Source organism: Amblyraja radiata, chromosome 1, assembly GCF_010909765.2.
Source record: "Amblyraja radiata isolate CabotCenter1 chromosome 1, sAmbRad1.1.pri, whole genome shotgun sequence".
NCBI classification, from domain to species: Eukaryota; Metazoa; Chordata; class Chondrichthyes; order Rajiformes; family Rajidae; genus Amblyraja; species Amblyraja radiata.
Window position 1 is genome coordinate 9892480 of NC_045956.1, and position 288358 is coordinate 10180837.

At 42.1% G+C, this 288358-nt stretch overlaps 2 protein-coding genes across 9 annotated transcripts; both read left to right on the plus strand.

Moving 5' to 3' along the window:
• The first annotated feature begins 4163 nt into the window (after positions 1 to 4163).
• Positions 4164 to 106665, plus strand: LOC116970895 (F-box/WD repeat-containing protein 7-like). 5 transcript variants are annotated; one of them, XR_004411349.1, is made up of 3 exons: positions 4164 to 4411; positions 38462 to 38547; positions 39260 to 39600. XR_004411349.1 is itself a non-coding variant. In XM_033017552.1 (3 exons), the coding sequence occupies exons 1-3, from the start codon at positions 4370 to 4372 to the stop codon at positions 106644 to 106646; spliced, it is 567 nt and encodes a 188-aa protein (XP_032873443.1). In that variant the 5' UTR covers positions 4164 to 4369; the 3' UTR covers positions 106647 to 106665. The 5 variants fall into 5 exon arrangements, 1 of the variants encoding a protein (XP_032873443.1); XR_004411347.1 differs by having other exon boundaries at positions 4164 to 4269; XM_033017552.1 differs by lacking the exons at positions 38462 to 38547; positions 39260 to 39600 and adding exons at positions 92002 to 92499; positions 106620 to 106665.
• An 11886-nt stretch (positions 106666 to 118551) lies between these two features.
• LOC116970880 (F-box/WD repeat-containing protein 7) lies at positions 118552 to 236808 on the plus strand. 4 transcript variants are annotated; one of them, XM_033017518.1, is made up of 11 exons: positions 118552 to 118888; positions 202509 to 202591; positions 205715 to 205856; positions 217213 to 217347; positions 218118 to 218241; positions 218488 to 218624; positions 220909 to 221022; positions 224831 to 225012; positions 225714 to 225939; positions 232080 to 232290; positions 234547 to 236808. In XM_033017518.1, the coding sequence occupies exons 1-11, from the start codon at positions 118784 to 118786 to the stop codon at positions 234813 to 234815; spliced, it is 1728 nt and encodes a 575-aa protein (XP_032873409.1). In that variant the 5' UTR covers positions 118552 to 118783; the 3' UTR covers positions 234816 to 236808. The 4 variants fall into 4 exon arrangements, with proteins under 4 accessions (XP_032873409.1, XP_032873401.1, XP_032873429.1 ...); XM_033017510.1 differs by having other exon boundaries at positions 118555 to 118888; positions 220906 to 221022; XM_033017538.1 differs by lacking the exon at positions 118552 to 118888 and adding an exon at positions 200059 to 200472.
• Positions 236809 to 288358: the final 51550 nt, after the last annotated feature.

The window sequence follows — 288358 nt, forward strand, 5'->3', positions numbered from 1 at the left end:
GATATTAAATCATTTATTATAATATTCTTGTTCTACATGCATTTCATAGCAATTTGCATTCAATTTTTTTTCTGAATACCTAAGTATTTAGGTTCCTCTGGACACTCCCAGCAAAATAATTACCATATTTTTACTCTTCAGTTCTACCCAAGTTGCCTCATTTGTTCAAACTTCCAAAAAAATTAGCCTTCTCCACAGCTGTAAATGATTTCCATTAGTTTTCGCTGTTATGAATGGATCTCTCGCCCATGTTGCCTCAGTGTCCCACAATTCTGCTCTTACTCCCCCTCCCCCCAGGTGGAACAAGTAGGTCCTTTCCTTTCTCCCGACCAACCTTTGCATCCAACACTTCATTCTCTGACATTTTTGCCAACAGCAACGTGATCCCACCACAAATCACCTCTTCCCGTCCCCACCCTTTCTGCTTTCTGAAGAGATCACACCCTCAGCAACTCCTTGGTTTGCTCATCTCTTCCTACTCAAGCCACCCTCTCCACAGGTACCTTACCTCTGAAACCACAGGAGATGCCTTACTTGCCCCCCAACTCCTCCTCACCCCATCCAGGAACTCCAGCAGCCACTCTAGGTTGGACAGAGGTTCACATGTACCACCTCTGAACTCATCTACTGCATTTGATATTCCTGGTGTGGCCTCCTTTACATCAGCAAGACCAAACATTAACTAGACAATGTTTTGCCGAACACTTGCATTTGGTCCGCCTGGGCAAGTTGGATTCCCCAGTTGCTAACCATTGTAATCCCCCTTCCATTCCCATATTGACCATCCTGTCCTGGGCCTCCTTCACTGTTAGAGTGAGGCCACATGCAAACTGGAGGAACAGCACCTCATAGTCTGCTTGGTAGCTTTGAACCTAACGGAACTGAATTCTCCAATTTTAGGTAACAACTGCCCCACCCCCCTCCCCCAGCCCACACATTTGTCACATTTTCCTCTCCTCTCCCCCCAATCCGGAAACGTGGCCAATGGGCAGGACTTTAGGTCAGACTGAAGCGCAGGGGTCTTCATCCCACCCCAGGCTGATGTCCATCTGGCACTGGGGGAGCTCCACGCCGTGGTCAACAAGCACCAGACGGCTTACCCCGAGGCATTTGCCACCATAGCCGGGGTTTTTTAACAAAGCCAACCTTAAGAAATCGCTCCCTAACTCCCACCAAGATGTCTCCTGCAGCAGCAGAGGACCAAACACCCTCGACCACTGCTACACCACCATTAAGGATGCCTATCGTTCTATCCCTCGCCCTCACTTTGGATAATCCGACCATACCGCGGTGCTGCTTCATCCTGCCTACAGGCAGCAATTGAAGAGCGCACCCCCAGAGGTGAGGACAGTACAGAGCTGGTCGGGGGGGGGGGGGGGGGGCAGAGGAACAACCACAGGACTGTTTGGAGTCTGTAGACTGGGCAATGTTCAAGGACTCGGCAACGCACTTGAATGAATACGCCAGTTAAATGCCAATGCCAAAATCTTGACCGTTTGCCACAAAATTCCCACATCTGCTAATTCTATCATCTTCACTGATATATGGCTCAGACTGAAACAGATTGCTTATAACATCCTGAACTGTTGCAAGCATTCAATTACATAGCACATTCAATAGTGTGCTCCTATTCACACCTCTGTAATATTTCAAACCACCAAGCAACTAAATTCATGCCTTTATCACCTTCAGATTTTGATTAATACATTCTTTGTAGCCCAATTCTGGGATGCAAGCAGAAGCCTCCACGTGGCGCATCCCGGGCAATGCTGACGTCAGAAACTGTATCACAGCGACTGACTGAAGTAGCCAATTCTGCAACCACCGACCGTCAACCGTCACTGACCGACTGGAAAGACGTGATATGAAAGATGGCCAGACACGTGGAAGAAGAAGCCCAATTCTCAATGTCCACCATCTAATCGAAGATGACTTTGTTCACGTAAAGTTCCACTGTTTAAAACACATTTTGAACTAAATTCCTCTTTTTTTTTACTACTATATCGGTTCAAATTCTGACTTAAACCTCGTATGTGGATTTAATGTTGAGAAAAATGTATTTCATTATCTTTTCCAGTTTTGTTGCATTTTATTCACGGCAATATTCCCTTTATTCACATTATGTTTTTTACACTGTACGTCTGTATTTCAGCTTATTCTTCTGCTATTGGTTATATTTAGTTTCACAACTTTATTTTTCCCATCAGCAATCCCGTCCCGTTTATTCAGAACTTATTTCCCTTTACTCCAGCCACTCACAAAGCCCTTTAAACGACACTTGGGCTGTTGCATCAACGGTGTTCTATTTTCTATTCTCCAATACCTTTAATAAATCGTTTTCCAGATAATCGATGTGGATACACGATGGCCATTAAATTGAACGCAGTTTCATCTTCTCCACAATTTGTTGTAATATACAAATAATATGAAAGCCTGATATCCTACAAACTTTAATCAGCAGGATAAGTAAGACTACTGACCAAAGATGAGTTTGGAAGTTGACAACCACTACAGGCAATTTAGGAAGGGAGACACACAATGCTGGAGTAACTCAGCGGGACAGGCAGCATCTCTGGAGAAAAGGAATGGGTGACAGAGGTTATAGGGAGAAGGGATGAGAATGGGGTTGGGAGGGAGTGATCGATCAGCCAAGATTGAATGGCGAAGTAGACTCGATGGGCCGAACGGCCTAATTCTACTCGTATCACATGACCTCATAACGTTTGGAGTCGAGACCCTTCTCCAGAGATGCTGCCCGACCCGCTGAGTTACTCCGGCACTTCTTCGGTGTAAACCAACATCAGTAGTAGTTCCTTCCTGCGCTTAGCAAGGGTCCCCGGGCCCGAAACCTCCTCCAGAGATGGTGAGTTACGCCATTACTTTGAAAGGATTTTATTATATATATATTTTTTTGTGAACCGATATCCCGGCAATCCCTTGTGCCTTCTATCCTCGACTTACTGTTGCCTTCCCCCCGAGTGGCGGAGTGTGAGCATCGCCATGATGATGATGGCGGTGGCGGCGGTGGTTGTTGTTGTTGTTGTTGTTGTTGTTGTTCCTCCGATCAGTGGGGCTGATGTCATTGCCCAGCGCCGCGTGTGCGCGTGCGCGTGGGGCTGCCGCTCCACCCTGTCCCACCCCGGGCCCCGCCTCCACCCCCTCGCCCCGCCCTGTCCTGCCAGCCCCGCCCCTCCTCACCCTTCCAGCCCCGCCCTGTCCTCCCAGCCCCGCCCCTCCTCACCCTTCCAGCCCCGCCCCTCCTCACCCTCCCAGCCTCTATAATCTTTGCTCCCAGCCCCGTCCTGTCCTCCCAGCCCCGCCCCTCCGCTCCTCACCCTCCCAGCCCCGCCCCTCCTCACCCAGCCCCGCCCCTCCTCACCCTCCCAGCCCCGCCCCTCCTCACCCTCCCAGTCGAGCCCCTCCTCACCCTCCCAGCCCCGCCCCTCACCCGCTCCAGCCCCGCCCCTCCTCACTCTCCCAGCCCCGCCCCTCCTCACTCTCCCAGCCCCGCCCCTCCTCACTCTCCCAGCCCCGCCCCTCCTCACTCTCCCAGCCCCGCCCCTCCTCACCCTCCCAGCCCCGCCCCTCCTCACCCGCTCCATTCCCCGCTTCACTTCCTCGCCCCCAAGTTCCAACTCCAGTGGGAACCAACGGCCAGAAGCGCTCGTGCGCCGGGGCGGCCACAGACACGGCGCGAGGCTGAGCGCGCAGGGAGCCGCCCCCCCCCCCCTCCCCACACACACACACACGGCGGCCGAGCGGCCATCAGGCAGAGGGGGGGGGGGGGAGGGGGCGGCGGCGCGATGCGAGAGCGAGCAAGGTTGGCAAGGCGAGGCGAGGCGAGGAGTGGGGAAAGTTTGCAGGCTGCACCGGGCTTGGCGCTCGGCTGCGAGGCCGGCAGCGAGCAGCTGCTTGAAGATTTGAGCCACAAAAGAAGGTGCCGGAGTGGAGTGTGGAGTGGGCCTGGCTCCGGCTCCCCTCTCACAGTAGGGAGGGGGGTCGCCCCTGATGTTGGAGGAGCGAGGACAGCCCGTGGCACTTGGCACAACGAGTCCGCCCGCTTGCTATCCCCTGACTGAAGTACTGAAAGTGAGCGGGGCCCACGGTCCACCCCACCCCACCCCACCCCCGGCCTGCTGGTGGGGGGGCGGGGGGTGGCCAGGAGACGTCGGGGCGGCGGCAGGAGCTGGAGGCGGTGTCGAGCCGTGGTGAACTGTGCACTTCATCTGGAGTCGGAGAGCGTCCTCATTCATTCTCCCCGCCACACGGGTAAGTTCCTTCATCCCTCACTCACGCACATTGTGCTGCTCGTTGGGACCGGCGAGGAAAAGGAGACCACCTCTAGGTGTGTTGGAGTGGAAAGTAGACGATGAAGACCGTAATTATGTCCTTAACCTCATTCATTCGCCAGGTAGGTGTCTCAGTCATCTCATTAGAAGTTGATCTACGCGAACATTTGGCAAGTTTAGATTATCAGATCAATTGATGGTGTTTGAAGTCAAACATTCATAGGCTCTCATTACCGTTAGAAAAGTCACGGATGCCTGGATGGAGATCCGATAGTTTAACCGTGTTCCTTCATCTCTGCTAATATATAATATTCCCTTCTACCTCCAGTTAAAAGTGTGAGGAGATCTGTTTATTTTCCCCAAGTACTGAAGCAAAGTTAGGTTTCCAATATTCTGCGCCTCGCAGCTTTTGGTACCAAATCGTTTTTAGTTCCCTGCTGTTTTTTAATTCTTTGCTTGAAGTTAATTTTGAAAGATTACCTTGACGTTAATTATCTAAACTTCACAAACAATCATCTAATCGCTCCACTTGGTTCTCATTCCGGTGATTAGTATTTGTAATAGTGAATATTAGTAAGCGTTGTTTTTTTTATCGTGTCATTTTGATAATTGATAATTGCAGTATATATTTTATCGTGTCATTCTGATAATTGATAATTGCAGTATATATACTTTTGAATTTGTTATATAATAATTCCTTGGACTTGAAGCCTGTCAGGTCAATTTTCTTATTGTGACTTGGAATATTGTTTTAATAGGAATTTATATTTTATAAAATTAATTCATAATTAAAAATGGTAAAAGATGCTTGTAGGTAATTGAGAGTTTAACATTTATTATCAATTATATCATGTTAGTCATTACCACCACACATTGAGTATTCAGATGTCAACATGCAGGTTCAGATCTCTCACACACCAAAATGGGTTTGAAAGGTGCATTACACAGCAGCCTTTTGCCAAACATCTATATAAGTTGCATCTTGCTTGAGTGTGCCCTACAGCACAGATCTTTAATCCAGAGAGTTTTAGATGGCAGTGCTTCATCGTAAACAATTCCTTTTGTTGGATCACTTGACCACAGGATTCCTTATATTGTGTGGTTTTTGGTCTTTTTTAAATATGTGATTCTGGAGTACTAAGTCCTTTGTTATTGTGCTGTTAGAGATGAAATGGTACAGATTCCAATGCATCACTCTGCTTATTATAATGAGGGATTGCATGAATTGGAAAACTATGAAACCCATCTTTGATTACGGAATGTACTTTTGGAAACTGATTAAGACCAGTACTAATCGATTCTTCAAACTTATGGTTTGAAGACGAAGAGGGAGAAATTAATAAAGGTGTCACAACTTGAGAAAACTTGGTGTTCTGCTTCAGTTACTGCCAGTAATGCTTATCGTTCATCTTACCAGATCAATGAATGGCATTTGAAGTCCAAAATGTATCGGGTCGACAGATCTCTGAGGTGAACTCTGTGTTCAAACAGGCTCAAGAATTGCTGTGCAGCAAATGACCCATTGGGGTCTGATCTGTGCTGTACTTTGGAGGGAGGTCCCTGATGAGTAACTGAGCAGGTCTGGCAGCTTCTCTGGAGAAAGTAGATAGGTGACGTTTTGGGTCGGGACTGGTTTTGGGTCAAGACCCTTCTTCAGACTGGTCTGAAGAAGGGTCCCAACCCAAAACGTCTCCTATCCATTTTTTCCAGAGATGCTGCCAGACTGGGCGAGTTGTGTCTGACCCAAAACATAACTGTTTCTCTTGTCATTGACACTGCATGACTTGCTGAATATGTTCAGCATTCTGTCTTTGTGTCACTAAGGTGAATCTTTGTTGAACTCCCTGTAACTTGTCTTTGCTTTGAAAGACTTGCACACAATATTCTAGGCCCAGTGCCCCATTTATAATTGCAGTAAGATGATATTATGACTTTGAACTTATTGCAATAAAGTCCAGTATGTAGTATACTTTCATAAATGTTTATACCTGATTGCTAAGAGAGCTTGGATCTTCTCAACACTTGTACTTTTTAATCTCCCATATTTAAAAACAAATAATGAGAAAATCAATTGTTGTACCAAAGTGGATGATTTTGCATTTTTCCATGTTGTGTTCGATTAAACCATGTCCGTGCTATGCTTCAGGGGTAATGCCGGATTCGGCAGTGACCACACCGACACTCGCAGGAAGGTGAACTTGCATGATCGGTTTCATTTACAGTGCCAGGACCACATAGGGGAGTTATCCCTCGTCATCGGGGCACATGTGTAGTGGTGCTGGTGGCTTATCCCAGTCGCTCAGTCCTGGTATTGAAGGCGTGGTGATCTCTGGCTTCATCCTGCAGTTCACCCTTGCGACGACAGGAAATGCTGGCGGCCTCGGGTTTATCCTGGCAGCTCGGCTTTTGGGCTTGAAGAGGCGGCACTGGTGTTCTCTGGCTTATCCTGGCAGTTCAGACTTTGCCTCCGTGTGTGGGTGCAGTCCCTCGTTGTCCAGAGACAGGAAGAGGCACTGCCATCTCAGGCTTGCCCCGGCGCTATGTCTTATCCAAAGTAGAAGCGTGGTTGTCTAGGACTTCTTCCTGGCAGGCCAGTCTTGACCACACGGTGGTGTTGGTGGTCTTCCTCGGTCCTGCAACAGGGGGCAAGCAGCTAGCAGGGAGACATTCCATTTTCTCTCCTTTCCGATAAGTAGGTGGTAGACGGGGTTTAGGTGGGTTAATCCAATGTCAGCTAATTGGACCCACATGTTACCAGCGATGCTGAGGATTGGCCTCTCCTGGCCTGTCTGCCAGTGATGGGAATCAGAGCGCATCCAAGGAGGAGGGCAGGGGTGCTCTTACACTTACTGTATCCTCCACAAATTTCTCACTGTCGGGCAGCTTTTTATATCACTCGTCAACTTGGATATATCGTACTTTGTACTCTCATTCAAATTGGTAATATAGATCATGATCAACTAAAACCTCAGAACAGATCCCTGTAGGACATTTGTCAAAATCTTGCAACCCATGAATTGCCTTTTTGTTCCTACTCAATGTTTTCTGTCCATTAACCAATGTTCATTTTGCACAGTATGATGTACTTTAATCTCTTGTGTGGCATCTTATCAAAGGTTGTCCAGAAAAGACCTGCGATCACCCTGCACACTAACACTATCCTCGACACTGGGGACAATTTACAATTTTACTGAAACCAGTTAACCTACAAACCTGTACATCTTTGGTGTGGGAGGAAACCAGAGTTCCTAGTGAAAACATACACGGTCACAGCGAGAACATACAAACTCAGTACAGACATCACGCGTAGTTAGGAACAGAACCGGGTCTCTTGAGCTGCAAGGCAGCAACTCTACCACTGCACGACTGTGCGGTCCTAATTCTGTTGGGCCCAAAACACCCAAATAGCTTTGTTGAACATGATTTTACTTTCATAAATCCATGTTGACTCTGCCTGATTTCATATTTTTTCTTAAGTGCCTTGTCACTATATAATGGATACCAAGCACTTTCCCACAACCTATGTCAGACATTGTTTCCTGTTTTCCCTCTCTTGTTAATAGTGACAACTGCATATAAGCCCCCACAGTGACACCTGTTTGCTTGTGAGTAGTCGCCCAAAGAGTCGTACCTTTTTCAGATCGTCGCTGGATTTTCAACATTTTCAACATTTTCGGCGACCTGCTGCAACTATGACAGGTGCCGTCAGTCGTCCAAAAAAATTGCGTAAGTGGGACAGGTCCTTTATGGAAATCATGACATTAGAGATGCGTCTAACATGGGAACATAAATGATATAGATGGCAAATTAAATGAGCAATATTGAGTGGAAGCTGAATTTCAGGAGTGCGTATTTGTCTAGGTCAGTATGTTGAGAAACCAAAGAAATGAGTTAAGTGGAAAGGTTATTGGTGAAGCATTCCGACCCCAAATGCTTGCCCTATCCATGTTCTCCAGTGATGCTGCTTGACCTGCTGAGTTACTCCAGCACTTTGTCTTGTTTAAACTAGCACCTGCAGTTCGTTGTTCCAACAGGTTATTGGTGATCTTGGAGTTAGGAAAGAGTGAGCGTTTTGATGACAATTAAAAAAAAAAAAAAAATGTAAATGTGAATGTGAAACCAGTCTTTAACTTGATTAAAACGAACTGAGCCTAACTGGCTATGTAGAGTTTCTACAAGAATATAAAATTGAAAAGGTTAGCAGAAGTTAATGTGGATCCCTTGCAGACAAAAGCAGGAGAAATTATAATGGGGAATAAAGAAAAGGCATTGAAATTAAACAATGATTTTGTGTCTGTCTTAATGAAATGCATATAGGGGAAAACTACAGGTCCATGTAAAGCAAAGAAATTCGCTTGGTTAAAAAACTAACAGGATTCAATCTATAAATCCCTTGAACCAGATGGCCTGCACCCAAGAGTTTTGGATGAGATGCGTATGGTGATAATTGATTACTGGTTATATCTTCCAATCTTGCATAAATTCTCATAGATTGTAAGGTAGCAAATGTAAATGCACTTTTTTTTAAATGGAGTGGAAAAAAGAGAATGGAAGATTAGTTAGCCTGTTATCAATAGCAGCAGTAATGTTAGAATGTATTCCAAAGGAATAGTTGTTATTGTGCAAGTGCCAAACAAGATTAATTAAGCAAAATTAGAACATGGAGTATCAGGGACTATATGCTGCGTGGATTGAGAATTGGTTAACAGACAGAAACTCAGTAGAATAAAGACTCTACATCTGCTCTACATTGGTAAGACCAAGCGCAGGCTTGGCGATCGCTTCGTCCAAAACCTCCACTCGGTTCGCACTAACCAACCTGATCTCCCGGTGGCCCAGCACTTCAACTCCCCGTCCCATTCCGAATCCGACCTTTCTGTCCTGGGCCTCCTCCATGGCCAGAGTAAGTCGCACCACAAATTGGAGGAGCGGCACCTCATATTTCGCTTGGGCAGTTTACACCCCAGCGGTATGAACATTGACTTCTTCAATTTCAGGTAGTCCTTGCTTTCTCCCTCCTTCCCCTCCCCTTCCCAGCTCAGCCATAGCCTACTGTCTCCGCCTTTTCCTTTCTTCTTCCCGCCCCCCCTCCTCCCACCTCCACATCAGTCTCGACCCGAAACGTCACCTATTCCTTCGCTCCATAGATGCTGCCTCACCTGCTGAGTTTCTCCAACATTTTTGTCTACAGTAGAATAAAGAAGTAATTTTCAGGTTATGAAGATGTGACTTGTTGAGGTGCTGCAGAGATCGATGCTGGGGCTCTAGCTGGCAGTGATTTGGATGAGGGAAATCTGTGTTGAAGTTACAGGGTGGCTGATATGCAAAGCTAAATGATAATGTGGGCCGTGAAAAGGATGCAGAGTGACTTTGGGGGATGTATTTGGGTAAGGTAAGTGTACACATGCCTGACATGGAATATATAGTGTGTGGGAAAAATCAAAAAATGGATGATCTTCCTCTTTGGTAGAGGATAAAAAAGGGCAGAGAGTATTTCCTTTGAACGATGTTTTGTTCAGTTGCACTTTAATTTCTTCTCAAATTGCGAAATGTTGACATGCATGTTCACTTAGTAATTAGGAAGACAAATTATATGTTTAATTTTCTGCAAAAAGATTTGAACACAAGAATAGATCCATCTCAATTAAACTCTTGAGCACCCATATGACCCCATCTGGAATGTTATGTGCAAGGCTTGTCTCCCTATTTAAGGAAGGATGTACTTGCAAAGTTATATTGGATTAGTTCTTGGGATGGCATTTTAGTCATACTAGACTAAGTGGGACCCGTTGGGTCCCAGTCACACGGGAGGCCTGTTCCCCCCCCAACGCAACCTATTCCCCAATGCAATATTCCACCACTCACCCGTTCCCCCAAAGCAATATTCCACAACTCGGGGGAGGGGGTGTGGGGGAGGAGGGTGTGTGGGGGAGGAGGGGATGGTGTGGGGTGTGAGAGGGGGAGGTGGGGGAAGGGGAATGTGGGTGTGGGGAGGGGGAGTTCGCACTCTGCTCACCCCGCACCTTCAGCTTTCGGCCTCATGCAGCAGATCCAGGTTCCACTCCGGCTTCAATCAGAGGCTTCCGGATCAACTCAGCAGCTTCCGGCTGGCCGTGCTGGTCGCCGCAGAAGCAGCCCAGAGGCTGCACACTCTCCGCAGGCTGCACACTCTCCGCGAGCTGCTGACTCTCCACAAGCTGCTCAACACGCTGCGCCCCTTCAGCTTTTTATTCTCCTCGCCACAGCGGGTTCCGGAATGGGCGGTTTTTACGATTTTTAAACCTTCATAACATTTGCACTAGTTCACCGATCAGAACAAAACTTATTTGACTTGCAGCAGAGTAGAATGGTGAATAAGGTGGCAAAAAATCGTAGCGCTACGGGGATCGTTTTTGTGCAAATTTAAATACAACGCAGTCCGGAAGTGGCCAAGATCAGAGTTTTAGTAATAGTATAGATTAGAAGGTTCACCCAGCAACTAGGAAGACAAATGGTATGTTGACGTTTACTGTAAAAAAACTGAATACAAGAGTAGATCCTTCTTAATTCATCTATAGACCACCAATATGACCCATCAGGAATATTGTATAAATAGACTTGTCTCCATATTTAAGGAAAGATATACATGCAAAGTTTCACTAAGTTAGTTCGTGGGTTGGCATGTTTGTCATATTTGAAGAGATTAAGTAGATTAGGTCTGAACACTCGACTTTAGAAAAATTTGAATTATCTTCTTGAGATCTACAACAATCATAAGAGGTTGGATAGGGTAGATGAGTATTATCTTTCTTGAAGGTGCTATGGTGTCCAAAGGTAGGGCACAATTTTTTTACTAAAAGGTCTGCCATCCCAAACAGATGGGAGGAAATGGCTTCACCCAAGAGTGGCATTTCTATGGAATCCACTATCCCATGAGGTTTATGTCTTAATCGCTGAGCAAAAAGATAGATTGATTTTTTTATATAAAGGGAATCGCAAAAGCAGTGCGAGATAAAAATAAGTCATGGTCTAACGGAATGCAGAGCATGCATGAAAGGATGAATCACCAAATCCTAGTTATATTTCATGTTCCCGGTGACATTTTTGTCTGCATTGAGGTATACCTAGTTTTTAATAGTAAAGGTGCTGGAGTGCTGAAAGATGTGTAAGTTTGCCTTTTCATCACCTTGCAGTATAGAAAAAGGCTATTTAGCTCATAAAGTTGGCTCTTTGGCCCATCTAGTTTATTTTGGCACCTAGCATCCCGACAGTTGCATTTCTCCCACTTCCCTGTAACCTACTATTTCTCGCCTGCCTATTAACTCGCCCTGATTTGCCTTTGTGCAAGGAAATATTTTCTGAAATCACCGATGAATAGGTTAAAGTTATGTATTGATTTATTATTCTCACATGTATTGAGATACAGTGAAAATTTTTGTCTGCATACTATTTAGTCGCATCATACATTACATGAGTAAAATCACGCTATACACAAATACAAGAAGTATTGCAAATAGACAAATACCAGAGTGCAAAATATAGTGTTAATATTAGTGCAGGAGCTGCATTGAGGTAGGTTGAGTGCTTGATTTGCTTGGAAACTTTCCTGAGGCAGAATGAAATGTAGATGTAGTTGATGGGGAGGTTGTGGTGGGAAAGGGGAGGTGCTGGTTTGTGTGAAGGACTGGGCTACATCCACAACTCTGCAATTTCTTAAATCCATAATTAGTCTTTTAGTCCAGGCAACTTTCTGGTGAATTTCCTCCATACTCGCTCCAGAACAACCACATATTTCCACGACTGGGGCAACTGGAGCTGCACACAATATTCCAGGTGCAATCTAATAAATATTTTGTAAAGTTTTACCTGTTATATCCTCTGCCTAAACCCATGAAGCCAAAGATGATATACCACCTTCATTACCCTATCTACCTAGGTTCCAACTTTAAGGGGAATATAAATGTGTTCCCCAAGATCCCTCTGTTCATAAAAAATCCTTGGTGCCTAACTATTTATTGTATATCACCTCCCATATTGAACATCACCTTCCATCATCAATTTGAATTCCATTTGCTCAAATCCTGCAGTAGTCTTGGACAACCTTTCTCACTATCCACATCACCATCAATTTTGTGTCATCTGCAAACATAAATATACATGTATATATTACTAAAACTCTCATCTTGTTTGATTGGAAATCTGTGAGTGAGTGGGATCCAGAAATTACACCAAAACAGCACACGATAGCGCTATAATTTTTGCACCACCTTACTTACAATTGTCTTGTGGTGTGCTTTCAACAAGTTTTGTTCATATTGATGTTGTATTTTACAATTTATTCACATTTTCAACTTTACAAAATGCAGTTTGAGAAAGTATGACTTGAACTGCAGTGGCAGTTGCTGGCAGTTACAGCTATGATGTCACAATGGGATCTCATTTACATAACCTGCTGTGAACAGTCTTCCAGCCTGCCATTCTAGAATTTTCCTTGTGGGAGATGAGCACTGCCTCCGCAAACCTGAGGTTTAATTTACTAAAAAACATTGTGGTTTTCATTGTGGTGGGGGGGGGGGAGTGGAGGAATAAGGGACAGGTTTAATTTACAAAAAAATATTCAAGATTTTCATTGTGTGGGGGTGGGGGGGAATGGGCGGGAGGTAAGTGCCAACGCCGGGTGACTGGTGGAAATGGGTTGCGTTGGGGGGACGGGTGAGTGGTGCAATATTGCATTGCGTTGGGGAGTAGGGGGCCCAGCAGGTCCGACTTGGTCCAGTATCTTCTATCTATATTACTAACAGTCTGATCTTGACTGCTTTTGGCTCGCTATGGTGGGATTTCCGAGAGAACGCCGCCACCTACTGCCGTCATTTTTGGCCACCTCGTTCAGAGCCCCCCTCCGCCTTCCGGGACCGGAGGATTTTTCCCATCGATGAAAAATCAGAGAGATATTAATGTTTTTTAAAAATTCCCCATTCTCTCTGCTGGGGAGTGAGACTATAAAACCCGGAAATGTAGTCCCTCACTCAGTCTCTGCCAGACCCAGGAAGCGAGAGGGTCATGGCTCTCTGAGCTGCGAATAACGCTGAACGCACGTCTACTCCACGGTGAGTCCCCTCGATGCGGCTGTAAGGTGGCTGCAGCCCAATTGTTTGCCTCGCCTTTTTAACAAGTTTGTGTTCACAAAATGAATTTTGGTTGTCGGGTGGCTGCTGCCCAATTGTTTGCCACGCCTTTTAAAAAGGTTTGTGTTCACAAAACGAATTTTGGTTGTCAGGTGGCTGCTGCCCAATTGTTTGCCTCGCCTTTTAAAAAAGTTTGTGTTCACAAAATGAATTTTGGTTGTTGGGTGGCTGCAGACAAATTGTTTGCCTTGGCTTGGCTTTTAAAATCGGTGCAACAGTTGGCTGCCAGCCCAAGAATCCATTCTGCCCACAATGTCTATTCTAGCCCTCCCCCCCCCCCCCACTTAGTCTAGTATATTACTAAAAGTGTGTGTGTGTGTGATGTTGTGCTTCTATGACATTTCGTTCAGATTGATGTTATACTTTGCTAATTATTAACATTTTCAACTTTACAAAATGCAGTTTGAGAAAGAATGACTTCCACTCTGCAGTGGCAGTTGCTGGCAGTCACAACTATGACGGCACGATGGAATCTCATTTACATAACTTCCCGTGAACAGTGCTCCACCCGACAATGACATCACAATAGCATCTCATTTACATAAACTGCCTTTCAACAGTTTTCACCCAGTGCAATGACAGATTTGTTGCATTGCTGTAAGGAGAGGGAGGGAGTGGGGGAGGGGGAGAAATGTTATTTAAACATTGTGTTTAGTGGGGGAGTGCAATAGGGGAGAGGTGAGAAGTGGGGGAGCGGGAGAAGAGGAGGGGAGGGAGTGTTGGGGGTTGAGGGCAAATGAGTTGTGCCTGTGCAGTTGGGGGAATATTGCGTTGGGGGAAGGGGGCCCAACGGTTCCCACCTGGTTTAGTATATAATATGTTATGTCAGTTTGCCTAGTACTCATTTACATTATATCGAAATAATAAATTTGGATGTATTTGGGAAGCTTTAATGTCCTAATTGAATACAGTTAAATATTCTCAAACTGTCCATAAAGCAATAATGTGAAATGCAAAGGAATTAAATGTAACTATAAAATTATCATCGAATTAAGATTATAAATGATGGGCAGGGGATGAACAGATCCCCTGAAAGATCCCCTGAGATGGGAGGGGGAGGGGGGGGGGGGGTGAAATACTAAACATTTCTCATCCATTTTCACTGAGTACAAGATCATAGATGCCAAGGAATTAAGCTTTTAGATCATATACGAATTGCCAACGAGGAGTTATTGTAGTTTTGTTGTGCAGTAAGGTATATAATCCCCAGAGCCTGACCAAGTGCATTCTCAGACCTTGTGGGAAGATAAGGAAGAAATTGTGGGGTCACTTGCAGAGATATTTACATAATTATTGGCCACTAGTGAAGTTCCAATTTCCATACAGTATAGTTCTATGATTCTATGCAAGGTTCGCATTCAGGAGACCATGCTGGTGTTTGTATCCAAAACAATTCCAATTTGCAACAACTTTAAAGCTGCCCTCCAAGTGAAGGCTTGGGTGTTTTTTGGTAAATAATTAATTGGTAATTTGAACGAATTGTGTACTTTATCTTGAGCATTAAAGTTTTAAATTATTTGAAATGTTACAATAAGTAAATAGGTGGCAGATCGTAACTCTTCATCCTCATCTTGGGAAGTGACAATTATTAGCTAATTAATATTGAATATCAATTAATATATAAAGAGGAAAAAAACTTCTGGGGATCGAGAAAAATATTAGCATTCGATTCCTGTTGTACTTCCAATATATTTGCAAAATTTTAATAAATCTTTTCACCACCTTGGGAAGATCAATTCAATGGTTCTTCGGCACTTCATTGTCACATTTACCTAGGTACATCGAAATTATCTTTTGCATACCATTCAGTAAATCTTTACCTAGCCTAATCATATTTAACTGTGTAAGAGTAGTAGCTTACACTGAGGTGGAACAAATGAGCCGACAGTGTTCCACAACACCATCTCGCATCCTTCAGGTTTGAAAGTTTTTAAAAATGTAGAAACTTATTTTTGCCTTAAAGGCAGTTGTACTGGTGGCAGCGCTGGGCTGGAGTAGTAGGGTCGTCGGCCTGGCCTGGCGATGTTGTTGCTAACTGACTTGATATTCAGCAATTTAATTTATCTTGAGAAATGATCAGTGGGCCAGATCCCACTGGCTGGTTATTGTTGCCCATAGCAATTGCACATAGTCCTCCTGTGCCAAAACCTTTCTTGTATTGATGAATAAAGGGGGAACTGGCGCGAGGGGGGGATTTGTAACTTTGTAAGCGTCCTTTATGGGCGACTATTTGCATACAGTGGCAAGATATGCAAGCAAAGAATTTCACTGTGACTTGTCACATGTGACAATGTATCCAAATACAGTAATGGCATTTGACAGTGTCACACAATAGAACTTGTTTTTGAGATCTTATGAATTATATAATCATCTGCTGAAATAAACACTGTGTAGGGCTGTAAAGCGCTTTTATGGAATAGATGTGGAATATGGAGTTACCCAGTCACATTCGCTCTGGTCTTGGAATATGTCATGAAATGCAGCTTTCAAGAAACTGTTGCTTCATGTTAATCTTTGTCTGGACCATGTAAGATCCAGATACAGAAAAATCCAGTGCATTCATAGGATGCAAAATAACTACCGTACCATTTTCTTGACGATGTTGAATTAATTAAGTTAATCCTTGACAATTTTCTCTTGTCTCCAACTAGGTCCCTTTATTTAAAAAAAAATCAGGATAATGTTTTTGTAAAAAGGATTTATAATGGATATTTTATTATTAATTCACATATGAACTGAGCACATTACATTTTAAATGCCTATTGCAGTGCTCCCCCACTCACCCCCCCCCCCCCCCCCCCCACCCTCTCCAGAAAAAAGTAACTAGATGTTAGTAAATCACACTGTTTAGTTTATTGTCATGTATACTGAGGTACAGTGGAAAGCTTTTGTTGCATGCTAAGCAGTCAACAGAAAGACAAATCATGATTACAATCGAGCCATTTACTGTGTATAGATACATGATAAGCGAATAATGTTTAGTGCAAGGTAAAGCCAGCAAAGTTTGATCAAACAGTCCAAGGTTCACCAATGAGGTAGACAGTAGTTCAGCACTGCTCACTCTGTTGTGACAGGATGATTCAGTTGCCTGATAATAGCTGGGAAGAAGCAGTCCCTGAATCTGGATGTGTGCGTTTTCACACATATACCTCTATACCTCTTGCCTATGGGAGGAGGGAGTGGCCAGGGTGCAACTTGCCCTTAATTATGCTGGGAGACTTGCCAAGGCAGCGTGAGGTATGAATGGAGTCAAAAGAAGGAAAATTGGTTTGTGATGGTTTGGGCTGCATCCACAATTTCTTGTGGTCTTGGATGGAGCTGTTCCCGAACCAAGCTGTGATAGATCCTGATAAAATGCTATTTATGGTACATCTGTAGAAGTTGATGATAGATGTAGGGGCCATGCTAAACTTCCTAAGCCTTCTAATGAACTAGAGGTTTTTGGTGTGCTTTCATGGTAAATATGTGTGGTCCAGGAAGTGGGTTTGCTGGCATTGCCAGCAGTTGCTATGAAGGTAGTGTCAGCTTATCTTGAACTTTTGCACAGTAATAATAAAGGAACAGCAATTACATGTTCAAATCAGGATGGTGTGCAAGATTGAGGGGAACTTGAGCAGGGTAATGATTCCATGCTTCCTTGCTGTTTTTGGATGGACGAGGTGTGCTTGGGAGAATTAGTCAAGAAGCTGTTCCAGTTATTGTAATGATGTATTGATATTAGGAGTCTATTTTTAAGGTGCAGTATGCCTGCTTCATCAGTAGCTCTGGTTTTGAATGGGATGATGTTGAGCTTTGTGTTGCGTTGTTTTCCATTCAGGCATGGTTACATTCTTGACTGTGTTGCAGGCAGTCATAAAGATTTGTTGTAACTTAGGAGTATAAATGTGAACATTGTGATGGAAAAAGCTGTTCAGGGCTCCCTTACATGCAGTAAGAATTTTGTTTCCTATTGTATATTGTTTCAACAGATCTTTATGCATAGTTCAAGTCAAGTTTGTTGTCACGTGCACAAGCATGGTGAAGTACAGGTACAATGAAAACCTTATTTGCAGCAACATCAATGGCACATAGATTCGGACAACACACAAAAGATAAATTAAATAAATTTTAGTTTAGTTTATTTAGTTGAGAGACACAACGCCTTCGGCCCACCGAGTCCATGCCAATCAGTGATCCCCACATTTTAACACTATCCTACACACACTAGGGACAACTTATATATATAGAAAACCAATTAACCTACAAACCTGGACATCTTTGGAGTGTGGGAGGAAACCAAAGATCTCTGAGAAAACCCACGTGGTCACTGGGAGAATGTACAAACTCTGTACAGACAGCACCAGTCTAAGTAGTGTAAGAGTTGTTCTTTAGTGTTCCGTTGGCAAAATGAGATTAGGATTATGGGTGTACATGTCATTTCAAGAATCTGGTGATTGTAGGAAAGCAACTGTTCCTGAACCTGGAGGTGTGGGACTTTGAGCCCTTGTACCTTCTGCCTGACAGTAGCAGCGAGAAGCGGGCTTTACCCAGGTGGTGTGGATCTTTTAGATAGAAGCTGCCCCTTTTGATTCTTGAGACAGCGCTTTGTGTGGCTGGTTTCGATAGTGGAGATGGCTGTGCCAGTGATGGACCAGGCTGAATCCATATTTCTTTGCAGCTTGTTCCTATGTACTAGAAATGCCGTACAGAGCCATGATATAAAAGTCAAGATACTCTCTACAGTGCACCTGTAGAAGTTTGTTAGAGTAATTGGTGTCATGCCAAATGTCTTTAATCTGCTAAGAAAATAGAGGCACTAGCACACATCACACTCTATGTGCTAGGACAGATCATCTGACATATTAATGCCGAGGGACTTGAAGGTGCTTATTTTCTCCACTTCCAATCCACCAATGAAAATTAACTAATAATCCTGGCTTCCTCTTTCTGAAGTCAACGTTTTTTCCCTTGGTTTTGTTGACATTGAGCCGTTATTATGACACCACTCAACCAGGTGTTCTATCTCTCTTCTGTATGTTGACTCATTATCACTGGTGATTTGGCCAACAACAATGCAGATTGCTTAGAACTGCATTTAACCACACAGTCATGGGTGTAAAGAGAATTGAGTCTGGGGTTAAACAGGCAGACTTGACGTGCACCTGTGTTGAACATCATTGAGGAGAAGTCGTTGTTTACCAATCCGTATTGATTGACGTCAGCTGATGAAGTCAAGGATCTAGTTGCAAAGGAAGGTATAAAGGCCCAAGTCCTGGAGCTTGGTGATGAGTTTGGTGAGGATGATAGTGTTGAAAGCTGTGCTGCAGTCAATGAACAGCAGCCTGATGTATGCATTTGTGGGTTTTTTTCACTTTTTTAAGCAATATGTTTATTAGATTTATATTGGGTGGACGTGCAGATGAGGAAACCGCTAAAGTTTTTAATTCATCAGCTCTTCAATGTAATTAACTTTTATGCATTAATTTAGAAGTCGTTTTAAGTCAACAAGCTTTAAGCAGCTTGGTGCACATACTGAATATTACACACATTACACATATTACACACATTCAGTATTATATGTTCTTGTGGACAAAGGAAATGCAAACATTTTGATGAGTGACATTATGTAATTTTGGTGCAGCTCACATTAGCTCTTATGCACAAAAGTTCTATAAATGGATATGTACTGTGGTTAGTCATTTTTGGTCAACAAGAAGGGATAGTGATGACTATTCCGTTTTTTGTGATCTGTCAAGATAATTTTATTCTGCTACATCCACATAATCATTTGACAATGTTACACATTTATTTTTTTTCTTTACTGGCACCAAACTTGTGGGTGTAAATGATGTTCAAGGCCTTTTTTAATAAGCGAAACATACTCTTGTCTTTCTAGTCAGGCTTCATTCCAGTTTGAATTGCGTTTACATTGAATTGCATTAAGAAATTGAGACTGGTCAAGAATAAGATGGTGGCATATGGCAGTTGTAGGCAGCTGGGATCAAGTCTATCCCTGGAGGAGTTTCGGGAACTAAGGAGCATGATAAAGAAGGAAATCGTGAGGGCAAAAAGGGGACTGGAGATAGCTCTGGCAGATAATATTAAGGATAATCACAAGATTTTATATGTCCATTAATGGAAAAAGGGTAAGCAGAGAGATAATGGGGCCCCTCAGGAGTCAAAGCTGTCAACTCTGTCAAGCCACAGGAGATGGGCAAGGTCCTCAATTAGTATTTTTCCTCTTTTTTTCTGTGGAAGAAGACATGAGGACCATGGAACTTGGGGCAGTCAATGGAAGTAGGCATGCAGGTGCAGCAGGCAGTGAAGAAAGCGAATGGTATGTTAGCATTCATAGCAAAAGGATTTGAGTATAAGAGCAGGGAGGTTCTACTGCAGTTGTACAGGGTCTTGGTGAGACCACACCTGGAGTATTGCGTGCAGTTTTGGTCTCCTAATCTGAGGAAAGACATTCTTGCCATAGAGTGAGTACAGAGAAGGTTCACCAGACTGATTCCTGGGATGGCAGGACTTTCATATGAAGAAAGACTTGATAGACTCGGCTTGTACTCGCTAGAATTTAGAAGATTGAGGGGGGATCTTATAGAAACTTACAAAATTCTTAAGGGGTTGGATAGGCTAGATGCAGGAAGATTATTCCCGATGTTGGGGAAGTCCAGAACAAGGGGTCACAGTTTAAGGATAAGGGGGAAGTCTTTTAGGACTGAGATGAGAAAATCATTTTGTACACAGAGAGTGGTGAATCTGTGGAATTCTCTGCCACAGAAAGTAGTTGAGGCCAGTTAATTGGCGATATTTAAGAGGGAGTTAGATGTGGCCCTTGTGGCTAAAGGGATCAGGGGGTATGGAGAGAAGGTAGGTACAGGATACTGAGTTGGATGATCAGCCATGATCATATTGAATGGTGGTGCAGACTCGAAGGGTCGAATGGCCTACTCCTGCACCTATTTTCTATGTTTCTATGGAAGTGTCTTGACGGATGTCAGTATTACAGTGGAGGAGGTGCTGAAGGTCTTTACGCCTATGAAGTAGACAAATCTCCTGGGCCTGATCAGATATATCCAAAGACAATGTGGGAAGCTAGAGAGGAAATTGCTGGTGCCCTGGCTGAGATTTATGAGACATCATTAAATATATGTGAAGTGCTGGACAACTAGTGGGTAGCAAATGTTATGCCTCGATTTAAGAAGGGCTGCAGGGAAAAGCTTGAGAACTGCAGGCCACTGATTCTAACATTTGTGGTTGGAAAGTTACTAGAGAGTATTCTGAGGGATGTATATATGAATTTCACCAAGGCATTTGACAAGATGACACATGGTGGGCTACTCTGAAAGGTTAAATTGCATGGGATCCAAGGAGAGATAGCCGACTGGATAGAAAATGGGCTTTTTGGAAGGAAGCAAGTTGAGCCAAAGGACCCGTTTCCACACTGTATGACTCTGACTACATTATCATAACATTTACAGATTTTAGACCTATATCAGAATTTAGCATTAACCAGTGACTGGAGACCATAAGTAAACTGCAATCAAACAAATGTAAGTAAATAATGATCCGTTTAATGGTTGTAGCTATAAAAATATATCATGGTTTATGTTTGATGAAAGTTTTATCTGTTAAAATTCTCACGGAATTTGTCCTAAAGACATATGGTGTAATTGGGAGAAAGATAGTGGAGTTACGGTCAGGTCCCAGAGATTGCAGAGGGGAGCGTAATCTACCGAGTGTCTTGCAAGTCAACTAGGTAGTGCTTAAAAATGGCAAAGAGTTGGATGCATAATACTTCATCAAAGGTAATATTAAGGCAGAGAAATTATATCGGCGAGTCTAAGCGCAAGCTTGTCGATCGTTTCGCTGAACACCTCCGCTCAGTCTGCCTAGGCATACATGATCTCCCGGTTGCTAAACACTTTAACTGTCCCTTCCATTTCCATACTAATCTTTCTGTCCTGGGCCTCCCCACTGTCGGGTGATTCTTCAGTAAGTGTCTACTTTGCTGTCCCGCTACTTTGGTGCTGTATATAAGGAAAATCCGTAGTTCTATCCCATTTCTTCTTTTTCTATATTGTTAATAAACATAATCCTCATAAATAAAGATTAAACCCTAAAAGAATAAAGTGTTTTGGGTTTTTTTCCCGACGTTCGATGGCCACCCCCCTCGGAAAACCGCATGTCCCGATGGTTACATGTGAAATTTCAAGTTGGCATATTTATTTAATGGGGGATCTATCTGAAATAAAAATACTTTTAAAAGGTAGGTATTAATAATTAAAATTTATCACCCTTAAAAAAAATTCCTCTTCTTGATAAAATTATAAATCTTACCGCTTTTTTTCAAAATTTCTTGTCCCGATGATTGGAGTCATTTACCGTCACTCACCTTTGTTGAGCAATCCCATATGGGTATAACTGGACGCGACCTTCTGCCCTCAAAAGACCGCGGAATTCGAAAGCTACCTACCTTGTGAATTTCTCCTGATTCGCGGGACAAGAAGCGTGTGAAGACTGCTTTTTGCTGCATAACAGGCGAGTATCTTTAATTGGTACCATCTCCGAACAGTGCTGAACTCTTAAGGGCCTGTCCCACTTGGCCGTCATTTGCGCCTCATTTACGCGTCATATGTAAAATAGGTCCACGTGTCGTTACGCGTGACATCGCGCGCAAATCACGTGTCATCATGCCGTCTGTTGCGCATAACGTCATTAGTAACCATGCGTCACCACGTGATACACGTGAGACATCGGGACGCCAGCGGCGACGCCAATGCGTCAGCGTCCGTACGCGATGAATCACGCAGGTGGCGCGAGGATTTTAGCACAAATTCCTGGAATGCCACGCGCAACTCCACACTCCACGCCTCTCCATGCGCCCGTCCCGCGCTACCCACATGCTACCCGTGCATCACAACATGATGACCACATTTTCAGAGGTCGCGTAAATGGCGCGCAAATGACGGCCAAGTGGAACAGGCCATTTAGAAAATAAAAAAAGTGTGGTCTTTTTTGATTTGTTCTGGAGAACAAATCATGCCATATGCCTTTCTGGAAATGATATGGCCAGGCATGGCCTTTGGGAAAGGCCATCCTGGGCTAAAGGCTTGGGCCACCATACCTGTCATGTCCACCTCCGTAACTTAACCCCCGATCTCCATCTAGCTCCAGCCAGACGCAAAGGCCTGTTGCAGCCGTCGCCCCTTCCCGTGAACTGATGTCCCTCTCCACGCCCGGCCCTCTTCAGCCCTTGTTTCCCCCCCACCCCCCCCACCGGGGAACAAGGGCTGAAGAGGGCCGGTCGTGGAGAGGGTCATCGGTTCACGGGAAGGGGCGACGGCTGCAACAGGCCTTTGCGTCTGGCTGGAGCTAGATGGAGCTGGTTGCAAAGGCCTGTTTCAGTGTAATTAACAAAACCAGTGTTTCCTAACAATGTGGAATATTGTCCAGGTGTATCCTGTTCATAAAAAAAAAGCAGGATATATCCAATGTGGATAATTACTGTCCCGTCTATCTATTCTCAGATATAGTCCGATTAAAGATAGCTCAAAGGTATCCAATGAGTTGATGGGTGGTCAGTTCCCCATTCTAGCTGGTGAGAAAACGGTTCCGTTGCCTGATAACAGCTGGGAAGAAACTGTCCCTGAATCTGGAGATATACAGTTACAAACTTCTGTACCTCCTGCCTGATGGAAGAGGGAGTGACAGGGGTGAGACTGGTCCTTGATTATGCTGGTGGCTGATGGTCTGGGCTACACCACAACTCTTTGCAATTTGGTGCTGACTCCTAAACCATGCCGTGATCTGTCCCGATGCAGTACATCTATAGAAGTTAGTGAGGGTTGTTGGAGACATGCTGAACAACTGCATCTCATCATTATTTAATATCCGGTCCACAATGATGGTGTCATCTGCGAACTTGTAAACTGGTATTTGGCTTCGCAGTCATGAGTGTATAAGGAGTATAGTAGGGGGCTGAGAATGCATTCTTGCGGGTCACTAGTGTTGAGGATTATCGCAGAGGATGATTTGTCACCTATTAGAAACATAGAAAATAGGTGCAGGAGTAGGCCATTCGGCCCTTCCAGCCTGCACCGCCATTCAATATGATCATGGCTGATCATCCAACTCAGTATCCTGTACCTGTAAGAAAGAACTGCAGATGCTGGTAAAATCGAAGGTAGACACAAAATGCTATAAAAAATCAGCGGATAAGACAGCATCTATGGAGAGAAGGAATTGGCAACATTTTGAAACGTAGCCAATTCCTTCTCTCCATAGATGCTGCCTCACCCACTGAGCTTCTCCAGCATGTTGTCTCCTATCCTTACTAATTGTGCTTGTTGATGAGGAAGTTGAAGATCTATTTGCACAGGGGAGTGCTGACTTCAAGTTCCATGAGTTTGGTGATGAACTTGGTTGGGATATAGGTATTGAAAGCAGAGTTGTAATCTATGAATAGGAGCACAATGCTTAGTTGAAGTTTGCAATGGCCATTCGGATGCAGATCTCAATGCGACCTTTGTCCCAACATGGACAGGAAGTTTGGCATGTAAGGAAAAAATATTGTAGAATGATTACAGTTTAGAAAGAAAGCTGTTTAGCTTTTTAACTCAATACCAGCTGTTTGCTTGAGCAATTTACTCAGTCACATTCCTCATCTCATCTCCTGTTCAACAAATTTCTACTGTGCCTTAAGATTTTTCTACCCCTGCCTTCCAGTTTTTCCCCATTTATTTTTCCTAAACCCATTATGATTTTGCACTGGTCTATCCAATTTTCTTTGAATCATCTTCTCTTCAAGGTAAACCATCCCAACTTCTCCAGTGTAACTTTGGAACTGAAATTCCTCATTCAATGACTCGTACTATTAATAATCTCTGCACCTGTGCTGTGACCTTTGTATTGTACAATAGTGGTCTTAAAATTGCTATGTAATGATTCCACAAATTCACGAGATGTGAATCACTCATTCTAAACTCCAGCAAGTACAGGCCCAGAGCCGTCCCACGCTCAATCATTCCAGTGATCATTCTCTTAAACCACCTCTGGACTATGCCAATGCCTCCTGAGGCACATCCCTCCTCAGATAAGGGGCTCAAAACAGCTTACAATATTCTAAATGCAGTCTGATCAGTGCCTTATAAAGTCTCGGCATGACATCCTGCTTTTATATTCTAGTCCTCGCGAAATAAATGCTAACGCAAAATCACTGTGTTTGCCTTCCTTACTATGGATCTGTAATTAGATTCAGGTCTGAATTGGTAACAGCAAGGGTGAGAGTTCAATGATTGTACAGGAAAACAGTGTGTTCCTTGTGGTGAGGGTTAGATTGCATAGATTGAGTTGAGATTTTGAAACCATAGGTGTAAGAATAAGGGAATATTTTTTCTAAGGGAAGGAATAGAATTAGAAGGGGTTGTAACTGGCTAGTGATACAAAGAAGCAATCAGAGATGCCCATGGTGATTAAGATGATAGCAACATCTTAGATCAGGGGTCGGCAACCTTGTTCTGCATAGGGGCCAGGACGCATGTCTGTAAGCGGATTGTGGGCCACATCTATCACGTGTACACATGGATCCCGCCCCCAACCTGTCCCGGATGGCAGGCATCAAATCACATGTTCACATAGATCCCGCCCCTTTGAGGACACCACCCGCTGGCCCCTAGTTACGGGCGCTCACCAACATGGCGTACTTACGGACCATTGTCTTGGCTCTGTCCTGAAGGCTGTGGCTCAAATACTCATACTCCCTCGTCCCCGGCCTATTGACAACCCAGATCCCGACAGTGAAGCCCAGACTCAGAAGATGCTGGTGGCTTTGCGCAGGATGCGGTACAGCCAGAGCTCGGCTGCGCTCGGCGTCTCCGCCAGCGCAGGCCTCCTTGCGTCACTGCAGCTGGGCGCCGCAGCCTCCGTCCCGGGATGTACCGGAGATGAAGGAAGTTTACAGGCCGGGCGATTACGGAAAAAACATACGCCTGCGGGCCAGATGATTTCGGGTTACGGGCCGAATTCGGCCCTGGGGCCGTAGGTTGTCGACCCCTGTCTTAGATGATAGAATGATAGGAATGCCAAGGGAAGACTGAGAATACAGGTTTGATGGACTATAATCTTGAGATAAAACAAGGGGATATAGATGTTGGTATCGTTGACAAAGATGAAAAGTTACTTGCAGCTAAAAGAGTGAAGATACTTGGTGAGAAAAGATTTAAATTCAGATGGAAGGTGGAGAATGAAGCTGTTAACTGAGGGGACAGAACAAAGTAGATTGCTTCGGAATTAATGTTGCAGTGTAATTTGTGCACAAAAACAAGGTTTGGAAGAATAATTGAAAAGTAAATCTAGGAGAGAAGCTTCAGTTAGTATCAAATCTTTATTATCATAATTGGCTTCACTGAGAAGCTATTGAGTACAAAAGTTGGAACATGCCGCAACGTCTGGCGAGTGTCTGTGGCAGACATCTCCCGGTGAGCCGCTATAACAGGCGCCTCCCAGCGAGCTGCAGAGTAGCCAAGGCCAGAGCACCCGCAGGTCGGAACCGGCGGAGTCGGTCAGGCCAGAGCCCGCGAGTCGACGGAGCCCGAGTCTGCAACCTGGGTCTACTCCATGGAGGTGTCCGGAGAAGACCCGGCGGCGATAGCGGAGCGGTTGATGATGCCGTCGACCATCGGACGAGGACGTACCACGCGGGAGTGAGGACGCCGCTGCCGAGGGAAAGAACAAAGTAGGACCCAGCGTGGGTGACCGCCATGAAGGAGGGGAGGGCCAGAACAAAGGGTGACCTGTCACGGATACTGTGTATACTTTGTAACTTTGTTAGCGCCCTTATGTGGCGACCATTTGCATACTTTGGGTATGCAAGCAAAAAATGTTAGTGACAAAGTATTCATTTATTTAGCTGTACAAGGTGTTGGTGAGGCCACACTTGGGGTACTGTATGTTTTTTATTGCCCAACTATAGGAAAAATATAATTAAGTTGGAAATGGTGCAGAAGGGATTCACCAGAATGTTACCCGTGTGCTGGCTTGAATTATAAGGAGAGATTGGAAAGGCTGGGATTTTTTTTTAAATTGGGCGTGAGAGGCTGAGGGGTGACTTGATTGAGGTGCACAAGATCGTAATGGGGTAAAGATAAAGTGAATACTCAGTCTTTTTTCCAGGATAGAGGATTCTAAAACTAGAGGACATAGCCATAAGCAGAGAGGGACCTCGCTCAGATGGTAGTCCATAACTGGAAATCGCTGCCAGAGGAAGCTGTATAAAATTTAGATATGTAAAATACATTTTGACAGATATATGGATGGTTTTATGGGTGAGAAGGGTTTAGACGGTTATGGGCCAAACGCAGGCCAATGGGATTCGTTCAGCATGCCAATGTGGTCGGCATGGACAAGGTGAGCTGAAGGGCTAGTTTCCATGCTGTATAGCTCTGATTCTTATGCGTATGTGCACAAGCATGGTGAGATACAGGTACAATTAAAGTCTATCAGCAGCATTGCAGCCACATAGACACGGACGAAACACAATAACTTAAATTATGCATAAATTATCCAAGATGGAGAGAAGAGAAATACTGCAAAAACAAGACGAGTGCAAACACATTTTGCAAACAAATCCATGATAGTGCAGAATGGTCCACCTTGTATCATTGCCGAATTAGGATCATGGTTGTGCTGGTTGGTTCAAGAAGCTGATGGTTATGGGGAAAGTAGCTGTTACTGAACCAAGTGTTGTGTCCATCTTCAAATGACGTCACGCGCTCCAGACGGCTGTGTGTACGCATGAAATCAAGCGGGACCGTCGCGGCTCAATGCGACCACGAGGTCGCGTAATTTGCGTGCCAAGGACACTAAGTGGGACAGGCCCTTTACTAACTTAACTTCTTGTCCATTGCTTGTGCAGTCACTTCGGATCAAGCAGGGATCCTGCTTCAGCTGTTCCTGCTACAGCTCTGAGAAATGTTAGTTTAGTTTAGTTTAGCGGTACAGCGCAGAAATGAGCCGTTCGGCCCACCTAGTCTGCACCGACCAGCAATTCCCACACATTAACACTATCCTACACGCACTAGGGGCAACTTACAATTTTTTTTTTACCAAAGCCAAATAACCTACAAACTCGATTAACCTACAAACCTGTACATCTTTGGAGTGTGGGAGGAAACTGGAGCCCACGCAGGTCATAGGGAGAACGCACAAACTGTACAGACAGCGTCCATTCCTTCTCTCCAGAGATGCTGCCTGTCCAGCTGAGATACTCCAGCATTTTGTGTCCATCTTCGACAGCATGCGTAGTCAGGATAGAACCCGGTTCTCTGGCGTGCTGCCCTTGTGGGACCATTGTATACAAACTACATCATGCACTTAACAGGGCATCATTTTGGACCAGTGTCGAGGAGATCCAATGCAATTGAAGACCTGGCTCTGCTGTACAAACTTAGCACACAGCAACATGTCAATAGCACATGAGTGCGTGTACATGCAGATGTAGTCAAACAAAACACGGGCACTCTGACCAAGCATTTGTGCACGAATGCATTAGGGTATTTTGCTGACATTCTTGTGAAGTTTGCAACTAACTCATCTTGGTCAAGGAAAACAATGTAAAATTGCAAAAGTTTTTTTAAAAAAAACATGTTTTCACAGATCTTGAAACTTAATTATGTGAATATGATAAATAATTTAGTGACATCAGGTACCAGAGGATTCCACCGTTTTTTAAATTGCCTCAGTAATCTTTGGTATCTATACCAGCTGAAACTGTGTCCATCTTAATTCCTCGTAGACAATTTAGTGGTATTTAAAATATAGCTCATGGAAAATGAAAAAGAAATTTGCTGGATTAAGTGGTGTACTTTGAAGCCAAATTACTTTGTTTGAATCTACATAATACTAACCTCATTGTGTTGCAGTTATATCTGGTTATTTAAAATGATTTACGGATTGTGACATTTTTGGGACATTTAGTTTTGCACTTCTGTCAAAGAGACTATTGAAAAGTGATTTTTTTAAAATTTGATCAAAGGGCTTATTTGATCAAAGATAAATATCTAACTATTTTAGTGCCATTTATACTAATTACGTAGTGTTTAAAATCTTGCTTAGTATGGAGTATTATTTTTAGATCATTGTGAAACAATACTGTGAGTGCATTTTTCTGTCTACTGTAAAATAGCTAGATTACGCATGAAACATGCTATTCCAGCTCTAATATAGTCGCCCAGTGCTGAAATTGTGTGAGTGCTGGTAAAGCTCAAAGTACGTGTACAATTCCAATTAATGAACATTTTTAGGGAGCTGCTGGCAGTTTGCAATACACTGTACAGTACTGTTTTTGCATTGTACAGTGGCTGTTTGAAAGTGATATGATAAGTGTACTGTTTCTGGGAGATGGTTTTTCAGTAATGCTTTCTCGCAGAATTATATAAAACTAGATATTATCCCTTCAATTATTATATCCAATGCAGGTAAGTATGTCTGGATCAAATTAATTTGATCAGATGCTAAGGCAGCTAAATCATGACTGCCAATCATGCTGAGAATTTAGAGCAACTCGGAGCAGCAGATTAACAAAAGCTTAAATAGTTTCCCACATTTAATTCATATTGCAGTGTAGTACTTTAAATTCATGAGTAAAGGTGTCATTTGCAGTATATTGAAAATAATCCATAATCTTGAATTTTGAGAAGACTAATAAATAAAGGAAATCACCTAAATGACAGAGCTATTATTTGTTATTTGACAGAGTTTGTTTGTTATTTTTGTGTTCCGATTTACCCAGTACTTTTGAATAACTGCTTTTGAACTGAGCTGTCAATTATATAATTTTAGCTGTGATATCACTAAAATAATCCCATGATATTTTTTTTATAGCTGAGCTTGAAGGACATGTGTATCAAGCGAGCTAGTTCTTTAAATTCTGTTTATCTGGTGAGGAATCGGGTTAAGGGTCTGAGGCAAGATAAAGGCTCTAACCATTGAATTTCTAGGATGGGGGTTGGAAGATTAATTCTGAACCCGAGCATACACAAATGCTAGTTGCATGTGATGGATATTATACATTTCATATGCTCCCATGCATTCTTTGTCAAATTGATGTTGTAAAAAAACTATAATTGCACACAATAACTGCATTGTATTAGTTTCAAATTGTAACCATTATCATTATAACCACGTATCATTAAAGGTTCCCATTTTTTAATGTTTAACTATCAGTTGTTTCAACATAAATCCCAAGCGAGTGAAACTGTATAATTATCTTATGGTTTTGTCTGTGTGATTGGCAGTTGTTTAAAGGGTGGTGTCAGGAAGGGTGCATTGGTTTTAACTGGAGGTGGGAGGGAGGAAAATACATTGTTTTCCTGTCGATTTAGACACTGCAGCAGCAGTCCTCTTTAACGTATCGAGCAGACTCTGGGCGCTGGACAGAGGGGTGTGGCCTACTTCATTTGAATGTTGGGAACAGCAAGAGTCCAGTGACTCGGGGAACAGATTGGTTTGATTGTGCTGAGGTAGCATAGCACGGCTGAAAGCATTTGTGAAGGACTGTGAAGGAATCAATGACTGTGGCTGGAGACAGTACTGCCACTTTCAAAGTCTTCCTCAAATTTATTCTAGCAACAGATTCTTAGCTTTTGTTTCCTGCTGATTCCAGAGAGGAAAGAGAGCCGACATCACTTTGTCTCACCCAGCTGTGATTAGCCAACCCGTCTTTACTGACAGTTACATTGACAATGAGATTACGACTACTACCTTTCCAGGAACTATGGGTTTTTCTCTTTGTCAGTCGTGATTTAAACTAGAGAGCTCTAGTTTAATTTAAACGAAGCACCTGGCCATTTTATGTGTGTGGCTACTGATTTACTGAGAATATCTGGACAGAATTGCCCGATTCAATAAGTCAATGTGTGGCTGTGGTTGCGGTATCATTTCTTCTTTAATGAAGAGGCTGGGACGCCCAAACTGCTGCAAAGATATTTTTCCTTGCAGTTTTACATCAGGGCAACTGGAAAGACTTTCTAATGGTTTGCTCAACCATCAAAAGGTAACTACATTTCAAGTTCATTAAATGTTCATAGTGATTTCCAATATATTTGGTGCAGTATGGAATGAAAAAGTATTATTAAGAATATGTTCACTTCTCCTTGACCTTGCGTGTAACTATCCAATATCATATTTGGCCGTGATCAGCCTGTGAGCAATAGAACTGTACTGCAGCCATTGATTTTGTAATAGGATCAGATGATTTACTGACCTTCCTCAGAAGTTTTTTCTGCTGGAATAGTGCGTCATGTTAATGGATTCCGCAATTTGATGTTTTAATTGGTATTAGTTATATAAGTTCATGGAAGTTGAAATGTGTTTAATTTTGTACAGCCTACACTGTTTTCTTATGTGATTTGTGTGTGCATATTTGTGTGTGTCTTTTAAAAAAAATCACCTTGAATACTGGCTTTGGACTAAATAATTATCTCTAAAGGTTTTGTGTGCATACAGATGTTAAGATTAATTTACTGGCTATAATCATAGGATAGGATTAACAAAGTTAGGGGGGGCATTCTGTTATTAAAAATAAGTTGAAAAACAATTTATGCCATTTGCACATGCAGATATAAGGTCTGAAGTTAGAAAGTCACTATCCTTACTTTCCTGGTTAGTTTAAGTTTTGGTGTACCATATCTCCCCTGAAGGATGTGAGGCTGCAGAATTTACCCACCAGAAACTTTTGAAATACAGCAGAAAGTTACATCTTGTACATTCAAGGGCAGGTTAGTTTTTAACAGTCTTTATTTCTATAAGCAGCCTCGCTAGATTTGAACTTTTACATGTGCAACTCCTCATCCTTTCAATTCTAATAATTGGAGATTTTATAAAATTTGTTTTTTCTCTGGCTCTTTGATCTCAATCTCTTTTCATAATGCACTCTTGTGTGATTTTTGCCATGAATTAAAAATTCTAGTTGATATGGCCTAAACCAGAAAGTAGCTGTCCCCTAAAGATACTCCATTCTGACTAGCGAGGAAGAACAAATTTGTTCATATACAGTGCCCTCCATAATGTTTGGGACTAAGAACCATCATTTATTTATTTGCCTCTGTACTCTACAATTTGAGATTTGTAATAGAAAAAAAATCACATGTGGTTAAAGTGCACATTGTCAGATTTTATTAAACTGTATTTTTATACATTTTGGTTTCACCATGTAGAAATTACAACTGTGTTTATAAATAGCCCCCCCCCATTTCTGGGCACCATAATGTTTGGGACACAGCAATGTAATGTAAATGAAAGTAGTCATGTTTTGTATTTTGTTGCATATCCTTGCATGCAATGACTGCTTGAAGTCTGCAATTCATGGACATCACCAGTTGCTGGGTGTCTTCTCTGGTGATGCTCTGCCAGGCCTGTATTGCAGCCATATTTAGCTTATGCTTGTTTTGGGGGCTAGTCCCCTTCAGTTTTCCCTTCAGCATATAAAAGGCATGCTCAATTGGGTTCAGATCGGATGATTGACTTGGCTCTCTTTCTTCTTAATGATGTTCCAAACAGTTGATTTTGGTAAGCCTAAGGTTTTATTCTTGTTTCTCAGTCTCACAATGGCTTCTTTGAATTTAATTGGCACAACTTTGGTCATGTTGATAATCAAAAGTTTCCAAAGGTGATGGAAAGACTGGAGGAAAGACTAGGCGCTGAGAGCTCTCTTATACCTACATTAAGGAGGCAATTAAATACAACTGAGCAATTGCAAATGCCATGCGTCCCAAACATTATGGTGCCCTGAAATTGAGGGACTATGTATAAACACAGCTGTAATTTCTACATGGTGAAACCAAAATGTATAAAAATGGCCTTTAATAAAATCTGACAATGTGCACTTTAACCACATGTGATTTTTTTTTTCTATTACAAATCTCAAATTGTGGAGTACAGAGGCAAATAAATAAATGATGGGTCTTTGTCCCAAACATTATGGAGGGCACTGTAGGTTGCAGATTCTCATTTGTCATACTATAATGTCATCTTAAAACTCAGTAGTTATATTTTCTTAGAACTATTACTCTATGTTAGTTCTGATCCATCTGAAACAATACACAGAGCAAATATTTTACTTTAATCCTTTGATGTGTGTTTATATTAATTTATTCAGTCTTATTTGTTACTTGTCCCTAGCTTTAAAAGACATAAAACCTGCTCACTTTTACCATTATTTTTTTTTTTTTAAGTGGCAAAACATATGATTCCTTAATGTGAATTATATTATTCTGATTGAAATCAGTAAATAAGGTCATAAGTTATAGCAGCAGAATTAGGCCATTGGGCCCATCAAGTCTACTCCACCATTCAATCTTGGCTGATCAATCTCTCCCTCCTAACCCCATTCTCTCCATAAACCTTGACACCCGTGGTACTAATCAAGAATCTATCTATCTCTGCCTTAGAAATATCAAATGAAATGTTTAAAAGTTGTGCGACCAGCATCCTGGTCATTGAATGTTCTTATGGTGAATGAGAGTTTAGCCATGGACTCACCTTATTAGCGGATGTAAACAACTGAGTCATACAATCTGAAATCCAAGATCATCTTTAATCAGCATTTAAACTATAGCGGTACAGCAGGTTGTTAGTTGTCAGAACATCATAACTGCTTCCAAGACTGAGCAGTACAGGAAGTGGGTGTTAATATAAATCGTACAGTAGGGTGGGGTTAGTGATGCTATTCTACTATGATTGGTTGTCATGCATAAACCAATCTACAGCGGAGGCGACTTTTTTTGCTGGCATCATGTGGGGCTGGGGATACTGAAAGGTAATTGATTGCTCCATATCAAGTGCACTATGTGGAAAAATGTTTTGAATCAGATAGCTACACTCTGATTTGCAGCTCTAACTTAAATCCCTCCATTCACGTGTCTCCTATTCTCCAGTTGCAGATATTTGAAAGATTTATGATGCAACTCTCCATCTCTTGGAAATGAAGCAAGGGACTTATTCTGACAGAATTATTTTACAATCAATAACATGAGTATTGACAATCCAAGCTTTACTCCCGACATTTAGAATCTTTTCATTGGGAGTGCCGTGTACAAATAATATCAGTTTTTATTTTGTTTGAAGAATAGTAATGTTGATTTCCAACATCGGTATGGGTCTTTCGGATAAATGTATTGAAGGCTTCTACGTTATTACAGTCAGAGTGTGGCTCTCAAAGACTTACACATGGTTGCTGTAGCTTCATCAGATGCATATTAGGAGGACTGTGCATTCATTCTCACCTGACAAGTTTCAGGGTTCGGAGGATGGTTGTTGTTGTGGTGGACAACGCATCTCAGCAATAGTCGCCCTCTGACCTCATTAGACTGGCCACAAAATGATCAGTTTGTATTGTATGGCAAGCCTGCTACATGAGGTTGTTGGAGTCAGGCTGCATTTTGCTTGTGGGCATACAGTCATAGTGGTTTTGCACAATATTTCTACAGAATACACTGCCTGTGTATTACAGGATCTCCTTCTACTCCTAGGATTTAAATATTGATTTTCTGAATTAATTTCGAGATGGCAGTGATATCACTTTGGATGAAACTACAAGCTATCGCCTGATATAGCAAGAAGAGCAAGGTGACGTGCCTCAATGACTATCGACCAGTGGCACTAACGCCTGTGGTGATGAAGTGTTTAGAGAGATTGATTATGGTGCATATCAACTCCTACCTCGACATGAACCTCGACCCACTGCAGTTCGCTTACCGCCATAACAGATCAACGGTGAATGTGATCTCACTGGCTCTCCACTCCGCTCTGGACCACTTGGAAAACAAAAACTCATATGTCAGGCTGTTATTCATTGACTACAGCTCAGCATTTAATACAATCATCACCTCCAAGCTGGTTACCAAGCTCTCAGATGTGGGTCTCTGCGCATCCCTCTGCAATTGGATCCTCGACTTCCTCATCCACAGACCACAGTCTGTCCGTATTGGTGGAAATGTGTCATCCTCGATAACAATCAGCATGGGAGCGCCTCAAGGCTGCATGCTCAGCCCTCTGCTTTACTCACTCTATACTCATGACTGCGTAGTCGGACATAGTGCGAACTCCATTATCAAGTTAGCCGACGACTCCACTGTTGTGGGACGTATCACTGATGGGGCCGAGTCAGAATATAGATGTGAGATTGACCGATTGACCAAATGGTGCCAGCACAATAACCTGGTTCTCAACACCAGCAAAACCAAGGAACTGATTGTGGACTTTGGAAGGGGTAGGATAGGGACCCACAATCCCATTTATATCAACGGGATATGGTGGAAACGGTCAAGAACTTCAAATTCCTGGGCGTGTACATTTCCGGAGATCTTTCCTGGTCCCAGCACACTGATGCAATTATAAAGAAAGCACATTGGCACCTCTACTTCCTGAGAAGATTACGGAGAGTCGGTATGTCAAAGAGGACTCTCTCGAACTTCTACAGATGCACAGTAGGGAGCACTCTGGCTGGTTGCATCGTGGCTTGGTTCGGCAACCTGAGCATCCAGGAGCGGAAAAGAATGCAGAAAGTTGTGGCCACTGCCCAGTCCATCGGCTCTGACCTCCCCACCATCGAAGGGATCTATCACAGTCGCTGCCTCAAAGAGGCTGCCAGCATCATCAAAGACCCACACCATCCTGGCCACGAACTCATCTCTCCGCTACCATCGGGTAGAAGGTACAGCAGCCTGAAATCTGGTACATCCAGTTTCAGGAACAGCTTCTTCCCCATAGCCATCAGGCTATTAAACTCGCCAACAAACGGACTCTGAACTGTAACAGCCTACTGCACTTTATCTGTTTATTTATGTGTATATGTGTGGTCTATGCTATATAGACACACTGAACTCTGTATTTATGCTTACAATATTCCTTGGTGCTGCAGCAAGCAAGAATTTCATTGTCCTATCTGGGACACATGACAATAAAACTCTTGACTTGAATGTGTTGAGATTCCTGCTGATGATGATTAACGACGTTCATTTATTGCTCATTCCCACAAAGTGGGCAATTTAATAGGTTTTCGCCTGAGTAGCCTCTTAAATGGCCAACAAACTAATTTCTGTGTTCAGTAAGGTCACTGAAGTTAATTTTATTTCATAGTTTTAAATGTGCTCATAATCCATATTCTAACTAAATAATTTAAGGAAAATATTGCAGGAATGTCTGCAATTTTAGGTCCAAATAATACTTCAAGATTAATAAAATAAATTCCAATTTATGATGTAGTCTCTCCCTCCACATGTAGCTATGATGCAGCAGGTATGTCTTTAATGCATAGTTAAATTTCATAAGGTGGAATGTTACTATTAATAATGGATGACCAAAATTGTGCCTGTCTAAGTTGCTGTACAACGGCCAGAGATAAAAAGGCAAAACATATGAGATAAGGATAGAGGAGGTGCGAATTGTGAAGCCAGTGGAAGGCATATAGGTGAAAGGGTAGGGGGAAGGGATAGGCAGGGCCGGCCTCAAGCCAATTGGACCAATTGCTCCCAATTGTGCTCAGCGCTTAAGGGGGCCCCGCGCTAGGCCGGTGGGCAACACACTATCCCTGCAGCAGCGACCCCAGTACGTGAAATTCCTCACCGACAACAACACAGCCCCGCGGGAGGTTGCACGCAGTCGAGGTCACGACCTGTGACCCGTACTGTTGCCATGCAACGCAACTGGAGTACACGCGATGAACTGGTGGTAAGCATTTGCCATGGATGCCAGCACAGCGGGCCCTTCTTCTGGCCCAGCATCCAGACTGGTTGCACACTCGCGGACCTCGGGCCGTCTATCCCTGCAGCCGGGGGTGGGCGGGGGGCAGGAGGGGGTCGGGAGGGGAGGAGGAGGTCCGGGGGGGGGAGGGGGGTGGTCGGGGAGGGGAAGGAAGAGGTCGGGGGTCAGTGACTCTGGGTGGGCGGAGGGAGCAGACCGTCCAATTCTGCTGCAGCTGACGTTGCAAGGAGGCACGGCCCCGCTCCACTCGGCCCCATGTGTGTGCGCGCTGCCGACCCACAGCCCCTGACGATGCGGCCCACAGGGGGAGATGTGGCGGAGGGCGGCCAAAGTGGACTGGAAAGATACCCTAGCAGGGATGACAGTGGAACAACAATGGCAGGTATTGCTAGGAATAATACAGAAGGTGCAGGATCAGTTCACTCCTCGGAGGAAGAAAGATTCCAAGGGGAGTAAGGGGCGACCGTGGCTGACAGGGGACGTCAGGGACAGTATAAAAATAAAAGAGAAGTTGTAAGAGCTAGCGTGGTCCCCGCCATCTTATTTAGCTATTTTATTGAATTTTTCTATCAGAAGTACAACGTAGCAAAGATGAGGGGGAAGCAAGAGGATTGGGTAATGTTTAAAGAGCTACAGAAGATAACTAAAAAGACAATACGGGGAGAAAAGATGAGGTACGAAGGTAAGCTAGCAAGAATATAAAGGAGGATAGTAAAAGCTTCTTTAGGTATGTGAAAAGGAAAAATTAGTTAAGACCAAAGTTGGACCCTTGAAGATCGAAAAAGGTGAATTTATTATGGGGGAACAGAGACAGTAATACTGGTCAGAGAACTGGGAAGGGGGAGGGGAGAGTGAGAGAGAGACTGTTCATACTGCTGGGGTGCAAGCTACCCAAGCAAAATATGAGGTGCTGTTCCTCCAATTTGCGCTGGGCCTCACTCTCACAGTGGCGGAGGCCCAGGACAGAAAGGTCAGATTGGGAATGGGAGGGGGAGTTAAAGTGCTGACCAACTGGGAGATCAGGTAGGTTAAGGCGGACTCAGTGGAGGTGTTGAGAGAAATTATCGCCGAGCCTGCGCTTGGTCTCGCCAGACTACTACGGCACCTCCCTTGTCGGCGGGTTTGATTATAATGTCAAGGTTGCTGCCGAGTGAGCGGGGGGGCTATACGTTCAGAGGGGGAGAGGTTAGAGTTGTTCATGGGAGTAGAAATGTTGAGACGATTGATGTCACACCGGCAGTTGGAAATAAAAAGGTCTAAAGTGGGTGGAGGGCTGTCCGGGGGAGTCCAAGAGGACGGGGACCGGTGGAGACGGGAGAAGGGGTCATCACTGGCTAGTGAGGACTCCTTCACATAGAAAAAGGCGCGGAGGAAACGGAAGAAAATCTCTACGTTGTGGTGTGTCCGCATCTTGTTGAGGTGCGGAAGGAGGGGTACAAATGTCAGGGCTCTGTTGAGGACCAACTGTTCTGCATCTGAAAGAGAGATGTCAGAGGAGATGGTGAGAACACAACAGAGGTGTGGGCTGTGATTAGAGGGATGGAGAGAGACTTGAGGGAGGTACTGCAGGGAATGATGGGTTGAGAGGGGTAGTGTAAGGGTGGAATTAGGAGAGGTAGCATGGTTGGAATAGGGGGGAGGGCAGCATGTCCCAGTACTTCCATTACTGGTCCCTATTGGAAGGGGCGTGCAACAGGACCTAGGACAGTTGGCAGGGGAGTCAGTCCTCATTGATGTTGTTATAGCTAGCAGTCTGGACCCACTGCTCTGTTTTAACTCCCCTTGTCTTTCCATACTGACCATTCTGCTCTGCGTCTCCTCCATTGCCAGAACGAGCCCACATGCAAACTGGAGGATCAGCACCCAATATTCCGCTTAGGTAGCTTACAACCAATGATATGAACATTGGATTCTCCAATTATAGGTAAACTCAAACAAGGAGGTATTTATTGAGAGAAGTTGAATCTGAAATAATTCCATGAAAATGTGTAAATAATGGAAATCTGAAATTTAAAACAAAATGATCGTTATCTGAAATTGTTTACCACAATTTCAATAAGGGGGTTACGTACCTAGTTGGTAATGTGGGTGCATTGAACTTCATTGGAACAGAATAGGAGAACAAAAACTTTTTTTTGTGTATTGGAAGACTTTCTAATTAACTTCACTTCAGAGCCAAACGATTAATAGAAATGGCTATGTTTGGAGATTGCAAAGTTTATCTGCCAAAGAATAAATCAAGTTTTTATTTCTCTCTGTTATTAGTCCAAGGATGGTTTACCATCATCAGCGCAACTAGGATCAATCAATATGCAGTGATCTTCTTGATTGGTGTCTCAACATAATTTCAGGTGATGCATTAATTCACTTCTAATTAAATACTGTGTTTATCTCCATTTTCCTATTCAATTAATGTTTTGAGTATTTCAAAGCAGTTTGGATACCTGGGAAATGCTTTACAGAATGTATCCTAGTTAGTTTGGCATTTAATCAATCAATCTTGGAATTTCTAGATTGGAATCAATTTAAGAAGAATTGCATTGGAAATTGATGTAACTGGGGCATAGAGACTCTGGAACATACAATACCTTTCACTTGTATTTAAAAAAAAAAAAAATAAGATGGCTGCACTGCTAAGAAAAGCAGAAAATTCTGCATCAGTAATACCAAATGTGAAGCCAGCAATGCATCCAAGAAACCTAACCTTGAATAACAGTAATCCTCTAGCCTGTTCCCAAAATGGATCCATGTGAATAAATAATCCAATGTATCTTCTGCTTCAAAGTATCTTTCAATGTCTAATAGTAATTCAAATGATTGAAAAATTTGCAGACTATCTTTGCAGAATGAGGGGAAAACAATAGGTAAAGCTTCACAGGCAATTGTGCTCTGGCTTACTAAATCCTAGTAACTGCCAATGTCATTTTCACGATTGTTTTTTTTTCTTCAAATTTTTTTTTTTCATGACTGTTGATAACTTCAGTGGAAACTATGAAGTAAAATGCACTTAGTATTAATGAATGATGAAGTATTCTCACCTTGATTATTCCTGTTTCCATTCAGAATCTCGGGACTTTCCAAACAAACAACTTCAAAGCAGTTTTCTCAATGGATTTTTAACGATATTTTACGATCGGATTATGAGTCGTGAAAGCCAGGAAGTTCATAGTAAAGTGTTTTGCTTTAAATTCGACTCCGAGCCTTAAGTGCATTGGAGCATTTCAATGGCCCGCCTTAGCATTCAGCAACAAAGGAGATGAAATATCAGCTAAGATAAAAGCCTATTATATATTTTTTACTTGGATACTGACAGCCTTTGTACAAATGGCACATAAGGCAAGATAGAGATTCCATGTGATTGTTTATATTAATAAAACAAAAATAAATAAATTGGTTGAAATCAACAGATTGCCTGTTGTAGTCCAGAATTATATACTTCTGCAATATCGATTCTTTGTTTCCTTTTATAAATATTTCATTCCAAAATGAATACAGAGGGTAGATAGAGCGCAATAGAAAATATTAGTGGGTTTGTCACAACACTTGATAACACTGTTTACTAGAATTTACAAAGTACATAATTGGAGTCGGATTTGAACATAATTTGTTCTCAGTCTAGAATATATTAAATTAGTTGCATCATCTGACCTACAAATGGCAGTTACTGTTTAAATTACCTGTATTCATCTATATTCCAGTTGGAACGTGTTTGCATTCACATTATTAGTGGTATGTAGATATTCTGATCCTTTCTTGCACAGGGAATACATACGAATGTACAAATGGTAACTGGAGATGGCCAACAACCACAGTAATTCATTTTTCTCCTTGGAACCTGGAATGCAAGAATACAAGAAAATATAAGTGGTGTGGAGGGAGAGTAGGCAACCTGGCCCCTCATGCTGTACACCAATGAGACGAACATGGTCAAGGTGTTGCTAGTAAGTTGGACAGATAAACTACAAGGTGCTATCAAAAAACAGATTGGATATTCTGGCCCTGGGGACAGCAGTCCAAAATCACAAGGCTTCTGCTCAGCTTGAAATCTTTCTCCACGCAAAGGAAACTGCTTCCTGTTAATGCTTCATAACATTTCAGATATTTAAATAAAATCATTCCCCGGTCTTAATTTCAAAGAAGATAAATAATTTATCTGAAATCAGCCCTTATAAGAGCACGTACCAATTCCAGAAATCAAGATAGTGAAGTTTTATGGCAATATGCATTGCTCTATTCCTCTTTAAAGACATTGAATTTGTCAAACTCTTTGAATTGCATCAAAATATCATTACTTTTGTAATCAGCCTCTGGAATTAAGATTGGTGTACTTTTTGGATTCCTGATTATTTTTTGATCAGTTCTTATCAACACATTGTTCTCACTCTTTATTTAAATCTGCATTTCTTTTCCTTCTATAGAAAAGTTTCAGATTTCTCACATTATGTTTGCATGCTTTTGTCAGTGATACGCCTTTGCCACTTGCATATTTTTCTCATCTGAATTTATTTGTCTTCAAATGTGGATGCATCACACTGTGTTTCTGGGGTGGGAGATTGCAACCTTCACGTGGTCCGCCCTGTTTCCACGAATGCAATCAACCTGACGTGCACAATCAAATAAAATCAAATAGAACAAGTTGTCCTACAACTTTAGGCTGTGCACGCCATACTCACGAAGAAGAATGTGTGTCTTATCTAAGTCATCAATGTATATTGTAAAGAATGGAACATTTTGCAATGTTTCCTGTAATACTTGTAGATCTGAAAATGACCTGATATTTCCCACACTGCTTTATTGGATAGAAAAAAAGACAAAAGGTGTGATATAAGGGGGAAGGGGGGGTGTAGGTTTTTTAACCTATAATTGGAGAATTCATTGTTCATACCATTAGGTTAGAAAAGGTGCACAAGAACCTCTGTCTCACCTGGAAGGATCGCTGAGGTCCCTGGATGGACGTGAGCGAGGAGGTATAGGCACAGGTGTCACATCACCTGTGGTTGTAGGGGATAATATCTGTGGAGGCGATGGTTTGGGTGGGAAGGCATGAGCGAACTAAGGAGTTGCAGTGTGAACGATTGTGGAAGGTGGAAAGGGAAGATGTGAATGGTGGTGGGATCACACACACGCGCACACACGCGCACACACACACACACACAGAGATATTCTAGTATGGAACACCTCATTTTGGGCGTAGATGCGTCGTAGACGGAGGAATTGGGAGTTGGGGATAGAGTCTTTGCAGGAAGCAGGGTGGGAAGAAGTGTAGTCGAGATAGTTGTGGGAGTCAGTGGGTTTGTAATTATTTAGTAAATCTTTGCTGCAGTAGGTGCATCTTTCAAAGGTAGATGTGAAATGAGAGTAATGACAGTGAGGAACTGAAATTAACATCACTAAAGGGAAAGTATAGGAGAAATCTGGGCGGCCAAAACAAGGCTAATGTCTTGCAGCTGATATTCTACACCTAAGGATTTTAAAAGAGGTGAATGTGGAGAGAAAACGGGTGCATTGGTAATTAGCTTGCAAAATTCCCTCAATTTTCTCACTTTTGCAGCAGTCTAGAACTTTCTACCTCGCTATCAATTATATGGCCAGTTCTGGTGTCATTGACAAACTTTTTTTATTTGAGACTCCTAAATCCAAATCAATGGAACTGTACATCCAGAACCTTACTGCCCTGCTTTTACCAAAATTACCCTTGACTGTTACTCTTTGTTTCCCACTGAACTAATTTTTAATCCAAGCTGCCTCGTTTCAATTTCTTTTGTTTGGCTCATCGTGTTTTCTTATCATTCAGCCCATCAGAATTATGCAGATTCTCAAAGCAATGCCATCAATCCCATTCCCCTACTTACGTCTCTATAATCTTTTGCTGTTTCAGATGCCTATGAACAACCATTTGCCCGCCCCCCCTTCTACATTTTGGTTTCACCATGTAGAAATCACAGCAGTGTTTATACATAGTTCTCCCATTTCAGGGCACCATAATGTTTGGGACACAGCAATATCATGTAAATGAAAGTAGTCATGTTTAGTATTTTGTTGCATAACCTTTGCATGCAATGACTGCTTGAAGTCTGCGATTCATGGACATCACCAGTTGCTGGGTGTCTTCTCTGGTGATGCTCTGCCAGGCCTGTATTGCAGCCATCTTTAGCGTGTGCCCCAAACATTATGGAGGGCACTGTATATACATAATGGCAAATTAGAGTAACAAATTTGCCTAACAATCAGAAATGGAAGTGGAAAGAAACTGATGCATCTAGCAAAGCTCAGTTGGTCACAAAGAAAATGTGCAAATTCCACACATACGGGATTTGATTGTCAGAATAGAATCAGTGAAACTGAGATAGCTGCACTACTTGCATTATGACTCTACATTATTTTTGCCATCAGCACCCCAGCTTTCAGCCAATTTGATTTGTGCTATTGATATCAGGAACAGCTGAAAGTGCTAGATACAGACAACATTCTGGCAGATTGAACAGGGGATGGAGGGATAGCAATCACTTGCAGGCAGAAGGGATTCATTTAATTTGCCATCATATTTGACATGGACATCATGAGCCAAAGGGCCTGTGCTGTGCAGTTCTATGTTTAGTACGAATTTGTCTACTGAATTTTCTGTTCTTCTGCAAAATTGTTTCAGTACAGTTACAGTTATAGTGCTGACATTCAATTGAGAACGTAGAAAGATTCCCAAGTATGCTCTTAATACAAAAGGCAAGGCAAATCCAATTCAGCTAATAAACTATGACAAATCTAATTGTTTTACTCTCAATTATCAGCAAAATTATGGTGGCATTTGCTGAACCATCATATGTCTCTTGCTTATCAGTAACTCGGTGATTCCCGGTTTGGGTTTAGCTAGGATCGCTTGGTTCCAGAAGTTATACTCTTGGTCACAACAGGTTGTGAATTCTCGAGGTGTGGTGAGAGTGATTGCCTGTGTTATCAAGGTAGTATTTGACCGAGTATGGCATCATGTAGACACAAGGAATTGCAGATGCTGGTTTACAAAAAATGACAAAGTACTGGAGTAACTCAGCGGCTTGGGAATATAGATGGGCAGCGTTTTGGGTCGGGGCCCTTCAGGCTGACATCGTGGCATCATGGCCTTGGTAAAACAAGTCGGTGCAATCAAGGTCAAAATAAATAGGAATGATTTCCTGTAAAAATGAAGATGTTTGTGGTTGTTGCAGGTCAGTGATCTTCGTAAAGAATTTTCTGGCATGAGCTCCTCAGGGCAGTCGTACACCCAATTGTTCAGCTGCTTCATCGATCACTAGCATCATAAAGTGCTAAGGGGATGTTCATTGTGATTCCATAATCATTTCTCTTCGCACCGTCTCAATAATAATGATTTTGGGCATGGGCTAATAAGTAAAAATAGGTATTACACCATAAATGTGCGAAACAATGACCATCTCAAAGAAGTGTCAATTGGACAGCCGCGTGGATAGAAAAGGTTTAAAGGAATATGGGCCAAACACAGGCAAATGGCACAGCTCAGGTGGGGCATCTTGGTCAGCATAGATGAGTTTGGTCGAAGGGTATTTTCCATGCTTTCTAACCTCTACATATGTTGACACTATTAGCTCCAAGACTCCCACCATCAACATTCTGGGGATACTGTTGCCCATAAACTCTGCTCAAAATAATAAATATTGTGCTACAAGAGCAGGTCAAAGGATTGGTATCGTACTGCAAGTGAATCATCTTCTGGCTTCCCAAGCCTTTCTGCCCCGTCCACGATGCGTGTCAGGAAGGCGATTAAATATTTTCCACCTATCTGGATAAGTGCAGCTCCAAAAATACTCTAAAATCTCAATCAGCAGCCAAGGCAAAGCACCATGCCTAATTGCATAACAATAACTACCCAAATAAATACTCAGGGTCAGGCAGCATCATGTGGAAAGAGAAGCAGACTTAACGTTTCTTGTCAACAGATGCTGATCCGCTTGGTATACGTGTCCAGCATTTTCTGTATTTATTAAAGACTTACAGCAATGTTTTTTATTCTCATTTGCTGTTTGATGGGCACTCCACCACGACCATAAATATTATTTCACTAGCAGCACGTAGAAAATGCACTACAGTTTGTCACCGATGTGACCTCTGCCACAAAGGACAAGAGCAGCATGGAAACACTGCCACCTACAGGTTACCCTCCAAGTTACATATATGTATTGTCAAATACAATGAATGCCCTCCATAATGTTTGGGACAAGTCAAGTCAAGTGAGTTTATTGTCATATGTCCCAGATAGGACAATGAAATTCTTGCTTGCTGCAGCACAACAGAATATTGTAAGCATAAATACAGAACAGTTCAGTACAATATACACATAAATAAGCAGATAAACTGCAATAGGCTGTTACAGTTCAGTGTGTTTGTTGGTGAGTTTAATAGCCTGATGGCTGTGGGGAAGAAGCTGTTCCTGAACCTGGATGTAACAGATTTCAGGCTCCTGTACCTTCTGCCCGATGGTAACGGAGAGATGAGACGTTACAAGGCAGACGTTCCAAAGCCTTCTACGCCCGAACCTCCAGACTCGGGAACAGCTTCATTCCCAGAGCTATAGCGGCTCTGAACCGGCCCTGCTGAGTGCCCCCCATCCTCCCTGGACTGTCTCCCTCGGATGGTCACGTCGCACAGACACATCTGCACTTTAGTCTGTTGATCTGTTTTGACTGTTTTACTGTTCTTTTTACAATCCATGTTCTCGGGATATCTAAATCCAAATGTTATTAGTTATTTATGTTATGACATCGGTTGGAAGCTGCATACCAAATCTCGTTGCGCTTATGTGCAATGACAATAAAAGATATTATTATTATGAGTGCATGGCCAGGATGGTGTGGGTCCTTGATGATGTTGGCTGCCGTTTTGAGGCAGCGACTGCGATAGATCCCTTCGATGGTGGGGAGATCAGAGCCAATGATGGACTGGGCAGTGGTCATTACTTTCTGCATCCTTTTCCGTTCCTGGACGCTCAAGTTGCCGAACCAAGCCGCGATGCAACCAGACAGCATGCTCCCTACTGTGCACCTGTAGAAGTTCGAGAGAGTCCTCTTTGACATACCGACTCTCCGTAGTCTTCTCAGGAAGTAGAGGCACTGATGTGCTTTCTCTATAATTGCATCAGTGTGCTGGGACCAGGAAAGATCTTTGGAAATGTGCACGCCCAGGAATTAGTTCTTGACCCTTTCCACCATCGTCCCGTTGATATAAACGGGATTGTGGGTCCCTATCCTACCCCTTCCAAAGTCCACAATCAGTTCCTTGGTTTTGCTGGTGTTGAGAGCCAGGTTATTGTGCTGGCACCATTTGGTCAATCGGTCGATCTCACTTCTATACTCTGACTCATCCTCATCAGTGATACGTCCCACAACAGTGGTGTCGTCAGCGAACTTGATGATTTATTTATTTGTCTCTGTACTCCACAATTTGAGATTTGTAATAGAAAAAATAACGTGGTTAAAGTGCACATTGTCAGATTTTAATAAAGGCCATTTTTATACATTTTGGTTTCATTTGTAGACTTTACAGCAGTGTTTATACATAGTCCCCCCCATTTCAGGGCACCATAATGTTTACAATGTCATGTAAATGAAAGTTGTCATGTTTAGTATTTTGTTGCATATCCTTTGCATGCAATGACTGCTTGAAGTCTGCGATTCTTGGACATCACCAGTTGCTGGGTGTCTTCTCTGGTGATATTCTGCCAGGCCTGTATTGCAGCTATCTTTAGCATGCTTGTTTTGGGGGCTAGTCCCCTTCAGTTTTCTCTTCAGCATATAAAAGGCATGCTCAATTGGGTGCAGATTAAGTGATTGACTTGGCCACTCAGGATTTGACCATTTTTTAGCTTTGAAAAACTCCTTCTTTGCTTTAGCAGTATGTTTGGGATCATTGTCTTGCCGTAGAATGAACCGCCGGCCAATGAGTTTTGAGGCATTTGTTTGAACTTGAGCAGATATAATGTGTCTATACACTTCAGAATTCATTATGCTACTACCATCAGCAGTTGTATCATCAATGAAGATAAGTTCAAGTTCAAGTTCAAGTTCAAGTTAGTTTATTGTCATGTGTCCCTGTGTAGGACAATGAAATTCTTGCTTTGCTTAAGCACACAGAAAATAGTAGGCATTTACTACAAAACAGATAAATGTGTCCATATACCATGATATAAATATATACACACATGAATAAATAAACTGATAGTGCAAATAACAGAAAGTGAGCCAGTACCTTCAGCAGCCATACATGCCCAGGCCATAACACCCCCACTACCATGTTTCACGGATGAGGTGGTATGCTTTGGATCTTGGGCAGTTCCTTCTCTCCTCCATACTTTGCTCTTGCCATCACTCTGATATGTCAATCTTCGCCTCATCTGTCCACAAGACCTTTTTCCAGAACTATGTAGGTATGTTGCAAAGCCTACCTGAAGCGTCTTTGAAAATCTGCCGCTACGGGTGTGCGCGATTTTGGCGCCGTTTAGAGGGGGCGGGTTTAAAACGCGATTTTCTCTAGGCTGTTCAAATCGAAGATGTTCAGCCTAGTTAATTATTAACGAAAAATCGCTGGAAGACCCCGTCGCAAAAGCTATTATTAGTTTTAAAGGCCTCGTAAAATAGTTATAGTAGTTTAAAAATCAATCTCTAAACCCGTGACCGCCAGCAACCGCAGAGTCTCATAAAGCAAACAGCTGAAGTTAGGCTGTATATATTTACATTAAAAAGGGCTTCTAAAGAACCCTTTATACAAAGTTTAATATTGCGAGTAGCTCAATTTGGGCCCATTATATCGCGCAGTATTTTTCTGGGCATTTGGGGGCACAAATCTACCGCAATGTGAACGTTCTAAACCAGCGCGTTCCACAGGAACCCACTGGAAAGCTGATTTAAATGGGCATTTATTTACAGCAATTGAACACTAAATTCCTTCCATTTGGCCTATAAATTAATGTAAATGAGATTTAAAAATCATGTTTTATTGTGAATTATTTGTGAATATTATTTGGACATTTAGGCTATTTAAAAATGTTAATCATTTATTAAGAAATGGATAGATGTTTAGATCTAGTAATTGAAGTCTGAAATTAGCTACAATTAGGTAACTAACTAATTATATGCTTTAATTTCAGGTCATCCAAGTAAGATTATTTTATATTTGTTTCAGAATGCTTCAATCTATGATAACTGAAAATTTCATTCAGTTTTCTTAATTTTTAAGAAAGTTATGGGCTTTTGACTGTTCAAGATCACAGCTTTTTTGTTATGTCCATAGAAAATCAATAGGGAACAAGATGCTCATTTCCGAGTATGAAAATGGCCATAACTTTTTAAATACTTGAGATATGAAAGTGAATTAGGTGTCAAATTAAACTTATTTTTATGCTTTATCTGATGGGATAAATTACAGACTTGATTTTTAAAATCTCAAAATTTTGTAACATTGCTAAACTATGGTTGCTCTTTTAAGTACTTTTTGGCAAACTGTAACCTGGCCATCCTATTTTTGCTGCTCACCAATGGTTTGCATCTTGCAGTGTAGCCTCTGTATTTCTGTTCATGAAGTCTTCTGCAGACTGTGGTCATTGACAAATCCGCACCTGACTCTTGAAGAGTGTTTCTGATCTGTCGGACAGATGTTTGGGGATCTTTCTCTATTATAGAGAGAATTCTTCTGTCATTAGCTGTGGAGGTCTTCCTTGGCCTGCCAGTCCCTTTGCGATTAGTAAAATTAGAATAAAAAAGGTGGTCTTTGATTGTTAAATATTGGTGCACAGAGGGATCTTTGTGCTGACTAATAACACAGTAAGTAGTCAAGTCAAGTGAGTTTGTCCCTGACAATGAAATTCTTGCTTTGCTTCAGCACACAGAACATAGTAGGCATTTACTACAGAACAGATCAGTGTGTCCATATACCATAATATAAATATATACACACAGGAATAAATAAACTGATAAAGTGCAAATAACAGATAATGGGTTATTAATAATCAGAGTTTTGTCCGAGCCAGGTTTAATAGCCTGATGGCTGTGGGGAAGTAGCTATTCCTGAACCTGGTTGTTGCAGTCTTCAGGCTCCTGTACCTTCTACTTGCAGTTGGAGCAAGCAATTAATAAGGTGAATTATATGTTGATTTAATGGCAAAGTTATTGAAACACGATAGCAAAGAAGCCTTTCTGTGAATGCTGCGTTTTGGATGGCATCATTTGGAGTTTTGGTCTCCCTGCTCAACATATGCTATGCTTGGAGTTGTTGCAGCATATATCAGTAACAGTGAGTGACATGTGGAGAGCCAGAGTTAAAAGGGCCTATATACATGAGATCAGCTCTCATTTTTCAAGACATTCAAATTTCTGATTAGGATTGACAGGGTAAACTCCAGAAGGATGCTTTCTCTAGCCATTATCTAGAACCAAAGCACAAATACTGAGGCTAATTTGCCATTTAGGACAACAATGAGAAATTAATTTACATGAATATGCATCAGACTTTTCATTTCTCTACCCCAGGGCCGTGTATTAAGTTAACTGTGGCAGTCGGCTCTAAAGGTCAGAAAATTCTGGATTTACAAGTACTGGCATGTCCAGGGCATGCTGAGTGTTGCTGGACTCCAAATGGAGATTCTGACTCGGTGATCTTTAGTAGTCAGACTTCGTGTTGCAGCGATCAGTTGTTGGATATCTTGACGGCTAAGATTGATGGATTTTTGCATTAAGAGAATCGGACGCCACGCGGATAGAATAACAAAATGGTCTTGGTACACAGAATCAGCTGTGATCTTGAATGACAAAGTAGACTTAAAGGTTTACTGACCACGGGAAAAATAAAGAGGAAGAAGATTGGATTTTTGTGCCTTCCATCACAGTGAGGAATGTGGGGAATCCACTGTGGTGGATGTTTATGTTAACTTTTATATATTTGTGTGTCTCGTTGCTTTTCACTTAGTATGGCTGTATGGTAATTCGCATACCACTGTACCTTAATCGGTACATGTGACAATAAAAGACCGTTGGAACTTTTTGAACTTATTCTCGCTTCTATTTATTATGTTCTTCTGGTCATTGCATTGCCAAAGCATATTATGATTTTTTCAAGCACTTTGTATGCACATTCCTAATGATGGAATCTAGTATCTCCAAACCACTGTCAGGCCTATTTGCCCCATCCCTCCTTTTTTGGTTTTTATTTTCTACATTTCTTACAAATCAACAGAGTTTGATCTGGAAAATCAAGATCATGGTATACTCCATTTCTGCAGACACACTTTAAAAAATTCTAGGATGATCTGAATATCATATGGTTATTATGTTTAGGGGTAACATGAGGGGGAACTTCTTTACTCAGAGAATGGTAGCTGTGTGGAATGAGCTTCCAGTGGAAGTGGTGGAGGCAGGTTCGATTTTATCATTTAAAATTAAATTGGATAGGTATATGGACGGGAACGGAATGGAGGGTTATGGTCTGGATGAAGGTAGATTGGATTAGGGGAGAATAAGTGTTCGGCAAGGAATAGAAGGGCCGAGATGGCCTGTTTCCATGCTGTAATTGTTATATGTTATATGGTTATCAGGTTTGTGGGATTTGGGGGATGTTAGGTTCATTGAATTTAATATTATATTTCTCCATTTGACCCAATCAAGCCTTTGATAGGAGTCAATACTTGGTACAGAGCCTCACCTCCTAGCTAATGACATTATAAAAAGATGTCTCGTCAAGTCAAGTCAAGTTTATTCGTCACATACACATACGAGATGTGCAGTGAAATGAAAAGTGGCAATGTTTGCGGACTTTGTGCAAAAAGACAAACAAACAAACAAACAAACAACCAAACAAACTACAAACAGAATGTAACAGAATCACATATTCTTTTTCATATTAAATATTGTGGGCGGAAGGAAAAAGGGAAAAAAACAGCAATTTAAAAAAAAGCAGTAGAGTGGTACAATAGTTCATGATTCAAGAAAACTCTTGAGACTGCTTTAGATACTTTTAACAACGACATTGTTAAAAATGCAGCTAAAGCACATTAAAACACTAATACATAATTAGAAGCAATAAAATATTGAACTTAATTTACATATTCCTTTTTAATCTACAGAGCTGGGAATACTCATGCAAATCAGTGGGGTTGTCACTGCAACATGAGGTCTTGCTACTAATGATCACAGAGTCAGAATCTCCATGTGGAGTACAGCAACAGAGTATAGTCTCTGCTTTGACAGTATGTTAAATGCAGAATGTTAATTTCAAGTTCAACTGTAGCAGACAGCAACTGGTCAAGTTCAAAATAACCTTAGCCCTACTTAACAGATTTTTATGAACTTCCTATTTGGGCATTGGATGTCACCTGCAATTGACTTTTGGTCAAGTTAGTAGAGGCAGATGCTGGGAGTTATTTAAGCCTACAGTTATACTCAAGGAATCTAGTATGCTCAAGATTTTGGTGCCGAGCTGGCAGATGTTCTGGACTTTTGGATAATATTTGTATTAATACTCCCGGGGTACTTTTAATTCAATGAAGATCAACCTGCAAACTTGTAAAATAATTTTGGAAGAAATGAGTGTGATGGATTCATTACTGCCAGAGTTAAGTTAATATTATCTGTTAACTTTATCAGATGGAGAGGGAATGTAAATTGGGAAGTCGTAGATGTTTGTAGTATGAGAGTCGTTTATCTGGATTCAGGATATTAGTATCAGATTTTTATTTGACAAATCTAATCTTTAATCCCATTAGCTGATGTATCCCCAGAGTTCAGCATCTTTTTCCTTATTTCTTTATTCAATCAGTTAAGCAATTACATTTTTTTTTAGTTTAGAGATATAGCGTGGAAACAGGTCCTTTGGCCCACCGGGTCCGCGCCGACCAGCGATCCCCGCACATTAGCACCATCCTACACCCACTAGGGACAATTTATTTGCATTTTCCCAAGCCAATTAACCTACAAACCTGTAGGTAGACTAAAATGCTGGAGAAACTCAGCGGGTGCGGCAGCATCTATGGAGTGAAGGAAATAGGCAATGTTTCGGGCCGAAACCCTTCTTCAGACCTGTACGCCTTTTGGACGGAAACCAAAGATATCGGAGAAAACCCACGCAGGTCACGGGGAGAATGTACAAACTCTGTACATAGACAGCTCCCGCAATCGGGATCGAACCCAGGTCTCCAGCGCTGCATTCGCTGTAAGGGAGCAAATCTACCGCTGCGCCACCGTGATATAACTCTACTAGATTTCCCAGACTTGCTATTTACAGTGCATTCGGAAAGTATTCAGACCCCTTCACTTTTTCCACATTTTGTTACGTTACAGCCTTATTCTAAAATTGATTAAATTCTTATTTTTATCATCAATCTACACATAGTACCTCATAATAAAAAAGCGAAAACAGGTGCATCGACGCTCCCCATCCAACCTGACAGAGCTTGAGAGGATCTACAGAGAAGAATGGGAGAAATTATCCAAATACAGGTGTGCCAAGCTTGTAGCGTCATACCCAAGAAGACTTAAGGCTGTAATCGCTGCCAAAGGTGCCTCAACAAAGTAAAGGGTCTGAATACTTATGGAAATGTGATATTTCAGTTATTTCTTTTTAGTTACTTTGCAAACATTTCTAAACACCTGTTTTCGCTTTTTTATTATGGGGTGTTGCGTCTATGGAGCGAAGGAAATAGGCAACGTTTCGGGCCGATGATAAAAAAAAAAAAGAATTTAATCCATTTTAGAATAAGGCTGTAACGTTACAAAATGTGGAAAAAGTGAAGAGGTCTGAATACTTTCTGAATGCACTGTATACCTGTTCATATGAATGATTATTGACATTGATCTAGAGTGCTCTTATGCAAACTTAACAATAAAAAGCAATGCCAGCTACCCAATAAAACCTGTCATAACTTTCAATTTGGATACTTATGTTGAATTATTTCAAAAGTTGAGAGTTGAAAACATCAACGGGCACGGTGCCTTACAATGCTTTGTACGACAGTGATCGCAACTTCTACTGAAGTGTGGATGGCCATTGGCTCAGTAGGAGCTCATCCGACCTTTGACAGGTCTTGTTTTTGGTCCTGCTGGGGGTCCACAGCCCCCTCCTCACCTGGCAAACCAGGTGGGGGAAGACGGTTTAGTTGCCAACTATCCGGCCATGGAGCAGGTAGCACGGGATTACATGGTACCCGTGGCGGGGGGAACTCCCCCCCGACCTGACCCCGAAGGATATAAGATTAAATTACAGATCCCTATAGTTTGGCCATTCCCAGTTAAAAGCTCTTAAATAAATGTTCTTTACTTATGTTTCATAGCTTAATATTATGAAACACCTTTGTTTCAGAATTATCCTACAACATATAGTATCTGCAGCCTCTTGCACTAACAGATGACCCTTGGCTTCTCTTTACTACAAATATAATTTTGAACTCATTTCTCAGCCATATCACTTGCAACAAGAGCAAAGAGTTCCTGGACCTTTTCTTTCAGATTGAGACCTGTCATTGTGTACGTTTGTGTACTGTCATTGTAATTTTGCTGTCATTGTGTACTTTTCTTTCATCACAACGCAAATCTTTTTCCAGTGCTTCCCTCTCTGCCCAGTATGCTCATCTTTCCTAAGTCCCACCCTCCAGTCTCTTTCCCCCATTCCCATCTAACAACTGATTCAGAACTTACTCTACATTGGACTTCATTACCAACATTGGACATTTTCTCTGGAAATACTAAGAAACTTTTTTCTCACACTGGTATTTTTCTCTTCACTCTACCTGTTGTGTTTGTGTTTTACCTTGATTGTGTTCATGTATAGTATTATCTGATTGGATTGGATAGCATACAAACAAAAGCTTTTCACCGTATTTCGGTACTCGTGACAATAATACACCTAAATCTACTAACCTCTATGTTGAATGATATTATTTAATATCTAGTTCCATATTACATTGACATCCTTCTCATCTTCCTTAACCCTTTCATTCCCATTATTCCATCACACTGTTTGTCAAACATTCCAGTAGTGGTAAATAAAATTCCTTCAAACTATTGCAAAGACGAAAGCCATTTCCTTCAGTCCCTGGTACAAACGTTTGATTACTTATCAGATTCCATCCCTCTCTCTGGCATCACTTTTGAGGATAAACCAGAATGCATGCAAACTTGGCAACTTTATATGATACAAACTGAACATCTCACTATGAATTTTCACCATTAATAAGAGAATTTACAGCTCTGAAATTTCCTGATTCGCTGCCTCAACTGAAATTTCACATTTTTATTATTTGGAACATGATATTCGAGGTTTTTATGAACATTTTTTTATCTTCTACCTTTCATGAATATATTCATCCAAAATACTGTTGCCTATATCTTAACTAAAAAAAAACACAAAGTCAATGCACACTGATCAGTTCTGGTTCCTTGTACAACAGCGCCTCAGTTTTATCATTTTCTTCATTGTTTTCAATCTATACATGGCCTTGTCCCTGTCTATCACTGCAACCAGGCATTACTTAAATGTAATTTTCTTTAAATTGGTTATCTGCAGATGCTATCGTTTGTGTGAAGTCGAGGAAAGTGTATTATCAGTGTATTGAGAAGTTGAAAATTCCCAGAGGAATTTGGCCCATTTAGATTCCAAATTTTTACTCAAACTTTCTGATTTTATCGCTAATTAAGTATCCAATTTCTTACCAATGCAGTTAGGATGTCATTTAAATCAACTTCATTCTCAATTTTTTAATGGAAATTAAATATGAAATAATGGCTAAATTTGATATAACAAAATACACTTTCACTTCAGTATAATCTTAAAAAAAAGGGAAAATATCAGAAACATCACCCAGGGTGCAATTAAATTGCATGTTGGCATGCAATTGCTCGAGTAATCAAAATATAGTAATGATAATTACAACAACAAATATAATAACAAATGCAAAACAGCAATATGGTGCAAAGTTGAGACAAGAGTAAGAGCAAAGATCCTATAGTGGAGCAAGATAGATCACTCCTGCTAAATGTAATGGGCTGACGTGTAGTACGCAACGGAACGTGGGCCTTTTTTCATCCATTTCAGTAACCGGACCCGACCTGTCCCGACTCGCAGTGTAATCAACGTTGCTGGGGAACAGTTTGTGTTAATAAATTATAATTCTGAAAATGAGAAGATTTTTACCAACGAACTTTTATTTTTATGTGGATGTTTCCATAACCGGCTACCGTCTCCGCACTAGTTATCATTGACCGTACTACGTCTTTTTCGTCGAGTGATCTATCTTGTTTGCTATAGGATCTTTGAGTAAGAGTGCATGGCAACACCTCCAGGAAGTGGATGTACAAGAATGGATCTCTGATGCACAATGTATAGTGGAACCATGGCAAATTAAGCATACTGGCTTTCCTGGTTAGAACAAATTTTAGATAGGAAGGAAACAAGAAGAATGTACTTCCCTCTCAGTGTACACTATGGGGTACACTACTTTTGTCGATCAAGTTGCATCGTGACTTCTTCCTCTATGGGCCTAAATGGGATTTAGGATTTTGCACATCAAAAAATTAGGATACCTATAATTATCAATCTAATAATTTAGAAGATTTATCAGGCAAATATTTAGGCCCTTTCTAAAGGTACAAATTCATAGAATTAAAAAAAATTCACGGTTAATAATTGCTGTCAGAAATCATTCTCTTATAGGAATAAAATGCTGCTCATTCTGAATCACTGTACAAGTGAGCTGTAATCCCCACCATACATTAGCTGAAAAATTCGATGTTGGATCCACAGTACAATAACCCCTCGTTACAATGGACTATGGAGGGGGTGGGGAGGGGGTTCTGTTATTGCCAATTGCCTCATACCCAAGTATGGTATGTAGTTGAAATAAAGAACTGCAGATGGCGGTTAATACACAAAAGGACTCAAAGTGCTGGAGTAACTCAGCGGGTCAGGCAGCATCTCTGGAGAACATTGATAGGTGACATCAGTACCCTTCATTAGACTGTTTCAGTCTGCTGGGTTACTCCAGCATTTTGTGTCATTTCACCTTAAAACTAGGTGCCGAAAGTGCTTGTCTGCACCAGTGAATCTTTCTTCGCCCACACTCGGTCCGGTGACACGACTGTTGTTGCGGCTCACCTCATAGCCTCTGGCGATAGCGTTTTCTTCAGGCCACTGCCACTGGTCACTGTGGGGCTCCCTCCCCTCTCACCTGCTGCCACTTCCAAGGTGGAGTAAGTCAGCAGCTCCAGAGGAACAGAAGGTGAAGGCAGCGGAGGAGAGGCAGAGTGGATTGAACGACAGTCGAGCGGGGCGCAGACAGAGCAATGGACGAAAAGCCTGAAGAAAGCGTTGTGCCCAGGGGCTATAACTTGAGCTGCAACAACAGCCGCGTCAATGGACCATGCGATGGGCGAAGAAGGGCTCGCTCGTGCACCTTGCGTGTTGGGAGTGGTGTCGGAGGCCGGGGCTCGAAACGGTGAGGAAAACAGTGCGAGCCGGTTCTGCAATCACTATTCTCCTATAGTTTGTGGAGATCTTTGCCAGCAACTAATTCCCCATACGAAGGGCATTCTATTGAAAAATATCATCTGTATGGATTGATATGTTTGCTCTTGTATTTATTTTATTGAACATCTTAAGTGAACAAATCATGTTCTTCTGTAAATAATATCCTGGAAATTATATACGCTCAAAGGTTTGAATTTGAAGGAATTCCCTTAATTTAATTTTAAGGTATCCCCTTGTAATTTGTAATGGGAATTGGGTTGAAAATTTGGTGAGAAACTGTTCCAAACTTGTAGAAAGCATTTCATGTTAAGTAGATGCTGCTTTAGAGCAATTGTGTTGTTCTAAAGGTATTTGAAAAAAACATTCAATTTGATTTCAATAACAATTTTGCTTCGGTTTGTTTGCTATTTTAACTGCATTTTGAAAATTTTCAAGAATACCTTGTCTCAATTTCTGTGTTTTTAAAATAACAATTAGTATAGTATAGTTGGCATCCGCCCATCTGTGAGAGATGCTGGTGCGGCTTTGATGTTGTCCTGTTAGGAAAAGGGAATGTATCATCTGTGGTTGCATTTCCTGCAGTGGCTGACTAGGCCGATTTTTGCTGGAAGACCCTTCCACAGGTGAAGTTGTCTCTGGCCGATGGATTGGGGAGTGTGTTGTTGTTCCCGTTAATCATTTTGTCGCCTTGGCGCTTGGTCTCCAGGTTCTTGAACCATATGCTGTTGTGATAGTACATACCCACCCAGAGATCCTTACTCCACCTCCACTGGTCATCTGCAGCCGCTTCCAAGTTGTCAGTGCCAATGTTAGAATTTGTCTTTTAATATCTCTTTTAATCAGATCCATGTAGCAAAGCTTTGGTCTTCCTCTTGGCCTCTGTGCATTGGTGACCTACCCGTATAGCACATCTTTGGGGATGCGTCAATTTTCCATCCTGTGTACATGTCCAAACCAGCAGAGACTTTACTGCTTGAGAATCGCAGGGATGCTAGGCTTGCTGGTCATGGAGAGATGGATTCATTGGTGATTTTGTCCTGACAAGAAACTCCTAGGATGCAACAAAGACAGTGGAAATGAAAATCAGTTTCCGTTCTTGATGTAAGTAAGTCATCTAAGGTTCATTGCTGTACGAGAACTCATAAATTGGAAACAAATAGACAATAGACAATGGGTGCAGGAGTAGGCCGTTTGGCCCTTTGAGCTAGCACCACCGTTCAATGTGATCATGGCTGATCATCCCCAATCAGTACCCCGTTCCTGCCTTCTCCCCATATCCCCTGACTCTGCTATTTTATGACCTAAATCAGAAACCCCATTCAAAACAACATCTTGTATGAAGAAGGGTCTGGACCTGAAACATTGCCTATTTCCTTCGCTCCATAGATGCTGCCTCACCTGTTGAGTTTCTTCAGCATTTTTGTCTACCTTGTATTTATTTAGTGCTTAAACCTTCCCAAAACAATTGGAAAGTTACTGAACAACTATGGCCACATATGAAAATATTGCAGGACATCAGGTTTCGGGCGGGAATTCTAGAATGTCGACCTTGGCAGCTGGAAGTAAGAAAACAGCAGTAATGTGCAGCAGACCCAAAATTGAAAGTGCATAGAAATCGCACTCGTTTGGTGCTCAAGGAGATTGGGGGTGGAAAGAGACAAAGCAATGGAGAGATTTGACAATAAATGTCTGCACATTACTCCATCCTGTCAGACATTCTTGAATCACTGCAGTTTGCCTACCATCACAAAAGGTGTATGGCAGTCCCTGGCCCGACACTTGTTACTAGAACATCTAGATAACAATGACAACCACATTCTTGCGCGCAGTTCTTTTCCTTTAGCTTTGTTTACCTTTGTCTTTGGAAGTATTCACACTTTTGGATGCAAGATCAAAGAAATGTACTGACTGAAACTACTGAACGGTTCTCCCATAATCTAGTGTGTAGTCCTGACAATCCAACCTACCTCATTGCAGACCTTGGACTTTGTATCTATATTGCTGTAACGCTTATGTTCTGCCCTCTGGTATTTTTCTCTCTGCATTACCTTTTGTACTAGTGTATGACTTGATTGTACTCATGTATAGCATGATATAACTGTATAGCATGCAAACAAAGTTTTTCACTGTAGCTCGGTACAGGCAACAATAATACACCAATAACAATTTTTAAATCGAGGTTTTGCTTAACCAGGATAGAAATATGGGACTTTTTAAAAAACTTTTTTTTATATAAACAAAACAAAACAAAAAGGAGAAAGAAAAGAAAGAAAAAAAAGACAACAGAAAAAGCCGCCAGACATGACAGTATAGGTGCAATCCACGTGGTGCTACACAGTCATGCATTGCAAGAGCACAAGTAAAGAGCACAGGACTACATATGGGACTGATACCCATGTCTCACTGAACTCTTGAAGGCATTAGCCTTCATTAAATTTAGGGCGTGAGGGATATTCCTTTGCTACCTCTTCACACTTAAGAAGGTAATAACAACTTATTTTTTGTATTTGAAATAATTATTGACATTTTTAATTATTTCCTAATTTTCTCTTTAACACTGCTACATTTTGATCAGCCTTGGTTTTGTTCAATTTCATGTTATTTTTCCCCTTGTGACCCTATATTTTCTCCATTTAATTTCAAATTTTGTTTCTCTTGCTTGGTTCTTTTCCTTTAGCTTTGTTTACCTTTGTCTTTGGAAGTATTCACACTTTTCGATGCAAGATCAATGCAATTATTTGATTCACAACTATGCTGTACATTTTATATTTCTCACTCTGTCTGGTTACCCCAAAAACCAGTAATTTAAAAATCCATGGCAGGCACATGTTTTACGTGATCGACCCTTTTGTACTTTCAATCAAGAAAGGATGTGTAAATACAAGGCACTGCAGATACTGGTTTACCAAAAAAGACACAAAGTGCTGGAATAACTCAGCGGGTCAGGCAGCATCTCGGGAGAACATGGATAGGTGACATTTTGATTCGGGTCCTTCTTCAGACGAAGATCTGTACAATTCAGAGACGATGCGTACAGTTTTGAACCATCACATACAAACTTTAAATTTTGAAAGAGAAAGATTAAAAATCAAAATGATAATGTTCAACAATTAGAATTGCTGAGTGATAATGTTCTTTCCAGTAGGGACTACTGACTTTATTTTTCTTCTTAAGCAGTGATTTGTGGCCGTCGCAGAGGTACAGTGATCAATGAGATAGGAATGGCATGCCTCTGGCTAGTTATATTGCAGCTGATGATCACCAGTAATAAGATGCCTCAATGACCACAGCAGGGGAGGCATCCATTTTTTATAACATCTGAAACCTGCAAAATAAAGATTAGATTCGTTGCAATGTAATCTGGTAGTTATTCAGCGTGTCTAGAAATTGAAGTTCTTATCGGGGGAAAGTAATCAAAAATCTGAAGGAGCCAAATAAACTAATATGTAGGTACACAAAAAAGCTGGAGAAACTCAGCGGGCGCAGCAGCATCTATGGAGCGAAGGAAATAGGCAACGTTTCAGGCCGAAACCCTTCTTCAGACTGATAGGGGGTGGCGGGGAGAATGAAGGAAAAAGGAGGAGGAGGAGCCCGAGGGCTGGGGGATGGGAGGAGACAGCCCGAGGGCTAAGGAAGGGGGGGAGACAGCAAGGGCTAACAAAATTGGGAAAATTCAATGTTCATGCCCGCAGGCTGCAGACTCCCCAAGCGGAATATAAGGTGCTGTTCCTTCAATTTCCGGTGTTGCTCGCTCTGGCCATGGAGGAGACCCAGGACAGAGAGGTCGGATTCGGAGTGGGAGGGGGAGTTGAAGTTCTGAGCCACCGGGAGGTCAGGTAGGTTCTTGCGGACCGAGCGGAGGTGTTTGGCGAAATGATCGCCCAGCCTCCTCTTGGTCTCACCGATGTAGATCAGCAATATGTACTAATATGTAGTGCAGTTTTATAATTGCTATAACTCGCAGATCGTGCAAAAACAGTGCCCAGCAGGCTGCACGTTGAAAACTCCCACGGTTGGGACTTTTTGAAATTTAATATATTAAAATCATGTTTTAGGGCATTGTAGAAGTATGATTTCAATGTTTTTTGTTTGAAGTATTTTTAACATAATGTAGGGCCTACATGAGAGAGAGGAACAGGGGAATATTATTTTTGTTATTGTTCGACCTCCAAAAATTGGGGGATAATAATACAGGCCATCCCCCACCACAAATTTAATGTTCATGCCCGGATATTTTCCTTCTCCATTGCCCAGAAAAATGAGGGGATATATCCCCCATCCTCCCTCCCCCCTCCCCAGGATCGACGCCAGTGCCTTCCACGGTACCGAATATTTGACAAAAAACTTTTAAATGTGTTATAATTTTGTGCTATTTTTTTGTTTGTAGTTGGAAAAAGGGACAAGAAATAATCATAACATTTCCTGATTTTGCAAAGTCACACAAATTATGTTTTGCTCGGGGAAAAAATCAGAGTATTTTGAAAGTATGCGTTCTCCTTTTGAGGTATATTTCATTTTGATTTAGAATCATCAAACCATGACATTAATAAAGGGGGTATATGTTACTTTATTAAAAGTAAGATTTTCGAGAAATCTAAAATGCATTCGAAATATACATTTCAATGCAGTGAAGGTGGACAAAAATGGTCTACCCTCCAGTCTTCCAGTAAATGAGATAAGAGTTTACAGTCCTGATGGCCTGTGGGAAGAAACTCCATCTCATCCTCTCTGTTTTCACGGCATGACGGCGGAGGCGTTTGTCTGACCGTAGCAGCTGGAACAGTCCGTTGCTGGGGTGGTAGGGGTCCCCCATAATGTTGCTGCCTCTGGATTTGCACCTTCTGATGCATGGTGTGATTGTATTCATGTATTGTATAATTAGCCCGGATAGCGTGCAGAACAAAGTTTATTACTGTACCTCAGTAGGTGACTATAATAAACTATTACCAATACTAAAGAAAAAGTAAAAATTAGAATCATGTAAAAAAGACGCAGTCTTCTCACTCTTCATTGGCTGAACTTTATCTTTGCAACATCTAATCCAAGATCATTTCGAACTAACATGAACATCTTTTGTTCTTCTAAACTCCATTGAGTGTAAGCTGATTGAGTGTGCTTATGGAATAACTAGTTCTTCCAGGAATCGATCCATTAGACCTTTCCTGCTCCATCTTAATGACAAGTATATCTTTTGGAAATAAGGAGACCAAAATTGTATGCAAATTTCTGGATGTGAATTACCAAAGCCCTTTCCAGTTGAAGACAACTTTCTTATTTTTGTACTGCAACCTCACCACCCTTTATACCCCTTGAAATAAAGAATAACATTTCATTTGACTGCTTTATTTACTTGCTGAATCTGTATGCTAACATTGTTTCTTGTAGGAGAATTTCTCTTAATGTAGAACAATGGAGTAATACAGTCGAACAGCTCGTCCATTCTGAACAGGATGCTCAACTGTGCTAGTACCATTTGCCTTTGTTTGACCTTGATCTTATAGAGGTATACAAAATCCTGAGAGGAATAGATCGGGTAGATGCACAGAGTCTCTTGCCCAGAGTAGGGGAATCGAGGAACAGAGGACTTAGGTTTAAGGTGAAGTGGAAAAGATTTAATAGGAATCTGAGGAGTAATATTTTCACACAGAGGGTGGTGGGTGTATGGAACAAGCTGCCAGAGGAGGTAGTTGTGGCTGGGACTATCCCATCGTTTAAGAAACAGTTAGACAGGACTGGTATATGGATAGGCCAGGTTTGGAGGGATATGGACCAAGCGCAGGCAGGTGGGACTAGTGTAGCTGGGACATGTTGACTGATGTGGGCAAGTTGTTTCCACACTGTATCACTGTATGACTCTATCTATGACTCGATGACCGTATTCCCCTAAACCTTTCTTATCCATGTTGTACTTATCTAAATGTCTTTTAAATGTTGTTATTGTACCTACCTTAACCACTTGCTTTGGCATATATTCCCTTTAAAATAAAACTGCGTGGAGATACCGCAGTTGAGGCAGCTTCTGAACAAAACAACAGAATAAGCAAATGCATCACAAATGCAGTATAACGAGTAAATGTGGAGTGAAACAGAATTTATTTAGTGATAGACTGGGAAATATTGAAAAGCAAATACTACATTTGACATTGTTAGTGGTCCCGAGTGCAGAACCGAAGATATGTTAGAGCAATGTAACAGGTCTTTGATGAGATCTAGAGTATTGGCCATAGAGGGATTGTGACAAAGAATCATCAGACATATTCCTCAGATGCAAGTGGGACAGGCCCTTAACTCTCTGACAATGTTGGATGCTGGTTCCTAAAATCTGCCCTATTGTTCTTGGCAAGTTTATACGGTTTTTCTTTCTAATACCCTCCTCAGTTTTTTTTGTTAGCCTCAAATGGTCATTATTTTCTAATCCAATACATTCTAGTTGAGTTAAAACAGTGAGCATCCCATCCAAGGTGAACTCATCCAGCCATAATTACTTCAAAGGAATCCCAATCATTTTAATTACTATTTGTACTTCTGACAGAAGTATCATTGTGCAATCAAGTGCAAACAATGAAAGGAATGCACAAGAAGCATAGGAACAGTTGTAAAAAGAAAAAAATAATTGTTTGGAGGATGAAGGGCTGCCGGAGGAACAATGTGATTTGTTTTTATCAGTCTTCACAGAAGAGCATTAATAGAAATGAAAAAGTAGGGAGATTAGAATAAATGTTTTTAATTACATTGAGAAATGAGATGTACAAATCAGTACAAAGATGTACAAGAGAATCAGACTAGGAGAGCACATATTCCAGGAAGAAAGTGGTAGGCAAAAGAAAATTAAAAGGTCATGATTGTAACTTGCACCTTCCATGTTTAAGAGTATCTGCACTATCTGCACCTCTTTTAAAAAAAACAATAATGCACTCAAATCTGAAGTTTCTTCTTTTGATATTTCCTTCTCCATTGCCCAGAATTAGCAGATTAGCAATGTGGTGATTTCAATATAAGGTTGTGGTTTAGCTACCATGGTGCATTGTGGAAATAGAAGTAAAGATTTGTAATAGAACAGTAATCTGAACTTATTGAATTATTACAAAAAAATAAACAGGGAGAATAATGTGATGCTATTTGGATTTTCAAACAATTCCACACTTACTTGCAATGAAGGTCAGAGCGTGTAGTGTCATAGGGCAGTTATGATTGTGGATAAAAACTATCTAAAACAATGTGAGGATAGGAATAGCTAATTAGATCCACAAAAGGTAGGTAGTAGTTCCTTGACGGGCTGGGAACATTTCATAATTTTATATTAACAACCTGGACTGGGGAAATCAGAAATACAGTTTCTTAATTTTCAGATTACATAAATTTGTGGTGTAGTTAATACATAGGAAGAATGCAGCAAATCAAGCAGTATGGCTCATTCACCAGATTATAGGATTATAGGAAGGATGTTAACAAAATAGAGAGAGTACAGAGGAGATTTACTAGAATGTTGCCTGGGTTTCAGCAACTAAGTTACAGAGAAAGGTTGAACAAGTTAGGTCTTTATTCTTTGGAGCGCAGAAGGTTAAGGGGGGACTTGATAGAGGTCTTTAAAATGATGAGAGGGATAGACAGAGTTGACGTGGATAAGCTTTTCCCATTGAGAGTAGGGAAGACTCAAACAAGAGGACACGACTTGAGAATTAAGGGATAGAAGTTTAGGGGTAACATGAGGGGAAACTTCTTTACTCAGAGAGTGGTAGCTGTGCGGAATGAGCTTCCAGTGGAAGTGGTGGAGGCAGGTTCGATTTTATCATTTAAAAATAAATTGGATAGGTATATGGACGGGAAAGAAATGGAGGGTTATGGTCTGAGTGCAGGTTCAAGTTCAAGTTTATTGTCATGTGTCCCTGATAGGACAATGAAATTCTTGCTTTGCTTCAGCACACTGAACATAATAGGCATTGACTACAAAACACATGAATAAATAAACTGATAAAGTGCAAATAACAAATAATGGGTTATTAATGTTCAGAATTTTGGCCGAGCCAGGTTTAATAGCCTGATGGCTAGATGGGACTAGGGGAGATGGGACTAGGGGAGAATAAGTGTTCGGCACGGACTAGAAGGGCCGAGATGGCCTGTTTCCGTGCTGTAATTGTTATATGGTTATAAGGATGAGTACAGAAAATATACAAAGTATGTTGTGATGAGGTAAGAGAAGGCTCAGGAGCAACATGAACGCCACCTGTACCTTTGTTGTATCTCAAAATAAATTATTCTCTTTTTCACAAGAATAAATGATGCTATCATATACCTCTGCTCAAATTCTGCTGTTTTAATGTGGAGAGAAAAAAATTCTGTTGGTTGCAAAATTGGCAATATCATGCCATGAATTTAAAATATAAATTGGGATTCAGTTGCAGGAAGGCTTGGTTAGGAAATGGAATGTCTCACCAGAATTCGTGCTGAAACCTGAATCAGTGATTGCTTGTAAGAGGCAAGTGGATAAATATTTGAAAGAGAAACATTTTATAAAGTAGGGAAAGGGCATGTAACTAGGTCTAAAATAGGTCTAAACAGATGAGTCTTTCAGAACACCAGTACAGGTGCTTAGGTTTCAACAGTCTTCCGTTTTGTGCAATTCTGATCCCACAAGAAGATTACACCTCTTTCTGGAAAAATAGGAAATGAATTACAGTTAATGATTGCTATACTTGGACAGTGCCAGTTTAATATTGACTGTTCTTTCTACTTATGCCTACATGTGCAAAAGCCTAACTTGTGAAATGTACTTGTAAGCATTCATTGCCAATGATTGTAGTAAATTGTTGGTGGTTGTTAAATGTCAACTAATACGAATAAAGATTGACAGTATAAATTAGAGTTTTCTGTTGCTGTGGCAGTTATAGGTAGCTATTAATATTTGATTAAATAACACATTAGTACTGGTGATATTATTAATAAGCACTCCATATTATTATCGACATGTTTATCATTACATGTAGTCATGAGACAAGAAGCAAAATTAATAGTGTTACATAATTTGATGCACCACACGATAAAATATGCCAGACAATGAATTTGCCCAACAACTATATTTCTGTATTAATTGCTATAAACCTTAAATAATTCAAAGATTTATTACTTTACAAAAAGTCAAAAAACTCACTCCAGGTAGCTCTCAGGTTACACCAGAGTTCCATTCCTGAGTACAGTATTATCTGTCAGGCAATTTTTCTGTAGGTCAAAAACATCTGCTTTCTACCTACCTATCCATCATACCTAGCCATATCATAAGAGACACTACTACGGCAGACTTCTATTCATAGATCTGCTTTGAATGCCATTATCCCATCCAAGCTCATCACCAAACTGGTGGAACTTAGAGTCAACACTCTGCAACTGGATCCTCCACTGCCTGACCAACAGACCACAATCAGTGAGGATAGGGGCGATTCATGCGCTACGATAATCCTCAACACTGGTGCCCCGCAAGGATGCGTTTGCAGCCGCTGTCTTTACTCCTCATGCACCCACAACGGTGCAGCCATGTGCAAATTCAATTTGATTTACAAATTTGCAGACGACATCAACGTTATGGGCCGGGTATCGAATCATGATGAGACTGAGTACAGGAAGGAGATTGAGAAGCTCGTGACCGGGTATCATAGTAAGCAAATTCAGGAAGTGAAGCAATACACATACCCGTTGTACATTGATGGTGCTGAAATAGAGATGGGTGAAAGCTTCAAGTTTCCAGGAGTAAATATCAGCAGCAACTTGTCCTGGACTAACCATATTGAAGCAATAGCCAAGAAAGCACACCAATGCCTGTACTACCTTAGAACAAGATTGGAAGTTCGGCATGTCCCCAACAACTCTCAGCATCTTCTACAGATGCGCCATAGAAAGCATTTTATCGGGTTGCGTCACAGAAAAGTTGGGAACAGCTCCATCCAAGACCGCAAAAAATTGCAGAGAATTGTGGTTGCAGCCCAGACCACCACACAAACCAACCTCCCTTCATTTGGCTCCATTTACACCTCACACAGCCTCGGCAAGGCCACCGGCATAAACCAGGATGAGTCTCACCCTGTTCAATCCCTCTTCTCCCCTCCTCCATCAAGCAAATGGTATAGATTCAGGGACAGTGTCTTCCTAATTGTTATCAGGCAACTGAACCATTGTGTCAACAACTAGAGAGCGGTCCTGAGCTACTATCCATCTCATTGGAGTCCTTCGGACTATCTGTAATCGTACTTTACTGGGATTTTCTCTTACTAAATGTTATCTCTTTATCGTGTATCTGTACGCAGTGGATGGCTTGATTGTAATCATGTACAGTCTTTCCGCTGACTAGTTAGCGCGCAACAAATGCGTTTCACTGTACCTCGATACACGTGACAATAAACAAAACTAAATTATCATATTACTCTGCATACATTTCCTGTATTTTCATTTTATCGAATATTCACCCGAGTGCTACCCGTAATTAAATTAATAGAATAAATACTATATTTAGTTGTTAATGAACAGCACATAACATTATTGTTACCACCTTTAAAAATTCTTTAAAAATTAATGGGAATGGTTCACACAGAGCATGGTGGGTTTTCAGAGGATGGTAGGTATGAACTGTTAGAGGAGGTAGCTGTGGCAGCCACCTGTATAGTTTTGTTTATTGTCTCATTTACCGAGGTGCCGTACTGAAAAGCTTTTTGTTGCACTATTATATAACATCACTACAAAACTGAAGAAGGGTCTCAACCTGAAACGTCACCCGTTCCTTCTCTCCAGAGATGCTGCCTGTCCTTCTGAGTTACTCCAGCCTTTTGCATCTATCTTCGGTGTAAACCAGCACCTGCCGTTCCTTCCTACTCATTACGTCTATACTATTATACCATAATACGATAACAACACTTAAAAAACATTTGGACAGGGGGGCTCTGAGTAAGATGGCCAAAAATCACAGCCGTAAGTGGCAGCGTTTTTCATAAAATCAATATACAGAACAACAGGAAGTAGTCAAGATCAGACTTTTAGTAATATAGATGGCAGGAAGTCGTAATGAACCTTTATTTAAAATTTAGATTGTGTCCAATTCTGGACAATACAATGCATATTAGAAGATACAGAAATGATTTTTCAAAATATTTCTGGGATGATAGAGAATACTTATGTGGACAAAGAGAGAAGCTGGGGTTGTTGTGCCTGGAATGGAGAAGGTTGCAAGGAAAACTGATAGTTATTTAAAATAGAGAATGGTTGAGATTGAATAAATAAAGAAAATCTGTTCCATTGGCAGAGAGGTCGAGAACTGAGTTACATTAAATCAAGATGATTCGCAAAAAAATCAAAAGTGATACACATGTTTTTTTTAACGTACAGGCAGTGTCTGGCTTACATTATCATGGGTCGTAGTGGAGATATTCAAAAGGGAGAAGATAACTATTTGAAAGGAAAGCCTTTGTAGGGCTGTCAGAAGAGGGTAAGAATGGAATGAGCTGGGCTACTTTACATGGAGATGGTATGGGCCAAATGCTGCCTCCTGTGGTGTAACCATTCTGATACTGTGATGGGATTAAAGCAAATACTAGAAATATTAATCAGGTGTCAACACCATAAAGGTATCATATTATTGGAGAAGCTGAGAAAATGTGAAGGAAGATAGTAAGGGATTGCCGATATCAAATGTAATCCCAATCTTTGAGCAAAACTTTCTAGAATGGCTGATCAAACATGAGAACTTTGAAAACAATGTATAATAACTCTTAGATAGACACAAAATGCTGGAGTAACTCAGCAGGACAGATAGCATCTCTGGAGAGAAGGAATGGGTGACATTTCGGGTTGAGACCCTTCTTAATAATTCTTGTTGAGTGGGAGGGGATAGCGGGTTAAGGGTTTGCCAGCACTTCCCCACTCCAGATGGTTGATATTACTCCTTAAGCACCACACTGCACTCAGCCTAAACATTTTCAACCTCAGTTAAAAGCACAACTGTGAAATATTGATAAATGGCCTTTTCCTTTTATTGACTATCCTCAATGTTCCACTCCTGCTTATTGAGCTTCAAGGCGTATGTCTACTTTTCCTTAATCATTGCTGCTGAGTTGTTGTTCTGTCTTCCACATCTGCTGTGAATCTATCAGGAGCAGCATTACAACTCTAATCCCACACTGCATAGCAAATACCGCAAGAAGAAACTGCAGATGAGTGACAGATGCAAATTAGTGGATATTATTTCCATTTTGTCACAAACACATCAGTGGCAGTAAACCTAATGTTCAGTTTCAAATTCTTATGATGATGTTGCTAATTCCATCGCAGGCTATTATCAGAGTGTCATAAAATCCTATCTGTTTGATGTTTTATTGTTACAACATTCACAGGGTGTCAGAAAATCTTAAACGTCTGTGATTCCAAGAAGTTTTTTTATAAAGCCAGCGTCAAACAATCTAGTGTCATTAATTATGCCATGGGTCCAGTGGGTCTACTCCATGTTGATGTTTTTAAATTGTCCTTTGATTAATTTTGTTTTTGTAAGAATTATATTGCTTGTTGTCAAAGCTGGATTGGAATCTCATGTCAATCCAGTACACTGGTTAACCTGCTATTTCTGTCACTTGAAAATAACATCCAGCAGAATTACCACCACATGTTATTGAGAAATGTTAAATATTGCTGAGTGTCTGTTTATTTGAAATGCGTTTGTTCCTCTGAATAGTCCTAAACTAAGTTCTGGGCACAACTTGCAAAAATAAACTTGCATGGTGCAGTAGAGGTCGTTCTGACAACTATTTATTTTGAGTTTAAAAAAAAAAATTTTGCACTCAACATTTATTAACAAGACAAAGTGCACCTACAATCAAGATATACAAATCACACAGCAGCTGTCAGCATCACATCAGATCATCCCAGAGTTATGTCGCAGAAGCATCACATTCACAGGGTTTTTAATGTTGAAGAACTGTTCTTCGGTATCTTAATGGTGTAATTAGGCAAAAATACTAAAGGGCCTGCCCCACTTTCACGACCTAATTCACGACCTCTGCCGAGTTTGCCCTTGACTCATACTCGCAGCATGGTCGTAGCAGGTCGTAGGTAGGTTGTAGGTAGGTCGTAGCAGGTTGTGATGCTAGTCGTAGGTACTCGTGGCATCAAGTAGGTCGGGGCGTTTTTTTAACATGATGAAAAATATCCACGAGAAAAAAAGTTCGTGAATTAAGTCATGAAAGTGGGACAGGCCCTTAACAATATATTAGTGTAAATAATCTGAGCGTAAATAATTGTGCTAAAATTGATATTTTAAGCTGTAGTTAAATTGTATGAAGGTACAAAAGCAGTAAAATAGGACCTGCACTTGGTTTTCCCTCTCAGCCGTATTCCATCTAAAACATCAGTGTCTTTTTACAATACTGAACACAATAATGTGACGAAAGGAGTCAAATTCCTTCAAAAAAGTTGGCGAGCGCTTTATTGGGTTCATGACTAACATAGTATCAACAAAAAATATAAGAAAAGATAGCATACTGATGGCAAGTTTCTGAAAATGGCATCAGAATACACAAATACATTTTGTGTAACGGTTGTCACGTGGTGTCCACCAGTGACCTGGTTGGCATAGTAAGTGCATGTATTTCTTATTCCTTTCTATGTTTATGAATACCATATGGAACAATAAAATTGCAAACACCATTTCCACTTAATTCACCTGATCAGTAGAATAGTGCATTCATCTGAGTGGACACCGCAACGCGACTTGTTCCGTCCGTAAACAAGAGACAGTGTTGCGAAATTGAAGATTGGCTCAGTTCCTTAATTTTGATGACCAATTTATGTCCGAAAAACTTTTTTTATTGATTTTAAAAATTCGGAAAATATATTGTAAACGGTCGTTGCGTTTGTGACACCACAAAGTTTTTGATATATTAAGTTGGAAAAAAAGAAAAAATAATTAACTCGCCCAAAAATCGCTACTACCATAGGATACCTCGTTGAGTTTTTGAAAAGCGGTTTGGAGCCTCCATGGTTTAACTTACCGCCCCCGATAATGGTTGTTGTGACAATGGACAACAAGCACAACGACCGTTACGGGATCATCGCGAGGCAGAATACCAGACATGTTACTGTATTTTTCTCCTGGTATTGATGAAGATATTTCCCTAGATCATTATCAAAACGTATATGTATGAGGGGCCATATGAAGTTTATTTATGAATTAAATATTCATGACTAAATGGGGCAGAGTTTTTAATGGTACATTTTTGGTGTCCAAAATGGTGGGAAAACAATGAAAATATGTCTGTTATGAAAAAGGTTTTTGACTTTCAGTCTTGATCTACTTTATGTCTGTTATTTATAAGGTTTCACATGATGGGTAGATTTTTGTTAAGAACAGTGTAATGGTGTAAAACCCTGAATAATAATCTTGTTCCTCAAAATCTCTCCAGTATTGTAAAAAGACTCATATAAATCGGCACTCTAAGCATCTATAGAATGATTAATATATTCAAGCTGTCCATATTTTAACAAATATGAGATTCTTTGCTCGGGGTACAAGTTTAGATTTGCAGAATTAATAAAATTAATTGGATTATATTTGTGCTTCTGTTCTGACTTTACACATGACCAGATGAGTTGCGGTAATATATTTGGGCTCCTATTTTCGATGTAGTATGATCAGATGCAAAATGGTTTGTATGTGCTCACATCCTAAAATGTTGAGCACAATCCATGAAGAGAGCCACAGATTTTCTATCATGCTGTTATTATAATAAGTGAAGATTGCAAGGCTGATGTAAAGAAAGAAAGTTACATTGAGCTTGATGTTTTATATGTTCATTGAGTGTACTCTATATACATCATTTTTGGATTCCCTTTGGAAGTGTTTCAAGTTCAAGTGAGTTTATTGTCATGTCCCTGTATAGGACAATGAAATTCTTGCTTTGCTTCAGCACACAGAACATAGTAGGCATTTACTACAAAACAGATAAGTTTGTCCATATACCATGATATAAATATATACACACATGAATAAATAAACTGATAAAGTGCAAATAACAGAAATGGGTTATTAATAATCAGAGCTTTGTCTGAGCCAGGCTTAATAGCCTGATGGCTGTGGGGAAGTAGCTATTCCTGAACCTGGTTGTTGCAGTTTTCAGGCTCCTGTACCTTCTACCTGAAGGTAGCAGGGAGATGAGTGTGTGGCCAGGATGGTGTGGGTCTTTGATAATACTGCCAGCCTTTTTGAGGCAGCGACTGCGATAAATCCTAAAAGTGAGTAACGTGCAGATCTGCGGCATCATTTTTATCTGGCCTACAAGTGCTCAACCATGAGGCATATATGCACATGAGATACATTTATGCAAAATGAACACATAAGCAAGAGGCTGCAGAGAATAGTGGACTCAGCCCAGTTCATCACAGGCACCGTCCTCTCCACCATCAAAAGTATTTTCTATGAAAGTATTATAAAAGTATTTATATGAGGCGTTGCCTCAAGAAGACTCTATCTATCATCAAGGATCTCCGCCATCCAGGCAATGCCCACTTTCAACTGCAATCATAGTCCTCTTTTCTCTCCCCCTCCTTTCCCTTCCTCCCCTCTCCTCTCCTCCCTCTGCACCTCTCTTCCCCTCTCCTCGCCTCCTCTCCTTTGCCCCCTACTCTCCTTTCCCCTCTCCCACCTCCCTTTTCGTCTGCCCCCTCTCCTACTCTCCTTTCCCCTCCCTCTCCTCATCTCCTCTCATCTCATCTCATCTCCTCTCCACCATTTTTTGTTTCATCTGCAAACGTATTCATCAAGCCACCTACATTTTCATCTTGATCATGAATTACAAACAACAGTGGTCCCAGTAGAACACTACTGAGTATTGACTTCCTGTTGAAAGCGGCTACCCATTGCCTTCGATGACCAAGCCAATTTTTGATCCAATTTACCAATTTAGATGGATTCCATATGACCCAATTTTCTGGACCAGCCTACATAGATCACATCCACTGTGCTACCTTTGTCAATTATCTTGGTCACTTCTTTAAACAAATAATTACATTTGCAAGATAGGACTTCCCCTGCACAACCTATGCTGATTTTCTACAACAAGTCAATGGTTTTTCCAAATGCAAGTAATCCCTGTCCTTGACAATTTTCTCTAATCATTTCCTTCACTGGTTGATACTCTCCTGGCTTGTCCCCGTTGCCCTTCCTGAGCAAAATAATTACAATGGCAAATCTCCAGTCTACTGGCACTTTGCCTATTGCAAAGGAGTCAAAGATCTCTGTCAGGATCCCAACAATCTCCTCCCTTATTTTCCTCAGGATTCTAAAATAGATCCCATCAATCCTTGGGGACTTAACTGCCTCAGTGTTTTTTCAAGATACCCAACACCTCGTGCTCCTTAATATCAACATACCCTAGAATATTAACATACTCTCCCTAATCTCACCATCAACCATGCCTTCCCCCTTGGTGAACACTGATGCAAAGTATTCATTAAGACCCACACTCACTTTCTCTGGCTCCACAAATAAATTCCCCCCTTTGTACCTGAGTGGATCTCTTCTTGTCCTAACTATTCTGCTTCTAATATACATATAAAATGCATTGTGATTCTCCTTAATCCTAATTGTTAAGGACAATTGTTTATGGCTCCCCATAGCCTCTCTAACTGCCACATTTCAGTTCCCTTACATGCTGCAAAATGTGATAAAAACCTTTCAGTGTTTGTTCTATCTTGTAGCTCACAAACCATAAATCAGTTTGGTTTGGAGGGTTGATTCACTGTTTTGGAATGGGACCAAAGACTAATTGCACGTGAGTCTGAAGCTAACAAATGGCATTCAGGGAGCAGCTGGGGCCACTTAAAGCGCTGAAGAAAATAGATTGGCAACAGGAATCTGCATGGTGGTAACAGTTGTGAATTTCAGCTGATACTTAAAACATAACTGAAGCTTGAGTAGTTGGTATTTATTAACTTGAGCTCCCAGGATTGTGCTATAGGGTTTGGAGCCTTTACACAATGAAATTAATTAGACGAATACCTTATTTCTTCTTAATCTCTTAATTGATTTCAAGATGAAATATTTATCTGCACAAAAGGTCAGCTACTGAGTTTCATTTAGCAAAATATTAAAGGGATAAAATGAGGTAGTTTATTTGGAAAGATTTTGACATGATTTTACACTTTTTATTTGCAACTTTATACAACTTATATAAAGTTTCTTGATTCTTTCCTTTTCTTTTTCTATGGTCCTGCAAAATCTCAGAAGTATATTGAAGTATGTGGAACCTAATCAAATGCACATCAGTCAGTTGACTTTTAATGCATTAAAAGGTTACCATTTTTTTAAAACAGCAAGTTCTCAATTAGACAATAGACAATACACAATAGGTGCAGGAGCAGGCCATTCGGCCCTTCGAGCCAGCACCGCCATTCAATGTGATCATGGCTGATCATCCCCAATCAGTACCCCGTTCCTGCCTTCTCCCCATATCCCCTGACTCCGCTATTTTTAAGAGCCCTATCTAGCTCTCTCTTGAAAGCATCCAGAGAACCTGCCTCCACTGCCCTTTGAGGCAGAAAATTCCACACTCACCACTCTCTGTGAGAAAAAGTGTTTCCTCGTCTCCGTTCTAAATGGCTTACTCCTTATTCTTAAACTGTGGCTCCGGTTCAGGACTCCCCCAACATCGGGAACATGTTTCCTGCCTCTAGCGTGTCCAAGCCCTTAACAATCTTATATGTTTCAATGAGATCTCCGCTCATCCTTCTAAACTCCAGAGTATACAAGCCCAGCTGCTCCATTCTCTCAGTATATGACAGTCCCGCCATCCCGGGAATTAACCTTGTAAGCCTACGCTGCACTCCCTCAATAGCAAGAATGTCCTTCCTCAAATTAGGGGACCAAAACTGCACACAATACTCCAGGTGTGGTCTCACTAGGGCTCTGTACAACTGCAGAAGGACCTCTTTGCTCCTATATTCGATTCCTCTTGTTATAAAGGCCAGCATGCCATTCGCTTTCTTCAGTGCCTGCTGTACCTGCGTGCTTACTTTCATAGACTGATGTACAAGGACCCCCAGAACCCGTTGTACTTCCCCTTTTCCCAACTTGACGCAATTATATTTAAGACTGTAATAAAACATTAGACCAACACAAGAACAGCTGATTGGATGTGCATTCTATCTAACGGCAAAAAATATTGCCTTTTCTAAGTTTTGTATTTATTGGATAGGCTTTTCTAAATTCTACTCGGTAACATTCATATGGTTTTACTGTGATGATATCTCATTGGGATATTGATGTGCAAAATATTCTCAAGCATAAATCTCATTATATAAATATAGTTTAGGGGAATGATTATCTTTTTGGCTATAAAATGAGAAACATTTTCGCATCTTTTCTGTGAATTTATCTGTTTAATTTGTTTTTGAATGATCAAGACCTGTTTAAATTATTTGACTGCTGAATGAGTTAATTCAGGGATGTCACTAATTATATTATAGCTTATTTCCCTCTAGGCACAAGATGAGTTATTTGTCTCAAAGTTGGGGAATTACAATATAATTACGTAATTTCAACATACTCTAGTTGTCATTAGAGAAAAATAAGTTTAAAAAAAAGTTAGATATGGTAGCTGATTTTGCACAAAAAAAGTAATTTGTCCCATCGTGCTTGTACTTATTTTCTGAGAGAGTAAACGTTGTCATCTTATTCTCCTACTCGTGCACCATTTACATTTTCTTTTAAAAAGTTGTGGTTAAAATTTTGCATCCACCCCAAAGTCTCGAAGCTCTGAATTTGAAACAGATCTTTTCAAATTCAGAATTGGCCAGCTGGACCAATGTTTTTGTTTCAATTTACCATCTACCCAGTATTCAATTTAATGTTACCCTCATCTGAATGTCAAGATTTCCAGTTTAATTCTCTTTATAATTATAATTAAAGCCTAGTATTACAGTTGTGAATTCCTTCTGCAGCTTTTCATGAGAGTAAGATATCCAAAATATGGAACATATGTTGGCTGCAGCTAAAACAACGAATTCCGTAAAATAAACATCACATTGTTGCCTTTGAACTAAATATCATTCTAATCTTGGAGCTGAGGATGATTTGCCTGCTTTTGTGAGTTCTGAGGTGGCTCATGAAGCCAATATGCATCCACAGATGGAATTGGAAGTGCCCGATGAGGTGGGTAGTTTGTGAGGTGCTACACTCCTTCTGCCACTTGCACAAAGAACCTTTTTCCTGAAACATGGCCTCAAGGTTCTCAATGTTGCTTCTTCACTTTGAACGGTCATGGACAGAGGTCGCCGTTTTTTTCAAGCAGGTTCTAAGCACATCTGGAGTCTATTCCTCTTTTTTCTGGTACACTATTCTGGAGAGACTCGATTGGCGTGCAAGGCTGAGATTAGAGGAATGGCTCTGGGTTTGGTGCTGGGAGCTACAGCTGTTCACAATGATTTAGATGAGGTACCTAACATGGTTTTACTGCACGGGTAATCGGTGACGTGAGAGGTGCAAAAAGGTTTCAAGGGGATATAATGCAGGATAAGTGAATGGGTGAGTATATGGTAGATGGAAAATGAATGAATGATACTTTAATATCATGTGTGCATGTCAGTGAAATTCTTTGTTTTGCACACCATACACAAAGTATGCAAAGAGTGGCCTCGTTTAGGGCGCCTACGATCTATATAGTCCTTCAACATTCTCAGCGGCCTGTCCACGCTGGGTCTCTCTTTGTTCTTGGCGGTACTTCCTCAATCGGCCTTTGGCAACCACCGTGGGCCCATCTGACCGCCGGCACCACGCTCGGCTGCCCACTACTGGGTCTACTCTTGAATGGCTCCGCAACGCTAGCCGAGAGCTTCCGACGGCCCACCTGGCTCTTGGCGGTTGCTCACGGGTCCCTACTCGCTCTCTCCGGGTCCTGTCTGCGGTGGGCGAGCTGAGTCTACTGGAGGACTTGGCCCCACTTGCTTGGAACACTCCGGGCTGCGCTGCTCGCCGGGAATGTGGAAAAATGGGAAGTTGTGCACTTTGATTTATGAGAATTAAAGGCAGAGAATTCATTGAATGACGAAAAATTGAAAGGTGCTGGTGATAGAACTTCACCATATTCATAATCAGGTGAAAGTAATTTGACCCTGGAAGTAATGAAGTGCTCTCTGCTTATTATATATAAATAGTTGATATGGACTGAGTCTCAAGCATCTCTTGGTGCCTTTAAATGTATTACCTGATTTGACATTCAGTTATAAAATGTTGTTACTTGCTTTTCAAATCCTGTAAAGTAAAATTTTATCTGATTTATGGGCAAGTGCAGTATTGGTAACCCTCCAGTCCTTTTTATTTAAAACATAATAATAATAATAATAATATATTTTATTGTCATTGCACATAAGTGCAACAAGATTTGATATGCAGCTTCCATCCGATGTCATAACTTAAGTAACTATTAAAATTTAGATTTAGATCCCCCGAGAACATGGTTTGTAAAAAGAAAATTGCAACAGTAAAATAGTCAAAACAGTTCAAACAGACTAAAGAAACAGTGATGTTTCTACAGTTTTTATTGGTAGTAGACAACATTCTCGTATGTTTAATAAAGAATCCCAACCAGAAACCTCGCCCCGTCCATTTCTCAACACAGACGCTGCATAACCCACTAAGTTGTTCCAGCAACTGCTCTACTCAAGTCCTCAATAAATTACGTTGTGAATGCAGCTCAGTTCATCATACAAACCACCATGGTTACTGCCTATTATGCCTCCTGGCATGTAGGGCAGCAACGAATGTCCTCCACCCAGTAGTGTTGATTCCTTCAGTTGCTGTTTCGGTCACATATCTGTTTTATGAGGCAGGGTTGTTAGCCCCTGTGCTCAACCTCCAACCTGGAGGACCAGTGGATCGCTCTTCATCTCGCATCTACCCTTTGACCTGTCCAGCATGGGAGGCCCTAACAGGAGACGAATCTCCCGCTGGCATAGCTCTAGAGGTCACTGAGCTACACAAGCTCCCCGACCACGACAAGGTTGCAATATAACAGGGAGAATTATCTTTAAAAATAAATTTAAAAAATGATTTATTTTTACTTCATCTCTATTGGTAATATTTACCTTGATCTCTACATCTTGACAATTGTGGACCACTTACGAATATAAAAGGAAAATGGCATTTTAAGTGCATGCATTTACACTGAATGTGAAAGATACGGTAATGTTTTCTAGATGTTGGTTAATGTGCACCATTCAGGATATGATTCCATCATCAGGTAAGATACTGTGTGAAAATTATTTGAAGTTAACATTTTTTCTTCACCATTTAGTTTTAAGCTATGCGGGCTAATGACGGGATACTATTTCACCAGCATGTAGGTCGTGTTAATACTCTCGCCACAAAATACATGACATTGCTTTCTTTTGGAATGTGATGCAGCTGTTGTCCACCTCGCCTTGACCTGTTGGTTTTCTCTGGCTTTGAGTAGGCACTGAAGATGGTCCAACATACTGTAAAAGGATTGAAGTTGTGCAGCAATTTGCTTTATAATAACTTTACATTTAAAAACACGATGGAAGTCTATTTCGCCGGGGGCATTTAGCAATAAATGAAGTCCTCAATATGTACCTGGTGCTTTTTCTTATCATAAATTTGTAAACATGAGTGAAACATTGATCTGTAGAGCACTTGTAAATTCCAAAATTCAATTTATATCTGATCTAGCTCTATATTCCATTAAACACTAATCAGAGAGAATGTAAACATACTCAAGTTACCTTAATGTGCCTCTGAAAATGTGGAGTCAGACTATTTATATTTTAACTTGCAAAACTTTGCAAAACTATTCTAATTTCTGGTTAAAAAAATACGTTTATTGTTGCTGCAGTTTCAAAATGGCTTCAGAGTAATGATGCAGAATTTAAATTATAGAAAATCATTTGACCAAATCCCCATTTTTTGCTTTCCGCCTGCTTCATCTTTTGCCTTGCTGCCCATAGTTGTTCCATTGCTATTCTTTTCTTCCCATAACCAAAAAATAATTTTAATCCGCATGGCTCCATATTGATATCAAATTTGTGGATATTGATTGCAAATTTCTTTCTCTTCTCTGTGAAAGTTGTCACGCTACCCAAGCAGTAGTTACTGTATATATCCCAAACCAGGATTAACTATTATAGACATAGAAACATTGACAATAGGTGCAGGAGTAGGCTATTTGGCCCTTCGAGCATGCACCGCCATTCAATATGATCATGGCTGATCATCCTAAATCAGTACCTCGTTTCTGCTTTCTTCTGATATACCTTGATTCCATTAGGCCTAAGAGCTATAGCTAACACTCTCTTGAAAACATCCAGTAAATTGGCCTCCACTGCCTTCTGTGGCAGAGAATTCCACAGATCCACAACTCTCTGGGTGAAAAAGTTTTTCCTCATCTCAGTCCTAAATGGCCTGCCCCTTATTCCGAAACTGTGACCCCTGGTTCTGGACTTCCCCCAACATCGGGAACAATTTCCTGCATCCAGCCTGTCTAATCCCCTAAGAATTTTTTCTGTTTCTATAAGATCCCCTCTCATCTTTCTAAATTCCGTGAATACAAGCCCAGTCGACCCATTCTTTCATCATATGTCAGTCCCGCCATCCCGGGAATTACCCTGGTGAACCTATGCTGCACTCTCTCAATCAATCAATCAATCAAACAGTTTTATTCATCACATACACATATAAGTGCAGTGAAATCAATTTGCCAGCAGCAGTAGAATCAAAAAAGAAGACACAATACACAATAAAATTTAACACAAACATCCACCACAGCATTCTACACTGTGGTGCAAGGCACAAAGTACAGTCAGTCCTCCTCTATTGTTCACCTGTGGTTGGGGGGCATAAACCTCTGCAGTCGCCACTACGGACGGCCCGATGTACAGGCCTCTCGTCTGGACGGTTGAACACACTCCACGGCTTGGAGGTCCCGAATCAGCGCTTTCCTACCGGAGACCGCGGCTTCAGGATGTTGTAGGCCGAAGTACGGCGGTCGGATCTCTTCACTGTCTGTCCCCGGCGAGGGAACCCAGGCTCCAGATGGTAGGTCCGCGCCGCACCCGGGGCGAGAAGCTCCGCAGACCGTGGCTTCAGGATGTAACAGTCCGTGGCCAGCGATCCGAGCACTCCCTTCTGGCGACCCCGGCAAGGGCTCGCCCGCTCCGTGATGAAAAGTCCATGCTGCGCCCGATGCTGAAACTCCGGGCCCAACTTCGGGAAAGGCCGCTCCAATCCACTGTGTTAGGCCGTGAGAGAGGCGACCGAAAGCGGTTCCCCCCTAACCCCCCCACACCACCCCACACACAAGACACACCAAGAGACACTAATACAAACATTTGGACACATTATAAAAAAAGGTAGAAAAAGCGAACACGCTGCTGGCAGGTCAGCCGTCTCACAGCGCCCCCACACTGACCTATTATGTCCTTCCTCAAATTAGGAGACCAAAACTGCACACAATACTCCAGGTGCGGTATCACCATGGCCCTGCACAACTGCAATAGGACCTCCTTGCTCCTATACTCAAACCCTCTCGCTATGAAGACCAATTCAATTCAATTCAATTCAATTCAATTCAACTTTAATGTCATTGCACAAATACTGAGTATGGGTACAACGAAATGCAGTTTTGCGTCAGTCCGTAGTAGTAGTGCAATATAGAAATTTAAAAAAAAGAGGATACAGAATAATCAAAAATACAGAATAATTAAACAATGGGGACGGAGGGACCGGAGGAATCTATCGGCGGGACTCCGAGTTCAGCAATGCGACGGTATAATTGTAGAAGCTGTTCCTCATCCTACTGGTACGAGACCCGAGGCTCCTGTACCGCCTCCCTGATGGGAGGAGGGCAAACAGTCCATGGTTGGGGTGGGAGGGGTCTTTAATGATCTTCCCAGCCCGTTTCAGACACCGTTTTCGGTGGAGGGCATCCATGGCAGGGAGCGGGGCACCGATGATGTGCTGCGCGGTTTTCACCACCCGTTGTAGTGCCTTCCTGTCCGCCACAGTGCAGCTGCTGTACCATACCGTGAAGCAGGCGGTCAGGATGCTCTCGATGGTACAGCGGTAGAAGTTGGTCAGGATCTGGGGGGACAGGTGGGCTTTCTTGAGCCTCCTCAGGAAGTAAAGGCACTGCTGTGCCTTTTTGATCAGCTTGGAGGTGTTGAGGGACCAGGACAAATCCTCCGAGATGTGTACCCCGAGGAATTTGTAGCTGGAGACGCGCTCCACCTCAGTCCCGTTTATATGGATGGGGGTATGTCTGCCCCCTCTGACCTTCCTGAAGTCGACAATAATTTCCTTCGTCTTCTTGGAGTTGAGAACGAGGTTATTGTTGGCACACCAGGTTGTCAGGTGCTGGACCTCCTCTCTGTAGGCTGACTCATCGTTGTCACTGATCAGTCCTACCACCGTGGTGTCGTCAGCAAACTTAATGATGGCGTTGGATCTGTACTTAGGGATGCAGTCGTGGGTGAAGAGGGAGTAGAGGAGAGGGCTGAGCACACAGCCCTGTGGCACGCCGGTGTTCAATGTTATAGTGGAGGAGGTGAGGTTGTTGACCCTAACAGACTGTGGTCTGTTGGCGAGGAAATCCAGTGTCCAGTTGCAGAGGGAGGTGGAGATGCCAAGCCCGCTGAGTTTGGTGATCAAGCTGGCGGGGATGACAGTGTTAAAGGCGGAGCTGAAATCAATGAACAGCAACCTGATGTAGGAGTTGTTGTTGTCCAGGTGGGTCAGGGCAGAGTGTAGTGCCGCCGATATGGCGTCCTCTGTAGACCTGTTGGCCCGGTAGACAAACTGATGGGGGTCCAGTGTGGGGGGGAGGCTGGCTTTGAGGTGAGCGAAGATCAGCCGCTCAAAGCACTTAGCAATGACAGGGGTGAGTGCCACTGGGCGGAAATCGTTGAGGCTCCCTGTGGCTGACTGTTTGGGCACTGGCACGATGGTTGATGTCTTGAGGCAAGTGGGGACAACACCCTGGGCCAGTGAGAGATTGAAAATGTCGGTAAAGACTGGGGATAGTTGTCCAGCACATGCCCTAAGCACCCGGCCAGGGATGCCATCGGGGCCGGCAGCGACCAACATGCAATTTGATTTCTTCACTACCTGCTATACCTGCATGCTTACTTTCAGTGACTGATGTACAAGGACACCCAGTTTTCGTTGCACTTCCCCATTTCCTAATCTGACACCATTCAGAGAATGTTTAAGAAAGAACTGCAGATGCTAAACGGCACTGGGTGATCGGGGTCGTTAATGCGAACTGTGCGTAGGTAATAATCTGCCTTGTTCTTGCCACCAAAGTGGATAAACTCACATTTATCCACATTATACTGCATCTGCCATATATCTGCCCACTCACCCAACCTATCCAAGTCACCCTGCAGCCTCATAGCATCCCCCTTGTAGCTCACATTGCCACCCAGCTTTGTGTCATCCGAAAACTTGGAGATGTTACATTCTTCTTCTTGCGTATGGCGTGCACAGCCTAAGGTTGTAGAACAACTTGTTCTATTTGATCTTATTTGATTGTGCACGCCGGGTTGATTGCATTCGTCAAAACAGGGCGGGCCACGTGAAGGTTGCAATCTCCCACCCCATGTTACATTTAATTCCTTTGTCTAAATCGTTAATATATATTGCAAATAACTGGGGTCCCTGCACTGAGCCTTGTGGCACCCCACTAAATAGTTGTTAAATATAGTTTACTGTTATACTTCCTCACAGCCCATTCACTTGGGTAATGCTAAAAATTTAAACCTAATTAAAGAAACATTCATTAGATTAGTAATGGAGATATGCCCTATTCATTTTCTCATTCTGATGAGTTATAACAAGAGAAAAACATTGTTGTTGCAGGATAGTAAAAAACATTTTAACATGCTTACATAGAAATGTTATCAAAACTTTATAATTGATAAAATATTTCATTGATTTCAAGAAATCTGTTAACATATATTTGAAGTACACTACCTATATATTTTTTTAAATTGTGAGATTATTTGATATCTGCTATCCCATTTTAATAATGCTTTAACCACAACCAGTGGTCTATTTTGTTGTGTGTTTTACATCAAATATACAACATTTTGTAAGTTTACCAGCATTAAAATGCCAAATTGCACTTCTTTTTCAAAGCCAATATTTTCTCCTCTATAACTTGATTTTCTGTTTCTTAAAATATGATACCTGTTGATATTTATATACTTTCTGATAGATCATTTTTTACTAGGGAAAGAGCCAAGATTTTGAAATTGTACTATTTTGTTTGTGTATGTTTAATTTGTCTGTGAAGAGAAAATGTTGACGGCCCCTGAACCAATGTGTTTTCCTTCTCTCCTGTCTCTCTGGGGCAGTTCTTGGGCGTTTTGATTGTGAGTGGTTCTTTACAGCATTGAAGAATTGCTGTCAACAAGTTGCTGACCCTCCTGCACTCTTTCCATCCATCATTTATTCTTTAGGTCATGTGTTATTTGCTGGACTCCTGTTTCAGGTGCTGTAGAACTTTTTTTTACCCTTGTTGAAAATGGAATTCCAATCTGGGAACACGTGACATTTGCAATTGATCAGTTTCCCTGTCTCCTTATCATTCTCATCAAACTATTCTTGGTAGACAATCCAAGAGTATCTACTCTGGCTTTCACTGCAAACCTGGCCAGCCTCTGTCATCAGCTGCACACTGGATCTATGTTCCCAGTCCCTGAACCAACAATACACCCTGTTCCCGAATCCTGGCTCCAACGACAATTTATAGATGGTCACGACATCTTTGTTTGTCTGTCACTCTTCTTGATGTTTGAGATGTCCATGTAGGTCCCAGATATTGTTTATATTCATCAAATATATTATTTGGTTGCACATTTTTTATTATTCCTGTATGACATTAATTATTTTAATAAACTTAGTAATACAAAAAGTATGAAATGCCAGGAGTTATCTTGATAACAAATTCTGTTGCTGACTGCCAATTGATTTTTTAAGATTTACAAGACATCAGCTAGTGAGTGAGGCCCAATCCAAATTGGAGGAACAGCACCTCGTATTTCACTTGGACAGCTTACAACCCAGCAGACCCCCTCCCCGGGCACTTTCCCTTGTAACCGCAAGAGACGCTACTCTTGTCGCTTTACCTCCCCCCTCGACTACATTCAAGGACCCAAGCAGCCGTTCCAGGTGCGACAGAGGTTCACCTGCATCTCCTCCAACCTCATCTATTGCATCCGCTGCTCTAGATGTCAGTTGATCTACATCGGTGAGACCAGGCGTAGGTTTGGCGATCGTTTCGCCGAACACCTCCGCATTAGTCAACCTGATCTCCCGGTGGCTCAGCACTTCAACTCCCCCTCCCATTCCAAATCCGACCTCTCTGTCCTGGGCCTCCTCCAATGCCAGAGTGAGCGCCACCGGAAATTGGAGGAGCAGCACCTCATATTCCACTTGGGCAGTCTGCACCCTAGCGGCATAAACATTGAATTCTCCAATTTCTGGTAGCCCTTGCTGTCTCCTCCCCTTCTCAGCTCTCCCTCAGCCCTCGGGCTCCTCCTATTCCTTTTTCCTCCATTTAAAATCACAGTAAAACATCCCACACACACATAAAATCATTGGCAATTTAAATTATTTTATAACTATCATGTTAGAATAACTTTTTTTAAATCTAAAACTCCTTCATGATTTAACTACCAGTTGGTAAATTTGTCTGTTAATAATAAAGTGATTTGCAGGAAGAAACCTTAGGAGAACTTTAAAATTGGAGTCCTGTTTTGTAGACGTTTTGAATTGTGCATTTACCTCAGGATCACAGTGTCTGCCTAAAATAACAAGATATTAAATATTGTAGATTCTTATGTCTTTCTGCTGTATCAACAAAATGTATGAAGTGGATTTGGAATTACATTGGTGGCATTTATTCCCACGTATCAGTCTTTCTGAAATTGCCATTTTATGATTGAATCATCGGTGTTGAGCTGATTTATCTGATATATTAGATGTAATGAGATAGATTTGCAGAGATGTGCTGACGAGCATGTGAACATAATATGGTAAAAAGGCAGTACAGAGTACTACAAATAACTGTCTTTACTATTAAATTGTGGTAAGTCGTCTTTGTAGCCTTCAGCATGTAAATTAACGCATTTGGTTTGGGTAGACATCTGATTTTACACAATTATACAGTTCATGTTTTTTTTTTTTAATTGATAGCTCTGTATTTATTTTCTAACTTCTGAATTGTAGATTTGTACAGTGAGTGAATACTTTATGAGGTTCTTTAATAAAAAATAATGTACACTTTATAAAATCCTTGAGGTTATGAAAATTATTTTTTAAAAAAGAAGAAAAATCAGTGGTTTCCAGGGTTCCATTCTTGAGAATTGTTCACAAGCTCATTTTTTAAAGTAAGTTTGAAATGAACAATTTCACCCAAAACCATAATGAGGCATCTTGAGAATCAATGGCCCTTAGAATCATAGGTACACAAAAAAGCTGGAGAAACTCAGCGGGTGCAGCAGCATCTATGGAGCGAAGGAAAAAGGCAACGTTTCGGGCCGAAACCCTTCTTCAGACTGATCGGTAGTGGGGGGGGGGGGGGGAGAAGAGCCCTTAGAATCATGTTCTCATGGCAAGGGAGTCTAGAAACAGAGGGCATTGGTTTAAGGTGAGAGGCAAGAATTTGATTTGCAAAGAGTAGACTGGAGAAAGTCAGCGTAAGTGATAGGAGTTGTTACCATCAAATGTTTGTCAGACTGCAGCCCAGGTGGAGGGACGGTGATCTGATCTGCTAATCAGTGAGAAAACTATTGGCAGTTCAATAAAAGAAGTGCTCTGGGATCACAATGTTTGATCTTACCCGACGGCGATTTTGGAGAAAGCACTATTTTTCTTTCTATAGGTAAACTTTCGATCAAGTCCTATACCTAAGAGGAGAGTCGGGAGAATTTGTGTAAAGTCCAGTTTTAGTCTTCTGTAACCTGAACACCCCCTATATTTACAGAGCATCATGGCAGTTACTGCAGTCATAGAATCAGAGAAACATTCAGCACAGAAATTGACTCTTTCAGCCCACCTCATTCATTGAATTTGAATTTGAATTTGAATTCCCTTTATTGTCATTCAGACCTTTCAGTCTGAACGGAATTTCGTGCCTGCAATCATACATATAATAAAAATGACAAAAACACACAATAAACACAAATTTAACATCCACCACAGTGAGTTCACCAGGCACCTCCTCACTGTGATGGAAGGCAAAAATCTTAAAGTCTTTGTCATGATTACATTTGCTCACATGAGGCCCATATCCCCCAATGCCTTTCTTATCAAATTACCTTTCCAAATGTCTTTTCCTCTACGACCACCTCCTGGTGCTTTCATACAGTTCCTTTCATACATTCATCATCCTCTAAGTTGGAAAAACATGCCCCTTAGATCTCATTTAAATTTATTTTCACCTTAAACCCATGGTCTCTACTTCTAGATTCTCCTGCCTTGGGGAAAAGATCCCATCTATCCTATCAATGCGTCCCATAATATAAACCTCTATAAGGTAACCCCTTTGACTCCTATATTCAGGTGAGAGGGGATATAACTACAACCCCTATTCCAGGCAACATCCTGGTGAATCTCTTCTGCCCTCTCTCTCTATTGCTACCACATTTTTTTCCATCTATGTGGGAATGTTACCACCTGAGCACATATATTAGAATAGTCCATCTCAACTAAAACTCAAATACATGAATTAAACATTTATTGCATCCATCAAACCCAATAGGCCTTCCTGTATTTTTTACTGTTTTATGTTAGTTTCTTCAGTCTTCTCTCCTTTTTACATATCATACTATCTGAAGGGTGTAATGGGTAACCTCACTCTACAGAATAGGTTGGTGGGAGAGCTGTTGGAACAGGTGTGGCCAAATTTATATATTCTGCTAGCCGTTGATTCAGATATCAAAATTTTAACTCCAGCCACCATTTTTCCATAACTGCCCACACTTCCTAACTCAGAGGAGGATACCCTACAACTATCCCAAAGGTTTGTTTTCCAGTTCAAAAAACAAACTAGTGGAGGAACTTGACCTTTCAGGCAGTATCTGTGGATGAAAATGGACAGATGACATCTTGGGTGAGGTCCCTTCTACTGACAAAAGTCCATTTCCTTCCACAAATGCTGCCTGGTCCATTGAGTATTGGCATTGGTTTATTATTATCATGTGTAGAGAGATATACTGAAAAACAGATAGAGTAAAGAGAGAAAATACTGGAGCGCAGAAAATAGTGTTACAGCATCAGCGTGTGGATTAGTAAAAGCGCAAGGCTACAATAAGATAATTTAACATTAACATTCTTCCAGAATTTCATCTTCAGTTTAAACTGCCACAAAGAATTTAGATTTTGACCAGAATTTTGACTTTTCGGTGAAATATTGGAAAATAATCTTTTTTTTCAGATCTTTGGAGCCTGGTTTGATCAGTTAACCCATGCAAGATTTTTAAATAGTCTTAGAGTCATACAGCGTGAAAAAAGGCCCTTCGGTCCTTCGGCCCCAACTTGCCCATGCTGACTATCTTCACTCGGGACACCTGCCTGCATTTGGCCCATATCCCTCTCAATCCATCCTATCCATGCACCTGTCTAAATGTTTCTTAAATGTTGTGATAGTACCTGCCTAAACTACTTCTGGCAGCTCGTTCCTACCACCCTTGTATAAAAAAAGTAGGCCCTCACAAACCTATTAAATGTTTCCTCCCCTCAGCTTAAGCCTTTGTCCTCTGGTTCTTGATTCCCCTGCGCTGGGTAAAATACTCTGCATTCCTCTCATAATGCTGTACACCTCGGTAAGATCACCCTCATCCTGCGCTGCAAGGAATAAAGTCCTAGCCGGCTCAACCTCTCCCTATAGCAACATCCTCGTGAATTATTTCCGCACCCTTTACAGCTTAGCGATATCTTTCCTATAACAGGGTGACCAAAATTGAGCACAATACTCTAAATGTGGCCTCACCGAGTTCTTGTACAACTGCACCATGACCTCTCAACTTCTTCAGTACTCTAACGCGTGAAGGTCAATGTGCTGAAAGCCTTTTTGATCACCATTTTGATTACTTGTGACGCCACCATCAAGAAAATATGTTCCTGCATTCCTAGATCCCTGCCTTTCACAGAGTAGGTCTTGCCCTTCGATGACTTCCCAAGATGCAACAACTCTCCTTCTCAGTACTAGACTCCATTAGCCATTCTTCAGCCTACCTGCCCAACCGATCAAGAACCTGCTGCAATTTTTGGCAACCATCCTAGCTATCTACAATACCACCCACTTTAGTGTTATCTGCAAACTTACTAATAATGCTTAAAATAAAAACTGGGTGACAACCAAGAGTAGTTTGGTGACTACTGGAGAGACTGGCGGTTGCTGCTGGGTAGCAAGTCAGGGCCTGATCAACCCCGGCTGGGTCGCCTGGGCGAGGGTGTCGGATGTTGTGAGACCCGAAACACCCGATGACCCCAGATCACATCACTGAGGATGTGTCCCAGCGCATCTAGAAGTTGTATATTTTTCACACGTACATTCTCATCAAATTCCTCAATTACGAATTGTTTGGTGACTACTGGAGAGACAGTTGGCAGCACGGAAAGACGGCACCCGGGACAAGCTGAGTTAGCAATTGAGTTATGAATTGAGGAATTTCTATGCCTCATTAAAAATATCTAATGAGCCAAATTTCACTGCATCCTTCTTAAAATAAATATGACATATTCTTCAAGCTGCTACCTGAAAAACAAACCCACATTTCTAGTTGTGCAAAATGGGCATTTAATATCTTGTGCGAGATGCATTGATATTTGTTTTCTGGCTGCGATGACTGCTAAGAACTGCCGCACCGATAAATATTTCATAACACAAATGAGGTTTTAGTTGTGATATGATAACCTGTCAGTGTACTTGCAAAATGCATGCTGGGTAGATACTGTTCACCAAATACACACTGTGTTAGAGGCAGTGCCTCTTAGCATGCACTCATACTAGTTGATTCTTTGCCGATCTAAATGTCAAGGGAGTTTCTGGCTGCTCTTCCTGTCCCCAGTGAAGAACATGGAAAGATTAGGAAAAGGATGTCTGATGATTCTATTTTTGTACTGGCTGAAAGGGTCTTGCACAAGTCTTGGTGGCTACAGGGAAGGGTAACTAGCTGATCAGCCTTTGTTATTGATTGGAATTCACTGACAGAATGACCGAATTTACTGTAAGAATGTTCAGCAGACAAAGTGAAAATGCTGTAAATATTTAAACAACTTTTTTTTTAAATGAGGTTTTTTTGGGAACAAGTAAAAATACAAACTGGTTTTTATATGAAAACATTGATTGTCTTGTATATTTTGATAAGCAACAGTACCAGGTTTCATTTGTAAAGCAGTTTGTGTCAAAAGTGGAAGAAACAAAATGGATTCCATTTCTGTTAAGATTTGTTTTTAATGCACAGATAATGAAATATTAAAAATTAATATTTTCTAATTGTTTATTGCATGTGTCTGTGTAAAGTGGTCCATTTCTTTAGTTGTGTACACTTGTATGGCCTTGATAATCTATCCTCTAATTGTAGCATGCTTTCAATAAATGTCAAAGAAAAAAAAAGAAAAAAAAGGAGGGAGTTAGATGTGGCCCTTGTGGCTAAAGGGATCAGGGGGTATGGAGTATGGCAAGTACAGGATACTGAGTTGGATGATCAGCCATGATCATATTGAATGGTGGTGCAGGCTCGAAGGGCCGAATGGCCTACTCCTGCACCTATTTTCTATGTTTCTATGACAGACTTCTCGGTGAAAATGCTCCCATGGAGTGTAACAGTGTATGGTTGGAAAGTATGTTAATTTACAGATCATTACGCTTTGAGCTGGCTGTGGTTTTGACTGGCCAATAACTTGTTATGCAGCTTCTCTAAAAACTGACTGCTACATCTCATTTGTAATTTGTATAGGGTATTGTTCACTGGAGCCAGGCTCTGTTGTGCAGAATGTTAAGCTTTTGCATTCTATGTGTTTGAAGGGAAAGATTTCTAATATCTTATCATTCTAAAAAAACCACACTGGAATCTTTTGAAATACATATTATGTAAATAGTGAGAATTGAATCACCAATCTGCCCCTTCGGAGTTTTTTTTACTGTTTTTAAAAATGAGTCAAAATATAACCATATTGTGTCGTCTTGTGCAGTGTGTATGCAGTGAGGTCAAGCTGTCAAAAGCACAACTGCAGTTGAAAATTAAATTTAATCTTGTGCAACAAGGACTAATCCTATTTTTGTTTTATGGATAACAAGGTTACGTTTTCCCTCCGATGAATCATAATGGATCTTTCAAAGTCTATTGTAATGTTTTTTCTCCTTTGTTTTGCCTGTTGCACGGTACTAATTTTGTATTGATGGATGTAAGAATAAGGTGTTTTGTGGCAAAAATTACATTGGAAAAATAATGAAGTTCTTTTACGTTGGAATAAAGCGGTGCATGAATATTTACACGTTCAGCTGTCCTACACATAACTGCCCATCAAGTTTTTAATCATTGTGTGATTCCTTATTCTTCAATAATTTACTATTTTTAAACATTCTTAAGAGAAATTTTCCGCTATCCTGAGATTCGCTGATTTTCTGAACGGCAATAACTCAATAGGCATTTCTGTGAATTACTTACTAATGTGTGACATTCATGGCTGGAACTATTGATACCAATACCTAGTACCAATATTTAATTAGACAACTACAGGTTAATCACTAGTGTGTTTTAAGGCTGTTATTATCTGGCCACTTGTTATGTGAACAAAACAAAGCTATGATATGTTAAGTTTGTATCCTGATGACTGTCGTTTTAACCTAATGAGTAGTTTCTTTAACTGAGCTGTAGTGCTGTAAGATGAATTTGCAATATTTAATTTGGATAAATATAATGACCTTTGAATCCTTAAGGGCCTGTCCCACTTACAAGGTAATTCAAGAGTTCTCCCCAGTTTTCCCCTGATTTGAACTCGGAGAATGTCCGTAGCGGGTCCGTAGGGGTTTGTGAATGTCTCGTAGCGGCTCGTACGAGTAACGGTAGGTACTCGGGAAATCCGGTAAACTCGTGACGTTTTTTCAACAATGTGAAAAATGTCCACGAGTAAAAAAATACTGGTGATTAAAAAAATTGTTACTTTTTACTCGTACGAGCCGCTACGAGACATCCACTAACGCCTACGGACCCGCTACGGACATTCTCCGAGTTCGAATCAGGGGAAAACTCGGGAGAACTCTTGAATTACCTCGCACAGTGGGACAGGCCCTTTAGCCTTGATGTCCAAGTTTCAAGTATCTTAATATTAATGTGTTTGCAAGTTACACTCTGATGAAGTTTTTAATAACTCTACCTACAAGATGTACTGGAGACATTGTGCAAGGCTTGAGACACTATTAAAATTGCTTTCACGATTTGCCTCATGTATGTGAAGTTTTCAATTCTATGTAAAGGTGAGAATTGGATAATCACACATTGAAATCTCATCACATTATTGTTTTGAAGTATAAAAAAAGAAAGTACATCCTGATGTACTGTTTTGATTATTTTCAAAATCTATTTCTTCTAATCCAGTAAAGTAATATTTGCATATGATCTATGTGAGCTAGGAAGGTCTATATGAGTGAGCTATACCAGTGCTATAATACCAATGGCCAGAGTGTTCAGTAAGTTTGGGCCTGCCCATCACTTACTATTTTTTAAGTTGAGAACTTTGCTGAAAATTCTTCAGTGAATGCCTGGGGAGGACAGATCAGGTGTGACTATTCCTCAGCCAATACTCATGATTGCGTTTCCACCTTGAACTCTTGGCAGGATACTGGAAAACAAGCACCAGGCAAGGAATTTATTTTGTTTAAGAAGGAACTGCAGATGCTGTAAAATCGAAGGTACCCAAAAATGCTGGAGAAACTCAGCGGGTGCAGCAGCATCTATGGAGCGAAGGAAATAGGCAACGTTTCGGGCCAAAACCCTTCTTCAGACTGATGGGGGGTGGGGGAGCGGGGAGAAGAAAGGAAAAAGGAGGAGGAGGAGCCCGAGGGTTGGGGGATGGGAGGAGACAGCCCGAGGGCTGAGGAAGGGGAGGAGACAGCAAGGGCTAACAAAATTGGGAGAATTCAATGTTCATGCCCGCAGGATGCAGACTCCCCAAGCGGAATATGAGGTGCTGTTCCTCCAATTTCCGGTGTTGCTCGTGACACCAGGCAAGGAATGTTGCTATTTGAAGATGAACGATTCGCATGTTTGTAGAGATAAAAGGGAAAATTGTCAACCGGAATAAAACTTTTTTAGGCATGTTAGCCATTACATTTATTCTGCTCTCTTTTGATCACATGTCACAAAAGGGTATTGTGAATTTTTTTGACTATTTAAAGTTATTTTCATTATATATTTCTTGAGAAATATAATTTAAAAAAGTGCTTTGAGCTAACCCTGGCAATAAAGTTATTTTTAATGAACAATTATGATATCAAAACTGATTTTACTTACAAGTATCTGCTCCGTGTCCAGACTTCATTTCCACCTTCCTTGTTTTCTGGATGACATTCTCAGAACAGTGTTGGTGCATCGAACATGTTTTGAAATAAAAATAGAAAATGTTGGAAATACTGCTTCAGGCAGTATCAATGCAGAGGAGTTATTTTTTTCATATGCTGAGTATTTCTAGCATTTTCCGGTTTAATTTAAAATTTTCCACAGTGATTTACTTTCGTAACAGTCAGTTCATCGTTTTCTTTATCTCTGTATGTCATTGTTGCATTATGACCGAGATGAGAAAAACATTTTTCACACAGGTTGGTGAATCTGTGGAATTCTCTGCCACAGAAGGTAGTTAAGGCCAGTTCATTGGCTATATTTAAGAGGGAGTTAGATGTGGCCCTTGTGGCTAAAGGGATCAGGGGGTACGGAGAGAAGGCAGGTACAGGATACTGAGTTGGATGATCAGCCATGATCATATTGAATGGCGGTGCAGGCTCGAAGGGCCGAATGGCCTACTCCTGCACCTATTTTCTATGTTTCTATGTTTCTATCCTGAATTCATATCCTAAATATTGACCAGATACATTTTGTAAAATTATCAGAGTTTACATTTCCGGCACTTCAGGGTATTCAAAGTTTTCATATCATACCTAAAATATTTGGGCTTTGTTGACATTTTTTGCAAATGTAATATTAAAATATAAAGTTTTTTTAAATTAATTTAATTTCATCTATTTGGTTCTTAGGCTGCAACAACGTGTACACGATCCACCAATCTAGCGAAGATTCAAGAAGTAGCAAGCTGGCTGTTGGACATGAACCAGGAATTGCTGTCTGGGGGCAGCAAGAGGCATCGAAGTGGAGGGTCCCTCCATGGTAATGCCTCATTAAGTCATGGAGAGGAGGACCAAATGAATAGAGTAGTAGAGGTACAAGAGGGGAACTGTGCAAGGAATGCAGACGGCAGTGGAACTGAGGCACGTGGGAGCACCAGTGATGAGGCTCCTGCTGCTGTAACTGATGAAGAAGAAAACAACAACCAAATCACAGCAGAGATCAAAGAAAGGAACAAAGAGGAGGAACATGATGATGACGAAGAGGAGATGGACCAAGACAGTGATGATTTTGAACAATCAGATGATAGTAGTAGAGAAGAATCTTGCACAAATGGAAATGACCTATCTGATGAGAATTATAATGATATGGCCACACACCAATCACTCGCTATCTTAACAAAGAATCAGGTAAGTAAGAACTAGTGACAGTAAAGTGTTGTTAAACATTTGAGAATGCTTTATAATAGTAGAGATTTATTGTATGATGCAACACTGTGAAAAGTTACTAACTACACGTTTTATAAATGTGCAAGTTATGAATATATTCCAAATAAGAATCAAGAGTGTAACGATCAACTTGATGGTATTTATATGCTAATGTATTGCCGAACCATTGAAAAAATGCAAAAGTATTTCAATGTTCCAGTTTCAAAAGATCTCTTTTGAAGTAGTTTTGCTGTGCACATATTTAGAGACTTTATCACATAATGCATTTGAAGTAGATCATTGAATTTTAATGCATAATGTACTGAATTAATTGTGCAGCAGTGAAAGAGGTTTAATAATTATCTTGATTTTTGTTTACTTCATTGCAGAAGCAGAAAATTAAAATTTACCATTTTCAAATAGCCTGAGATTTTTAATCAACTTAAAATAATAAACTGGGACAAAAAAAAAACACCATATGGCTCATCAAGCCTGCTCCACTCTTCAGTAATGTTTCACCACATATTCTGCTAAAATTCAGAGTAGGCCAGATCTTTCTATCTTAGGAGAAATTCCTCATCTACCAAGTCTTAATTGCACTGTAAACATCCAAATGTCCTCTCAGTGTGGCATTACTAAAGGGCCTGTCCCACCAGCATGCGACTGCATGCGGCGAGTGTGACCTAACGTGGTCGCTTGTGGCGTACGGCCTCGCGTTGCCGGTCCCACTTCGATCGCCGGAGCCATGCGGAGCTGGTCCCGACATCGCGCGGGGCTCCGAAAAACTGACCATGTTCAAAAATCCCACGCGGCAACGGCCTGTTGGCCCGCAGCCGCATCGAGGCCGTACGCAGTGCCTCGACGGGCGTACGCAGCGTCTGGACGGCGTATGCCAAGCGCGTGGCGTTGCGCGATGACATCACCGCCCGGCGTGCCGTTGCGTGATGACGTAACCGCCCGACGCCGTGCGACGTCCAAATTCAGTCGGCTCGCCTCCTGCCCAGCTGATTGGTGAGTATGATGTCGGGACCAGCCCCGCACAACTTCAGACGACTCCGCGGTTGGAAGTGGGACCGGCTTCGCGAGGCCGTACGCCTCAAGCCACCACGTTTGATCGCGCTCGCCGCATGCAATCGCATGCTGGTGGGACAGGCCCTTAAAACCCTGTGCAGTGGCAACACTTCCTTGGTGATGATCGGCCATTGATTGGAAATGTTAATTCAGTTTCTCTCTCTCTTCAGATGCTACCTGTCCTGCTGCACAATTTAACAGCATTGGTCAAAATTCCAATAGGCTTTCTTAATACTTGCTGTTGCTGCATTCTAATGGTATGTTTTCCGTGTGTCAGCTCTCTGAATACCATTTAGCTATTAATAAGGATGATAAGTAACTAAGGACCCAAACCTAATTTTGCCTCACTTCACTGGCTACATTTTATCAGCCTGTAAATGGTCCATTAATTTCCCACTCCAAGCTAATGTATTATTTACAAACCCATGAAACTGTAACTTGTGTTTGAAACTTTGATTGAGCAACTTATTGAAGTCCAAATGCACTATATCCATTGGCTCCATTTTATCTTCCGTACTAGTTACATCTTCAAAGAAATTAAGTTAAAATATGACACAACTGGTAGAGGCACGAAAGTCCACTCCAGTGAACTTTAGTTGATCCTGACCTCCGGGACTGTCCTCATTTTGTTCCCTGTCATTTAACTGTGTGGTTTTCTTCCAGTTGCTCCGGTTTCCTCCTAAAGCGTGCAGGCTGGTAACATAGAAACATGGAAACATAGAAAATAGGTGCAGGAGTAGGCCATTCGGCCCTTCGGCCATTCAATATGATCATGGCTGATCATCCATCTCAGTATCCTGTACCTGCTTTCTCTCCATACCCCCTGATACCTTTAGCCACAAGGGCCACATCTAACTCCCTCTTAAATATAGCCAATGAACTGACCTCAACTACCTTCTGTGGCAGAGAATTCCACAGATTCACCACTCTCTGTGTGAAAAATGTTTTTCTCATCTCGGCCCTAAAAGATTTCCCCCTTATCCTTAAACTGTGACCCCTTGTTCTGGACTTCCCCAACATCGGGAACAATCTTCCTGCATCTAGCCTGTCCAACCCCCTAAGAATTTTGTAAGTTTCTATAAGATCCCCCCTCAATCTTCTAAATTCTAGCGAGTACAAGCCGAGTCTATCCAGTCTTTCTTCATATGAAAGTCCTGACATCCCAGGAATCAGTCTGGTGAACTGGCTGCTCTAAATTGTCCGTAATTCTGAAGATGATAGGGAGAATTTGGGGGTGTGGAGGTTAATAGGAATGTTGGAAGAATAACGAGTCAGGACAGGGTTAATTTAAATGGGTACATGACAAATGGCGTGAGGTGGTGGGCCAAAGGAATTGCTTCATTGCACCAATCCTCTCTCTTCTGTCAATTTAATACATTCATTAAACACTAATTCCTTTTCACAAACCCATATTAATTGTGATTATTCCGATGGAGTTTTTGAAGTGCTCTTATCATCTCCCTATAAATTGAGTCCTTCAGTTTCCCAACTGCTAGTCAGCTGACTGTATTTGCTTGTATTATCTGTCTTTCCTTTCTTGGATAGCAGTGTTATATTTGTTGTGTTTATCCTTAAACACAGGTTTTGTGGTATATATGAAATGTATTTGTTAAATAAACCTGGCATACTGTATCTGCAGCTCACATTACTTAAATCTATAACTAAACCTTTGTGTTGTATAGCGTTTTTCTAACCTTCCTCTAATTTAGCATTTTGTATAGCCTATCTCAAAATGATTACAAATTTCTAAGGAACCCAAGGCAAAATTATTACTTAGAAAAAGGTGCAAAATCTTCATGCTTTGTCATTAACTGCTCATAATAGTGGAATAATCTAACATGAAGTTCTTGTTATCCCACTCTACGTTCAATAAATTCCTTGATTGAATGTTTACATTTACTTTATCTATTCAAATTTCCTGGACCTGTGGCAATTTTGGTTTCTTTGTAGTTTTCCCAAGCCTTTTATTTCCTCTTGATGTTCATAACATCACCTTAAAACCTTTTAATTTTTTGCTTTACTATTATTTCTGCTTTTAAATGACTCCCAAATTATCACCGCGTTAAAGGGCCTGTCCCACTTTCACGACCTAATTCACGATCTTTTTTACTCGTGGACATTCTTCATCAGGCTAGAGAAACTCCCTGACCTACTTGATGCCACGAGTACCTACGACTAGCACCACGACCTACCTACGACCACCTATGACCTCCTACGATCTCGTGACGACCATGCTGCGAGTATGAGTCAAGGGCAAACTCGGCAGAGGTCGTGAATTAGGTCGTGAAAGTGGGACAGGCTCTTTAAGGTGTTTCCAATATATATTTTCTCTTTCAAATTGAAACCTTCATGTGCAATCAATGAGAGCAGGTCATGCTGGTAGCAGCACCAGGCACACCTAAAAATGAGGGAGGAAGTGAGAGTCAAAAGACAACTTGATGTGGGTGAGGACAAGTTCCACCAGCCAGAGGAGAATATTAATAGAGGGCCATTTCCTCTCGGGTAGAGGAAGAAACCAAGGTACTTGAGACCTTCCTGGTGGAGAATGGAGGTGTAGAGGAACTGGATGTCCATGGTGAAGATGAGGCAATGGGGGCCGAGAAATTGCAAGTTATTAAAAAGTTGAAGGTATGAAAGTGAGGTGCCATCAGAAGACACAGCATGCAATTGACAGGGCTAGATGCATCTACAATCAATAAATAAAACCAAAGGTCCACAGTTCTAACACATCTAGCTGTGATTGGTGTTGGATAATTGAACACCAAATAGGCGGAGGAGATTCCGAGAATATTCCTAGCCTTAATGCCAGCAGGGTCTGACTTTAGTGATAAAGAAGAGGGTGAAGTTCATACAACCAAGTACTTGACTATAAGTACCAAATAAATGGATAGGGTGAATGCAAAGAATCTTTTTCACAGGGTAAAGGGGAATCAAGCATAGATTTAAAGTGAGGGGAAGGATTTAATACAAAGCTGAAGGGCAACCTTTTCACACAGAGGGTAGTGGGTATGTGGAACAAGCTCCGGGAAAAGAAATAGCTGAGGCATGTACAACAATGACATTTAAAGGATATTTATACAGATCGGACAGAAAGTGCTACAGTAACTCAGCAGAGTTGGCAGCATCTCTGGAAACATAGAAACATAGAAAACATTAAAAATAGGTGCAGGAGGAGGCCATTCGGCCCTTCGAGCCAGCACCGCCATTCATTGTGATCATGGCTGATCGTCCCCCATCAATAACCCGTGCCTGCCTTCTCCCCATATCCCTTGACTCCACTAGCCCCTAGAGCTCTATCTAACTCTCTCTTAAATCCATCCAGTGACTTGGCCTCCACTGCCCTCTGTGGCAGGGAATTTCATAAATTCACAACTCTCTGGGTGAAAAAGTTTTTCTCACCTCAGTCTTAAATGACCTCCCCTTTATTCTGCGACTGTGATCCTTCTAAACTCCAGTGAATACAAGCCTTGTCTTTTCAATCTTTCCTCATATGACAGTCCCGCCATCCCAGGGATCAATCTCGTGAACCTACGCTGCACTGCCTCAATCACAAGGATGTCCTTCCTCAAATTAGGAGACCAAAACTGTACACAATACTCCAGATGTAGTCTCACCAGAGCCCTATACAACTGCAGAAGAAGGCCTATACAACTGCAGAAGAAGTTGCAGAACTGGAGAACATCGATAGGTGACGTTTCAGGTTTTGACCTTTATTTAGAGATCTGTCATCTAACAGTAATCTTCTGCAAAGATGCTGCGTATCCTGTTGAGTTACTCCAGCACTTTTGTGCATTAGCCCACATCTGCAGTTCTTTGTGTCCATATGTAGACAGGTCTGTGGATAGGAAGGTTTTAGAGGAATATGCACCAGGCGGGGGGCAGATGGGACTAGCTTGGGTGGGGCATCTAGATCAGCATAGGCGAGTTGGGCCCTGGGGCATGTTTCCATGATCCATCTCATCCACTTGATATCCCCATCATTAAAGAAGATAGATGTCAGCAAATTTGATTCATTCCACCTGATACCCAGAAATGTCTGGATGCAGAAAGGACAATATGACCAGAAAACCCTCTGGTTGGATACTTTACTAAAAACCTGTGCTCCAGAGCTAGTCATGCCTCCAGAAACACTAATATCAATCTGGTCATTAAAAGCAGGAATTACCCAATCTGGCTACTCTTGATGATCAAAAGTATTATCACTGTCAATGTCTCAAGCAACACAATAGACAATAGGTGCAGGAGTAGGCCATTCGGCCCTTTGAGCCAGCACTATCATTCACTGTGATCAAGGCTGATCATCCACAATCAGTACCCCGTTCCTGCCTTCTCCCCATATCCCCTGGCTCCGCTATCTTTAAGAGCTCTATCAAACTCTCTCTTGAAAGCATCCAGAGAATTGGCCTCCACTGCCTTCTGAGGCAAAGAATTCCACTGATTCACAACCCTCCGTGTGAAAAGTTTTTTCTCATCTTACTCCTTATTCTTAAACTTTTGCTCTGGTTCTGGACTCCCACAACATTGGGAACATGATTCCTGCCTCTAGCGTGTCCAAACCCGTAATAATCTTATATGTTTCAATAAGATTCCCTCTCATCCTTCTAAATTCTAGAGTATACAAGCCCAGCGCATCATTCTATCAACATATGACAGTCCCGCCATCCCGGGAATTAACTTTGTGAATCTAAGCTGCACTCCCTCAAAAGCAAGAATGTCCTTCCTCAAATTTGGAGACCAAAACTGCACACAATACTCCAATAGTGGTCTCACTAGGGCCCTGTACAACTGCAGAAGGACATCTTTGCTCCTATACTCAACTTCTCTTGTTATGAAGGCCAAGATGCCGTTCACTTTCTTCACTGCCTGCTGTACCTGCATGCTTACTTTCAGTGACTGATGAACAAGGATCCCCAGATCTCGTTGTACTTCCCCTTTTCCCAACTTGACACCATTCAGATAATAATTTGCCTTCCTGTTTTTGTCGCCAAAGTGGATAACCTCACATTTATCCACATTAAACTGCCGTGCTTCCATTCAGAAAGGGACCCTTTAATCCCCACTCTTTGTTTCCTGTCTGCCAACCAATTCTCTATCCATGTCAGTAGCCTACCACCAATACCATGCGCTCTAATTTTGCCCACTAATCTCCTATGTTGGACCTTTTCAAATACTTTCTGAAAGTCCTGGCTCTCCCTTGTCCATTTTCCTAGTTACATCCTCAAAAAATTCCAGATGATTAGTCAAGCATGAATTCCCCTTCGCAAATCCATGCTGACTCGGACCGATCCTGCTACTGCTGTCCAAATGTGCCGTTATTTCATCTTTAATCGACTCCAGCAACTTCCCCACCACCGATGTCAGGCTAACTGGTCTATAATTCCCTGTTTTCTCTCTCCCGCCTTTCTTAAAAAGTGGGATAACATTAGCTACCCTCCAATCCACAGGAACTGATCCTGAATCTATAGAACATTGGAAAATGATCACCAATGCGTCCACAATTTCTCGAGCCACTTCCTTAAGTACCCTGGGATGCAAACCATCAGGCCCTGGGGATTTATCAGCCTTCAGTCCCATCAGTCTACCCAACACCATTTCATGCCTAATGTGAATTTCCTTCAGTTCCTCCGTCACCCTAGATCCTCTGGCCACTAGTACATCAGGAAGATTGTTTGTGTCCTCCTTAGTGAAGACGGATCCAAAGTAGCTGTTCAACTCGTCTGACAGTTCCTTGTTCCCCATAATAAATTCACCTGTTTCAGTCTTCAAGGGTCCAACTTTGGTCTTAACTATTTTCTTCCTCTTCACATACCTAAAGAAGCTTTTACTATCCTCCTTTATATTCTTGGCTAGCTTATCTTCGTAACTCATCTTTTCTCCCCGTATTGCCTTTTTAGTTATCTTCTGTTGCTCTTTAAATGTTTCCCAATCCTCTGGCTTCCCGCTCATCTTTGCTATGTTATACTTCTCTTTTATTTTTATACTGTCCCTGACTTCCCTTGTCAGCCATGGTCGCCCCTTATGCCCCTTGGAATCTTTTTTCCTCTTTGGAATGAACTGATCCTGCACCTTCTGAATTATTCCTCAAAATACCTGCCATTGTTGTTACACTGACATTCCTGCCCCTTTCCAGTCAACATTGGCCAGCTCCTCCCTCATGGCTCCATAGTCCCATTTGTTCAACTGTAATACTGACTCTTCCGATTTTCCCTTCTCCCTCTCAAATTGTAGTCTTAAAAAATCTAGATGTAATTGGAGGTAGACAAAAATGCTGGAGAAACTCAGCGGGTGAGGCAGCATCTATGGAGCGAAGGAAATAGGCAACGTTTTGGGTCGAGACCCTTCTTCAGATGTAATTGGTGTTGACTAATTGAACAGCTAATGAGCAGAGGAGATTCCGACATTGACCAATAATCTGCACACTGGTGCTTGGAGCATTCCGCTTCAGGCCTCATTATACCTTTGATCCAAACATGGACCAAAATGTGGAATTCCAGAAGTGCGATCACAATGCAATATTTGATCGAGGGTATCAATGACTCCTGGTAAAAACTTCAGTGAATGAGCATCATGGAGAAAATATTCCAATTGGTTTGAGTAATACTTTGCACATAGGAAGACAGTTGTGGTTGCTTGCAAGTCAATCATCCCAAATGGTTATCAATTGCACAATTCCATTTGAAACACCTGTAGAAATGAAATAGTCCCAATAGTTTAATTTCAAGAGGTGCTTCAAATGGAATTGTTAAACAGCATTCAATCAAGGGATGATAATTGTCAAGCAACACTTATGCCGTGGAAGTAGCAAGTAACAGCCAGAGAGAATCAAAACACCAACCCCGCACTCATTGATGTCACTATTACTATTACTAAATCCTATACCATCAACATTATGGGGGTAGTATTAACCAGAAACACAACAGCACTAGCCACTTACTGTAAATACCTGGGTTAACAGAGCAGGTCCGAGGCTGGATTTCCTGTAGTAACAGTCTCACTCCCTGAAACCTCAAGTTGTGTCAGTTTCATGGAATCTTCCGATTTCTAACTGGGTGGACATTGCAGATTGCAAACAATGCTGTGAAAAAATCAGGTTTGTCTGGTGGGCAGTATTCATGGTGGTTTAGTTAAGCCTCTAGAAGGACAGCACACTTAAGATTTCTGTTTAGTGTTCTCTCTATATTCAGGCTGCCATTGTGTACCTCTGTCACTTTCTGCTGCCTTATCTTGCACTTCCACCACATTTAAAAAAAATAAACTTGACAACCCATTTTACAGAATCATTTCCCATAAAGACAGACCACGTTACAATAAAGGTATGAAGGTAAATATCTGCAATGATTACATTGGCTGTATATCCATTGCTCTCTTAGCCTCTCACTTTGCTGACAGCACTGAATGAATCTTATCGAACTCTTTAACATTATAACCGTATAACCATATAACAATTACAGCACGGAAACAGGCCATCTCGGCCCTTCTTGTCCGTGCCGAACACTTACTCTCACCTAGTCCCATCTACCTGCACTCAGACCATAACCCTCCATTCCTTTCCCGTCCATATACCTATCCAATTTATTTTTAAATGATAAAATCGAATCTGCCTCCACCACTTCCGCTGGAAGCTCATTCCATACACCACTCTCTGAGTAAAGATGTTCCCCCTCATGTTACCCCTAAACTTCTGTCCCTTGATTCTCAAATCATTTCCTCTTGTTTGAATCTTCCCTACTCTCAATGGGAAAAGCTTATCCACGTCAACTCTGTCTATCCCTCTCATCATTTTAAAGACCTCTATCAAGTCCCCCCTTAACCTTCTGCGCTCCAACGAATAAAGACCTAACTTGTTCAACCTTTCTCTGTAGCTTAGGTGCTGAAACCCAGGCAACATTCTAGTAAATCTCCTCTGTACTCTCTCTATTTTGTTGACATCTTTGTTGACATGAAGTGGTCTCATCAACTAAAAGTCTTAACTTTACAAACATGCAGTTGAATTTCTGTTGAAAAATTGCAACTCTTGTCTATTTAATTTATGATCTTACGAAAACAACTTTATAGAATGATTTGGGTGAGAACATGCCTTGCACATTCAAGTTGTTACGGAGTAAAGTTTCCATGAGCATTGCTCACATTCTTCATTTTGGTTGTGGTCTTCAGTAGAATTTGATTTCAGGGGTGGGGAGAGGTGGAGTGGATTTTTGAAAACATTTCTGAAATATTTTCTAATTCCAGCTGTTGCAGGCAGTGTCGATGTTCAAGTTAGCTTCTTTCTTTAGGACAGTTAAATAATAAGATAAGTTTCCATGATTTTATTTTAAAGCCTGTCGAGGTCCAACGTGATCTAAGATGTAACCTAAGATGCATCATTGGTAATTTTAAACCGTAGGCTAATAAAATGTAGAGGTTGTAAGTTTAAAAGTCATTTGTACAAAAATCTGATTCTGATATTTGCCAAACTGAATTAGCTTTGCACGTGCGAATAGAAATTGAATTTTAGTAGATTTTTAGAAAATTGTTTTGATTTTCAGTGTAATTTTCTACTGCACATGCTGGACATAATGCCTCAGGCTTGAAACTGACATATAATCTCCTTTCTTTCGCTTGCCTGAATTTGCACAGTTAAGGGCCTGCCCCACCAGCATGCGATTGCATGCGTCTAGCGCGACCAAACGTGGTGGCTTGAGGCGTACGGCCTCGCGGAGCCGGTCCCACTTCCAACCGCGGAGCCGTCTGGAGTTGTGCGGGGCAGGTCCCGACTTCATACTCATCAATCAGCTGGGCAGGAGGCGGGCCGACTGAATTTGGACGTCGCACGGCGTCGGGCAGTTACGTCATCACGCAAAGGCACGCCGGGCGGTGACGTCATCGCGCAACGCCACGCGCGTGACGTACGCCGTCAAAATGCTGCGTCCGCCGTCAAGACGTTGCGTACGCCCATCGAGGCGTTGCGTACGGTCTCAATGTGGCTGCGGGCCGACAGGCCGTTGTCGTGCGGGATTTTTGGACAGTGTCAGTTTTTCGGAGCCCCACGCGATGTCGGGACCAGCTCCGCACAACTCCATACGCCTCCGGCGATCGAAGTGGGACCGGCCCCGCGAGGCCGTACGGCTCAAGCGACCACGTTAGGTCGCGCTAGCCGCATGCAGACACATGCTGGTGGGACAGGCCCTTAAGAAGTCGAATGCCATACTGAAAGCTCCTTTCCTCTAGAGGTTAACAGATCCCCCTCCCAAAAGCCTGATTTCTTGTTTAAGAAGGAACTGCAGATGCTGGAAAATCGAAGGTAGACAAAAGTGCTGGAGAAACTCAGCGGGTGCAGCACTTGCTGAGTTTCTCCAGCACTTGTGTCTACGCCTGATTTCTTGTTGCTTTCTCCTTTGCGGTTCAATATATTAGGAGCACTACTTTGTATTTCAATAATTAAAAATGTTTAGATAAAACAATGTTCCTTGCAATCATGGTAAAATGCTTCAATCAAATAAATCACATATTGTTTCACTGTAAATTTTGAATGATCCATAAATGCTAAAGTTAAAATGTTTAATAAAATTAGTGGTAGCGTAGACAGTGAAGATGGTTATCAAAAATTTCAGTGGGATGGTGATCAGCTGGGCAAGTTAGCCGATGCATCCCTAGTGTAGTTGGATTGGGATAAGTGAGAGGGGTGTTGTGAGAAAGTCAAACCAGAGCATGACCTTCACAGTGAACGGTAGGGCTGTGGGGAATGTTGTAGAGCAGAAGGATCTAGGAGTACTCGTAGCCAGGACTTGAGAGCCTGAGTTGTAGGGAAAGATTAGGCAGGCTATGAATTTATGCTTTGGTGCGCAGGAGACTGAGGGGTGATTTTATGGATGTATAAAAAATTATGGCGGGAATAGGTGCGATGGATGCATAGAGTCTCTTTCCCAGGATAGGGGAATCAAGAACCAGAGGGCACAGGTTTAAGGTGAGGAGCAAGATTTAATAGGAACCTGAGGGGCAACTTTTTAACATAGTTAATATGGTGGGCATATGGAAAGAGCTGGCAGATGAAGTAGTTGAGGCAGGTACAATAGCAACAATTAAAAGACATTTGGACAGGGAAATGGATAGGAACTGTGTAGAGGGAAATTGGCCATGTGCGGTAAAATGGAACTAACTTTGATGGGGCATCTTGGTCAGATGTATGAGTTGGGCCTAGCTGCTTTTTACCATGTTGTATTATTCCCTGACTCTATGACTCCAAATTGGGGTATTTCTTCCTCAGTTTGTGTTTTAATCATGGTGGAATGATAGTCAACATGCAGTTGTGGCTTCTCCATTCCTGGTTCAGAAAATTATGTAATGTTTTCAGATGAGTTGGACATTTTTCTTTATCAGTACCCCATGCTAAAAAGAAAATGGAAAGGGAGGTGGTGGTATGTTAATATTGAGGCCAAGATTCAGCATATCTGCAATTCCCAATATGTTCAATTCATTTGTTTCTCTGGAAAAAAATAGAAGATGGGAAGATGAGGCCAGTGGTGGGGTCCCGTTGGAGGTGGCGAAAATGTCGGCGGATTATTTGTTGTATGTGACGGCTGGTAGGATGGAAGGTGAGGACAAGGGGGACTGTGCCCTTGTTACGAGTGGGGGGATGGGGAGAGAGAGCAGTGTTACGAGGTATGGTGCGAGCCTCATCTATAGTAGGGGAGGGGAACCTCCGTTCCCTAAAGAATGAGGACATCTCCGATGCCCTGGTTTGGAACACCTCATCCTGGGTGCAGATGCGGCGTAGTCTGAGGAATTTGGAGTAGGGGATAGAGTCCTTACAGGAAGCAGGGTGGGAAGAAGTGTAGTCCAGATAGCCGTGGGAGTCAGTGGGTTTATAGTGGATGTCAGTCAGCAGTCTGTCACCTGCGATGGAGATAGTGAGGTCAAGAAATGGTAGGGAAGTGTCGGAAATGGCCCAGGTGTATTTGAGTGCCGGATGGAAGTTAGTGGTGAAGTGGATGAAGTCAGTGAGCTCTGTATGGGTGCAGGAAGTAGCACCAATGCAGTCGTCGATGTAGCGGAGGTAGAGTTCGGGGATAGGGCCATGGTACGCCTCGAACAAGGATTGTTCGACGTACCCTACAAAGAGGCAGGCATAGCTGGGGCCCATGCGCGTGTCCATAGCAACGCCTTGGATTTGGAGGAAATGGGAGGAGTCAAACGAAAATTTGTTAAGGGTAAGGACCAGCTCCGCTAGGCAGAGGAGGGTATCAGTGGGCGGGGATTGGTTGGATTGCAAGGCATGTGACAAGGTTCCACAGGGAAGGCTGGTACAAAAGTGTTAATACCCAAGGGATCGAAGGCAAAGTGGCAAAATTGAAAATATTTGTGAATGGACAACTGTGACCAGTGGGTATACCACTAGGATTGTTGCAGGACCCTCACTTTTTAAAATTAATCATTTAGTTGTTAATGTAGGAGGTAAAATTATTACGTTTGGGATTGACACCAAAATCGATGGTATAGGGTCAAAGTGTGAAGGTTAGTCTAAGAGGACAGAAAGATATGATTCAGTTGCTGAACTAGACAGAGCCACAGCACATGGAATTTATTCCTGATGTGAGAAGTGATGCTTTTTCCTTGGAGCAGAGAAGACTGAGGGGGACTTTCAAGCGATGTACAAAACTGGTAAAGAGTATAGATAGTTTAGTTTAGAAATACAGAGCGGCGGAAACGGGCCCTTCGGCGCTGGCCAGCGATCCCCGCACACGAACACTATACTACACACACTAAGGATAATTTATAATTTTACCAAGCCAATTAGAATACAAACCTGCAGGTTTTTGGTGTGTGGGAGGACACGAGCACCCGGAGAAAACCCACGCAGGCCACAGGGCGAACGTGCAAACTCCATACAGAAAGCACCAGGATCGAACCTGGGTCACCATGCCACCGATAGGGTGGACATCAGTAAATCTTTCTCCGCAGCACATATGTCCGTAACCCCAGGCATAGATGTAAAGACCAAAAGATTAGCGAGGATATGTGGCCTGAGAGGTTAGAGGCAGAAATATTGAATAAATATCTGGAGACACACTAGATTCGCCGTGGCAAAGAAAGCTAAGGGCCACGTTCTGGCAAATGGAATTTGTGCAAATAAATACTTAATGATCAACATGGACAGGGTGGGCCAAAGTGCCTGTTTTTTCTGTGATTTATTATCCATTATGGGAAACCATATTTTGAGAAAATGACAGGAAAATAAAGAGAAAATATTTTCTAGTAATAATCATTTAATAATAGACAATTCTTGGAAGTATTTATCCATTGTTCATCATTCACTGAAAGTAAGCATGCAGGTACAGCAGGCAGTGAAGAAATCAAATTGCACGTTGACCTTCATAACAAGAGGAGTTGAGTATAGGAGCAAAGAGGTCCTTCTGCAGTTGTACAGGGCCTTATTGACAACATCTGGAGTATTGTGTGCAGTTTTGGTCTCCAAATTTGAGGAATTCTTGATATTGAGTGAGTGCAGCGTAGGTTCACAAGGTTAATTCCCGAGATGGTGGGACTGACATATGTTGATAGAATGGATCGGCTGGGCTTGTATACTCTGGAATTTAGAAGGATGAGAGGACATCTTACTGAAGCATGTAAGATTATTAAGGGATTGGACACACTGGAGGCAGGAAACATGTTCCCGATGTTGGGGGAGTCTAGAACCAGGGGCCACCGTTTAAGAATAAAGGGTAGACCATTTAGAACGGAGATGAAGAAAAACTTTTTCAGCCAGAGAGTTGTAAATCTGTGGAATTCTCTGCCTCAGAAGGCAGTGGAGGCCAATTCTCTGGATACTTTCAAGAGAGAGTTAGATAGAGCTCTTAAAGATGGTGGAGGCAGGGGATATGGTGAGAAGGCAGGAACGGGTTACTGATAGTGAATGGTCAGCCATGATTGCAGTGAATGGCGGTGCTGGCTCGAAGGGCCGAATGGCCTACTCCTGCATCTATTGTCTATTGTCTATTGTCATTCAATAGAAAGTTAGAGTGCCCAAGAAATTTATTTTTATCTTCACATGTCAGTGTCATACGAAGAGAGTGTTGCATTGATGGAGATTCTACCTTTCAGGTAGGACATACCAGGTGCACAACCTTTTATCCGAAAGCCTTGGGACCAGACACTTCTCGGATTTCGGAATTTTTCGGATGTCGGAATGGAAGATTTTTAGCGTAGATTAGGTAGGTAGCGCGGGCGGCTTGGAAAGTCTGGAGCGGCTGCCTCCTCCCCGGAGACCGGGGAATCATTGTAAATCATTGCTTAAATGTTAGTCAGTTAGTTTGGAGGGCTTTTATGTGGTGAAGGGGGGGGGGGGGGGGAAACTTTAATTCTTAGTCCCCTACCTGGTCGGAGAGGCGGGGAGCGGGCAATGCCTTTCCGGGTCGCCGTGCCGTAAGCTCCGGAGCGCTGTGGCCGCCGACTCCCAACATCGCGGAGCTGGGGCTGCGGCCGTCCGGCCGAGAGCGGCTCTGGTTGGAGCTCGGACCCCGGCGAAATCGATCCCTGGCCCCGCAGCCCCAGCTCCGCGATGTTGGGAGCCGGCGGCGGCGCAGCGCTGGGATACCAGTGGGGAGCGGGCAATGCCTTTCCGGGTCGCCGTGCGGTAAGCTTTGGAGCGCTGTGGCCGCCGACTCCCAACATCGCGGAGCTGGGGCTGCGTGCGTCCGGCCGCGGGCGGCACTGGATTTGGAGCGCCGCGGAGCCAGGGATCGAGTATTAAAGTTCTCTGGAGAATTAAAGTTTCCCCCTTCACCCTCCCCCCACATAAAAGCCCTCCAAACTAACTGACTAACATTTAAGCAATGATTTACAGATGTTTAACTGTCTCCCCGGTCTCCGGGGAGGAGGCAGCCGCTACAGTAGTACAGACCTGGGTTGACCGTGGGTCGTTTCGGGTCAAGTTTGGCGCCAAACGCGGGATTTGGTGTGCAGACGACATCCTGGAAAAAATGGCCGGGTTTCGGAGCTTTTCAGTTTCCGGAATTTCGGATAAAAGGTTGTGCACCTGTACTGTATGACTAAGACCCTGTCAGTCAGATCCCAACTTCTTTCTATCAGTTTAATCTCCTTTCTACTCCAGTCTTAAACAAGGGTCCAGACCCCAAATGTCATGTGTCTATTTACCTTCACAGATGCTGCCAACTGAATTCCACCAGCAGTTAAATTTTTCATTCTCAGGTTATTAATCTTTCCATAATTAAGAATACCACAATCCATATGTTCCCCTTCAAATCTCACATCATGCTGACTGGGAAGTTTCACACTGTTACTTCATCGTCACTGAGTCAAAATCCTACATTTCTGAAGGACTGAAGGACATCTCAAATATTTGGCGATGAGCAATAAATGCTAGCCTCGCCAGAGGCACAGAAGTACTAAAAACTAGATTAATAGAGGTATCTTAGCCCAGTTTTCATAATTAAAACAATTGGTGATTTTGAATACCTCCAACAAACATCTCAACTTCTATATGCAAACCTAGCTTCCCTAGAATCTCCTCAGAACTTAAATTATTCAACTGGAACATTTTGATAAATATTCTCAACACTCCATTGGATGTCTTGACATCCTATTTCTTTGTATGATATCTTGTTATTACCTCTTCCTGACTTGTCATCCGTGGTTTATAAATGCTTGGTATTGCTACCTTGCAGTATATGTTAGTGCTTATTAATAAAACTAAAGATTTGATGTACAGTTTAACATTCTGTCATTTTCAAGGACTTCTGTACATACAATGCCATATTTCTCTGTTCCTGCAGTCCCTTTTAGATTGGATTGTGTTACACGTTTTGCTTCACCTCAAAATAAATGAGATCACTCTGCTCTGTCAAATGTTATTTGTTATGTTTCTGCCCTGCTACGTTCATGACATTTGCAAGTTTAGCGGGTGGTAGAGGGGTTTGCAGATTTATTAATACAATTCTCGATCCAGTTCTATATTATTAATATAAAAGATGTGATTATTGGGCAAGCACCAATGTCTTTGTGGTTTGGAAAACTAACCATTAACTACTGGTAGACAAAAGTGCTGGAGAAACTCAGCAGGTGCAGCAGCATCTATGGAGCGAGGAAAATAGGTAACGTTTCGGGCCGAAACCCTTCTTCAGTCTGAAGAAGGGTTTTGGCCTGAAACGTTGCCTATTTCCCTCGCTCCATAGATGCTGCTGCACCTGCTGAGTTTCTCCAGCATTTTTATCTACCTTCGATTTTCCAGCATCTGCAGTTCCTTCTTAATTATTAACTACTACCAGTTACTTTTTGTCCCATGGACAAATTTGAATCCATATGTCTCTTCAATACAACACTTTAACTACCAACATAATTATATGTTTCACTTAATATTTTCTGAAAGTCCATACATTCAATTGCAATATCCTCATCAACATTATTTCATTAAAGATATTTATCAAAAGCAATTTGTACTTTTGACAAATCTAGGCTGGCTCGTATTTATGACCCCGGGTTTTTCCAAACGCAGTTGATTGTCTTGAGAAAACATCTCAGGAATTTTCCCACCAGCATTGAGCTTACTGGTCTAGTGGTTGCATGCTGTAAGGTGCTATGTGGAGAATTGTGTATTAATTTTAGACTTTCAGTAGCTGCTTTGGAAAGGGTTCAGAGGAGGTTTAGCAGAATAATGCCTTGGTTTAAATTCCAATGTGGAATATTTTGGAGGACCAAGAAACCAAGAACCAAGAACTAGAGGGTAATAGCTAGAGAGAAGTTGGACAAACTTGGATTATTTTCTATGGAACGCCAGAGGTTGAGGGCAGACCTGATATAGGCATGGACAATATTGACAGGTATAGTGTATGTCTTTACTATCACCACACATGGCCTTCGCTCCATCTGTGCTTATTCCAACACATAGCTTCCAATCACGCTTGTTTTGTTGCATAAATTCATCCATAATGTTAAAGATTTCTTCACCAGTTGTATGTTCTGGCAAAGGTTGGCAAAATAAAAGGTCATCATGAAGTTTCTCGTGGAAAAGTGTTGACTCGGTTATTTGAACTCCGGAATGAACCACTGGTTTTTCTTAATGAACACTTTGAATTGAAAAAATGTTTACAAGACTGGAGATAGTTCTGTCAATTAGCATATCTGGCAGACATATTTTCTATTTTAAATAATCTTAATTTTTCACAAGGCAAGGAAATTTCTTTATTTCACGTTCAAGATAAGGTGAAGGCCACAGTGGCTAAATTGAAGTTATGCAAAAAGCGAGTTGTTAATGGAGAAGTGGACTCGCTTCCATCTCTTCATGAATTACAGACAAGTTTGAGCGAACAAGTTGAAGACGGTGCGATGACTATTATAACACAGCATTTACAGAGTTTACAGATGAATCTAGAAAAGTATTTCCCTGAATTGGACATAGATATTGAGTCAATAAGATACCCATTCAACATCAATCAATCAGTGCCATACGGTCTGTCACAAACAGAAGAAGAACAACTTTTGGAACTAGCTTCTGATGGATTCTTAAAAAACAAATATAAAGAGAACACATTATCTTCATTTTGGTTACAAGCACAAAATGAATTTCTAGATTTGTCAGAAAGCCCTAAAGTTCATTTTTCCATTTCCAAGCTCATACCTGTGTGAAGTTGGATTTTCGGCACTTGTGGACATTATGACGAAGAAGAGTAACCGCATATTAGATGTCGAACCGCAACTGAGGTTGAAATTAACAACAGCGCCAAGTTTTGCCAAAATATTTTCCCAATATTTTTAATATTTAAAATAGAAAATATGTCTGCCAGGTATGCTAATTGACAGAACTATCTCCAGTCTTGTAAACATTCTTTCAATTCAAAGCGTTCATTAAGAAAAAACAGTGGTTCATTCCGGAGTTCAAATAACCGAGAACACTTTTCCACGAGAAAATATGAAGCAATTTCATCCTTCATATTGATGATAAATTATTTTAACTAAAAATTTATTTAATGGATACTTTATCAGTTTTATTCTAGTAATTATACATTATATTGTAGAAAACTTTTGTTTACATGCATGCCTTAATCGAAAATAAAAATGTATGCAATTTTTATCGACTTTTACAATGAAATACGATTGTTTTCAATGAGGGGAACAAGATGCTTAGGAAAATTTACGAAGGGGTACATGTGTATCAAAACTTTGGGAATCATTGTCGTAGAGGATGATTTGTCACCTAACCTCACTGATTATGGTCTGGAAGTGGAGGATCCAGTTGCAGAGATGAGAGCTGACTCCAAGTTCCACGAGTTTGGAGATGAGCTTGGATGAGATAATTGTATTGTAAGCTGAACTGTAGTCTATAAATACAATGTAGGCGCCTCTCTTACCCAGGTGTTCCAGCAATGAGTGTAGTGCCAGAAAGATGGCAGCAGGCGTTGTCCTGTTGTAACGGTAGGCGATATGCATGGCATGTTTTTTATACAGAGGGTGGTGAGCCCTGAAACATGCTGTTGGGGTTGGTGCTTGAGGCAAATATGAAAGTGGCATTTCAGAGTCTTTTGAATAGGCATATGGACATGGGGGAATGGAGGAATATGGATTAAGAGCTGGCAGGTAAGAGTTGGTCTTAACATCATGTTCGACACAGTCATTGTGGGCCAGAAGGCCTGTTCTTGTGCTGTATTGTTCTATGTTTTATGTTATAATGCAAAACACAATTGGTTCAGTGATAGAATTCTTGCCTGCCATGCGGGGGGACTGGGTTTGATTCCCGGCCAATGTAACACTAACATTTTGGGGCAGCACTGTGGCATAGAGGTAGAATTGCTGCTTTACAAGGCCAGAGACCCACTTTAATCCTGACTACAGGTGCAGTCTGCATAGATTTTGTACATTCTCCCTGTTTTCTTCCTTTTTCTGGATGTTCTGGTTTCCTCCCACATTCCAAAGGCGTGCACGTTTGTAGGCTAATTGGCTTCTGTAAATTGCCTGTAGTGTATATGATGCGAAACTGGGACGATGGATCGGTGGTCAGCGTGGACTCAGTGGGCCGAAGGGCCTGTTTCCACACTGTATCACAAACTAAATTAAGTCCATGGTAGTGCAAGAGATGGGTTGTTTTATTCAAGACCTTGATAGTTGTAGCAAAGTTGGTGTTTCTGTACCTGGGGCCTGGTGGTATGCAACTTCAGGCGTCCGTACCACCTGCCTGATAGTAGTAACAAGAAGAGGCATGGCCCAGAAGGTGGGAATCCTTGATTGCCTTCAGCAGACAGCACCACGCGCAGATGCTTTAGATGTTGGGGAGGGCTGTGCCTGCAATGGACCAGGGTTTGTCCACCATGCTCTGCAACATCTTTCATTCCTGTGCATTGTGTATTGCTGTGCAGGGCCAGAAAGCAGCCAGTACAAGGAAAAAGGGAGGAGGAGGAGGAGCCCGAGGGCGGGCGGATGGGAGGAGACAGCTAGAGGGTTGAGGAAGGGGAGGAGACAGCACGGGCTAGCCAAATTGGGAGAATTCAATGTTAATGCCATAAGGACGCAAGGACCCCAGACGGAATATGAGGTGCTGTTCCTCCAATTTCCGCTGTTGCTCACTCTGGCAATGGAGGAGACCCAGGACAGAGAGGTCGGATTGGGAATGGGAGGGGGAGTTGAAGTGCTGAGCCACCGGGAGGTCAGGTAGGTTATTGCGGACTGAGCGGAGGTGTTCGGCGAAACGATCGCCCAACCTACGCTTGGTCTCACCGATGTAAATCAGCTGACATCTAGAGCAGCGGATGCAGTAGATGAGGTTGGAGGAGATACAGGTGAACCTTTGTCGCACCTGGAACGACTGCTTGGGACCTTGAATGGAGTCGAGGGGGGAGGTGAAGGGACAGGTGTTGCTGGAGAGGTACATCTGGAGAGGTTTGTTAGAGTATTCGTTGACTTGCAGAACCTTTTTAAACGTGTCAGAAAGTAGAGGCGCTAGAGCATATTTTTTATGATTGCATTGTCGTCTGTCAACTTGTAGGTGGAATTAGAGCCATACAGTTAGGAGTATAAAGAGAGTATAGTAGGGAACTGAGGATGCAACCTTGCAGGGCACCACATGTTGAACGTTGTGAAGGTGGTGTTGTAACCGATCCTCACTTATTGTGGTCTGTGGGTCAGAAAGTCAAAGATCAAGTGGCAGAGGGGGAACCTGATTCTTCAGTGCCGGTTACTAAACTCCAACTCCCCCTCCCATTCCCATACAGACCTTTCAAGTAACCCTTATTTTCCCTCTCTCTCTGTTCATCCCCCACTAGTGCTCCGACTAGTTTCACTGTCCTCCTGATCAATTTTACTGATTGCACGCCTCCTTGTCACCTTCCCCTCAACTAACAATGAACCATTCTACATTTCTTTCATCATCGTCTGCATTGATCTGTCATTTTCACACCTTACTCTTACATATCTCTAGTCACCTGTCTCTCAGTCTGAAGAAGGGTCTCGACCAGAAACGTCGCCCATTCCTTCTCGCCAAAGATGCTGCCTGTACCACTGAGTTACTGCTGCATTTTGTCCCAGAGTTTGGAGATGTTTGGATGGGGTTATGGTGTTAGATACCTTTCTATAAGATCCCCCCTCAATCTTCTAAATTCTAGTGAGTACAAGCCGAGTCTATCCAGTCTTTCTTCATATGAAAGTCCTGACATCCCAGAAATCAGTCTGGTGGACCTTCTCTGTACTCCCTCGATGGCAAGAATGTCTTTGAATAACTAATTTGATTATCCTTTATTGTTACATACCATGTACTCCAAGTACAAAGCAAACAGCTGATTCAAATTTTTTTTCTCTTTTGATGTTTGTTGAGGATAAACTCATCTGGTATTGTTGTTCACCAGAACACTGTCTAAAAGATGGGCCTCCTAACCCTTCTCCCCATTTATCTCCAGTCCATTTTCTCAATGATTTATTTTACGACGATAATCGCATGAACTGAAACCTAATTCCATGCATGAAGTCTGCATAGCCATCTTAAACAATTGGACAGTAATTGTTGCATATTGTACACTGGAAACCTTGTGGGATGGCCATCACCACATCTGCTATCACTTTCATACGATAGAATCCATCACATATATTGGATGCACTCTGAAGTCGATAAGGTTACTTATACACTCAATGCATAGAATCAAACACTTAAGTTTTATTAAATCTCTCTACTGCGTAACTGAGACAGAAGTAAATACAAAACTATACACTTGGCTGAAGCAGTGGGATTTAAGAAAGTAGAAAAGTTTCATGTTGGGAATTTCAAACCATGGTACTTATAATTGTTAGAATAATGGTTTGTAATACAGGTGGCTAATGCAGGGCTGAAGGAACATAATTCCTGAAGGATTATAGGGCCGGATGGATAAATGTCGCCATGTTAGAGACTTGATAAGGATGCAACTCTTATAGGCTTTAAGGATAGGAATTAAGTGAGGGACAGTAAGGACTAGAATGACAAGTGTGCAGGACAGTGCAAAACAGATGGACAGTGGACTTTGTGATCATCTGCACTTTACAGTCAAGGGGTGACAGATCCATAGCTCAGGACAAGAGTAGCAGTGGCAGAGACAATGAAATGGAAGAGTTGAGATGGAGATAGAACAGAATCATCCTTGAATCATCCTTTTGCAGAAACAGAAACAAACCATTGGATAAAGCCAATTTTTATTCGCCGAGTGCGGCGTTATAAATAAAATGATTATTTGTTTACCACAGGTATATTTAAAATGTGTCATAACCCAGATAATGAAATGATTGTTCAGAAGTCATTCAGAGTTCAAATACTATTTGGTTCGAACAAGTACTCTGTCATTTGCATAATGCCATAAACATGACTTCTCGACAAAAGGAAGATTTAACATTTTTTGAATAATTTGTGAGGCTTTAAATATTTATTAAATATTTTAAATGCTCATTTATTGAAGTTTGTTTAATGATTATGGCTATACAAGCAGCTGGGCAGCCTTAGAACAACTGCAGAAGTTACTAACAGCTGATCCACTCCAACACAGATATGAAACTGAAATTCCATTGCCGGTCTGGAATTTGCAAATCCTTTTAAGACAAAGGTGAATTGAAGTAAGTTAGGAATGCCATATAAAAGCTGGCAAATTATTTGATTCCATACATGGTATTCTGATACTGAACTGTCATGGACGTGAAAGATAAAATTAGCCTGAATATCTGCCAAGATGTTCTGATCCTGCATCAGTCTCCCATTGTGGTGCACAAATCTGTTGAAATAAATATAAACCCTCAATATCTCAGAATTCCTTTATATTTTAGAGAAATACACCCATGTTGGTTGACTAATGCCAAAATCTGAATTAAAAACAACTTGTTTTTTTGTATTCTTCATTCTTATGCCATATTTATTATACTTAGAGTGTTATACTTATATTTATGTTATTTCTGTTGTTATCTTACATTTTAAAAGATTTTAGAGCAGATTATTGTAGATCTCCTTCTGCAGTTGTATAGGGCCCTGGTGAGACCACATCTGGCGTATTGTGTACAGTTTTGGTCTCCTAATTTGAGGAAGGACACCCTTGTGATTGAGGCAGTGCAGCGTAGGTTCACGAGATTGATCCCTGGGATGGCGGGACTGTCATATGAGGAAAGATTGAAAAGACTAGGCTTGTATTCACTGGAGTTTAGAAGGATGAGGGGGTATCTTATAGAAACATATAAAATTATAAAAGGACTGGACAAGCTAGATGCAGGAAAAATGTTCCCAATGTTGGGCGAGTCCAGAACCAGGAGCCACAGTCTTATAATAAAGGGGAGGTCATTTAAGACTGAGGTGAGAAAAAACTTTTTCACCCAGAAAGTTGTGAATTTATGGAATTCCCTGCCACAGAGGGCAGTGGAGGCCAAGTCACTGGATGGATTTAAGAGAGAGTTAGATAGAGCTCCAGGGGCTAGTGGAGTCAAGGGATATGGGGAGAAGGCAGGCACGGGTTATTGATAGGGGACGATCAGCCATGATCACAATGAATGGCGGTGCTGGCTCGAAGGGCCGAATGGCCTCCTCCTGCACCTATTTTCTATGTTTCTATGGTTGATATCTAGTGTAAGATAACTAGAGTGAAATTGATCAAAATCACCCAACATCTACTCTTTCTCATCTCCTGTCCCAAAAATTCAAAGCTAACCAGCGTTGGATTAAATAGTTACTATGGCCCTTTTTTGCCTGGTATTCCAAAACCCCTTCAATGAGAACCTCCACAATAGCACCAGCATTTGATGTAACAGTTAGTGTAAAACAAAGGGATCATTTTTCATAAGTGCACTTATCCGTGTCCAGAACTCTCAGCTTCATTTGCTATGGTCTTTGTTCACCAAATGGATTCTCCAAGAAATACATCATTTTAACCATGCCATTTTAGTAACCTGAATCTAAATGGATGAAGTGGTGTTTTAATCTGGAATCATTGGATCAGTAAGAAGTTATACTGTATTGCTTGAGCCGGCCTTGACTGAAGGACAGCCACACCTTATATAGTAAGTGCATGAATCGACCCTTCTGAAGACAATTTGAGGTTTTAATCCAGGAAAGCTTGAACTGTCAGTTCAAAAGAGATATCTTAAGGGTGTGAGCATGGTTAAATGTGCCAGGTATTACATGGTCATGAAGGAAGATGCCGTCATTGCTATTACTAACATTGTTGTATTTTCTGGATGGGAGGCCACATTCATCTCTGAGTGCATCACTGGGGGAGAGAGAGGTTGTCTTATTATAGAAGATTAATTTTCTTAAATAAATTGTATGTTTCTTGGAACATCCAAAGTTCTGCTAACAATGACCATTGTAGTTTAGAAATAGAGATTTAATTTTCCAGACCGTAGTAAAGATTCCACAACACAGGCACAGATGGGAGGTAAAACAATATTTCTTCCTCACTGTGAACGTTTGTTGGTGGTGTTAGTATTTCCAGATTTTCCGGGATTCTGTTATCTGGCTACTTTTTTTTATCTTATTCTTTTTTATCTGATCCATTTCCTCAGAATTGAGGATAACTTCTGCTGATGTTTTGTGGTTTCTGAGGTGTTTAATGAGATAAATGTGGGCCCTGCAGAATTTCACAGATGAGGCAGACGATGCCTGATGGAGTGTAGGTGGGTGGAATGTGAGGTGATGCACTCCTTTAGCTTGTGCAGGCCTACTGTGTGCACCTAGTGAATCAATACATTAAGTATCAAGTTCTTTTAAAAGGATGTAATATTTGTATTTCCTGACTTTCTTCTCATGGTCTCTCAGCATCTTATGCCCCTGTCTCACTTAGGAAACCTGAACGGAAACCTCTGGAGACTTTGTGCCCCACCCAAGGTTTCCGAGCGGTTCCCGGAGGTTTTTGTCAGTCTCCCTACCTGCTTCCACTACCTGCAACCTCTGGCAACCACCTGCAACCTCCGGGAACCGCACCGAAACCTTGGGTGGGGCGCAAAGTCTCCAGAGGTTTCCGTTCAGGTTTCCTAAGTGGGACAGGGGCATAACAAACAAAACATGTTTTTCATATAGAATTACAGCTGTTATTCAAGCAAGTGTGTAGAGCACACATATATACTAAAACAAACCTTCAAATTAATTGTGCTGTTTGAATGAGAGTTATTTACTCCTGGATGGTGACAAATCCTAGCTTCTCTGCAAATAATGTCAACAAACAATAATGGTATGACTTGTATAAGCTACACTGATGTATGGAATAGATCAAAGTTTTGTGACATTAGTGAAAAATGCTGGTGAAATAGAATTACTGTTGAATTATTTGATTTGAAGAACGACAAATACATTTGTGACAAAATGCAACTTTAAAAATGTTATTTGAAGTCTTTAGTTTCAAATTATCTGTAAGTCATTACTTACAGAAAAAGAGCAATGGACTGGACTAAAACTAAGTGGGTGTTTTTTTTTAAATGTGTTTGCCCATTGGTGATGATCCACAGGACTAACAGCTTTATTGTGAGATTCTACTATTAGTGGACAGAGAGATATAATTAAAACAGATTGGTGATTTTTTTAAATATTCAAGTTGTTTAAAGTTTAATCATATAATGTGCAAAGATAAGTGAGGTGTGGACACCATGATTATTGGTTGGCCCCCTGGGATGTCAGGACTTTCATATGAAGAAAGACTGGATAGACTCGGCTTGTACTCACTAGAATTTAGAAGATTGAGGGGGGATCTTATAGAAACGTACAAAATTCTTAAGGGGCTGGACAGGCTAGATGCAGGAAGATTGTTCCCGATGTTGGGGAAGTCCAGAACAAGGGGTCACAGTTTAAGGATAAGGGGGAAGTCTTTTAAGACCGAGATGAGAAAAACATTTTTCACACAGAAAGTGGTGAATCTGTGGAATTCTCTGTCACAGAAGATAGTTGAGGCCAGTTCATTGGCTATATTTAAGAGGGAGTTAGATGTGGCCCTTGTGGCTAAGTGGATCAGGGGGTATGGAGAGAAGGCAGGTACAGGATACTGAGTTGGATGATCAACCATGATCATATTGAATGGCGGTGCAGACTCGAAGGGCCGAATGGCCTACTCCTGCACCTATTTTCTATGTTTCTATGTTTCAGTAAATCTGTTTACCTGGCATTTCTTAATATCTGTGTGTGAGGTCACATAACTGTGTGTGAGGTCTATATTTTTGTTTTTAATGAGCTTTATTTTTGCCTATGTTTGACCTATAAACTTCACTGACATGTGAAAAAGCTGGACACCTAGAATTACTTTCGACAGTATTTCATTCCTGAGAAAACCTATCAGCCTTTGGATTAGCCAGACAAGTATTCCTATCACATACAAGTCAGAATCTCAAACACAACCAGAGAGAATACACTCCTTTAGTAATCAGCCCGGCTTCTCCACAATCCACTAGGAGGGTGGACCTTGTTGATGGCATGCATAAAGCTGTATCAGCTGCAGGATTGGCAGTCATTTCCAATGATGTCAGCTACAGAAGTAGTTTATAGACATGCTGGAGTGTGTTGGCTGTGCTGAGAGAATTTGAACTTCAAAGCTTATAGACAGGGGGAGTGGGTTGGACTTTGTAGCCGGTGGGTGAAGATCTCGAGAAGGGGACATATTGATCTTTATTATATTTTGCAATGTTTTAAAAAATGTACACTGTTTCCAGATAGAAGTTCATGGTATAGCAAGTCATTGTCCGTACAGAAAAACAAGCTATTCCAAGCCATGGTTCTGTCTTTACTGGCTTGATGAGTGGAAAAAAGCCTTTATCGCACCATTCGGTGCTCAGTATGTTTAACATGAATATTGCCATCAATATCATCACCCAGGGCCTTCCCTGCTGCCGGAGACGGGTGAGTTGCACTTTGAGTTACTTAAAACTGCTATTAATATTGCTCAGCAATAACCACGCAACTTTATTGCTGTGTTCTTTTTTGATAAGAACATTAAGTGTTATGTAGCTTCCTTAAATTACAATTCAAAAGATCAAAAGATCCAGTTTAGCATTGCACTGGTGCTTATTTGTGTATAGTAAGGATATCTAGGTTTTAAATTAAGCTGTTTTTTTGTCATGGATGGATTCTATACTGTGGTCCCTGTTAGTGACTTTACATGTAAAATCCGTACTATTAGTAATGCTATTGAACATAGGAATATGTTTAATATCATCTGATCAATATAAAGTTAACAGGCTGAAGAAGGTCACTATTTGTATTTATGCCAATTCACCAAACTAATGGAGAAACCAACAATATCTAAGTGGAAGACACAAAAAGCTGGAGTAACTCAGCAAGAGTTACAATATCTAAGTGAAGATACAAATACATTTGCCAATAATAAAAGTAATCTTTTTTTTCATCCACTTGCTTCAAACTATGCATAATTCTTGGAACTAAGAAACAGTCATTTTGCAAAACTTTTACTTAACTGTAGATGTTGTAATTATCAGAGTATGATGCTCAGAGGAATACCCTAAACATGTTCCATGTTATTAGTCACTGAATCTAATGTATTTTTGGTGGGGAAGGGGCATTAATACATTTGAGAGTGTCTCCTTATTTGTCTCCTTCACACGACTAAGAATTATATTGGTATATACTGAATATGGACATTGAATATAAATATTTTCATTGAATATCTTTGGAGTTATTATTGTTTATCCGATATATTTTAAAAGCAAACTCGTTATAGATATTACTGTGGCACAAAAATGCAAAGATAAACTTAATTAAAAGATAAACCTTCAGTCTGAAGAAGGGTCTCGACCCGAAACGTCGCCAATTCCTTCTCTCCATTGATGCTGCCTCACCCGCTGAGTTACTCCAGCATTTTGTGTCTACCTTAACTTAATGTCAGCTCAGACATGAAGCATAAAGCTGGAAAAGACATGTTAAATAACATTTGGCATGTGTTTCATGGCAATGATTAAACATTTGTTCACATGCCTTTTAAATAAACGTATTTCCTGAAAATATGACCAGAATTTGCAACAATTGAGATATATATTGTTATGACTGATCACAATACTTCTATGCTATTTTTACCTTCCTAAAAGATGATTATTTTAACATTGACAATTATTTGTGTTAGAAATGTGTTGCAATTTTTTGTTAATTATCAATCTGATCTAGTTTAAATTTCAGTTTGCTATAGGTAAGAAGTATGCTCTTACAGTAAATAAAATTAGTATAGGAATGGTAGGAAAGATTTGAATAACATTAGATACATAAGAGATTTTGAAATACATACGTCTAGGTAAACCTGAGCTGCACTTTAATATGAATCACAAATTGATATCAACTATACAACCATCTGCACAACATTGCTGATATTCTCTTCTATTAATAACCTGTATTAGGAGATCTTGAGTATCCCACGATACATTATAGCAGCTGGCAAAAATAGTTGCGTTTTTTGCATATCTTTGCAGAACAGTGGGAAGATGTTCATATTGCAGTGAATTCCACTGTTTATTCAAATTAGCAACATCCATTTAACCCTGCCTAAATGTCATTACTTTTAAAATTTGCAATATCCATTTAAACCCGCCTAAATTTTGAATGATGCATGCGAATAAATGGGTTCATAGAACTAGGTACAGTAAGCTCATACTGGGAATTGGCAGGTTCAAAGGTGTGAAATATCACAAATGGCATGATTGGAAACATTTACTCAGAAAGAAGTACCATACTTAGTTTACTGAGCCAAACAAAATGATGTTGATGATCATTAGCCAATTGTATCCTAACTATTTTAGCAATGAGTTAACATGTGTATTACTGTATAACAGTTGGTCACTTGGCACATCAGTAAAGCATAACACTTCAAACCTAAAGGGGCAGTCTTACTTAAAATATAACTTTTAAAATTATATTATTTGATGTTTTGGAAGCTTGATGTTCTTTCATGTTCCATTCTACCTAAACAATCTATCCACGGAATAAAAACTTTACCCAGCATGACATACCTTACACAGTTATGCCATGCATGTGTAAAAATATAAATAGTTTTAAGACTTTTAAAAAAGATTTCAGATCAAAGCTAATATGTACAAAGCAGTATCTACCTAGAGCCTCGTCAATCTTAATTCTGATGTGTGGTTTATGAAGAAAAGTGAAAATTAAACAAAGGTTCCATTTACTATTCCATTCTATTCTTAAATATTAACTACATACATAAAAGCATAACATGCTGGAAAAACTCAGACAGCAAACAATGAGAAATTGTCTGTTTTTCTTTCCAGACATCCTGCTTGAGGTATTGAGTATTCCGAGTATGATTTTAATTTCAGATTTTCAACAACTGCAATATTTTGCAAAATAAATTAGCCGGTCTCAGCTTCATGCAACAATAAATTGTTTAGAACTTTGGAGATATTAGAAACTGCGAATGCAAAGTTTTGTTTTGTGCAACATCATCTAATTACCACAAAATTGAACTCACTGTTACTTCCATCTTGTTTGCCCATTATTTAAATTGTTGAATTGATAGGGGAGTAAAGCATCTAATGACTATTTTTAATTAAAACCAAGGGATTAATTGATATTTTCTAATAGTTGCTGAATAGGCTTCAATTCAATAAGCTTATACAATGAGTGGCTGGACTACACAATTTAGGATGGTATCAGAATCTTATGAATTAGCTACTTAAATTGGCAAGAGCCTCCCTCGTTTAGTTGAAAGGGATGGGTTTAGAGCAGAATAGTGATCCTGCTGGAAATGCTTGTAACCATACCAGTGGAACCATTTCCAAGATTTGTAATTTTCAATATAAAAATAGACAATAGACCCGCGGTCCAGGCATAAGCTCAGGGGCCACCGCACCTTTGCGGTTGCAGCTCCTAGACTGTGGAACAGCATCCCTCTTCCCATCAGAACTGCCCCCTCCATCGACTCTTTTAAGTCGAGACTTAAAACTCATCTTTACTCTCAAGCCTTTCTTGACGTCCTCTGAGGGAGGGCTATATGTATGTATTTATGTATGTACTTAATCTATGAACCACTGTTGTATAGCGTTAGTACCTCCACCAATGTAAAGCACTTTGGTCAACGAGAGTTGTTTTTTAAATGTGCTATAGAAATAAAAGTGACTTGACTTGACTTGACAAAAGAATTAAAACAAATAGCCATGAGCAGCAATTTCTCAGTGGCTTTCTAGGTTTTGAGTTTTAGTTTTGAGTGCAGCTCTGAATGGGCCACGGATTGTTAACTCCCATTTTAGTAACATTGAAGATGTATTAATCAGATTGTTAGAATGGGCATGATGTCAAGGTTCAGAATTGTTTTTGCCTGATTCCTGCAAGAAGTTGCATATTTGGATTGTTGTTGGGAATTGCATCTATCTTTGTCGTGATTTGCCTGAAGAAGTTGAACCTGGTTGACCAGCTGCTTCCCCTTACACTTGAAGAATAGCTTTCCAAAGTGACTCTAATACCTAGGAATTCCATCACAAAACATCAGAAGAAATTTGAGCGAAACACAAAATGTGGGATTAACTCAGGAGGTCAGGCAGCATCGATGGAGGGAAATGGTAGGTAATATTTTGGGTCAGGAACCTTCAGACGGATTGTATTAGGGGGAGAAAGTGAGGAAGAAGGCTGGGGGTGGGACAAAGCCTGATACGTGTCAGGTGAGGGAGGGGGTTAGTTTGACAAATGGGTGAAGTAAGTGACAAAGGCTAGAGATGTAAAGGGGTTCAGCCTCTTCCTTTCCACCTATATCCTACCCTGGCTTTACATTTTTACCTCTTCCCCTTATCTGACGCCCTATCGCCTGTCTCCTTTTCATCTCTAGCCTTTGTCCACCCATCTGCCAATCAACCCCCCACCCCCCCACTTGTATCCACTGATCCAATCAAGCTTTGTCACACCCGACCTATTTTCTATCATTCTCCTCCCCCACCCACCCCCACCTACAATCAGTCTGAAGTCCCGACCAAAATGTTGTCTACTCATCCCCTCCCTGCCTCGCTGAGTTACTCCAGCACTTTGTGTTTTGCTGAATGCTCCAACATCTGCGATTCCTTGGGTCTCCATCAGAAGAATTTTAATAATAACCAAGTGGCTAATATTCCTACAAGACCAATAAAATGTGGGAAATTTCATGATGTGCAATCCTGATCAGTAGTATTGCTTTTTGATGTGTCTGCCTAACCTAAGTCTGCCACTTCATTAACCAAGAGAGGCTTTTGGTCTGCCTACTCCTTTCATAGAAATGCATACCAGTTACTCCAGCATTTTGAGCAGAACGTTTTTATAGGTTCAAAAAAACTGTTGCAGATTAGGAAAAACCCTGGCTTGTAAATTACTGTTTAGTCATGAAATTACTGCGTTTAGCTAGGCTAATCTCAGTTTCCCAACACAGGACATAGTATATATTTCTAACATTAACTCAGAAATATCGGTGGTGAGCAGATTGACGGTCAGTATTTTTTACAAAGTAAGAGGGATTAGAACATCAAAGAGAAAGGGATAAGTGACAATTGACCTTAAATTGTTAACAAATGCCTATGATAAATTTTACTGAACCTAAAAAGAACACCAAACAAGCCTTACATAAAGTAAACTGATATTCAGCTTTCATGTTTGTTAAACAGTTTATATTCGGCTATGAAAGGCTTGACCGTAATAAATCACGTAAAACCAAGTGAAAGATTTTCAGATATTTGAACAATGAAATTCACTGCAGTGGAGTACTGACATAACAAAACTATTGTCAAAATGTGCTGTGTTTTGGATGAGAATTTTAATTAAAGAGGGTTATTAGAGTCATTCAGCATAGAAGAAATCTTCGGCTCAACTCATTCATGCCAACCAAAATGCCCCATCTGCCCATATCACTCTAAACATTTGCTATCCATTCACAGGTCCAATTGTCTTTTAAATGCTATTATAATATAATACCTGCCTAACTACTTTCTCTGGTCTGAAGAAGGGTTTCGGCCCGAAACGTTGCCTATTTCCTTCGCCCCATAGATGCTGCTGCACCCGCTGAGTTTCTCCAGCACTTTTGTCTACCTTCGAATTTCCAGCATCTGCAGTTCCTTCTTAAATACTTTCTCTGGTAGCTCATTTCATTCGGTTCTTTCCCCTCTCACCTTCAACCTATGTTTTATGGTTCTTGATTCCCCTTCCCTGGGTAAAAGCCTGTGTTACTCCATGTTTCTAGTTTGATGGCACCTGAGCACTCCACTATTGATCCCTTCAACAATATCCATGTGTCCCATATAAAGGATCTCTGGAAGCTTTACCAGTTAACGTACCCAAACCTGACTGAGGTGTTTTTATGTGTGACCAATGGGACAGTTTCATCCAGCCTGTGCATTGTTCCTCAGAATAGGATTTAAATTCTCTAAGCAATGTTTCTATAAACCCTGGATAACTGCTGCTTTTTAAATGTTACACACAGCACCCATATCTGCATCTGCTCATCTGCCTCAGTAGGTTATCACCTGCTTCCAGGTTACTAGGAACTGAACCCACTGATGAAGAAGACAGTTGCTGAGTTGAATTTCAGAGCAGAATGGCTATTTTTGGGACAGAAAAGCAGGGCAGGTATATTATGTGAGATAGAAGAATATTATTCCCAGAATTAATATCACTAAACAGGTAAAGAAACCTATTCTGGAGATGTAGCTGTCTCATCAACTCAATTATGCATTGTGCAGAAGAAAAATATCTAAAATATAGCACACTGAGAGTCAGCATTTCGGACAGATTTCAAAATAGTGTTCAACCAGCTAGAGTTTCTGTGTCAGTATCCCCAGCCTCCATCTCCAGACATTGCACTGGCCCAGACAGCTGCCCCTCTTCCCGGATCCAATGACTCTGTAAAAAGGCAGATATGTGCATATCTTGTATCAGATGAATCCCATCCCTACCCTTCTGGCAATGGGACAGCTTCCAACACTGTCCCTTCATCAACTAATACCTTCACACGTCGCCTTCTAACAAAAACAGCTCCAGAACATTTAGACAATTCGTGGCATGTCGTATGGCACAGCATACATAGAAACATAGAAAATAGGTGCAGGAGTAGGCCATTCGGCTCCTTGAGCTTGCACCGCCATTCAACATGATCATGGCTGATCATCCAATTCAGTATCCTGTACCTGCCTTCTCTCCATACCCCCTGATCCCTTTAGCCACAAGGGCCACATCTAACTCCCTCTTAAATATAGCCAATGAACTGGCCTCAACTACCTTCTGTGGCAGAGAATTCCAGAGATTCACCACTCTCTGTGTGAAAAATGTTTTTCTCATCTCGGTCCTAAAAGATTTCCCCCTTATCCTTAAACTGTGACCCCTTGTTCTGGACTTCCCCAACATCGGGAACAATCTTCCTGCATCTAGCCTGTCCAACCCCTTAAGAATTTTGTAAGTTTCTATAAGATCCCCCCTCAATCTTCTAAATTCCAGCGAGTACAAGCCGAGTCTATCCTTCATATGAAAGTCCTGACATCCCAGGAATCAATCTGGTGAACCTTCTCTGTACTCCCTCTATGGCAAGAATGTCTTTCCTCGGATTAGGAGACCAAAACTGTACGCAATACTCCAGGTGTGGTCTCACCAAGACCCTGTACAACTGCAGTAGAACCTCCCTGCTCCTATACTCAAATCCTTTTGCTATGAATGCTAACATACCATTCGCTTTCTTCACTGCCTGCTGCACCTGCATGCCTACTTTTAATGACTGGTGTACCATGACACCCAGGTCTCGTTGCATCTTCCCTTTTCCTAATCGGACACCATTCAGATAATAGTCTACTTTCCTGTTTTTGCCACCAAAGTGGCACTTTGGTTTTTGCCACTCCTGGCCATTTTCACTGTTTATTGGTAAATTTGAAAGAGTTAAGTGAAGAGTTGGCATCATGTTCGGCACAGACATTGTGGACCAAAGAGCCTGTTTCTGTGCTGTGTTACTCTGTGTAATAAAATAAATACAGTGGGCTACACAACTAAGACCTAGTAACCCAAAACGATCAGCCTTTGAAACAGAATGTAGAAAAAGAAGTAGAAACTCTACATATCAACATGCAATATGCTGAGATCCTAATGTGTACTTTGAAGATAAAATCCTGATTTCTCAATCATTTTTGTGACAATTATGACTTTGGCTCTGATTGTAGGTAAGGAATTGAAATGGATTGACTGAAATCTTTGCAATTTAGTGTTGTATATTTGTAAAGTTATTGTTCCTCAGTATAATTTCGCAGCTTCTAGTCTGCCTTTATATAAAATAAAGTGGTATTTAAAAAAAATTATTTTAAACCTCTGCAAGTTTCATTTGCTGCACCTTTGTAATCCCTTGTTAAATTGAGTGGTTTATAACCCAGATCAGGCTCCCTACTAATTAGGTAAATTACTCAAAAGTGAAATTACAGTACTTCTGTACTTCTTTGGAAATTGTGTAGAGAATTGTCGCCAAGGTTGTGGGAGAGCCAAGAACTGGAGTTGTTCACGTGAAAAACGAAAGCAAGCGCTAATTGCATAATATCTCTCCCAGTGAAAGACCAGTGTGCCATTCATACCAACATCACTAAAATAGATAATCGGGTCACTATTATTAATACATCATTGTTATTGTCAAGAGAATATGGGAAGAAGGCAGGAACGGGGTACTGATTGCAGATGATCAGCCATGATCACAGTGGGTGACGGTGCTGGCTCGAAAGCCGAATGGCCCTTGTCTATTGTCTATTTATGGTAGCTTGCTGAAAGTAAATTAGCTGTCCATGAAGTTACCCACATTTGACTACAGTTCATGGGGCATGGTGCACACCAGGATACTTTGAGGTTATAACAGTGCCAGATTAACATATGATTTTACAGTCATTGATTCATGTCGCAGAGGAGGTGTGAAGTGCCACTCAGGGGAAGAAATCCATGTCCAGTGACCAGTGAAGGACCCACTGGAATCCACTAATGCATATATATCACACCAGGAGAATACACACTGCCAAAACTAGGTAGTGCTGGGGAGCTAACTGTAGCCTTTCCACACTTTCAGAGGAGGCCTGGGATGAGTTTCAGCTTCAAACAACACATGCACTGGGTCTGGTTTTGAAGGCACTTTAGCCAACTTTATGCAGCATCGATCAGGGAAATGAAAATATTCCCAAGATTCTGACAAAATGTGTCAAACAGTGAAACAGATAACAAAATGTTCTCTTTTTTTTCTCAGGACTGGTGAGCTGGGAGAGAGAGTGAGGAGGAGTTGTGGTTGTGGGGCAACAGGTGGGAGAGAGAGGAGAATTGCTTTTTGGGAGAGAGTTTGGAGAGAAGGATCTGTGGTGAAGGAAAGGAGCAGAATATGTAAAGAAGGCAGGGGCCATTTGATAGGCTGCGTGAGAATGGGCGGTCGGGGGGGGGGGGGGGGGCGGTTGAGAGAGGGAGAGACTGAAGGAATTGAGACTCAGTGGTTGAGGAGAACAAGGATTAGAGTTTTTTCGGATGAGTAGGTTAAGGTGGGGTGAGGTGGTAGCGGGCATCCTCACCAAAGTTGAATGAATCTATTTTCTCGGCTACTTTATTATACTTTTCCTGTGGAAAAGAAAAAAAGAATAATGTATGATTCCAGCACACTTGAAGCTGGAAACAGCTATAAGGGCATATGCACCAACCCTGGAAACTGCAGATGACGTCAAGGAGAATTTCTGCTCTGACCTTGGAAAAAACCCTGGCCTATTTGTTTCAGTGCCAGCTTCCAAAAAGATGCAAACCTCTGGAAAGTAGAAAGCAAGGAAAAGAGTAAGAAAAAACGTGTCTAATGGAATTATTCTCCTGACAAAATGCTTGGACATGACCTTGTCAAAACTAAAACCTTGTGGCATCACAGGGACAAGTACAAGACCCCATGGCAACACCCTCGATCTAGACACAGGCAGGCAGCTGTTAGATTACGTCATCACCTTGCACAACAGACCTCAAGGAAGTCAACACTACCCACAGCATTTCAGGTTCCATTGATTGCTAGACTAAGCACCACCTGATCAAGACTATTTTCATCGGCTTGGTCTCAAAGCAGCAGAGTTAACAGAAATGCTGCTGCAAGACAAAAGTTTCTTAAGTCATTCTCAAACCCAAAGGACTGCCTAAGAGAATTTAGACATTTGCCATGTGTTGCTTATGGATCAATATAATATCCAGTAAAAAAGACTGAAACAATATTGTTTGCTATTTATGGGGTTATAAAAGGTTGACTATTGATTTTAACCATGAGGTTTAGGAGCAAATAGTTGATTATCATTTAGTTTATTCACAAAAATGTAGGAGTAAATCTATTTGCATCCTTTAGAGTGCACATTATGAAACTTGGTGAATCGTAACTCTTTTGAGCATTTTGTGAAGCCTGGTGTATATTAAAATATTCACCAGGAATTTAAAATTTATGTTGCAGAATGCAGCCATAGAGAGCCTAGATATTTATCTAATACATATAGTTTTGTTAATTTTTTATTTGTTAAATATAAAAAAAATATAAAATTTAATAAATAAATAAATAAATAAAAATAAAAATAGAGAGAGTACAGAGGAGATTTACTAGAATGTTGCCTGGGTTTCAGCAACTAAGTTACAGAGAAAGGTTGAACAAGTTAGGGCTTTATTCTTTGGAGCGCAGAAGGTTAAGGGGGGACTTGATAGAGGTTTTTAAAATGATGAGAGGGATAGACAGAGTTGACGTGGAAAAGCTTTTCCCACTGAGAGTAGGGAAGATTCAAACAAGGGGACATGACTTGAGAATTAAGGGACTGAAGTTCAGGGGTAACATGAGGGGGAACTTCTTTACTCAGAGAGTGGTAGCTGTGTGGAATGAGCTTCCAGTGAAGGTGGTGGAGGCAGGTTCGTTTTTATCATTTAAAAATAAATTGGATAGTTATATGGATGGGAAAGGAATGGAGGGTTATGGTCTGAGCGCAGGTATATGGGACTAGGGGAGATTATGTGTTCGGCACGGACTAGAAGGGTCGAGATGGCCTGTTTCCGTGCTGTAATTGTTATATGGTTATATGGTTAGTCTCCTGTTCAAAAATTGAAAGGCGAACTTTAAAAAATTTACCTTGATATCAATATATAAACATTTTAATAAGATAATATTTTGATAATCAATCATGCAGGGGTAAGGATTGTGTGCAGGCAGATTAGAGTTGGTCTTGGCATCTTGTTCGGTACAGACATAGTGGGCCAAAGGGCCTGTTCCTGTTGTGTCCTGTACTATGTTCTGTTAACTGTAACACTAAGACAAAGAGCTAAGAGTATTTTATAAATGCTTACTATGCTGAAGCAATTTATTTAAATGATTAGAAAAATATGTACAAGTTATGTCTTTGATTTTATCCGTTTAAATTATTTTAATGCACAAAGCAGCTATGAAACTGGGTCAAACATTTACAAACTGTGCGGTATACCAGTGACAGTGTATCTACCAAAGTGTCAGTGCAGAACTTAAGTCAATGTGGATCATAAAAAATAACTTTGTATTTCCACAGTTCGCTTTTATTTTTATTCACCAGTAGATGGAGTGTGTCATTTAATGTTAGGTTAAATGTAAAACTGACATTGTTTCCATTGCATTACTTCAATGCTTGATTTCTCATTCATATTGTCGGCCTCTGTCATGGCACTGGTATAAAATGATTTCCAAACAGAACTGATTTTGATATTATCATTTCAATCAAAGTCTACAGTTGGATACCCATGCCTGGTCATCACTTTCACTTGGTCTGGCTACTGCAGTCATGGAACTATTGGTAATAAGTTTCTTACAAATAGAAGGAAAAGGCCACCCAGCCACTTGAGAGGGACATGTTGTTGTCAGTGATACTGACGTTATTTAATTTGTACCGTGTGATCCCATGCAAACCTCATCACGATCCATGTGTGTCCATGTAGTTACGTTGGAATTAACTTTGCACCACATTCAATGTAAAATAATTTCTTTACTTATTGCACATAATGACAATTCCTTTTCATTTGCTTAATGTTTAAAAGTATATTAATCCCTGCCTTGAATACATTCAGGAATTCAACCTCCATAGCCAATTCAGGACTCTCCAAGGGAAAACTGTATCTCCTCCTGTTTCTAAATAATTGACCCCATTCTTGGATGCTGATTCTGAACATCCTTGTCAAGTGAAACATCTGTATGTGAGCACAAGCCTTATGAGTATTTCGCACTTTTCAATGAGTTCATCTTTCGCTTTACAAAACTCAAGAGTAAAAGCCCAACCTGTTTAATGTCTCCTCACGTACACAAACCTACCACCTTCACAAGTATTTTCTTCCTAAGGTAGCAAGTCCAGACCATATTCCAGATGAGGTCTAATCAGGGCTCTATACAATTGGAGCACAACACTGCTATACTCAGTGTTATACAACAGTGTTATACTCAGTGCTATACAACAAGTAATCCTCCGTCATATTCGCCACCTCCAACGTGACCCCACCACTCGCCACATCTTCCCATCTCCCCCCATATCTGCCTTCTACAAAGACCGCTCCCTCCATAACTCCCTTGTCAATTCTTCCCTTCCCTCCCGTACCACCCCCTCCCCGGGCACTTTCCCTTGCAACCGCAAGAAATGCAACACTTGTCCCTTTACCTCCCCCCTCGACTCCATTCAAGGACCCAAGCAGTCGTTCCAGGTGCGACAGAGGTTTACCTGCATCTCCTCCAACCTCATCTATTGCATCCGCTGCTCTAGATGTCAGCAGATCTATATCGGTGAGACCAAGCGGAGGTTGGGCGATCGTTTCGCCGAACACCTCCGCTCGGTCCGCAATAACCAACCTGACCTCCCGGTGGCTCAGTACTTCAACTCCCCCTCCAACTCCGTATCCGACCTCTCTGTCCTGGGTCTCCTCCATGGCCAGGGCGAGCAACACTGGAAATTGGAGGAACAGCACCTCATATTCCGCTTGGGGAGTCTGCATCCTGGGGGCATGAACATTGAATTCTCCCAATTTTGTTAGTCCTTGCTGTCTCCTCCCCTTCCTCAGCCCTCCTGCTGTCTCCTCCCATCCCTCAGCCTTCGGGCTCCTCCTCCTTTTTCCTTTCTTCTCCCCGCCCCCCCACCTCCGATTTGTGTAACTGCTATACTCGTATTGTCTTGCAAGTAATGTCAAGAAACAGATTGTTTGCCTTTACATAGAATAATAGAAAATAGGTGCAGGAGGAGGCCATTTGGCCCTTTGAGCCAGTACCGCCATTCATTGTGATCATGGCTTATCGTCCCCTGTCAATAACCCGTGCCTGCCTTCTCCCCATATCCCTTGATTCCACTAGCCCCTAGAGCTCTATCTAACTCTCTCCTAAATCCATTCAATGACTTGGCCTCCACTGCCCTCTGTGGCAGGGAATTCCATAAATTCACAAAACTCTGGGTGAAAAAGTTTTTTTTCTCACCTCAGTCTTAAATGACCTCTCCTTTATTCTAAGACTGTGGCCCCTGGTTCTGGACTCGCCCAACATTGGGAACATTTTTCCTGCATCTAGCTTGTCCGGTCCTTTCATAATTTTATATGTTTCTATAAGATCCCCTTCAGCCTTCTAAACTCCAGTGAATACAAGCTAGTCTTTTCAATCTTTTCTCATATGACAGTCCCGCCATCCCAGGGATCAATCTCGTGAACCTACGCTGCACTGCTTCAATCACAAGGATGTCCTTCCTCAAATTAGGAGACCAAAACTGTACACAATACTCCAGATGTGGTCTCACCAGAACCCTGTACAACTGCAGAAGAAGCCCTATACAACTGCAGAAGAAATTTCTAATTGTTTGCACACAAATTATTGGAAGATAATTGCAATGACAGCGAGGTACCTCTATACAGAACACTTTTCAGTCATGCACCATATGAGAAAATACTTTTTTTTCCATCTTAAACAAATCCATCTAAAATTCTGAGATCTACTTTGAAAAGTTCATTTGCTCTTTAATACTTTTTGAGGCCAATTTTTTTAAAATTGTATGTGTACACGTATGCGTACATCTTTATCAATCAATATTAAAAAGCAATTAAAACTCTTGCTATCATATGTCTTGTTCTCAAGTCCAATTATTTTTCATGCAGTTCACCCCTTTTGAAGTCAAGTATTTTGCATAGTGAGTGACTTGCTTAACTCCTTTTTGATTGGTAATGTGCCTCAGTGCCAAGAGCTGGAGTATTGCCAGATTTATCTTTGGCATCAAGGGTTTAGCCGTACCAATGATGGTCTGAAATAATGTTCTGTTGTGAAGGCAGCAATGTTGCCTCTGTCATTATGTTTAGCAAATCTTACTCGGGCAGATGAAGTATTTTATCTTTTACACTATCTCACTTGGATAAACAACAAAGTTGTGCTTTAATAACAATTTGTTAAGACATTCAGCAGGGAGAAAGAAACAGACATAGGTCAATGACCTTACATTTGCGGCATTTTGTTTTTGTTTCTCTCAGTTGTGGTAGTTATTTTAAGAACATAAAAATAGAAGCAGGAGTTAGCCACATAGCCCCTTATGCCAGCTCTGTTGTTTAATATTATGGCTTATCTTCAGCTTTGACTGTTATTTTCCTACATCCATTACCCTTTGATTTCACTATGTGGTTAACAATTTATAAGCCCTGGCTTTGCTTATACAGAACAACTGAGCATTCACAATGTATTAGGTACAGAATTACAAAAGTTCTGAGTTAAGGGATTTCTCATTTGTCTGAAATAACCAACCCCTTAACCCAAGGCAATACCACAATTAAAGACTCCCCTGACGGACGAAGCAATCGCTCATTTTCTGTCCCATTGATCCCTTTCAAAATCTTCTGTTTTAATGAGATCATATCTCAATCTTCTAACCTCAGTAAGTATAAAGAAATGGAAATCAAACTCTTCTCCTAGAACAATTCTCGCATCCTAGAAATCAATTTAGGATTAAAGAGAGTTTATTGTCATGTGTCCCTGATAGGACAATGACATTCTTGCTTTGCTTCAGCACAACAGAACATAGTAGGCATGACTGCAGAACAGATCAGTATGTCCAATATAGTAAATGTTTGATGTAGATTTACTTCTCTGCATTCAGGTTTGCAGAAAGAACAATGCTGTTTGGGAAAATTAACGAAGAAGGTTGTGAAGAATCTGCAAAGAGAAGTAGCTTATGAGCCTACTAAAGGGTGGCAGATTTGGCATATAGTTAAAATGAACAACAATGTGAATTCCAAACAATTTTTTAAAGAAGTGTGTCTTCCTTTCGTAAGGATACCAGAACTTCACATTGTGTTTCAGAGTTGTTGCCATCACAATTCCATATACTTGCCATATTTTGTTTTAAAGATACAAGGTGCTGGAATAACTCAGCGGATCAGGCAGCATCTCTGGAAAACAGAGAAATGTACCATGTTTGCGCAACCAATTACTAAAAATTGGCATACATTGATATTTAATATTCAATTGCAGAGCAATATATTCCATTGCTTAGTAATGGGCCTGTCCCACTTTCGCGATTTTTTTGGCGACTTGTCGGCACCCGTCATAGTCGCAGCGGCGATCAGAACAAGGTACGACTCTTTGGGTGACTACTCATGACCATACAGGCTTAACCCCGCGACATGTCGCCAGGGTGACGCCTGTATGGTCGTGAATCGTCTCCTCAGTCGTCCAAAGAGTTGTAGCGTCTTTCTGGTCGCCGCTGAATTTTCAACATGTTGAAATTTTTCGGCAACCTGCAACGACCTATGACGGGTGCCGGCAGTCGCCGAAAAAGTTGCGTAAGTGGGACAGGCCCATAAGAATTACCTTGTTCCGTTTAAATACATACGACTATTAAATACACTTTGCTCTTGATTCATTTTCACATCAATGATCACATTTATTTGTCCTATCTGTTTTCCTCATGTAGAATTCAATATTTATCTATTGAGGGGAGGGAGAAAGAATTATGACCAAAAGCTCTTCTCCCTTGTATCACATTTTCAGTGTTTCTAGCAGATGATATTTTCCTTTGTGTAAAGTGGTATCATTTTTACTGTACTTTACCCATTGTTGTCACAATAACAGAATGAATATATCAAAATAGATTTTTTTTAATGTTTTACCTTAACTTTCCTGGATGTAGGAGGGATAATTTTTTTCATTCTCAATCAATCTCCTATTTCTTATTTTTTCTAAACACCTTAATGAATAATGCCTCAAGATTAGGAGAATAGACAATAGGTGCAGGAGGAGGCCATTTGGCCCTTCAAGCCAGCACCACCATTCAATGTGATCATAGCTGATCATCCACAATCAAGCATGGTACATTCCATATTTGTATTTGGACTTCTGCACTGAAGGGCCCCACTCAAAAATATTATTTTCTTGAATGGTAGTTTTTGCACAATATTGTCACTCGTGGTATATTAAATCTGTACGCTAACATTGTTTGAAACTAAATACACGGTATTTCACAATGTTTTGCAATTTCACAATATATTGTTTGTATTATTACCCTAATGCTACCATGATCCTATTGACCATGTTATCTTTATTGACACCCCTGGCCTCAACCTATCACAGGGTTGAGGCTACCTTTCTCCTATGTATCCCTCCCTCAGTCTTCTCTGTAACTTAAAACAAACTTGTTATTCTCTCTAGATAGACACAAAATGCTGGAGTAACTCAGTGGGTCAGGCAGCATCTCTGGAGAAAATGGATGTGACATTTTGGGTTAAACCCTGCATCGGCTCCTTCTTCTTCATCCAGACCTGAAATGTTGTCTATCAATCTTTACCAGAGATGCTGCCTGACCGACTGAGTTACCCCAGCATTTTGTGTCTATCTTTGGTATATCCAGCATCTGTAGATCCATGTTATTACATTGATATTCTCTCTTCAGTTCTTCTTCTCTTCTTGCGTATGACCACGTGAAGGTTGCAATCTCCCATCCCCTCTTCAGTTCTGATGAAAGGTCTTCAACTGGAAGCATTAACGTTGTTTCTCTTTCCAGACATGCTATCTGCTCTAATGAGTGTCTCCAGCACTTTCCATGATTATTTCAGATTTTCATCATCTTCAGATTTGTCTCTATACTAGCTGTTTGCCTGCACTCAATTTCTATACTCATCCTTTGGATGAACATGCATGCCGCGTCAACTGCAGAATGGACCTTGCTGAAGTACTTAATTTCATAGGCCTTCAGCAAAGGTGGAGCAGATAATGTGGCAACTGGGCCAAATGTGCCCCATCAAACAATAGATGATCCACGAGGTCCAATCCCTGGTGGAGCAAGTCCTTGCCGTTCAAGTCGAATGATCCTCACCTGTACAGGAAATCTAGCTACAACCTTCACAAACCCATCAGGGACACTAAGAGATAATTCCGGAACAAAGTTAGTCCCAACGTAACTACATGGACACACATGGATCGTGTTGAGGTTTGCATGGGATAACACAAATTAAATACTGTCAGTATCACTGACAACAATATGTCCCTCTCCAATGAGCTCAATGCATTCTGTGCTCATGTTGAATCGAAGATCAGCCAAAGAAAAACAAGATAGTGTGTCTTAATGATTATCGTACGATGGCTCTGGCATCCAACATCATGAAGTGCTCTGAGAAGCTGGTCATAGGATACATCAACCCCAGCTTCCCAAACAACCTAGAGTCACTGCAATTTGTCTACCACTGTAACAGGTTTGCAGCAGACTCCATCTCCCGAGCCCTACACTAATTGCTGAAACATCTGAATAACAAGGCCACCTACATCAAACTCCTATTTAATGATGAGTGCTCAGCCCTCAACACCATAACTTCAACCATGTTCATCTTCAAACCTTGCCCAGTACTCAGCACCCCACTCTGAATTGAATCCTGACCCATAGACTGCAATATGACACTTAACATTTGCCATGGTAATAATCAACAGCAGTACTCCACAAGGCTGCATCTTATACTCCCTATTCACTCATATCTGTGCAGCAAATTTATGTTCTAACTCCATTCACAAGCTTGGAGTTGACCATCTCCACATAACCAGATCATGAACGATGATGAGACAGAGTACAGGAAGCACATAGAAAGCTTAGTAGCATGGTATCAAGACAACAAATGCCCCTCAATTCCCCACAAAATGAAGGAGCTCATCAACTTCAAGAAACAGGGTGGAATACACACTCCAATCTGCATAATGCTACTGAAGTGCAGTGCAGCGTAGGTTCACGAGATTGATTCCTGGGATGGCGGGACTGTCATATGAGGAAAGATTGAATAGACAAGGCTTGTATTCACTGGAGTTTAGAAGGATGAGGGGGATCTTATAGAAATATATAAAATTATAAAAAGACTGGACAAGCTAGATGCAGGAAAAATGTTCCCAATGTGGGGCGAGTCCAGAACCAGGGGCCACAGTCTTAGAATAAAGGGGAGGTCATTTAAGACTGAGGTGAGAAAAAAACTTTTTCACCCAGAGAGTTGTGAATTTATGGAATTCCCTGCCACAGAGGGCAGTGGAGGCCAAGTCACAGGATGGATTTAAGAGAGAGTTAGATAGAGCTCTAGGGGCTAGTGGAGTCAAGGGATATGGGGAGAAGGCAGGCACGGGTTATTGATTGGGGACGATCAGCCATGATCATAATGAATGGCGGTGCTGGCTCGAAGGGCCGAATGGCCTCCTCCTGCACCTATTTTCTATGTTTCTATGAAGTGGAGATGGTCAAGAGCTTCAAGTTCTTAATCTGAACATTTGTTTCCTGTGAAAGTTCCATATGATTTAGAATATATCTTCATTTTGTGAATGGTTCAATAAAAATTATAGATGGAAGCCAAGTTATAATTGCATTGATATTTTTAAACACGTGCCATTGCTCTTCTGCGCCCCCTGTTGGCCATTTCATGCAAATGATTACTTAAAGATAAATGGGCAGTATTGTATCTTCAAACTGAAGATGTTATTCAGCAAGGTAATAAATTACGATCGGGCAAATTATTATAAAAAAAATACCAGCAATTTTACAGGCTGAGCTCTGTCAGTAATTTCTGAGCTGTGTTACATCACCAGACTCATTGTGAAATTACAATGAAAATTCCCATGCCTGTTAGACCAAATGCAGAATCCACAAGCTGATTGGGGTCTTTTTTGGGGTGTTGTTTATAAAATTATGTGAGCGGACTTTTATATGTATTTTAAATTTCTGAATGTAATGAGCATTCAGAAGCTTTAAACAAATCCTTGACTGTTTTCACGGCAAAACTGGACTGGTTATTTCTCAATAGGCATAGGCAGAAGGTGAAAAAATAAAAATATTGTCAATGCTGGAAATCTGAAATAAAAACAGAAAATGCTGGTAGCACTCAGTGGGACAGGCAACTTTTATGGGAAGAGAAACATATTTAATGTTTTACAACCTGGGCCCAGAACTGTTCTGATAAGGTCTCTTTAATGACTTTTGTTTTCCCTGTTCCTCATCTTTACTATAAACATTGTCACTCCACACTTCCATCCCCCAGCAAGAAGACTTTAAAGCTCTCCGTTTATTCCTCAACCGCAGATCCAGCCAATTTCCCTCAACAAACGCTCTTACCTAGCGGAGTTGGTCCTCACTCTCAACAGCTTCTCCTTCAGTCTGTAACAGACGTTACAAGGCCTTCTACGCCCGAACCTCCAGACTCAGGAACAGCTTAATTCCCAGAGCTATAGCGGCCTGAACCAGCCCTGCTGAGTGCCCCCCCCCCCCCCCCCCCCCCTGGACTGTCTCCCTCGGATGGTCACGTCGCACAGTCACATCTGCACTTTAGTCTGTTTGAACAGTTGAATATTTTACTGTTCTTTTACAATCCATGTTCTCGGGGTATCTAAATCTAAATTTTATTAGTTATTTATGTTATGACCGGATGGAAGCTGCATACCAAATCTCGTTGCGCTTATGTGCAATGACAATAAAAGATAGTGTTATTATTATTATTATTATTCGACTCTTCCTATGTCTTCCAAATAAAAGGCGTATGGGCCACAACTATGCCTAAATCTTTGTAGAGTACATCGAACAATCCCAGTTCCAGGTTTACACTGGTCCTATCCCCAAGCTCTATCTCAGCTACATTGATGACTGCATCGGGGCTACCTCCTGCACTTATATATAGATACACACACACACACACACACACACACATCAAACACAATCATAGTCGAAACAATCCCCCCTAGTCTATGCAGCTCTCAGCTTATTTGGTGTTCGCGGTGTTTAATAACCCGATGGTTGCTGGGAAGAAACCGCTCCTGAATCTTGAGGTTACTGTTTTCAGACTCCTATGCCTCTCCCGGGTGGCAGGAGTGAAATTAGAGTATGGCCAGTGTGCTGTGGCTGTCTGAGGTTCCTGGCTGCCTTTTGAAGACTGACTCCTGTAGATCCCTTGGACAGTGGGGAGATCAGTACCTGTGATGGACTGGACTGTGATGTTCACCACTTTTTGTAATCTGCTACGCTCCTGGACGTTCGAGTTGCCGAACCAGGCCATGAAGCAACCAATCAGTATGCTCTCTATTGTACACCTATAGAAGTTAAAGAGAATATTCGTCAAGATACCAAATCTTCTCCGGTTGTCAAGGAAGTAGAAGCATTAATGCACTTTCTCTATGATTGCATCAATGAACCAGGTCCAGGACAGATCTTCAAAGATATGCACGGCCAGGAATTTGAATTTTTTGACTCTCTCCATCACTGTCCCATTGATGAAGACAGGATTGTGGATCAGCAGCTTTTGTCTTGCAAAGTCAACAGTCAGTTCCTTTGGTTTACTGACGTTGGGAGCAAGATTGTTGTTTGGCACCATTTGGTCAGTGGATGGATCTCTTTCCTGTACTCTGCCTCATCGTTATCTGTAATTCGTCCAACAAGGGTGACAACAATACTCAGTGTAGCCTCTTATACAACTATCAATCAATCAATCAATCAATCAATCAATCAACCTTTATTGTCATCTTGCAAGCAACAGTTGTACAGTGCAAAATGAAAAGACGTTTCCCAGGGAATAGCGGAGCATCGCACATGAAATTTAAAACATTTCACACATTTCACACAAAACATAACGTTCCAAAATCAGGACTCAATGCCCTGACTGACAATGGGCAGTATGTCAAAAGCCACCTTCAACACCCTACCTACCTACCTACCTACCTACCTACCTACCTACCTACCTACCTACCTACCTACCTACCTGTGATGCCACTTTCATTGGAGCTACATACTTGTACCACTGTATCACTCCCTAATGTTCTACTGTTCACTTGAAGGTCCTGCCCTGGTTTGACTTCGCAAAATGCAACTCTTATCTTTTTCACAATACTGCCAAATTCTGTGCTATCCACAATTTTAGAGGTTGTAACTTGCAAGCACCAGGTGTATGTCACGAATAGAGAATAAGAAAAGCAATGGCCCTAACAACAATATTTGGGCAACTGCACTATTCAATTTCCACCAGTCTGAAAAAACAAACATCGACTAGGTCTGGAGGAAAGTGAATGGCGGAGTGGTATCCATTGGTCAGCATCATATGCCTGCTATTAATTTTGCTCTTCTGTTATATGTTCAACTTTGTTGATCAAATGGCTCTGTAGGTCCACGTACACATTGAGTACATTACCCTGATTAACTTCAACATCTATTTTTATAATGGTTGGCCCTTAATAAATCTTTGGTGGCTTGCCTTAACTTTAGAGAAGCAGCACAGAAATAGGCCCTTCGGCTCACCGGGTCCGCGCCGACCAGCGATCACCCTGTACACCAGCACTATCCTACATCACTAGCCACCGTCCAACCCCACCAGGGACAATTTAGATTCAGATTCAGATTCAATTTTATTGTCATTGTGCAGTTTACAATTTTTACCAATTTACAATTTTACCAAAGCCGACTAACCTACAAACCAGTACATCTGTGGAGTGTAGGAGGATACTGGAGCACCCGGAGAAAACCCACGTGGTCACAGGGAAAACGTACAAACTCCGTACAGATAACACCTCATAATAATAATAATGATGGATGGGATTTATATAGCGCCTTTCTAATACTCAAGGCGCTTTACATCGCATTATTCATTCACTCCTCAGTCACACTCGGTGGTGGTAAGCTACTTCTGTAGCCACAGCTGCCCTGGGGCAGACTGACAGAAGCGTGGCTGCCAATCTGCGCCTACGGCCCCTCCGACCACCACCAATCACTCACACACATTCACACACATTCACACACAGGCAAAGGTGGGTGAAGTGTCTTGCCCAAGGACACAACGACAGTATGCACTCCAAGCGGGATTCGAACCGGCTACCTTCCGGTTGCCAGCCGAACACTTAGCCCATTGTGCCATCTGTCGTCCCAATAGTACCTCATAGTCAGGATCGAACCGGGGACAGTGGCAACTCTATCCCTGCGCCACTCCGCCGCCCTAATTAATCAATGTTCCTCAATGGATCCATCCCTTGCCTTGATTAATCCACTGTCCTCGACTTTTAAAAAATATTTTTGATCACAAATAAAAGTATGTGATCACAGTTCTTGAGGTTCTTCACCTCAGGCCATAAAGCGAAAGTGACCAGTGTAAACAAAGACTTCTCTCAATTGATTTCCAGGCATTCTGTCCCCATAGCCAAAATTAGCGACGCAGGATGGCCCTGCTTTCTCCACCAGTTGTTGGGATCACTATTAATCCCATTCAATGTTTTGAAAATCTTTTCCATTGCTGAAGGTAAACTGACGGGTCTGTAGTTGCAGGGCTTATCCTTACTTTTTATGCACAAATAAATAATATTCCACTCGCTAGTTTCTGGTACCTTATCCAAAAAGCATTGAAAGATAATGAACCATGGCATCATGAGAAAGAAATAGTGGTCGAGGAATAGCATGATATATGTTATTTATGCTCAGTATAAAATTATTTCGAAGGTAACTTCGAGGGAGTTAGATGTGGCCCTTGTGGCTAAAGGGATCAGGAGGTATGGAGAGAAGGCATGTACGGGAAGGCAGGTACGGCACAGTAATATTTCCTCTTCTGATAAAAAAAAAATTCTAGCCTAATAAAAAGATTAGATTAAAGAAAAAACTTTTTTGAATTGCGCACGTTGAGGCAATCCATTGCTGTGTATTCACTATGACAAAATATCTGCTTTTCAAGGAGATAATAGATCCCATGCCCACTATTTTCAAGTGCAGGATAATTACCTCAATATTAGACAATAGGTGCAGGAGTTGGCCATTCGGCCCTTCGAGCCAGCACCGCCATTCAATGTGATCGTGGCTGATCATCCACAATCAGTACCCCGTTCCTGCCTTCTCCCCATATCCCCTGACTCCGCTATCTGTAAGAGCCCTTTCTAGCTCTCTCTTGAAAGTATAAAGAAAACCAGCCTCCACTGCCCTCTGACACAGAGAATTCCACAGACTCACAACTCTCTGTGTAAAAAAGTGTTTCCTCTTCTCCGTTCTAAATGGCTTGCCCCTTATTCTTAAACTGTGGCCACTGGTTCTGGACTCCCCCCACATCGGGAACATGTTTCCTGCCTCAAGCGTGTCCAAACCCTTAATAATCGTATATGTTTCAATAAGATACCCTCTCATCCTTCTCAATTCCAGAATGTACAAGCCCAGCCGCTCCATTCTCTCAGCATATGACAGTCCCGCCATCCCGGGAATTAACCTCGTGAACCGACGCTGCACTCCCTCAATAGCACGAATCTCCTTCCTCAAATTTGGAGACCATAACTGCACACAATACTCCAAGTCTGGTCTCACTAGGGCCCTGTACCTCTTATCCACATAACGCAGAAGGACCTCTTTACTCCTATACTCAACTGCTCTTCTAACAAAGGCCAACATGCCATTCGCTTTTTTCACTGCCTGCTGTATATTCTGGCTAATATTTATGTCACCTATGCAGAGATGATGTTTCCCCTGGTTAGTGCGTGTTCAACAAGGTGTAACAATCAATCCCAAAATAAAAATGTGGCCATCCTGCTCTAAGATGGAGTGAATCTTATTTTATTCTTAGCCTAAGAGGGCTGTGTAAGCTTATTTAAAATTACGCCTGGTCATTCAAATCTCTTTTTGATCTGTAATAAATGTACATTAATAAGTTAAACTCTTTTGTATGTAGGATCACATAGAAAATATTTTCTGTAGCATCCTGCATGTTTTTCAAAGATGCTATGGTATGAATAGAAATTTCAGCTTGATTATATTTTACTGCAGATCAGTGGCCGTAGTACCTAATCTTGACACTGAATGGCACTGTAATAAACCTATTGCACATAATCCTTGCTGATTTTGTGTATGTATGAAGTTTCTAGATATCAGAGGAAATTTAGATTTTACATTTTCTCCAGGATCATCATTCAACATCCAGTCCCCAAACAGTTGTAGCATTAGTGGTCAGAATCACCACCTTCGCAACACCTCTGAAGAAAAAAGAGACACAAGGAACTGCGGGTATGGCAGCACCTCTAGATCTTTATGTGAAGAAAGGTTCCAACCCGAAACATCACCTATCCATGTCCTTCAGACATGCTGTCTAGCCCGCTAAATTACTCCAACAATTTATGTGATTTCTTACCCCTGAAGCAGGATATGTTTTGACTTACCAAGAAAATCTGTGTATTCCCCTCAAAGCTGTACATTACACTGCATTGGCACTGTATCACAATTCCTTCATGGTCATTGGGTCAAAATCCTGGAATTTTCCACATAACACAGTGTGTGTGTGTGTGTACCTTCAATAAATGGACTGCAGCAGTTTAAGCAGGCGGTATGCCATCAACTTCTTAAGAGTAATTAGTCATGGTATCAATTGTGGGCCTCAATCAATCCCCGTATCCCATGTGTGAGTTTAAAAAAAAAAGTAAGGGCAGAGGAGTGGGAGCTCTGGTATAAGGCATATATATGCAAGGTACCTAAGTTGCTCACAAAGTTGGTGGCCAAGGTATATATTAGAAAAATCACACAGCCTGTTCCAGTACCACGTCTTTGAAAGATTGAATATCTTGCCCTCCAAGGTATGTTCAAGCTGCTGCTGTTGGTAGAATGCCCAAAAAGCTGTAATCAATGGACTGACCAACGGCGACATTCTGAACTTATTGGTAAAGGTGTGTCTGTCACACCCTGTCTAGATGTTGATTGTTCAAAGTTGTGGAAAGGAATCTCCAATTAAGAAATTTGCAAATGCATTTTGCATTTTGCATTTACGTGGAGATTTCAACAACTGTGACATTTGGGGCCACTCGTGTGGTTTGTAGCTCTACATGAAGTAAGTGGTTTAACTAACAATCCAAAGAAAGCAGTCAACCATGTTTTGAAAATAAAACCAGCTTGTTGAAACAGATTCTCAGAGCCGAATTCTGAGGTTGGACATTTTAATTAAGTTGGTAACTGAATAAACCATGCCTCATTTATTCACCCAGAGTCGTGACAAAATAGTTAGGAAAGCATTTTGCCTTAAAATGTGATTGGAGTACAATTTTTACACATAACATATGCAAGTATAAACTGTTCCAAAGACCTGACTGAGAAATTAAAATATTGTTTGAAGTGGTTAAAGAAATTTCAGATTAATATCCAAAGTGAATCTAATGAAGTTTCATATTTTTTTTAATCTAGTTTTGTTTAAAGGATAGTGATTGCTCACAAAACCAAATTGATAATCCTGGTATGGAATACACTTCTCACTTCCTGAGAAGATTACGGAGAGTCGGTTTGTCAAGGAGGACACTCTCTAACTTCTACAGGTGCACAGTAGAGAGCATGCTGACCGGTTGCATCGTGGCTTGGTTCGGCAATTTGAGCGCCCTGGAGAGGAAAAGACTACAAAATGTAGTAAACACTGCCCAGTACATCATCGGCTCTGACCTCCCTACCATCGAGGGGATCTACCGCAGTCGCTGCCTCAAAAAGGCTGGCAGTATCATCAAGGACCCACACCATCCTGGCCACACACTCATCTCCCCGCTACCTTCAGGTAGAAGGTACAGGAGCCTGAAGACTGCAACGACCAGGTTCAGGAATAGCTACTTCCCCACAGCCATCAGGCTATTAAACTTGGCTCGGACAAAACTCTGAACATTAATAACCCATTATCTGTTATTTGCACTTTATCAGTTTATTTATTCATGTGTGTATATATTTATATAATGGTATATGGACACACTGATCTGTTCTGTAGTCAATGCCTACTATGTTCTGTGTGCTGAAGCAAAGCACGAATTTCATTGTCCTATCAGGGACACATGACAATAAACTCACTTGAATCTTGAATCTCAAGGTGACAGCATATTGCTTCTTGATTGTTTTGAGCAGCACAGGGGATTTAACTGTCAACACACTTTTAGAATTCGAAACAAAAACAAATGGAAACTTTTAATCCAGGCTCTGTGGTCTTTGTACTCGTGCAGCTATGTACAAGCACTAGTTAAAGAGAAGATACGCAAAATCTTGAGTTTTCAATTCAATCACCCACCACATAGTCAAAACTTGTGCTTGTTAAAGGTTGGTATGTCCTACCATGAGCAGGAAAGCAGAAAGATATTGTATACCTATTTCCTTCGCTCCATAGATGCTGCCTCACCCGTTGAGTTTCGCCAGCATTTTTGTCTACCTTCGATTTCCCAGCATCTGCAGTTCCAAGATATTGGATCAGGAGAGTTGCCTATTTGAAAATGACAGCAAGCTGACACTTGGGTTTCAGGTAGTGCGGTGAGTTAAATTTGAGCAGTCATTGTGCTTGGGACAGAGTGGCAAGTACTGTCATTCCAATGATTCTGGAGAGAGATTATCAGACCTTGTTGACAAGCTCCAGCAAATAGATGTGCAGGCAGTTTCCAACCCAGCCTTTATGGGCTTAATTCAGATGATGACTTCAAAGTGTCAGGAAGTTTCTACCTATTTATGATGTATTAGGTAGAGTTGATGAGGTATTAGGTTTTGATCTAACTATTCCTTTGGTTTATGTTTCATTCGCAAGAAGAAGAAGGTAGAGTCAAGATGGTTTATGGAAATTGTATTTGACAAATTTAAGTAATTTAAGCTCTTTATGAGTGTAACTAGTAGTGTGTAAAATGCAAAACTAGTGAAGGTAGTGTATTTCATATCCCAAAACACACACTAACATTACCTCAGAGGACATAAAATAGAGGCTCATAGTATTTAAGTATTATCATAGTTAACTATAGAAAGCAGAAAATGAAGTTAAAGTGCCACTGTATGTTTGAAAACTAGATCTGGTTGTATGCCGTGGGAAATGGTGCTAAAGCCTCAGATAAATTCACGATTTCCACTATCCAACTATTCAGAAATCCCAAAGGTTCAGCATCATGGGTGATATTTGCTGTACGCCCTCTCAACACACAATTCCAGTGCTCTCTCTGTCAACTCTCCGGGCCCCATTTCCTGTGTTCACTTTCAGCTTGCTGGGGCCCCACTTCTGGCACACCCCTTTAACACATTAGAGGCCCATTTTGGTGCTTTGTTTGTACTTGTACGGGCAAAGATCCTATAGCGAGCAAGATAGATCACTCGACGAAAAGGACGTAGTACGGTCATGGGCAGATTCATGGGTAATTTTAGGCCCCATTTCCGTAACCGGCTTCCGTGTCCACACCAAAGATCCCGTAGCGGAGCAAAGATAACCAGTGCGGAGACGGAAGCCGGTCACGGAAACATCCTCGTAAAAATAAAAGTTATTTGGTAAAAATCTTCTCCTCATTTTCAGAATTTTAATTTATTAACACAAACTGTTCCCCCGCAACGTTGATTACACTGTGAGTCGGGTCGGGTCGGGTTAATGGATGAAAAAAAGGCCCACATTCCGTTCTGTTGCGTACTACACGTCAGCCCATTGCATTTAGCAGGAGTGTTCACTATAGGATCTTTGCTTACAGGGGCCCCAGTTCCTGTCGTCCTTACACTCACCAGAGCTCTAGCTCTAGTTCCCATGCTCTCTTTAAACTGATCAGGGCTCGGTCTACATTGGAGACCCTCAGACTATGTTTAATCAGATTTCACCAAACGTTATTCCCTTTATCCTGCATCTGTGCACTGAGGACGGATTGATTGTAATCATGTATAGTCTTTCCGCTGACTGCACGCAACATAAACAGTGGACTGCACCTCGACACACGTGACAATAAACTAAACTAACTAATTAATTAAAGATAGACACAAAATGCTGGAGAAACTCAGTGGGATGGGCAGCACCTCTGGAGAGAAGGAGAAGTCTGACAGTAGGGGATGAGGGGAAGGGAGTTTGAAGATCTGGATGCGAGAAAAGACCTATCAGGGTGGGCCATAAATGACCTCAGGCACGGTGGTTGGCCCATTGTTGTCCAGGAATGGTGTGAACTGGAGGGGATACAATGTGGAGAGCTGAGGAACAGGTGAAACGAATAGGGGGAGAAAGGGGGGAGGGCAAGGAAGTGTAGGTAGAAATGACTTAAAATTAGATAATTCAACGTTCATACTGTGGAGTTGTAAGCTACCCAAACAAAATATGAGTTGCTGTTCGCCCAATTTGTGCGTGCCTTCACTCTGGCAATAGAGGAGGCCCAGGAAAGAAAGGTCAGTATGGCAATGGGACAGGGAGTTGGAATAGTTGGCCACCAGGAGATCCCGTAGGCCCCGGCGGACCAAGCGTAAATGTTCAGCAAAATGGTTGCTGAGTCTACGATGTACAGGAGTCCACATCGGGAACAGCGGATGCTGTAGATGAGATTAGAGGAGGTACATGTGAACCTCTATCTCACTTGAAAGGGCTGTGGGATGCCTGGTTGGAGTTGAGAGAGGAGGCATAAGGACAGGTGTTGCATCTCCTGCGGTTGCAAGGGAAAGTATCCGGGGAGGCGGTGGGTTGGGTGGGAAGAGATGAGAGAACCAAGAAGTTGCAGAGGGAGTGGTATCTGCAGAAGGCAGAAAGACGTGGAGATGGGAAAATGTGATTCGTGGTGGGATCCCTGTAGGAGGTGACGGAACTATTTCACAGTACTCTTTCTACATAGTTTAATGGAACTTGCTCAGATGAACATATGCCTTTGGTTTATTGGGCATCTTGATCAGGATGGACTAGTTGGACTGAAGAGCCTAATTCCAAGTTACATATCTATGGCTGCCATTATGCAACATTAGGGTAAAGGCCACACATGCACTGCCTCTGCTTGATGGAGATCAGTTAACCAAATACACCACTAATGTTCCTGTGTGCCTATTACCACAATGCTGTATTTAGCATAGGTCACTGCAAGTTGCTATTGGAAAGTATTGATAAATTGGCATGGCTACTGTGCAATTGCGGTGCAGAGAATGGCAGCCCAACTCAACCACTGCCTTCGGTATTCAATAAAGTGGGCTCCTTTGTCCTGGATAGTATTGAGCTCCTTGAGTTATCAGAGCAGTACTCATGCAGCCCAGGGCATAATTGATGGAGAAAGTAGCTGAAATGTTGTTACAATTTGGATCATCTCCTTCCTGTGTGAAATTCCTGTGTTTGTTTACTTGAACATTTATTCTTGTGACAGGAATGAACGAGTCCAGTGAAGAATGCTGTGGTTGCCTTTTGTTTTCCTTTTTTTTATTAACAAAATTACCTTTATGTGTCCATTCAACTTTTTATTTTAACTCACTGCTATTTGTAATGCTTTGAGGCAAGTGTAACATGGGCTCGTCTAGTAATTTGAAATGTTGTCAGCATTGCTTGTTTGTGTAGAATGATGATAATATCACTGAATGGACTTTAAATCCTGTATGGAAGGAAAGGCAATCCACACACACTGATGCATTAATTCACAGAATCACTAAATGGATACAACATATAAAGAAGCAATTCGGTCTGTTGGGTTAACATTTTCTCTAAATGAATCTTGTTCCATTATCCTGAAGTCCCTCTATAGACCTGCAAATGCTACATTTAAAAAACTTTAGCGGTCTGAGAAACGACTACTGGAGTTTTCAACGTGACTTTATTCGAAAGCTCAAATTGCAGCATACAGATTAATCAGACACGTCTGCCCACAGTGATGTTGATTGAGACAATCGTGTTCCAGATTTCTTGAGAACTAACTTTTCGATTACTGACACTACCTCTGAAGTCCACTTTAGCCAGTATATGGTGTCTACCCTATAACTTCTCATACAAAACATGTCTCTGGTGCCGTTTAAATACATAGGGAAAATATAACCGTCATTTTGATTCAAAACTGGAGTTGTTAACTTATCTCAGCCAAGCTACATTTAAACCAAGGTTTTAATCCAATTAAAATATTTAACTATATGAATCTCTGAACAAAAAAATGTAACTGATCTATTTCAGAATGACTGTTACTCTTTTTATTTCAAAGTTCATTCTAATCATCCTAACCTAGCCGTTTTATTATATCAAAATATTTCCAAAATTTGACCACTGATCAATACTTCCTCTTTTTGTTATTCTATCGTTCCCTTTGTTTTCCTCCAAACTTTCAATTTTATACAAAGAAAAACTATAGTCAATGATAGTCTTTGAACTCTATTTCATTTGCTGGTGGTTGGTTCTTGCTCAGAATGAATTGGCTTGTTAAGTGAGGAAGGGGTTTCGTCTGTAGGTACTTTGGCACAAACCTATTGCAAATAAAAGCAAAGTTTATCTTTAATCTTTTGTTTCACTAAATCATCATGATGTGCTTAGATATTTTGACACCTGAGTTTGGAAAATAACATTAAATCTGCTGCTTTTGCACCTATGTCTGATGTTCTATTCATCTTTACCAATATTGCAAAAGAGACAGAAGGCAGACACTACACCCACAGTTAATTTACCATAAATCTATATACCTGCTCCTTGTTGAATGGCAAATAGGTCAGACATGAGGAAAGACTGTCTGGAATGGTTTTTTATAATGTGTTCTTTAGCCTACGATATCCACAACTTCTCTTTGTTTTCCTTAATTCCCTTTCTCTCTTCTCTCTTGCACACGATTTTGTATTATCTTTTTAAAACTATCTCTTTATATAAATAATCTGCGCATATATGCAGAATCTGCACACATAGTATGTCACGTTGGACAATAATTATAAATCAATATATAAAATTAAGTCTTTTTAAAAATAAATTCCTGTATTCTAATTGTATTCTCAAGACTTTTGAGTGCCTTTTTTATTTTTTGTAAATTTCTTATCTTTAACTTTTTTAACATGTAAATTCAGCAAATCTGTTGTACTTTTCCTGAATGGCTCTTTAAGTTCATAACACTAAAGATCTGTTGAATGCAAGTATTATTCATACTGGGCTTATTGCTGTTCAATGTTTCTCAGCTGTCCCTGCTCATTTCCATACAGCTGGCCTGTCGAGTAATGAGGCAGACAGCGGCTAAAGTTGTCCATCTGGATAAAAAGCATTTAGCAATGCTGGCTGTGACAGATGCAGCCTTCAGTTTCAAATGATTATACAGATAACAGACTGCATTAAGAATCATTCTTTTGAAGTGAATATCTGCTGCATAGATTTTGTGAAGCACTTTTACAAAGTTCTATTTATCAGGATTTGAAGAAAGCAATTGTCGACATTCGAACGGAAAATGCCGTAAATAATCATCAGGTCTTGTAGCATTCGTGTAGAGAGTTCTTGACAACTTGCATGTCTTTTTTTCATTGCAGGGTTGCTTAATAAAACAATGCATGGCAGCTCCTTATGCACTAGATAAAATCCGTCTAAACATTTAATTGGAATTGAAATATTTTTAATTAGAAAAACATATCTGAAAAGTCAGAAGGTGAAAGAATTCTAACGCTAAAAGCAAGTAAAAATTTGGAGTCTGTTTGATTTTTATCTATATTATAAATTAGGAAAATGTCTCAGCTTTATCTATGACCAATGTCTCAGCTTTGTCTATGGCTGACTAGGAGAGTTGACATTTCATAAGGATTTAGATTGGTTTATTGTTATATACACCAGGATGCAATTCCTTGTTCGCATGAAGTTCATAGAGGAAACAGTATACATATAGTAATGACAAATACAGTAATGACTGAAAAACAACTGAATGGTGCATGATTGTAGTGCAGCCTGAGGTAGTGTAGAAAAGTACTAAAATACATTAACGGAATAACCAATGCAGATTGAGTTGAGAATAAGAGTAGCATTTCCGAGCATGGGGTGTGAAAAAAGTGATTGATTCAGGAATCTGATGCCCAGACTTAAGTTGTTCTTAAGTCTGGGCATTGAGGCTTTCAAACCCCTGTACCTACTCCCAGAAGAGAATGGCCCGGGTGACAGGCATCCTTGAAATTCATCCAGCCTTCCTGATGCAAGGCACTGTGAAGATGGACTCGATGGAGGGAAGTAAAGAGCTTTGTTAAACTTTGCTCTGTTCACTACAGTCTGCGGGCTCACATGGTCAAGAGAGGATGAGATGCCATCCCAGGCAGAGAACATCACATCAAAATACTTTCCATACCGCATCTGTAGAAGTTCAAGAGAATCCTCGTGAACATGTGCTTTCTTGATGACCACGTCAATGTGAAGGGAGCAGGCTATGGATGGCAAGAAACTTGAGCTGTCGAACATCTCCACAACAGCTCCATGATAAGGAAGGGTTGTGTTCATCTCCCCCCTCCCATCACCCCCTGTATCCTTAGGTCGACATCCTTAATCCTTTGTGTTTAAGAAGGAACTGCAGATGCTGGAAAATCGAAGGTACACAAAAATGCTGGAGAAACTCAACGGGTGCAGCAGCATCTATGGAGCGAAGGAAATAGGCAAAGTTTTGGACCGAAACGTTGCCTATTTCCTTCGCTCCATAGATGCTGCTGCACCCGCTGAGTTTCTCCAGCATTTTTGTGAACCTTAATCCTTTAATCTTGTTAAAGGCTAGATTGTTGTTCTGACACCTTAGACGGAGTACCCAATCACTTTCCTGTACACCATCTCATCATTGCTACTGATCCAGCTGATAAAAGTGGCATAATCGGCAAAATTAAAGATCATGATAGCATTGTACTTGGCAATATGGGTGTACAGAGAGTAGAGCCAGGGTCTGAACACACAACCCTGAGGAACAGGAAAGTTGAGGGTCACGAGGAAGAAAATGTTAGGATCAGTTCTAACTGACTGAGGTTTGTCTTACAGTAAGTCCAGAAGCCAGTCACAGATGGAGACCTCAAGCTCAAGGAGTTTAGAAATTATCTTATTCAGCATTGTGGAGTTGAACGCTGAGCTGTGGTTAATGATGTCAAGGAGACTTGAGCTCTGACACATTTAACCCATTTTGTGATATTTTGATTTTTTTTAAATAATCCTGTTTTACTGCTGCTGCTGCTGCTGGAATACAAGATTAGTTATGTGACTAATATTAATTTTCATTATTAATTTCAGGGTACACTTTGAGTTACCACATTTATATGCAACAAACAATATCTTAGATTTAGAGTGGCTAGTTTGAAGAATAACTAAATATCATCAGAAAATAATCATTATACAAACAACAAACACAGAAATTCCCTTCACAAGTTCCTTGTTCCCTGTTCCATATACACCAACCACTCGTTTGTTTATGGCACCATCCCGTGCAACCGCTGAAGATGCACCATTTGCCCTTTTAACTTTTTCTACCATTCAGAAGCCCAACGAGTTTTTCCAGGTGAACTGGCAATTCGCCAGCACTTCTGCCTAACTAGTGTCCTGCTCTTCATGTTCACAGCGTTGGCCCCTCTACAATGATGAAACCAGACACAGGTTAGGTGACCACTTTGTGGAGCATTTGAGTTAAGTCTACAGGTGTGAAGCTCAGCATCCTGTGGCCTCTCACTTTAATTCTCTATCTCATTCCTATTCTGATCTATCTATTGACTTCATCTATAGCTATCCGACACCAACTCTGGACTCACCTAACAGAAATAGTCCCTTTCTTCTGTTAACCCATGCACCATTATCTTTGCTACTTAAAGGGCCTGTCCCACGTAGGCGATTTGTTTTAGGTGACTACAGGCGACTGGCGAAAAATTTTCACCATGTTGAAAATCTTTCGCCGACAGTGGCGACAATTTGGGCTGTCGTAGGTTGACGTAGGTGCTGTCGTAGGTTGTCGCCGGTGCTGACTTCGGTGAATTCCATTGTCCTAGTCGCTGTCAGTTGCCTAAAAAAGTGCCTAAGTGGGACATGCCCTGAAAATGAAAGTGACACCCTGCCAGTTCTCTTGAGTTGCTGCTTGCAGTTCTACAACTGGATTATCAACTTCCACATCAACAGACCTCAATCAGTTACAAATTGGCATCAGCACAGTGCCAACTCAAGGCTGTGTGCTCAGTCCCCTGCTCTACTCTCTCTACACCCATTACTATGTAACCCAGGCAAAGTGCCAAACCATCTTTAAAATCACTAGTAATAGCACTGTTGGACAAATAAAGGGTGAAAAGTGGTCAGAGTATTGTAGGGAGATCTATAATCTGGTTGAGTGGTGCCAAATCAATAAACCTGCTCTCAACATTAGCAAGGCCATAGACCTAATTATTGACTTTTAGAAGGGAAAACCAAGATCTATGAATCTGCCTTCATTGGATGAGGAGAGTCAACAGCTTCAAGTTCCTGGACATGGACATCTCTGATGATCTGTCCACACATTGATGCAATCATAAAATTCCACTCTCTCCCTCCCTCCCTCTGCCCACTCCGGCTCAGCGCCGCTCAGCCCGTCCCCACCCGCCTACCTGCCTGCCTGCTCGCTGCCGCCGCCGGGGGGGGGGGGGGTCAGTGTTCGTCACGGTGGGCACCACGAGTTTTGATGAGCTGGTGGTGAAGATCTCCTCCGAGAAGGCCGTGAGGGTGAGTTACCGCGAGGGCGGCAGCGGTGGAGGAGACGGACCCGGGGGGACGGGTAGACGGGACCGCCATTGCCGCCATTGCCGCAGAGGGTGGGCGGTAGAGAGGGGTGAGTGATGAGGGAGAGACGGGACCAGGGCCTACACTGAACCCCCCCCCTCCCCGTGGCCGCCGCTGGTAGTGGGGGAGACGATAGACAAGTTACTGTGAGAAGGGGAGAGAGGAGTTTGTGAGTGAGGCGGGACAGGCCGCTGCCGATGGGGCAGGAAGGGGCGTCGCCATCCCGGCCGTGGCATTGACTGACAGGAAAAGAGACCAATCTGTGTGGCGCTGACTGAAGGAATCTGAGCACGCGCGTTTCTTAAGATTTTGATACCTCGATAACTTTTACAATATACTACCGATCGGAATGAAACTTGTTGCACTCGCAGCACAGGAGAACGGCGAGTAACCTGGCGAAAATTCGTAGCACTATCGCGAACTGTTTTTGCGCAAATAGAAAAACCCAGCAAACCGGAAGAGCACTAGATCAGAGTATTAGTTATATATGGATACTTTACATACATGTCATATTTTTTTAATTACAAAGAACAAAAAACAATACCCCTTGAGTGAAGGTAAAACATACTATTGCAGAGGGAAGGGATACGGATGTGACACTGGCTAATGTTTGGAACCACATGGCACATTTGAAGTTCTATTTGATGAAACGGTAAAATAAAATTCAAGTCACACTTCAACCCAGATCCATCTGTAATATTTCAAAGATACAAATTCTGCATATTTAATTGCCAAAAGAGGCAATTGGCGATTACATTGTGAGTTTGAGACATTGTGTTAGTGAGATATTCCAATTTCAGAATGTCCTTGGACTGAGCATAGGGAAACATGCTGTGTGCAGATTAGCTGATTAGCTATTCAAGTCAAGTTTTTAACACTCCAGACCTTATATTTGAAAAGACACTGTTGGTAATGGCAGAGTTAAATGTCTTCATCTTTATGGTATGGTGTCATGAGCGCATAAGGTAGTTTGGGCACTTTTATCTGGAAGGCAGGAAACCTGCAGTTCACTTGTTCACAAAAGGACAACGTTCCTGCTGCTGATGCCTTAGAAATGATGCAGCTTTGGTTTATCCATTCAAAAGAGCCCATTGTGATATTTATCCCAAAATAGCACATGTATCACATTGGATATCACAAAAACAGACAGAATATAGCAAATATTGAAAGCTCAATCCAGGCATGTCTTGCAGGAATATGCAGAGCAATCCCAGAGGAATGCATTGAATACATAGGAATTAGATGAGTAAATGAGATTGAGAACCTCGTAACCTGGTGTAAAGACAACAAACTCTCCTTCAATGTCAAGACACAAAGGAGATAGACACAAAATGTTGGAGTAACAGGCAGCATCTCTGGAGAGATGTTTCAGGTCGAGACCCTTCTCCAGTACTCCAGCATTTTGTGTCTATCTTCGGTGTAAACCAGCATCTGCATTTCCTTCCTACACACAGGAGATTGAGATTGACTTCAGGAAACAAAGCAGTACACACTAAATGGTATTTATATCACAGATGATGATAAAGAAAATAATTTAAAACTACAGCTGGGATAGAGAGCATATTAATACTGCAGCAGATCACTTTGTCATTGTGCAAAACACTCACAGGTACAACTTTATCCAAATTCGGCTGACAAAGAGCAATGTCCCACGGTGCACAAGAGAAATGAGGATCGATCTGGTTACTCAACATGATTGTGGCAGGTTAGGCCCAAGGCCAACAGCATTGGGTAGGAAGGAACTGCAGATGCTGGTTTAAACCGAAGATAGACACAAAATGCTGGAGCAACTCAGCAGGACCGGCAGCATCTCTGGAGAGAAGGAATGGGTGATGTTTCGCGTTGAGACCCTTCTTCAGATTGAAAGTAATGGGAAAGCGAAACGAGATATAGATGATGATGATGTAGAGATATATAGAACAAATGAATGAAAGATATGCAAAAAAGTAACAAACATAATGTTACATGTTGGTGGCATGCCTAATTAACCTGGTCACTGATGCTTGAGTTCAGTTTAGAGTGTAATATGTACATGTTTCCTTCATGGTTCAAGGCTGTTAATTTGTATTATTTCATAGTACAGCTCGAAAATAAGCATAAAATACTAAACTAGCATCTGGGTTGTTTTCAATCACATGCAACTTGTCACAGACAATGAGTTTCCTTGTCTAAAAGGGCAAGATATCTACCAGGCATCTCATCAGTGGTCTTCGACTTCCAGACCTAGAGAATTGCAATCATCCGGTTAGATTTTTTTTAAATACAGCATATTTTAATGTCTAGCGTGAACTTGTTGAAGCATTATATTGGGACATGAGCTCACAAACCTTATTGACACTTGTGGCACAAATGGGAATTCACTTTGGTAGACAAAATTGCTGGAGAAACTCAGCGGGTGCAGCAGCATCTATGGAGCGAAGGAAATAGGCAACGTTTCGGGCCGAAACCCTTCTTCAGATCAGAACTCACTTTATTGTTAGAAATTCTATTTTGTGCACAAAAAATAAACAGGCCCCCTGTACGATCAGGTTTTCCAGCTAATGACTTAGCCAACATAAGTTCCTGAGCACAGTGATAGAGTTCCCCTGATCTTCACCTTTTATTCCACAAGCCTCCACATTCCAACACATCATTCGCTGACGTTTTGCTCCACCTTCAACGTGATCCCACCACTAGTCACATCTACCCAACCCCAATCCTTTTCACTTTCTGCAGCGATCACTCCCTCAGCAACTCCTTGGTTCACTCAGTCCACTCACTCCCCAGCAACTTCAGGAGAGGTAACACCTGTCCTTACACCTCCTCCCCTGACTTCCATCCTGGGACCCCAGCCGACCTTCCAGTTTAAACAGTAGGAGATATGCATCTCATCAAACCTTGTTTACTGCATTCGGTGCTCTTGGTGTGTCCTCCTTTATATCACCGAGACCAAACATAGACAATGCAAACCCTTGCACCGTCCACCAAGGCCTGCTGGGTCTCCTAACTCCCCTTCCCAGTCCCATACCAGGGCTGCCAACATTGGGTGAGAGTTGAGAGTGAGAAATTGCGAGGGAGCGTAGCGACCGAGGGGGGGAGGGTGTGGGAGGGAGGGGGGAGGGGGGGGAGGGGGGGAGGGGGAGGGGGGGGAGGGGGGGAGGGGGACGGGGGGGAGGGGGGGAGGGGGAGGGGGGGGGGGGGAGGGGGGGGGTGTTCCCCCTCCCATATTAGGCTCCGGAGGCAGCACTCACCCGGTCCGCTCCTGGCTCCGGGCCGGGGTTAAAACTCCATGGGTGTGGACAGAGCGGTCGACGGACATAGAGCCCCCAAAGGTGAGGGTGGGAGGTGTGTGCCGTGCCTCAGGGAGGAAGGGGGGGGTTGGTGCTGGTAGTTTGATAGCCCTGCTTTATACCAATCCCCTCTAGTGCTTGAATCACATATCCTGGGAAAAAGACTATGCATTCACCTGATATTCCCCTCATGGTTTTTACTCACCTCTAAAACAATTTTTGCTTTATTTTGAACTGTCAGCACCCGCAGATATTTGAGCGTGAGAAATTTTGTGATCAGCGTGAGAGCATGAGAAATTTGTGAAATGCGTGAGTCTCACGCTTAATGCGTGAGAGTTGGCAGTCCTGCTAATAATGCAAACATTTTATGCAAGTTCCAATTGTTTGGACAAAAATCACTTATTACTGCTTTATAACAGTTAAGTTACTTTAAGACCATTTCAGAAATGATGGCACTCAACAAACAATCAACTAACAAATTAAAGCAAACTAAAAAGAAATAACATGTTCCCTTTCCTGACTCGACCTCATAAGTACTTTAACGCTGTTAACAGAGCAAAGGGATATTAATCTCAAGAATCAAAATGGGGAAAGTGGGGGCAATTTTACTTCGGAGTCACGTGAGTGACTACGTGAAGAACCCGCTCAGCGCGCATGCGCGGCATTAACGCCAGCAGTGCAACAGCTGCTGCAGCGGGAGTTAGGCGCTCCCGCTACAGAATGAAACGGACCGTCAGGTGAGTACCCTGAGGTCGGGTTTCTATTACAGGGGAGCCTTTTTCTGCTTGTGTTTTACAGGCAGAGAAAAAGGCTCTGGAACAAAACTGTCCCCCGTTCGAGGAAGAACGTTTTCCGTCGGGGAGGGGGGCAGCAACAGGCGGTAGGAGCGTTTACCCGGTGTTCCGCTATTCCCCGACACCGTGCCGAGCCCAGCCCGCTAGTACCTGAGCAGCGGGCTGGATGCATAGCCACCCGAAGAGGCATCCGGCAGGTGTTTTTCCCGATTTCGGACGGGACGTCTCTCCACCTGCACGAGGGGAGAGAGAGCCGCCTGAGCCGCTGGAGCGGCTCTCGGAGCAGGTGCCTGCGAGATGCGCTGCTTGAGGGGCGCTCTCGTTTCTACAAGGCACAAAAGCTCTAGAAGAACCTGTCCCCCGCTCGACTCCAGCGGAGGAGCGTTCCATTGCAGGGGGGGGGGGCAGCAGGGGGCGGTAGGAACAATTACCGGGCGCTCAGCTATCACCATCATCGCGCCGAGCCCAGTCCCGCTAGTGCCTGAGCTGCGGGCTGGATGTTTAGCCATCCGAAGAGGCATCCGGCCGGTGGCTTCCGACTTGTCGGAAGGGACGTCTCTCCACCCGCATGGGAGAGAGACAGCCGCCTGAGCCGCTGGAGCGGCTCCTGGAGCAGGAGCTCCTGCGAGACACGCTACGTGAGGGGCAGTCTCGCTGGAGGGTTCAGGCATACCCTCCACAGTGCCTAGGCACTGCCCATCGCTTCCTCCTTAGTGTGGTTAGCTTTGGGGTGACCATGGCTGGGCTGGTCATGAAGAAGGGGTCGCTGGCTGAAGAATTCGGGAGTATGCCAGGGGTGCAGGAACAGGAAGAGCTGCTGGGTGTGTGTGGACCGCTACGTGGCTACCCCACGTGCAGGAAGGCCATTAGAGCCTAAAAACTAACGGCCAGCGTTGACCACCTCTCCGAAGGCACCTACAGGAGCAGGTGGTTAATAAGGCTTAAAATATACAGCTCCAATGAATTATAGTCCTTCAAAGTGCCGGCATTCAACAGCCAAATCTGGGGGCACGTCGGGACAAATACTCGGACCAGGAGCAGATACTGCAGCAGATCCTCAGGCTCCTGACGTCAGCCATCACACCATTTGCTCGTTTTCTGTGGACAATACGGAGATGACCACTAACTAACAAATCACTCTCGCACTGTTGTGCAACACGCAGAGCGAGATAAACTACCTCCGTATATAAATCATAAGACCTGCCCTAAATCCCGAATTTGGGTTGTGCTAAACCCCAGCCACTGAGTCAGCCTCACAGCTCTTTGGCAAAAAACCTCATGGGAATAAAAACTTTCGGACTCATGAGGGCAGGCCCCAGGACGAGCAAACCCCAAAAATACAATACCCAAGCGGCAGCACCCCATCGCGTCCACCAGTCGACGTCTACCATATGGGACTGGTGAAAGCTCGGGGAATTTTTTTATGCCCGGGAGTCTTTTAGACCACGGCCCAGAGCAGGACCCCATGGAAAATGCGCCACCCCCCAACATCACCACCACGTCAGACAACGCGCCAGACTCGCTGGTCTGGGAAGAGACAGAAGAAATGCCCATATCCATGGAGGTAGGTGGGTCTGGTGCCTACAAGAATATGTAAAATAAGGAATCTAATTTCAAAGGATACTTTATGGCAAGCATTGGCCTCAAATATGCTTACTATTCAGTACCCATTCAAAAGGATCTACGCAGATACCTAAAATTTACCTGGATGGGGCAACTATGACAGTTAAAGCATTACCCCAGACGGCGCACAAAAGCGTTGACACCCGCTGCCCGGGACCGACGCGCTTCCCCAATCCGTGCAGATCGCTGTCATGTGGCGCAAAGAGACAAACTGTGCAGCAAAGATCCTATAGCTCTGCTATACAGCTCTGCTATAGGATCTTTGCTGTGCAGGGACTGAAGACAGCCTGTCAGCGTGAGAATTCTGTCTTCAGCGTGCAGGGACTGAAGACAGCCTGTCAGCGTGAGAATTCTGTCTTTAGCGTGAGGGCGTGAGAATTGGCTGAAATGCGTGAGTGTCACGCTCAAAGCGTGAGAGTTGGCAGCCCTGCATACCGACCTTTCTGTCCTTGGCCTCCTCCATGGCCAGAGTGAGGCCACACACAAAGTGCAGGAACAGCACCTCTTAGTTAGCTTGTGTAGCTACAACCCAAGCGTATGAACATTCTCCAATTTCAAATGATACCCGTACCTCTTTCTTTCCTGTGTGAACCCATTTCTCCCACAATCTTCCGCCCCCTCCCACTAAGCCACCATGCTCCTTTCCCCTCTATCGTACATTAATTTCCCACCCCAAGTCCCTCATTTCCCTTTCTTTCCCTTTCTTTCCCCTTCCCCCCTTCCCTTCCATCTATATCCCTTCCTCTGGCTTTACATTTCACTCCTTTTATCACTTTATCTGTCTTATTATTTGATTTATTTTCACCTTCAACATATTACTTACTCCACCCATCTGCCAATGAAACCCCTCAGCCACCCATCACTTACCACACTGTTCCCCCGCCTCTCTTTTGCAGCTTTCTCCCCTCTACTACAATCAGTCTGAAGAAGGGTCCTGTGCCAACACATTGCCTGTCAGTTCCGCACACAGATGCTGCCTGAGCAACTGATTTTTTCCAGCGCTTTATGTTTTGATTAATTCCATAGTTAATAGTGCTAAAATAGGAGAGTCCAGAACCAGGGGCCACAGTTTAAGAATAAGGAGTAAACCATTTAGAATGGAGACGAGGAAACACTTTTTCTCACAGAGAGTGGTGAGTCTGTGGAATTCTCTGCCTCAGAGGGCGGTGGAGGCAGGTTCTCTGGATGCTTTCAAGAGAGAGCTAGATAGGGCTCTTAGAAATAGCGGAGTCAGGGGATATGGGGAGAAGGCAGGAACGGGGTACTGATTGGGGATGATCAGCCATGATCACATTGAATGGCGGTGCTGGCTCGAAGGGCCAAATGGCCTACTCCTGCACCTATTGTCTATTGTCTATAAAATAGATTTCCAGGTCACTATTCCATTTGCTTTTTGTGTATGCAAATTGGAAACCAGATTTATTGGGAAAACAGCAGTAACTATAATTCTTTGTAATATATTTTTTTATTAAAGGTAATCAATTACAATGCTTCAAACAACTTTATATCAAATTAATTCAATTTGCATTAAGTAAAACACTAATAATACTTATCTACTATTTTTTTAGAAATAATGATAGAAAAAGAATAGAACAGTTATAAATCATTAAGAGAGTAATTAAATAATAATTTGATTATATATAAGAAAGAAAAGAGAAACGAAAAAAAACAAAAAAAAAACTACTACAAGTGATAGTATCAATAAAGACATATCTGTTAATTCCAATATAAAAATGAATTGTTCTCACCAAATCCCGCAGGGTGCACGCCGAGCTGTGGTGCCAAGAACAGCTACTTCTCTAAATACTGTATATATGGAGACCATATCTGTTCAAAAGAATTATACTTGTTCAATAGGACAAATCTAATTCTTTCCAGATGTAACGTCTCCATCATCTCTGTTGCCCACATTTTGGTTGTGGGGGATAATGTTCCCTTCCAAAATTTCAATATGATTTTTTTCCCAATTATCAAACAGTAATCAAAGAAATTTCTTTGATTTACTGTAAGTGATAGATGTAAATCCGGAATTCCAAATATTATTAGCTTTGGGTTAGGGTCCAATTTAACTTTGATGACTTCAGAAATAACTTTAAAAATTTCTGTCCAGTAATAATTCAATTTAGGACATGTAACGAAACTATGTATTAAATTTGCCTCTGCTTTCTTGCACTTATCACAAATAGCGGAGAGATTCGGAAAAATACTATTTAATTTAGTTTTCGAATAATGTAACCTATATAATACTTTAAATTGTATCAATATATGTCTGGCGTTTAATGAACACCGGTGTATTCGTTGTAGACTTTCTTCCCAGTTTTCTTTTGTTATAGCCAATCCCATTTCATTTTCCCATGCTTGACGATATATTTCCGTTATTGGATTCTCCTTATCCAAAATGATGTTATATATATAGGCTATTAATTTTTCTGTATTTGGATATAAATTAAACAGTTCGTCTAACAGTCCTGCTTCTTTATTTTTATAATCTTGTGTATTGGATTTAATATAATCTCTAATTTGTAAATACCTAAACAAATGTTGTGGAGACAATCCATAAATATCTTGTAACTCCTGGAATAAAAGAAATTTTCCTTTTCTATAAAGGTGTTCTATCCTTGTAATTCCTAAATCATCCCATTGTTTAAACCCCCCATCTAATATAGCAGGTTTAAACAATGGGTTATTCATAATTGGTAATCTAAATGAGAGATTATCCAAATGTAGAGTCTTAACTATTTGTTTCCAAATACGTCTATTATTATATATTATTAGGTTGTCTTTATAATTTTTTTTTTGTACTTCCGTTGGAGCAAAAATTATCGAACCTACATTGAAAGGTAGACAGTCTTCCTTTTCTATATTTAACCATGTCGGTTCATGATCCATATTTACCCACCAGTAATTCATATTCTTAATCTGAACAGCCCAAAAATAATATAAAAAGTTTGGAAGTGCTAATCCTCCATTTATCTTAGCTTTGCATAGATGTTTTTTATTTATTCTGTGATTTTTATAATCCCAAATAAAACTATTAACAATATTATCAATTTAAAAAAAAAAAGTTTTCGGAAGAAAAAAAGGAATAGCCTGAAACAAATATAACAACTGTGGTAGAAATACCATCTTTATGGCACTTATTCTACCAATCATGGATATAGGAAGTGTTTTCCAATATAAAATATTTTTTCTAAGTTTATCTAATAGTTGAGGATAGTTGGATTTTATTAATGAGTTATGAGTTTTAGTTACGTTAATCCCTAAATATTTAAGTTTGTCTGTAACTACTTTTAATGGGTATTGTTGTAATGTATTTAGATTTATTCCTGTTATTGGCATAATCTCGCTTTTATCCCAATTAATCCTATACCCAGAAAATGCACCAAACTTAGTTATAATGTTTAGCAGGTTGGGAATACTAATTTCCGGTTTTGTAATATAAATCAAAACATCATCTGCATATAAAGAAATTTTATTAATTGTTGTATCAGTATTATAGCCATATATTTCAGGTTCCTCTGGCTTTACATTTCACTCCTTTTATCACTTTATCTGTCTTATTATTTGATTTATTTTCACCTTCAACATATTACTTACTCCACCCATCTGCCAATGAAACCCCTCAGCCACCCATCACTTACCACACTGTTCCCCCGCCTCTCTTTTGCAGCTTTCTCCCCTCTACTACAATCAGTCTGAAGAAGGGTCCTGTGCCAACACATTGCCTGTCAGTTCCGCACACAGATGCTGCCTGAGCAACTGATTTTTTCCAGCGCTTTATGTTTTGATTAATTCCATAGTTAATAGTGCTAAAATAGGAGAGTCCAGAACCAGGGGCCACAGTTTAAGAATAAGGAGTAAACCATTTAGAATGGAGACGAGGAAACACTTTTTCTCACAGAGAGTGGTGAGTCTGTGGAATTCTCTGCCTCAGAGGGCGGTGGATGCAGGTTCTCTGGATGCTTTCAAGAGAGAGCTAGATAGGGCTCTTAAAAATAGCGGAGTCAGGGGATATGGAGAGAAGGCAGGAACGGGGTACTGATTGGGGATGATCAGCCATGATCACATTGAATGGTGGTGCTGGCTCGAAGGGCCAAATGGCCTACTCCTGCACCTATTGTCTATTGTCTATAAAATAGATTTCCAGGTCACTATTCCATTTGCTTTTTGTGTATGCAAATTGGAAACCAGATTTATTGGGAAAACAGCAGTAACTATAATTCAATGTAAATAATTGCATGTGAATCGTTTTGTGGCACCTAAAGCACTTAAAACATTATGGCCCAGATTTTGAGATGAAAATAACTGAGTCTATCAATACTCGTTTGTATTAAGGTGTAAATAGAACAACAAATTCTAGGTTTATGTATATGAAAATAAAAACAGATATTAAAAAATTGCTGTGCTCGTCTTCCCTACAAACCTTGCTATCTTGAGTAGAGACTACACATTTATTTACACGGACACCTTGCAGAAATTACTTAATGAACATCCATCAATAAATATGCTAAAGAAGTCGGGATATCTTATTCAAGTATAAGTGATTTCTTATCGATATGATGTCATAATTAGTGCCAAACTATCCTTCCAGCGCTAAAATATAATTATTCCATGACTAATATAATTGGGGAATAAGAATTATATAATTTAACTTAAGTTTCCAATCAAAAAATACACGTTGAAAATATGTGCATAAAAATTACTTTTAATATAATTCGTAAGTAGGTACATACCTATGCACAATGTGCAAATTTATTTGATTTCAATCTTGTGGTGCTTCAGAAGATATCTTATTATTTTTATCTCTAACTCTGGAGCAACCAATGTAGCTGACCATGGGAAAAGCATGGAATTTGGGGATAAAGGCCAACAGTTTTTAGTGATTTCTTGCACCTTGTTAATGCCTATTGTAAAACTAAGTTGAACATGGAACTGAAATGTATTGAATTAAAAAAGATCAGAAGGGACAATTAGTTTCTGAGGGATGAAGTAATTTCCCCACAGCATTGCCAATCATTATTGTATTATCAATACCATGTGATAGTTATGATAATCATATGGTATTGCACAGGATTGGTGAACTATAACTCCTGAATAGTATGATTGAGTTACATTTTGTTCAAAATTTTATAATGGCATCATCAAAGTCACATTGTCAATCGAATTATATTGCATAGGTTGTTTGAAAGGTCTTTATTCATGGTCTGCAGTTGGCTAAGTGCTAAAATAGCTCTTTTACACAACCATTGTTAATTCAAATAATGTTGAGTGACTTGACAAAACAACTTGCATTAGATCATGAAGCGACGTAACAGTTTGGCCCAAGTCTTTCACCAAAATCATTCCTGTTGAGCCTTCGTGTACAGTTTCACCATCTCCTAATTTGACTAAACTTGAGGTAAACTCTCTCAGATGGATCACCAGTCAAATGTACTTACATGTGTAAGAAGGAACTGCAGATGCTGGTTTAAACCAAAGATAGACACAGAAAGCTGGAGTAACTCAGTGGGACAGGCAGCATTTCTGGAGAGAAGAAATGGATGACGTTTCGGGTCGAGACCTACTTACATATTGGCTTTCAAGTGTAATAATTTCTTGGAAACTTTATTGTCATTCAGACCTTTTGGTCTGAACGAAGTTTTGTTGCCTTGCAGTCATACATATAATAAAATAACAAGACACACAATAAACACAATTTTAACATGCACCACAGTGAGTTCACCGGACACCTCCTCACTGTGATGGATGGCGAAAATCTTAAGTCTTTCACATTTTCCCCAAAATACAATAATTTTAATGTAAGCTTTCAATTTGTCTGTTTGGTATCATGAAATTTACTGATGAAAATCACCAACTTACACTAAAGTAACAACTCCCATTAATTTATTATTATGTCTTACATCATACAATGTCCATTCTTGTACTTCAACAGCTAATTTGTGAGCCATTATATATTGTAGCCACAAAATTCTCCCCGCAGAATTTTTGCCTTTGCAGTTCGCCAATCAATGTTACATGTTGTAGGGTCACATTTGTCAAATTTAAAACGTTTAAAAAACAAATATGCATTTGTCTTCCCCTCAAAAGCATCGAAGCAATGCCAAATGATGCCATGGCCAAGGCAATCGAGATTTGTCTTTGAATTTTTGCCAGAGGTGGATTTATAAGAGAGGTTTCTAAGAGAACACTTCTCCAGAAGTGTTATAAAAAAAATTCCATGATCATTGTGAACATCCTGAACAGACTCTGTAATAGTATCCAAGACATTCCTCTGTTATCTCACAAAACTTGGTTCTTTTGGATATGTTAACCACCTGATTAAATCATAGCTCATCTGCCACAGTGCACAAATTTCTAGTTTGTATCTTTGGTTCAGAGAGATCAAATGTACTGAGGTCATGTCTCTCCATATATGCAATACCTCAAAACTAAGTATGAAAAATATGTCAAATTTCTTTTTATGGGAAAGATTAAAATTATACATTTTTTTGCACTATGAGGGGCTTCTTATTGAGGTTTTGGAAAAACTAAAGGTTATGCTGAATCAACCCTACATGTAACGTTTCTAGGTTGTTTCATTACAGAGCAATGTGTAGAACACACAGACATTCTATTTTATTATAGATGTACAGATGAATTATATTTAAATTAGAGACCATTTATGTTTAAGTTTTCAGTTTTAGAGATACAGCGTGGAAATGGGCCCTTAGGCTCATCGAGTCCACACCGACCAGCAATCACCCGTACACTCGTTCTATCCTACACACTAGTTACAATTCAAATCAACAAAACACTGACTCATGGCTTTTCAGGTGCGAAATTGTATTCGCTTTTAAGAGATTTGTTCAACAAGGACTGTGCAGAGATAGGTTAGTTTATTTTTTTATTGCCAGACACCAACTTCTGCAAACCGGGAAGAAATGGTCCAACCACCTTAACCCCCACAACCTGCTGTGAGGGAGATTGTTGAAAACACCAAAATTAAACATGAATCTTCAATCCAACATCAAAATATGGAAATAAAAACCTCTACCAATCACTACAACATAAACATATTATAATATTAAAATAAAACTTGGCAATGCTTATAATCTAGCAGATCTCTAGAATGGTCATCACACTTTTGATTCTGCAATCGGTGATAGGTGGGGGTTGCATTTTGGGGGATTGTATTTTAATGATTCAAGAGTGAGTTTATTGTCATGTGTCCTTGATAGGACAATGAAATTCTTGCTTTGCTTCAGCACAACAGAACATAGTAGGCATGGCTACAGAACAGATCAATGTGGTGTTGAGGGCCAGGTTATTGTGCTGGCAGCATATGGACAGTCGCCCGATCTCTCTTCTATACTCTGACTCATCACCATCAGTGATACATCCCACAACAGTGGTGTCGTCAGCGAACTTGATGATGTAGTTCGCACAGCACGCAGCCTTGAGGTGCTCCCGTGCTGATTGTTATAGAGGCTGACACATTTCCACCAATACGAACAGATTGTGGTCTGTGAATGAGGAAGTCGAGGATCCAATTGCAGAGGGATGCGCAGGGACCCAGTTCTGCGAGTTTGGTAACCAGCTTGGAGGGGATTGTATTAAAGCTGCTGTTTTCTTTGTTGCGATCAGTTTGTCTTTCAATAACTTATCACAGAACACTGTCAATGTCAAAATGTTCCAGCACCAACAATAGCCTTCATTGTCAAAACACTGACTCATGTCTTTTCAGGTGCAAAACTATATTCACTTTTAAGAGATTTGTTCAACAAGGACTGTGCAGCCAAGTGCATACGATATGAACTCAGTTGCCTTTGTCAGATTAGAATATTCAACTGCATTTCTGTCTTCCTCAAAAATGTTGCAACACACAAACCCCATTCCAGCCGTTCTGTGCAAACGTCCAGTTTCCACATATTCACCTTACTCAGTGCTACTAAAAAACACTATTTACTGCATTATAGAATTCCCCTTCACTAATTTACCCATGCTCAACTAAACACCGCAATAATATGTTTTCTCCAAGCCTCTCTGTTAAGTTTACTTGAAAAGCATAGATTTACAGTGCATTCAGAAAGTATTTAGACCCCTTCACTTTTTCCACATTTTGTTACGTTACAGCCTTATTTTTAAATGGATTAAATTCATTTTTTTTATCATCCATCTACACACAATACCCCAGAATGAAGAAGTGAAAACAGGTGTTATTCCTCCTTATTCCTGAATCCTCTATCAGCCTGGTCTCTAATCCCTTCCTTAAGCAAATGTATCATTCTCCCTCTCTGTGCACACTTACCACGTGGCTGGCCCCATTACGATCCTGGCATCCAGTCCTGTTCCATTTTCCAGTTTCCATTGATGGCAGCAAAACCTGTCCTGACTTCCACAGTGCTCCGGCTACTCATCTTCTCCTATTCCCAGCCGTGTTCCTTCTACAAACCTGGTTCACTTCATCCACACACTTGGCACGTCCCAAATCTTGCTTCTCCTGCTAATCTTGCCCGCTTCCATCTCCCTGCAACACCCCTGCCATAATCACTGGGGTCTGGGGATATTCCAAAACGGAGCTAGTGACAATGAGCATTATCGTGAACAACTGCAATGCGAATGCAGATGGTGGTCCCACAAACTGCTGAGTAGCGAGTTCCAGGATTTAGGCACGGCACTGATGAAGAAAGAAGAATGTATTTTTATACTAAGATCATGCGTGTCGTAGTGGAAAATATACATGTGTCCCAATTCGCCAGCTCCCCAATGGGAGGCTGTCATGTTCAGAGTTCGAGCTGTGCACTGTGCAGAATATTAAATCACAAGCAAAATAGAAAGAGTTGGGGGAACTCTGCCTCTGGCAGCATTTGTAGAAAAAATGGACAGACAATGCGTTGGGTCAAGACCCTTCTTCAGACTTAATCACAAGCCTAATTTTGGCCTTGAAGATAATGGGTATGTTTTGGTATTAGGGGAAGAAGCCACTCGCCACAGACTACACAGCTTCGAAATTGCTCTTCCAGTTGAAATATGTGTGTTGCTAGTCGAGCTGAGCTTCAGATCATTGGGGAAATGCGGTATATTGAAGACCGAAGATTCAGTGATGATGATTATTAATTCTCTCATGTTGGAGATAGTCCTGGTCTGGCACTTTTATGCCATCAATGTTACCTGTCACTATTCACTTGTCAGAATATTGGACAAAAAAAGAATTGCAGAAGCTTGTTTACAAAAAAAGATACAAAGTGCTGGAAAAACTCTGCAGATCGGGCAGCATCTCTGGAGAACGTGAATAGTTGACATATCGGGTTGGGACACTACTTCAAACTATATATTCAGAATATTGTCCAGGTCTCACCGCATCCAGGCAATATGTTTCATATTCTGAAGAATTAAGAATAAAATTGAACATGATACCATCATCCAAATTTCTAAGCCAAAGGTGGAAAGTAACTATTGAAGACACGCAGGGCCGGATTTAGATGAAGAAAGGCCCTAGGCTATTCCATTTGTGGGGCATCTCCCAATCCCCTATGTAAGACCCCTCCCAATCAGCCTATAGGTAAATCCGGCCCTACTGAGGCCCCCCTAGATCTTGAGGCCCTAAGCTTAAGCTTGTGAACCTTATACATAAATCCGGCCCTGAAGACACGGCTGAAAATGATTGCGCACATAATGCTGTCCCAAGAAAATTTTGAGATGATGTCCAAGGATTGAGCTAAATGACGTCCAAAATTATAGCTTTCTTCCTTTGTGTGAGTTATCACACTAAACATTGGAGTGTTTTCCACTTGACCTAGGTTTAGGTTTATTATTGTCATGTTCACCGAGCTACAGTGAAAAGCTTTCTTTTGCATGCTAGACCGTCAGATAAGATAATTCTATACATAAATACAATCAAGTCAAACTCAAGTACAATAGGTAGAACAAAGGGGAAGATACAGAGTGCAGAATATAGTTCTCATCATTGTAGTGCAACAGTTCCATAGTCAAATTCCAATGGCCGTAATAATAATAATAATAATGGATGGGATTTATATAGCGCCTTTCTAATACTCAAGGCGCTTTACATCGCATTATTCATTCACTCCTCAGTCACACTCGGTGGTGGTAAGCTACTTCTGTAGCCACAGCTGCCCTGGGGCAGACTGACGGAAGCGTGGCTGCTAATCTGCGCCTACGGCCCCTCCGACCACCACCAATCACTCACACACATTCACACACAGGCAAAGGTGGGTGAAGTGTCTTGCCCAAGGACACAACGACAGTATGCACTCCAAGCGGGATTCGAACCGGCTACCTTCCGGTTGCCAGCCGAACACTTAGCCCATTGTGCCATCTGTCGTCCCATCGTAATAGGGTAACGATGTATCGAACAGTACCCTAGCTTATGGAACGACCGTTCAAGGGCCCGCTAACAGAGTGGAATAAGCTACTCATGAGTTTGGTAGTGCACATTTTTTCAACCTGCATCTTTTGCCCAACGAGAAGAGGAAGATGAAGGAATGACCAATTTTAGCCAGTTTTGCCGGAGATCCTGAATGCTACATTCAGACAAATGCTGCCTGGAATGTGTCATTCTTCATTCCTCCATGAACTAATACTAGTTCCTTGGCCTCATTTTCATGGTGAAGTAGAAGATATGCTGGGTCATGTGTTTACAGATGGTTGGGGAATACATTACTTCTGCTGATAGCCTGAAGCACGTTTTGGATTAGTAGTTTTGAGTCACCAGATCTGATCTGAATTTATCTAGGTAATAGGAGAGCACAAAATAGCATTGTTGTAAAGGTGGAACTGTGACCCCCCCCCCCACAAGAGCTATATGATGATCACTCCAACCGCTGACTCAGATTGCAACAGATAGATTGGTAAGGACAGGGCCATGTACGTTTATCGCTTATGTTGATTCTTTCACTACATGTTATAGAACCAGTCTGTCAGTTATTTTCTTGATGATCTGGAATCAGTGGTGATGCTACAAAGCTACCACTTTCTTCCGGATAATATCTTGCATCTTTGCCACCACTGCTTCTTCCAAGTGTTGTTAAACATAGAGGAGTATTGACTCATCACCTGAGGGCAGGTCAGTAATTAACAGGAGTTAGGTTTCCCTTTGTTTTCCTAATTCCAGGGGACATTACCCTGTGCCTAAAGGGCCTGTCCCACCAGCATGCGATTGCATGCGTCTAGCGCGACCAAACGTGGTGGCTTGAGCCGTACGGCCTCGCGGGGCCGGTCCCACTTCCAACCGCGGAGCCGTCTGGAGTTGTGCGGGGCTGGTCCCGACATCATACTCACCAATCAGCTGGGCAGTAGGCGGGCCGACTGAATTTGGCCGTCGCACGGCGTCGGGCGGTCACGTCATCGCGCAACGGTACGCCAGGCGGTGACGTCATCGCGCAACGCCACGTGCTAGGCGTACGCCGTCAAGACGCTGCGTACAGCATCAAGACGCTGCTTACGGCGTCGAGACGCTGCGTACGGCGTCGAGGCGCTGCGTACGGCGTCGAGACGGTGCGTACACCCGTCGAGGCGCTGCGTATGGCCTCAATGCGGCTGCAGGCCGGCAGGCCGTTGCCGCGCAGAATTTTTGGACAGTGTCAGTTTTTCGGAGCCCCGCGCGATGTCGGGACCAGCTCCGCACAACTCCATACGGCTCCAGCGATCGAAGTGGGACCGGCCCCGCGAAGCCGTACGGCTCAAGTGACCACGTTAGGTCGCGCTTGCCGCATGGAGTCGCATGCTGGTGGGACCGGCCCGTAACTACCACTGCACTGCAAACTTTGGTGAATCTATCCTACCTGTTTGATGAAAGAAGCCTAGGTATTATGCTGGATGAAGTTATATGTTTGCTGTTAGATATTCTATGTACACAACCACATCAGACTGTTCCATAACCTCTTCAATCTTAGAGACTGCTCCACAAAGGTTCACAAAGAAGACTTTGCTAGTTTAATTGGGATGCAAGTGACATTGCCCTGTCAACATTCAGTGACTAACTGAATGCCAGCAGGTCGGCTCATTCTTAACATAGCAGATTTGATATAATCAAATGGCATGCTCAACTGTCTCAATGCCATGGATCTGGAGTTGCATGCAGGCCTAACGAGCTAAGACTGGCAGATTAAATATCCGGTCTGAAAATTAAAATTATTTTTGTGAGCTGCACTTGCAAACACAAAATTCTTGAACTTTCTTGAGTAGTCCTGTGCCAAAGAGCCAGCTCCCTGCATTTTCCAACAGATATGGTCGGGAATCAAGGCCTTAAACCTATGCCTAATTGAACTGAGCACATGTACAGCAAGCTAATTTGTTTCAGAGAGAGACACAACCTCTGAGAAGATTGACAATTTTATAGTAATATACAGTTTTTTAATTGAATGAGCATTAAAAATGTAATTAAGAATTGTTTGCTCTTTTAGAGTGCCTCAAACAGAACACATTAGAAACCCATTATTTCTTTTAGATTTTTTTTAGCTTAATCTTAATTTCGTACAAGGTTTTGAGTATGATTCAATGCCTAAAAAACATTTGTAGATGTTTAGCATTTAACATTTTGGACAGCCAATATACCTGACATGAAATAGCTGTCAAGGCATTATTGAGATTGGGCCTTGCATTGCTGGGAGGGAGGCCTTGTACTCCACAAAGCCCCACTGATTAGGAGCTAGCATCAAGAACCAAGTTTCCACCACAGAAAATTACAGATGTGAGAATTGCAAGCAGTGGTCAATATGTCACTCACTTAGGTGAGCTGGATCAAACTAACCTTCAGGCCAGATGTTGTGGACCTCTGCTTTAAAACCTTTCTTTCATCAGCACTGTAATGGAATAGTTTCCACTATATTGTCAGGATACGTGCAGCTCAACCATCTTGGACAAAGCAGCACGATTGGCAGTCTATCCATTTCATTAAGTATTCATTTCCTTCACAATTGGCTAATATAGTTACAATGGGAATAGTCTAAAAGGTGCACTGCACTGACTCAGCCAAGCTTATATGACAGCAACTCCCAAACCAATTAACAACTAGAAGGTTAAAGATAGCAGGTACATAGAGATGCAACCCATTAGAATAGAAATATATTGCTGTTCCTTCATTGCAAATGATTTAAAATCCTGGATCTCAGTACCTAACATCGCAGGAGTACTTTCACAACTGGGACTGCAGCAGTTCAAATTGGCAGCACTTCACCATTGGTTTAACAGAATGAGAGATGAACAATAAATGATGGGCATGCTAATAATAATCCTTATAACCATATAACAATTACAGCACGGAAACAGGCCATCTTGGCCCTTCTAGTCCATGCCAAACACTTATTCTCCCCTAGTCCCATCTACCTGCACTCAGACCACAACCCTCCATTCCTTTCCCGTCCATATACCTATCCAATTTATTTTTAAACGATAAAATTGAACCTGCCTCCACCACTTCCACTGGAAGCTCATTCCACACAGCTACCACTCTCTGAGTAAAGAAGTTCCCCCTCACGTTACCCCTAAACTTTTGTCCCTTAATTCTCAAATCATGTCCTCTTGTTTGAATTTATTTATTGAAATTATATTCTATGTTGCTCTTCCAGGGAGATGCTAACTGCATTTTGTTGTCTCTGTATTGTACACTGACAATGACAATTAAAGTTGAATCTGAATCTTTGAATCTGAATCTGAATCTTCCCTACTCTCAATGGAAAAAGCTTATCCACGTCAACTCTGTCGATCCCTCTCATCATTTTAAAGATTTAAAAAATTTTAATTGTAAAGAATTTTTCCAGGGATGAATACAAAAATGCAAGCCTGTTGTCGTGATCTTGGGATACAAAAGTCGCTTGACTATCAAAAAGGCTTGTGACCTTAGCACTGAAACTCAGATTTGCCTTGTTTACTACAAATCCATTTGATTAGTGCATTTAAAAAATCAAATATTAGATAATTATTTCTACTAAATACTCTTGACTCTTGAACGATCTTAATGTTTTATCAACAATGCTTGTTGAATAATATATATAGTATTATCAGGACATATCTTTTGAATCTGTCAGTGACAGATTTTATTAGAAAATAAAAACAAAAAGTCCTGGGAATTCAGAGCAGTTTAGTCAACATTTGTGCAGAAAAAGAGGTAACGTTTCAGGTCTATGACCGTTCAACTGATTCTGATGAAAGCACATTCACCAAAAAATTTTAGCTGAAAGGTATAATACTGGTACTTCAGGACACTTTTTCGGAAAGCTGATTAATTAATATCATTTCATCCCCCCCTAAACTTGAAATGTGTACAATATTTTTCAAATGTTGACAACTTTCACAAAAGATTCGGGAAATACTCAGCAGTTTGTGGAAAGAAAAACAAGTTAATGTTTCAGATCAAAAACCCTTTGTCAGAAGCGGGAAAGAGGAAAAAAAGTCAATTTTAAGTTGCACAGGGGAGGAATGGGTTAATCAAAGGGAATATTTAGACAAATTATGGCCAAGGATGCTATGGGGATTAGTTGTTTATGTGTGCAGATTCATAGCAAAAGGATTTGAGTATAGGAGCAGGGAGGTTCTACTGCAGTTGTACAGGGTCTTGGTGAGACCACACCTGGAGTATTGCGTGCAGTTTTGGTCTCCAAATCTGAAGGAGAACATTATTGCCATGGAGGGAGTACAGAGAAGGTTCACCAGACTGATTCCTGGGATGTCAGGAATTTCATATGAAGAAAGACTGGATAGACTCAGCTTGTACTTGCTAGAATTTAGGAGATTGAGGGGGGATCTTATAGAAACCTACAAAATTCTTAAAGGGTTGGACAGGCTAGATGCAGGAACATTGTTCCCGATGTTGGGGAAGTCCAGGACAAGGGGTCACAGCTTAAGGATAGAGGGGAAATCCTTTAGGACCGAGATGAGAAAAACATTTTTCACACAGAGAGTGGTGAATCTCTGGAACTCTCTGCCACAGAAGGTAGTTGAGGCCAGTTCATTGGCTATATTTAAGAGGGAGTTAGATGTAGCCCTTGTGGTTAAAGGGATCAGGGGGTATGGAGAGAAGGCAGGTACGGGATACTGAGTTGGATGATCAGCCATGATCATATTGAATGGCGTTGCAGGCTTGAAGGTCTGAATGGCCTACTCCTGCACCTATTTTCTATGTTTCTGTGTTTCTATAAAGGATGACAAAAAAGTTTGCAAAAAGCAGGTTGGGGGTTGCTAATGAACAAGGTTAAAAAAAAGCTCAGCCAGTAACCCAGAACACAGCAATGGCATTTACCTATGCAACCTCAGCTGAAGCAACACCTACCTTTTCTGAAGAAGGGTTTTGGCCCGAAATGCTGCCTATTTCCTTCGCTCCATAGATGCTGCTGCACCCACTGAGTTTCTCCAGCACTTTTGTCTACCTTCGATTTTCCAGCATCTGCAGTTCCTTCTTAAATACTTACTTAGTGGCAATAACCCAACACATACCTTTTCACTTCTTTCCATCTCACCATCCGTGACCTAAACAAACTTTCCAGGTTAGTTACACTTCGAATCAAATCATACACCACAGAAACAGGCCTTTTGGCCTACCAACTCCATGACAATCTTTTTGCCCATCTACACCAATCCCATTTGCCTCTATTAGAATTGTATCCTTCTATGCATTGTCTGTTTAATTATCTGTCAAAATACCCATGGTCATGATACCTGATTCCGCCCCCTCTTTTGTTGGTACATTCCAGATATCAATTACTTTCTGTGTAAAAATAAAATGCCTCTCAGATCACCTTTGAAACTGTTATCTTTCACCTTAAGAACTATTCTCTCTTCGTTTTGATACTCCCTACCATGGGAAATAGACTTGACTGACTTATCTCTGCCTCTCATAACGTTGCATACTTCCATCAGCCTTCTTCACACCAGGGAAATTAAGTCCAGCCTGTCCAATCTCTCCCCATTATTTTGGGTATGAATCCGTAGTATTGCTTCCAATGTCCACTTGAGGGTTTCTCCGCAATGAATAAACAAGTTGCAGATTGGCTGATCACTTTGCAAAGCACCTGCCTTCAGTCCACAATTGTATTTGGACAGGTAACTAGAAAGAAATGGCGTTTAGCTAATGCAGCAAATGGTTGCATATGCATCATGGTCAGCAGGAACAAAGTCGTGGGAAAGGCCTGATCCTATGCTTTTAAAATACTATAATTCTATAATCATATCTATTGGGGCGGCACAGTGGTGCAGCAGTAGAGTGACTGCATTACAGTGCCAGAGACCATGGGTTTGATCCTGACTACGGATGCTAACTGTATGAAGTTTGTACATTCTCCCTGTGACCACATGGGTTTCAATAGACAATAGGTGTAGGAGTAGGCCATTCGGCCCTTTGAGCCAGCACCACCATTCAATGCGATTATGGCTGATCATCCCCAATCAGTACCCCGTTCCTGCCTTCTCCCCATATCCCCTGACTCCGCTATTTTTAAGAGCCCTATCTAGCTCTCTCTTGAAAGCATCCAGAGAACCCGCCTCCACCTCCCTCTGAGGCAGAGAATTCCACAGACTCACCACTCTCTGTAAGAAAAAGTGTTTCCTCATCTCTGTTCTAAATGGCTTACTACTTATTCTTAAACAGTGGCCCCTAGTTCTGAACTCCCCCAACATCGGGAACATGTTTCCTGCCTCTAGTGTGTCCAAACCCTTAACAATCTTATGTTTCAATGAGATATCCTCTCATCCTTCTAAACTCCAGAGTGTACAAGCCCAGCTGCTCCATTCTCTCAGCATATGACAGCCCCGCCATCCCGGGAATTAATCTTGTAAACCTATGCTGCACTCCCTCAATAGCAAGAATGTCCTTCCTCAAATTAGGGGACCAAAACTGTTTCCTCTGTATTCTCTGGGTTTCTTCCACATTCCAAAGAGATGCAGGCTTGTAGGTTAAATTAGCTTCTGTAACTTACCCCCTAGTGTGTAGGATGGGGTATGGGTGATTGTTGGTTGGTGTGGGTCTGCATAATAGTAAAAATCTATCTTTCCCATGGACTCACTTATTTCATACCAGCACATTAAGATCTTTATGTTATCATTTATGTATAATTAAAGATTCTATGAATGCAAAAACATAATGATTATTTTCTTCAAAAATGTACAAATGGCCATACAATTTCAAACACTACCAGGCCATTTAGTCCCTCGTCACCGCCACAGTCACGAATGATCAAAGCTGATCCGTATATAACCGTAACTCTGCGATAATATTAGACCCCGCTCTTTTCAAAAATGTATCCACCTCTGGCTTAAAAATATTCAAAGCCACAGCCTTTTCAGGAAGAGAGTTCCAAGACCCATGGCCTGCTGAGAGAGAAATGTTTGCCTCATCTCTAGTTTAAACACATTTTAAATATTATGATATACTATTTTAAATTTTACTGCTAAAATGGACAGTTTCACATATTTTCACATTGCACTCCATTTGCTCGATATTTACCCATTCACTTACCCAATCTATATTCCTGTTTACATCCCCTTCAAAACGTACTTTTCTACCTAGCTTCATAGCATGAGCAAATTTTGCACATATCCCTTTTGTTCTTTCATCAAAGTAATTTATATAAATAGTAAATGTCAAGGCCCCAACATCAATCCCCAGGGCACATCACTTGGTACATCTTGCCAAAAAGATCCATTTATACCTCTTCGGTTTTCTGTTAGTCGGCCAATCTTCTGTCTTGGCCAGTGTGTTACCTGCTACACCATGAGGTGTTATGTTTATAAATAACTTCTGACACATCACCCTGTGAAATGCCTTCGGGATATCTAAGATTATTCCAGCTACTTGTTCTCTTTAATCCACAGCTCATGTCACTTTTTCAAGGAACTCCAGTAAATAACTCAACCATGATTCTATTTCACAAAATTATGTTTACTTGATTTTTTCTAACTGCTGTGATATCTATGTCTACATAACTAAAACTTTGATCTTGTGCTCTTCCGGTTTGCGGGGTGTTTCTATTTGCGCAAAAACAGTATGCTATAGCGCTACGATTTTTTGCCAGCTTACTCACCGTTCTCCTGTGCTGCGAGTGCAGCAAGTTTCGTTCCGATTGGTGGTATATTGTAAAATTTATCGACACACACACACGCACAATGCAAACTGGTCCATGGGATCTAAACCACAGCTAACAATGATTTACCTGTGGAGGAAGGAACTGCAGATGCTGCTTTTTATGGATGGAGGGAGGGAGGGAGTGACTTGAGGGTAGGGGAAAGGAGAGGGTGGGAGAGGTGACGGAGGGATTGGGGTAGGGGAAAGATCCTGGGGAGGTGAGGAGGGCGAGTGGGGGGCCTGAGGGGGAGGAAGGGGTAGGGAGGGAGAGGGGGAAAGTGAGGGAGGTGAGTGGGGAAAGAGGGGGAATAGAGGGAGAGGAGTTCAGGAGGGATAGTGGGGAGGATAGGGGGAAGTGAGGTGTGGGGGGGATAGAGGGATAGGAGGGGGGTAGGGAGGGGAGAGGAGTTATGGAGGGAGGGAGCGAGTGACTGAGGGTAGGGGAAAGAGAGGGAGGGAGAGATTGGGGAGGGGAGGAGGAGAGGGAAAGGAGGGAAGGTGAAGAGGAGGGGGAGGGAGTGCTGGGAGATATGGGGGAATGAAAGTTGGGGGCTATGCGTGAGTGGTGCAATATTGCGTTGGGGGGACAGGTTGCATTGGTGGAACGGGTGAGTGGTGGAATATTGCATTGGGGAACGGGTTGCGTGGGGGACCAGGCTTTCCGTGTGACAGGGACCCAGCTTAGTCCATTTAGTCTAGTAATGTCATTAATAATAGTTTCTAATATTTTCCTGCAGCAGATTTTAGGCTAGCTGGTCTTAAAAACAATGTCATCTTGCTTTTGATGTCCCTGTGATGGGAACAAGCTTTTGACTATCTACCTTATTGCTACTTCACATAATCATATATACACATCAGCCTCCTTCACTCTAATGGAAACAAATCCAACCTGTCCAATCTCCCTCCCTTTTTGAAATGGGAATTGCATTTACTAGAGTCAAGAGTATTTAATTATCTTATACAACAGAAGCAAATCTACTTGCTACAGCTTTACTGGCACAGTAAACAAAACAACACAACAAATAAATATACGGTAAATGATAGGTTATTCTAAGAAAACCAGACCATGGTAGAGCCAAAGTCTGTAGTGCAACCTTAGTTATGCACAGTCCATAGTAATTTGGCGCTGAGGTAGAGCTGTGGTTAGGATTGTGCGTGTGATTCAGGAATCTGGTGGTTGACAAGAAAAAAAATGTTCTTAAACCTGGTGGAAACAGTTCTCAACCTACTGAACTCTCTTCTTGATGGCAGCAGCAATATGAAAGCAAGTTCAGGATGGTGCGAGCCTTTGATTAAGATACCTGCAGAAGTTTGCAAGAGTATTCAATGACAACTCCTCTTACTACTGAGGAAGTAGAGGCAATGGTGAACTTTCTTTGTAATTGCATCAATGATCTGGGCCCAGGACAGATTATCAGGAACCTGAAGCTGTTGATTCCCTCCACTGCCATCCCACTGCCGAAGGCAGGTGCAAAGATTCTCGTTTTCCAACTCTGAAATAAATAATCAGCTCCTTGTCCTGCTAATATTGAAAGCAAGATTGTAGTTCTGTCCCCGCTCAACCAGATTATCAAACTCTTTCTTGTCCTCTCACTAGTCATTACTCATCATTCGTCCAACATCAGTGGCATCGTCGGCAAATTCAAAGATGGTGTTGGAGCTGTGTCTCGCTGAACAGTCGTGATATAGAGAAAGTAAAGCAGGGCATGTAGCCTTGAGGTAGCCTATTGGCGATAGTCAGTGAGGAGGACATGTTGTTACTAATTCGTATTGATTGAGATCTGCTGATGAGGACGTCGAGTATCCATTTGCATTAAGACAAGCTGAGACCCAGTTCCCTGAATTTAAAACATCTATCTATCTATCTATAATATTACTAAAACTCTCATCCTGTTCTCTTCCGGTTTGCTTTTTTTAAAAACCTGCACAAAAACGGTACCATATGTCGCTAGGATCTTTCGCCACCTTACTCACCGTTCTCCTCTGCTCCATGCGCACCAAGTTCTGTACTGATCGGTGGAATATTACAAAAGTTATGAAGGTTTAAAAAATCATGAGATCAGCAGATTGGTCTTCTCGCCTGTCAGTCGCCATGAAGGTAACGCCCCTTCCGGGACGTGCTGTCAATCACCGGGGCGAGGAAAATAAAGCTCCGGAAGCGGGGCTGAGTCCACAAGCCGTGCTGATTGAGTCCACAAGCCGTACTGATTGAGTCGGCAAGAGTGGAGTCGGGGGAAAGCCGCTGTGTGGAGTCGGTGAAGCTGCCGTGTGGAGTCAGGGAAACCATTGAGTGGAGCCAGGGAGGTGCTGTGTGGTGCAGCGGTCGGTGGCCGCTGAGTGGAGTCCCTCCCCCCCCCACAAACCCCCCACACCCCACACACACCCCTTCCCCCCTCCCCCTCTCCCCCGCACACCCTCTCCCCCCCACATCCCCCCTTTACCCCTCCCCGTTCCTCCCCTACCACCAGCCCACCTCCCCACCCCACTACACCAACCCACCTCCCAACACCACCCCACCACCACCTCACAACACCCCTCCGTCACACTCTCTACCCCCCTCCGTCACACTCTCTACCCCCCTCCCCCTCCCTCTCTACCCCCCCCTCCCGTTACCCCCCTCCTTCTCTAACCCCTCCCTCTCTACCTCCCTTTCTACCCCCCCTCCCTCTCTAGGTATTGAAGAGGGAGGGTGAAGAGGAGGAGGAGGAGGAGTTAGTGCTGAGAGATGAGGAGAAATGAGCCGTGCCTGTGCAGTTGCGGGCTATGGAGAGTGGTGGAATATTGTGTTGGGGGAACAGGTTGCGTTGGGGGAACGGGTGAGTGGTGGAATATTGCATTGGGGGAGCAGACCCAACGGGTCTGCACTTGGTCCAGTAGAACATAAAACAGTACTGCACAGAAACAGGCCAATCGGCGCACAATGATTGTGCCGAACATAATGCCAAGTTAAACCGATCCCAACTGCCTGTACATGATCCATACCCCTCTATTCCCTGCACTTTCATGTGCCTATCTAAAAGCCCCTTAAACACCACTATCGTATCTGCCTCCACCACTACCCTGGCAAGGCGTTCCAGGCCCCCACCATTCTCTGTAAAAAAACCTCCCCCGTACATCTGCAGTAAACTTTCCCCCTCCCACCTTATAGCTATGCCCTCTAGTGTTAGATATTTCCATCCTAGGGTAAAGGTTCTGACTGTCTACCATATTTATGCCGCTCATAATTTTATATATTTCTATCGTCTACCCTCAACCTTCGACATTCAAGAGAAAACAATCCAAGTCTATCCAACCTCTCCCTGTAGTTGAAACCCTCTAATTCAGGCAGCATTCTGATAACATTTTAAAGAGTTTGAAAGGGATGATGCTATCAAACACCGAGTTGTAGTCATTGCCTGACGTACATGTTTCCTGTAGTCTAAGTGGTCCAGTACAGAGAGCCAGTGAGATCGAATTTGCTGCTGATCTGTTGTGGCGGCAGGCAAATTGAAGTGGTCCAGGTCATTACTGAGGCAAGAACAGATTTGTGTTATAACCAGTATCTCGAAGCACTTCACCACACCAGACATGAGTGTCGTTGGTTGGTAATTGAAAAAGCATGTCACCTTGCTCTTCTTGGACACCAGAATAATGGTTGACGTCTGAAACCATGTGGGGAACTCAGAGGGTGAAGATGCGCGAGAAAATGCCAGCCACTTGGTTTGCATTGGTTTTAATGACACGGCCTGATTTCCTAGTGTTCACCTCATGAAGGATCTTCTCACATTGGTCTTGGATAATAAGGTCACAGTGTTGTCGGGAGATGTGGGTGCACATGAAGGTACATAGATTCGGGGATGGTATCATTTAATTGAAAAATGGAACTAAGGAATTTTAGACAATTAATAATGCCAATGTAACAATCGACTCATTAGCCAGTTCCTTTAAAGTCCCAAAAATGGTCCGTCAGAACCATAATTTTAAAAATCTATAGCTAAAACACTTTGTTAAAATATATTTTCCCCGGTGATTGTATCTGTTGCATTTAGAAAAAAATCATCGGCTGCTCCAAAAACAAATTAATTGCTTTGATTATTTTTTAGACAAAACCATGTCTTTGATAAACTAGAAATAATCTCAAATTTAATGAAATGTGACGTTGAATAAGAATCCAAGCGATGAAACCAGTTATGGGCCTTGAAGTATTTCAAGCCTGCTCTGCCTTTCAATTAAATCATGACTGATCATGGAATAAATGTGTTTGTAAAAGTTAGTGTGGGAATTATATTAACATTGGTACAGATCTTAAAGAAGATGTTTGACACACACTGTTTCTTGTAGCTGCAGCTATAATTTTGTATTTTAATATTGAAACCAGATCATTGCATCTGGGGTGCTGAAGTGTATCAGCTAAATATGCTAAATAGTTGGTTATTAAGGACTCGCAAATTTATCTCATTTTTTGCAAATGGATCCTACACTTTGCTAGCAAACTGTATCTGCTAGAACAACACTGAATCACTTCTGAAACAAATGTATCTATAAATAGTACTGTTATTGTCTTTATGATAATGTTCAGCATATTAAAATACAATAGTTTTTTTTTGTGGTTGTTCATACTTTAAAAAGCCTTACTATTAAGGCTGAAATAGGGGAGTCGACAAATTATCGAAGAGGCATACAAAATAACAGATGAATGATGTTATTTTTCTAAGTAATCATTTCTCGTGGACATAGTGCAGGACGTCATAAGTTAGATAACTTCGAACCTTTGATACACTTACAATTGACTGATTGGGACAGAAAAGTTGTGACTACGATTTCTCCCTACAAATAGCTTTACTGGATTTTATCATATAAATATTTAATTTTGGCTGCCATGCACCTTTTACCCACCTTGATAGGTTATTGCCAGCTTTCTCAAGTCACTGTGAACTGCTTAAGGGCCTGACCCACTTTCCCGAGTTATTCGCGAATTCTTGCGAGTTTGCAAACTCGCAGAATGTTCGTAACGAGTCCGTAGGAGTCTGTGGATATATCGTAGAGGTACTCGGGGCATCAGGTAAGTCGGGACGTTTTTTCAGCATGATGAAAAATGCCCACGAGTAAAAAAATAGCCTCGAGTACCTACAGCTGGCATAAAGAGCCTCTACGATACATCCACGGACTCCTACGGGCTCGTTACGAACATTCTGCAAGTTTGAAAACTCGGGAGAATTCGTGAATAACTTGGAAAAGTGGGACAGGCCCTTTATACCTTTCATTCCTTGCTTTCTGATGATTCCACGTGTTATTAAAACATATAAATCATCATCCAAGTTAAAACGTTCTCTTGTGATACGTCCAATTATTGTGGTTACTTATGAGGTTACTTCAGGGGTAAAATCCCAGGTTGATTTAACCTTCAAATTAATATTTGGACTAAGGTGTTCAAAAACATGACATTTAAAATAAAATTACCCTTCTATAATACCTATGTGTGCCACAATAGTCAAAAATTAGATTTTAAAATAATCCATCTGTAAACCATTTTTAAACCCACTCTGAATCCAGTTTTCTTGTTCAAAATCAACCAACGCAGTGAAGAGTAGGAGTGAATGATAAGCAGAAAAGGTCACTGGATAATTATTAGTCAATTCTCTCTCACCATCCCCCACCACACTGAAGTAAAATTACCTTTGTCCCTATGGCATCAGCTGATGTGGCACAGATGGAGAGTTGTAACTGAGCCTTATAATAGCAACTCACAGAGTAAAGTTGGCAATCAGAGCACAATGTACTTTTGCAGGTAACCCAGATGCACCAACCATTATTTGAATTGCTTGGCAACTACAATTGCTGCAAAATAAATGACAGAAAATATTATTTCATATTGGTGAACTTCTATGCCAATATGAGGCAATGAGGCATAATTCAAAATTGTTTAAGTATGCTTTACCAGTCAGACTCCATCTATCGTGAACTAACGGCATATAAACTTACATACAATCAGGGAAAGATGAAAAATTATTAAGCAGTGGCACTACCACAGATAAACAAAAATGCTGGAGAAACTCAGCGGGTGCAGCAGCATCTATGGAGCGAAGGAAATAGGCAACGTTTCGGCCCGAAACGTTGCCTATTTCCTTCGCTCCATAGATGCTGCTGCACCCGCTGAGTTTCTCCAGCATTTTTGTGTACCTTCGATTTTCCAGCAGCTGCAGTTCCGTCACCAATGAATGCAGCCCTGTTAGTAAATGATTGTTGTCAAGATATGAGTAGTAAAGTGAATTCATTCCATCTCTGTGCATTAAGATTCCTATCTCCTTCTATTTGCAGACTTCCTTCCAATATGGGTCTCAAATTCCTTGGCCATTGTTAGTAGTATACCTCTGAAGATTATATGGGTTTGAAAAAGAATCATCTCCAGTTAGGCAATATTTATTAGAATTGACGGTAATTTAAAAGTTTTAATAGAAATTGAGTACAGACCAAATATGATTTTTAATGGATTCAAATGACATTCACTCATGATCACTTTGGTAATGAGCTCAAAATTCTCCTCTCACTCTTCTTGTAGAAGTGTGTGATCCAGTCATGAATCACCTCTTCTTCTTCTTCTACTTCTTCTTGTGTAGGGCGAGCACAGCCTAAAGTTGTAGGACAACTTGTTCTATTTGATTTTATTTGATTGTGCACGCCAGGTTGATTGCATTAGTTGAAACAGGGCAGACCACGTGAAGGTTGCAATCTTCTCACCCCACGAATCACCTCTTTGTTCCCAGAAATACTTTACTTCTTCATGGCCAATCTAATGGTCCCAGATGCACCTGTCCACATTTGCATTGGTAGGAATGATCCCAGCCCAAACTTTGTGGAGACTAAGTCCCATCTTCATAATGAGAAAGGGCTCCATTGTGTTGTGTTGGAACTATAATTGGGCTAGAAGGAATGGATTCAGAACACATCTGACCGCTCAAAAAACTGGGAACCCTTAAGGTGAACAAAGGAAGCATAATATTAGGCGGACAGATGAGAGTGTGTGGGAGGTAACACAGGGCCAGGGGACATTGGTTTAAGGTGAAGGGGAAAAGATTTAATAGGAATCTGAGGGGTAACATTTTCACACAAAGGGTGGTGGGTGTATGGAGGTAGTTGAGGTGGGGACTATCCCAACATTTAAGAAACAGTTAGACAGGTACATGGATAGGACAGGTTTGGAGGGACATGGACCATACACAGGCAGGTGGGGCTAGTGTAGCTGGGACATAGAAACATAGAAAGCAGGTACAGGAGTAGGCTATTCGGCCCTTCAAACAGAATCAGTAACCTGTTTCTGTTTTTTCCCCATATCCCTTGATTCCGTTAGCCCTAAGAGCTATCTCTCTCTCTTAAATCCAATGGATTGGCCTCCACTGCCTTCTGTGGCAAAGAATTCCACAAATTCACAACTTTCGGGTTAAAAAGTTTTTCCTAATTTCAGTCCTAAGTGGCCTACCCCTTATTCTTAAACTGTGACCCCTGGTTCTGGAGTCCCCCAACATCGGGAACATTTTTCCTGCATCTAGCCTGTCCAATCCCTTAAGAATGTTATATGTTTCTATAAGATCCCCTCTCACCCTTCTAAATTGTAGTGAATATACTGCAAGTCCAGTCGACCCATTCTTACAACATATGTCAGTCCCGCCATCCCAGGAATTAACCCGGTGAACTTGTGCTACACTCCCTCAATAGCAAGAATGTCCTTCCTCAAATTAGGAGACCAAAACTGCACACAATACTCTAGGTGTGGTCTCACCAGGGCCCTGTACAACTGCAGTAGGACCACCTTGCTCCTATAATCAAATCCTATTGCTGTGAAGGCCAACAAGCCATTTGCTTTCCTCACTGCCTGCTGTACCTGCATGCTTACTTTCAGTGACTGATGTACAAGCACACCCAGGTCTCATAGCACCTCCCCTTTTCCTGATCTGACACCCTTCATATAATAATCTGCCTTCTTGTTCTTGCCACCAAAGTGGATAACCTCACATTTATCCACATTATACTGCAACTATCCACTCACCGAACATATCCAAATCACCCTGCAGCCTCATAACATCCTCCTCGCAGCTCACACTGTCACTCATCCGCAAACTTGAAGATGTTATATTTAACCTACAAACCTGTATATCTTTAGAGTGTGGGAGGAAACTGGAGCCCCTGGAGAAAACGCACGTGGTTACAGGGAGAACGTGCAAACTCTGTACAGACAGCACCCGTAGTCAAGTTCGAACTCGGGTCTCTGGCGCTGTAAGGCATCAACTCTGCCACTGCGCCACCCATCTAGTTGTGAATGGTGGTGAACAATGAAACAGATAATGGGAGGAGTGGGAAGCACCAAGAATATCCACAATCACATTCTCAGCATTGGTCTGACCCAGTGTGAAGACATAAAAGTCCTGGCTAAAGTGTTTAAATTCATGTTTGGGCAGAAATTCCAAGTTAGTTATCCGATTCACAAAATGCAAGATAAAGTCAATTAGCTAATTACAGCCCAATCAGTGCACATACAACGTTATGGAAGGTGTCACTGACAGCACTTACTCATAAATAAACTGGTTATCATGTAAGACATTCAGTATCTCTGGGAGACATAGAGTAATGAGCACCAAAGGGGAAACAGCAGTGCAGTTATTCATTGTTCATAAGAAGATGCATTTGTAGTGGTTGAAAGTTAATCATTCCAGCTCTAGGACAGCATTGCAGAGGTTCTTTAGGACACGATCGCAGGAACAAACATCTTCAGGTGCTTCATCGATTTTTGATCCATCCTAAGATAAGAATAATAATGTATGTGTGTTGTTCAACTCCATTCGCAATTACTCATGAAATAAAGCAGTGCTTGTTTAGTTTAGAGTCCTGTAGCAAGACTTTTGTTAGTGGCTAATGGGCATACACTATCCTACTTCCTCCTTTAAAAAAAATAACAATGCACATCCTAACATATTGACTTTGGAGGGTTAAGAGTTAACACGGATTAATTGTAAAGTTGCACTGAAAATCAAAAATCAGCAGATGCTGGAAAGCTGAAGTAAAAGCAGATATGGTGGTATTTCACTTGCACTTTATGTGCAAGTGACAAATAAAATTGATTGATTGATTGAAATACCAACAGGCCGTGCAACATTCATGGAGAGAGTAGAAGAGTTGAGGGCCTGTCCCACTTAGGTGATTATTTAGGCGACTGCCGGCGACTTCATAGTCATAGCAGGTCGCCGAAAGACCGGCGACTGGAACCCCCCTACGACAATGTCTACGGCAAGCTACAACAACCTACCACCTAGTCGACGTCAAGCTACGGAAAGCTTCCGACAACCAGCGACCCAATCATCGCGACTTAGGACGTTCACCTATGACCACACCTACCACAACCTAAGACGACACCTACGACAACCTATGACAACCAAAGTCAACCTACGTCCACCCGCGACAAGCTACGACCCTGTCGGCGACAACTTAAGACGATGCCTGTCGTTACTTGACTTCTCTTGACGCCGGTACCTGTCGCCGGTTGACGTGGGTAGGCGCCAATGGCATTCACCGGTCAGCACCGGCGACAACCTACGTCACCTGGCGACAACCTACAACAGCACCAATGTCACGAGAAGTCAAGCATTGGCGTCAAACCCACTTGCCGACTGTCGCCAAAAAATTTTGAACATTTTGAAAATCCAGCGGCGACCAGAAAGACGCGACGGCAACTAAGGAGACTACTCACGACCATACAGGCGACACCCCGGCGACCATGTGGTGACAGCCTAGTCGCCTAAAAAATAGCCAAAGTGGGACAGGCCCTTGAATGTTTCAGGTTGAAAGATCATTTGAAACACTGAAATGTTGACGAAAGTCATCGACCTATTATATTATGTTGTTCAAGAAGGAACTGCAGATGCTGGAAGATAGAAGGTACACAAAAATGCTGGAGAAACTCAGCGGGTGCAGCAGCATCTATGGAGCGAAGGAAATAGGCGACGTTTCGGGCCGAAACCCTTCTTCAGACTGATGTGGGGTGGGGGGGAGAAGGAAGGAAAAAGGGAGGAGGAGGAGCCCGAGGGCGGGGGGGGTGGGAGGAGACAGCTCGAGGGTTAAGGAAGACAGCGGGATGGGAGGAGACAGCAAGGGCTAGCAAAACTGGGAGAATTCAACGTTCATGCCATCCGGACGTAAGCAACCCAGGCGGAATATGAGGTGCTGTTCCTCCAATTTCCGGTGTTGCTCACTCTGGCAATGGAGGAGACCCAGGACAGAGAGGTCGGATTGGGAATGGGAGGGGGAGTTAGACCTATTATATTAACTCTGTTTCTCTCGACATACGTGCGACCAGACTTCCTAAGTACATGACAGATTCCCCGTTGTACAGAACCAGTTTTTAGTGGCAGAACTTTGTCCCGTAACTGTAATTTTACTTCCAATCAATTGTAATTGATTTCCAATCAATTTTATCCTTCACCCACATCAGTCATGTACCGATTGACATATTCACAGGCAGTGTTATCTGAACGTTTCTAGAGAGCCCTACACCCAGTGCATTTGTTACACTCTCTCAGTCTCATTGACCTGACTTCTGGCTCTTGCCTCAAATCCCGCCATTTCTGTACTGCACCTCTTCATAAATACATTCTCAGATATTGTCGCGTTCCTCCTCAGTATTACTTCCCTCTTTGGTTTTGATTTACAGACGACATCTCCGATACTCCTTTGGCCTCCCTCTTTGCCCAAGAACCTAATTTTCCATTGCTCATTCTATAGTGCTTGCAATTCTACAGCATTTACGAAATCAAACTCTGGTGCATGAAGCAGCTTAATTGGAATATGTTGATTTGTGAGGCCACTGGCAACATGATTCACTGACACAAAGTCCAGAAACATCCCAAAGAGACAGTGGAGCAAACGTATTAGATAAGTGACACTCCATTTTTGTTACCCCAGGTCACTAGGTGTACATAGGAAATATCAAGATCTGGAGACTGCCATAGACATGGACTAAAATAGATTAATAAAGGTTTTTGATCTCATTAAACAGTAGATTGAGTCAGTGATAATAGCAGCTCGATAGCACTGCACATTTAACGAGCCCAATTGCACAAAATTATAACAATCTTTGCTCACAGATTTCAATGCTGTGATTTTCAGCATTCATAACCTCGATAATGTTATTTGCCATGAAGGACATACGCAAATTATGTAAATAAACGTTAAACATGAAATGCACTTTAAAAAGTTTTCTAATATATCCCTTTTCTGCCAATTCTGCTATCTTGGCTTGAGGGCGCCCATTTTACATTTCCTAATTTTCGGAAAAGCCTTTCCGTTAGCAAGCTTGAAAAAAAACATTAGCCTTTCTTTCTATGGCCTGGGATTTCTAGATGTCGCAGTGGAGTGCAAAAGAGTAAAGCAGGACAACCCGCTCAACATCCACATGGATGCAGAATTCAAACATGGCAAAGTCACTCCCAGCTCTGCTCACTTTGTAAAGTGTTCCTCACAAACACTTGGGCTCAGGTATCTAAGATGGGAGAGCTGTATCTGAAGATGATAACATCAACTGGATTTAATCAAACTAGTAGACTCATCTATCACAATCCCTGAGTACATCCTATAACACCAGCTGGACAGACCCACCAAAGCTGGAATTGCAGTGAGGTGCAGATTCCTCAATAAGCTTCCCTCCACCACACTGTCAGAATTGGGAATGATCGTTGATGATTGAACAATATTCAGTTCTGTTCACATCAGCAAATGTAGTGGACCCCGCCTGAATACAGCAAATGTAGACACATTCAGATGTGTATTGATAAATGGCAGGTAATGATCACACCACAGAAGTACTTGACAATAACTATCTCTAACAAGAGGAATTCCAAGCCACTCCCCTTGATAATCAGTGGAATTCCCATTGCCAACTCCCACACCATCAATATCTTGAATATAACCATTGACTGGAAACTCACTGGGATGAGCCACATAAATATAACGCTACTGATGCAGGTCAGAGGCTGAGTATCTGGCAATGAGTGACACACCTCCTGATACCCCAAAACGGTTTCACTTTTTAGAAGGAATAAATAAGGAATATCATGGATGTATATGTGCGGGTCCATTAATACTCAAGAAGTTTTACATCCAGCAAGAGTCCACCACGCTAATATTCTTTCCACCATTGTGTGTGCCAAATAAATAATGTGCTAACTTACTTGCAGAGGCCACTCCAGCAGCACCCTGTAAACCCACAGGCTCTATCGCCAAGAAAAACAGAGGCAGCACGCAAAGGTTTCCCTCCAAGTCATGCAACATTTTTCATTTCCTTTATCATCACCGGGTCTAGATCCTAGGACCCCATCCAATAGCTGGGTGGGATGATCCTCACCAGATGAATTGCAGCAATTGAAGGACCTGATTGCCATCACCTTGTGAAGTGCACTTGGAGAAGGACAATAGATGCTGACTCACCAGTGAGCCTGAGCTCTACACAATGAATGAATAAATAAAAATGGATTTGATTGAACCGATACTGGCTCATTCTAACAGCGCAAATTATGAAAACATTTTATCCTCGGTACTTAAAAGAGATTAGGAATATTTTTGGTGTCAATTTATGTGAAGGGACATAATGTTCCCAACTGCATTTTTTGTCTAAAAACAGGGTCGTAAGTGGAATATGTACAGTGCCCTTCATAATGTTTGGGACAAAGGCCCATCATTTATTTATTTGCCTCTATACTCCACAATTTGAGATTTGTAATTTAAAAAAATCACATGTGGTTAAAGTGCACGTTGTCAGATTTTAATAAAGGCGCTTTTTATACATTTTGGTTTCACCATGTAGAAATTACAGCAGTGTTTATACATAGTCACCCCATTTATAATGTTTGGGGCACAACAATGTCATGTAAATGAAAGTAGTCATGTTTAGTAATTTGCTGCATATCCTTTGCATGTAATTTGTGCTTGAAGTCTGCGATTCATGGACATCACCAGTTGCTGGGTGTCTTCTCTGGTGATGCTCTGCCAGGCCTGTATTACAGCCATCTTTAGCTTATGCTTGTTTTGGGGGTTAGTCCCCTTCAGTTTTCTCTTCAGCATATAAAAGGCATGCTCAATTGGGTTCAGATCGGGTGATTGACTTGGCCACTCAAGAATTTACAATTTTTTAGCTTTGAAAAACTCCTTTGTTGCTTTAGCAGTATGTTTGGGATCATTGTCTTGCTGTGAATGAACCACCGGCTAATGAGTTTTGAAGCATTTGTTTGAACTTGAGCAGATAGGATGTGTCTATACACTTCAGAATTCATTATGCTACTACCATCAGCAGTTGTATCATCAATAAAGATAAGTGAGCCAGTACCTTCAGCAGCCATACATGCCCACGCCATAACACCCCACACCACTGTGTTTCACAAATCAGGTGGTATGCTTTGGATCTTGGGCAGTTCCTTCTCTCCTCCATACTTTGCTGATGCCATCACTCTAATATAAGTTAATCTTCGTCTCATCTGTCCACAAGACCTTTTTCCAGAACTGTGGTTGCTCTTTTAAGTACTTCTTGGCAAACTGGTAATCCTATTTTTGCGGCTAACCAGTGGTTTGCATCTTGCTCTGTATTTCTGTTCATGAAGTCTTCTGTGAACAGTGATCATTGACAAATCCACACCTGACTCCTGAAGAGTGTTTCTGATCTGCCGATAGGGTTGCCAACTTTCTCACTCCCAAATAAGGGACAAAAGATCAAAATATGGGATAAATTCCCAACGGCAACTCGTTGACCGACTCGCCCATGGCTGGGTGAATGATGAGTTCGCCCGGGTGCTGGACTGCACACAAAACTCAGCCGGTGGGCCAGCTGAAGACTTTTGGCCCGCGCGACGTCACGCGCAAAGTCCGGCACCCCATCCAACTCATGAACCGATGATCGGCCGTGAGAAGGAGGGGTGATGGTGTCAGCAGTAAGCGAAGGTCTGAAGGTTGGACAACTGACCTGGCTGCCGACTGATGGGGCCACAGGCGAGGCGCTGCTGCTGCACTCCATGGGCTGCACTACGTCGGGACGGGTGAGGCGGGGCAGGACGCGGCTCTCCGACCCAACAGTCCCCTCGACCCGAGTAGTAGCAGTCAAACACAGGACAAGGGTGGTTCCCTATGGCACAAACCAATTTAGCCAAAAATACAGGATGTCCCAGCTAATACGGGACAGTTGGCAACCCTATCTGTTGGACAAGTGCTTAAGGATTTTTCTTTATTACAAAGAGAATTCTGTCATCAGCTGTGGAGGTCTTCCTTGGCCTGCCAGACCCTTTACGATTAATAAGCTCACCAGTGCTCTCTTTCTTCTTAATGATGTTCCAAACAGTTGATTTTGGTAAACCAAAGGTTTGGCTGATGTCTGTAACAGTTTTATTCTTGTTTCCCAGTCTCATAATGGCTTCTTTGACTTTCATTGGCACAACTTTGGTCCTGATGTTGATAAACAGCAATAAAAGTTTCCAAAGGTGATGGAGGAAAGACTAGGCGCTGAAAGCTCTCTTATACCTGCATTAAGGAGGATATTAAACACACCTGAGCAATTACAAACACCTGTGAAGCCATGTGTCCCAAACATTATGGTGCCCTGAAATGGGGGACTATGTATAAACACTGCTGTAATTTCTACATGGTGAAACCAAAATGTGTAAAAATCGCCTTTATTAAAATCTGACAATGTGCACTTTAACCATGTGTTATTTTTTCTATTACAAATCACAAATTGTGGAGTATAGAGGCAAATAAATAAATGATGGGTCTTTGTCCCAAACATTATGGAGGGTACTGTATGTGGAAGGCCTCTGTTTCCCCTTTGAATTCATATACTGTTGATATCTCTCACTGCATTGTTAATTGTTATTATAATTTTAAACTCTGGAGCATTCAATGCACAAATGTAAAACTCCATGTAAAATTTTCCACATTCCAATACTGAGTAAATCCATTTGTTGTTTTATTTGCCTCTTTATTGCAACGGCTATGCTAATCATTATGGATACCTTGAATATTCCATAATGCTCGTCGAGGAAGTCTTGTAATGTATAAAAATCTAAAATGCTGTGAGAGTAATCTCTTCAGTTGTGCAGCATGGCTAAAGGATGCCATTATATGTCCCTGTGCCATTATAAAGCTGCTGTCTGTGTCAGCATGAATCTTGTAGCCGGTATGCCCATAGCTAATTTATTCCAAAGCAGAGGCCTTCTACTTAGCAGAACACCAGCCAAGAACACATGTATGGTAGGAGATATCTTGTCGAGTCTTACATGGAAGCACATACTTCTGCACTTTTCCCACCTGGCCTAAGCTAGCAAGCCTAAAGATATGAAGGCAAGAAATTGGCTGCATGGAGAAAGCAAAGTTATTTTTATTTAATTAATTTACTTCCGACATATTAAGTGTAGCTGTTTTCAATCTTCAAGCATGAACAATTTAAAGTTTTCCCCTTAATATCATTGTAATGGATCCCAAATCACTCAATGTGCATGAGTACAAAAGACATTCAAATTTGACAACAGCTTTGAAAGCCAGCGAGCATGGGGAATGGGACTGACTCATTCTCTGAAAAATCCATTCTGTCAGCACAGCTAGTTCTTGTACTGAGAAACCATGCACTGCCCTAGGCACAACAATGACAGGATGCTCACTGCCCTAAAGTAGTGAGAAGGAACTGCAGATGCTGTTTTATACTGAAGAGTTCTGACCCGAAACATCACCTATTCCTTTTCTCTAGAGATGCTGCCTGGTCACGCTGAGTTACTTCAGCATTTAGTGTCTATCCCCCTATAGTAGACTATGCCGTGAACCACACTGGACCACATTGGAAGAAACAAATACACCAACAGATACATCCATGACTGAGCAATCTCACATTACTGGTATTTCTAAGTGGACGTTAGATTTTTATTGCTTTCACTCTTCATTTCATTTTATTTACATGTATTTACTTTTAACTCCAGCAGCTGATCGCCTCAATTCCATTTTGCTAATTTGCTGCTCTTTTCTACTGAGATCAATAGCTCAACATAATAGCTAAAACTAATGGTTTATTTTGGATGGACAAGAAATGCTGGAGTAACTCAGCGGGTCAGCCAGCATCCCTGGAGAAAATGGATAGGTGACATTTCAGACTGGTATCCTTCTTCAGACTACATAAGAAGGGTCCCGATCCAAAACGTCACCTATCCATGTTCTCCAGAGATGCTGCCTGGCCTGTTGAGTTACTCCAGCATTTTGTGTCTATCTTTGGTATAAACCAGCATTTGCAGTTCCTTTATTTTATATTGAGTTTCTTTTGGAGATTGTTTATTTTCCTTGGGCTTCGGTGGGGATAGCTTATTGGTCCTTTTGCATTATATATGCATTATATATGACCTGGAGGTCCGGGCCGCTGAGGATGTTCTCCTTCGGGGTTCGACGTCGGTGTTCCAACATCCCGGCGTGAGGGCCCATGCTGGCGACTGCGGGTGCTCGGGAGGCCCCGACCACGGGTGAACATCTGGGAAGATCGGCGGGGAGGCTGGCTGGATTATGGTACCTTCCTCAACTTTGGTGCCACTGTGAGGTTGTGTTGTGTCATGGACTTCTGTGTTTGTGCTTTAAAAAAAAAAAAATTTAAATTTATTTATTATTTATTTTATGTTACTTGATTGTAAGGAAAATCCATTTCGTTGTCTCTTATGAGATAATGACAATAAATTGAATACAATACAATACAATACAAAATACACGTTAAGTAATCCAAATTCTGCGCTGACAAATGGAATTAATCCCATGCATGAATGCTTATGCTCTTGAGGAGGGTACAGGGAGGTTATGTTTCTCAGTTTCCCTCTATATATGCAGCTTCTTCTTCCTCGTGTCCGGCCATCTTCTATATCACGTCTTTCCGGTCAGTCAGTGACGGTTGACGGTCGATGGTTGCAGAATTGGCTACTTCAGTCAGTCACTGTGGTACAGTTTCTGTCGTCAGCATTGCCCGGGATGCGCCACGTGGAGGCTTCTGCTTGCATCCTTAAATGCAGCCAAAAACATTGTCTTTCTGACTCACTTGTTGAATTGGCATAATGTTCCCCTTTTTAAAATATTTTTAATAGCACCTTGGACGCAGGTTACAAACTGTAAAATGTATCTAATCACGGCACTGTCATGGGACTTTTGTTGCTTCTATTGGATCTGTGAATCTCTGAAGTACTACCTTGTTGTATCAGATTAAGATTTCGCTTCTATAACTATACCTGTGCAATTCTGTTCATTTGTATATTTTCAAATATCAAGCATGAAGTAATATGAAAATGTGAAACATTCTGTAATAATAATATCTATTAGTTAGTGAAATATTAATTGCAATGATTTTGTTGAAAATTAACAAACACAAAATAGCAATCTCAACTCTCACAAATTTTCCCTGTAATCAATTCCCTCCATGCCAATTCTCATAAAGTTCCTACCAGATTTTACCATTCAGGTACCCACCAGGGGCAATTTACAGTGGCTAATTTACCAAAGCATTCAGGGGAAAACACATGGAGAACATGGAAAGTCCACACAGACAGCAGTCAGGCTCAGTAACAAACCCAGGTACCTGAGCTTGTGTGGCAGCAGTTCTTTGCCACAGGTATAAGGTCTTTATCAGCATCTTCTGACTGTACAACTGAGCCTTGTTCATGAATATAGTGAACACTTAAATAATGAACAGGAGGAAGAGGCTGCGAGAATATGCACATGTATGACTACTGAAGACAAGGATGAAGCCAGTTCATCCCAGATGTGCTGATTGATTGATCCATATCAGCTTCCACGGCATCTCCACCATCGCAGACTTTAGGTAACGTTTCAGGCCAAAATCCTTCTTCAGACTGATCAATCTGAAGAAGGGTTTTGGGCCGAAACGTTACCTATTTCCTTCGCTCCATAGATGCTGCTGCACCCGCTGAGTTTCTCCAGCACTTTTGTCTACCTTCGATTTTCCAGCATCTGCATTTCCTTCTTAAAAAGCTTTATTCTCAAATTATCTAAGCTCTTCCAGCACCATTTCGATGTTGATATTTATCAGATAAGCCCTGTTCACAAAAAGTAAAAGAAATCCAATCCAACTAATTACAAAAAATATCAGTCAACACTCAGGTATAAGTAGTATTGCTAATTAAATTAAGGTACATGGTGGTACAGCAACTGTGTTAGGATGAATAGTAAATTGGTAGAGGTATTGAAAATGGAGCAGTAAGTTATACCCCCACATAAGGGAGATGTAAATATAAATCAGAGGTTATACAGCTCAATGTGTCTAAAATGGGGCTATCAAGCCTAATCAAGTCAATCCCACTGACTAGCACTTAGTCCCTAGTCCTGCAAGTCATGGCTCTTCAGAAACACATCTATGTTCTTTTTTAGATGTAACAGGGAAATTCTTTCTTTTTGGTGAATTTTATACACCACAGTTAGGTATCTCATCTTCCTTTGTTCCAAATAATTAACTCTAGCTTATCCAATCTTTCCTCATAACTAAAGTTTTCTAGTCCTGAAAACAAACTTGTAAATCTCCTCTGTAAGCACTTCAGCACAATTAAAAATGTCCTGCTTTGGAAACAGTACTCGTGTTGTGTCTATCTGCCATTCTAGCCTAACTTCCTGTTGTTATATTCTCTGCCACAGCTAATAAAGGAAGAAATCCTTTATGCCATTCTAATCATTTTATTGACCTGTCCAGCTACCTCTTAAGGATCTGTGGACATACATTCCTAAGTTCGCATGTTCCTCCACACCCTGTCAAAATCTACCGTTAACACTGGGGTCTTGCTTAGTTCTACCCTGTAGACAGTTAATTCACTAGATTGCTCTTGGTACTCGGAGATTTCATCACTGTATTATTCAGTGTGGAGTGAACCATCAAGACATAACGCAGAGAGTATTTACGAGGACTGGGGTGAGCAGGGTCAGCCCTCAGTGCTGTGATGTAGGACTCAGGGCTGCAACCTGCCCAGCAAAGTGAGTGTGGTTTATTGCTACAGACACTCAGCAGCTGCTTCACAAGTTGACTACTCACCATGATCCTATGCTCTCTCCCGTCACCTCCTATTGGATGTTATGGAAGCTGGGGGAGCTGCTGTGCCACCCAAGTACTGAACCCTGAAGAGCTCCACTTTCTGCCATTCATAAAAAAACATTACCTTTTGTATCCTGTCACTGAGCCAATTTTGAATTGACTTTGAATGTTTCTGGGCTTTTACCTTTTCGACAGCTTATTATATGGGATCTTATCGAAAGACTTGATAACATTCACGTCGACTACAACAAAAGCCCTAATTATTATGTTACCTTCCTTTCACAAATCCATATCGACTGTCCTTGATTAACATATGTCTTTTTAAATTAAGTTTTAAAATGTTCATTAGAATTGATTCCAATAGTTTTCTCAGCACCAAAATTAACTAACAGATCTTTTATTCCCTTTCTCCTTTTTATTTTATTATTTGTCCCATTTAGAACCCTCACTTCTATTTTCTCATTTGTCTTTTTCCACAGCTATGTTGAATTTAAGTGAATTACAAATGCTTCCCTTAATCATGTCAGCTTCAACTCCTAAAACTAAATTTTGAATTGCACACCACTTCTTACATACTTTTCTTTAGTAGCCTTGCCACAGACTTGCTAGAATCGTTGTCCTGCAAACAATTCAGAAATTCCGTGCCCTCTATACTTTTTACACTGACTGTTCACACCAGTTAATATTAGGTTAATTGAATTCCCCACATTTAGTGCTTCGGAGATTTTCGCAATCTTCATGTACTACCCCCGCAATTTACTTCAACCGAATTCTGTTAGAATTATTGCTACTTTAATTTAAATATGGCAGTCGTACTTCATTTAACATGCAGAATGCATCCCCAGTAATGAAAGTACTAATTGAATTATTGCTAAAAGAGGACATTGTGGCTTTCCATATGTGTCACTGACAACACAGCTCTGACAGAAATCTTGCATGAACCCCACTATCCCTGCTGCTCTACTGGGAACCCGGGCGTCAGGAAATTTGTACAGATGTGGAGATTATGCACAGTTAGTGAAGCCAATTGTGGGAGACTGACCACACCTGCTCCATTGTTGACAGGCTGGCAGGATCATACCGTCTCCCTTATCTTCACCTGTTGGAAATGATGAAAGCCTGTTTTCCTGTACCTTTATATATGGTTCTCCCAACCCAAAGATTTCTCTCAGGTAGCAAGTGCAACGGTGGCCACCTGGGGTACCCAGGAAACTAGGAGAGCAGCAGGGAGGGCAGTGGTTCACATTATGTCTCAGATAGAACAATGAAATTCTTACTTGCAACAGCACAACAGAATATGGAAACATAGCACACTGTACACAATATAATAAATGGGAAAAAAAGTTCAGTGTGTGCATATTTCACACAGAGAGTTGTGAGTCTGTGGAATTCTCTGCCTCAGAGGGTGGTGGAGGCCAGTTCGCTGGATACTTTCAAGAGAGAGCTTGATAGGGCTCTTAAAGATAGAGGAGTCAGGGGATATGGGGAGAATGGAGGAACGGGGTACTGATTGTGGATGATCAGCCATGATCACATTGAATGGTGGTGCTGGCTCGAAGAGCCTACTCCTGCACATATTGTCTATTCACATATACACGCACACATATGTACACATAAAATACAAACAGTGTAATAGTGTAATAATAACAATAATAGTCTATGTAGTTCAGAGCTTAATAATGAGCTAGATAATAAGAGATTAAGAGCTTAGTACAGAGTGATGTGCTTATCCCTTGCAAGTGCTCTTTGGTGAGCACTAAGTGGGCTATCAGTGTTTAAAAGTTCATAGTGGATCTTCTCTGTCCACAAACCTCACACTAGACACAATTTTGATTGTGTTTTTTGATAATATATTTTGCAATGGTATAAATGGTGACATTTCCCACTTCATCTTGTTGGATCACAGTCAAAATGCAGGTGTTTCTGTGGCCACCAAATAAGTTTTGGACACATCTTTGGTGAATGGATAGCGTGTGCCTTCCCAGTGTATTCCTTCATAGATCATCTTCTTCTCCGGAGAGGAAATTCAGTGATATGCACGTATTAGCAATCGGTGTCCTTAATTTCCCTGAAGCCTTCCCATTCAGTATTCCTTCTCTGTGCAACTACCTCCAGTCCTGTACCCACATCCTCTATCCCACTCTTCCCCCGACACCAGGTGCCTCCAATTCCTATTACTTATGTATTTCAACCTTGTCTATTTACATTGAAGGTAGACACAAAAGGCTGGAGTAACTCTTTTACACCAGTAGGTTTATAGAAATGTTTCACGTCGAGGAACCCCACAATCAGCTCAATATGTACATGCCAGCCAAAACTGGACATCTAGCCTTCAGGTTCTTCATCACTTAGAAAGTCTCCACTAACTTGAGGGTTTAAATCTTTCTTGCTAATGCTTGTGTACATATGTGCCATCGGGTACACAAGCATTGTGGTAAGATGGATGACAATGCAGTGGCCAGTACTATGTTCCCAGAAATAAGAGTTCAAATCCCATCATCACAACTGAGATGTTTAAATCCAAATAATTACATATGTGGAATAAAATGCTGCTATCAATAATGGTAACCCTGAAACTATAGAAAATAAGGAAAGAAAATAAGCCCTCCTTCCCCAGTTTGGTGCAAGTGTGACTCCAGCACGATTTACTCTTAACAACCATCTGAAATTAATACTTTGTACTGATGATGCAAGTTTATAGAATGCTGGTGAGACCATACCTGGAGTACTGTGTCCAGTTTTTGTCTCAAATTTTAAGGAATGGTATACTGTACTTGCATTGGAAGTGCTATTGGGAGGTTCACCTGGAGGAAGAGGCTGACGTATGAAGAAAGATTGAGCAGTGTGGGCGTTGAATTTTAAATGAATGAGAATTACCTAATTGAAATAGATAAGATTATGAAGGGGATTGATGGAGTGAATGCTGAGAGGACTGTGATAGGGCAGTCTAGAACTTACAAGGGAAAGCCTATTTAAGACAATAATGAGGAATTTCACATAGAGTCATGAATTATTGGAATTCTATCCTAGACGGGAAGAGTCATCGGACATATTCAAGGTGATTTTTTTTATAAAGTCAGAAGATGTGGAAGGGAATGAGAAATTCATGCGGAATCTAAGGTTGGATCAGCCAAAACCTATTGAGTAAAAGAGAAGACTTGTAGTCTGCAGATGTTCTGGAACTGCAGATGTTCAATTACACAAGGAACTGCAGATGTGCAATTACATAAAAGACACAAAATGGTGAAGTAACTCAGTGGGTCAGGTAGCATGACTATGTTATCAGAGTGCTGGATTAGTTCAGTGGGTCAGGCAGTGTCTCTGGAGAACATGGATAGATGCTGTTACGGGTGGGGACCCTTCTTCAGATAGATTAGTCTACTTCTGCTGCTATCTCTTATATGTTCTTAAAGATTCATTGAACACCACCTTTGTACAATATAAGTTAAGTTTTCTGTTTATGCTAATTCCGTTTCTGGCCAACCCTGTGCAATGTCAATGTACAGTCACGTTGGAAAATGAAAAAGTATGCATGTGATTGACACTTTAGAAGGGCTATCACTGGTCTGTTCATTGGAGGGCAGTAAGTGGGTGTGAAACTGATTTTGAACAGTTTAGGTTCAAGTCGACACCTGTTTTGCAAAGGTTCTCCTTGTCTGGCTCTGAAAATCTCAAAATCTGAAAATCTCAGCCTACCATTCTCAAATCTTGGCGCGGTTGATCAGGAATTGCACGCCAGAAGGTTAACGTCAAGGGGTCATAGATGCTTCAAAGAACTAACGTGACCTCTGCATGCTTGGCATTCCACTCATTTCTGCAGAGGTTGGGAGTTGCCTCTCAGGGGTTTCCAAGAGCGCACTTGAAGCAAAACTAACTCCCAAAGTAGGTGGCCGACCTCTGCCACCTCGGCTCCAATTGCTCTGGCAATGAATGATCATTGGCAGATGGGGGAAAACCCTGAGTTCTGGCCCACATACCACCTGCATGATGCTTGTTGTGAGAAAAGGCAGGTGAAATGATTCAAACACGATGAAGGACAAGAGGGTTGGGTGCCGGAGAGAGGCTTGGTCTGTCTGTGTGTGTGAGAGAGAGAATCGACATACAGACCGCAAAGTAAATGGTGAGAGAAAAGTCCCCTTTTCAATAATAAAAAAAGTAAATGCGATTCATTGAACACCGGAGACAGAATCCTGGGATGTATCAATAATTCCACACATTCCACTTGCCCGCAGAATGCAAATGGGGAGGGAAATGAGTTAGAGGGGGGGGGGAGGAAAATGAGTTGAATTTAATCATGTGAAACCGGCTGCATTTCTCCTTCCGTTTCGCTCGCCCTCAGCTTGCAGGCTCCCTCGGGCTTTGTTCATCTAATTGACGTGCAGCTCACATTGTTGCTGGCTGGGCTGAGCCATTTCTTTCTTACAAGGCAGGGGGTGGAACACAGTGCAGTTTCACCCATCTGTTAAGGCACAGCAGAATCTGTTTATTGGACAAGGCTAGCTTGCCCCTGCATCAGCTCTCCCTCCCTTCTCCTTTTTGTTTTGTTCTGTTTTTTTGCCCCCTCCGAAGCCCAAGTACAGCTTTGTCGTGTGAGAATTACTGCATTGGCTTGTGGAGGCGGCGGTTTTCTGCTAGCTGTTAGTGTAAGCTCGCCCATTCTTTGACGTGCCTGAGCATGTCCATGTTGGGGACATCGCACTGTCTACCTGAAGGAGCACACTATCCGCAACCATCAGCCGACCTCTCAAGGATCTGAACCAACGCTCACCATGGGTTTCTACGGCACTTTAAAAATGATCTTTTTTAAAGTAAGTTGGTGCGAATGCAATGTTGTGCTGAATACCGTCAGCTCTTTTTATATTCTGTTCTTTGGAAGTCACTGGCAGTAACTTACCGGCACAAAAATAAATGTTAGTTGATGGAAGCAAAGGCGCCTTGAGTATTCTAGAAAGGCGCTATATAAATCTCATCGATTATTATTATTATTATTATTATTATCTTTCCTCCTTCACTTCAATAATATGAAGTCTCCTGTAATAATTATCCAGTAATCAGTGGAAATTGTCCACTAGACATTATTGAAATCTTACTACCTGTTACCCAACTACTGCAGTCAATTATTTTTTTAAACGGAATAAGGCTTGCCATTGTAATCCTGCGAGTGAGTTGAATTGATTTGGGGGGGTTGATGATAACACCATTTGTTGCCTTCTGCCTTCCCCCTGCACCCCCACACAATCATCATAGAGGCATCATCTTAATTTCAACGTGAATTTTAGCATTGAATAGGTTTACGAAAATGGTTACTGTCAAGATAGTGTCTAATTTTCTGTGACTTTGATATATGTTTAAATAGTTGGTCGACCTGTGACTTTACAGCAGATCACAAAAAAAACTGTCGCAGCTTCGCAAATAACTGCAAATATTCACGTCATTGGATGTAAGGTGGCGAAGTCGCAGTGACAATTAACATATAGGCAATGTAGAGATCATGGTTTGTCTTGTGTAAGACAAGCAATAAATCACCAATTAGATCAAATCATTGATTATAATTGTCCTATACAATGTTAGGGTTTCTGCTGCACTGTGTGGGAAGAAAAGCAGGCTAGAATAAGGTGTAGCAAATCTTAAATTCTTTCACATTAGAGTTATGGATGACTAACACTCTACGTTGCAGTCTTTTTCACATTTTGAGATTGGACCATCACGACATATGCCAATGCAATTTAATACTAAAAACCGCAAACCATGTTAGTTAGTAATTTTCTTCTCCATTGCACTAGTCAAACCAGTATATGGTTAAAGAAGTATAGATGCCTGTTTCTTGGGGGGGGGGGGAAATCAACCAAATAAGCAGGATATATTCATTTTAACAGGGGAAAAAATGCAACTGGATGGTTGGCATCATCCTGTGTCTACGTGTTTTAGCCGACTGAATGACTCATTCCCCTGCTGTATTTTGTACACACTGTGCCGACTTTATGCCACACGATTTGGATCTGAGGTCAGGCAAAAACATGCAATGGTTGAATAATCTGGTTTTAAAAATATCAACAATAGCACCTATTTCAATTTATTTCCCGGGCAAGGTCACAGTTCTATTTCGTGATCATTTACTCAGAATAATTTGCCTAATTCAATTTTTAAAAATGTAGAAGGCCGATGATCCATGCAATAAATGTAACCCATGTTAAATACTGTGAAGCATTTAACAGAACATAGTTCCTGATGCCCGTTGACAAGGATTCACCCTGCCTTTCTGAATATTTTGTTTAAAAATGAATTACTATTCTATGGTTGTCTTGTGGAAGCTTGGTGTGCACCAAAATATTTGTTCCCACTATCCTAGATTGCATATGCAAAATCATTCCCAGAACAATACCTACTGCATATTTAAAACTGCCTTATTTTATATTTCCATTAGATTTTTTAAATGTCTATGGTACTCGAGCAAAGCTAAATTTCTCATGCCCTGCAAAATACTAGTGAGCATCATTTATTCCACTCAGTTGCTTAACTTCTTTCTGATTCACATTTATACATATATTTGTGTAAAAGGCACAAATCTACTTTGAAAACATTGAAAAGTTTAAATGATAAGCATTTACAACCTTTATCATAAATTCAATGTTCAATGCTGAGCAGCCTGACCTGCACTAAGTCCACGATGAAGATTATTAAACTATTATATGATTGTTATTCCCTTTAAAACCAGATAACATTGTACCAGCTTTCTTTATTATTGTAATTGTTTATTTGTGGTCGTACATAATTGGCTTGAATGAATCAAAAAATAGTTTTCACTATTTTTTTTTTTTTAAATCTCTTCTGTTTCTTGTTTCAGATGAAGAGAAAATTGGACCCTGGCCCTGAGGTCCGGTCTTTCTCTTCAGGAAAGAAACCTTGCAAAGGTTCAGACTACAAAAGGTATTTTAAGATGTCTTTGTTATCAAGGCTTACGAGCAGGAATTGCACACTGCATACTTCAATGTTTCCTGTTTATGAAAATAACTGGCCTCAGCTAATACTGATAGGTGTGAGTTTTAAAAAGGAATGTGCATTAAATGCATAACCCAAACATTTGGTGTATTATGCCAGGACTATTGCATGTTGTCTAGGATCCTTGTTGCCATATAAAGAGAAGCTGTGATGAGACAGGTTCTTGGCCTAAAATCCAAAGCATTAAAATTGGACTAATTTTTGCCCAATTATAAACTGGCAGTATAAGGCCACAGGGTAGAAATCATCACATCCATTAACAAACAACTGCTACTGACATGGCAACAAATTCTATTCCATAGATACAAGATCCAGCCTTGCGGGAGGCGGTTTCCATCATTTGATTTTCAGATCCATAGTAATGTTTTCATTATTGGCAAATAAAATAATTTGTTAATGTGTTAACATTTTAACCTGTCATGTTCTCATGTGTCAAGCTCTTAAAAATACTTAACTGTGAAGCTTTGATTAAATATATATGATATATGTATTGCATAAAACGATGTAGAATCTTCATAAACCCTCCCCTTTTGTTTGAATCGTGTAAGCTTATTTGTTCTTTATTAACAGTTAAATTGGAATTTTCAAGATTATTTTAGATTTTATTTTAATTGTTAACATGTTTCCTGTACTGTGACAACATTTCTTCTAGTGGCAACATTCAGTCATCACGAACACACACTTCGGTATAATAACATTTTAATGAATTATAATGTAATTCTGAGGTATTAAAGAGATTTAATATAAATGAATGGAACAGTTTGTTACCTCTTTCAGAAATACCAGTCATTTCATTCTGCTTCAATACACAAGTTAAAATGGGTTTTTTTTTTTAATCAAAGGGTATATTGCAGTTATTGTCTGAAAATAACAAACCAAGTTTATTTGAATTGGTTGTGACTCAAGGGACAATATTAATCACCACTGGAAATACTGGATATAATTAAAAAGAATAGGTATTTAATATCCATTGAATCAGCTTAAAATAGGAACGGTTTAAAGAGATATGAGACAAATGCAGGCAAACAGGATTAGTTTAGATGGGCATCTTAGTTGGCATGGACAAGTTGTTTCCGTGCTGTACGACTCTGTGAATCTATCTTCCCCCTTGTCCTGTGCAGCATAAACTTCAAATTGGTGGTGCTGCTAATGTGAGCATTTAGTGTGATCACAGGTGCCTCCACAATGACCTGATTTTTCAGATCTTTCACTCTTAACAGGGCTATTTATTTGTGTTTCTTTGCCATCCCCTCTCAAAAAAACGTTTTTGGCATGAGCAAGTCAGACGGGTAATTAAACTGAGTGTAGTCCTGACCAGTTGAGCTCTGAATAGGTGCAGCAAAGGGAACAAGATAATTTATATTCTGAGATTAAAGCCCATTAGAGGTATGGTTTAAAACTATATTCATGAGGTTAATTGCCGGGACTGTCATATGAGGAAACATTGGAAAGACTGGGCTTGCATTCACTGGAATTTAGATAGATGAGAGGGGATCTTAGAGAAACATACAAAATTATAACAGGACTAGACAAGCTAGATGCAGGAAAAATGTACTCAGTGTTGGGGGAGTTCAGAACCAGGGGCCACAGTCTAAGAATAAACGGGAGGCCATTAAAAACTGAGATGAGAAAAAAAACCTTTTCACTCAGAGAGTTGTGAATTTGTGGAATTCTCTGCCACAAAAGGCAGTACAGGCCAATTCACTGGATGAATTTAAAAGAGAGTTAGATAGAGCTCCAGGGGCTAGCAGAATCAAGGGATATGGAGAGAAGGCAGGCACGGTTACTGATTGTGGATGATCACAATGAATTTCAATGATCACAATGGTTCGAAGGGCCAAATGGCCTCCTCCTGCACCCATTTACTATGTTTCTATATTCCAGCATTCTTAGGTGCCTCATTTTGATGATCCAATATATAAGCAATCTCAATCACACCAACCATTTGCACAAATAATACCATGTCTTATGTTCCATTATGACTGAGTGGTACTGCAGCAAACCCCAATACTTCATAATCCAGTCTCGCATAAGGCTGGGAATTGCATATTATCACCAGTACCAATGCTTTGAAGAATGCATTTTATTGTGACCTAGCCTCCGGCCTCCAGTGGGCATTCAAATTCCTGTGGTACTCCAATAAACAGAGTAGTTCTTCTCGTGGCCCGGCTAATATGCATCCTCGACTAATGAGCATATTAACTGTTAATCTCACTTTTTTGCAGGGAACCATGGTGCATGCAAATTGACTGTTATACTTGCTGCATACTAACAATTCTAGCATTTTAAACAAAACTTACTGGTATTAGGATGCCTTGTGATAGCTTGGGAAAATGAAAGACAGTACATAAATGCAAGTTATTCCTGGTCCATCCATTTGCCAATCAACACCCCTGTATCCAGTCAAACCCCTCTCACCTGTATCCGGGACCCTTCTGTCTGAAGAAAGGCTCCATCCTGAAATGTCACCTATCCATTCCCTGCACAGTTACTGCCTTACTCCAGTGTTAGTGTTTTACTATTTCTGCAGTTCTTGTGTCTCCACCTGTCACTTGCCATGCTTTGTCCCACTCCCATCTCCTTTCCAGCTTTCTCCCCTTTTACTGCAATTAGCCTGAAGAAGAAACACCCGCTAACCAGGACCCTTCTGTCTGAAGAAGGGCTCCATCCTGAAATGTCACCTATCCGTTCCCTCCTTGCTGCTGCCTGACCCGCCGAGTTACTCCAGTGCTTTGTGTTTTAGATAAAATAAGTTTGGTCTGAAAGCTTCCTTCATCTCTATCACCTCTATGGTGTGAAATAACATACTGAAGATTTCTGGTTTGATGTAGACCAATTGTCTTTGTAGACAGTGTGTATGTTTGCAAAACTGTCTGTTTAATTTTAAGCTAGTTATTGTTTTCAATATACATTCATTCTTGTTTTGAATTAATGGCTCCTACTTCAATGTTATTTTATAACTTCTGATTTATCCTATGCATCCCTTTGCATTGCAATCCATGACTTTGTTTTTAACCATGGTTTGCTTTAATGGTCTACTTTTGCCGGCAGCACCGCTGGGCTGGTTCCATGTTCGGCAACACCCACCACCTTTGGTGATCTGAGGGCAGCAAATGGGCAAGGGCAACCGCGACGCCGGATCACATCCATCCAGCCCCCTCCAGAACTTCAGGATTGGTTGAAAACTTTTCAGGTTAGCGTGTGCGAAGGCAGCAATGAGATATTTAATCGTGACAAATGATTGAAATCAAAATAAATTAGGCTCCCTACATAAAAAGCCGCTAAGTAGAATGGAAACTTGTGGAATCAAAGGGTTAGCATCAGCATGAATAACGGCACGATACAATAGAACTTTATTTATCTCATGAGGGAAAGTGATCTGCCAACGGAATCAAAATAATTGACTCTTGGACTGAAAGTATTTTAGACTGGAGAATGGTAATCACCTGGGGTCAGTGCTTGGGCCACTACTTTTTGATCTATATTAATGACTCGGATATAGAAGTGCAGATTTAAATTTCAAGGTTGCAGACTCCACCAAACCTAATGTATGGCAAATGGCGAGGGAGAATAGAAACAGACTCAAAATACAAAGATTGGTAGAATGCACAGACAAATGGCGGAATAAAATGATACATTTTGGAACAAGAGACGTTGGACTAAATAGAACAACTGCAAAGGCTATGCAGAAAAGGGGGGGAACAAAGTTGCTTGGCATATTGAGGGAGTCTTTACTAAAGATACAGGATCTGAGACATTATAATGAGAGTACTGTTGTACAAGCAAGTAGACTCTGTTCAACCCTTATAACACTAGTTACACTGCAACTGAACTATTGTGCCCACTTCTGGTCCATCACATCTTAGAATAAAAGGTCCTGAAAATAGGTACAAATGAGATTTACTAGATTATTTCCATGGACATAACTACTTTAGATTTGAGATGCTTAGTTTATTCTTAAAGAAAAAATGATAAAAGAGCATGTGGGGAATAGAGGCCAAAAAAAACATTATTCTCTTTAAGAACCAAGGGGGGCAAATTCGTGGGGATGGGGGGGAATTTTATTTATGTGGGGAATAGTTATGATTTAAATGTATTGCTTGCAAAAGCAAAATAAACCATCTTTCAAAAGAGAAATGGATAGACACCCAAGTAAAAATATTTTGAGTTGTAATGAAGGAGCTGAATGAGACTGAATAGCTTGCTCCACAAGAAGCCAGCATGAATCTGATGGGCTGAATGGCTTCCATTGCTGTTACAATTCAGTTTCTGCTTATATGTGGTATATGTGTTTTAGGTTCTTTAGCTTGTGCACTATTTTCAAATATTGGCCAAATAAATATTGAGTAATATATTCTGATAGATGTTGAATTTGTATCTATATTTGCAGAATAATGGGGACTTTATTTGCGTTTTGATTTGTTCTCATATTTATATCAGAGAAAAAAACATTCTAACCACATGTTGATTCACATGTGGAGTCGGACTTAACAGAATTGCAAACCAATAATAATACTAGAAAGGATTTGGTATATCTATAGTCTTCAGATCCTGCCTTTTAACATGGAATGCTTTTCTCTAGTAACCAGCACACGTACACAACCCAGTAACTGTGTTTGTTACATACAAATTGCAAATATGGAAATAGTTCCATTCCGCATGCAATTTGTGTGGGGATCCACAGTATTGCATGTAATTTGCTTCAGATTTACTGTTTAGCTGAGAAGTTGGTATTTGCACATAGAAATAAACTATATACAAATGCTCAATGGAATTTGGTTGTGGCAGAGAATGCAAAAATTAATTTTGACAATGCATCAGTCCACTAAGCATGTTGTTTTAGCACTAATACAAATGCATTACTATTGGGACTTAATAAATCTACGGTGTATAAATGGGTTTCATGTGTAATACTGAACATTGCATGTGAAGAAGCTCACTGTAGCAGCTCCTTATCAAAGTCATCCAAAAAGACCAAGTTAGTGTTTCCCCAAGGCTCTCTTCATAACCGGCTTCCTGTTTATTTGCATACAGTCCTTCAGTCACTTCATCCAAAGGCACTATGTCAGTTTTCACATATACATTAACAGTACTCAGTGCTATCTTGCCCATCTTTCCGAGCTCCCTCTGCTATCTTTTATTTGCTATCAAACATTTAAAAAATGCAGATCCCTCAAACCTGAAATAAAAACAGTCAATGCTGTAAAAAGAGCAAATCAGAGAATATCCATGGAAAGAGAAACAGTCACATATTTTTGGTCTATGACCCATTGTCAAAAATGGAAACAAAACAAAGGTAAATTAGTTTTCAGTCGGAAGAAGATGGGAAGGGAAGAGTAAAAAGAGTGTTAGTTGAGAGGAAATGTGTCTTGGTGGTAGTTATCATCTGGTTGAATGTTTTGGTCTGTGCATTAAGGTGTTAATGATAAGATGGTGGGACCTGTTTGGCACGCTGGTCTCATATGTAACCTAATGTGATCATGAGAACAGGAAATGGTGTAAAAACCAAGCAGGACAGGTAGCATCTGGGGAAAGAAAAGCTGAACATTTCCAATGAGGGATTCTTCATTAGATCTGAGAAAGAGAGAATCAAATTAGTATACAGCAGACACAGGGAACTGCAGATGCTGAAATCTTGAGCAAAAAATGCAAAGTGCTGGAGTAACTCGACGGGTTAGGCCGCGTTTTGGGAGAACGTGGAAAGGCAATGTTTCGTATCAGGCCCCTTCTTTAGGCGGTCTTTTTTGAGCAAGTTAGTCAGGGTAGCACCAAAGTATATCGAACAATGGGAATATCTCTGATAAAATGTCATATGGCAAGTGGGATCAGATAAGCTGTTATACAGTATCTGGATATAGCATTGCTGATGTGGATCTAGAGTGCAGGTACATGTCCAGCAAAGCCACACTATCTAGACTGAGAAAAAGGAATAGCCAACAGAAATGGTTCTAATGGAGACATAAAAGACTGCTGAAACTTACAAAATTCTTAAGTGGTTGGACAGGCTAGATGCAGGAAGATTGTTCCCGATGCTGGGAAAGTCCGGAACTAGGGGTCACAGTTTAAGGATAAGAGGGAAGTCTTTTAGGGCTGAGATGAGAAAATCATTTTTTACACAGAGAGTGGTGAATCTGTGGAATTCTCTGCCACAGAAGGTAGTTGAGGCCTGTTCATTGGCTATATTTAAGAGGGAGTTAGATGTGGCCCTTGTGGCTAAAGGGATCAGGGGTATGGAGAGAAGGCAGGGATGGGATACTGAGTTGGATGATCAGCCATGATCATATCGAATGGCGGTGCAGGCTTGAAGGGCCGAATGGCCTACTCCACCTATTGTCTATGCTGGATTATTGAGCGAAAAAAGACTGCTGGAGGAACTCTGTGTCTGTGGCAACATCTGTAGAGGGAATGGACAGATGTTATTTTTTATAAAGAATCTACATGCCTTAAAAATATTCAAAGACTCTGAGAAGAAATGCTGTTGCATTCCTGCCTTGACTGAGCACATCTATACATCTCCCTCACAATATTGTATTTGAAGACATTTGTTTTTAATGATAATATACGAACAGCCAGATTAACAGGTTTATTTGAGATATACTCACATGATTGCGAAGCAAGATTCCAGAGTTTATCAATGAAGTTGATATTCAAAACTAGAGCCTGCGGTAAATAAAGTAACACTTGGTTTGGCTCAAGGTAATATAGAAACATTAAAACTGAGGAAAGGTAACGTTTAAAATCAAAAGCAAGAAAAACAGCTGGAGAAATAGCAATGGAAAACTTGAAATTTGTGCTGTCTATAAGAAGTGTACATTGAACAAAACTGAAGAGTTTGCAATGCTGTCAGAAGGCAGGTCTGCAAATGCCATGGACAATCCCTCTCTTTTCATTTTTTTGCTCTCCACACCCCACCTTCATGATCTGTTGAGCATTAACAGATCACGAGACATCCACGGCTGCAGATAAATCAGTGGACTTGAGGATGCTGTTTGCAGATTAAAATGTGGTCTGCTCTGCCAAAGTTCACTTATGGAATAATAAATTTGATAGATCAAAGTTTTTCTTTACAACACTTACTTTCTGTCCCTAAAAGGAATTCTTACCAATTTGGTAGAATAACATGTTGTGCTTAGATGATTTAACCCCTGTTGTCATTTCTGGAATTCTTCGAGGTCAAGAGAGGCATAGATAGGGTAGAGAAAGAATTGGGGTTTTTTCCCAGGGTGGAAACGTCAAATACTCTGGCATAGCTTTGAGAGAGGGGGATAGTTTACAGGGGATGTGCAATGCAAGCTTTTTTTACACAGAGTGGTGGGTGCCTGGAGCAGGCTGCCATGGGATGGTGGTGGAAGCAGTTTCAATAATGACATTTATGAGGCTTTTGGTCATTTATTTGGACATTTATTTTGGTAATTTTGGACATTTATGAGGCAGTCACATGCATGGAATGGAGGGATACAGAATATCATGTGCCGGCAAAGGGATTAGTTTAGTTTGACATCATATTCCACACAAATATTGTGGGCCGAAGAGTTTGCTCCTGTACTGTACTGTTCCATGTTCTTTAAGTCCCAGGTCCAATCATAATCATCATGGCTCTTTCACCAATAAACACCCCTTCACAATTTGACTGTAAAAAGTAATATTTTCAGATAGTTCTACAATGGCCATCCACTGAGGCAAAAGAAGACACACAGTACTGGAGTAACTCAGCAGGTCAGGCAGCGCCTTTGGAGAACATGGAATGGTGATGTTTTGCATCCGGACCCTTCCTCAAGCTGATTGTAGGGGCGGGGGGAATGAAAGCTGGAAACGAGGGGGAGGGGGAGGGGGAGGGGGGGGGGGGACAAAACCTGGCAGGTAATGGGCTCATTCGGGTGAGGAGGAGGTTTTTTTTTGATAGGCAGACAGTTGGACAAAGTCCAGAGATGAAAAGACAGAAGGTGTCAGACTAAAGAATTGAAGAGTTTGGAATTATGAAGGAATGTTGGTGGACCGGGAGGGGTGAGGTAGGTGCAAGTCCAGGTGGGGAAGAAGGGAGGAAGGGAGAGGGGGAAGGATTATGTAGTTACCTAATATTTAAGAATTCAATGTTCATACCATTTGGGTCGTAAGCTACCCAAGCAAAATATAAGGAATTCCTTGAGTTTGCATGTGGCATAACTCGGGCATTGGAGGAGACTGTGGACAGAGAAGTCAGAATGGGAATGGGAAGTGGAGTTAAAATGGCTAGGGAGATCCAGCAGGCCCTTGTAGACCAAAGTTTCCATGTCTGCGCTTGGTCACGCTGATGTATAGGAGGGCATATCGGGAGCACTGGATACAGTAGATGAGATTAGATGCCGTACACATGGACCTCTGTCTAACTTGGAAGGATCTCTGGTCTCTGAATGGAGGTGAGGGAGGAGGTATAGAGACAAATATTACATCTCCTGTAGTTGCTGGAGAAAGTACCGGAGGAGGGGGTGGTTTGGGTCGGAATCCACCAGAGGCAGTGGGGGAAAAGCTCAAAAATAAGGAAGATGCAATCACTCTAATGGAATTGTACGAAAGGCTTCCCAAAGTTAGTGGGAAATAAAGGAGCAAATCACGAGATGGATGATAGAATTTGCCAAAGCAACAACCTTGGCATTGTAGACATCTTTAACTTCCCCAATATTGACTGGGTCATACTTAGTGCAAAAAAGGCTTGGATGGGTCAGAATTTGTTGGGTGTAGTATATATAGTTTTAACATTTTTTGAAGCAATGATGTTGTAAACTGCCCAGGTATGTCCAGTCCACAAAAGAGAAGACAAATTCAATCTGACAACTTTCTGGCCTGTTTGTTCCCTTTCAATCTTTAGTCCAGTGACATAGGCAAGGCAAGGCAAGGCAAGGCAACTTTATTTATATAGCACATTTCATACACGAGGCAGACTCAAAGTGCTTCACATACAAACATGTCATACAATAAATGAAATAATAAAATGAAATAAAATAGAAGAACTAAAAGAAAAGAAAAACAAAATTAAAAATGCATTATAAAAAGTGCAAAAGTTAAAAGTGCAATGTAGTTAAGATTTAGCTGAAAGCTAAAGTAAACATAAAAGTTTTCAGTCTTGTTTTAAAAGTGGTCAAAGTTGAGGCAAGTCTTAAATCTTCAGGAAGTTTATTCCAGCTATTTGTTGCATAGTAACTAAATCCTGCTTTCCCATGTTTTGTATTTACTCTGGGAATCACTAGCAGATTGGTTTCAGAAGATCTTAGAAGGCTTATATAGTGGAAGCATGTCAGTGATATACTTTGGCCCTAAACCATGTAGTGATTTATAGGTGAGCAGCAGGATTTTAAAATCAATTCTCTGACATACAGGGAGCCAATGTAAGGATTTAAGAATTGGTGTAATATGCTCAAATTTTTTGGTTTTTGTTAGAACTCTAGCAACTCTAGCAACAGCGACATACTCGACTTAGGTTGTGGCTCGGGTCACCATAAGACCAATGGGCCAAACAGAAATCAAAGAGTGAATTTCAAATGTGAGATGAGCATGACAGCAGGTGACATTTGATTGAATACTTCTTCAAAGACCCCGAACAAAACAAAGGTCACTGGATATTCAGGAGAAAACTCTCTACTAATTGGGGAAGGAAGTTGCCCATTGGAATTTGGTTGTGCTTGTTGGTTGTGAATTGTCCTTGTCTCCGGATATCACTGCGTGGAATATTTTGGACATAAGACCTCTTTCCTCTTTCACTCAAACTATGTGGAAACAGGCCTTTGGCCCAACTCATCCCATGCCCACAAAGATGCCCATTAAGATAATCTCATTTGGCCCCACTCCCTCTAAACCTTTCCTATTCATTTATTTGTCCAAATGTCTTTAAATGTTATTGTTCCTGCCTCAACTGCCTCTACTGCAGGTAGTTCCATAGTTTCTCTCTGTGTGAAAAAAGCTGCCTGTCAGGTTTCCATTACATTTTTCTAAATTTAACAAATCTATACTCTCTAGTTCTTGATTCCCCCTATCTATTCCCCTTATGATTTTATACACCTTTATAAGATCACCCCTCAACTTTCTGTGGTCCAAGAAATCAAGTCCTAGCCTGCCCATCTTTTTTCTTTAGCTCAGGCCCTTCAGTCCTGATAACAACCTCCTAAATCGACACTCTCCCCAGTTTAATAGCTTCCTTCCTGAAGCATAATTACTAAAACTGACCATAATAGCCTGATTTGATAAGGCGCCACATGTGAGGCTGCCAAGGAAGATGAGAGCCCACGGTCTCAAAGGGCAGATACTAGCATGGATAGCAGGTTGGCTGGAGGCAGAAGACAAAGAGTGGCAATATAGGGGGCTTTTTCTGGGTGGCTGCCAGTAACTAGCGGAGTTCTGCAGTGGCCGGTGCTGGGGCCACTACTCTTCATGTTAGGAGAGTGGGCAGAGAAATGGCAGATGGAATATAGTATAGCAAAGTGTGGAGTCATGCATTTTGGTAGTAGGGATAAAGGCATAGACTATTTTCTAAATGGGGAGAGAATCCAGAAATCGGAGATGCAGGATTCCCAAAAAGTTAATCTGCAATTCGAATCGGTAGCAAAGAAAGCAAACTCAATGCTAGCATTTATTTCAAGAGGACTTTAAGAATAAGGAGTAAGCCATTTAGAACGGAGACGAGGAAACACTTTTTCTCACAGAGAGTGGTGAGTCTGTGGAATTCTCTGTCTCAGAGGGCGGTGGAGGCCGGTTCTCTGGATGCTTTCAAGAGAGAGCTAGATAGGGCTCTTAAAAATAGCGGTCAGGGGATATGGGGAGAAGGCAGGAACAGGGTACTGATTGGGGATGATCAGCCATAATCACATTGAATGGCGGTGCTGGCTCGAAGGGCCAAATGGCCTACTCCTGCACCTATTGTCTATTGACAAAAACAGGGATGTAATGCTGAGGCTCTATAAGGCGCTGGTAAGGCCGCATTTGGAGTATTGTGAGCCATTTTGGACACCATATCTGTGGAAGGATGTGCTGGCTCTGGAAAGGGTCCAGAGGAGGTTTACAAAAATAATCCCAGGAATGAGTAGGTTAACCTATGATGAGCGTTTGTCGGCACTGATCCTGTACTCGCTGGAGTTTAGAAGAATGAGGAGGACCTCATTGAAACATACAGAATAGTGAAAGGTTGGATAGAGTGGATGTGGAGAGGATGTTTTCACTAGTGGGAGAATCTAGGGCTAGAGGTCATAGCCTTAAAATTAAAGGATGTTATTTTAGGAAGGAGATGAGGAGAAATGTCTTTAGTCAGAAGGTGGTGAATATGTGGAATTCTTTGCCACAGAAGTCTGGGGAGGCCGTCAATGGATATTTTTAAGGCTATAGACAGGTAGATTTTTGATTAGTACAGGTTTCGGAGGTTATGAGAGAAGGCAGGAGAATGGGGTTACGAGGGAGAGATAGACCAGCCGTGATTGAATGGTGGAGTAGACTTGAAGGGCCGAATGGCCTAATTTTACTCCTTATGACATGAATATAACCTCATCAACATATTGTACAACTGTAACATAACGTTCCAACTTTTGTATTCAGTTCCGTGACTGATAAATGGCAACATGCAAAATGTCTTCTCCACCACCCCATCTACCTGTTACACTAGTGTCAGGGAATGTTGTGCTTGTACTCCTAGAACCATCTGCTCTGCAGTACTCTGTAGGGCCCTACCATTAACTGTGAAGGGTTTGCCCTGGATTGACTTCCAAATATGAATCACCCAGCACATATCTGAATTAAAATCAATTTGCCTTTTGCTCAGACCAATTGCCCAGTTAATCAAGATGCTGGTGAATTTCTTGATAACCATCTTCACTATCTATGATACCACCTATGTTGGTATCGTGTACAATATTTCGTCATGCTTTGTATATTCTGATCCAAATCGTTCATATAGATGAATAACAGCAATGGTCCCTGAATCGCACTTCCACTGCTCTCTGCTTCCTGCCATGTATCCAGTTATCTAGCCCTCCCTCGATCCTGTGCAAACTAGCCTTCCAGAGCAGCCTTCCATGCAGAACCTATCAAAGACATTGCTGAAGTCCATATCTCCAATTTTGTATGCGGCCCTGCTTTTGTCAACCTTAGCTACTGTTTCAAAAAATGTGATCACATTTGTGAGATTTTTCACGTACAAAACCATGCTGACTATCCCTAATCGACCTCTGTCTTTCGAAGCACATGTATATTTATCCATCAAAATCCCTTCCAGTTACTTTCCTGCTACAGATGTTAGACTTACTTGTCTATAATTGCCATGTTTTTCTTTGCAGCCCTTCTAAAATAGTGAATCATTAGTCATCTTCCAGTCTTCGGGCATCTCGCCTGTATCTAATCATGATTTGTATATCTCAGCCAGGACTTATGCAATTTCTTCTCTAGGTTCCCACAGTGTCCTTGGATTTATCTGATCGGGCCCAGGAGATTTATCTATCTCCATACCTCTTTGAATATCCAGCACCACCTCAACTGTAATATAGTCTGTCCACAAGACATCTCTATTAACTTTCCCAATTTCCCTCGTCTGAATTTATTTCTCCATTGATGCTCAGTGGCATTATTGATGCCAGATCCTCATTGTTCACCAGTGACTAAAATGTTAAGTGCGCTAGGCATATAAATACTGTAACTAGAAGAGCAGATCTGGGGCTGAATATTCTGACTCTCCAAAACCTTTCCAACACCTACAAGGCTCAAAGTGTGATGGAATACCCTTCATATGCCTCAACGAATACACCTCCCACAACTCTCAAGATACCCTGTGGCCAAGGCAACCACATTACTAACACTCCATTCAACTCTTTAAAGATATCCTCCCTCCACTTCTGACTCATGGTGGCTGCAGTTGGTACTATCTACAAAATACACAACAATTATTCAACACTGGTATCAACCGTATGGATGGTGAACAAATGGAAATACTAGGGGCAGCAGGCCCTCCTAGGTAAACACCATTTTGAAATGCAAACTCATTTTAAGCCTTTCATTGTTGTTGGATTCAGGAACTCCCATTCCAACAATACTCTGGGAATAATGTCAAGAAATGATTGGTGTGGGGTTCGAGTGCCATCTGTAGGCTATGTCTTCTTCTTTCCTGTGGCGTGCACAGCCTAAAGTTGTAGGACAACTTGTTCTATTTGATCTTCTGTTTGTGCACGTCGAGTTGATTACATTAGTCGAAACAGGGCGGACCACGTGAAGGTTGCAATCTATGTCTGAGTTATTGCTTTGGATGTCCCATTTTCTTTGAGAAAATGCTATTTTTGTGTAAGATCAACGGTTGATAGATATTGAGGTGGACCAGAGTATGGTGCTTAATGTGAGGTAGTGTATGAAACCAGTTAAGCTGGATTGATCTCAGTTTTCCCCCAAATTGTTCTCTTAGTTCTCGTTATCTTTGAGGATAATAATGGACAAATAATAATACTTGCAGAGTTGCACTAGAGTAATCCTTTCATCTTGCCCACCACTCCTAATTTAAGCAGATGGAGAGAGATTGAAGCACAGTAATGGTTTAGGATAATACTCTATTTTGTCATGATATATTAAGAACATAGTCGTAGGAGTAGTGGAATGCTACTTGGGGAAAATTTGGGATGACATTTAATTCCAAATCAGGAATTTATATAGACCTTTAAGTATCAAGAAAGCTTTGCATTGCAAATTTCTATTCCTTGTTTTTCTTTCTATCTGTGCTTTAGCTGGCCCCTCACTTTTTTTCACTTTCATCATTCTGTAACTATTGCTGCTGCTTTTCTTCACATTGATTAAAGGTAAATATGCACTTAACTTTCTACTTTGATTTTTAGGTTTTAAACATTGCTTTCATTTCCTGTTTCCACGCATTAATGCAATGCAGTTAATGCAATTACACCAATGTAAATAATATCCTTTTGAATTGATTGCTGTCAAAACAATGGCGAAGCTCATAGCACTCACTATTACTTATGAGCAAATGCTACAACAACTGCAGAAGAGAGGAGGTGCAAGGTTATGATCAGAAATCTGAAAATGTAGGGATGTGTTGCTCTGTCATTGTAATGGTTGTATTTGCATGGTATACAGTACTTGTAATAGAAATCTGTCTACTTTAATCTAAGCACTTTTTAAATAATGCAATAAATGTTGCTTATTGCCACTAAGTAAGTATTTAAGAAGGAACTGCAGATGCTGGAAAATCGAAGGTACACAAAAATGCTGGGGAAACTCAGCGGGTGCAGCAGCATCTATGGAGCGAAGGAAATAGGCAACGTTTCGGCCCGAAACGTTGCCTATTTCCTTCGCTCCATAGATGCTGCTGCACCCGCTGAGTTTCTCCAGCATTTTTGTGTACTCTAAGTAAGTAAGTTTATTGGCCAAGTATTCACATACAAGGAACATTGAAGATTAATCTGTCTCTACCTCTGCATTATCAACTTGTATATTCAATAAATTAACTACCCCATATTATTTCCGTACTTATTCAAATTACGCTTTTGTCACACCATTTTTTTTTTAAATCACTAAATGTAGTTATTTTATTTCTTTAGAGTTGGAGTGGACCAGAAAGGTTGCTTGCATTAGATGAATTAATTGACAGCTGTGAACCTACGCAAGTAAAGCACATGATGCAGGTTATAGAACCTCAGTTTCAACGAGATTTCATATCACTCCTACCAAAAGAGGTGCGTTTTTCAGAAAAAGCGACATTTCTAGCTTTGGCTAGTTTTCTTACTGGTAGCTATTGCCAGTGCAATGCTTCTAGTTGAATACGTAATACAAATCAAAACTGTATTAATGTTTTCAGTTTCTCAAATGTGTTGATGTAGTATAGAAATTAATCCAATGATTACACAAGTGAAAACCACTGTCAAGATTGAATTGTTGATCTCATTTCTGTGTCCTGTTAAAGACAATAAATACTGTTTGCACATTCCTACTGTGTAAGGGAGGCATTAAGGGCCTGTCCCACGTGCATGCGGCGAGCGCGACCAAACCGGATACGGGGGCCGCGCGGAGGTCGAGTGATCCCGTACGAGTTGACGGGAAGTTTGAGCGAAGGCGTACGGCGCCGAGACGCTGCGCACGCCCGTCGAGGCGATGCGTACGGCCTCAATGCGGCTGCGGGCTGGCAGGCCGTTGCCGCGCAGAATTTTTGGCCAGTGTCAGTTTTCCGGAGCCCCGCGCGATGTCGGGACCAGCTCCGCACAATTCCATACGGCTCCGGCGATCAAAGTGGGACCGGCCCCGCGAGGCCGTACGGCTTAAGCAACCACGTTAGGTCGCGCTTGCCGCATGCAGTCGCATGCTGGTGGGACAGGCCCTTTATCCTGTCGGCTTAACTGCTTTTGAATTTACTTTGTGCTTTAATTTTTCCACTACCATTTTCAATGAAGGACCTTTACCATTGCAGAAAGTTAATAACTAGATTTTTTTCAACTTAATTTCATTATAGCTGGCATTATATGTTCTTTCATTCCTGGATCCCAAGGACTTGCTACAAGCAGCACAAACCTGTCGCTATTGGAGAATATTAGCTGAAGATAACTTGCTTTGGAGAGAGAAATGTAAAGAGGAAGGTAAATGTAAAATGGAAATATATTTTAATTCTGGTATTTGCAGCTTTGGAACAAAATGGTATTTTTTTTACTCTGGTTGGGCTCCTTAATCCTGGAAGATAAATGACAATGTAACAGCGATCGTCTCAATGGGCGCTAAAATCATTAGTACCTATTATATATCACTTTTATAAAGTTAATATTTTTCTATCTTTTATGAGAGTCGTTAGCAAATCAGTTGACAAAAGTAAATTATTTCTTATCTAGGAATAAATGAACCTGTATACATCAAAAGAAGAAAAGTGATCAAACCAGGCTTTGCTCACAGCCCTTGGAAAAGTGCCTACATCAGACAACACAGAATCGACACTAACTGGCGCTGTGGAGATCTAAAAATCCCAAAGGTACTGTCCAAAGAGAATTGAGGTGCTGAAGTTTGGGGAATTGTTTCATATTCTATGCTGTTTTGTGGGGTCCAAGCCATGAGCAAATGGGTTGGATCATTCATTCGTAGTCCCTCTTCCGTCCCTTGCCTTCTCTTTCCACACATTAGCAGGCAGTCTTCTCTTCCATTCAGCAGTCCAAGCTCAGTCACAGATTTTCAGTGCATCTGGCCTTCTGACTGGCAGAATTCCTCGGGCCGAGTGAGACTATGGGAAGGAACAATGACTGGCTCAGTCTAATATTTATTTAGGAGTAGGGGTGGTTGTGGAGTTTTGGAGATCAGTATAAAATAAGAAAAAATGTGACATTTTTTGGATTTCCTTTTTACCTCTTTTACAGCGAAATAGATAAAACAGTTTTTTTAAATTAAAATGAATGGTAACACCATTCGACTGCAAGTTTGTTGATTGGTACTCAAAAAGCTAGCACTGATAGTGATTCTCCAAATATTGCAAAAAAAACAATAGCCAGTCTCTGCATTGGGAACCCCTCCTTGTCCACTTTGTGCGGGGACAGATTTCTTCAGAGCAGGGCAAGAAAGAAGAGCTATACTGCAACACCCAGTTGCAAAGTCATATATTGTGGCTCTGTTTCTACTTGTAAGTGAGATGATATAAACTGACCAATCTATTCCTAATTAACCTCTGGAAGCTCTTCATTAAATCCTGTACATCTTACAAATAAATGTTGTGTGAATAATTTCCATTAAGATAATGCTGCTGCAGTTTGTATTCATTTATTTAAACATTCCAAAACTACATTATTTGATCATCATAAGCAAAGGTATTAAAAGTAACTTAAGTTTATTGGCCAAGTATTCACATACAAGGAATTTGCCTTGGTGCTCCACCCACAAGTAACAACATGACATACAGTGACAGTTACTAATGACTCAGAAAACAATAAACATTAATAATAATAAAACATTAATGATAAAAAGAGAGTAAAATGAAATTCCACTGGGATAAGAACAGGACCATAGCACCCCATTTACAATGATACTTACAATTCCTCAATAAGTAACCTGAATCTCAAGACTTTTGTTTTCCTTTGTCTTGTTCACCTTGAAAGAGATCTAGTTTTGGGAATGATTAGTTAACAAATAAATGTCAGAAACAGGGATATTGTATTCAAGCCTCATCAACTTCTGCACTGAGCAGCAAACATTGGTTGTGATATTTTCTGCAACATTACCGTCTCTATCTATTGATTATATCTTGGGTGAGATTTTCAGTTACATTCCTGGTGTTAGAAATTATTTCAACATAATTAAATTTTTGCTGCATGCCCTATACTGTAAATGATCTACACGTCTTTCCCAACATTATGTAGCAGTCCCATTATAATTAGCTGACAACGTAATTTAGTAAAATAAAACAGTATCAGCTGCAATGATAAGCAAATGGCCGAAACTAATTATTTTCTCCTCCTGTGAGAGAGATGAAGCCATCACTCCTTATATCACAACGTTGCTCAATGACTCACCCCTTCGGCTTTAATTTTACTGTGTATACTGGGACTTTGGTGTTTTGGAATCTGAGGAATACTCATTGACTTCTTTGTTATTTGATTGAAAACCAAGTCTTTTTCGTTTGTGCTGATTTTAATAGGAGTCTTAAATCAGAATGTTATCAGCATGTGTTGGGGAATGGCGCAAGAGAGAAAAGAAATGTAGCCAGGATTGCCAAAACTGATTGGAGTGCAGTGATTTATGCGTCATGATTACGTTAATGGCAGGACAGGGGGTTGGTGAAAATTGAATAGGACATGATTTTGATCAGCTAGTTTACAAAAGAGCAGCAAACCCACTCTGATGCTGTGAGAACGGAGAGGTTGAGATGGAGTTTCTTCCCAGAGGCCATTCAGACTGTAAACTCCTACCTCACCAGGGACTAACTTTACTGTGCCACTACTGTCTTTTTAAAAATTGCTGTTTTTTTTCCTTTTTCCTTCCTCCCACAATATGTAATATGTGATTCTGTTCCATTCTGTTTGTTGTTTGTTTGTTTTTTGCACAAAGTCTGCGAGCATTGCCACTTTTCATTTCACTGCACATCTCGTATGTGTATGTGACGAATAGACTTGACTTGACTTGATATGAAACGTTTTAACTGGATTGAGATCAGTGCCTGGTGTAGCCAGAACTACTCTATGGGCATGAAAAATGAATGTGATGGATTCATATTTTTGTAATGAATTACAGTTTGTCCTGACTCTGAACTTTGCAATATTCTTTCTCAGCAGGTGCTGAAAGGTCACGATGATCATGTAATCACATGCCTGCAGTTCTGCGGGAACCGAATTGTCAGTGGCTCTGACGACAACACACTGAAAGTATGGTCAGCTGTTACAGGAAAGGTACATCTCTTCAGTTCCACATATTTCATGATTACTTCTTAAGTCAAATGCCAAATTTTGCAAATGCTGGAAATCTATTTCAACTAATTAGAATCGGTTCCATGTAAAAATCATTTACCTGAGTTGATAACTCCATTTTGCTGATTTGTTTTATTTTGATTCCTAATATACCTGTAAGTTTTAGTAATTGGAAGATCTTTAGAAAAATTAGAACAATGCACAAACTTATCTAGTTAAAAAAAAATTCTTGTTAATCATAATTCGGGAAGTAAAGTTTGGCTGTCGAGGAAATAAGATAAACTAAAAAGAGTTTGTGTTCTGCATTTTCGAACTTGATGATTGTTAGTACAATTTTCATTTTGTTTTGATGCCTAATGGGCCTGTCCCACTTAGGCGACTTTTTAGGTGACTGCAGGAGACTATGCAGTCGCCACATGTTCGCGGGTGGTTGCCGGGGAGTCGCCTTCGTGGCCGTGAGGAGTTCCCGCATTCTGGGAACTAGTCGCGGCCTCATTCTGGTCGCCGTGAATTTTTCAACATGTTGGAAAAATTAGCGGCGACTAGTATAAAGCCGCCATGGAGAGTAGCGAGAATTCTTGAGCCGTAGGTGGGTCGCTAGGAGTTCCTAATGGGTTGCCAGGAGGTTGAAGGTTCTCGTAGGTTGTAGCCGATGCTGACCGGTGAATTTCATTGGCTCATTGGGGGGGGGGGGGGGAAAGCTAAGCAGTCGTTTTCAGTTTTCAGTCGTTTACAGACCAGTTAGTCTAACATCGGTAGTGGGGAAACTGCTAGAGTCAGTTATTAAAGATGGGATAGCAGCACATTTGGAAAGTGGTGAAATCGTTAGACAAAGTCAGCATGGATTTACGAAAGGTAAATCATGTCTGACGAATCTTATAGAATTTTTCGAGGGTGTAACTAGTAGCATGGATAGGGGAGAACCAGTGGATGTGGTGTATCTGGTCTTCCAGAAGGCTTTCGACAAGGTCCCACATAAGAGATTAGTATACAAACTTAAAGCACACGGCATTGGGGGTTCAGTATTGATGTGGATAGAGAACTGGCTGGCAAACAGGAAGCAAAGAGTAGGAGTAAACGGGTCCTTTTCACAATGGCGGGCAGTGACTAGTAGGGTACCGCAAGGCTCAGTGCTGGGACCCCAGCTATTTACAATATATATTAATGATCTGGATGAGGGAATTGAATGCAACACCTCCAAGTTTGCGGATGACACTAAGCTGGGGGGCAGTGTTAGCTGTGAGGAGGATGCTAGGAGGCTGCAAGGTGACTTGGATAGGCTGGGTGAGTGGGCAAATGTTTGGCAGATGCAGTATAATGTGGATAAATGTGAGGTTATCCATTTTGGTGGCAAAAACAGGAAAGCAGACTTTTATCTAAATGGTGGCCGATTAGGAAAAGGGGAGATGCAGCGAGACCTGGGTGTCATGCTACACCAGTCATTGAAAGTAGGCATGCAGGTGCAGCAGGCAGTGAAGAAAGCGAATGGTATGTTAGATTTCATAGCAAAAGGATTTGAGTATAGGAGCATGGAGGTTCTACTGCAGTTGTACAGGGTCTTGGTGAGACCACACCTGGAGTATTGCGTACAGTTTTGGTCTCCAAATCTGAGGAAGGACATTATTGCCATGGAGGGAGTGCAGAGAAGGTTCACCAGACTGATTCCTGGGATGTCAGGACTGTCTTATGAAGAAAGACTGGATAGACTTGGTTTATACTCTCTAGAATTTAGGAGATTGAGAGGGCATCTTATAGAAACTTACAAAATGCTTAAGGGTACACAAAATTGCTGGGGAAACTCAGCGGGTGCAGCAGCATCTATGGAGCGAAGGAAATAGGCGACGTTTCGGGCCGAAACCCTTCTTCAGACTGATGGGGGGTGGGAGAAAGAAGGAAAAGGGGAGGAGGGGGAGGAGCCCGAGGGCGGGCGGATGGGAGGGTGGGAGGAGACAGCTAGAGGGTTAAGGAAGGGGAGGAGACAGCAAGGGCTAGCAAAATTGGGAGAATTCAATGTTAATGCCATAAGGACGCAAGGTCCCCAGACGGAATATGAGGTGCTGTTCCTCCAATTTCCGCTGTTGCTCACTCTGGCAATGGAGGAGACCCAGGACAGAGAGGTCGGATTGGGAATGGAAGGGGGAGTTGAAGTGCTGAGCCACCGGGAGTTCAGGTAGGTTTTTGCGGACTGAGCGGAGGTGTTCGGCGAAACGGTCGCCCGACCTACGCTTGGTCTCCCCGATGTAAATCAGCTGACATCTAGAGCAGCGGATGCAGTAGATGAGGTTGGAGGAGATACAGGTGAACCTTTGTCGCACCTGGAACGACTGCTTGGGTCCTTGAATGGTGCTGGGGACCTTGCGTCCTTATGGCATTAACATTGAATTCTCCCAATTTTGCTAGCCCTTGCTGTCTCCTCCCCTTCCTTAACCCTCTAGCTGTCTCCTCGCACCCTCCCATCCGCCCGCCCTCGGGCTCCTCCCCCTCCTCCCCTTTTCCTTCTTTCTCCCACCCCCCATCAGTCTGAAGAAGGGTTTCGGGACGAAACGTCGCCTATTTCCTTCGCTCCATAGATGCTGCTGCACCCGCTGAGTTTCCCCAGCAATTTTGTGTACCTTCGATATTCCAGCATCTGCAGTTCCCTTTTGAACAAAATTCTTAAGGGGTTGGACAGGCTAGATGCAGGAAGATTGTTCCCGATGTTGGGGAAGTCTAGGACAAGGGGTCACAGCTTAAGGATAAGGGGGAAATCCTTTAAAACCGAGATGAGAAAAACTTTTTTCACACAGAATCTCTTTTGAGAAAAACCTTTTTTCACACAGAGAGTGGTGAATCTCTGGAACTCTCTGCCACAGAGGGTAGTTGAGGCCAGTTCATTGGCTATATTTAAGAGGGAGTTAGATGTGGCCCTTGTGGCTAAGGGGATCAGAGGGTATGGAGAGAAGGCAGGTACGGGATACTGAGTTGGATGATCAGCCATGATCATATTGCATGGCGGTGCAGGCTCAAAGGGCCGAATGGCCTACTCCTGCACCTAATTTCTATGTTTCAGAACCAGTTAAATGTTCGCCGAGCTTCACAGCCGTGTTTCTCTTGCTTCTTAAATGTTGTCTCCACTCCTTCTTCTCCCCCCCTCTTTTAAAGGACTTACCGTACACTGTGCTTTAGCCGTCTTAATTACAGCGCCAACCTTCCTGTTCATCGCGGTGCGTGTCTGTATCACCTTGGCTTTGCACCGTGTGATTTGTTTAGACAGGACAAGCTGTCTAAAAAATTCACGCAGGCTAGCGAAGGAAGTGATGTGTGTGGGTGTTCCACTCTGACAGTCGCCGTTCCAGTTGGCGTTTTTTCAGGCGACTGCAGTCCGCTGAAAAATTGCCTAAGTGGGACAGGCCATTTAGATACACATATATCAATAATGAACATCATTTAAAAAATTCGGTCTGAATGAAGTCCGTTGAGCTAAATTTTGATTGTTGAATGCATTAAGCAGCTGCTGCCATGAATGCAAACTTCACACAGATGATAGACAACAAATTTCAACCGTTTTTTTAATGGACTCTTTATTTGCCTCAAGTAAAATTCAGAGCATGTATTCACCACTTCCTGCAGTGTCATTTTCCAAATGCATAACCAATAATATATTGTAATAATTACAGAAATGCAAATGCAAATGAATTATTAAAAATAAATTTACTGCAAATTTTAACCTTGAAGACTACGTTGGTACTTGAAAATAATTTATTTTCATTAACAACAACTTAATTATCTTGTTTTTTCCCCATTTACTTAGTGTTTAAGAACGTTAGTGGGGCACACTGGTGGTGTCTGGTCATCACAAATGAGAGGCAATATCATCATTAGTGGATCCACTGATCGCACATTGAAAGTATGGAATGCAGATTCTGGAGAATGTATTCATACACTATATGGTCACACCTCTACTGTGCGTTGTATGCACCTACACGAAAACAGGTCAGATTATACTTCTAATTACAGAGATGACAATGTTCCTCGACATTCCAAATTGTATCGGTAAACAGCATGAAAGTTCTCTAATGTATTGGATATAATTTGAAACAAACTGACATCTCTATATTTGGTTTTTAAGAAGGAACAGCAGATGCTGGAAAATCGAAGGTAGACAAAAGTGCTGGAGAAACTCAGATGCTGCTGCACCCGCTGTGTTTCTCCAGCACTTTTGTCTATCTTCTCTATTTGGTTTGACATGTCAATTTTGCTTGGGCAGCTTACAACCCAAGAGTATGGATATTGATTTCTCTAACTTCAAGTAACCCTCTCTCCTTCTCTCCCCCATCCAAGTCACACCATCTTTCATTCATTATCACCCAGCTACAGCTAACAATGGCCTGTTTCCTTTATCATTGTCACTTTTTTGCATATCTTTCATTCATTTGTTCTATATCTCTCTTCATCATTGTCTATCTCTCTTGTTTCCCTTTCCTGTGACTTTCTGTCTGAAGAAGGGCCTCGACCCGAAACGCCACCCATTCCTTCTCTCCAGAGATGCTGACTGTCCCACTGAGTTACTCCAGCATTTTGTGTCTATCTTCAGTTTAAAGCGGCATCTGCAGTTCCTTCCCTACATATCTGTTATTTGGTTAACAACCTGATCTATAACACCCTAACACAGTGGCTTTTGTTCAACATTGCAGAGTTGTGAGTGGATCTCGAGATGCTACTCTCCGTGTCTGGGATATTGAAACAGGACAGTGCTTGCATGTGTTGATGGGACACGTGGCCGCAGTGCGATGTGTGCAGTATGATGGGCGAAGAGTTGTTAGTGGGGCATACGATTTCATGGTTAAAGTATGGGATCCTGAAACAGAAACTTGTCTGCATACGTTACAGGGACACACCAACAGAGTCTATTCATTACAGGTAAGAAACTGGAGTCATCATTTTCATATTTTCTCTTTTGAAACATTTTCATTTTTGTGTACTGCCGAAAAAGAATTAAGTTGTTGGGGAACACAAAGAACTACAGATGCTGAAATTTTGAGCAAATCTCAAAGTGCTGGAGGAGCTCAGCGGGCCAGGCAACATTTGTGGAGGGAATGGATAGGTGATGTTTTGTATCTGAAGAAGGATGCCGACCCCTGTCCATCCCCTCCACTGACGCTGCTAGACTCGTGAGTTCCCCTGGCACTTGTTTATTTAATCAAGGTTCCAGCATACTCTTGTATCTACATATGGTGCATCGTTTACAAATAAGTAGACTGCTTGACACATGGATACTCTATTGTTCCATGTAGACCATAGTAATAGACCCCCAGTGGAGCATTGTTCTGTGATGCGGGACTGCCATATGAGGAAAGATTGAAAAGACTGGGCTTGTATTCACTGGAGTTTAGAAGGATGAGGGGGTTCTTATAGAAACTTATAAAAGGACTGGACAAGCTAGATGCAGGAAAAATGTTCCCAATGTTGGGCGAGTCCAGAACCAGGTGCCACAGTCTTAGAATAAAGGGGAGGTCATTTAAGACTGAGGTGAGAAAAAACTTTTTCACCCAGAGAGTTGTGAATTTATGGAATTCCCTGCCACAGAGGGCAGTGGAGGCCAAATCACTGGATGGATTTAAGAGAGAGAGATAGAGCTCTTGGGGCTAGTGGAGTCAAGGGATATGGGGAGAAGGCAGGCACGGGTTATTGATAGGGGACGATCAGCCATGATCACAATGAATAGCGGTGCTGGCTCGTAGGGCCGAATGGCCTCCTCCTGCACCTATTTTCTATGTTTCTATGACAGATACAGGAGATTGGCTACCAAACTAGTCAGAGTCCAGGGCTGGAGTACAGCTTGTGAGTGGGTGGGGGAGTTGAGATCAAATTTGGAAATGGAGTTTAGGAGCTGGAAATGGCTGATTTCCCCAGGGTTGAAGAGGCTAGCCAAGCAGCTCTGCAGTGTTTTGCAAGTTGGACATGCACAAGGCTAGTCAGTTAGCGCATCATGATAATGCTCTATATTTGAATGGGAAGGAGTTTGGGGTGATTGTAGGGATTCCAATTAGTTTTTGGAGAGGAGAAGATGTAAATTTCTCAATAACTTAGTTGATGAAATTGTTTTTGGAGTAGCCTTCAGTAGACAACGCCAAGATATCACAATCCAAATTGCCCCGTAGTGCTGTAGACGGGACTTTGCATGAGGAATTTCATCATCATGTATGCCATTGAAATGGAAATTGAACTGGGCTTTAGGAGTGCACAAATTAGTTGGTGTGATTTGACCTGGAATTGGTTGCAAATGCGATTTACTCTGATCTGAGTTGATTTTCAATTACTTAAAAATAACAAATGTTCTCGTCAGGATCCTTTTAACAAGGCTTGGCTGGTCGCACTGAAGAGAAATGGGAGATAATCTTATAGGCTCTGGAAATATGGTCTATTTACGAGCACAATCTTCATCGATTAGAATTATAATAAAATTACTTACAAGTTAACAACTGACTGCTGTTGCTAATCAATCGGCCCCTCTCGTATATCATAGCCTTAGCGCTGGATCAATGGTGTTTTATGGCAACAGATGATGCAACACCTAATTCAAACTTTATATTCCAAGTTAGTTGGGAGACAGAAATAGTGGTACTTTGATGAATGCAGCCGATTAATTTTGTCTCGGAGAATTCCCTCTAAACGTTTCACTACTTTCGTTCATTTTATCTGATATTGTATTGACTATGGAGCTGTACAAAAAAAATTTGTGATTTGTCAAGCTTTTGGGGGAAATCATTATTTAATCATTGTTCTAATTGTACTGTTAAATAATAAAGAACCAATTTTGAATGATTCAAAAGAAAACACTTTGGCTCCGTCAGCACTAATGATGCAATTTAAATTCTGATCATTTTCAAATCTTTCTGTGGACTTTCTCTATCTCTGTAACTACCTCCTCAATATCATCCTTAACATTTTACATTATTCCAATTTAGGCCTCTTATGGTTATCTTGGTGACGGTGTGCTAATCATCAAATAGGTTGTTATACTCGCTGCTAAGCATTTCCAATCGGTTTCTTTCTCAATGAGATACTGCAAGGGGAGGGATAGACAAGAAGGGAGAGCATGGGGAGAGATTCCCACAAGTGCTGCAGCCAGGCTAATTGCTCCAAATTCACTCCCACCACAATTCACCAGATGGTGAATCTCCCTATGTCAAAGTGCATGAATCTGGTTATCCTTCTTTTCTTATCCTTTCCTTCTGAAAATCCCTTTGGTTTTATATCATCTCTATCACTTTTCCCTGAGCAAGCCCCCTCTACCTCTCTGATCCCCTTGCTCTTCAATGCTGTGCATCACAGTCATGGGATTTAAGAGAGAGTTAGAGAGAGCTCTAGGGGCTAGTGGAATCGAGGGATACTGGGAGAAGGCAGGCACGGGTTATTGATAGGGGACGATCAGCCATGATCACAATGAATGGCGGTGCTGGCTCGAAGGGCCGAATGGCCTCCTCCTGCACCTATTTGATATGTTTCAACGTAATCTGCCCACATGTTTGCCCTCTCATCACTCCCCCATCACTTTGTTGCCCCTCGCTCTGTCCCCCCGCCCTGCCACTTTTTGTGGCTTATTCACGTATTTTGTTTCTGACTCTGCCATTCCCTTTGCTCCTGCCACCCAATAGCGTTGTGGGTCAAGGTTGTGTTGGTGAAATAGCTGGGCTGTAGGAAAATTCTAGTGTAGTTTGTGAGGAGCCGATTCAACATGGGATGGATGACTTTGGCCATGTGGTAGTGGGTGGAGGGTTGAGTGATCAATTCACAAGATAACATAGTTGATAACAAAGAGGATAAATGTGAGGTTATCCACTTTGGTGGCAAAAACAGGAAAGTAGACTATGATCTGAATGGTGGCCGATTAGGAAAAGGGGAGATGCAACGAGACCTGGGTGTCATGGTACACCAGTCATTAAAAGTAGGCATGCAGGTGCAGCAGGCAGTGAAGAAAGCGAATGGTATGTTAGCATTCATAGCAAAAGGATTTGAGTATAAGAGCAGGGAGGTTCTACTGCAGTTGTACAGGGTCTTAGTGAGACCACACCTGGAGTATTGCTTACAGTTTTGGTCTCCTAATCTGAGGAAAGACATTCTTGCCATAGAGGGAGTACAGAGAAGGTTCACCAGACTGATTCCTGGGATGGCAGGACTTTCATATGAAGAAAGACTGGATAGACTCGGCTTGTACTCGCTAGAATTTAGAAGATTGAGGGGGGATCTGATAGAAACTTACAAAATTCTTAATGGGTTGGACAGGCTAGATGCAGGAAGATTGTTCCCGATGTCGGGGAAGCCCAGAACAAGGGGTCACAGTTTGAGGATAAGGGGGAAGTCTTTTAGGACCGAGATGAGAAAAACATTTTTCACACAGAGAGTGGTGAATCTGTGGAATTCTCTGCCACAGAAGGTAGTTGAGGCCAGTTCATTGGCTATATTTAAGAGGGAGTTAGATGTGGCCCTTGTGGCTAAAGGGATCAGGGGGTATGGAGAGAAGGCAGGTACAGGCTCGAAGGCGGTGCAGGCTCGAAGGGCCGAATGGCCTACTCCTGCACCTATTTTCTATGTTGTTCTTGTTGGGCCGTTGTAAGTTATTGTGCAATAGTTTTCCTTGAAATGGACTAGTTTACTTTTAATCATATTCATGACTTAATTAGCAGCCTTAATGTTTGAGCTGTGCAATATCACTACTGCCTTGTCCAAAGGTATATTGTCAGCATGTGCTTTATTTATGATGTTATGCTTTCTAGAATCTCATCAACCCCGTACTCTTGAATATTTTACCTTCTAAAACAGACCATAAAAGTTGCATTTTCTTAGTGACTAGAACTTGAACAGTTAGGAATATTTGTAATCCAAACCACTTCTGAGGGTCACTCCCAATAAAGAGCTTTTAATTTAACACTACATAATTGGATGCAGATATTTCTAGTAATAACAACAGAGAGAGGAGCAGGTGAAGTTACTCCATCACAGACATGCCATTTGTTCTCTCTATGCCTCCCTGCATCTTAAAGCCCCTGTCCCACTTTCACGACCTAATCGGCGACCTCTGCCGAGTTTGCCCTTGACTCGTACTCGCAGCATGGTCGCAGGAGGTCTTCGTAACTCTTCCTCATGCTTGTGAGTGGTCTCCGCTTACTCGTGGCCTCAAGTAGGTCGCGGCGTTTTTTCCAGCCTGATAAAAAAATGTCCACGAGTTAAAAAAAAAAAAAGAAGGTTGTCATGGAAAGTCAACACGACCTTGACATTTTTTTCAACTCATCTAGGGTCTTCTAAACTCGTGGATTAGGTCGTCCAAGTGGGACAGCCCCTTAAAGCTAGTGTTTTTCTCACTTTTTCAGTTCTGGTGATGGGTCATCGATGTGAAATGTTGTAACTCTGATGCTCTCTCTGCAGATGCTGCCTGGCTGCTGAATATTTCTATCGGCAGATTTGCTTTTTAATCACTAATATTTTTTGCCATGTTTAATAACACATAGCCTTGGTTCCTGCTGCTCTTTTACTGGTTACTCTTATCACCAAACCACTGCATCTTCTGCCGTCTTACTCCCCAACTTGAAACGGTTAGATAGGTACATGGATAGGAAAGGTTTGGAGGGATATGGACCAAACGCAGGCAGGTGGGACTAGTGTAGCTGGGACATGTTGGCCGGTGTGGGCAAGTTGGGCCGAAGGGCCTGTTTCCACACTGTATCACTCTATGACCCACTTACTGCTCCATTTGATGCCCCCGCAATGGTCCACTCAAAATATCTCTGTTTCTCCTTGCACTTGCCAGATCGTTGAACATCCATACTGTACCCTTGTATTATACAGTGAAAGACCTGCGCCCACCACAGTTTTAATCCCTGTTATGTAATAAGAGATGTGTTCCTACATGTACTATAACTACTTTACAATGGCAGGAATATGCCCACTAGTACAGTACTGGATTTTGACTCTGGGCCAGAAGATTATACTAGGCCAAATGGTTACTTAGTGTCTCATCCCTGAACCCAAGAGATTCTGGCGTTGGGTGAGTTGTGGGGATAGGACAGACAGCAGAACAGTGGAGTCCAATATTTCCATCTTCAGCTGCTGCTTTTATACTGCTCCTCCTGCAGTCCACATCCTCACCCTTGGTCTCCTTGCAAGAGGCTGGGCTCATCAAGAGGACTTTTGGCAAGCTCACAGTGAGAGCAGCTTGCATGATGAGGGGCCAGAAGGCACAGAAGCAGGGCTGGGGAGATAGCAAGTGCACACCAGATGGATCCATCCTGAGAGTCTGATGTGGCCTGCAGATTGCATATTGTGCACTACAATCTTGGTCGCTAATCTATTCTCATTTACTTTGCTTCTATTAGTCCCTTTTTTAAATGTCCCATGTATTTGCAATATTCAAAAACAAACCATTGCAAATGCCAACTCCAGATATCTAGAACAAAGTAGTAGAAATATCAAGTCAGATAGCATCCACGGAGAGAGAAACTGGGTTAACAGTTCAGGTTGATGACTTTCCATCGCTTTATAACATATTATGAACCTTATTAATGTCATAATCCTTCCTTTTCTGTCGTCTTTTAGCTTTTAATTAGTTTTATTTGGAGCTCTAACTGCACAGCCTTCCTTTCCATGTAATGTAAATCTGAGTATTCAAACCATTACCTCTTTAAATGCTTCCCATTCTTCTTTTATTTTATTCCAGTTCATTCCAGGTTGGTTCCCTTCCTGAAGTTAGCCAGTTAATTGCTTTTATACCAATGATATTCTGATCATTGTTTACCAAAGCAAGCTCCAATTATCCATTTCCCAGAATCTGGCTATGCTTCATTTCTCACTGATCTAAGACAGACCAATTATAACGTTCTCTTGTATATATCTTGCAGGTCCTTGTCTCTTTGACATTGACATTGATTCAGTGTATGTTGTACTATTATATAAAATGTTGTTACAAGGCAGTTAAAAATACATTGCAAACTATTTGGTATTTTCTTCAATTCGCCTTGTGAGTCTGACAGAAGATGATGTGCTTCTTCCCCTTGATATTGCAGTTTGACGGCATCCATGTAGTAAGTGGTTCACTTGATACCTCTATTCGTGTATGGGACGTGGAGACTGGGAATTGTATTCACACGCTAACAGGACATCAGTCATTAACAAGTGGGATGGAACTGAAGGACAATACTCTAGTGTCTGGTAATGCAGATTCCACTGTGAAAATCTGGGACATCAAAACCGGACAGTGTTTACAGACATTGCAAGGTGAGTGTCAAAATCACATTTCTGCCACAAAACATGTTGAATTGAAATCTCTTCACATTTAAAGCTCTCTTTCCATTGGTGAATACCCAATACAGTTCTGCTTCCATCAGTATAGTTAATATTCAAAGTGCCTTTTATATAGATCATCATGGGGATAATCTTTGGTGTTCAGGAATTATCACACAGATAGATTATTTAGGCCAGGTGATTGCTCTGTGCACATTGCATCTGCACCTGATTACAGCAGTGACTTTAATCCAAGAATATTGATTTGGGACATGCTGCAGTCACATAAAGTGCTTAAAACATCAAACCCTGTTATCATGTTTGATTATTAACCCATGAGAAACGCTAAAGAAACGAAGAGCCTTTCGTATTACTGAATTGGATGATAAAGGTAGAAACACAGCAACACACAGTGCCTATTAGTTTTGAAAGTTGCGCTGTTAATATTTTCCCATTTCAAGTTTTATTTAACATTTATTATTAGGCTTCAATTTTTTTTAATTCAATTTATGAACCAAGTGATTTCGGGTTGGCTGTCACATTTATATTAGATTAAAACTAAAGATCAATTGCACAACTAATTACAAACAATATTAAGTATGAGATTGGGATGTGTTTGTAGATATTGGTGTTAACTGTCTTTGTGGTGCCTGAGAGGATAAATGGATTGAAAGGTAGTTTACTGAACCATAGGGAAATGGAGATTCCAGATTTGATCTTTGATCCCAAGTGAAACATCAGTGGGATTACACCAGTGGTTGTATCCTCCAAATCTGGGCCAACACAGATTGAGTGAAAAATTAGTGATTGGTCATAATATTAGTATCCATGCTGTGATGTAAACAGGTTGTTGTGCAAAAGCGAGGTTTGGAAATCATACTTTAGCTCCTTCCTGCCCCGTGCCCATGGGATGGGTATTCTTTGATGCGCTGAAACACATTGCTTCCAACCAAGTTGAATGTTAACTTTGTCAAGTAAGCCCGTACCATAGCAGTCTGCCCATGGTGTGGCTGGTGTTGCCACTTCCCACTAATTGCTTCTACTGAAATGTACCAGCCATTGTACTGAGCAGCCACACCACTCACCCTGACCCACCAAACACCAACCCTCATGAACGGCAAGTCATTGCTATATGATTTCTGTACTACAGATGCAGCAACTGGGAGGACAGGGGTTCACACTAGCTTCCCAGCACAACAGCACTGTCAGAATTACTTTGTAAGGTCCCTTTCAGTGATGATTCCATTACTGCTCTTATTGCTGCAAATGCACCCCAAGGACTCTGAATTACCAGTGAGTGCCTCAAAATTATCCTCCAACACTTTAGCAGGTAGTTTTTTACTATCTGATTTTAGATTTTGTTAATGTAGGAGACAATGGCATCATTTGTTTGTGATCATGAAATGCCTCTTGTTAATTAGTTTTAGTTGCTTTATAGGCATAAACATTACAGGAAAGGTACACAAAAATGCTGGAGAAACTCAGCAGGTGCAGCAGCATCTATGGAGCGAAGGAAATAGGTAACGTTTCAGTCTGAAATCAGTCTGAAGAAGGGTTTCGGCCCGAAACGTTACCATTTCCTTCGCTCCATAGATGCTGCTGCACCCGTTGAGTTTCTCCAGCATTTTTGTGTACCTTCGATTTTCCAGCATCTGCAGTTCCTTCTTGAAAACATTACAGGAAATGCAGGTTGCCCTTGCAATGCAGTTCCAATTTATTAACATGTGGAGCATAACTTATGGCGATGTATTTTGTGGTAAAAAGGGTGAACAATTGTAGGAATTATTCCCTTTTGGCAGGGTGAAAAAAATAGTGGTTGATTCTGTCAGGGATAAAGACTTGCAGGAGGGTCAGGATATTCGGTATAAATTGACTGATTAGCCTTTGCAGAAATCTGTATTTATTCTCATAATTTATGAAGGAATTAAAGTTAAAGTTAATTTGACAAATGATATGGATATTTTCAACAACCGAAAAAATTAAATCCGAACATTAATTCTTTTTGTCCCAATAGTTAAAAAATGGTGGCAAATTTTCTCTCGGTCCATCATCCAAAGTTTCCTGGTCATTTTTAGTATTAGGTAATTCAGGTTTATACATTAATACATAAGAAATTAATTTTGGATCACAAAGGTGAACCTATATTCCTGTCATTCAAGTGCTGGGATTCTGCTGTTATTATCTCTGTTGTGTATTTTTTGTATTAATAATTTTGTTGTTTATTTACTTTGCTTTGTTTCTCCTCATTAGGGCCTAGCAAACATCAGAGTGCTGTGACATGCCTCCAATTCAACAAGAACTTTGTGGTAACTAGCTCGGATGATGGCACTGTAAAACTATGGGACCTGAAAACGGGGGAGTTCATTCGGAATTTGGTTACACTGGAGAGTGGAGGCAGTGGAGGTGTTGTTTGGAGAATCAGAGCATCGAATACAAAGCTAGTTTGTGCAGTGGGAAGCAGAAATGGGACTGAGGAAACAAAGCTGCTTGTGTTGGACTTTGACGTGGACATGAAGTGAAGAAGTGGAATAGGAATTTGTCCATCTGTTAAGTCAGTGTACATCACCCTGCTGTTGGTGGCTACAGGATGTTGGCTTCGGATGCCATGATGAAGACACAAAGACCTAGAGATCGCTGGGAAAGGCAGGAAGGGAGGACATAATATAACTGACACAGTCTGACTTGGTCGGATGCACACTTTGTCTTGTTATATCTGACTTCCCTTTGCCCTTGGGCAGTTCTGTCCAGAAAGACTTGATACAAAGCCTAGTGCAATTATTATTTTTTTATTGATTATCAGCACCCAGGTCACAGCAGCAAGGCATAAAAAAAAATTATTTGAGAAGTTGTGTTTTAAACAAGCTGCTTATCAGGCCGAGAGCTGGTTTTCTTAAAGACTTGGATTACGTCTGCCTCAGTTTGTCCTTTCAGGTTTCAACATTTGAAACCTTACTGTGAATTTTGTACAATTTTTTATATATATATTAAAATGAATAAATATATATATATATAAAAAGCCTAATGTTGCCAACAATCGGTCACAGTATTAACATGTATTTCTCTATTTATTCACCACTGCTTCCAGATTATTTTAATGAGGGTTATATCGTTCTTCGGAGGCAAATTATCCTGAGTGATTAAAGAACTCCAAAACATGCGGAGTTGTTGGGATTATTCGAATAGGTCTTGCTAAAGTCGTCCCATCCCTGTACTGTAATCCCAGTGGCCAAATAAATTGCTGCTATGTCTTCTATTGTGACATTTCACATCCAGATTCTAGTTCAAAATTTGATCTGGAATGGATAATTTTTGACTTTTAAAAAAAGGCAATTGCCACAGAAACTTGAGCCAACTGTGCCTCTAGGAGGCTGAAAGAAAGAAAGATGGCCTGCAAGAAGGAAACTGAGAAGAGTTAAGTGCTATATCGGAATGTTTTTTGTTTCTGGACTATGTTGAACACATTCCTTCAGAAGGGAGCTCTTTCAGCCTGTATTATAGAGAATTTTATTGTGAGGTCTATAGTGGAACAGATAAAAGAATTAAGGTTACTGACATAATGCAAAAAGAACACAGGAGTCAAGTGAGATGGGCATATAAAATAAAAGATGTCATTGCTGGTCAGTCTTAGTGTAAACAGTATTGAAATATCCAACTGCTACAGAATCACTGACAAAGCAAAACTGAATGTTTTGTCTTGAAACAGTGCCGGTAAAATAGCTAAATTGTTTGTCTCATCATTATTCAGAATTCACAACTCAACATGAACTGTGAAAGTGGTTTAACACTGTATACTAAACAACCTTGAGTGAGATGCTTTGTTTTTCTTTTTATTTTCCTGTTAATTTATAGTCTGGTTTTTAAAAGCAAAAAGATAAAAATCAGATTTCAGGTATTTTACTTTACAGTATGTAACTGCCTGATGTAATGGTGAAACCTAAAAGGGATTGTGTCTATGGTTTGATTCACTTAGAATTTTTATTTTCTTATAACTTAAGTGCAATAAAATGTGCTTTTTCCATTTGAAATCGTTGTGCATGTTGAGTTTCCCCATTTGGAGTGTGTGGTTTGTATTGAATAATATTTTCCTTGTCATTCAAATGACCTCTTGTCTCGCCCAGGCCTGAATCTCTAGCACAGTTGATCAGTGCTAAAGTCACCAGTTTCCATATGCTCGTTTGATTTTTAATGCAGTTGTATATAAAACACAGGTGTTTTTGCAGTGCCTTACCAGGATGGATGTGAGAAAAATAAGACCACATTATAGTTATGCCAGTTTTGCCAATAATTGCTCACAAAGGTTCAAAAGATGCCAATTAAGTTTTATATGGCAAGGATCAAATAAACGTATTTTATTTTTACTGGCACCATATTTATATGGGCTTTCCTCGTTCCTCTTCTGTAAGTTGTGTGATTACATGGGTCAGGACCTTCACATTTTGTGCTACTATTATCTCTTCAAACAGTAGTGGAGGTAGCTCAGTGAATACACCCAATAAAGAGCTGAGATACATGTATCCATGAAAGTATTGGACTTGATGTTCAGCTAATTCTAAAAGTATTTATTTATTTTGTCTATTCAATAGGGTGCAACAGTCACTCTGCCTCAAGTTTCTGTGCTGGGACTTCTTCAATACAACAAGCATAAGGCTGCAATATTTGGACTTTGCAGAATGAAAATCCTACTGCATTTGGCCAGATTATCTGACCTCTTCCCAGTTTCCCTGGTACTCCCCTCATCCACGTTACCATCTCTGATCTCTGTCGCACTTGAGGCTTGGGGTCCCTTCCCTCCATTCAGCCAATCTTAGAGTTTATGACCTCTCATTTGGCCACTCTGGAGCTTGCAATCTGCCCTACCAGATCCCAGGCTGAATCTCTCCACAGCAGACCTGCACGTCAAACCAGTCATTCCACCAAATTGGAGCAATGGACTGGTGGGAGGGGGATGGGGTGGGATGGGGGGGGGGGGGGGGGGGGGTGGTGGGGTGGTGGAGGAAGCTGAGGTTATTGGAAAACTACTCCACAGACATGATTTAATGGCATGATTTAAGTGTTTCTAAAAATGTATTAAATGCGCTTACGTGTTTTACCCCAGGAACAGACACTGTACGTCCACTGATCTTACAAATTACTGCAATTAATAAAAGTCAAGATTATGTTCGTCTTGTTTACAACTCAGCCACAATTTTGTAAGTTCCTTTTCAGTTTAGGTAGAGCTGTTCATGGGATAGTGATGTTTGATGACATTAAATTAGGACTGAAAATCAGCAGGAGAACATAAACAATTTAATGGGATGGGGTATAGTGTAGTGTCCTCCTCACAGCAACTGTACCATCCCAGAAGAGTAGATGAGAACACAATGTACAACGGCATCATTTGTTTCCCTTTCAATCTATTATGTGAATAATGTGTGCACTGCATTCAGCTGAAATTCCATTCGTAAAGACTGATTTTTTTTTTATTTAAAAATTTTTTTTTAATGTCTTTCTGCTCATTTATCTATTTATTTATTTATTGCTGGTATTTTCCAGGCAGGTTTGAATAAAAACGTATTTGTGGGATAATGAGAATGTTCGATTGCTAAGCGAATTGAGTAATGTTTCATTGGCTCAGAACAGATGTTTTTTTGGATTACAAAAAAGACTTTCCAATGAGTTAGTCTAATGATTTTGGGGTATTTGTGGAGATTATGGAACACTTAAAGTTGAGGTGAAGCATTTATTAAAATTTTTTTTTTTAAATTGAATTTAGACCCCCCCGACCCAAAATTACTGTTGTGTAATGTTAAATCGTCATCTTCTCGGATAATTCCTCTGGATCTAGGGTGACTTACTTCCACTCTGGTTCTGTGCATTCTGAAGTAACTGCTAAGATCAAGGAGGCAAGCGCAGGCAGATGAATGGGAGGCGTGATCACAGGTGGCTGATTTGTGAGACTGTTTACCCCTCCCTCCATTTATGCAGGTCTTCTATATCCCGATTGTACATGGATTTGAGATTGAATTAGCTTTCAGGATGAAATTCAATCGGCACGTGGTCAGGTATTCTGAAGAATCAGTGGGAATATTGCTTTGAACATATCCATAAATCGTTTCCTCTGTCTACCTGATAATCTCACCCAAGGAAATAAAACTTGGAATAGTGTCTGTTGATGGAGTCTGGTATCGAGTATACAAAGGACGTAAACAGCTGGAAACAAAAGGGATTGCAGATGCTGGAATGTTGAGCGCAAACTGCTGGAGGAACTCCGTACATCCGGCAGCATCTGTGGAGGGAAATGGACAAGTTCCGTCAGTACCATTCTTTAGACTGAAGATGTAGAGAGGAGGTGGCTGGTAGAAGAAGCTCTTGGGTATTCTCAGGTCGTATCATTGCTTGCTTTTAGTCATATACATAGTTAATACAGTAAATCACCCAAAGAAAATGAAACCGTTACAATTCAGAACTACAGAATGGAAACTGGCCATTTGGCCCACCAGGTCCTTGTTGATCATGAAACGCCTATACACAATCCCATTTTATTCTCCATGTATTCCCATCAACTCTCACCTATTTCCGCCACTTCCCTGTGCACTAGGGCCAACTTGTTGCAGCCTATTAACCTACTAACCCATCTTTGGGACGTGGACAGAAAGGATAGTATTCGGGGAAATGCATGCAGTTACAGGAAGGACGTGTAAAAACTCAACACCAGAGGTGGTGCTGGAGATAATGCTGTTTAAATGTCCAAAGACGCCACTGACCTGGTGAATATTCATTTGTTTCGATTACTCCAGGGAATAATTCACTTGAAATTAGTTAAGGCTCTGTTCATAAATCAATCATGAGTAATGGCTGAATTACTCGTCAATCAAATTATTTTGGTCAAAAATGTTCAAATCTCACTTTAGAGCCCTATATGATTTTAAGTCAATGAAGAAGACATGTCACAATAACCTGGCCACATTGATTCAATAGGTTCTGTAGCACACATTTTCCCTTTGCTAATGAGAATTGTCAGATGTGAAGTATTTGTGGTGGACTATCTCTCCCCCTCCCATCTCTCCCCCTCCCATTTCTCCCCCTCTCTCTCCCCCCCCCCCTCCCATCTCTCCCCCCCCCCTCCCATCTCTCCCCCCCCCTCCCATCTCTCCCCCCCCCTCTCTTCCCCCCCCCCTCTCTTCCCCCCGCTCTCTCTCCCCCCCTCTCTCTTCCCCCCCCCCCTCTCTCTTCCCCCCCCCTCTCTCTCCCCCCCTCCTCTCTTCCCCCCCCCCCTCCTCTCTTCCCCCCCCCTCCTCTCTTCCCCCCCCTCTCTCTCTCCCCCCCCTCTCTCTCCCCCCCCTCTCTCTCCCCCCCCTCTCTCTCTTCCCCCCCTCTCTCTTCCCCCCCTCTCTCTTCCCCCCCTCTCTCTTCCCCCCCTCTCTCTCTTTCCCCCCCCCCTCTCTCTTCCCCCCCTCTCTCTTCCCCCCCTCTCACTTCCCCCCCTCTCACTTCCCCCCCTCTCTCTTCCCCCCCTCTCTCTTCCCCCCCTCTCTCTTCCCCCCCTCTCTCTTCCCCCCCTCTCTCTTCCCCCCCTCTCTCTTCCCCCCCCCCTCTCTCTTCCCCCCCCCCCTCTCTCTTCCCCCCCCCCTCTCTCTTCCCCCCTCTCCCTCTCCCCCCCCCTTCTCTCTCCCCCCCCCTCTCTCTCCTCCCCCCCCTCTCTCTCCCCCCCCCTCTTCCCAATAACCCTTTCTGGCTTAAGCCCTCCCTTCACCACCTCCAGTTTAAATTCAATTTGGAATATTTTGGAGGACCAAGAACCAAGACTATCCTAGGTGCCAAGGTGAGCAGCAAGTTAGATGAAAGACTTTGACTGATTAGAAACTTAGAGGCAAATAAACTTATCTTTTTAAGTTTTTATTCATCTTATGGAGAATTAAATAAAGATTGGGAAATACATGTAGTATTTAGCTTGCAAATAACTGGTCCTGCATATCTCCTTTAAACTTTGCTCTCTTACCTGAAAGTTATGCCATCTTGTCTTTGACATTTCCAAGCAGTTTATCTATTTCTGTCTACCCTGTCGATGCTTCTCCAAATGTTGTACACTTCTATCAGGTCTCCCCTCGGCCTCATCAATTCTGAGAAAACAATCAAAGTTTCTCCAAACTATTATCTCTAATATATGCTCTAATCCAGACAGCATCCTAGTCAACTTCTCTCCAAAGTCTCCACATCTTTCCTGTAAATGGGTGACAAGAACTGCACGCAATACTCCAAATCCAGTCTATCTAAAGTTTTATAAAAACAGACACATGACACCCTGATTCTGATACTCTATGCCCTGACTGATGAAGGCAAGCCTACCATAAGCCTTCTCTACCACTCTAACAACTTGTGTTGCTCCTCACAGCGAGCTATGCACTTGCACCCAAAGATCCCTCTGTACATCAATGTTGTTAAGGGTCCTACCATAAACTGCATACTTCCAAAGATGGGCACAAATAGCTGGAGTAACTCAGCGGCTCTACTTTCTCTTTATACTTGACCTCCGCAAAGTGACACACCTCACATTTGCTTGGATCAAATTCTATTTACTATTTCCCTGCGCATATATGCAATTGATTTATATTTGCGGTATCCTTGAGCAGCTTTCTTCACTATCCTTATCTTCACTAATTTCTGGGTCATCTGCAAACTTACTAACCAAGTAATCTTCATTTATTTCCAAGTCATATATATCGCAAACAACAAGTCAATGGACAACAGGTGCAGGAGTAGGCCATTTGGCCCTTCGAGCCAGCACCGCCATTCAATGTGATCATGGCTGATCATCCCCAATCAGTACCCCGTTCCTGCCTTCTCTCCATAACCCCTGACTCCCCTATTTTAAGCCCTATCTAGCTCTCTCTTGAAAGCATCCAGAGAACCTGCCCCCGCTGCCCTCTGAGGCAGAGAGTCCTAGCACTGATCCCTACAGGAATATCACTGATAACAGACCTCCAGCCATTCCCTTCTGTCTTCTATGGGCCAGCTAGGTTGAATCCAAATGACCAATCCCATGCATTTGAATCTTCAGGATCAGCCTTCCAAAGGCCTTTTTAAAATCCATGTTGGCAACATGTACTGCTCTACGCTCATCAATCACCTTTGTCATCTCTGAAGAAACACAATCAAGTTTTGTAAGACATGACCTTCTCTGCGCTAAGCCATGCCGACTGTCTTTAATTATCCCATTCTCTTCCAAAGGCACATAATTCCTATCCCTAAGAATCCTCTCCAATATCTTCCCAACCACTGACGTGAGGCTCACCGCCCGATAAGTTCCCTGATTATCCCTCTTTTCCCATAAGTAAAAGAACAGCATTGGCTACTCTCCCATCCCACGAGACCTTATCTGTGGCTGTAGAGCATACAAAGATCTTCGTCTAAGCCCCAGCATTCTCCTCTCTTGCCTCTCTCGATAACCAGGGATAGATCCCGTCGGGCCCAGGGGACTTAACACCTTAATGCTCTTCAAGGGACCCAACGGCATTTCTTTCTTGATCTCAAAATGCCCAAACTTATTGGTATACCCCACACTAATCTCACTATTATTCATGTTATTTTCCTTGTGACGTACCTTGCCTACATCCTCCGGCTTCATAAATTGCCTTTTGTATCCTTGAGTGTGCCTGTTCTCCCACATTTACCCTCCTGTTCTGATGAATGTATAAAATACCTTGGAAATCTCTTTAATCTTTCTTGCAAGGGACATTTCATTGCCCCTTTAGCCCCTATAATTCCCTGCTTGAGTTATTTCCTGCTTCCTTTGTATTCCTCAAAACCCCTTGACTTATTTCATCTTTCTAAATGTTTCACCTGCTTTTTTATTTATTTCTGACCTAATTTACAACCTCATCTAGTTCAAGTTCAAGTTCAAGAGAGTTTATTGTCATGGGTCCCTGATAGGACAATGAAATTCTTGCTTTGCTTTGCACACAGAACATAGTAGGCATTTACTACAAAACAGACCAGTGTGTCCATATACCATTATATAAATATATACACACAGAAATAAATAAACTGATTAAGTGCAAATAATAGATAATTGGTTATTAATAATCAGAGTTTTGTCCGAGCCGGCTTTAATAGCCTGATGGCTGTGGGGAAGTAGCTATTCCTGAACCTGGTTGTTGCAGTCTTCAGGCTCCTGTACCTTCTACCTTCCTCCTTGTTGGAACATGCTGGTCCTAGATTCTAATCAGCTTGTCCTTAAATGATTCCAACATGTCGGATGTGGAGTCACTTAATAACAGATGCTCCCAATTTACTTTCCCGAACTCCTACCTAACAATGTTGTGATTTTCTTCACCCCATAAGGTCTGCCTTATTCATATCCATCTTAAAACTTGTGATCACTGTTCCCAAAATGCTCTCCTCCCCAAATGCCAGTCAGCTGACCAAGTTTGGCACAAAGTGCTGGAATAAGTCTGAAGAAGGGTTCCAACCAGAAACGTCACCTATTCATTTTCTCCAAAGATGTTGCCTGACCTGCTGAGTTACTCCAGCATTTTGTGTCTAACTGTTGCTGGAATGATTCTGTAGGTCGGGCAGCATCTCTGGAGAACATGGTTCTGGTCGGGACCATGTACTGCAGAAATGCTGCCTAACCTGCTGAGTTACTCCAGCACTTTGTGTCTTTTTTGGAAAACCATCTTCTGCACTTCTTTGAGTCTACCTAGCCAGGTTTGTTTCCCAATACAATATTCCACATGGCCCTTTCTCCAGTTGACCTACCCACATATTATTTGTTAAACCCTTTTGGATGCGTCTAATAAATTCTGCCCCATCTAAAAGGAGGTCCCAGTCAATATTGGGGAACTCAAAGTCATTCCTAGACAATCCTGTTGCTTTTATAACTTTCCATAATCTGTCTACATATCTGTTTCTATTTTTCCCACTGGTTTATTGAGAGACCTACATCACAATCCCATTTGAGTGATTGTGCCTTTCTTATTTTTGAGCTTTAGAGGCAGATCCCATGTTTGAGTGCAGCTGTGACATTCTCCATAATTTGTAACACAAACACTCCACCTCGTTTCCCCCCCTATCAGAAACATCAAAACCCAGGACAGAACAAAACCTGCCAGATATGTCCCGCTTGAAACAGTGTCTCTGAAATGGTCATAACATCATTTTTCTGTGTAAAAAACCCCACAAAGTGCTGGAGTAACTGAAGACATCCAAAATGTCACCTATCCATATTCTCCAGAGATATACCATCTGTCTATTTGTTGCCTCACTAGCACGGCATGGGTGGTATATCTGAGATTTCAACTCTGCAGGTCCAGTTTTGTGACCTGCTACCCAACCTCGTAACTTCTCTTTACAAGACCTCATCCCCCTTCATACCTATGTTGCTGGTACCAATATGGACCACAGTCTCTCTCCTTCTCTCTCAGAATGTCCATTTGGAGACATCCTTAACCCTGTCATAATTTGTTTAAAACTCATAACATTTAAAATAATTGTTCTGGGGGGATTGGACCACATGCAAAATGAGTGTTTCAGAGATTTTTCATTAATTATGTATGATGCCGTTGTTGCCATTAAACAGGCCAAGTGTGAAATATTCAATTCAATAAATGTGATCAAAGGGGAAATATGTAGAGTTTTAGCAACTTTGAAAGAGGTACGGAATAAGGCCCAGATAAAATATATACCAGGCTTGTACAGAAAGCAAGTGAGAACTTTGCAACAGTTCTGACAATTAGTAAATCTTTCATGCTCCAGGACCTATGCTAGAAAACTCTATGACCACCAGGGGCGCTGCACGATCGGCAGCCCCACCAACAGTCTGTCTATTTTTTAATTTTTAGTGTGTGTTAAAAGTTTATGTAAATGTTCTCTGGTTTGTTTTATGTGTGGGGAGGGGGAAGGGAGAGGGGGAAACATTTTTTTCAGTTTCTTACCTTGCCGGAGATGCGATTGTTTTCCGGGTTGCATCTCCGGTCACTCTGCGGCCTACCATCGATGGAGCTGGAGGCCTCCCCGGACTGACTTGAGCCCCCACCGCGGGCCGTGGACTTAACATCGGAATTGATCCCTTGCCTGGGATCGCTCCAACCGCAGCCTGCGGACTTACCATCAAGAGCTCGCAGTCTCAGGAGAGGCCGAGTCGGGAAGCTCCAGCGACACAGTGGATCGACCAGCCCCGACCCTGGGTCCGATCGCCAGCACGGGGGAACTGACGATACGGAGGGCCCAAACGCCGCCGGTTACGGGAGTCAAGATCGTCACGTCAACGGAGGGCTCGAGGCCCCCAACCGCGGGAAAGCAGAGAAGGGAAGAGATTTGAACTAGGGCTAAGGTTAGGGTTAGGGTTTGGGTTTCCTCCCGCACTCCAAACGCGCTCAGGTTTGTTAAATTGTCGCTGGTTGCAGGCTGGGGAGGCGTCGGGGAAAATGGAGAGGTGGGGGGGGGGGGGTGGAGAATGGGAGAGGGGGAGAAGGGGATGTGAGGGGAGGGGGTAGTGGATAAGGGGGAGAAGAGTGGAGCGGGGAGAAGGGAGGAAGAGGGGGGAAGGGAGGGAGAGGTGAGGGGAGAAGGGTAGGGGGTAGTGGAGAAGTAGGGATGGAGGCGGGAGGGGGGAAGAGTTCAGTCTACAATCACTGAATCCATCCCTAGCAAAAAGTTATAGAGACGGTGATCGGATCTGGAAGCGGACATCTATAAATAAAACTGAACGGCAGACATCTTTTCATTTGCACAATTGATTTTATTGTATTAATTTTCATATATTGATGTTTAAATTCCATGAATTGAAGGAAGAATATTTTACAGCTCACCTGTGGTCCCCAACCCCAACCCTAACCCCTAACCCCTAACCCCTAACCCCTAACCCCTAACCCCAACCGGGCATCACCCACAGGACAGCATACGTCAGCGTGTGACAGGGCGCACGGCGTGATGAGACCCCCAAATGTCGCCCCAGGATTTTGAACATTCCAAAATCCTGGGGCAACAGGGAAGCACCGCACATTACCGCATGCGTCACCATGCCAACCGCGCGTCACGACACGACAACCTCTTTTTATGCTGTCACCTAAATGTCACCCACGTGGGACAGGCCTTTTAAAGGTTGCAGAACATGTCCACAAGGTGGTTTAAAAATCATACAGGATTCAGTCCATGATTAGCGTAAGCACACAATCTAAGAGGACGGAGGTGAGATAGCAGAGGAGATTTATGAGGGCTGGAAATTTTAAATTGTTAAGAAAGATTGAATAAGTTAGAATAAAACAGAAAGCGCTGGAAATACTCAACAGCTCAGGCAGCATCAGTAGAGGAAGGAAGGAATGCCAGAAGTTATCACCAGTTGCATGGAACGTCAGCAGACACTGACAATATTGCTTAAGAAGGAACTGCAGATGCTGGAAAATCGAAGGTGGACAAAAATGCTGGAGAAACTCAGCGGGTGAGGCAGCATCTATGGAGCGAAGGAAATAGGCAACGTTTCGGGTCGAAACCCTTCTTCAGACCCGAATGGTTTCGACCCGAAACGTTGCCTATTTCCTTCGCTTCATAGATGCTGCCTCACCCGCTGAGTTTCTCCAGCATTCTTGTCTACCTACTGACAATGTTGCTGTTATCATGCCAGCAATTTCTAACATAGGTCTTCATATTTTTGATGAACCATGCGTGCTTCATGAGATATTACATTCCAACCCCTGCTCATTTGAGAGTAGGAGATCTTATGGTACGTAAAGGCATCGCTATGGTGCACTGAATACATCTTACTTGGCCAATGTGAAGAATTATACAATGATTCTGTATCCATAGTAACAATGATGCTGGTGCATGTTGTAGACTGAAAGGTTTACATTGTGAAAGGCATCATGACTCCAGCAACACAAATGATTCTACAAAAAGTATTTTATTGCATTTATCATCCCATGTGAAGCTGTTTCGTGTACATGTTCTAATCGTATAGTCATGGAAACAGGCACTTCAGCCCAATTTGCCCACGCCCACCAAGATGCCCCATCTACACTTGTCCCACCTACCCACGTTTGGTCCCTATCCCTCTCAACCTTTCCTATGCAGGTACCTGTCCAAATGTCTTTTAAATGTTATCATCGTGCCTGCCTCAACCACCTCCTCTGGTAGCTCGTTCCATATACCCACCACCCTCTGTGCGAATTAGATGAGCAAATTGTCACCATTGGATTCATCTCATTGTGGTCATTACAGAGAGGTCTTGCTGTTGGGGACCTGATGAGGGTTTTGCTCATTGGATAGTTCCATTTCTCAATTTTATAAAATTGAAAACTGACTTTAAAATCACAGTAAAATGACCGAATATCGAGAGGCATCGGCACAAACTAAGTTTGAGAAGCCTTCGACATATTTAATGTTCCAGTGTTTGATGAAATATTTTTTTTCCATTTAAAATATCCAGGCATCCCAAAGGGATAGATTGGCCCGGCACGGAAACCCAACTGAAGCTTGAACTCAGGATTTGATGAAAAGTTACACTTTATAATCTCCAGTGACGTATTATTAGTAATTCATTCCACTTTTTCTCTTTTTAGACATTTGTAATTCTTTTTTTCTCTTTCTCTCTCTTTCTATCTATATAAAAAAAACACTAGAAGCAGAATTAATCGACAATTGACAATTTTATCAATGTATGAGTGATGTATATGAAAAGTTTTACTATAATATGTCACTATACTTTACCATAATATGTTTGCTTCTAATAAAAATATTTTAAAAATATATATATATATCCAGGCATCTCCATGTTAAAGAACCAATTATATAATCATCCAGTTATCGCAACCACATGTATGATCAGTTAATATTTATTTCCTTGCTGATAGTTTTCCCTTTGTCTCCTTAGATTTCGATTCCTTTCTAAGGTACATTTCCATGAATGCTTCTTGCTTTCTAGTGACTTGATCAATTGGCAACTTTTCACTTTCGGCCTCTGAATGTGAGTTGCGCGGGGATCTGAAACAATCCCATGAAGATCTATGATAAGTTTAAGGATCAGAGCAGCCACACAGTGAGTTTGATTATTAGCAACCAATACACAATATTCCCAACATTAACCTTTTAACCTTGTTCTGGAAAATTCACTGACCTAAGACAACATTGATGGGTTGGTTTAAGTTATTTGCGGAATAACATTGAACTGGCCTTTATTCACAGTTGTCTTAAACCTACAGCATCCATTCAAGATGCCTGCCACTTGCTTTAATCATTTGAGCAAAAATTTGACTTTTGTTTCAATTTGAGGAGATGAGAAGATTTCACTGCCGGTGAAGGGGGTTCAACACCAGTAGTGTCATCTGTTATATGTGTGAAATTCTGCAGCAAATGCCCTTCCTTTTCTGAGATCTGTATTCATAAAGTTATCGAAAGCTTTTAAACACTGCTGGAAAACTGAAATAACAGCAGAAAATGTTGGAAATGTTCACAAGGTGGTGATTATCGGAGAAAGCAACAGAGTTCGACTGCCCTCTTTGTAGAGTATCTGTTGTATTGGAACATTCAAGTAATGCTATGTTTATCCACCTGTAATATTGGCTCCATTTTGCTCTCTCCACTGGTGGGCTGCTTTACTGACTGCTCCTTACAACCCAGAGCTTTACATGTCCCTTAGTTTGCCCTCAGTCCCTCGAGCTGCTGTCATTAACCAAGAAGCTAAATGATGTCTTCATTCATTTATCAGTAAGGTGACCACAACAGAGATATTTTCCTTGTCGTATCCATCCCTCACCCACCCGCTCTACAACTTTAAACTAACTTACTTTGACTTTTTCTGTGCCTTTCCCTAGCGTTCTACAGATAATGATCTGCACATTGATACAGAATGTTCCCAGAGAACGTGTGGGGCCTCAATGCTTGTGTGGGCACACATTTGATTTTATAGTGTCAAAAAATATTATTGATTTATATTGGACTGCCAAAGAAGAGACCTCACAATAAACAATTTGTTTCTGCGAATCTGCCATCTTCACGCATCTTTCAAAATCTAAATTGCCGTAGTTTTCTCAATAAAAGACTACCATTGCACGTGTAGGCGTAAGTTGGATTTTTAGAAATGTTTGCTTAGTGATCAAGTTCAATGTGCTAAAACTATATTAAGCCTTCCTGGTTAACTGGCAGGATTGTAGACCCAGCTGTTCGTAGTTTATGATCATATGTTTACAAAGGGTTAGGCAATGTACTATTAGCTACCTGATGGACATGATAAGTGTGAGACCGAGGAAAATCCAAGGCAAATAGAATTCCTCATCTTGGTTGAATATCCATCTTTTGTCTGATCTGCCATTGAATGCAATGGAGATTGCGCTATGATTAGTCTGAAATCTCACCTCTCATCTGTTTGCCATGTGGCACAAGGTGACATTAAAACTCAAAGACCACATGCGATACGTTTTCTGTCCGTGAGACCTTGCAGTCTACAGTGGCGTAACTGCAATTAGGGAGCATCATTTAGTAGCATAACGTTTTATTTAACTATTTAGTAACCAATTAGTCATATCTTAAACTGAATGACTGCCACATTTGTCTCTGAACACGTCACTCTACTTCAATGTAGTGCATTATGCAGAAAGTGTCTTGGGGCATTTCTGAAACAAGAGAAGTACTATATAACCTTGCTTTCAAGCCAGAGCAAGCACACATGTCTCATAGATAATGTGATCCATTCTGAATGAAACCTGTTCTATTGACTATTTACTACAGTTGTTGAGATGTTTTTGGCTATGGGCCATGACTTTGGTCTTACGAATTTGTCACACTCCAATTTAATTTTAAAGCAATTCAATATTTCGTTATGCTATTACATTGAGTCAAATTTTAATATCATATCAAAATAGGCAATCCTAAATTATTAAGAAATGGAGAATTATTAAATGACCCTATTTTTGGGAGGAATGTCAATAGTTTTGTGGTTGTTGCAGTTAATTTTACTATAACTACGACACAATAAATAATAGTAACAAGAAAAAGACGAGAAACTCACTAGGGATATAGAAAGGATCGTTATATAAAAGGATTATCTGCTTTTATTATCTGCTTGTACTGAGCATAAACCTTATTCAGCTTTTTAATTTAAAAACATGAATTCATCTGCAAAACAATGTGTTCAATGTTATTACATTTGCATATTGTCATCCTTTTATTAAACTTCATACTGTATTTGTCCAGCTGCAAGAAGCAAATATACCCATGGTGCCAAATGTTAATAATTGCAGAGTTCACCTGTAGGACTAGACAAGAGGTCTCTCATATTGCAATCTCTCCATTTGCAGCTGCTGTCTCATGGATCGTTACAATTATACACCATCATCTTATCAACTTATTCCCCCTTGGCTTACAAATACTTCTCATTCAAGTCTAGGTTGATGGACTTCATGAGGACAGGAGATAGAAACAGGCAACGGCCATTTGGCCCCTCATGGTACTCTGCCACTCCTCAATAGGATCATTGGATGACCTTTTACCTTAGCTCCACTTGCCTGCACGAACCACATATCCTTCAATTCCTTTAATATCTAAAGACCTCACAGAACGAGGACGAAGATGCCTGTGCGTGTGTTTGTTTAATGTGTACTAGATGTGGCGCTCCAAGAAGCACACAGTCCTTCACAAATCAATCAACTCATTCCAATGGCAAGGGAACCAAGGCGATTGGAGCTGATAGATCAGTTGCAGCCTTCATCCGCCTTCACAGCCGTTGCGTTCAAGATAATTCATCCGCCTGGTCCACCGTTGAGGTCTTGTAGGTTGGATCATTCTTAGTCTGGATCCTCATCCTCAACCTTACCCACATTGGATGGCCCTACAGGAAGCTGGTGCCAAGGTAAGGTAAGGTCAAGGTAAGCGATCCAAAGACCTAATGATTATATGGCTCAGAGTGCCAGAGATCAGGGTTCAATCCTGACCTTGTGTGCTGCCTTTGCGGAGTTTGCATGTTCATTATCCTCTGGGCAAATAAATGTCTTCTACCCTCTTTCCTGAATTGGTGATCCCTTTTTTTTGAGCCAACATCCCCAACTCTGGACATTCCTGCATGAGGAAACCTTACCCTAGCATCTACCCAGTTGGTCCCTGTAAGGATTATTCTTTGTTTTAATGAGATCCCCTTTCATTCTTTCAAACTCAAGGCCCAGTGGCTTAAATTCTCCCGTACAACAAAAAGTCACCATCTCAGGAACCTGTTTGGAGAACCTTTGCTCCACTTTCTCTATTACAAGAATATTCTTCCATATTTATGGAAAACAGACCTGTACATAATATTCTAGATACAGTCTCGATGAGCCTAGTGCAATCGGAGTAAGTTGTCTCTACTCCTGTATTTAAATCTATTATCAATGAAAGCCAACATACGTCCACTTGTGACATGGCTTGTGAGCCTGAATATTAACCATCTATGATTTGTGTAAAATAATACCGACATCCCTCTGAGCAGCAATACTTTCATTCTCTCAAAAATTAAAATGCTTTTGTATTTTTCTCCTTCAAAGTGGATGTTCTCACATTTTTCCACGCTTCATTGGCAAGTTGGTGCTTGTTCGTATGGCCTGACCTGTATAACGTCCAGAAGCTGCTGTTTATTGCCATCAAACCCAATGCTGCCAATTACTTTGTATCATCTGCAAACATTGATATCTTATATACGTTCATTGATATATGGTGAGAAACTGTGGTCCCAGAAGCAATCCACGCAGTCTCCAAACATGAAAATGACCCACTTCAACTGTTTTCTGTCTGTTGACCAATCCTCAATCCATGTCATTGTATTGATCCCAATGGCACATGCTCTCATTTAAAGAGTTAATAGTGTTTAATTGTCCTATGTACCAACAGTGGAACAATGGAATTTTTATTGTTGTGGATTAACAGGCCTATGAACGCAATAACATAGAAATAAATATTCAATAGTCAAAAATAAAATTAACAACTGTAATTAATACCAAGTAACCATAATAGTGAAAAAAGGAAGACCATGTAGGAACTAAAACCACAGAAGATCATAGTTGCTGAGGTTAGAGCTCTGTAGTGTTAAAGAGCCTGATGGTTGTTGGGAAGAAACTGTTCTTAAACTTGGTGGTCATGGTTTTCAGGCTCCAGCACCTTCTTCCTGATAGTAGTAATGAATGTGAGCAAGGCCAGAGTGGTGGGAGTTGTTTGATGATATTGGCTGCCTTTTTGTGGCTGTACCTCCTATGGATCCCTTCAATGACGGGGAAGTTTATCTGTGATAGACCAGGAAGTATCTATCACTCTCTGTAATCTCCTTCCTTTCTGGCCATTCCAGTTACCGAACCAGGCCGTGATGCCGTCAGTCAATATGCTGGACACACAATGCTGGAGTATCTTAGCGGGACAGGCAGCATCTCTGTAGAGAAGGAATGGACGACACTTTGTATCGAGCCCCATTATCATTACTCTTCTTGTGTAGAAATATTCATTCCAGCCCAGGACAACCTGTGCCCTCGTCATTAGCTGTTTCACAACTAATCCGATCAGTGTATGTCCGATCACCTGCACCATGTAACATTCCCTCTGTAAGAGACTGTTGCTTTTATTCAAATGGGAATCACACAATTAGAGCAATATTTCAATGCAGTTTTAAATTTAATATCACGTCCACAGGTTTCCTGAGCTTCCTCAAACTTTCCAGTCAAACCTTTGCAAGAAAACAGGCAGTTGAGGGGATTAGATCAGCTAATGGTCAGCTTACTATAAACACTTAAGGGCCTGTCCCATTTGGGCGACATTTGCGCGTCTTTTACGTGACATCATTTACGCGTCACGACGCATGACGCGCGGGTCATGACGCGCATGGTGTGCATTACGCGCGCGTGGTGCGTGGTGACGTAGGCAGTGACGTGCAGTCACGCACGGCACCCCAGGATTTTGGGAGGTTCAAAATCTTTGCTCGCCATCTGCGTGACACGCAAATGACGCCCAAGTGGGACAGACCCTTTAGTATTCACAGCTGTCTTCTTGCCTGCTGGTGGAATAGGCTATGTGTTTGCTCTATCATTTGTACTTGAGCTTGAACTGATTATATCTATAGATGGTATATATCTGTCTGGATAGCTCGCAAAACAAAATTGTTTCACTGTACCTCAGTGAGAGAGAAATTAGATTCCTTCATTTCTTTCTGAAATAAATGTATTGAACATTCATATAATAATTGGCTTCCAATGTCCATTTTGATTAGTAATATGTTTCAAATCTATGTGGCCTGACCCACAGAGTTCCTCCAGCACTTTGGTTTCTTTGCTCATGATTTCAGTTTCTGTAATCTCTGTGTAGGAGGGAACTGCAGATGCTGATTTAAACCAAAGATAGACACAACAAGCTGGAGTAACTCTGCGGCTCCTACAGCAACTCTGAAGAAAAGGATTAGGTGGCATCACGGGTCGAGACCCATCTTCAGGGTCTCTTCTGATGAAGGGTCTCGACCCGCAGGGTCACCTATTTCTTTTCTACACAGATGATGTCTGAGTCTGACCCACTGAGTTACTCCAGCTTTTTGTGTCTTTCTGAAATCTCTGGTGTCTCGTTGGTATTAACTATGTTCAATATCTTAAAAATGGAAACATAGAAACATAGAAAATAGGTGCAGGAGTAGGCCGTCCGGCCCGTCGAGCCTGCAACGCCATTCAATATGATCATGGCTGATAATCCAACTCAGTATCCTGTACCTGCCTTCTCTCCATACCCCCTGATCCCTTTAGCCACAAGGGCCACATCTAACTCCCTCTTAAATATAGCCAATGAACTGGCCTCAACTACCTTCTGTGGCAGAGAATTCCAGGGATTCACCACTCTCTGTGTGAAAAATGTTTTTCTCATCTTGGTCCTAAAGGATTTCCCCTTTATCCTTAAACTGTGACCCCCTTGTCCTGGACTTCCCCGACATCCGGAACAATCTTCCTGCATCTAGCCTGTCCAACCCCTTAAGAATTTTGTAAGTTTCTGTAAGATCCCCTCTCAATCTTCTAAATTCTAGCGCGTACAAGCCGAGTCTATCCTGTCTTTCTTCACATGAAAGTCCTGACATCCCAGGAATCAGTCTGGTGAACCTTCTCTGTACTCCCTCTATGGCAAGAATGTCTTTCCTCAGATTTGGAGACCAAAATTGTACATAATACTCCAGGTGTGGTCTCACCAAGACCCTGTACAACTGCAATAGAATCTCCCTGCTCCTATACTCAATGGAAACATGAGGCTAATGACGTTGGAAAATCCCATTTTTGTCACCAAACTCCTTCCTGTCTGGCCCATGTGACAGATTGGCCAATGTGGTTAATTTTTAACTTTGCCTTCATCTCTGAATGGAAAACCTATGCTAGTGTTTCCAACGAAATCCATATCCTGAGAATGGGTGAAAAAAATGATTTGAGGATAAAGTAAGATTATTGGTATTTTAAAAGTGCAGTTGAAAGTGGTGGTGGGGGGGGGGAACCTTTCCCCTGACGAGATAGAAAGAAGTTGCCAGAGGGAAGGGTGGAGTGGTTGGGAGGGATGTTGCATAGTGTTTAAAACTGGCCGGGTCAATGAACAAAACAACAGCAACAAGACAGCTTTAAAATTCTGCTTTACGTGGAATGAATGATTTAGGAAACCGAGAGGGTATCTGAACCAGATGAGTTAGAACAGGAGGAAAACAAAATGAGATTCTATAAACATACATGCAATAAAATATGGGAGTGATTAACGTATGTGTTTCGCATACCTGAGGATTTCATAAGTGTTGATGAGATATGTCCTCCCAGTTTTGTCAGGCCATATTATACTTGCCCATCCCACATCACCTGTCCCAACACTTCATCATCTGCCTGACATAATAACTTCTTTGTATTCAGGTAATAGTGAGCCTTGAGTAAATCACACGGTTTAAAAAAAACCTTAGAATCATTTGTGCTGAACCTATTTACATAGCTTCAGGAACCATATGTTCTGAACTTAAAGAAAGGTAACTTTGAGGGTATGAGACGTGAATTGGCCAAGATTGACTGGCAATTAATTCTAAAAGGGTTGACGGTGGATATGCAATGGAAGACATTTAAAGACTGCATGGATGAACTACAAAAATTGTTCATTCCAGTTTGGCAAAAGAATAAATCAGGGAAGGTAGTGCAACCGTGGATAACAATGGAAATCAGGGATAGTATCAAAGCGAAGGATGATGCGTACAAATTAGCCAGAAAAAGCAGCATACCGGAGGACTGGGAGAAATTCAGAGACCAGCAGAGGAGGACAAAGGGCTTAATTAGGAAAGGAAAAATAGATTATGAAAGAAAACTGGCAGGGAACATAAAAACTGACTGCAAAAGTTTTTATAGATATGTGAAAAGAAAGAGATTAGTTAAAACAAATGTAGGTCCCTTGCAGTCAGAAACAGGTGAGTTGATCATGGGGAACAAGGATATGGCGGACCAATTGAATAACTACTTTGGTTCCGTCTTCACTAAGGAAGACATAAATAATCTGCCAGAAATAGCAGGTCAAAGGAGTTGGAGGAATTGAGTGAAATCCAGGTTAGCCGGGAAGTGGTGTTGGGTAAATTAAATGGATTAAAGGCCGATAAATCCCCAGGGCCAGATAGGCTGCATCCCAGAGTACTTAAGGAAGTAGCTCCAGAAATAGTGGATGCATTAGTAATAATCTTTCAAAACTCTTTAGATTCTGGAGTAGTTCCTGAGGATTGGCGGGTAGCAAACGTAACCCCACTTTTTAAGAAGGGAGGGAGAGAGAAAACGGGGAATTACAGACCAGTTAGTCTAACATCAGTAGTGGGGAAACTGCTAGAGTCAGTTATTAAAGATGGGATAGCAGCACATTTGGAAAGTGGTGAAATCATTGGACAAAGTCAGCATGGATTTACAAAAGGTAAATCATGTCTGACGAATCTTATAGAATTCTTCGAGGATGTAACTAGTAGCGTGGATAGGGGAGAACCAGTGGATTTGGTGTATCTGGACTTCCAGAAGGCTTTCGACAAGGTCCCACATAAGAGATTAGTTTACAAACTTAAAGCACACGGCATTGGGGGTTCAGTATTGATGTGGATAGAGAACTGGCTGGCAAACAGGAAGCAAAGAGTAGGAGTAAACGGGTCCTTTTCACAATGGCAGGCAGTGACTAGTGGGGTACCGCAAGGCTCAGTGCTGGGACCCCAGCTATTTACAATATATATTAATGATCTGGATGAGGGAATTGAAGGCAATATCTCCAAGTTTGCGGATGACACTAAGCTGGGGGGCAGTGTTAGCTGTGAGGAGGATGCTAGGAGACTGCAAGGTGACTTGGATAGGCTGGGTGAGTGGGAAAATGTTTGGCAGATGCAGTATAATGTGGATAAATGTGAGGTTATCCATTTTGGTGGCAAAAACAGGAAAGCAGACTATTATCTAAATGGTGGCCGACTAGGAAAAGGGGAGATGCAGCGAGACCTGGGTGTCATGGTACACCAGTCATTGAAAGTGGGCATGCAGGTGCAGCAGGCACTGAAGAAAGCGAATGGTATGTTAGCTTTCATAGCAAAAGGATTTGAGTATAGGAGCAGGGAGGTTCTACTGCAGTTGTACAGGGTCTTGGTGAGACCACACCTGGAGTATTGCATACAGTTTTGGTCTCCAAATCTGAGGAAGGACATTATTGCCATAGAGGGAGTGCAGAGAAGGTTCACCAGACTGATTCCTGGGATGTCAGGACTGTCTTATGAAGAAAGACTGGATAGACTTGGTTTATACTCTCTAGAATTTAGGAGATTGAGAGGGGATCTTATAGAAACTTACAAAATTCTTAAGGGGTTGGACAGGCTAGATGCAGGAAGATTGCTCCCGATGTTGGGGAAGTCCAGGACAAGGGGTCACAGCTTAAGGATAAGGGGGAAATCCTTTAAAACCGAGATGAGAAGAACTTTTTTCACACAGAGAGTGGTGAATCTCTGGAACTCCCTGCCACAGAGGGTAGTCGAGGCCAGTTCATTGGCTATATTTAAGAGGGAGTTAGATGTGGCCCTTGTGGCTAAGGGGATCAGAGGGTATGGAGAGAAGGCAGGTACGGGATAATGAGTTGGATGATCAGCCATGATCATATTGAATGGCGGTGCAGGCTCGAAGGGCCGAATGGCCTACTCCTGCACCTAATTTTTATGTTTCTATGTTTCTATGTTTCTATATGCAGCAATGTATGTTGTGAAATATTTGGACACTTGGCTTTCTGGTGCAGTCGGCCTGCACATGCAGCATGAATTCACTGTGTAGTCAGTCAGTTCAGCTCTTTCTCAAGCTAAAGGGAAACATTACGGGCTGGGTACATATATTTCCTAAAGTTTTGCTGAGCCATGCAACCAGCAATATTACTTTGCAATTTTCTATGAAAAGATAGATTGGCATGTACAAAAATTAAAAATTTCTGGACTGATATTTTTGGAATAATTTCTGAAGTTGTTCATACTAAATTGGATCCAGACTGAAAACTAATAATATTTGGAATATCAGAACAAAAGTTTAACACTCACAACAAGCCAAAGAAACTTCCTCGACTACAGTAAAATAACTGGGAAAAAATTAATATTAAAATTTTGGAAAGGCCCTACAACCCCCACAATTAAAATGTGGATTGTGGAAATGTCGGAGACCCTACATCTAGAAAGAATTAGACTTGTCTTAATGGACAAACAAGAACTCTTTGTTAAAATATGGTCTCCATTCATTAATTCCTTGAAGGGATAGATTGGCCCGGCACGGAAACCCAACTGTAGCTTGAACTCAGGATTAGATGAAAAGTTATACTTTATAATCTACGAACCTATCTCCAATGACGTTTTATTAATAATTCATTCCACTTTTTTGACATTTGTAATTCTTTTTTTCTCTTTCTCTCTCTTTCTATCTATATAAAAAAAGAATATAAAACATTATATAAAAACACTAAAGCAGAATCATCGACAATTGAAAATTTTAATAATGTATGAGTGATGTATATGAAAAGTTTTTTACTATAATATGTAACTATATTTACCATAATATGTTTGCTTCTAATAAAAATATTAAAAAAAAAAAAAAAGATAGATTGGCACAAGGCTACAGCTTCTTCTTGGGGAGACATTCCCCAGTGTGAGTCATTCTAGATATAAAAGATTCATGTAAAATACTTGGGGAGGCAGTTTGAGATTATCCCACGCGTGTTCATTGTATTGCAGACAGTTACAGTGTAGGTAACCTTCTCCTGTCTCCTATGATAGGTAATTGATGTACACGCCCAGCATTACGAGCACTATTCATTGATTGCATCTGCCCTGGAGCAACTGAAGAGGCTAATGTGAGATTTGCAGATTGCACCATAGAAACATAGAAAAATAAATAGGTGCAGGAGTAGGCCATTGGGCCCTTCGAGCCAGCACCGCCATTCAATATGATCATGGCTGATCATCTAATAACAGTATCCCGTTCCTGCTTTTTCCCCATTATCCCTTGATTCCTTTAGCCCTAAGAGCTAAATCTAACTCCTTCTTGAAAACATCCAGGGAATTAGTCTCCACTACCTTCTGTGGCAGAGAATTCCATAGATTCACAACTCTCTGGGTGAAAATGTTTTTCCTCATCTCAGCCCTAAATAGCCTCCCCCTTATTCTTAAACTGTGACCGCTGGTTATGGACTCCCCAAACATCAGGAAAATTTTTCCTGCATCTAGCCTGTTCAATCCTTGAAGAATTTTATATGTTTCTATAAGAATCCTCTCATCCTTCTAAATTCCAGTGAATACAAGCCCAGCCGACCCATTCTTTCGTCATATGTCAGTCCCACCATCCCTGGAATTAACCTGGTGAACCTGCATTGCACTCCCTCAATAGCACAATAATGTCCTTCCTCAAATTAAGAGACCAAAATTCCCCACAATACTCTAGTTGTGGTCTCACCAGGGCCCTGCACAACTGCAGTAGGGCCTCCTTGCTCCTAAACTCCTAACCACTGATGGGACAGGAGGAGCCTGATGGGTGGATATGTAGTTAGTTTGGCAGGCGGTGAGCTCCTTCCGCTGTTTACACTAGGGCCTCCTTCTGGCCGAAGTATGTGAGGTTCTCACCGCTAACCTGAATACTCCTTCTCTGATAGAGCAGTAAAGGGCCTGTCCCACTTACGTCCTTGGCACGCAAATTACGCGACCTCGTGGTCGCGCGCAATTTCATGCGTACGCACAGCCGTCTGGAGCACGTGACGTCATTTGAAGATGGACACAAATGCTGGAATAACTCAGCGTGACCGGCAACATCTCTGGAGAGAAGCAATGGGTGACGTTTCGTGTCGAGACTCTTCTTCAGTCTGAAAAGAAGGGTCTTGACCCGAAATGTCATCCATTCCTTCTCTCCAGAGATGCTGCCGGTCCCGCTGAGTTACTCCAGCATTTTGGGTCTATCTTCTTGGCCCCGCTCTGGGAGTAGAAGTGGGGGCGGATCCGGACCGCAACGGCCGTGAGCCCCAGGCCCGTGCGCCCTTGCGCCTCAATGCGATCGCGAGGTCACGTAATTTGCGTGCCAAGGACACGTAAGTGGGACAGGCCCTTAAGCTTCCGAGGCTCCTGTGGACACCCAAATTTGTGGCCTTTGGGACGTTGAGGGTTGTAATCTTAGGCGACAGAAATATACTGTTCAATTGATTATGTGGGATGGGCAGCGGTGGAATGGAAGTCAGGCCAGACGGGTATGGCGGTACATTTTAGGAGGCAAGAAAAGAGTAGAACACACAAAATGTAAGATGGGGGCACCAGGAAGAATAACGGAATAGAGGGACCTTGATGTGCAAAGGTGGAAACACAATGAGATAGAGCATTAAAGAAGACATACGGCATGTTTGTTTTCATTGGACAGGGTATAAACTATATCAGCAGGGAAGTTATAGTACAAAAAAACAAATTCCTGTAACAACTCAGTAGGTCAGTCAGCATCTGCGGAAGCAGAGAGGTGATCAATGTTTTAGGTGGAGACACTCCGCTGTTTGTTTTCCTAAATTCAGAAGTCACAGGAGCAGAAGTAGGCCATTCAGCTCATCAAGTCTACTCCACTATTCATGGCCTGATCTATCTTTCCCTCCCAACCCCATTCTCCTGCCTTCTTCCCACAACCCTTGACACCCGCACTAATCAAAAATCTTCTCCTCCAGCTACAACATCTGTAGTTTCTTGTGGTTCCACATTATGGCATTACTTTCTAAAATATTGGTGAGGCCAAACCTGGAATATTAATTTGGTTGTCTTAGAATAGAATTGCCAGGATAACAGCCTCCTCTTGAACATCAAAAAAACGAAGGAGCTGATCATGGACTTTAGGAGGGTACATCATTCGAGGACGTACACTCCATTGAGGATAAATGGGGATCCTGTGGATAGGGTGAACTGTTTTAAATATCTGGGAGTCCACATCTCCGAGGATATGACATGGACATCACACGCCTCAGCACTCGTGAGTAAGGCAAGGCAGAGCCTTTACCACCTCAGGCAATTGAGGAAATTCAGAGTGTCTCCGAGGATCCTCCAGTGCTTCTACGCAGCGGCGGTGGAAAGCATCTTGTCCGGGAACATTACCATCTGGTTTGGGAATTGCTCTGCCCAGGACAAGAAGGCTCTGCAGAGAGTAGTGCGTTCGGCCGAACGCACTATGGGAACTTCACTCGCCCCCCTGCAGGAACTATACATCAGGAGGTGCAACTCCAGAGCCAACAATATCATGAGGGACCCCTTCCACCCCTGCAACGGACTGTTCCAGCTGCTACGGTTAGGCAAACGCCTCCGTTGCCATGCGGTGAGAACGGAGAGGTTGAGAAGGAGTTTCTTCCCAGAGGCCATTCGGACTGTAAACTCCTATCTCACCAGGGACTAACTCTACTGAACGTTTTTCCTTCCATTATTTATTATGTAAAAGAATATGTGTGTTATGATTGTGTTTATAGTTTGTTTGGTTGTTTGTTTGTCTTTTTGCACAATCCGCGAGCATTGCCACTTTCATTTCACTGCACATCTCGTATGTGTATGTGACGAATAAACTTGACTTGACTTGACTTGACTTGACTTGATGTGATTGCTCTGGAGAGGGCTCAGAGGAGACAGTGAAGAAAGCAAATGACATGTTGGCCTTTATAACAAGAGGAATCGAATATAGGAGCAAAGAGGTCCTTCTGCAGTTGTACAGAGCCCTAGTGAGACCACACCTGGAGTATTGTGTGCAGTTTTGGTCCCCTAATTTGAGGAAGGACATTCTTGCTATTGAGGGAGTGCAGCGTAGGTTTACAAGGTTAATTCCCGGGATGGCGGGACTGTCATATGCTGAGAGAATGGAACAGCTGGGCTTGTATACTCTGGAGTTTAGAAGGATGAGAGGGAATTTCATTGAAACATATAAGATTGTTAAGGGCTTGGACACGCTAGAGGCAGGAAACATGTTCCCGATGTTGGGGGAGTCCAGAACCAGGGGCCACAGTTTAAGAATAAGGAGTAAGCCATTTAGAACGGAGACGAGGAAACACTTTTTGTCACAGAGAGTGGTGAGTGTGGAATTCTCTGCCTCAGAGGGCGGTGGAGGCAGGTTCTCTGGATGCTTTCAAAAGAGAGCTAGATAGGGCTCTTAAAAATAGCGGAGTCAGGGGGTATGGGGAGAAGGCAGGAACGGGATACTGATTGGGGATGATCAGCCATGATCACATTGAATGGCGGTGCTGGCTCGAAGGGCCAAATGGCCTACTCCTGCACCTATTGTCTATGGAGGTCACGAGGATGTTACCAGGGATAGGGAGACTCATTTATGAATGGAGCAGAGAAGACTGAGGGGGGGGGGATTGTAACGAGGTGTTCAAAATTATAGGGAGTGTAAATAGGATAGATTGCAGCAAAACATTCCCCAGCGCAGATTTATTCATAACCAGAGGGCTAAGAGATTATGGGGGATATGGTTGGAGTTTGGAAGAGGCTGGAGGCAGAGAATCTCACAGCATTTAAGAAGAATCTGGACAAATATTTGAATTGCCAAGATCTAGAAGGCGATGGGACCAAGTGCCTGTAAATAGGATTAGTATCAATAGGGACTTGATGGTCTTCATGGACAGGGTGGGCCACAGTGCTTGCTTCTGTCATGATTCACTCTCTGACTCTATCACCCCCGTGAAATACGAGGAATGGTATTCTAGTGGCTTTGACACCATCCTTAAATCACTTCCTCTGCCCATCTAGCAATCAATGGGTTGTTAAAGAGCTCGGAGTAGGGTGTATAGTTCGGATGTCTGGGGTCAGGCATGCAGATAACATGGCCTGGCCATTGGAGCTAACTGAAAATTATTAGTTGGGCCGGAAGAGAATACTGATGTTGGTTTGCTTACCTTTCCGGCAGACTTGGAGAATTTTAGTCCTAATCTGCGGAAAGACATTCTTGCCATAGAGGGAGTACAGAGAAGGTTCACCAGACTGATTCCTGGGATGTCAGGACTTTCATATGAAGAAAGACTGGATAGACTCGGTTTGTACTCGCTAGAATTTAGAAGATTGAGGGGGGATCTTATAAAAACTTACAACATTCTTAAGGGGTTGGACAGGCTAGATGCAGGAAGATTGTTCCCGATGTTGGGGAAGTCCAGAACAAGGGGTCACAGTTTAAGGATAAGGGGGAAGTCTTTTAGGACCGAGATGAGAAAAACATTTTTCACACAGAGAGTGGTGAATCTCTGGAATTCTCTGCCACAGAAGGTAATTGAGGCCAGTTCATTGGCTATATTTAAGAGGGAGTTAGATGTGGCCCTTGTGGCTAAAGGGATCAGGGGGTATGGAGAGAAGGCAGGTACGGGATACTGAGTTGGATGATCAGCCATGATCATATTGAATGGCAGTGCAGGCTCGAAGGGCCGAATGGCCTACTCCTGCACCTATTTTCTATGTCTATATCTATGTCTATGTCTATGTCTATGTCTATGTTCACAGAGGCCATGTTGGTGGAATCTCTCCAGTAGCTTCAGGTTTGTGGTGTAAGTATCCAGTCTCAGAAGGGGTGTGCATGGGAAGGCAGGGCAGGGATCATTGCTGTGCAGTCGGTCCTGAGCTGTGCACAGATTTGGAGGTGTTAACCTTCAGAAAATAGAGGGTAAAGGCATTGAGAGAGATGGTGAATTTCATAATTGACGTCTGCTTTCACTGAAAGGTGCCTCTCACCAATATGAAAAATGGGCCATTATCCCCGCGGTCTTTTTGTGGACCTTTTTTGTTGGAAATGGTCTTGTACAAAAGGATAAAGGATTTTTACGTTTAAAATGTTACGTGTAAGGTCGTGCCTCATGCTCCATAGAACAAGACAACGATGTATCGGACGGAGCGTGCCATTCAAATGCTTGCATGTACAAGTGGCGTCTGCATGATGCAGTTTAATCACTGAAGTTGTGACCTTGGTTGTAGAGAAGTGGTGACATCATTTTGAGGTTATAAAAAAAGGCAGTGTATTGTGGTTGGACTGAGTCACGTCTGAGGAACACTTCAACAAACAATCCCATGGTGCTATCTATTCCTGATAACTGTGCTTCCATTCTTGGCTCTGGGTTCCGAGGCCCGTGAATGTTGGTTCCATGGAGAATCCATCTTCGTTCACATTGAGCTGTTGGGTCTGCTACATCTTTGCGTTAGGTTTTCTCTTACATCTCAGCCAGCAGGTGCCCAGAGAGCTACTTCTGCACCCGAGAGGTGTTTCTATCCCAAGAATGCCTGTGTTTGCGATTAGTTAGCTTTTTGAATCTCCTGATGAATCTCATCAAACCAGTCCTGGGGCATTCGTGAAGCCAAGAGCTGCCTCACAGGCACTGAGTGTGGTGGACCTCCAAGCAGGCCAGGCGCCATGGGCTCTCTCCAGACTGATCAGGAGGCATCAGCTGTCTGTGAGGTGCTGTCTGAACAGAACTCTGTTGTGTGGGGTTCTTGCGGTCATTGTTTTGAGGATTAGACTAATGGAGATAACAAAGCAGAACATGCATCGGTTAGAACAACATTGATACCTGGCAGATATGAGTGCTGGTACACAAAAATGCTGAAGAAACTCAGCGGGTGCAGCAGCATCTACGGAGCGAAGGAGATAGGCAACGTTTCGGGCCGAACCCCTTCTTCAGACTGATAGGGGGCAGGGGGAGGCGGGGAGAAGAAAGGAAAAAGGAGGAGGAGGAGCCCGAGGGCTGAGGGAGAGGTAGGAATGGGATGAGACAGCAAGGGTCCTGAGCTGTGCACAGATTTGGAGGTGTTAACCTTCCAGCATCTGCAGTTCCTTCTTAAACACAGATGTGAGTGCTGTGCAGATTATTGTGGTCTCTCATCTGGGCACTGATGTAATCTTACAGGTGCCAGTATCTGGATTGGTGGTGCTGCCATGACGTCTTGTGATAAGTAGAAGGACAATGGTGGGACAAACATTCCCTCCTTGGCAACTATATCTCCCCAGAAGATGGCATCCTTTCCACTCCAAGAGGATGAGTTTGTCTCCCTCTGAATTGTGGGTCAAGGTTTTTCCAAGGTCAAACTATGAGTCCTCCTTTATCTCATCCATACCTTGCAGGTTGGGGGATAAGGACCGATGACAGTGTGTGCTTGTCCCACAGTTGAATGAGCCGGTGGCTCATAGATGTTCATGTGTTCCTTCGTACAGTTGCTAAGATGCCAGACTGACTGACCCCGGGCAGAATAAGCCACCCACACTGACAGATCCCCTCTCTCAGTGTGCACTTTCAGAAGAACCTGTGGTCACTGCCTTGTTCTTTGAGCTGGCCTCCTCCAGCATGAGTTCCCAGACTACAATAACAAAGGGACATTCAAGTCTCTCACCATGGATTTGTTCCTAACACTTCAAGTACAAAACCATATTGTGGAGTGAATGTTTTCTGCAAGCGATATCTTTTCATGTTGAATGGCCGTTGCATCACAAGGGCTTGGACGCGGAGCGCGGGAGAACAATTCACACACTTACTAACACACACATATGCACAAGCACGCAAACAGACACACACGCTCCCATCAGTACACGCACGCCGCACTGACACGTGCACATACACACACCTGTCAACATGTGGACAAACATGTAGGCACAGATATCTACCTAACTGTCTCAATAGTCAATAGATAATAGGTGCAGGAGTAGGCCATTTGGCCCTTCGAGCCAGCACCGCCATTCAATGTGATCATGGCTGATAATCCCCAATCAGTACCCCGTTCCTGCCTTCTCCTCATATCCCCTGACTCCGCTATCTTTAAGAGCCCGATCTAGCTCTCTCTTGAACACATCCAGAGAACATGCATCCACCGCCCTCTGAGGCAGAGAATTCCACAGACTCCTTCTTGCTTCCCATCCTCCTCCAACCCTTTCACTCTCTGCCCATGAATCTTTTCTCCTTCAAGGTCTTTGCAACCCTTACCTTCCCACCCAACAGTCTTCCCTCTAACCCTCTCTCCTTTACTCTGGCAAAACCACTCCTTCCTCCATGCTTTCCTTCTCTCATTTATCATGTGGCTCAGAAGCATAAAGCATCTCAAGGAAAAAGGAGAAGCTGCATTTTTCTTCCATCATCTTCAAGAGAAAAGAAAAATTATCAGTGCACATTTATTAGGCATGCAGGTGCAGCAGGCAGTGAAGAAAGCGAATGGTATGTTAGCATTCATAGCAAAAGGATTTGAGTAAAGGAGCAGGGAGGTTCTACTGCAGTTGTACAGAGTCTTGGTGAGACCACACCTGGAGTATTGCGTACAGTTTTGGTCTCCTAATCTGAGGAAAGACATTCTTGCCATAGAGGGAGTACAGAGAAGGTTCACCAGACTGATTCCTGGGATGTCAGGACTTTCATATGAAGAATTCAGCTTGTACTCGCTAGAATTTAGAAGATTGAGGGGGGATCTTATAGAAACTTACAAAATTCTTAAGGGGTTGGACAGGCTTGATGCAGGAAGATTGTTCCCGATGTTGGGGAAGTCCAGAACAAGGGGTCACAGTTTAAGGATAAGGGGGAAGTCTTTTAGGACCGAGATGAGAAAAATATTTTTCACACAGAGAGTGGTGAATCTCTGGAATTCTCTGCCACAGAAGGTAGTTGAGGCCAGTTCATTGGCTATGTTTAAGAGGGAGTTAGATGTGGCCCTTGTGGCTAAAGGGATCAGGGGGTATGGAGAGAAGGCAGGTACAGGATCCTGAGTTGGATGATCAACCATGATCATATTGAATGGCGGTGCAGGCTCGAATGGCCGAATGGCCTACTCCTGCGCCTATTTTCTATGTTTCTATGTTTCTAAGAGAATGGAAGCATTTGGCAATAATGAGTATTAATCAGCACCTCCCTACTCATCAAATATCTTAGTGAGGCAGGCCACAGATTCTTGAAAGAAGGATAATGTATCATCACTAATTTCCAGAAATGTCAACTCTTCGGGGAATTTCAAATACAAATTTCTTGGAAATGAGTACAAAATATAAACAGATTAAATAATCTAGATTTAATCTATAGTTATTGTTAAGCAACCCTTCCCCTTGTTCAAAGTGCCTGGGGATAATTTCATCCAACTAGTTTACAGTGTTTTCATGTTCCAGCTGGCATTTAATAGCAGTTTAATTAATCCCTTTGACATTAATCATTTGATTTTCAAGAAAGGTTTTGCTCAGGGAAGAAATAATAGCATGATAATATTGATAGTTGTCCAAAAAATGGGAAATAAAGAAAAACTATCGCGCCTATAGCAGTAATTAGTTAAGCATGTCTTGGAGTCAAGAGCGATTCATTGTATCAGTAAGGGAATAATTAAATTCTTACTTGCTGTAGCTTTATGGGGCCCATTAATGCAACAACATGCAAGTCAATATACAATAATCAATAAAACATTAAATTAATAATCAGTCATACTAGGTAAGTGGAACATAATAGTGTAAAACCAAACTACACTATGCAGCCAGCAGTAAGGTCAAAAGTAGATCATAGTTGATTCTTCTTCTTCTTCTTGTGTATGGTGTGCACATCCTAAAGTTGTAAGACAGCTTGTTGTAACATAGAAACATCGAACATAGGTGCAGGAGGAGGCCATTCGGCCCTTCGAGCCAGCACCGCCATTCATTGTGATCATGGCTGATCGTCCCCTATCAATAACCTGTGCCTGCCTTCTCCCCATATCCCTTGACTCCACTAGCCCCTCGAGCTCTATCTAACTCTCTCTTAAACCCATCCAGTGATTTGGCCTCCACTGCCCTCTGTGGCAGGGAATTCCATAAATTCACAACTCTCTGGGTGAAAACTTTTTTTCTCACCTCAGTCTTAAATGGCCTCCCCTTTATTCTAAGACTGTGGCCCCGGGTTCTGGACTCACCCAACATTGGGAACATTTTTCCTGCATCTAGCTTGTCCAGTCCTTTTATAAATTTAAATGTTTCTATAAGATACCCCCTCATCCTTCTAAACTCCAGTGAATACAAGCCTAGTCTTTTCAATCTTTCCTCATATGACAGTCCCGCCATCCCAGGGATCAATCTCGTGAACCTACGCTGCACTGCCTCAATCACAAGGATGCCCTTCCTGTTGTGTATACTGTTGCGTTTGATCTTCTGTTTGTGCACGCCAGGTTGAAGCAGGGTGGACTATGTGAAGGTTACAATCTCCCACCCCATCATAGTTCCTGAGGTTGGGGTTAGTGTCGTGCAGTGGTCAAGGTCGCTGTGACGAAGCTCTTCCTAAACAAGGATCTCACATTTCTCATGTTCCCGTAGCTTCTTCCCAATGGTAAGAGTGAGATGAGAGTGTGGCCAGGATGGTGTGAGTCTTTGTTGATATCAGCAGCCTTTTAGAGGCAGCACCTCCTGTAGATCCCTTTGATGGTGGGGAGGTAAATATCAATGATGGAACAAGCAATGTCTACCACCTTTTGCACCATCCTTCATTCATGCACATTCGAGTTACTGAACCAGTAACCAGAACTACTCAATCTTCTAAGGAAGTAGAGGTATTATTCTCCGTGGATTGTCACCTTGTCGTGGTGGAGAAGCTTGTGTGGACCTGAGATCCTGAGAGCGATGCCGTCTGGAGCTATACTCCTGGTAGGGCCACCCACGGCGGTAAGGTCGAGGGGGAGGTCTCTGACAAAGAGCAATCCAACCAAGACCTCAACGGTGGAACAGGCGGAGGACGATGACTGACCTTAGTGGAGCGTCACGACGGCTGGGAAGGCGGATGAAGGCTGCAGCAGAAAAGGGTCTCCGGTCGTCTTGGACTCCATGCCACTGGATCCTGACCCAGATCTGTCAAGGACCGTGGGGCGGCTGTCTGGGCACCAGTCTCCCCACGTTAAACAATGTCACGCACCGGCGTCCTCCATATAGGGAATAGCACCCTGGAGACACCCATGGTCAGCCATGACCGAAGGGGGCCTAAGAAGAGGTATTATTTATGGTTGAGCTTTCGTTATGGTTGCATCAATGTGCTGGGCCCAGAACTGATCTTCAGAGATACCCATGCCCAGATACTAGAGCTGTTGACTCTCTCCACTGCCACCCAGTTGATGAAGACAGGTTTGTGGATTCTTAGCTTTCCTTTCACGAGGTCAACAATCAGCTCCTTGGTCTTTGCTAACATTGAGACCAAGCTTATCGTCCTGGCATCATTCAGTCTGAGTATCAAACGCTGTCCTGTACCCTGCCTGGTTTTTACATGTTATTTGTCTAACACCGGTGGTAATGTTGATGAATTTAAAGATGGTCTTGGAGCTGTGCCTGGCTACACAATATTATTGGAGTAACTTAATGGGTCAGACAGCAGCTTTGGAGGCTATGGACAGGTGACGTTTTAGGTCAGGACCCTTCTGAAGAAGAAATGTTTTGACATGAAACATCACAAATCCATGGCCTGCAGAGTTGCTGCCTGACCTGCAGAGTTACTCCAGCACTTTTGTTCGTTTGTAAATCAGCATTTACTTGTGTCTGCCTACACAGTCATAGGTACAGAGAGAATACAGTGGGGGACTGAGCACACAGCTATGAGGTGCTCCTGTGTTGATGGCTATCAATATATATATATATATACAGTATGCCACAGTTATTATACAACAACCCTTCCTCCTTGTTCACAGTGCCTGGGGATAATTTCATCCAACTAGTTTCTAACCGATCTGTTGCAAAATTTCATGTTCCAGCTGGCATTTAATTACAGTTAAACCCTTTGACATTAATCATTTGATTAAAAAAAAAGGTGTTCTTGCCAATTCATACTGATTGTGGTCTGCTGATAAGGAAGTCAAGGATCCAATTACCTTGTAAGAGACCCAGTTGTCTGTGTTTGATGATAAGTTTAGAGGGGATGGTGTTGTTGAACACTGAGCTGCAGTCATTGAACTGCAGCTTGATGCACATATTCTTGTTGTTCAAGTAGTCCAGTGCAGGTTGCACCCCTGTTGATTTGTTGTGGCTGTGGGCAAATTATACTGGGTCCAGGTCCACAAAGGTAGGAGTACAAATGCGTCATAACCAACCTCTCAAAGCACTTCATCACCACTGACGTCGGTAGTCATGGAAGCATGTCACTTTGCTCTTCTTGGAGAATTTAAGGTACATCCTGTTGGATCGACAGCTACCCAAGCAGAATATGAGGTGCTGTTCCTCCAGTTTGTGGGTTGCCTCATTCTGGCAATGGAGGAGGTCAAGGACAGAGAAGTCAGTGTGGGAATGGGATGGAGCGATGAAATGGTTAGCAGGCCTTGACAGACAGAGCACATGAATGACTTCGGTGCTATGATTTTCTGCCTCTATTCTATACTGTACACCACAATTACTCTATTCCCCCGACCCAACACACCATCAATCCATTCTCTCCACAGATGCTGCCTGACTTTAGTTTAGTTTAGTAAACCTGTAAAACAAACATATTTGTATTTGATTAACATTGATTGACTAGCTTTTGACGTCTTTTCTTAAGGCAGATTGTGCCCTCTGCCAAAGTTAGGTACCTATAAAGATTGATGAAGGCAGGGTATCTATATGGACTTTATTAAAGCATTTAACATGGGAACAAAAGGACACAAAGTGCTTGAGTAACTCAAGTCAAGTCAAGTCAAGTATCCTTTATTGTCATTCAGGCTTTTCAGTCTGAATGAAATTTTGTGCCTTGCGGTCATAACATAGAATAAAACAACAAAACACACACTAAACACAGATTTAACATCCACCACCAGGCACCTCCTCACTGTGATGGAAGGCAAAAGTCTTAAAGTAATTGTCTCTTCCCTCCTTGTTCTCCCTCTGCGTTGAGGCGATCCAGGCCTCCGATGTTGTGACCCCACCGGGTGATGGCAAGTCAGTCCCGCGGCTGAATCCGAGCTCCGTGAACGGGCCGGTTCAAACTCCACGGCCCGGGGCGGTCGAAGCTGCCGAAGCTGCCACCCTCCAGTTCAGCGGTCGCAGCTGTAGTTGCGGGAGCTCCGGAAAAACAGGTCACCAACCTGTGACCTGCAAGGTCCCAACGATGTCGTCCACTGGGCCCGCAGCCGAGCCTCCGAGGCTCCGAAGTCGGGTCGCCCCCGCCGCAACGCCGCCACAGCCCCGAAGTCGGCCAGCCTCGCGTTGGCAAATCCTGGCTGGCTCTGCCTCCGGCGCCTCGAGGTCGGTCCCAGTTGGAGGCCGCCAGCTCCGCCATTAGGCCTCAGCGCAGACGGAGATGGGGACGGGGTATACGACAAGAAAAGGTCGCATCCACCCGAAGGAAGAGACTAAAACAATTTCTCCCACCCCCCTCACACACACACAACTAAAGTAAACTGAAATAAACTGTAACAACGGGACAAAAGAAAACAAAAAAAGCAAAGACAAACGGACTGCAGGCCAGCCGCAGCTGCTAGGGCAGCGCCGCCACTTCCGAACTCAGTGAGGCAGGCCGTATCCCTGGAGAACATGGATATGTGACGTTTTGGGCCGAGAACGTGCTTGGTAGGCTGGGCCAGAAAGATAAGGCATATGCAATACAAACCAAGTTTGCCAATTGGATCTGAATTTGTCATGGTGATAGCGCAGATGAACAGAAAAATACAGGGATTCAATCCACAGTTTCCTCGAAAGATGCAACACAGGTAGATAGGGTGATGAAGAAGACATATGACATACTTGCTTTCAAAGGCCGGGGCATCTATCTATCTATCTATCTATCTATCTATCTATCTATCTATCTATCTATCTATCTATCTATCTATCTATCTATCTATCTATCTATCTATCTATCTATCTATCTATCTATCTATCTATCTATCTATCTATCTATCTATCTATCTATCTATCTATCTATCTATCTATCTATCTATCTATCTATCTATCTATCTATCTAATAAAAGTCTGTGGCTGCCGCCTGCCGTCCGTCCGTCCGGCTGCCGGCTGCCTCTTCCTTTTGATTCGTTCCATCGTGTGATGTCACAATGCCCAATGTTCACATATGTCCAATCGGAATGGATCCATTTACATATGCCTTTGCAGGAGCCCCGGCCCATGGTGAACGATCCATTGTGTGATGTCACAATGCCCAATGCTCAAAGACATTGTTGCCATAGAGGGAGTACAGAGAAGGTTCACCAGACTGATTCCTGAGATGTCAGGACTTTCATATGAAGAAAGACTGGATAGACTCGGCTTGTACTCGCTAGATTTTCGAAGATTGAGGGGGGATCTTATAGAAACCGATGTTGGGGAAGTCCAGAACAAGGGGTCACAGTTTAAGGATAAGGGGGAAATTTTCTAGGACCGAGATGAGAAAAACATTTTTCACACAGAGAGTGGTGAATCTCTGGAATTCACTGCCACAGAAGGTAGTTGAGGCCTGTTCATTGGCTATATTTAAGAGGGAGTTAGATGTGGCCCTTGTTGCTAAAGGGATCAGGGGGTGTGGAGAGAAGGCAGGTACAGGATACTGAGTTGGATGATCAGCCGTGATCATATTGACTGGAGGTGCAGGCTCGAAGGGCCGAATGGCCTACTCCTGCACCTAATTTCTATGTTTCTAAGTTTCCCTCTTCTCACCCCTCTCCCTCTCCCACCCATCCCTCTCTCCCCCACCCATCCCTCTCTACCCCACCCCCTGCCCTCTCTCCCCCCGCCCCCTTCCCCCTACCCCTCTGTCCCTCTTCCACCACTCCCCTACCCCTCCCTCCCCACTCTTCCACTTCTCTCCCCTTAATCCACCCCTCTCCCTCCCCCACCCCTCTCTCTTCCCCTCCCTTTCCCTCTCTCCCCCACCCCTTCCTCCTACCCCTCTGTTCCTCTTCCACCACTCCCCCGTCCCTCTTCCACCACTCCCGCTACCCCTCTACCCCTCCCTCCCTCCCCACTCTTCCACTTCTCTCCCCCTTCTCTCCTCCCCCCTCCCTCTCCTCACCCCTCTCCCTCTCCCATCCCTCTCTCCCCCACCCCCTTCCCTCTCTCCCCCCACCTCCTTCCCCCTATCCCTCTGTCCATCTTCCATCACTCCCCCTACCCCTCTCCTCCTCCCTCCCCACTCTACCACTTCTCTCCCCCCACCCCCTCCACTCTCCCTCCCCACTCTTTCCCCTCTCTCCCCCCACCCATCTCCCCCTCCCTCCCTCTTCTCCTCCCTCCCCATCACCCCGCCTCCCCCACATCTCTCTCCCCATCCCCCTCTCTCACCCCCTACCCCGCTCTCCTTTCCCTCCCAAATCTGTCCCGTTTCCTCCTCCTCCTCTCCCGTCCCTCCCCTCTTCTCACGCCCCCCTCCCCCCAACTGTGTGTTTGGGGGGTGGTTAATGTGAGTGTGATGCCACAGGCCCCCCCCCCCCCCCCTGCAAACAGACCCAATGGGTCTGCACTTGGTCTAGTTAATATATAAAACTGTGTGCCTGCCGTCCGGCTGTCTTTCTGCCTTTTGATTCGTTCCATCGTGTGATGTCACAATGCCCAATACTCGCAGATGTCCAATCGGAATGGATCCATTTACATGGACGGCTGCCGGCCGCCTTTCTGCCTTTGATTCCCTGCAACTCCGAAACCAGACGCAGAATCGCCGACATCTTTTCCATTTCGGTAGAGATTTCACTTTTCTTTCTAAGTATCTGCTCCTCATTACATTTCGTCGTGTTTAAGTACACGTTTTTAATCAAATTCTTCTCCCCCCCCCCAATATTTCAAAAATAAACTGGCTTCTCACCCATAAAATCAGCACCAGCCCCAACCCCTGGTGAACGTTCCATCGTGTGATGTCACAATGCCCGATGCTCACAGATGTCCAATCGGAATGGATTCATTTACATATGCCTTTGCAGGAGCACCAGCACCTGGTGAACGTTCCATCGTGTGATGTCACAATGCCCAATGCTCAAAGACATTGTTGCCATAGAGGGAGTACAGAGAAGGTTCACCAGACTGATTTCTGGGATGTCAGGACTTTCATATGAAGATAGACTGGATAGACTCGGCTTGTACTCGCTAGATTTTAGAAGATTGAGGGAGGATCTTATAGAAACTCCTGATTACATTTCGTCGTGTTTATGTACACATTTTTAATCAAATCCTTCTCCCCCCTCCCCCAATATTTAAAAAAAAATGGCTTCTCACCCATAGAAGCAGCCACAGCCCCAGCCCCTGGTGAACGTTCCATCGTGTGATGTCACAATGCCCAATGCTCAAATACATTGTTGCCATAGAGGGAGTACAGAGAAGGTTCACCAGACTGATTCCTGGGATGTCAGGACTTTCATATGAAGAAAGACTGGATAGACTCGGCTTGTACACGTTAGAATTTAGAAGATTGAGGGCGGATCTTATGGAAACTTACAAAATTCTTAAGGGGTTGGACAGGCTAGATGCAGGAAGATTGTTCCAGATGTTGGGGAAGTCCAGAACAAGGGGTCACAGTTTAAGGATAAGGGGTAAATCTTTTAGGACCGAGATGAGAAAAAAATATTCACACAGAGAGTGATGAATCTCTGGAATTCACTGGCACAGAAGGTAGTTGAGGCCAGTTCATTGGCTATATTTAAGAGGGAGTTAGATGTGGCCCTTGTGGCTAAAGGGATCAGGGGGTATGGAGAGAAGGCAGGTACAGGATACTGAGTTGGATGATCAGCCATGATCATATGGAATGGTGGTGCAGGCTCGAAGGGCCGAATGGCCTACTCCTGCACTTAATTTCTATGTTTCTATGTTTCCCTCTTCTCACCCCTCTCCCTCTCCCACCCATCCCTCTCTCCCCCACCCCCCTTCCCTCTCTACCCCACCCCCTTCCCTCTCTCCCCCCGCCCCCTTCCCCTACCCCTCTGTCCCTCTTCCACCACTCACCCCACCCCTCCCTCCCCACTCTACCACTTCTCTCCCCTTACTCCACCCCTCTCCCTCCCCCACCCCTCTCTCTTCCCCTCCCTTCCCCTCTCTCCCCAACCCCTTCCCCTACCCCTCTGTCCCTCTTCCACCACTCCCCCGTCCCTCTTCCTCCACTCCCGCTACCCCTCTACCCCTCCCTCCCTCCCTCCCCACTCTCCCCCTTCTCTCCTCCCCCTCTCCCTCTCCTCACCCCTCTCACTCTCCCATCCCTCTCTCCCCCACCCCCCTTCCCTCTCTACCCCACCCCCTTCCCTCTCTTCCCCCGCCCCCTTCCCCCTACCCCTCTGTCCCTCTTCCACCACTCACCCTACCCCTCCCTCCCCACTCTACCACTTCTCTCCCCTTACCGCACCCCTCTGCGTGTTTGGGGGGTGGTTAATGTGAGTGTGATGCCGCAGCCCCCCCCCCCCCCCCGCAAACGCCGTTGGGGAAACAGACCCAACGGGTCTGCACTTGGTCTAGTAGAATATAAAACTTGACACATTTACAAATCACCAGCTACACCAATGTATCTAGCATATGTACCACACTCAGAATATTGTGGGCAATTCTGATCAGCACAATATCGGGAAGATGCAGTAGTTGTGCTGGAGTACAAAGGACATTCAACAGGATGCTGCCTGTATTGGAGGTCTTTAGTTATAATGATAGATTGGGGTGAGAAAAAACTTTTTCACCCAGAGAGTTGTGAATTTATGGAATTCCCTGCTACAGAGGGCAACTGAAGACATGCAACGTCATTTTGGCCTTTAAAACAATGGAATCACCGTTTTCCTATAAAACGAGTTGTCGGGTGCGGTTTCAAATCATTCTGCATCATGACCACAATGGGGCAACATCAGAGGGCATTGTGTTTAAGAAGGAACTGCTGATGCTGGAAAATCGAAGGTAGACAAAAGTGTTGGAGAAACTCAGCGGGTGCAGCAGCATCTATGGAGCGAAGGAAATAGGCAACGTTTCGGGCCGAAACCCTTCTACAGACACTTATTGCAAGAAGAAGAAGCCCTCCTGCTCAAAGATGACCTGACCGAGGTAAATAAAATAGTAAGATTAAACGAGAACTTACCAGTTTGCAGTTTGATCTGTATTTTATGAGGAGTTACGATGAGGGATTACGTGAAGAACCCGCTCAGCACGCATGCGCGGCATACTTCAAAGTAGCGGTGTGGAATCACAGATAGACACAGTTATTGAAGTAAACATAGTAAAGACAAGGAGACATCAGTTTATGAATTTGACCCATATTATTGAGGGTGGGAGCGGAGGGCACGTAATCCCTCATCGTAACTCCTCATAAAATACAGATCAAACTTCAAACTGGTAAGTTCTCGTTTAATCTTACTATTTTACTTCGGAGTCACGTGAGTGATTCCGTGAAGATTTCAAAGCTCTGTGATTTCAAACCGTGTAACAGTTATTACTACATCACTGCCGAAGTCTTTGAGGGAGGAAGTGTGTTATCGTACCAACCAATGAATCTGTTTGTAGAAAAACACAATGGTATTTTTTAACAATAACAACAAAGAAATTAAATTGCTCCCCTGGGCTTAAATTAAATATTTGCAGTCTGTAAAATCTTTCCTGCAAATAAAACAGGTTTTGCCAACGGCTTATTATAAAATTTCTGAACGGTCTTTCCCCCCACCATCCTGCTGTAGCCAGGATGTGGTTTATAGGCACGTCCATTCTTTTAGCCGTCGACGTGGATGCTGCCCTGGTGGAATGAAATTTGTACATGTTCGTTTTTATCCCAGCAGCTTTTAGCACCTGCTTGAGCCATCTCGAAATGGCTCGTCACCCGAACATAAGGTTTTTTATGACTGACCCACAAGGCTTTTCATCTCCCTCGAGTATTTTGGTTGTGTCTATGTAGGATAGTAGGGTCATGGCACATAACCGTGTTTCTGACGGGTAAGCCCGGAATTCCACGACTGGATTAGATGTTCCTGGTCTGCTCTGTTTGATCATTCCCTGGATAACGACAGAGATCTGGTCTGGAGCTGTGAGCATGGTGTCCAGTCGCAATAGGTGTAGTGACTGGACCCTCTGTGCAGCTACAAGTGCCATCAACATGAGTGTTTTGAGCATAGATGGTTCCAGGTTGAGGGATCTGGCTGGTGGCCATCCCCTGAGGTATGTCAGGACCACACTGACATCCCATATATGGGTGTACCTTGGTCTAGGGGGTTAGAGTTGTAAATACTCTTCATTAGTTTGACCACCTGCGGGTGGGACCCCATGGCCTATTGTCCTGGAGCTGGTTTTAAATAGCTATGGCAATTAGCTATGGCAAAATAGCAGGGCAATTCTAGCTGTGTTGATGGCTCTGTAGCTGAGTCCTTCATCGTGGTGAAGGTTCGCCAGGAATTCCAGTACGTTGGTAACTGTAGCGATTGAGTAGGTGGTCCCTGTATCCAAGCAGTACTTCTCCCATTTTTTGATGCTGGACAAGTGCTGTTTTTTAGTGGATGTTCGGAGGTATGCTGACATGGTGTAGACGGCTTGTTATGATAATCCCAGTCCCAGAAGTGGTTTGTGCAGAATCTGCAACCCAGCAGTTTGATTTTTTTATGGCACGGGTGGCTTATGCCCGACACTGGGTGTTAATAACTCTGGGTCACTGGGGAATACCATCGGAGTTTCAACAACCATGTCATGGAGTATTGGGAACCATAGCTGCGTAGGCCAGTCGGGTACTATCAAAATTGTATTGTATTGTATTGTATTCAAATTTATTGTCATTGTCTCAGTTAGAGACAACGAAATGAATTTCCCTTACAGGCAGTATCATAAAAATAAAAATAAATAAATAATAATAAATAATAAAACATATTAAAAATAAAATAGAATTAAAAATACCTGAAGCAGAGTTCATTTGTATTGTGCGTAGTCCCCGACTGATGAGGCAGAAGGGAGGAAATGCATAGAAGAAGAATTTCCCCAATCCAGCGCGAACGCATCTACCGCTGCTGCCTCAGGGTCTGGTTCCCAAGCGACATACATAGGTACCTGGTGATTTAGCCTTATGCAAATAAATCGATATCTGGCGTGCCATATTGCTTGATAACTTTTGTGAATTTTTTTGGGGGGTTTTTAACATCCATTCGATGTTGTCATTAAATTTACGTGACCTGGTGTCTGCCACTGTATTTAGCTTACCCGGCAGGTAAGTTACTGATAGCCAAATATGTCTTTGGACACACCATTGCCAAATTGTGTTGACCAACTTGTCGCATGATGCCGATTTTATGCCGCCCAAATGGTTAATGTAGGCCACCACCGTAGTATTATCTATTTATAACCATACATGCAAGTGATGCATATTTATGCATATGCTTTTAAACCATAAAAGTCACCTAACATCTCTAGATAATTAATGCCTATTAATTATAAGTGTAAGTGGTAACGATGATTCTGGGTTAGTCCATCTACTACTTGTGCTGGATATAGAGTTAGTTGCTCCCCAGCCTTGAGCACTATCATCTGTTTGGATAACTGACGTAGGGTTAGTGATGATAATAGGCTGAAAACTATGTCAAACGTTTTTTGCCCACCACTGTAGTTCTGATATTACTTCAGTGGGTAACTTCATGAAATGATCATAATGACCTGTATGTCGTTTTTGGTACAAAGGTCCGAATTATGTAGCCGGAAATGCTGCTACCATTTTCCCAACTACTCTATTACTTGTCGAGTAGTTGGTAGTTTGTTGACCATTAAATTGTTGCATGATTGTGCCAATTCAACTATTTTGTCTCTTGGCAATGTTACAGTCACGTAGACTGAATTAATTGTGAAGCCCAAGTAGTCCATGATAGTGGATGGCTTCAACTTAGATTTATCTGGATGTAAGACAACCCCAGGGTTTCGAATAACTGTTTGGTAGCTGAACAGCTAACATAGTCAATTTCATGGTCTTGCCTACCACTTAGGATATCATCAAGATATGCCATGACAATATGTTTTTGTCTTCTGAATATTGCCAGAGCTGGTTTTAGTGTCTTGGTGACACTCTTGGCTGATGTGAACCCATTGGGTAACGCTTTAAACTGCTATAGCTGCCCCATCCAGGTAAATCTGCGATGATCCTTGTGAATGGTACTAAATAGTAAACATCTTTAAGATGAATGCTTGCCATGAAGTATCCTTTGGAATTTAGTTGTTTGGCAGTAACAACCGGTTCCATTTTGAAATGTATATACTTAACAAACATATTTAGTGAAGTTAAGTCAATGATGATGCAACATCCACCATCTTTTTTGGGTTTAGTGAATATATTTGATACGAATTGCAAGGGTTCAGGTTTTCCCATGATACCCTTTGTAATTATTCTCACCAGTTCAGCTTGTCCCTCTTGTTTCTTTAACGGAGAGGGGGAAAATACCCTCTGGGGTGAATGTTGACCTGGTGGCAATTTTTCTAGTATGAACTGTATTTGTATTCACTAATGCCATTGAGTATATACTGATCACTCGTGATAGACTCCCATGTGTTAGTATTACTATATATACTGGTAGGAACCAGACCCACCTACCTCCATGGTTATGGGTATTCTTCTGTTTCCTGCCGGTCCAACGAGTGTTGCACGTCGTCTGACGTGGCGGTGACGTTGGGGGGTGGCACATTTTCAATGGGGTCCGCTCTGGGCCCTGGTCTAAAGAAGACTTTCGTTGATAGAATGCGGACCCCGAGCTTTCATCAGTCCGATATGGTAGACGTTGACTGATGGACGCGATGGGGTGCTGCTGCGTAGGAATTACTGTTTTTGGTTTGCTCGTCCCGGCCCTGCCCTCATGAGCCGAATGTTTTGTAAAACCTCTTGCATGTCCTTCATATGCTTTGTGAGGTTTTTGCCAAAGAGCAGTGGGTCTGGCTCAGTGGCTGGGGTATGCACAACCCCGCAATGTAGGATTTATGGCAGGTCTTATGACTTGTTTACGAAGGTTGTGGTCATCTCCGTATTTGTCCATGGAACGAGGAGAAACGATGTGATGGCTGACGTCAGGCTTTTAACGGCCTCCTGTACGTGGGGTTTCCACGTAGCTGTCCACCACACCTAGCAGCTCTTCCTGTTCCTGCACCCCTTGCATACTCCCGAGATCTTCAGCCATTGCCCCTGTTCTTGACCAGCCCAGTCCTGGTCACCAAAGCTATCCTCTGGAAAGGAGGAAGCAATGGACAGTGCACAAGGCACTGTGGAGGGAGTGCCTGACCTCCCTCTGCGAGAGCGCCCCTCCTGGGGTGCATCTCGCTGGAGCTCCTGCTCCAAGAGCCGCTCCATGCGGCTCAGGCGGCTGTCTCTCCCCCGCCTGGGTGGAGAGACGTCCCCGTCCGATAAGTCGGAGCCACCGGCCGGACGCCTCTTCCGTGGCGGTACTTCCAGCCCGCTACTTAGGCGCTAGCGGGGCTGGGCTCGGCACGGTGTGGGGATAGCGGAGCGCCGGGTAAGTGATCCTACCGCCTTGATGCTGCCCCCCAGATGGAACGCTCCTCCGTGGAGTCGAGCTGGGGACAGGTTTGTTCTAGAGCCTTTCTTCTCTGCCGGACAGCAGAAGGCTCCCTGTGAAAGAAAACCCGACGTCAGCTTACCTGACGGTCCATTCTTTCACCTCCATAGCGGGAGCGCCTGACTCCCGCTGTGCCGCTGTTGCTCTGCTGGACGTAATGCCGCGCATGCGTGCCGAGCGGATTCTTCACGGAATCACTCACGTGACTCCGAAGTAAAATTATAAGAGGCATAGATAGACCAGATGGTCTGAACTTTCTTCCCATGGTGGCAGTATCTAAAACAGGAGATAATTATTTTAAGGCGAGAAAAGGACTTTGAAAGGACATCGGCGGGAATATCTTTTACACATAGAGAGTGGATGATATTTGGGAAACACAGCCAAAGGAGGTGGTGAAATCAGATATAAACATTAGGTTTAAGAGGCATTTCGACATATGCACCTGAATAGGCAAGGTGCAAAGGATACAAGTTTACTGCAGGCAAATGGAGTTAGTGTAGATGGGCAAAAAGTTCAGCACGAACATGGTGGGCTGAAAGGTGTGCTGGACACCTCAATTACTTTATGACCCTGATGAAGGTTCCCCACCCAACAGGCCAACAATCCATTCCCCCCACAGATGCTGCCTGACTTACTTTAGTTTAGTTTAGTTGAGGAGAGGTGTAGCACGGAAAAGGCCCTTCGGTCCACGTCCATGCCGACCAGTGGTCACCCCGTACACTATCGTACACACTAGAGACCATTTTCCATTTTTCCCGATGCCCATTAACCTACAGTCTTTGGAGTGCGGGAGGAAACTGGAGCACCCGGAAAACGTGCAAACTCCATACAGGTAGCATCCGGAAGTGGCGGCGCTGTTGAACGGCTGCGGCTCGCCTGCAGTCCGTCTGTTTTTACTTTTTTGTGTTGTTTTTTTCGTTTTATGTAGCTAAGTTTTTGGTTTTTAGGTTGTGTTTATGTGTGGTGGGGGGGGGGGGGTTGAAACAGGGCTTGCTGTCTCTTCCTTCGGGGAAGGAACAGGGCTTGCTGTCTCTTCCTTCCAGCCCGAGGGTAACGGCGCTCCCGTGTGGGCGGCCCAGCCCGAGGGTAACGGCGCTCCCGTGTGGGCGGCCCAGCTCGAGTGTAACGGCGCTCCCGTGAGGGCGGCCCAGCCCGAGGGTAACGGCGCTCCAGTCGGGGCGGCCCAGCTCGAGGGTGGAACGGTGCTCCGGTGGCTGAGACGGCGTTCTGGCGGCGGTGACCTGAGTCCGGGGTTCGGCCGCAGGCCAGTGGACGACGTCATCGACAGCAGCGTCCGCTGGACTGGAGTGCGGCAGCTTCGACCACCCCGGGCCGCGGTGTTTTTTGAACCGGCCCGTTCGCGGAGCTCGGTGAGCCGCGGGACTGATTTACCATCGCCCGGTGGGGTATCGCCTCAGCGCAGAGGGAGAAGAGGAGGGAAGAGACTGCAACCCTAAGATTTTTGCCTCCATCACAGTGAGGAGGTGCTTGGTGGACTCACTGTCCTGAGCCTGGTTTACTGTCTGTTCTGTTGTTTATTATTGTATTATTGTATGTATGACTGCAGGCACGACATTTCGTTCAGACTGAAAGGTCTGAATGACAATAAAGGAAATTCAATTCAATTCAATTCAATTCAATCCCTAGTCAGGATCCAACCCGGGTCTCTGACACTGTAAGGTAGCAACTCTACCACTGTGCCAGCATGCCGCCCTGTTGAGTTACTCCAGCACTTTGTGTCTTACTCAGGATTCCAGTATCTTCAGTTCCTTGTGTCTGCACTCTAAGTGTTTCCTGGAATCTGCAAAATAATTTTCACATAACTCAGGCTTCTTTAGGAAGTTAACCCCTATGTTAACCTCGGAAATGTTTGTATTCATCCGCGACCCTCAATCAGCAGGTCATTTTAGTGTGGAAAACATTCCAGCTAATCCTAATCTCGTCTCCATTTGACATTCACCCATCTGCTTTGAATTCTTTGAGTATTCCAGAGCAAGCCCTGGCTACAGGGCACCCAACAAAGGCCATTCGCCACAGGCTCTCAAAATGTTCCCACAACGTTAACTGAACCTACAACTTTTGTTTGTTTCCACATGTCCTGAGCCTGGTTTTCATGGTGTGGCTATAACTTCACTGTTTACGGCAATAGCCTTCCCTTCTGCTTGGTCGCAGCTCTGTGGATTTAAATCAGATTCCATAAAATAAATTGAAAGACCAGATGCATTTACGACTGCATGCCTCATTCTTCAGCCTTCAGAGCAGCGATCCATATAGAAATTGTGCTTTTAAAATATAGGGCACTGAGGAAAGGGCGTGACTCCAATAAGTATTCCATGTTATTTGATTTTATTCCTAAACTGATCTGTTGGAATTATTTAAATAATTTTGATTTAGGGGGCGACAGACAAAAGCCCAGCGTCAGACAAAGCAGAAAATTAATCTTGAGGAATTTACTCGATACTAGTCTAAGTGGGACCTGTTGGGTCCCATGTTCACACGGGAGGGCTGGTCCCCCAACACAATATTCCACCTCTCCACCAATTCCAATATTGGTGGCCAGTGGGTGGGGGGGGGGGGGTAGGGGGGGGCAGTTACTCAGACCTGGTGGGCTGGCAGCTCAGTCACTCAGGCCTGGTGGGCTGGCAGCTCAGTCACTCAGGCCTGGTGGGCTGGCAGTTCACACACTGCTAGAAATTCTGCCCAAAACAGGTGAGAGACTATGTGAGAGAGAGAGAGAAGGGGGAGAGGGTGGAGAATCTATTTTAGACATTTTTCATCTTTTTCTGCAGAGCACAGCAATGAAGGAGAAAAGTCTATCCTGGCCTGGATCTCACAGGGAGCCAATGAAGGGAGGGGGAAAAATACTGGGGTGAGGTTTAATACCTGCAGGGGAATACTTACTGATGGGCCAAAGGGACTCCTCCTGGGCTAGTACAGGCCTATTGGGCCGAAGGAACTCTTAAAAAAAAATCAGAGTGAAATCTCAGTAAAGGCACTTTTTCTGGACTTTTCCTGGCTTGGCACGGGCCATGGGCCAAAATGCTCCTTCTGGGCTAATACAGGCATTTTGGGCAAAAGAGAATGGTTTCTCGGCTAATAAGTTCCTTGTGGGCTGAAATTAATGGTTTCAGGCAGGCCAAACAACTCATTTCACTTCTATTGCCATTGCAGTTCCAAGCACAGGGCAGGCCGAACAGCTCAATGCATTTTCATTTCACTTCCATTGCCATTGCATTCAAGTACAGGGCAGTCCAAGCCAAACAGCTGATTGCATTTTCATTTCACTTCCATTGCCGTTGCAGTTTCAAGTACAGGGCAGGCCACGCCAAACAGCTGATTGCATTTTAATTTCACTTCCATTGCCATTGCAGTTGCAAGCATAGGGCAGGCCAAGCCAAACAGCTGATTGCATTTTCATTTCACTTCCATTGCCGTTGCAGTTTCAAGCACAGGGCAGGCCAGGCCAAACAGCTGATTGCATTTTCACTTCATTTCCATTGCCATTGCAGTTTCAAGCACCGGGCAGGCCAAGCCAAACAGCTCATTGCATTTTCACTTCCTTTCCATTGCCATTGCCGCTTCAAGCACAGGCCAGGCCAAGCCAAACAGCTCATTCCATTTTCACTTCATTTCCATTGCAGCTTCAAGCACAGGGCAGGCCAAACAACTCATTTCATTTTCATTAAGGGCTAACAAATAATTTATTGCAAGTACATTGCAGACTCACAGTTCAGTAGATTCACAGCCTAGAATGAGAGTCATGGCCTCTCTCTCATGATCTTGCAGAGTGACTGAGTCATGCTCAGGCATCCGGGGTTTTATAGTCCTGCCCCCCACCCCCCGGAAGGAGCGTTACCTTCATCGCAGTGATTGTCAGGCGAGAGGGTCTCAAGTTTTTTAAACACTCATAACTTTTTTATTTTTCATCGATGGGAAAAATCCTCGGGGCCTGCTCAGTGTAGGAGGACTGTGAGCAAGATGGCCAAAAATCATAGCGTTATATGGTAGCGTTTTCTTTCTAAAATCAGTATATAGTGCAGACAGGAAGTGGTCAAGATGAGACTTTTAGTTATATAGATAATGTCAACGAGTTAACAAATATTGGCTTTAGCTTTGAACAGTGGATTGCTCCTGCCATGGTCAATATCAGAGTTTGTTCATCTCAAGCTCAGCTTTCATTCAGCAGTAATAACTTAAGGCAAGCCTGCACATAAAAGTTGCACTTTACTATAATATAAACTATTCTAATTAGAAAACATCTCCAAAAGGTCTCAGTTTTGCAAACAGACAGTCTGCATCTAAGCAATAATAAACCCCAAGGCATTCATCTAACCCTGGGTCTTAGCCTGGCTAACTGCCAAAGCACAGGATAAATACACACCTTTGAGCAGGTTATTATAGTATTGACTTTTTAATACATTTTTCCCTGCAGTCAAGAATCTTACACAGTAACAATATCTGAGTGTAATCTGTTCTGTCAGATGGAACAGGGGTTAGTGCACTGGCTGCAAATATCAGACAAAGCACAAACAGGATGTCATTACCATATTATTTTCAATTTGGAGCGGCTTTAAAGTAGAGTTGGCATGTTTTGTTTATTGAAACAACCGTGTTCCACACTATGGGCATCTCCCAATGCGGAGGATTGCTGAGTTCTGAATGTATCTTGAGATGAGAATCAACCCTTTTTCAGCTGAACTGCCTGATATGTTTGTTGTTCCACCTTGTGGATTTTGCCTGCCTGTCGTCTGGTGTTTCTGCCTCTTGTTCGTCAAATAAGAAGCGACGCATTTATTGGAATTTACAGGGCAGGGAATTTCTGCCCGCTCCTGCTATTGGAGACGTTGCCAAAAGTGTCTGGAGAGAGAGCATGCCTGAGTGAATGGCTGGCACAGTTAGTCCAGCAGCGCACCGCCCATTCCCCAGACTGATGATCACGGGATCCAGTGCCAGGTATAGTTGCCACTCAACCCCACTTCAAACAATAGACTGTTTCTGCAGATCTTGAGCTAAGTGATAACATTCCTGGCACAGGCCAAATCCATGTCACGGCTGGGCAGGGCAGGGTAGGGCAGGGTAGGGCAGGGAAACTCCTAACAAGTTGACTGTGGCACAGCGTAGGACATTTCTTGTTGGCAGCAAGTAAAACTGAGTCAGTGACAGAGAGGCAGGGCATTCCTGCCACAGTGTCTGCAAGCCTGAGGAGATAGAGAATAATACATCTGTCCAAATATAAAGGGAGTGCTCCATAACTGGTGTCAGGATTCAGCACGGCTTCGCAAACTACTTCATCAAGTATTTTTCAGCATGAAAAGACATTAAGTGCTGGATAGTCAGCGGGTCAGTCAGCACCTCTGAAGAAAGCTCTCGACCCGAAACGTCATCCATTCCTTCTCTCCAGAAATGCTGCCTGTCCCTGTGAATTACTCCAACTTTTTGTGTCCATTTAAACCAGCATCTGCAATTCCTTCCTACACCTCTGGAGACCATGGATCGGCAACATTTTGGATTGGGACCCTTCTTCAGACTTTAGTCACCTAACCATGTTCTCCACAGATGCTGCCTGACCCACTGAGTTATTCCAGCACTTTGTGTCTTTTTTTGTAAACCAGCATCTGCAGTTCCTTATGTCTACATTTATCATTAATGTTTAATGTTTTATTTGTCATTCCTAACTGTCACTGTATGTCATGTTGTCACTTGTGGGCGGAGCACCAAGGCAAATTCCTTGTATGTGAATAGTTGGCCAATAAACTTATTCATTCACATGGGATTTGCTCATATTGTATTATTGATGTTATTTTTTTCAAAAAGCCCTTGTTGGCAATTAGTAAAGCAAAATACTGAGAAGAACCCAGGATTCTGCAACTTGTCGTGAAATGCCAACATTATGTTTCTGGTGCTCCAGCTTAAGTACCAAGTTCCCTCTCCTATCCAGTCAAGTTTTGATGAAGAAGGCAAATCAATTTTCTCGGATTTCCCTGAAGTCTCCAGGAAATACAGGAAGTCTCTCAGGAAACTGCTATTAGGTCCCAGGGAAAAGGTAGGAATAGAGTGCTTACTTATAATTTGTTCCACCCTTTGGATTATAAAAACATTAGTCATAGAGTCCTAGAGTGATACAGTGTGGAAACGGGCCCTTCGTCCCAGCTACACTAGTCCCACTTGTCTGCACGTGGTCCATATCCCTCAAAACCTGTCCTATCCATGTATCTGTCTAACTGTTTCTTAAACGATGGGGAAGTCCCAGCTTCAACTACCTCCTCTGGCAGCTTGTTCCATACACCCACCACCCTTTGTGTGAAAAAGTGACCCCTCAGATTCCTATTAAATCTTTTCCCCCTCACCTTCACACTGTGTTTTTGATTTTCTGTTTTTGGATTGAATTCTGTTTTTAATTTGTGTCTCTGTGATGTCTTTATTACTTGTTATATTCCGATTATATGTTACTCCGATTACTATGTAAGGTGTCCTTGAGATGTCTGAAAGGCGCCCATTAAATAAAATTTATTATTATTATTATTATTATTATGTCTTCTGGTCCTCGATTCCTCTGCTCTGGGAATCGAGGACCATTAAAAGACTCTCTGCATCGACCCGATCTATTGCTTTCATGATTTTGTACATCTCAATAAGATCTCCCCTCATCCTCCTGCACTCCATGGAATAGAGACTCAGTCTACTCAACCTCTCCCTATAGCTCACACCCTCTAGTCCTGACAACATCCTTGTAAATCTTTTCTGAACCCTTTCAAGCTTGACAATATCTTTCCTATAACATGGTGCCCAGAACTGAACACAATATTCTAAATGCGGTCTGCAACATGACCTCCCAACGTCTATACTCAATACTCTGACTGATGAAGGCCAAAGTGCCAAAGCCTTTTTGACCACCTTATCTACCTGTGACTCGACCTTCAAGGAACCGTGCACCTGTTCCCCTAGATCCCTCTGCTCTACAACACTACCCAGAGGCCTACCATTTACTGCCCTTGTTCGACGTCCCAAAATGCACCAACTCACACTTTTCTGTATTAAATTCTATCAACCATTCTTCCGCCCACATGGCCAATCGATCCAGATCCTGCTGCAATCTTTCACAACCATCTTCACTGTCTGCAAAACCACTCATTTTTGTATCATCAGCAAACTTGCTAATCTTGCCCTGTATGTTCTCATCCAAATCATTGATGTAGATGACAAACAGTAACGGGCCCAGCACCGAACCCTGAGGCACACCACTAGTCACAGGCCTCCAGTCTGAGAAGCAATCTTCCACCATCACCCTCTGCTTCCTTCCATGAAGCCAATTTGCTATCCATTCAGCTATCGCTCCTTGGATCCCATGCGATCTAACCTTCCAGAGCAGCCTACCATGCGGAACCTTGTCGAACGCCTTACTGAAGTCCATGTACACATCTACAGCTCTGCCCTCATCAACCTTTTTGGACACGTCTTCAAAAAAATCAATCAGATTTGTGAGACACGACCTCCCACGTACAAAACCATGCTGACTATCCCTATCCCTTGCCCATCCAAATGCCTGTATAACCTATCCCTCAGAATACTCACCAGTGACTTACCAACTACAGATGTTAAGCTCACCGGCCTATAGCTCCCAGCATTTTCCCTGCAGCCCTTCTTGAAAAGAGGCACAACATTTGCCACCCTCCAGTCTTCCAGCTCCTCTCCTGTATTTAAGGACAACTTGTAAAAGTTGCAATCATACTGAATGGCTTGATTGTATTCAAGTATAGTATGATCTGATTTGATTGGATAGCATGCAAACAAAAGCATCTCACTATATCTCAGTACATCTGACAATAATGAACTAATACAAAAATAAAAGTTATTGTACTCAAATCACAAAAGCCTAATTGGCAGATGCAGCAAGTGGCTAGAAAGGCAAATGCATACAGACCTTTATTGCAAGAGGGTTGGAGTTTGGGAATAAGAAAGTATTGTTAGAATTTAGAAGATTGAGGGGGGATCTTTTTGATTATTATTTTTTTTGATTATTTTCTTTATTTATATAGCACATTTTTAGTCAACTTGCATTGACCCCAAAGTGCTTCACATAATTACATTCACACACACAGGCAAAGGTGGGTGAAGTGTCTTGCCCAAGGACACAACGACAGTATGCACTCCAAGCGGGATTCGAACCAGCTACCTTCCGGTTGCCAGCCGAACACTTAGCCCATTGTGCCATCTTATAGAAACTTACAAAATTCTTAAGGGGTTGGACAGGCTAGATGCAGGAAGATTGTTCCCGATGTTGGGGAAGTCCAGAACAAGGGGTCACAGTTTAAGGATAAGAGGGAAGTCTTTTAGGACCGAGATGAGAAAATCATTTTTTACACAGAGAGTGGTGAATCTGTGGAATTCTCTGCCACAGAAGGTAGTTGAGGCCACAGTTCATTGGCTATATTTAAGAGGGAGTTAGATGTGGCCCTTGTGGCTAAAGGGATCAGGGGGTATGGAGAGAAGGCAGGGATGGGATACTGAGTTGGATGATCAGCCATGATCATATTGAATGGCGGTGCAGGCTCGAAGGGCCGAATGGCCTACTCCTGCACCTATTGTCTATGTTTCTATGCTATAATTGTACAGGATCCAGGTGTGACCTGGTGTATTGTGCACACTTTTAGCCCTTTACCTTAAGAAAGAATGTCCTTGACATTGGAGGTTGTCCAAAGGAGATAATCTTGGCTGATTGCTGGGTGAGAGGTTGTACGATCCTGAGCAGCTAAAGAAATTAGATTGCCGTTCTGGAGTTGAGAGGAATGTGATGTGACCTTGTTGAAACATGTAGCAGCCTGAGGGGGCATGACAGGACAGATAATGAGATATTCCCACTGGCAGAAAGTACAAAATATTGGGCAGTCACTTAAAACTGAGGACCGGAGAAATGTCTCGCAGAGATTGTTGTTGAATCTCTGGAATTCTCTATTTCAGGCAGTTGTGGAGGCTGGATCCTTGCTGGGATTTAAAAAGGAAGCAGGACATTTTTTTGAAAATTCAGGGAATTAAAGGCCATATGAGCCTGACACAGAAGCGGAGGTGAGGCCTGGGCAGCAGTTGCAATCATATTGAATGGTAGGGCAGGCTTGAGGGGCCGAGTGGTCTAGTCCTTCTCTTATTTTCTAACTTTGAGAAATCTGTCCCATTGGCACCCACAAGGTCTCCTGCAACAACCCTTCCACCCTTTAGAGGGTGCTGAAATGG

Excerpts from the sequence above, each read along its gene's own strand:
- LOC116970895 (XM_033017552.1), top strand. The coding sequence starts at position 4,370 with ATGAAGACCGTAATTATGTCCTTAACCTCATTCATTCGCCAG. Across the intron at positions 4,412-92,001 it reads TAACCTCATTCATTCGCCAG|GCTGCAACAACGTGTACACG; the intron begins GTAGGTGTCTCA and ends TTTGGTTCTTAG. Across the intron at positions 92,500-106,619 it reads CTATCTTAACAAAGAATCAG|TGTCATACGAAGAGAGTGTT; the intron begins GTAAGTAAGAAC and ends TTCACATGTCAG.
- LOC116970880 (XM_033017510.1), top strand. The coding sequence starts at position 118,784 with ATGAGTGGAAAAAAGCCTTTATCGCACCATTCGGTGCTCAGTATGTTT. Across the intron at positions 118,889-202,508 it reads TTCCCTGCTGCCGGAGACGG|ATGAAGAGAAAATTGGACCC; the intron begins GTGAGTTGCACT and ends TTCTTGTTTCAG. Across the intron at positions 218,242-218,487 it reads AGAGAAATGTAAAGAGGAAG|GAATAAATGAACCTGTATAC; the intron begins GTAAATGTAAAA and ends TTTCTTATCTAG.